Genomic DNA, 288358 nt, shown 5'->3' on the forward strand with positions numbered 1-288358 from the left:
AATCATATAGCAACTATGAGCTCCTATGAGACAGATTTACAGGATCAGATATTGCAGGTAGGTTAGTAGGATGATAGTTATAGGAAGCTTATTCACATGTGATCAGGATGGGGACTATCATCTCACAACAAATGGTTTAGTTAGATTTAGGGATAGGATGTATGTTCCAGACAACAGTGAACTCAAGAAGCTTATCTTGAGATAATTTCATTCTAAGTCATATTTAGGTCACCCAGGATATCAAAAGGCATTAAAAATGGTGAATAAGTTCTACTATTGGCCGAAATTGAAGAAAGAAGTGGTAGAGTTTGTGGCTAGGTGCTTAGATTGTCAATAGGGAAAAGTAGAGTGTAAGCATCCAGGTGGTCTACTACAACCAATTCCGATTCCATAGTGGAAATGAGAGGTCATTTCCATGTTCTTCATTACAGGTTTGCCGAGGACATGTAGACAACATGATTATATTATGGTTGTGCTTGACAGGTTGACAAAGGTAGCACACTTCATTCCAGTGAAGTCTACATGTTTAGCTAATGATATAGCACAAGTCTTCATCAGAGATGTAGTGAGGTTGCATGGTGTACCGAAAGAAATTGTGTGAGACAAGGATGCCAAGTTCACTTCTAAATTGTTAAAAGAGTTATTTTCAAATTTGGGTACAGAGTTGGCCTTCAGTACAACTTATCATTCACAGATAGATGGACAGACAAAGAGGGTCAACATGGTATTGGAGGACATGGTGAGGATGTATGTGATGCATCAACAATGGAGGTGGGAGGAATATTTTCTGTTGGTTGAGTTTTCTTATAATAATGGGTATCAAGAGGCACTGAGGATGAGCCCATTCAAGGAATATATGGGAAGACTTGTAATACTACCACCAATTATAGTAATCCAATTAATAGGGTATTGATAGGGTTGGACATGCTGGTAGAGATGGAACATGTAATGAGAGGTAATCAAGAAGAATCTGAAGGCAGCACATGACAAAATAAAAAGTTATGTAGATCAAAATAGATTGTTGAAGGAGTTTTAGGTTGGGGAACAAGTCTACATGTGCATCAAGCCCAAGAAGATCTCCTTGAGGATTGGATCACGTGTCAAGCTGACACCTCGATATTGTGGACCTTTTAGGATTCTTGAAAGGATTGGACCAGTAGCCTATCGAATTGCACTACCTCTAACAGTGAAAGTCCATGATGTTTTCCTTGTGTCATTTCTTAAGAAGTATGTTAAAGACATTGATAATTTGATCGAATGGTCTATATTGCAGGTGGAACCAAAATGATAATTCTAGTTAGAACCTCAGTGCAGTTTGCATACAAAGATTCTCATCCTTCGGAATTGAGAAATTGAGAAAGTTAAAGTGCAACGGAAGCACTTTGGGCCCGATGAAGCTACATGGGAGATGGATAATCAGATGTGGGCTATGTATCCTTCTCTATTCAATGATTGAATGAACGCTTTTGGCATATGTTTTGGTACATGTGTATATATGTATGTGGATGTAAATAAAACCAAGAGTTGTGTTATAAAGCTCCACTAAGCAGTATGGGTGTCATGTCATTATGGTTGTCATGTTGTTATGTTTCTCATGTTGGTTTTATTTTCCATATGTTATTCATTGTAAATATTGAAACGAGCTAACTTATAAATATCCATGGGTAGTATGTTTTTCTTTTCAGTAGTCTTATTGGTTGTAGGTTCCATTGAACACTGAGGATGGTGTTGCCCCAAGGGGGATGCTTCTATATGCTAATTTTAGGTATGTTCTATGCTAGAGAAATTTATTTAAATTTTCATAGTTAGCTCAATGTCTTTTCCAGATTAGCAATCACATTAGCATTAAAGTAAACTGCAGATAGAACATAAACATAAATCGCAGAAGACAAGCCAAGAAAAGAGGACACAAGATGTGGCACTAGCCAAGGACAAACCCCAATGTGGGGAAACCCTTGATCAATTCTTCTTTTATGTTCTTCAAAGTTTACCAGAGAAAGTGAGAGAGATAGTACATTTACAATAAAAGTCAATGTTTTGACTTTTGATATCGCATGAGATCAGTTGAAGACATATTGCTTCAACTGATTCTCTAAGGTGACTCCTTCACCTATCATTGTGCTGTCTTTCGTCCATTTGCTGCAAATAACCGTGTGACACCATGCTGTACTGTCACAGTGTTGAACGTTGATGACTGAGTTGCTCTCATCTGCTCTCATCATCATGCAGCACATTATTTATCATGCCCACTGTGCTGCATCTAACATCATCATGTTGTTTCATTCATCATCATTCATCACTGTTTTGATGAGAGGATTATACACCATGGGTGTTCCTAGAGGCTGAGATGATGTTTGTACCTTGAGATCATAACTGCACCTTACTGTACTGTAAGATTATGATCCTTGTCTCTTACCTTTGATGAGACTGACACTCTTTGCAGAGGTGATCACTATTTCTTTCATCACTGCATATCTAATACTTCAAGTCACTGCTGTACAAGATGTATGTCACCGAGATCTATATACCGAGATCTTCTTCATCCAACCAAAACCGAGATCATTGATCTACAAAATCAACGTTTATAGCTGTTGTGATCATAGCACATCAAGACTGCTGCAAGTATGCCAAGGGTTTATCATATCATGTAGACTTACTGAATTAGCATAGATCTACATTACTGTAATGATGCTACCAACGTGATTTTTATTGACTTAACAAGTCGAGGATGATTCATTCACTGTGTCCTTATCCAAAGTTATTTATGCCTCATCTATCCGAGATAGATGTGCCTAGATCACATACATCCTTCTCTGATTTCTTCATCCGAGGATACTTCCATTAGAAACCAGGTATGCTGAGTTTGTAGCTTCTTCATGTACGATCTATGGCTACCTCACTTGACAACAATTATGACTGCGGCTTCTTCCATTCTTGACTGTGGTTATGATTGTAGCTGTTCCATATGACAATGGATTAGGGTCGCAGATTAGGGCATCACGTTGACTGTGTATGATCTCTCTGCCCTGCGTATAAATGTCTTCAAGAAAAGTGTATAAGAACAGTGTATCAGATCTTCATGTACATTGTATAAGGTCTCCACATGAACAATATAAGTAATTGGCTGCATTGGATCAGCTAGGGCATCATCTGCAGTTAGGGCTTCATGCTTGTCCAACGTATGCTCTTTTATGTCTCTCCTTTACCAAAAACCCAAAGATGTGGAGAGGAGGAGATCACATGAAGAGGATCTATCCAAATGAATTCAAGTCCTCTTCTATTTATACTAAAATGTAGATGATGAATAGACATGACTATTGGGCTTCTGAGCCTACACAAGTTGCTGGCCGACTTGACAATTTGCCTTATAACACAAATAAATTCATAACTCCATGAATACTTATCGAAATCGGATGATCTTTAGATCAATCCTACACCTCTTGATGAGAGGGATCCAATGAAAATATCAGGTACCATAAATAAGATGACCCACATGGAGTTTGGCCCTAGTTACCAATTTAACACTCCCTCTTAACTACGGAGAACTCCATCCGCTGATCCATATGTCCGACTGTACTATATTTGCCATCAGTGCCCTGCACTGCTCTGCTCTACCTTTCCCATCTCTACTCAGCTCTGCTAAGCTCTCCTAAGCTCTGCTCAGCTCTGCTAGCTCTGCTCAACTTTGCTAGCTCTGCTGAACCATGAAGAAGAAGAATTGATCGAGAATGTCTCATACCATTCTCCACTGACCCAAAGTCAGTCTCAGAGTGTGTACCACTGGTCCCAGACCAGTCCTCTACTGACCCGAAGTCAGTGTCATAGTGGGTACCACTCTCACTGGTCCCATAATAGTATAATTGATCCCAGATCAGTGAAGTTCATCCTATCATAGGGATTATGGTAGATACAACTATGCATCCATCGGTACTACTATGGTCCCTATCCTCATTTCCCTGCTCATTGATCAGATGAGAGGTACTTCCCATGAGTCCAAGACTACATGGGTAGGATGCCTTGACAAGAGAACTAATCATCTTGTCTATAGGAGAGCGAATCATCCTGTCCCACAAGAGAGCGAATCATCTTGTCCCTAGGAGAGCGAATCATCCTATCCACAGGAGAGTGAATCATCCTGTCCCACAAGAGAGCGAATCATCTTTTCCACAAGAGAGCGAATCATCCTATCCATAGGAGAGCAAATCATCTTGTCCATAGGAGAGTGAATCATCCTGTTCCACAAGAGAATGAATCATCTTGTCCACTATAGAGTGAATCATCCTATTGCACAAGAGAGCGAATCATCTTGTCCACAGGAGAGCAAATCATCCTGTCCCATAAGAGAGCGAATCATCTTGTCCACAGGAAAGCGAATCATCCTGTCCACAATCGCCATGGAGAACACATCATCTAGGCCCACAAGAGAACTAATCATCCTATTCATAGTGCACCACCAGGGGAGGGTGAGTCGCTTTGTCATCATATGTTGCTCTAGTAAGTACCCCAAGCCCCCCAAAGCTCCCAGAGCTCAATGCATGCAACATGTAGGACCATTATAAGAAGGTCTCTCAACAACTCCAAGTTGTTTAGGAAAGTCACAGATTTGACCTTTCCCCCGGGGCTTAGATAAAGTGTAGCGACCTATACATAATCTAGAGCTTCCTTGCTCATTGACTTACCATATCCCAAATAAGGTAGTATCTGATGTCTATCTGCTGGAGCAATCATCGAATACGAGATTCCTTAATAATCAAATCCCACCTCTGGTTGTCGCAGAGAATCACAATGGTATTCATCATGTGTACAAATAGCTCACTGAAGAGCTTCCACAACCAGGCAACTTCATACGATATCATACTCATAGCTATGTATTCGGTCTCGACTTCTGCTTCCTGCTTGTCCATGATATCGAAGCAGAATCCAAAGAGAACCAACATTGAGAAGTGATCTAGTGTTCCTCCACACTACCTGCCCAGTCAGCATTCGAATAATTATGCAATTTCATATTTCCGGTAGTGTATCTCAATCCATGGGAGATTATGCCCCGAAGATATCTCAGAGGATTCTTGGAACCAATCCAGTGAGGCTCAACCAAATATGAGCTCACCATGTTAACTGCAAAACATATGTCCAGACGGAAGTTCACCAAGAACATCAACACGAATGAGTTTATGAAACTCAGAGGCATTTCCCAAATCTGGTCCGACATCACTACCATATAACTTCTTGAAAGTTAATATCCTTGAGGTAGTCACATGCTTGCAGTTTATCATTCCATATTTAGAATCCAACTCCCTCTTACTTTTGCAAATGAGAGGGTCTGTACCTGTTAGAAATAGGTCATCCTCATAATGGTGCTGATATGAGAGGTCTATCATCCACAACTTTCGGGTAATGGTTTGGATTGTTTTCACTCATAGTGAATTTCAACTCCATTTGACTGCTATCAATCCTCTCATACTAGGCCCAGGAGTTTTTCTTCAAGCCATAGAGGGCTTTCTTCCACCTATATACATGAGATTCCTGATCATGAATCTCAAACTCCTTGGGTTGTTCCAAACCTGAGGACCTGCTACATGAGGGGAATAGTCCCCTTGTAAGATTTTCCTTTGGTACATCTCAGACGTGTACTTTCATGCTCCTTTTAAATTCAGGCAACCCTATCATCATCTGATTCACAGACCTTCGGTGCTATGTGTCAATAAACATGGTCCACAGTGGACTTCCTGCAACTTGATACAATCCTGAACTCAAAAACATATTTGAAAATTCTATTTTTGAAAACATACCTTTCCATCGTTGAGTGCCACCCTATAACCTTTGACTTCCATTATTGAGATAGACACCAGGTTCTTCGTATGATTTGGTACATAAAATAGATTCTGTAAATGAATCGAGTTACCCTCATTCAATTGAGGGTTAATATTCCCTACATCCTTTCTAGAATAGGTGGCATTGGCTCCAGGTATAATCCCATGATAGTTTTTATCTCTACCAAATTAGAGAGTGCACCCATCTATCCGATGAAGTTCCTTGAGGCACTGGGGTTCCTTGCTTTCTTTGAAGAGTCGACCATTTTCTTGATGACCTGCATTACCTATCATTCCTTTGATCATTGAAGATGTCCCTGGAATGATTGTTATCTTCATCAAGAGATGTGTCTCTGCCATTCAGACACTCCTTAATATAATGGCCGAACTTATTGCAACCAAGGCATCCGCCTTTCCTTCCACCCTTAGATTCGAACTTCCCAATGAAGTGATCTTTAGGTAGGCCATCAGAAACTTGCACTACGCAATTCTGATAATATGCTCTGCTTCGACTTCACCCTTGGTGAACTTAGAAGAGAGATGTGGAACCCATTGATCCTTTTGTCCTGTCCAGACTGTCTTTGGTGATTGCTCTTTCACTCTTGCTTGGGAATTGTCTTCACCTCAGCTCCGATCCCATGTTAATTTTAGGTATGTTCTATGCTAGGGCAATTTATTTAAATTTTCACAGTTAGCTCAATACCTTTCCCAAATTAGCAATCACATCAGCATTAAAGTAAACTGCAGATAGAACATAAACATAAATCGCAAAAGACAAGCCAAGACAAGAGGACACAAGATGTGGCACTAGCCAAGGTCAAACCCCAATGTGGGGAAACCCTTGATCAATTCTTCTTTTATGTTCTTCAAAGTTCAGCAGAGAAAGTGAGAGAGATAGTACATTTACAATAGAAGTCAATATTTTGACTTTTGATATCACATGAGATCAGTTGAAGACATATTGATTCAACTAATTCTCTAAGGTGACTCCTTCACCTATCATTGTGCTTTCTTTCATCCATTTGCTGCACATAACCGTGTGACACCATGCTGTACTGTCACAGTGTTGAACCTTGATGACTGAGCTGCTCTCATCTGCTCTCATCATCATGCAGCTCATTATTTATCATGCCCACTGTGCTGCATCTAACATCATCATGTTGTTTCATTCATCATCATTCATCACTGCTTTGATGAGAGGATTATACACCATGGGTGTTCCTAGAGGTTGAGATTATGTTTGTACCTTGAGATAATAACTGCACCTTACTGTACTGTAAGATTATGATCCTTGTCTCTTACCTTTGATGATACTAACACTGTTTGTAGAGGTGATCACTATTTATTTCATCACTGCATATCTAATACTTCAAGTCACTGTTGTACAAGATGTATGTCACCGAGATCTATATACCAAGATCTTCTTCATCCAACCGAAACCAAGATCATTGATCTACAAAATCAACGTTTATAGCTGTTGTGATCATAGCACATCAAGACTACTGTAAGTATGCTGAGGGTTTATCATATCATGTAGACATACTGAATTAGCATAGATCTACATTACTATAATGATGCTACCAACGTGATTTCTACTGACTTAACAAGTCGAGGATGATTCATTCACTGTGTCCTTATTCGAAGTTATTTATGCCTCATCTATCCGAGATAGATGTTCCCAGATCACATACATCCTTCTCTCCTTTCTTCATCCGAGGATACTTCCATTAGAAACCAGGTATGCCGAGTCTACAGCTCCTTCATGTATGATCTACGGCTACCTCACTTGATAGAAATTATGACTGCGGATTCTTCCATGCTTGACTGCAGTTATGACTGCAGCTGTTCCATATGACAACGGATTAGGGTAGCAGATTAGGGCATCACATTAACTGTGTATGATCTCTCTGCCCTACGTATAAATGTCTTCAAGAACAATGTATAAGAACAACGTATAAGATCTTCATGTACAACGTATAAGGTCTCCACAAAAACAGTATAAGTAATTGATTGCGTTGGATCATCTAGGGCATCATCTGCGGTTAGGGCTTCATGCTTGACCAACGTATGCTCTTTTGTGTCTCTCCTTTACCAAAAACCCAAAGACGTGGAGAGGAGGAGATCACATGAAGAGGATCTGTACAAATGAATTCAAGTCCTCTTCTATTTATACTAAAACGTAGATGATGAATAGACATGACTATTGGGCTTCTGAGCCTACACAAGTTGTTGGTTGACTTGACAATTTGTCTTATGACACAAATAAATTCATAACTCCATGAATACTTATTAGAATCAGATGATCTTTAGATCAATCCTACACCTCTCAATGAGAGGGATCCAATAAAAATATCAGCTACCATAAATAAGATGACCCACATGGAGTTTGGCCGTAGTTTCCAATTTAACACTATAACAACCCTAGTTAAAAATCCATGTAATTAATTTAATAAAGGAAAAATAATAACCAAGGTTATGGGGCATGTATTCCAAGATGAACATTGGGAAAATGCATAGTGATGGGGATCACTTGTGATTAATTAATGGCTATGGAAATTGGCAAAAGAAATGGCAAAGGATTTGGAAAGGCATGAGGCATTAATTGGAATTTTATTTATGAAATAATGGAAATAGGAGAAAAGGAAGGTGAAAGGTCACATGTTGCATGTGAGGAGGAAAATGAAGGAAAATAATGAAAATTTGAAAAAATTAGATCCCTCAGTAATAAAAAGGTTTCTGAGGATCAGTTGACAACTTTTGTCAGCTTATCCTTGGAGCTCTCCTTTCCTACTCTCTCTCTCTCTCATAGTCTTGGACACTTAGAGTTTTATTGGAACCCTCTTGGAGGAGTGTGGAATACTTGGGATTTGGAGAAAGAACTAAAAGGAAGAGAAGGAAAGCACAAGAGGACATTGGGATGAGCATGTACAATGAGTTTTCCTTGCAGCTATGAAGTTTCATATATGGTGTCCTTACTAGTTTTGGCATGCATGACACATGCATGTGGTTTCTTGGTTATGATATATGATTGGCATGGAGGATTTCCTAGATTTATAGTGGTTTTGCCTAGCCTCACTATTTCCTAGATAGGCATGGTGTTGTTGGTTTCTTTCCTTTTGTTTTCTGGTTGGTTCTCATGTTCCTTATGATTGTGGGTTGAGTTACTAGTTCTTGGAGCTTTGGTTGGACAAACTCTCTGGAATCCCTATAACATCTTGTGTTGAGATACTAATCCTCGAAGCCTTAGTTGGAAAAATGCTTTAGAGCCCTTGGTGGGTTGAGTTACTAGTCCTCAAAGCCCTAGTTGGAAAAATTCTCTAGAGACCAACAACAGTTGTTGGTTGAGATACTAATCCTAAAAGCCTTGGTTGGAACAAATGCTCTGGAGCCTTGGATGGCTTGGGTAGAGACCGGTTCAGTGATGGTTAGTGATGTCCGACCGTGAGGTGGAATCACTAGGTGATAGTTGAGGTGATTTGGCCTCTTGAAGCCATGGCTTGGTTTTGTTTGATTTGTTTCATGAGATCCCACATTTATGCTCGGAATATGGCACGGGGGTGATTGGATGAAAGAGAGATTTGGTTTAGCCCAATCTATGGTCGGGTGGTATGTGGAAGTCCCCGACTTTGTTGGATTTTCATATGTTAATAAGAGCTCCTTTTCCTTGGTATTTTCATGAGTAAATGTGCTTGATTATGTGGATTTAATGGTTGTTTCCTTATTGCTATATATCTAGTTATTTACTAGTTATAAGTATGTTTTATGACAATTATGATGCATGGATCTCATCATGTTTTGGTTAGTCTATGAAATTTTATTGAATGAATGACATAATAGATAAAAATGCAACCACTGTGAGGAGATATCAATCCTCTTTGACACTTCTTAGATTAGTATGAGACCCCTATGATAAGATATGTTGTTGTGACTTGTAGATTACATGTTTGTGATATGTTTGACTAAATTCCTGTCATGTCTAGTAGGGGCTAGATAAAGTCCTTGTTCAAGTGTTTGCATTAGTACCCTTGTTTCAATGTTAATTGTCATTTTCAGAAGTTTCATGAAGTTCTGAGGGGTGGCCTGAGTCTTGGCCCTGAAAAAGTGGTAGATAATCCGATGTTTTTGGCACAGAACTACCTAAAAAGGACTACAACTACTAGATGCCTTGCTATGAGAGTGACTGAAGTGTCCCAATCACATGCATGCCTTGTAGTGGGAGTGTTTGAGGCTCTAGGGAAGTGAAAAAGAAAGTTCTCTAAGGGTTTGGACACCTGAAGGTGTTAGTTGGCTTGTAAAGGTTCTGTAGCTTCCGAGGAAAGTTAGTTTAGTCTTGTCATGCTGGTTCCACTTCCTTAATTGTACATGGAGAGTTGAATCATATCATAGTAACTCTTCATCACATGTTTACCCTGATGGAGTGATTCACTTGGTTAAGTGTGGGAGGAGGGTGTCACAATTTCACTTTGAAGCTCATGAGAATTAGTTCTTAACTTGGCAATGTTCATTTTATTCTTAGTACTAGTTAAGACTAAAAGATAATTCTGATTTTCGAGACTGGGGTTGATAACCTCATCAACAACAAGATGTGAAATTTTACAAAGTAATGAGTTATTTTTATTCATAGTAATCTTCATCAATCTAAATTTCAAATATTTAAACCTTTCTAAGACTTTTTCCTTAGTGGTTAAAATTTCATTTACTTTTTCAGAGATAATTGCTTCACCCAGCATGTCACCAATTGTTGTAGTATTCAACAACCCCCCCCCCCATTTTATTTTTATTTTTAGTTATATAATAAATATTTGGGACCCATCTTTTATGTTAATAAAACTCTTTAGTTTTTAATTAAGATAGGGCATTTTTTAATTTGATATAAACATATCTTAGGCTTGAAATTTTCCTTATCGGAAGCCAAGTGAGGGAGGCCCAACCCTTATAATGTTACGATAAATTAAAAATCTAGATAGGCCCTCTTATTACAAAATTGATGCATTATCAGAAGAATTGTATCGGATTCTTATAATACAATAACCTTCCTTTAAGAAAGTTATGATAAACCATTCTCCGATAAAGCATCGTCAATGGTTAATTTATTTATTAAAATGGGTTTTTTCTAAAGAACAAAATAAGTCATGCACCCCCTTTTTAATTAAATACTATAAGAGCTGTCGACCTCACAATTGCAACTTGGCATATTGGCTCCTCACAATATCGTAACTTTTTAAGTGTGCCATGCTCAATTCCTTTGATACCTAATTCGTCCGATATCCCAATTCCTCTGATACCTGCTTTCTCTGATATCCATTATTCCTGATACTTAATATTTTAGATACTTCCCAGCTCTGATATCCATGATCTTCGATACTTGTCCCCTCTGATACCATGAGACCTCCGATATTCCCATTTACACCTAATATTAGGACTTCCATATAAGATACTTTCTCCTTAAATCTCCAATATGGCATCGTCGATATACAAGTCCCGATGCCATTTCCCACCTTTGCTTATAGCTGTTATTTCTTTAAATATGATTTATCGGGAGTTACTATATCGTAGCCATCTAATGCACATCCAATTGATTCCGAGATATTTATTTCGATATACTGATGTGGGAAAACCAATGTGAATTCATGTTTTTTCATTTAATATATGAAAGTGATGAATTTATGGTTTTTGAGATTATAATAATTCTCAATCATTACAACTCAATTATATCATAATTTTCCCTTAAAGACAGAAATTTTTATGTGAAATTCATTATTTGCGCTAAGTCTTTTTGGTGAAGAAGTTATCACTCAGATCTATGTTTTTCATTATAGGCTAGCCCCGAAAAGCATAATTACGAAGAAATGTCTAAAGCAGCCAAAAGAAAGAAGAATCCTATTTCTCAGTAGCAATCAGTCACTCCTCCGACTGAAAACGCCGATATGCTAGGATTGTTTTCCGACACAGTCTGTTCACTAGATGCTGGAAGTGCCGCTTGGGAATCTATCTATAAACTATTTGAGGACGAAAGACCCAGTGTGAAACAAAGAACCAACACAGCCAAGGATTCAACACCTGTCTCTAATACCACTTACAATGAGGTGGTGAATTCATTCTTACATAGGATTGCGGCCTAGCCCAAAATCCTTCCTTATATGGATATGGTTTGATGGGTCATTAAAAACTTAAGCATTGCAGAAAGGAAGTTCATGAAAAAGAACCAAGTAGTTATAAGCTCATTCAGTGGTAGAAATTTTAGTGTAATGTACCATTTTCCCTTGCCTCAGTGCAAATATAAAAAACAATTTGTGGAGAAATTCATGAGCAAAAATGACCATGCATCAAAGCCTATTAGGGCATGGAGAAGAGATCCAAACAAGAATTAGCGAGAGGGAAGGGGTATGTGTGCAATTCACTCTCTCACTCGTCCCTATTATCAAATGGTTTCCATGATATGTAGGCCCTTTTCTTATTCTAATACTCAGAAATTTTCCGATCAATGGACACCATTGATTGATGCTACCTCAAAAGGATATATATTAGATTGGGGAAATATACTGTCTAATAATTTAGCTATTCATATCTAGAGTTTTAGAAGTACGAAATAGGTTTCTGAAAATATAATTCCTCCCTTCTGCATGAGTGCCTATGTAATGGATGTCCCGTGTTTCTCTATGGATTTCACCTCTATGGGATGGAAGCAGACCTTAGATGACCCAAATTCTATCCATATGTACCATGATATCCTTTGGGACTCAAAGTACCAACCTCATTTTTATAAAATATGCCATGGTGTAATGCTCCCTATTTATCAAACCATCTTTGACAAGAGAACTCCTATGATTTCTCCAGAAATCGAATCCGACTTACTCCGGGTTGGAAACTAGTTTTGGTGTGGAGTTGTTTACTTACATTTAGGTCTTTGGTAGTCTCGCTAATCCCCATGTTTGGCCTCTATATGTCCTTGGAAAACTTTTGGCTTGAGAAATAACATACCAAACCGTAAGGAATGGTATTTCAAAATTATTAGAGTCTAATAAGAAAGTATGGCCTATTTTTCCTCTTCATTGAGGTATGCATACTTTGGATAATTTCAAGCATGCAACCATTGAAATTGATTCTATTTTGGAATACAATTTCCCTACCATCCCTAATAGACAGTATGATCCCCGTCAAACTATCAAAAATGTAACTACACAATCACACATGAGGAAATTTTCTCATAAACTAGATAAGTTCGATGACCTACTTGAAAAGGCTTTCACCTATTCAATGGTTACAAGACAGGCAACTGAGTAGTTGACTCCACATGAAATGAATCAATTCACTCAATATAGGGCTGAAAGGTTATCCCATTTACCTATGGATTCATTAAATCTTCCTCAAGAGAGCATGATTTAGGATGATGTTATAATTGTTGGTTCCACACATGCTACTGATACACCTCAAACACAAGAGACAGGAGCTTCCTCCTCTTCTTAGGATGAAGGTCTTTTTCCTAGTTCCAAGCTTGAGAAAATATGGGAACAATTTAGTCATGTTTTGAAGGAAAATGAACCATAGGTTTTGAAGACTCCCTTTCAAGAGAAGGTCCTCGATACTTCTAAAATTTTAGAACATACTCTGATTACACTTAAGTCCCCTAATAAGTGTTTACAAACTAAAGACATTGAAGTTATACTGGTCTTCCCAATCTCTAAGGTTGTATTAAGGGTAGAAGAAATTCCTTCACTTGATTTATTTTATAGTCCTAAGTATAAGGATGTTGTTAAAAGACAGTGAAAGAAAATAAAACTCGAGCAGTGTTAGGCTTTAATTCCCAAAAATTCTTCCTTTGAAATAGTATGGAAGGGTTCCTTGTCCATTCCTTCAGAGGAACTTGGGAGACTCACTAAGTTCATAGGAGGCTATGCTTCTACAACTATGGACAAAGCCACTAAAGTGAAACATGTATTGAAAGAAAAGGAAGACATAATTGTACAGTTATAACAAAGTTTTAAGACTGAGAGACAAAATATTTCCAATCAATGGAAAATACAACTTATTGAACTCCAAAACAATTTTGATTCTCTTTAAGTTCAATATCACATGAATTTGTAGGTCTGATATTCTTAGATATAGGAATTAAAAAAAAGGATCAAACAAATATAGGTTAGTCCTAAATTGGAAGAGTTCAAGAAGGAAGTAGGAGAGTTAAATACTCTCCTTTCTCAACAACAAATTGTGTTTTGTCAGAGGTTGGCCATTATTCATGATTTATGTCATACAACTAGTTCCCTAGTTGACCAATTATCATACCTCATAACTTATTTTGATGATATTGAAGAAAAGATTGCAAGTTTCCTTACATGGCAAGAAATCATTGAGGGGAGATAAGCTAATCTTCCTAGAATAAAAGAGTCGCACAAGGAAATAGTATTCAGATAAGAGGAGATTCGCCTTAAACATGTATAGATGACAATGTTCAATGCGAGATATATCTCTAATAATATCACAGAGACAATTAGTGATAACTTGTTCTTTGCGAATCTCATATCAAAATTCCTTGAAGGAGAGCTGCCAGATATCAGACTGATCACGAAAAAGTGGTAGTAATCATCTAAGAAGTAGGCTGAAATAATTGATTACTTATCTAAAATTGACTTGAAAAGCCATTGGGCATTCTTAGTCAAACCTCATAGTCAGTTGTTAATTCTCAAGTGCTTATCCAATACCACCACTCACATTGTTCCAGCATTAAGGGACACCATATTGATCAGGTAGATGTTGATTCAAACAAAGACTCCACTCAAATTGAAGAATATGATAGATATTTATGAACTTCAGCAACAAATGGGAGAGAAGTCCTCTTCACATGCCTAAACATTTTTTTATAAAAAATTCTAAAAATGTCTCTTTGGTTTATTTTAAGCGACATTTGTTAAAACTGCTTCAAGCTTTTCTCTATTTTTTGTATTTGTATTTCATTTTGGGACTATAAATCCCCTGTATTTGTAAGGCAAAGGGGTTGTGAATTTTGGAAATAAGGCTTTTGTTTGCACTAATGTATCTTAAGTTCCTCTTAATAGAAAGCTGAACCGCTGCCATTTTCTCATGAGAAGAGTTACGATTGATCAGGTATTATTATCTGTTTATTATCACTTTATTTAAGAGTTGAATGGTAATTTGATTATGTTTATCATATATGCACTGTAACAATTGTACATTTTTCACTATTGATATGTCTGATTGGAATTACATATTATGTGCATAAACAATGAAATCTCATATATGTGATGACTTTATCAACTAATTTAATTAACTATTTAATTATATTAGTTATCATTTTTGTTTTAACCTCATGATCATAAGATAAGTTATATTGTCATCTTTCGTATGAGATAATTTTTAAATCACATATATAGATAGCTTTCTCGGGATAGATATTAAGTTTAAGTATTCTTTATTTCTAGTTTTTACTATATCAAAGCATTCTACTTATACTCCATCCATTCCTTATAATTTTTTTTAAGGGAAATTGGTCCCATAATCTCAAGTTGGAGCCACAATTCCAAATGGAAAAGGATCTACTCTAAGGTCCCAACTAAGTAGTTTTCCCCCAACGTTGGGGCAGACACTTTGAGCTTTCAATATTTTTGGTGCTAGAAGGAGGGGAATCAGACTATGAATGGAAACAAGGTCTAATCCCAAATCAAAAGGTCATTCTAAGAGTCAGTCTCCCTTGAAGTCACCACCAACTTCAAGATCCCATTCCAAATCTCCTAACCCTATATCTGAAGTTGTTCAAATAGACACCAAATCTCCTAACACACTTCCAAAGTCAGTTGGCCAAACTTCTACAGAAGTACCTGCAGAGCCCCCTGAAGTCCAGACTTTGATTTAGAGATTGGAAGGAATTTCCATTTTTGGAGAAAAATATGTTCAATCCAATTTATTGGAAGGAAGTTTTACTTCATCCTTACAGTCTTCTAGTGTGTTAACTAGATCCCAGAGTGAGAAACTTGGAATCAAACCTTTTGAGTTTCCATTACCCACTCATCAAAAAAAGAAAAGTACTCCAGAGACTCAATCTTTTGCTAGTGGGATTACATCATCCTCTCCACCTCATACTCCTTCTGTTGATCCCACTTCTTCCTCTTCCCCTTTACCTTCCTCTTATAATCCTTTGATTCCTTCCATTCACATTCCTCAACCACATTTAACTGGTGCTATTATAGTCAATAGCACTACAACAACAACCTCTTTACCTTCTCAATCTCCTACAACCTCCACATCATCTGCAACTTCCTCTATTCCTCCCAGAATGGAAAATAGACCATGGAAAAACTTAGGGGTATTTCATATGACTCCACCATTACATCCTCTTCCCAAACATCCAAAAATATGTCTACCCAAGCTTAATCCTGATGATGGTCTCTCTGCAAAGGAACACCTTCACAATTTCATGTTCGTCATTGATATGAATAGAGTCACATAAGAGGATTGTGTTTGTCGACGTTTTCGTTACACATTTGAAGGATCTGCAAGGTCTCGGTATTTCTCTCTTCCTACCAAATCAATAAAAAATTGGGATACGTTTGAAGAATATTTTTTGTTAAAATTTGGGGATTACCAAAAAACTGCCACTTTGATTAATGATTTGTCAAATCTTAGGGCCAACCCAAATGAAAAAATTAAGGATTTTAACTCAAGATTTAACAAATTGTTAAACAAAATCCTAGACACTTCTAGACTTGGTACTGATGTGTAGATTGAATGGTACATTAGTGCTCTTCCTTCAAATATTTCTATGTTCATAGATAGAGTTAATAAACTAGTACTACTCGATAACATGAAAAAGGATCTATCTGTGGAAAAGAGAGTTCTAGTCCTTGATAGAAAATCTTCTACTAAAGAAAGGAAGAAAACCAAAATAGTTACTTTTAGAGATGAATCCAAGAAAAAGACTCCCAAATGTCCTTACGAGTTGGAGGGATTACAAAAGGTTTTGAAGACAATGTCTAATGATATGGTAGAAATCAAGAAACAGGTTGTTGATTCTTCAAGGAAATTATTTCGACCTTTCAAAACGAATCAACCATCACAATCACAACCTCCTATCGATATATCGAATGCAGAATCTGATGATGATGAAGAAGAAGAAGAAACAACCCTATTTGTAGAAGAAACTCAGGATAATGAGATAGTTGAAGCTCATGGTCTATGGGATTTCATTCCAACCACTTTAGAAAATGAAGAAGAAGAGGAATATTTGTCAGTGATTACTAAAAGTAAGGGACTTGCTGATACTTCTCCATCAAATAAAAATCAAAAGTCCCTGCTACTCCTACTAAAGAAAATGGCATGGTTAAAAATACTTCTATTCCATCTTCTGATTCTGCTCCTGTCACACGGAATAAGTAGATCTTGCGGACAAGATAGACCTTCCTAGAATCTAAAGAAGACCTAATGACAAGCAAACCAACCAGACACTATCTTTCTCTAAATATGCTTTGATAAACAATAGCAAACAAGTGTTTTTAGGGCCTACCTTAGGTCCAACACAAGCTTGTGGATGCCCTCACTTCTTTGATGCAAATGAGCTCCTTTTCGTGAATCTGCAAACACAAACAAGGCAAACAATTTAAATAGCACTTGAAAAGCCAATTGCATAAAACATATTTAACATGAAAGTCAAGGAGTCCATGAAACAAATAACATAAGATACTTGTTGAGAAAAATGAGTTTGATTGTATTAATTCAAAAGAAGAAGAACTTTACAACCTTTGGCTTGATGTTGTACAAGCTCCTCCTAGGGTCCAGCAAGAAGTCTCCTCTACTTTGACAAGTTTCACTCACTCCCCAATGAAACCAAAAAGGTATGTGATCTCTCCTCTTTAGGCTTAACTAGGAAGTCTTGATTTCACTAGCATTTACCCTCAAAAATGTTCAGCTTCTAACCTCTCCAGCAACCAGCCCAATTCCTGTATTTATAGTGTAATGGAGGGAGGTTACTAGGTCCTCCTTCAAAGGGATAAAGCCCTCCTTCAAAGGGATAGCTCCTCTCATCAAGGGATTAGCTCCTTCTCTTTTGGGATGCATGAACCACCTCAGAGCGAACAATCCACATCAAAATTCCTTCTATAAACCTCTAGAATTAATCCAAAGTGAGTTTTTTAAGATAAAACTTGCGCCTTTTGACTTTCACAGGGGTCCGCACCTACACCGTTAGGGACAGAGCGGGCAGGTACGCAGCTTTTGTACACAGAAGGTGCGGGACCGCAGGTGACCATGAGAGAAAGTGCGGAACCAGAGTTACATTGATTTTTAATGTCTTTCTCTCATTTCCAAAGCTTGATTTGAAGAGCTGAGGTCTGAGACTTTCTTAGGAGGACAGTATAAGTGATGATAGACCCATACTGACTGCAAATAATCATGGTGACAATATTTTTGTGTAACAGATTTCCCCCTAAAGTGCGAAGTCTGTAGTAGATGAGGATTTCTTATCATTTAGGAAGAGTGAAGTACTTTATCATTTCGAGGATCATCTTGTGGAGAACCCGGTTGGAACCTGTAAAAGCATTCAATGCAAGATATATATATGAGATCATATCATCGTTGAGGTAGGCATTCCCATACTCAGATCAAAACTGACTAGAAAACTAACTACTGCTATGATACAGGAATGATCTTGTAAAACATCACAAGTATAGACTCAGGTGGACACAGTATGGACGTAGCCATCTGTTTATGAATATTCCATTATATAATGAATACAAAATTCCTCGCAGCCTGGATTGTGGAAACTAGATCTAGGGTCTTCATTTCTACTTCCTGAAACAGTACGACTCTATCAATGCAAATGAATGTGTTGATGTCGAACATGGTAGAAACCACTTGATTACCAGTCAATGATGTAAATTGTTAACAAGTGTGTGAGAAACCACCAGTGATGTCAATGGCTCTCAAAGTACCCAGTACAATCCATGAGATGTGAATAAATGTGTTGATGTCGAACATGTCATGGAATCCTTTGATCGAAAGTCAATGATGTAAACTGTCGTCAAAGGCGAGAAACCTGCCATTGAGGCATGCAGATCTCAAGGTACTAACGATTTCTAGATCATCTTTCTAGATAATGAGCTGATGTCGATAGAAATCGATCCATCGTAGGCAAGCCCACGACACGAAATCATAGATCAAGTTGAAGAAATTTAGTTGCAAGGAATGAATCAGGGATGGTCAAGATGGATGACAGATATTTTGCAAATGAATGGCTTATTGGCAGTGACCTCTTGAACACATAACGACACGACAGATGGTTTGGTAACAATTGACCCAAAGTTAATACCCAGAGACCGGCTGAAGACTTTCAATGTGGTTTGATCAACTGTTAGGCAAAGGATTTCCCAACCCAGGTGAATAAAAGTGTCGTGTTCAAGAGTGGTTTACAAAGTATGACAAACAAGCTCATTTTTCTCTCTTTTCCCCCACCATTTCTGGCAAGTACCTCTTTATTTTTAACAAGCTTGAGGAGGATAACATTTGCTTGATTATAAGCTCATCCTTCGGATGAGTCCAACTTAGTTTAGATTCAAACCCTAAGAAGGAGTGGTTCGTTCCTGTTTGTAATTCAACAGGTCCTTTACTGTGAAATTTTAACGAGTCCAGTATAGGAGAAACTCGGCGTTTTTCAATTTTAGAGAGTCTGAAAAACTTAAGAAGACTCCAGGGTTGACCTTTTTCATAAATTTGTGTCTCCCAAGCCCGAAAAAGTATAAAATAATACTTGAGAGAACCGCTTGATATTTTATGACCAAGGAGTACTTTTCGTTATTAGTGCCCTTGACCCGAAAAAGTAAAAATGCGATCAATGACACGTCGTTTTATAACCAATATCGAATTTGAAACGACAAAAATATGGCAATCTTTTCATGTTTTTACAGTCGGAAAAGAGCTATAAGTGGACCGTCTTTTAATTCCATTTTAACGAGTTTAAAAGAAAAACTCGGCAATCTTTTCATGTTTCAGGAGTCAGAAAAAGGGCTTAAAGATGAATCTACATGTTTTTCCGTCGAAAATGATAGATTTCACCTGAATAATCCATTATTCTGCACAAAAACACAAACATTACTCATACCTGTTTGAAATGGATAAAAATGTTGCAAAAATACCTTTTCAAAGTGAAACATAAACAAATTTGCAATTTATTTACTCAAAAAACTTATAAAAAGGGCCTTTGTCAATTCATTTTTACCGTTTGAGTTTGGGTGAGAAAATAGTGCTTTTTCTCAGAAAAATTCCTGTGAAGATTGCGGAAAATCCAATCGTCGGAATCGAACGCCGTCTTCTCCAGGTATTCCACATCATCTTACTCTTCATTTTTAACCGTTTAATTTTTTGTTTTAGTCCTTTATTTCATTTTTGGGAGGGTTTTTAGGCGCAAAACCCACGCGCGGGGGCCCGCAGGTTTACCATTGCGGGCCTGCGGACCCCGACTTTTTCTCCATTGGGAAAAAGCTCGGGGTCCGCACCTTCCGTGTAGACAAAGTGTGGTCCCACACACTGTGTCTAACCCGGAGGGTGCGTACCCCGCTACAAGGGTTTTGAGCCCAAAAATTCTCAAAAATGGACCACACAAAATATTTTCTAGCATTTTAATTTGTCTTTATACTTGATGCAAAGAGTACATCATGCTAGATTGGCGTGAACGAGAGCATGCGGACGTGGATGCTGCCGCATGGAATCATCAGCCTTCACTTGAAGCTTTGAGGGCATGCGGATTGTACAAATTCTGGGCCATTCTTGGCATGAGGGCTCAGGTGGATTTCTTACAGTGGCTGGTTGACAGATGGAGCATACAGGACCAGTGCTTTTTCATCGATAGCCACCAGCTCAAAATCAAGCTGGCGGACATATATTTCTTGACTGGTTTGCCTAAGAGAGGCGAAGACTTGACTCTGCATGGGACTAGGCCAGGTGGCCGTCTGTTGATAGCGTCCGGCTAGAGTACTGCAACAGCCAGGCTAGAGACAAAGGGATAGACATAAAGACGATATCCCGTCCTGAGCTCATGGTGATTGCATTCACTGTCACCAGACTTTACAGAGCTGCCGCATTACATATTGCCACCAGATCCCAAATGCGTATGGCAGTTGATTGCTTTCGAGGCACCATCTTCAACTGGTGCGATGCCGTGTTGGCCAATGTGAAAGGCCAACTGACCAGGGCCAAGAACAGACGACTAAAGACCTTTGGTTATGGGGCTTTAGTCGTGAGTTTTGGCCTGGAGAGGGTTCCTATGCTGATCCCACAGCACCTTACTGTTGGAGTTGGGCTTCCTCAAGAGCCCAAACTGATGCGATGGGTCGCAGTCATGGCCCGTCACCCAGACGAGAGGACAGAGGTTGCTCGATTCAAACTTGAGTATTTCCAATAGCTGGAAAACTAGGTCTTTTCTATTCAGGACTTCCCTTACGCTGGGATAGATTTTCATGGTGACCCAGACATGACTCTTCCACCAGGAGAACAGTGAGATGACTCAGGTAAAATCCTTTTCAACATTTTTCTATTTAATTTTTTTTTATTTTTCATCGTCTCAAAACTGATAGTAAAGAATTTCAAATGCAGATGTGGGTCCACAGCGACCAGCCGCTCTCCGGCCTTTCAAGAGGAAGAAACCAGTTGCACCCGCGCCAGCCCCACAGGATGAATCAATAGAGGTTTTGGCCGAGTTGGAGGGTCATCTCGAGCGCTTGACAAGAGATATTCCTGAGACCACTATAGACGACATTCCTCGTCAACTTCAGCGCTATGTGATTGGAGTCCCGGGACCTTTTAGGAGGTTCCTTTGCAAGGTGGCCCGTGCAGTGGTTTCTTATAGAGATCATCACCAGTGATAGGATGATCGCCTATTGTGGGCACATGTGACATTTTTTTTTTTGTACTTATCATTTTTGCCGATCATAAGGTGTTTTTCAACCTATGATCGAGGATGATGTATATATATATATCACTATTACCGGCTTATCTTGTAAATCATGTTATGGAATGGTTTTAAATTTACATGTATGGTTATTGCAAATGTCTATTTAACATTCGAGAAGCAATTGCATCTACTAATGTATTTAAAGATCTTGGAATATGCTGATATTCAATATAATCAAATTCACGTTCCAAGAGACGCACTCTAAAAAATAATCTTAATAACACTAGATTTCTAATGGCATACACTCTATTAAGCTGTAATACAACGAGTTCAGAATCTAACCTCACTATCAAACTCTGAATCCCAAATGAAATAGATTCAGATAATAACTCAATCACTGCACTATACTCGGCAATGTTGTTCGTTGTTTGACCGAGGCTTACCCCATGCATAGATACTAACTCGTCAGAGGGCGAATAGATAACCCAAGCTATGGAAGAGATGTTCCCTATATTACGACAAGCACCATCAGCGAAACCAATGTATGTTTGGAGAGGCATCGACATCTGCATATCAAGAGTAAAACCAAGATAAGCAGGAATAATGATGAAAAACACTCTCTAAGCTAAGCACACTGTTTAAACTAAAACACAACAGCTAGAAAGAAAAAACTATCCTAACTAAATCTCTATACCCATTCTTTTAGGCATAATACCTCTTCAAGTAAAGACCATTTCTGGGTTTACCCAAAGAGTCCCTGTCAAAGTCTACCAATTCATAGGCCCCTTTGGCTAGCTTTCGCTTGACAACATAGGGACCATGCCACATAGGAACGAATTTTCCAGCGCCTAATTTATCATTAGCTTGATCATAAACTAAGACTAGATCTCCTTCCGAAAAATTTCAAGGGGTCACATTTCGATCATACTGAGCTTTCATGCGTTTTGCGTGAGTCTCAATCGCCAATGCAGCATCACGTCGATTCTCATCTAATTGAGCCAAGTATAATAAACGCTTTTCCTCTTCGGAAGTGGCTGGAAGTAACTCGATGGCCATTTGCAGTGACGGGATTTCGCATTCAATGGGTAACACGGCTTCCAAACCATAGACTAGTTGGAAAGGAGTGAACCCTGTTGAGTGTTTTTACAGAAGTTCGGTATGCCCAAAGCATTGAAAATAGCATGTTGTGCCAATTCGACTGATGAATCCCAATGATTCGTCGAATCATGATAACTAAAACTTTGTTGATGGATTCAACCAAACCATTCGCTTGTGGATAATAAGGGGTTGAACTATCGTGACGTAAACCAAGCTGGCCTATAAGTTCAGTCATCATAATGTTTCGAAAATGACGTCGATGATCAGTGATTATCGCTTGCAAGACACCAAACCTAGCAATTATATGATTGAACACGAAAATTGCAGCTGTCTTGCCGTTTGCCTCAAATGTAGGCATCGCCTCGGCCCACTTAGTAAAATAATCTACCGCAAGGATGATATACGCATGCCCCCCAGCCGAGTGAGGGTTACATGTAATAAAATCGATTCCCCATTTGGCAAAACGACCAACGGCAATTATAGGGTGGAGAGGAGCAGGTGGAGCGCACATCTTACAATAAAAAATCTGGCAGTTGTGGCATTTTCGGACCGCCGTAATACAATCTTTAAATAAAGACGGCCAAAAGTAGCCAGCGCGCAATATCTTTTGGGTTGTGGCATGCCCAGGCATATGACCGCCACACGCTCTAGAGTGACAGTCATTTAGAACCCTTTCAGCTTCCTCGTGAGTTAAGAAATGTCGAAAAATAGAGTCCGCCCCACGGCGATAAAGAGTATCTCCAATAATCCTAAATTGTTGGGACTGGAATCGAATTTTTCGACGTTCTGACCTTTAAATTTCTGGCCGAAAGGATTGGTTCTCGAGATAAACAATGATATCCCCATACCACGGATCTAAAGTGCTGATTAGAAACAAGGATTCGTCCGCAATGGGTTCCTCCGCCATTGTTTCCGTGTCAGCACGCGGGAAGTCACACATTAACTCCGCAAAAACTAAAGATTTCTTAGACTTAGATTTCTCAAATTCCAAGTCGAACTCTTGTAGGATAACGATCCATTTAGAGTACTTTCCCCCTAGCAATTGCTTGGTCAAAATGTAGATCATAGGGTTGCAATCCGAGATTACTGTAGTTTTACATAGTAGAATGTAGTGACGAAAACGTTGGACAGCTTGCACAGCTGCCAATGCCAATTTCTCCACATGTGAGTATTTTAGTTCAGTTGGATTTAAAGTTCGACTGAGATAATATATCACATGTTCCATTCCGAATTCATCTTCCTAAACTAAGACCATTCCAATGGTGCAATGAGAGGCGGCGAGATACAAGAAGTAATCCTGGTTGTAATTGGGAGGATGCAATAACGGTGCATGGGTCAACGCGTGTTTGAGTGCATCAAAAGATTTCTGAGCTATCTCATCCCAATAGAATTGAGTGTTTTGCTTCAACAACCGGGTAAAACCCTTTGTAACCTCAGCGTAGTTAGGAATGAATCGTCGTAAAAAGTTTGCTTTCCCCTGCAAACTTTGGAGTTGGCGAAGACTCGAAGGAGGAGGCAATTGGATGATCGCTTCGACCTTCGAGGGATCAACGCAAATGTCGGCTTTCAAAACTACAAACCCCATCAATCGACTCGTTTCTATATAGAAGACACATTTGTGTGGGTTCAACCGAATACGATAATGCCTACACCTCATAAAGATTGCTCGTAAATGGACGAGGTGATTAGCTCGATGTAATGAATGAGCAGGCAAGTCATCGAGATACGGTTGCACAATGTGCTTGCTGTCATGAAATGCATAAGACATCGCCCTTTGAAAAGTTGATCTGGAATTATTAAGCCCAAAAGGTAACTTGCAATAAGCAAATGTCCCCCATAGACAAATGAAAGCCATTTTTGGTTGATCGGTAGGTAGAATATTGATTTGATTGTATCCGGAAAAACCATCCATGAAGGAAAATATTTCGCTGCCGGCACAATCATCAATGATTTGATCGATATAGGGAGTTGGGTAATTGTTCTTTGGACAGGCTTGATTAATGTCCCTATAGTCGATGCATATTCTTATTGTTCCCTATTTTTTGTTAACCGGAACAATATTCAATACCCAATCCGTTAACGGGATGGGATAAATGAAACCTGCTTTCAACAGTTTTTCAACTTCTGCTTTAATTGTTGCAGCTTTTCTTGGGTGAATCTGATGCAAACGTTGCCGGACGGGTTTAGCGTCCGGGTAAGTCTTGATATCATGAACAACAATTGCGGGATCAATTCCTGGCATTTCCTCATAGGACCAGGAAAACACGTCGCGGAATTCTTGAAATAGGGCCTTATATATTGGAATTTTGTCATCTGTACACGAGGCAGCTATATGAATGTTCTCAACAATTCCAAGTTTAACCGAAATGTCAATAGGAATGGTTCGAGAGATGTTTCCCAAATTTAACTCGGAATCGGGATGTTTCATTTGATTCTGAGGTTCCTTGACATATTCAGTTGTAAAAATTGATGAGAAATCATTTTCAAAACGATCATCCTCAGGTAAAAACGAAGATCTGTGATGGAGATCTTCCCATGGTAAATCATCTACACATAGGATTTCACGAATTTGCTCCTCAGAGTGAACAAGTTTAGAAAACGTAGTTAAATCCGAGGTTGATGTGAAAAGTGATTCCTCACAGACCACATTCATTAAGTCATTTTTGGTTGAACATGGGTCGGAAAACGACTGCACGACTTCATAGGCAATTTCATATGGACTCAAAGGCATGGCATTATCAAATGAGTCTATCTCAGATTCAGAAGGAATGATCCAAGGATCATCATAAACAATGGTGTCTGATGTAATCATATGAATGGTTGTGAATGAAGATGATGCGTTGATTGGAGGAAAAGGAAAAGTTCCCAGTAAACTGGCATCTTTAACTAGTCTTACTCCAACATCCTTATATGGGATAGTCATTTTACCAACATGCTGTATACTCTCCGAAGAGGCTGGGTCGGATGAAAAGTAAGCCATCTGGTCTATTGTTACGATATTTCCATTATGTGGAAACTTTATTACTCGAAAGACTGATGAAACGACCGCTGTCATAGCGTAAGACCAACTTTGACCTAAGAGAAGGTTGTAATCTACAGGGGCATCAACCACCTCCACATCTAGACTAACGGTTTTTCCTTCAACCCCTATAGGCAAATCCTGTAGAATTCCAAAAGGATGAAACCCACGGCCATCAAAGGCCTTTAGAATCATCGAGGATTGATTTAGCGAAGGAGAACCAAGCAATCTCCAACACTGTATCGAAATAATACACGTTGAGGCTCCCTCATCAATTACAATCCGATGAATACGCCTGTTTTTGACTATCATTGGAATCTGGAAAGCCATTTGATGAGGCAAACGCGGTGTACTATTTTCTAGATCGAAGATTATTAGGTTCAGGTCCTGAACATCAACAGCTCCTATAGCCGACAAAAGTAATTTACGTTGTGCTGGGCATGATTGCAGCACTTCCAAAGCCGACATTGCTGAGGGTGAAACAACTAAATCCTCAACAATGTTATAATTCTGAGCCGCTCTCGCATGTGGATTGAAAGTTGACTTTCGAAGTATACCCTTGGCGAGCGGTTTGATTACCAAGTCTGGATTAGGTTTCTCAATCTGTAGTGGATTGGAACCGGGAGCTGAGGTTGATGGATTAGAATGAGAAGATTCTGCTTCTTTACCATCAACAGGACTTTTACTACCATAATCCTGCGATCGAGTCGCAATCCTAACATGGGACATCATCAATATGGGTTCTTCATTGGCATTCGAGGATGAACCTATCATCTTACTGTCTTGAGTCGGAAAAGGATCCTTCAAAACATCAGGACTTTGGGAACCCTTGATAATTTTCGCAACCTCTGCACGATGAGGGCAATCTCTTATAAAATGTTCATCGTCACAAATGAGAAAAGGATAACGAGGTTTGCACTTTTTATCATTGGATTCCGCCTTTTCAGGTTTCTCCTTTGAACCTTTGTCCGTTTTATTCTTCTTCTTTCCTTTCTTCTTTCCACCGGATTTTGATTTGGCTGTAGATGACTCTACAACGTGAATATCAACGGAAATCTCTGCAGAAGAATCTCCTGTTGGGGAATCAGGCAAGGTTATGATAGGAGAAGAATTCTTGGAAGATTTCTTCTTACTTTTAGTGTTAACCGTACCGATCATACCATCAGCGGCATGAGATCCCGAAGGAGTTGCAGCGATTTGATTTTGCTTGGGAAGATCAGGGATTTTTTCATGTAACGTACTTGACTGAGTATAGACCAAGTCAAGGTACTGTGCTTGAGCAATCACTTGCTCCTTAGTAACAACTCCGGCTTTAGCAACATCTTCAGTGATCTTTGGCAACAAAGATTTTACAAACCACTCAGCCAAGATCTGATCCGGAATAAATACCTTCATTAAACGTCGTCAACGTCTCCACTCATGAATATGATCTGAAATGTAAGTGGATGTCGATTGTTTTAGCGAAGTTAACAATTCCGTTCCATTGTCATATTGGACTGGCAACTGAAAATGAGTTAAAAACGAGGTAGCTAACTGACTAAAATTATAAAAAGTGCCTCGCGGTAACTCAATGTACCACTTGGTCGCGAGACCAATTAGAGTGCGCTGGAAAAGTCTAAGACAAATCGAATCATCTATAATGGAGTTAGACACACACTAGAGGTGGTAAGTCATCACATGGTTCGACGGGTCCTCTCTTGATTTACCTTCGATCTTGGGAATGTCACTGGGCAACTTATTCGGCATTGGCGGCCAAAACGGAAGATAATTAATGGGATCATTCATTAGGCACGACAAGTCAGGCAAGTCCAAAGTTGCGATAAACGGTAACTGCTGATTAGGATCCCTAAAACTCTAGGTCATGAGACCAGCCCCAGGAGGAGGATATCCAGGATAGCTAGGAATGAGAATCGCGTTTGGGATATTGTATCCTCCCGGAAAACCAGGATTAACCAGACCGTACTGGGGTTGTTGAGGTTGTTGATAAGTGTACCTAGGGTATGGTTGATACTGATAAACTAGTTACTGCACAGTAGGACCGAATTGGTACTTTCCCTGGTACGGTTGATAAGTGAATTGTGGTTGACTTGTGACAATCGTACTTAAACCAGGTTGTCCTTCAGGCATCTGAACTGTAGTTTGAATCGTAGATCCAGACGGTGGTAAAGATGTCTGAGGAGTAGATACAGGAATAGTAGAAACTGGAGCTGTCGATACTCCAGAAGTAGGTGGGGTATATTGAACGGATGTTGCGGCAGTTGTAACAGTCGTTTGAGGCAGAGTACAAGGTGCACTAGGCCCAGACTGAGAAACTACCGAAGGTACAAAAGTTTGAATGTTAGACTGGAATGGTTGCTGGGGTGTACCAGAAACTAAGGGTTGTCCAGTTTGAGATGACAACTGTACACTTGGCTGCAACACCTGTTGGGTTTGCGATGGATCCCACACTATATTCATTCTGGGGTACTGACCCATAACAAGTTGAGAATACTGAGGACCATAACCGGGTTGAGGGTAGGATTGATAATTGAAAGGTACATTTCCCGTTCCTTGAACATACGTTTGACCTTGGGGTGGTTGGAAACCTTGGTTCGAGTATTGACCTTGGGGTTGATACCCTTGAGGCACATACTGATACTGGGGTTGACCTTGAGGTATAAATTGATACTGGGGTTGACCTTGGGGTACATATTGAGTCTGGGGTTGACCTTGAGGAACGTAATGTCCCGTAGGTATGTACTGTCCTTGAGGTTGCCCCCCAGATGCAAATTGTGTACCTTGAGGTTGCCCCCCAGGCGTTAATTGAGGCTGCCCCCCAGGCGGTAACTGGCCACCTTGAGGTTGAGGGTTGGGAATAGAACCTGACATCATAAGAATGTCTTCTACGCTCAATAGCTTTGTACCATTGCTTCCAGTTAATAACCCTTGCTCAACGGGTTGAGGATATGCTCCCAAAAAAGTACAAGAAAGAAACTGATACCTGGAGGGAATAGAAGGAACGCCGTACAAAAAAGATTCAGGCGATTGAGTAAACATGGATGACTGCCCTGCCATATTGACGGGGGTATAAAAACCTCTAGGTGTTAAGTGATAAGGAGCACGAGGTGGTGAAAAACTTAACCCTGAGTTTTCTAAATAATTAGTCAAAGAAAGATACCAAGAACTGCTCCTAGGTGGACTGTAAAAAGTTGATTCACGCTCCCTTAGTTCAATAACTGGTTGATTTTCAGGGATAGGGATGCCTACTTCTTCTTCTTCCGGAGCAAGTTCTTTAATAGCAATAAGTCCAGAAGGAAGATCTTGGGTGATTACTCTTTCTACCCTAGGTGAACCAGGACCACTAAAAGTTGGAGAAACTAACCCCGACGTCAGAGTAGCAGCAAATTCACTTTCAGGCTCAGATATTTCAGGTTCCTCACCTATATCACTAGTAGATGAAAAGCTACCAGCAATTTCGGAAACAGGCACTGACTGTGGATTATAATCTGCTACTGGCGTTTGAAAATCAGGATGTACAATCAAAGAAGATTCTCCTTCTTCCGGTGACCCAACTCTACTATCTCTAGGAGTTACGAGGACTTTCAAGCCTTCAAGCTGGCTTGGTACTTCCTCAGGAGGTTGGCCCCAAAGTCTATGGGACTTCCTCAGTAACTCAGCCACATTTACAATCTCAGGAGACTGGCCCCGAAGTCTACGGGACTGTCTTGGTAATTCAGCCACAGTTAAAAATTTTAACTACTTCACACACAAACAAAGTAAAATCTCAATGAAAAGCACCTAAAGTCTCTAAAGAACCAAACAAATTTGAATCAAACACCTAAAGAATCTAGGAGATCAAACACACACAAACAGTAACTTTCCGGACTGAAAACACTAGTTGGTGATGAAATCCAACATCGCAGAGTTCAATACAGAAATGGCGGTTGGAACAGTTACCCCAGCAACCTTCTTAATGAATAGACTGGCACAAGTTCCTCCACTTAACCGTCTCGAGTGAAGTGAACCCCCCAGAAAATCCAAGTGAGTCTAGCCGATTTCTGCTCCAGGTACAGTGGGATCTTCCCACCCCTGTCACCTCAGGAAGAGTCCTAAAGAATATGGCCACTAAGGTTACCAACTGAGACAAATACACCTGGGGGAACAGTCTACGATCCGATACGCACGCAAGGGCAGAGTAGCAAGCTCAATCCCCTTGAAGGCTCCTTGACATAATCCAAGGTTTACCAACAAGTGACCCCAGGCTCCTCGACAATGGTTAATCCGAGGTTTACCGTTTTTAATACGTGAATATCTGGCATCGTTCCCAATGAGGAAGGATTGATTCCCACACTGGTTCGGACATGATCTCGTGCTTCTCCTTTAAGAGGAGCTTTCCCAGAGCATAAATGCAACAATTGGATTTCTTCCCTACCAAAAGATACAGCTACTTGTTTGTTTTTACTGTCTTGGAGAGTTAATTACTCTCCTACTCCAAGACACTAGCCTAAGCTAAGTTGGTGTATCAGAGCCCTAGAAATAAAAATGTTACTAGGTGAATTTTACTTTAAGCGTTAATTTTAGTGGTTTTTATTTAAGTCCAAAGGTGCGGAGATGAAACTCGTGGTATGAAGACTCGACTCAAAATCACTAAAAATGCACCTAAGATGATCTAAACAATCTTTTTCTATTCGATGAACTTCTAAACTAAGAAAGAGTTTGAGAATGCAAGTACTTTGTAAACACAAATCTTTCTCAATTAAACAAATTAAAAGAAGAGCTTTTCCTTTCCAAAGCACTCAAAACGAGACAACTAGTTATTTCACAAAAATTTCCCTTTTTCGTTTCAAAGCACTCAAACACTACAAAACAAACTTTTTCCAAAAGAAATTTTTATATATTTTTTGTAAAACACTCAAAACTAATGAAAATGACTAACTTTGAGATCTACAAATTATAAAAAACTATTTGAAGTCAAAGCCTACTAAAAGTCTTCTTTAAGGATGTTTTACTCAGCTAGATGCAAGCTAAGGATTAATTTATGCAGAATCACAAATCACTCAAGAATAACCAATTTCGTTTTCTTTTTGAAAATGAAAATCCAAACTCTCAAACACAAGCTTTTCTAAGTTTTGTAAAGAGAAAACTCAAAGCGGATTCCTCAAACAAGGGGAGATTTCATAAATGGTGAGATTCATAAGAAAGCTGGTAGACACTAAGGTGATCTAAAGTCCCTACAGCCTCTAAGCTCAGAGCCACTACACAACCAAAATGAAAAACAAACCCAACAAGCAAAACTCCTAGGAATTTCACCTAAAACCCTAACACTAACGAAATCAATCCAAGGAAAGCTTCTGACAAGTTATATGCAGGTATGGGCAGTGGATAACAATTTCTAAAGACAAACTAAGCTGACTAACAGAGGACATCTTAGGGTTTTCAAAATTTTGACAGGGTCCGCAGGCCCATAGTTGGCACAGGTGCGGTCCCGCTCTGTGCTAAAAGCCAAGCTGCGGGTAAGTACACACTGTGTCAAACGGCTAGGGTGTAGTCTTCTCCCAAAGCTATGAAAAACGAAAAATAACCCTGGATCTACAAACTCTACCCAATTTTACACACAAAAACCCAAAAACAGAAACAAAAATAGAGTTTCTCAAGTCAAATTAAAAACAAGGAAAACAACCCGGTTATGGTCCCTAATATGGTCGCCATTTTGTCACACAGAATAAGTCGATCTTGCGGACAAGATAGACCTTCCTAGAATATAAAGAAGACCTAATGACAAGAAAACCAACTAGACACTATCTTTCTCTAAATATGCTTTGATAAACAATAGCAAACAAGTGTTTTTAGGGCCTACCTTAGGTCCAACGCAAGCTTGTGGATGCCCTCGCTTCTTTGATCCAAATGAGCTCCTTTTCACAAATCTGCAAACACAAAAAAGGCAAACAAATTAAATAGCACCTGAAAAGCCAATTGCATAAAACATATTTAACATGAAAGTCAAGAAGTCCATGAAACAAATAACATAAGATACTTGTTGAGAAAAATGAGTTTGATTGTATTAATTCAAAAGAAGAAGAACTTTACAACCTTTGCCTTGACGCTGTACAAGCTCCTCCCAGGGTCCAGCAAGAAGTCTCCTTTACTTTGACAAGTTTCACTCACTCCCCAATGAAACCAAAAAGGTATGTGATCTCTACTCTTTAGGCTTAACTAGGAAGTCTTGATTTCACCAACATTTACCCTCAAAAATGTTCAGCTTCTAACCTCTCCAGCAACCAGCCCAATGCCTGTATTTATAGTGCAATGGTGGGAGGTTACTAGGTCCTCCTTCAAAGGAATAAAGCCCTCCTTCAAAGGGATAGCTCCTCTCATCAAGGGATTAGCTCCTTCTCTTTTGGGATGCATGAACCACCTCAGAGTGAACAATCCACGTCAAAATTCCTTCTAGAAACCTCTAGAATTAACCCAAAGTGAGTTTTTTAAGATAAAACTTGCACCTTTTGACTTTCACAGGGGTTCGCACCTACACCGTTAGGGACAAAGCGGGCAGGTACGCAGCTTTTGTACACAGAAGGTGTGGGACCGCAGGTGACCATGAGAGAAAGTGTGGAACTAGAGTTACATTGATTTTTAATGTCTTTCTCTCATTTCCAAAGCTTGATTTGAAGAGCTGAGGTCTGAGACTTGCTTAGGAGGACAGTATAAGTGATGATAGACCCATACTAACTGTAAATAATCATGGTGACGATATTTTTGTGTAACAGCTCCAACTACTTCCAAAACTCCCTCATCATCTAAGACCTTGATAGTCTCTAATAACATTGAATATAATATCATGGAAGACATGAAAATTATCAAAGCCAACATTTCCCTATATCAGGTCAGTAAGTTGGAACGACAACAAAAGTTTTTACTCAAAGAACTAAATCCATTTCTTGCATCTCCATTACCTTTAATTTCTTTTACTACAAAAGCCTTAAAAGGGAAAGGAAAACCTTCACATGTCACTATAGATAAAATTGATTCTTCTGATGCCATTTTGATTGGAGATAGATCAAATTCCCACACTCCTTCTTTTCGTTTGACTTTTGATATTTTTAATAAGAATGTTCACAACTATTTAGTAGTTTCTGGTGCATCATCCAATATCATGCCTTATTTAGTTGTCTCAAATTGAATATTTTACCTCATAAATTTGTTGTTCAGATTGTTCAATTAGATCTAACAAAAGTCAAAGTTTTAGGAGAAATGAATTCTGTTTTGATTAGATTGTCTTCAAATTCTAAAGTTTTTCAAATAATCGATATCTTGGTCTTAGACCTGAATTATATAGTCTTATTTTAATAAGGTACTGGTCTAAGAAACTGCACGAATATTTTGCAATTGATTGGTCACATCTTTGGCTCTCCTACAATGGAAAACCTAATCAAGTTCATGTTGATAAGGACAAGCATATGAAGTATTCGGTTACTGATTTAGATGAGGAAAATGAACCAGTAGTATTTACAAACAACATTCTTTAACATTATTCTCTTGAATCTTTCTTTGGGAATTTTCCAGCACAAAGCTCTCCCTTTTTAGTTGATTCTATTTTACCTCAGATAGAAATTTTTTCTCAAACAGAATCATCTAGATGTATCAATATTTTAGAAAATCTTGTAAATAAGTGTGATAATTTGTTTTGGACTCTTTATTTTGATGGATCAAAATCTATTGGTGGTGCAAGAGCTAGTTGTATCTTAGTAAATCCCGATGGAGAAAAAACAATGCTTTCCTACAGATTGGAATTCGATTGTACCAACAACATTGCTGAATATGAAGCGTTGGTACAAGGCTTGTAGAAGGCCATTAGTCTTGATGTCAAATATCTTAAAGTTTTTGGTGATTTAGAGATTGTAATAAAACAAGTCAGAAACAACATCCATTGTGTTTCTAATCACCTCAAACATTACCAATCTTTGATTCAAGATCTAACTTCCCATTTCATTGCATTCAATATAGCTTTGATTCCAAGATTACAAAATGCTAGTGTTGATCTCCTAGCCAATGTTGCTTCCAAGCTCATTCCACCTGAAGATTTTAGTCCTGATATATTTTCAATTGAATTAATTTTTCGTCCCTCCATTCCAGATAACATAACCAACTGGCATGTATTTAATGATGACAATGACATCCTAAGTTTTTTAACTTTTGAAGCATCTTTCTCTAATCAAATCATTTATGAAGATGAGCACGAGAAGCAGCGAAACAAATATTTTGAGGAAAATAATTTTCCTAAGCCTGTAGTGAAATTAGAAGACTTGTATGATTTGAAAGATAGATTCAAAAAAGTGACCAATTGAAAACTCCAAAGTTCTACTTTAAGATTTGAATTGGTTAACTTGGGATCTAATCATAAACCTCAAAACATCAATTTAGGCCTTGGACTTACACCAGATGAAAGATCTTCTTTCATACATCTATTGAAAAGATACAAGGATGTATTTTCTTGGAGTTATGATGATATTAAAACCTATGACACATATATCATTCAACACACCATACCTATGCTACCAGATGTAAAGCCAATTCAACAAAAACTTAGGAATATTCACCCCAATCTAGAAGCTCAAATTAAGATTGAGCTAAATAAGCTACTCAAATCCAAAATCATTTTCCTAGTTAGACATTCCAAGTGGGTTTCGAATCTTGTGCTAGTCAGGAAAAAGAATGGAGACATTTGAATTTTCATAGATTTTAGGAACTTAAATAAAGCACGTGAAAAAGATAACTTTCCATTTCCTCTGATGGAACAAATTTTGCAGTTCTTTGTAGGTTCTAAATTGATGTATTTCTTAAATGGTTTTTCAGGTTACAATCAAATCCTTGTCCATCGTGAAGATAGACTGAAAACCACATTCAGAACCAAATGGGGAACATATGCTTATCAAAAGATTCCTTTTGGATTGATTAATGCTAGAGCTACATTCCAGAGAGCCATGGATATTTCCTTCAAAGGTTTGATCAATAAATCAGTTGTTGTGTACTTATATGACATCAAAATTTACTCAAAAATTATGAGAAATCATCTTCACGACCTAAAACAAATCTTTGAAAGTTGCAAAAAAATTTGGAATCTCTTTGAATCCTAAAACCCATTCTTTTCTCTTAGTGAAGATAAGCTTCTAGGCTTTATTGTTTCCAAGTAATGAATTTGTATATATCTTGAAAGAATTAAGGCAATATCAGAAATTCTCTTGCCTCACAATAGAAAGTCCATGCAATCTTTTCTTGGCCAAATAAATTTTTTCAAACGATTTGTCCCAGATTTTTCACAAATTTTCCTGCCCTTACAGACCATGATTAAAAATAAAGCAGTCTATAAATGGTGACAGATCAAAAGAAAGGCTTTCAAATCTCTAGAAAAACCCATCATAGATTCCCCTTCATTATCAACACCTAATTTTTATAAATAATTTATTCTACACACTTTTGTTTTTTGAACAATCCTATGCAACAATGTTGACACAACCCAATGGACAACAAGTTGAAGCTCTCATTGCCTTCTTTAGTTCAAATCTACGAGGAGCTAAGATAAAATATTCAGAAGTTGAAAAATAAGCTTTTGCATTTTTTAAGTCAATAAAGAATTTTAGATCTTTCCTCCTAAAAGCTCATACGAAAGTAATTGCTCATTTATTTGCAGTCAAACAATTTCCTATCCAAAAGGAATTAGGGGAGAAGAGGGCTAATTGGGTTATTTCCCTACAAGAATATGATCTAGAGATAAAACCAACTAAAATAGTAAGGGGTCAATGTTTTTGCAGGTTAATAACTGGAGCTTTTGACACTTCAGTTGATGAAGATTTAGGTAATAATGTTCAAATTTCAGAGGTATGTCTTGTTGACACTGAATCTCAGTATGCTGATTTAATTTTTTATTTAAAAAATGGTTATGCTCCAACAGAACTCAATTACAAAAGAAAGAGAGATTTGAGGCTTAAATATAATTAGTATCAACTTGTCAATAATGTCTTGTTTAGAAGAAATTATGATTCTGTTTTACTAAGATGTCTAGAGAAACTTGAAGCAGAAAAAGTGTTGTAGGAGTTACACGATGGAGAAGCTGGTGGACATTAACGAGAGGACACTACTGCTCATAAGATCCTACATGTTGGTTACTATTGGCCAACTCTATCAAATGATTCTCTTATGTCGGGAAATGTAAAGTCTACCAAACAACTTCAAGGAGGGAAAAGGAAACAACCTTGCCTTTGAAGCTAGTTAACATTAAGAAACCTTTTGAACAATGGGGACTGGATGTTATAGGTGAGATTGTTCCTCACTCTTATAAATAGAATAAGTACATTTTGACTGCAACAAACTATTTCACCAAGTGGGTGGAAACAATACCTCTCAAGGTGATCAATTCTAAAACTATAATCAATTTTATTGATCAATTTATAATTACCAGGTTTGGCCTTGCTTTTTCTCTTATGTTTGACAATACATATTATTTTTCTGGAAATATTCTTACTGAATTTTCTCTCAAAAGGGATTTTAAACTTAAATATTATGCAAACTACTATCCTCAGGGAAATGGTTTAGGAGAATCTACTAATAAAAACCTCATAAGGATCATTAAGCGAACAATTGACCAAAATCAAAAGAATTGGCACAAAGATATAGTCTTTTCCCTATGGGTTGACAAAATTACTCATAAAACCTCTTTAGGCACATCTCCCTATCACTTAGTGTATGGAAAAGAAGCTATATTACCTCCTAATCTAGATCTTCCTCCACTAACCATAGTGCAATCTATAGAGGAAAAACCTTACTCTTCTTTACAGTTGAGAATGTCCCAAATTCTAAAGCTATAGGAAAAAAGAGACAAATCCAAACAAGTTCATGCTCACCACCAACAACTGGTCAAATCTTCGTTTGATACAAGTTTTGTAAGTGATAATTATTTTTGCAATCAGGGACTTAGTTCTGAAATGGGATAAGGCCCATGAAGGAAAAGGTAAACACACAAAATTTTAAAAGTTGTGGCTCAACCCATTTCAAATCATTGAGAAAATAGGCCCATTAACCTTTATCGTTCAGGATTTACAAGGAAAGAGGGATGCTCTTCCCGTTCATGGGTTGGTTTTAAAAAATTAAATTTCTTGAAAATACTTGTCCTATTGTAAATATGTAAATAATCATATGTACATATTGGTGTATTTAAGCTAACGATGTTGGATAATACTCTTTTGACTTCATATTGGGGTCTCTCATCATTAACATGAAGTTTGATTAATTAAAGAAGAAATTATTAGAAAGAGATTATGACATTGAAATTCATTATTGCATCTATTACAAACTTTGAAATATTTATATCGATTAATTTGTAAATATTTCATAACTTGAAACTTTAAAAGATCTTCTTGTCCTATGATTAGTCATGAACAATTTTCTTTAAAAAGTAAAAACTATTTTGGAGTTTTAGCATCTTTTCACTTTAATTGTCATCCACAACTCTTAAGGAGTGAATTTACCTCCCCATCCACTAAATTTACACTTTTAGAGTGTAATTCAAAAACATTTAAAAACTTGAAAGATAGGAGGTTTTATCATGAGTTGGCTTACCATGATCATGGGAAACTAATGATGTTAACATTATCACGACTGGTCACCAAGCGAGGATAATGGCTTATGGTTGCATAGCTATAAGACAAGAGGTCTCATCATGAGCTGAATTTTTCAATATCATTGTAACATGTGAATGGCAATGCCATTATCTAGCCACCAAACTAGAACAATGGCTTTCAAGTAGTTAAAGAAAAAATTTAAAAGAAAAGAAGAAAAAATTAATACCTTTAAAATATTACTATAAGTGGATGGGATACTGGTGCAATTTGGTTAAATGTTAACCTTGTCGAGGCTATGGATGCGTACTGGAAATAGTTTCTCTACTAGTGACAAATAAGTCTATCTAAATGCTAAACTTCTGTATATAGTTCTCTACTTTATCTTTACAAATGATTAAATGACTAACAAAGATAATGAAGATTTTCATCAACAACAAGGTGTGAAAATTTACAAAGTAATGAGTTATTTTTATTCAGAGTAATATTCATCAATCTAAATTTCAAATATTTACATATTTCTAAGAATTTCTCCTTAGTGGTTAAAATTTCATTTACTTTTTTAGAGACAACCGCTTCACCCAGTATGTCGCCAATTGTTGTAGTATTCAACAACCCCCGCATTTATTTTTATTTTTAGCTATATAATAAATAATGGGTACCGTTCTTTTATGTTAATAAAACTCTTTAGTTTTCAATAAATATAGGGTATTTTTTAATTTGTTATAAACATTTCTTAGGCTTGAAAATTTCCTTATCGAAACCATAGTATCAGAGGCCAAACCTTTATAATGTTATGATAAATTAAAAATTCTGATAGGTCGTCTTATTATAAAATTGATCCATTATAAGAAGAATTGTATCAGATTCTTATAATATCGTAACCTTGCTTTAAGAAAGTTACGATAAAACCATTCTTGGATAAAGTAATTCTTGGATAAAGCATCGCCCCCGATGGTTAATTTATTTATTAAAAGGTGCATTTGCTAAAGAACAAGATAATTCATGTGCTCCCTTTTTAATTAAATACTATAAGAGTCGTCGACCTATAATATCATAACTTTTTAAGTGTTCCATACTCAATTCCTTTGATACCTAATTTGTCTGATACCTGCTTCCTTTGATATCCCAATTCCTCTGATACCTGCTTTCTTCGTTATCCACTATTCCTGATACTTAATATTTTGGATACTTCGCAGCTCCAATATCCATGATCTCTGATACTTGTCCCCTCTAATACCACGAGACTTCTGATATTCCCAATAACACCTAATATTGAGACTTCCATACCAGATACTTTCTCTTTAAATCTCTTATATGATATCACCGATATACAAGTCCCGATATCATTTCTCGCCTCTGCTTATAATTGTTATTTCTTTAAATATGATTTATTGGGAGTTAGTTATATCGTAGCTTTCTAATGCACATCCAATTGATTTTGCCGAGATATTTATTCTGATATTAATATATGAAAGTGGTGAATTTATGGTTTTCAAGATTATAATCATTCTCATTCATTGCAACTCAATTCTATCATAATTTGCCCTTAAATACATAAATTGTTATGTGAAATTCATTATTTTCGGTAAGTCTTTCTGGTGAAGAAGTTGTCACTCAGACTTGTGTTTTTCATTACAGACTAGTCTCGATAAGAATAATTTTAAAGAAATGTCTAAAGCAGCCAAAGGAAAGAAGAAGCATGTTTCACAACATAAATCAACTGCTCCTCCAACTGAAAATGTCGATACACCAAGATTGTTTTCCGACACAGTCTGTTCTATAGATGTTAGAAGTGCCTCTTGGGAATCTTTCTATAAACTATTTGAAGATGAAGGACCCAGAGTGACATAAAGAATCATCATAGCCAAGGATTCAACATGAGTCTATAATACCACATATAGTGAACTGGCGAGCTCATTTTTGCATAGGATTGTTGCCTAGCCCAAAATCATTCCTTATACAGGCATGGTTCGATGGGTCATTGAAAACTAAGGCATTATAGAAAGGAATTTCATGTCACATAAGTAAACAGTTATCAGCTCATTCAGCGACAACGATTTTAGTCCAATGTACCATTTGCCATTGCCTTAGTGCAAATATAACAAATAGTTTGTAGAGAAATTCATGAGCGAAAATGATCATGTGTCAAAATCTATTAGGGCATGGAGAAGAGATTCAAATAAGCATAAGTGAGAGGAAAAGGGTATGTATGGAGTTGACTCTCTTGTTGGTCCCTATTTCCAAATAGCTACCATGATATGTAGGCACTTTGCTTATTCTAATACTCAGAAATTTTTTGATCAACAGACACCACTCATTCATGTTGCCTCATAAGGGTATATATTAGATTGGGGAAATATACTGTGTGATAATTTAGCTACTCATATCCTTCATTTTAGAAGTAAGCGCAAGGTTTCAGAAAATATAATTCATCCCTTCTACATGAGTGCATATTTGTTATAGGCATATTTGGACACTGCAACCCCAATCACATATGTCCATAAACCAAGGGCTTCTTAGTCCCTAAAAGTGTTGTTTCATACCCTAAAGGAGCAAGGTCAGCTGATTACATCATCTCCCAGAAGTTTTCCATGAAAAACCACTCAGAACTGGTCAAAGCAGGACCATATAGACTGCCCAATGCAAAGGGTGCGATGCATCTCACCTGCCACATGCAAAAAGTGCGATGCATCCTGGAAAGCCCTTCTGTAGGGTGAGATGAGCGAAAGCATACAAATGGCACAAGCAGTTTGCTAGGTGGAGACCCTGAGAATCTTTTAGAAGATGCTCATTTGACACTTGCCTCCCTAAATTCACCCAAGGATGAGTAAGAGATCATGAAATCTCCAAGTGAAACCAAGAACTATCAGAGAGATGACACTAATCAAAATCCCAGAAGCTGACTCACCCCCCTGCAAATATCTATAAATGGATCCCTCATCCTAGAGATTCGAAGGTTGGAATTTAGTAATTTGCAAAGAAGTGTTGCTGGTTTCTCTTTGAAAACATTTTTGGGTGATCTTGCTTTGTGTGAGGTGAAGAGGGCTTTCAAACTATGAGGATGGCACTGGGTTAGACTAAGTGGTTGTAAGCCTCTCTTCTACTACTTTTACTAATAAATCTATTTGAGTTTTCCTCCATATTCTTGTGTATCTCTAAATATTATGTTGGTATATGCATTTGTATGGTCAATATATATCTGATCCTATATTGTTTACAGTGAAAGATCTCTATGCTTTGATGGTATTATGCTTCTATGAATCTATAGGTGCTCTTTGAAGCGGGACAAGTAAGGAAGAAGTGGCGAGATTATGTGAAAGGGGAAAGGAAACAAGCAAGGATCCAAGCGGAAGACTGAGGTTGGTACTCTCTGCTTCTTTCTCATCTCTCTCTCGTAAAGGAAAAATAAGTGACTTTAATCTGTTTGTTTCTAAGATAGCTACCCATCTTAGTGGGACTAGCAGCTCTGAATAGACACTAGATTTCCTAATAACAAAATGGTGACTCCACTGGGGAGCGATTAGTTTGATTGCTTGTCTCTATTTGTTTGATTCATAAACCATAGATGGAGCCTGAAGTTAAGCTAGCTAGCCTTCGAACTGCATTTGCTATGCAAGTGTAAAGTATATCAATGTTGCTTTAGTCAATCTCCGGGTTTGTTTATGAACTAAACAATTGACTTGCAAACATCCTAAGTGCCCTAGAGGTAGCTTGAGTAACCTCATTAGATCAGCCCCTGTACTTTGTAGTTACTGACTATCATTTGCTCGGCCTAAATCCCTAAAATAAACTGCAAACTGTGACCAAAAACCAAGTTAAAGTCTCGTCCCTAGACCATCGCACCTTGTCTTCTTGGAAATTTGGATGCATCGCACCTCCCATGTGCAGTAGGTGGGATGCATCCCTGTTTCCCTATGTTACAGGTGCGATGATTAGACAAGACTAAATCTGCCTCCATATTTTGGTTTTTTCTTGACTCTCTTCAGCTTTATTCAGGAGTTGTGCTATCTGTGATTAATGGATCACTGTTGAAACCCCCTTTCTTTGCATCATCCAACCTCCATTGTACAAAGATTTGTGAATGCTTTTATGTATTTTTCACCATTCACAGTTCTCATTTACAAAATAGTAGCTTAATCGAACTGTCGTCTTTTGATTCGAAAGTGTCGCAAGTGTCATTTTCAATCAAAGAAAGGAATACTTCCCTTTTCGATAGTCAATTACACTGTTACTCTTGTATTTGATCTGAATTTATAAGTATTTCAAGTGTCAAAAGCAGTTTTCAATTCAAAATCGCAAAGTGTCATCTTGCCTTCCTGTCGTTTTTTGAAAAGAAAATCGTTAGTACTGTTGCTTTGAAAGAAGAGATAATTTAGATTTGTATTTAGCATTCTTTTTGTCATTCACACATTAAGAAAGCGGAAAACAAATACATGCACGTGCATTTGCATTTAGACTGCTTGTTGATTGTGATTTAGGACAGTGCATCTAGTGTGTGCTCTCTACTCTATGTTGAAAGGATTTTGTTTCTCTTTCCTTAGTAGCTAGGGTTTTCATTGCAAAAAGAAGATTAAACGACTGTTTATCATCTTATATTGCACTTTAGGAATTGTATATCTACACCACATGGTGAACCTGAAAGGAAAATTTCTTAAGAAAGATCAACTGTAAAATAAATTCAATGAACATAAAAACGCTTTGGAACCTAGCGCACAACATCTAGAAGTCTAGGCTAGAGACGTATTCCGACGTCGTAAAGCCTGGTAACTGTCACTTTCATAGTGGATTGGGTGATTCCTCCTCTTTGAGACGACAAGTGCCAGTATGTACTTGTGCTCCCACGTACCGTCAAGTATATATTGGGAGACCGCAATAGGCTATATCCTTTATCCTTAGGAAGCCGTGTTTGCCGCCCTATCAATCGCAATGCACTGAACATAGCATTTGGGAAGATTGATTGCCGTATTGTAAAAAGTATTTTGCAGTTTTGCGATTGGTTTGGTAATCCGTCTGTCTAGATTTCCAGAGTAGTCTCTTTCGTTCATTTTCAGACTCCTTAAAGGAAAAGGTCCATCTGAGCACTTGTCACTCCAGGCTCATTAAAAATTGAAGGCGACTAGAGTCATCTTTAGCTTTTTCTCGACTCCTAAAAATTGAAAAAGCAAGTTGTGTCAAAGCGTCTAAAATTCATTTAATTCAGAATAACATTTTTCCCCTCTTATTTTGAGTTGATTGAATAATTTGCAGTCGTGGAAGAAAGTCAATCAAAACCCGGTCGTTCGCGGAGACTGACAAGTCAATCGTCTTTGACTCCAGAAACGAAACCATTCCGAGCCAAGTGAACTTGCTTAACTGGGTCAAAGTCTCCTGGTTTGTTTGAAACTTGTGTTTCAACATCCTCTGAGACTCCGGTTACTCCAACCATTTCTGGTATCCCTACCTCTACAGAAGAAGTTCCGCAGTTACAAGAGGACATTGGAACTGATCCTAGTGTAATAGTAAACACTTCGATTCTTGAACCAACTCCATCTAGAGTTGATTCGGAAGGTGTTACCCCTCCAGCATCTGTCGCTGCGGAATCTATACCTTCTTCGGCACCAGAAATATTTTACGAACCTGACGGTCTGCCTCTTCCACCCGGATTGATTGCTATAGAAGAGATTACGGTGGATCTCCCATCCAGTATTCCATTGCATTTTGGGACTAGGATCCACCTATATCCTTCTGCTTCAGAAGTTAATACCCCTTCATCGCAAGTTCTTGTAGAATTGCTAGGAAGTCTTTTGGATAGACTCGATATGTCTAGACAACCATCGACATCTAGGATTGTGTCGTCCGATACGGCAGTAGCAGAACCTCCTGCCACCACTCCGACGATGTTCGCTGGTACACCATCTATCCCAACTATCTCTTAACCACTAGAAGGAGTCCACCCACAGACTGTTTTGACAATATGGTCTGTTCTCGTTTGTTCATCCAGAATAGTACCTTGAATCTCTTATGTTGAATCTCAACAAATTGATCCTTCACAACAAATTCAATTTGGGCAGTTTGGTCTCCAAAGGCAAATCATTCCTTTGAGCACCAGATTGCCACCATATGGGGGGCACTACACCCTTTCATTGTTCCCTCCGGGAGAACAACCATATGAGGGTTCACAACCGAATTCAGGTCAAATTGGAATCACATCCAGTGGTTGGGTGCCAATACTGCCTCAACAACCAAGAGTTGTATACTCAATGCAATTGAGTCTACCTGTGTCGAATATCCCCACTACACCAGCTATTGTGATAATGTCGCAAGTACAAGCATTGCCTGTTGTATGCCAACCTCAAGTTTCTCAGGTCATTGTACAACAGCCTCTTGTCTCCGTGACACAACTACAATCACCAATTAGTGGCTCCTTAACTGGAGCGACTCAGGCTCAAACGGGTACTATTACCCCTCATCTTGGTCAAATGTCCAGTATTGGGAAACAACAAATGGTTTCATAACCATGGCTGGTGCAACATCAACAACTGCAATTCCAACAAGCTTACCAAGGACCTGAGCAACAAAACTTTGCAGGTAATGGGCAGCCGTATATTCAAAACGGTTATCACCAATTGTCTCAAATTGGTTATGCCCAGCCACCTTATCAAAGTTATCAACATCAAATACATTATGCTAGTATGCAAAGACCCACTGCTCAGGCGATCCCATCTTATCTTGGGTACGCCTCACCGAACCTGAATCAACAGTTGCCCTTCGTGGTGACTCTAGAGTTACCAGATCTAAATCGGCTAATGAACAATCCAATCGCTTATGCCCCTTGGTGGCCAGCGATTCCTCATAAACTTCCATCAGATATTCCTAAATTTAATGGAAATCCAAGTGAAGACCCGTTGAATCATGTGATGACCTTTCATCTATGGTGTTCGTCCAACACTCTCAATGATGATTCGATTCGGCTTCACCTTTTTCAGGGAATGTTAATTGGTATGACAGCAAAATGGTATATCGAATTGCCTAGAGCTTCATTCGATAACTTCATCGCCCTTGCCACAACCTTTTTAACCCATTTTCAATTACCAATAAGGTATGAAATAGGAACAAAGCTTCTTACCAATTTCAAGCAAACCACCGCCACTCACATATTCCATCATATTCATGAATGGAGATGTCATCGTAGAATGGTAAAAAAATATGTCCCTGATAAGCTACTAGCTGAATGGTTTATTAAGTCTTTGTTACCTTCTATAACATAATATGTGGCAAAGGGAGGGTTCGTCACTAAAGAGCAAGTCATTGCTTGTGCGCAATATCTAGACTTGATCTACACTCAGTCTAGCACACTCTATGACAAAATCCCTGATGCTCCAAGACCAGAATTTTTCGTTCCTCCTCCTAAATCAAACAAAGACTCTCATGCTGGCGATGGCGTGATAGGTACGACGAGCACGAAATTGAAAAAGGCTACATCCAAGAAAGCCCATACGATTTCTGATCAAAATGCAAATGAAGAACTTCTAGCCTCGGAGGTTAATGCCGTGTCAATTGACAAAGGCAAAGAACCAAAGCAACCAAGAGGTGAGAACAAAGGGAAGAGCAAAAAGAAGAAACAGGATGATTCATCTCCTGAAAAATATTCTGGAAACCCTTCTGGGAAAATAAACCTACTCAGCCATGCCTCATATGCGATGAGGATCATTGGACAAGAGATTGTCCATATAAGGCTGAAGTTAAGAAATTCCTTAAGAATCCAAAAACCTCAGTAGTATTGACTGATCCATTTCCAAACCCAGGAACCAATCTGGTTGCTAGTGACAATGCTTCCCCATCACAAGTCCTTATGCTGTCCATTTCAAAACAACAAAATGATGCTTTGATATCGACAAGGAATAAAGATTATGGAAATCCACAGCTATCAAACAACAAGGCTACTGAACAACCTAGTATTTCGACAACAACTTCGACCGAAGTTGTGCCACCCATTATTCCTGAGCTAACAATGAAGCCACCAAAGGGAGTAGTACACAAATTGACATTTAATCCTCATGCCAGAGAGGCAAAAAATTATAATATAGTAGAGGACGTGGCCCAGTCACCATCTGCTATGTCGACACTTGAGGTACTGCAAAATTGCCCCTCCCAAAAGCAAGCTTTATTATCAGAAATAGGTGGGATTGACCCAGCGAATTCCAATCTTGTGGCCTTTAATCATAAAGGATATGACCCATAGTTACCAGCTCAGCGCGCTTTCGTCATTCAAGTGAAAGCCCTCAACAAAACTGTTCGTCGAACAATTATTGATGAGGGGAAATCTACATGTATTATGTCAATGAGTTGCTGGAAAACTTTAGGCTCACCACCCTTGTCGCGATTGTCAACGATGTTAAAAGCATTTGATGGATGAACATACACTCCATACGGGATATTAAGTGACTTGCAAGTCGAATTGGGGGGCAAAACAATAGAAATTTATGTTGAAGTTATCGATGGAAACCTCGATTACAACATCCTACTAGGAAGGCCCTGGATTTATGCTATGGCTGTCGTTGTGTCGACATAATTCAGAAAGATTGCATTTCCCTTCCAAGGAGGAATTGCAATCATCGACCAACAGACATTCCTCCCCAACAGTTCACAAGTTACGAGAAGCATTCCGATGATCCACGGAAGCTCTTAGTCGCTTCAAAATATCAGAGTAGGCCTACTGAAAGACCCTAAATTGATGGGTACTTTTGCCCTACGGCCTCCAAACAACCTGGCGGAAGTGGAAACGGTGGGAACCTGCAATATGGTATCTTCCGTTAAGAAGATGTCCGAACACGATATTAGCATGGATTGTCACCAGGTGTTGCCTCCAAGCCCAATAGAAATATTGTAGCAATCAATGTTCTCAGCATGGGAGGCAAACCCCAATGAACACTCATCAAGCGTTTGGGTAGATAGGTCTAAGGAGTATGGTACCTCTTCAGATCCTTGGTCGCAAGTACATTCTACAGATGAAGGAATTGTTCAGTCAATGAACATACAGGGGGCACCATGGGAAGATTACCACCATCGTTCCCATCTTCCGGATTACAATGAAGATTACCCCGACAACCTTAATCATCCATCAGTCTTTGATTTTCTATCAAATACTGTAAATACCGTGGATTTCAAGCAAAATTTGTCCAATATTGAAGAAAATATCACCATAAATATCTCGACCAAACTAGATGTTGTAGAAAATATTCATGTCGGCAAATCTTGTTCTTCTTCAGAACTAGAAGTATATTACACTCTCTTTCGCGAGTTTAGAGATATCTTTGCATGGTCATACGAAGAAATTCTAGGCATCGACTTGAGCATAGTTGAACATGAAATTAAGATGTATCCAAATGTCAAACCAGTAAGACAACGGCTTCGGCAGGTGCACCCAAAGAAAGCTGCTGCCATCAAGGCAGAAGTTGAAAAACTTCTCCATGCTGGTTTCATTTACCCGGTTCCTTTAACTGATTGGGTATCAAACATTGTTCCTGTGATGAAAAAGCAAGGAACAATTAGAGTGTGCGTCGATTACAGGGATGTAAATCAAGCTTGTCCAAAGGATAACTACCCTACACCCTTCATCGACCAGATAATTGATGAATGTGCCGGATGCGAAATATTTTCATTTATGGATGGATTTTCCAGGTATAATCAAATAAATATCCGCCCACAGGACTAGTCAAAGACTGCATTTATTTGTCCGTGGGGCACATTCGCGTACTGTAAGCTACCTTTCGGTTTAAAGAATGTAGAGGAAAATTTTCAGAGGGCAATGAATTATTCCTTCCATGACATCAAGAACATTGTTCAACCATACCTCGACGATCTTCCGGCTCACTTGCGAAAGTGGACCAATCATCCGCAGCATTTGAGAGCAATATTTCTATGTTGCCGACACTACAAAATAAGATTCAATCCACACAAATGTGTGTTTTGCATCGGTTCTGGTTGTTTACTTGGATTTGTAGTTTCAAAGGATGGAATCTATCTCGACCCGTGTAAGGTTCAGGCAATCATCGATTTGCCTCCACCTTCAAATTCGCTTCAGCTCCAGAAACTCCAAGGGAAATCAAACTTTCTGAGGAGGTTCATTCCAAATTACACCGAACTTGCTAAAGGTTATACACATCTTTTGAAGAAAGAAGTACCCTTCAACTGGGATCAGGGTGCGCAAGCTTCCTTTGATGCTCTAAAGGAATCCCTAATAAAAGCATCATTAATGTACGCTCCTGATTATCAAAGAAATTTTAACCTGTATTTGGCTGCAGCAGATATGACCATCGCAATGGTTTTAGTTCATGAAGACAATGGAATCAAACATCCTGTTTATTATTTAAGTTGAAATTTAAATGATACAGAAAGCAAGTACTCATATGTTGAAAAGCTAGCTCTCACTGTTGTTCAAGCAATACAGAGATTTCGACACTATGTTCTCTTTCGAAAAACTACCGTTTTGTCAGATTTCAACCCCATGACTTACATCTTGTCGCGACAGTTGCTTGGGGGCAAATATTCAAAGTGGATAGCAATTTTGCAAGAGTTTGATTTGGAATTTGTAAAATCCAAATCAAAGAAAGCTCTAGTTTTCGTAGAGTTACTATGTGATTTCCCATCATCGTCCAACGATTAGACATCCAAAGTAACAATCGTGGATGAATCTTTGTTTCTGATATCTTTGAGCAAACCGTGGTATGGAGATATAATCATTTATCTCCAAACCCAAACATATAGGTCTAATACCTCTTTCTCAAAACAACGACGTACTTGATACCAAGCAAAAGACTACATGATCGTCGGTGATACGCTTTACCGTCGTGGTATTGATATTGTTCTACGAAGGTGCCTCACCCATGAGGAGGTCGAAAACGTCCTGAATGATTTTCATTCAGGTGCATGTGGGGGGCACCAATCTGGTTATCCTACAGCACAAAAGATTTTATGAGCAGGATACTTCTAGCCAACAATGTTCAAAGATTGCATAATCACAATCAGAAGTTGCCATGCTTGTCAAATCTTCGACCGCAAAACCAGAATACCACCCGCACCTCTGCAGCCAGTAGTTGTTGTTGGGCCATTCACCAAATGGGGCATAGATTTCATGCAATGTAACCCCACCTCGGCTGAGGGGCATGGGTATATCATAGTCACAATTGACTATTTTACGAAATGGGCCGAGGCATTGCCTACATTAAACAACAGCGGCTAAATCGCCGCTCTTTTCTTTTTCAATCATGTAGTTGCCAGGTTCGGCGTTCCACAAGCTATAGTCACAGATCATGGATCACATTTCCACAATCACATGATGGTTGAATTGGTCGAGAAATTAGGACTGTCCCATGATAGCTCTACTCCGTATTATCCACAAGCGAACGGGCAAGTTGAAGCGATCAACAAAGTCGTGAAACGCATGCTGCAAAGGATGATTGGAGTCCATAAATGGAGTTGGCACCTAATCCTGTATTCAGCCTTGTGGGCATACTAGACATTGGTAAGAAATGCGACCGAGTTTACACCCTTTTAGCTGGTGTATGGCCTAGAAGTGATCTTACCAGTTCAGTGTGAGATTTCATCTCTCAAGCTCGCAGTTGACCTCCTCCCCGGAACTTCAGAGGAAGAAGCTCATTTCTTAGAATTAATCCAACTGGATGAAACTCATAGTGACACCGCCTTGGCTAACGAAGTGCATAAGAAACGAGTCAAAGCACAATTTGACAAGAAAGTCAAACCCTGCATTTTCTGATAAGGTGACCTAGTCTTTCTCTATGATCAAGAATTCGATAAATTAGGAGCAAGTAAGTTCTAGTCTTTGTGGATGGGTCCCTATATTGTTAACTGTGTATTAGCAAAATGATACTACGAGCTAGTAGATTATGATGGAATTCCACTATCGCAACCCCCAAACGGGTTGTACCTTATGTTAGAGGGAAAAGTGTCTATGCAGAATTGCTAATCCCACTAAGGTGTGGTAGCTACCTTAGAAACAAACAAAGTAAAACTACTTTCGTTTCCCTTTATGAAAGATAGATGAGAGAAGAGTAAAGGAGACCAACCTGGATGGATGAAACTAGATCCGGGGTCTTCAATCTCTTTCAATCTTCACTCAAAGTACAAGTCGATCCATGTGAGAGATGTTCTGGAGTAAAACATGGAAAGACATCGCCTAATTACCAGCAAATGATGTAAGCTGTTAACAGGCGCGAGAGGAATCACCGATAATGATGATGACACTCAAGGTACTACAGTACAATTCACGTGGTGTGAATAAGGGACTTGGTGTCAAACACCATGCAAAATATTTCAGTTGAAGGCCAATGATGTAGACCTGTCATCGGAAGTGAGAAACTTGCCATTGAGGCATGCAAGCTTCAAAGTACTGAAAGGGTTGTCCCTAGATTGACTTCTTGGATAATGAGCTGATGTCGACAAGAAGTGATCCGTCATAGGAGGGCCTTAGTGAATCCCACATCAATGACATGGAACGAAGCAAATGATTTTAATGGAGGTGAAAACGATCTGGTGATATAAGGTTCATGGTGGCGGTCATGAAAGGAGATGTATTATAGTAGGTGAGACACAGGTGAATTCTCTGAATGACTTCTCTTGAACATATCAGCGACACTAACATGATGGATCGGTGGCATTAACCCCAAATGTGGATGGTGTGATGTGACCATGGTGATTTGACCGGTGAATGAAACAACCCAACCTGACTTGGATGCGGAGTGAAAGTGTCATGTTCAAGAGCGACTTGCTACCAACAAATTTTCTTCAAGTTTTCTTCCCAATTTTTCCCCAGTCATTGCTGACCAGTACCTCTTTATTTTTGTCAAGCTTGAGGAGGATAACATATGCTTGTTCTATAATTCGCCCTTCGGGCAAACCCATCACTATGTTTTAACGAGACTAGCGATAGTGAAACTTGTTCTTGTCTGCTATGGACAAGTTTGTCGCGATTAGGTTTTAACGAGTTTAACGACAAAGATAACTCGGTCCTTTTCAATTTTAGAGAGTCTGAAAAGGGATATAAAGGAAACCCCAAAAATCCTTTTTTGTCATCTAATCCCTTAAGTCCGAAAAAGTATAAAACAATACAGAAGGGATGAATTTTCGATACTTTTAACAAGCCGAACAAAACAAGCGCTCGATATTTTTGTGTAATAATCCCTCAGGTCCAAAAAGATTAAAATCTAAAGGAGGGATAGCACTTCTGGTCCCTTTAACGAGCTAGAGAGGCCAATGGCTCAGCAATCTTTTCATATTTTACGAGTCAGTTGAAAAGAGCTTAAAGGAGACTCGTTTTTGAGGAACGAGTGATCAAATTGGGTAGCAGCTGATTCCAGGTAAAGTTTGGAATTATCCAATCATGGCAGTGTTACAAGGATGGCTAATAAGATCACTCTTTGCAGCTATTCCTCAAAAGGGGTAAACAATCAAATGGAGGTGAATGATCGGCCAATACAGAGTGGAGGTGATGGTGAGAACACGACCAAGGCTTTAAAGGCTGAAGTACTACATTCACAATGGTTATTTACCAGAAATCGGTTCATTTTTTTTTATTGAGCTTAAACACTGGGGGAAACATTTGCTCATGAATTATGTTTATTTTTTAACGAGCTTGAACTATGTGCTAAAACTGCTCGATTAATCCAGTTGTATAATAAGAATGTCTCATTTAAAAATGACAATTTTTCAAATCTTTGCCCCACATCCTTTCTTTATGCAAGTTAGGAAACGACCAATCCAAAAAAAAGATAAATGATCGCTCTTTGCTTGCATGCCAAAAGGTTTGCATGCCCCCAGGTATAAAACAGAGTTTCAAGGTCACCTTTTATTCTACTGACAAAACATTTGTTTTATCAGGAAAGGTCTACCTCTTTCAGGTTACCAAAGATTGTTCTATTCACAGCGCAAACAAAACACTTCTTCGGCGATGTCTACCGAAATAGACAAAGGCGAGCAGTGCAGACGCCTCCACTCATATAACTTTGACGAGGGAATCTTATTCCAGTCTAACCCCCTTTTCTAATCACGGATGGGAGTACCAGACTAGTCATATATCTCTTGCGGAAACCTACCCTATACCCGTAGTTTTCCTACCGAAGCAGACCAGGGTGCAAGCCTCCTGGGTTTCAGTCATGTCCTCCGAATCACTCGTGCTCATCAGGTGGATGGACTGGGGATTGATGAGACATTCCTTGCATGAAAAGACCATTCAGGGATGGTATATGACTATTTGCTATGCGTGAACCGGGGAATGAAAGCTGGTCTACGAGCTTGACCACTCTTCCTTCGTGCGGAAAACACATTACCCTAAAGAGTGAGGAGACAATCGCTCCCATGCAATAAATATAGTCTCGTCCGAGGAGTAGATTATAATCCAGGGGTCCTTGGACTACCATTACGTTTATTTGAACGGTTTTCCCTCTCAATGTTATGGGCATATTGGGAAGGATCCCTAACGGTCGACTGGTTCCTTTGTCAAAGCCTGTTAGATTTCTCATTTCAGGCAAAAGTGATGGCGAACCAAGCGCTTTCCAAGCAGTCGAGGAAAGGATACTCACAGAAGCCCCTTCATCTATGATGGTACCGGCCATGACCATTCTATATATTTGAGCAATGATTTAGAATGGTACACTAGCCAGTAAACGGGGTCTGCCTAGCTGATTCCAGTCGAAGGAAACAACTAGGTTGCTTGGAGGTGGGACCGAATAGATGGCCAGGTATGACTCTGACAAAATTCCTTCCTGCGGTAAAGGAATGGGTAAATTGCCCCCATGTTCATCGGAGTCTGTGCTTACGAAAAGAATTTGGACGGTGTCATCCTTGTTCTCTTCGGTGACTGTATCATCTAAAGACGAACCCTCCGAAGGCAAGACCGAGTCAACTGTCGCCTCGACCTTTTGACTTTCGTCTGGTATGGGTTCAGATGGTTTATCTTCAATGATAGACGCTTCGGCCAACCACCTGGGTGGGTCAGCCGGATTTTCAACTAGTGACGGATTCGGTAAGAGTTTTTTATATCCAAGAGGAAATCGTAATGGTGAAACCGGACGATCGTCCAAAACTCTTTTAGCCTCGTCTAAGAAGGGACAACGGTGGACGGCGTGATCGCCTTCGCACAATTTACAAGGAAATCTATATTTTCCTTTTTGTCCTGGGGCTTCACTTTCACTAGTTGATGGTGTGCTTTCAACATGATCATCAAAGGTTGACGACACCGGATTGTGCAAATGAGGAGACCAGTCCCTTAAGATCCGAGGGATACAGGGACAATCTCGATGAAAATGGTCTCCTTTGCAAATGACACATGGCGATTTAGGCCTGGTCGGTGCAGTGTGTGGATTTTCGCTAGACGACGCTTGATTGCCCCTTTTCGCCTTTGGCTCCTTCTTCTTCTTTTCCTTCTTCTTCTCTGGTACTTGATTTTTGGCTTTACCAGCCTCATCAAGTGAAGAGGAAGGAGGAGAGGAAGAATTGGAGGAAGTAGAGGGTTGGGGGTAACTCTGGAATTATCTAGTTGCTGACTCAATTGTTCAGGAATTGCGGTGTTTTGAACGACGGAGGTTGAGAAAAGCCATACAGGCAAGCCTATTGTCAATCCTGGAAGCGACAATGTGGCCATATGGGGTGCACCAACATCTCCCCAAGAGGAGAAGGGACTAGGATTTCCTCCAAGGGGAACTCCTTGGTTGGTGGACTCCATTTTCTTCAACCTAAGACCAACGTAGGAAAGGTGATGATTATTCCATTTAAAATAAATTTTAGACGCTTTGACACAACTTGTTTTTTCAATTTTAAAGAGTCGAGAAAAAACAAAAGATGACTCTAGTCGCCTTCGATTTTTAATGAGCCTCAAGTGACAAGTGCTCAGATGGACCTTTTCCGTTAAGGAGTCTGAAAAAGAACAAAAGGGATTGCTCTGGAAACCTAGGTAGAGGGATTACCAAACCAATCGCAAAACTGCAGAATACTTTTTATGGTACGGCAGTCAATCTTCCCAAATGCTATGTTCAATGCGTTGCGATCGATAGGGCGGCAGACACGACTTCATATGGATAAAGGATTAAGCCTATTGTGGTCTCCCAAAATATACTCGACGGTACGTGGGAGCACAAGTCCGTACTAGCACTTATCATCTCAAAGTGGAGGAATCACCCAACCAACAGTGAGAACAACAGTTACCATGCTTTACGATGCCAGAATATGTCTCTAGCCTAGACTTCTAGATGTTGTGCGTTAGGTTCCAAAGCATTGTTAGATTCATTAAATTTATTTTATAGTTGATCTTGCTTAAGAAATTTTCCTTTCAGGTTCACCGCGTGATGTATATATACAGTTCCTAAAATGCAATCTAAGATGATAAACAGTCTTTTATCTTCTTTATGCAATGAAAATCCTAGCTACTAAGGAAAGAGAGACAGTATTCTTTCAACAAAGAGCAAAGAGCACACACTATATGCACCGTCCTAAATCAAGCCAATCAAACAGTCTAAATGCAAATGCACATGCATGTATTTGTTTTCAGCCTTCTTAATATGTGAATGATAAAAAGAAAGCTAATGCGCAAATCTGAATTATTTTCAAAGCGACAATTACTAACAAGCTTCTTTTATAAATCTAAATGAAGACAATGACAACACTTTGCGATTTGGAAATGAAAACTTGCTTTTGACACTAGAAAAAATACTAATTCAGATCAAATACAACAGTAACAGGGTAATCGACTATCAAGAGCAATCAGACTCTCTTCTATGACTGAAAACGACACTTGCGACACTTTCAAATCAAGAAACGACAGTACAATTACGTTACTTTTTTGCAAAGGAGAACCGAAAATGACTCAACAAATACACAAAAACACTTACAGTTCTTTGCACAATGGAGGTGGAATAATAACAAGGAAAGGGGTTTCAAACAGAGGTGTACTGACTACAGGTAGCAAAACTCATGAATAGAACTGAAAAGAATGAACACAAAAACCAAAATTTAGGAACAATGCCTAGTCTGATCAGCGCACCTGTAACACAGTGAAACTGAAATGCAACGCACCTTCTACACTTGGGAAGTGCACTGAATTTGAGATTCACAGAACAAACAGTGCACTGGGCCAGGGACGAGACTTTGCTTGGGTTCCGAGTCACAGTTTGCAGTTCAGTTCAAGGATTTTGGCTAAGCAAGTGGTAATCAGTAAATCAACAACAGGGGTAGATCTAAGGAGGTTACTAGAGCCACCACAAGGGCAATTAGAGAGCTTGTAAATCAGTTGTTTAATTCATAAACAAAACCCGGAGATTGACTGAAGTGGCATTTACCTACTTTGCATTTTCATAGCAAATGCAGTTCGAAAGCTACCTAGCTCAACTTCAGGCTCCGTCTGTAAGTTTATGAAGTAAACAAATGTAGATAAACAAACAACCTAGTCGCTCCCCAGCGGAGTCGCCATTTTGTTACAAGGAAAAGTGTCTATGCAGAACTGCTAATCCCACTAAGGTGTGGTAGCTACCTTAGAAACAAACAAAGTAAAACTACTTTCGTTTCAGTTTATGAAAGATTGATGAGAGAAGAGTAAAGGAGACCAACCTCTGTCTTGCGCTTGGTTCCTTGCTCGATTCCTCTCTCTTCTGATAGTCCTTTGCTACTTGCTCTCTCGTATACCCAGCTTCACAGAGTACCTGTAGAATCAAAGCAGCATAACACTATACAAGAACATGGATCTATTATCATAAACAATCTAGGATTAGATGTAAATTGACCATACAAATGCACAAAACATAGATTATACAAGAGTATGGAGGAAAACTTGAATAGCTTTATTGATAATCAAGAAAGAGCCAAGAGAGTTACAACCAGTTGTTCTGACCCAGCATCATCCTCTCAACAAGTAAGCCCTTTTTCACCTCATACAAAGCTTAGATCACCCAACACTATGATGTTGCCTCAAGAAACCAACAACAATTCCTTACAAGATGCAAAATTCCAGCCCACGGATCTCTGAGATGAGGAATCCATATATAGATATCTGTAAGGGAGATGAGTCAGCTTGTAATTTGATTAGTGTCTTCCCTCTGATAGTTCTTGCTTCCACTTGGAGATTGATGATCTCTTTCTCATCCCTGGTCGAATTCAGAGAGGTAAGTGTCACAGGAGAAGTTTCTGAAAGATTCCATGCTTTTCCACCTCGCGGATTGACACTGCCATTTGTCTCTTCTAGCCCATCGCACCCCATAGAAGGGATTTTTGAAATGCAACGCACCCACTGAGTGTACTTAGGTGAGATGCAACGCACTTTGCCTATGGAGCAGGTGAAATGATCCTGTTTTGACCAGTTCTGAGTAGTTTTTCATGGAGAACTTCTGGGAGAAGCTGTAATCAGTTGACCTTGTTCCTTTAGGGGTTGGAACAACACTTTTAGGGATTTAGGAGCCCTTGTTTTATGGACATTTTATGCTGGGGGATGCAGTGCCCAAAAATGTCTATAACACCTTAAGCGTTACTATGGTTGACTTGGCATGGTAACCTCTTCATATGCTTTTGTTACATTTTTGTTTTCGTTAAGAGTGATCGTTTTGGTTAGGTAATCCACTTTTGCATTTTTTTGTAGATGTCGAACCCATTGGAATCATTTGTTGGATATGCCGACGGGGCAAGTCATAGTACGCGAAACCTATCTTCTGCAGCTTGGGCCATCTTTGATCCAAGCAGTGAGTTAGTAAGTTTCAGAGGGGTGTGTATTGGTCAATCAACGAACAACATCGCTGAATATAGAACATTGATAGAACTCCTCTTTGATGCCATTGCGCATGGCATATGCCGAATTGTCGTCAGGCTAGACTCACAGCTCATTATTCTATAGCTTACAGGCATCTATTCCATTCAGAATCCAACTATATATCGCATGTTCCTAAGGGTCAAGATTTTGGAAAGACAGTTCAATTCTATTCAATATCAACATATTTCCAGAAACTTAAACACGTTAACCGATTCATTAGCAAATTATGTGTTAGATAGACATTTGCAACATTTGTAAAAGAAAAGCATTTTATCAATAAACTGCATCAGGATAATATAACTTAACCAAAATAAAGCTCCGAAAATCAAAAATATATATATAACTGTTTATAGTTTGTACATAGTGTTCTGTGTCCAGGAAAAAATCGGTCATATGACCCAAAAACTCAAAATGCAAGGGGGCACCCTAATCTAATGGTGCTCGTGATAACTAGTCACCGCCTATGCAATCATGCGTAAGAGCCTGGTCCATCGGCTCGGCACGCCAGTGGTATGGCGCTGTAATCTCAGAGGCAGCTCATCGGTCCTCACATCCGGAATACCAAGGGTGAGACCCTCGATCTGATCCTGCAACACTGCAAGGGTCTCGGATACATCCAGGTCACGAAGAATGGCCCTCCCTATAGCCTCTCCTGCTGGAACGACAACTGCTCCTCTCAGACACGCTGTTGGTCGCACTGGCCCAATATCTGCATAATCACATGAGTTTTGATTAGTCTTGATAAACATTTAAAAAGCACAAGAACATTATGAAAAAAATAAACAGAGATATGGTCAGAGATTTTTACCTATGACACCCCACTGCTCGCCAGCCGGCAGCACCAAATCCGGGTCACCCTGAAAATCCATCCCAGCATATGGATACTCGGCATAAACCATCTGCTGACAGTTGAACCACTCAAAGAAGGCATCAGAGAATGAAACCTACGGTTGACTAGCATGTCTGGCCATAAGGTCAACCCATCTCTGCATCCGTGGCTCAGTTGGTGGTGGTAGGCCAAGTGAAATGTACTGTGGCTACATCAGTGGGATCTTCTCCAAGGCGAAAGCAGTCAGAATAGAACCATAGCCAAAGTTCTTGGATCTTCCATTTTTCACCTTGGTAAGCTGTTCTTTGATAACTGGAAGTACTGCATCACACCAGTTGAATACCTTGGGTTCGAGACATTCCAAGGCATACTGCATATAGGACTTGTTGGCCAAGTGAAGGGCCGCGCTACCAGCCAATCTAGCAAAGGTGAATAAAATATTCCTTAAAGGGTGGTCAGTGACATCTCGGATACTGATCTTATTGTCCCTACTCGGCTGAGACCCTTCCCTACGGTATTGACGAATATAATCCCTCACGGATTCACCCCCACGGGCAGAACCTGATAGTGAGAGAGGGGCACCACGCCTCGATAAACCGGTCAAAAAGTAGATGTCCTCAATAGTCATGGGGATGGATTTGCCTCTTATCTGGAACACTTGGTTGGTAGGATCCCATGCATTGAGGAAATATTGCAACAAGTTGATTTGTTGCCTCATGCTAGAAATGCGGAAGAACTTGAGCAAGCCACAGTTCCGCAATGCAGTTACCGTACCCGGATCATGTAGGGCAACCATTTCCTCTTCTTCATGCTCATGTTCACGCCATGTAACAACCATTTTGCTCCGATGAATCTCTAAAAAACAAACAAGAGAAGAATCAGGGTCCTGATTTGGCAAAAAACAGGCAAAATTTCCATGAAAAATCAGTGCAAAAGTTTTCCTCCTTGCGCCCATCGCACCCTAGATGTGTACTGAGTGCGATGCATACATTCTAGCCAGTGGCTAGCTTAAGATGCATCGCACCTTTCGATATACACTAAGTGCGATGGGGGCATAACGAAATGTTCAAACCCTAGGGGCCTAGAAAAGCAGGAAAACATGCTCAGAATTCAAAAAGGAAAGAATGCAATTGAAGAGCTCAGGTTTAGCTCCTACCTGGTCCAGACGATGCTGAAAATCATCCACAGAATCTCCCAAAATCAGCTAGTGAAAATCAAAGAGGAAAACACCTCCAGAGCTCCAATAGTCACAACTCCAAATGAAATGGTAAAATGAGGGCTAAAAAACTATTTTGAAGTTACCTTTCACGTAATTTAAGTAGGGAATTGTTTTTTTTTAACTCATTTTTCAAGCATATGTCCTCATTTCTAATCAGTTTGATGGAGCAATTGAATAGGTAGTACGACTGTCAAAAGAACATAGTGTTAACGATGAATCCAATATCAATGACCATTATCACGAGCAGTTTTACGCGAAGTTCAAGCTCGTTAAAAATTAAACCTAGCAATGAGCATATGTTCCACCAAAGTTTAAGCTCATTGAAAAATGAACCCACCTCTGGTAAATAACCATTGTGAATGACTATCATCAGCCTTTGAGCCTTTGTCATGTTCTTACCACCACCTCCACTCTATTTTAGCCGATCATTCGCCTCCATTTGATTGTTTACCCCTTTTGAGGAACAACTGCGATGAGTGATCCTATTAGCCACCTTCTTTACACTGCCGTGATTGAAAAGTTCCAAACCTTACCTGGAACCAGCTGCTATCTGAAAACATCACTCGTTCCTCAAAAAACGAGTCTCCTTTAAGCTCTTTTCATCTGACTTGTAAAATATGAAAAGATTTCCAAGAAATTGGCCTCTCCATCTCATTAAAGTGATTGGAAGTGCTATCCCTCCTCTAGATTTTAATCTTTTTGGACCTGAGGGATTATTACACAAAAAGATCGAGTGTTTGTCTTGTTTGGCTCGTTAAAACTATCGAAAAGTCATCCCTTTTATATTGTTTTATACTTTTTCGGACTTAAGGGATTATATTATGAAAAAGGAATATTGGAGTTTCCTTTCCATCTCTTTTCAAACTCTCTAAAATTGAAAAGAACCGAGTTATCCTTGTCGTTAAACTCGTTAAAACAATAGTGACAAACTTGTCCATTTAGACAAGAGAGAGTTTCACTATTGCTAGGCTCATTAAAACATAGCAACGGGTTTTCCCGAAGGGCAAATTATAGAACAAGCATATGTTATCCTCCTCACGCTTGACAAAAATAAAGAGGTACTGGTCAGAAATGACTGGGGAAAATTGGGAAGAAAACTTGAAGAAACTTTATTGGTAGTAGGTCGCTCTTGAACATGACACTTTCACTCCATCACCATGATTGAGTCGGGTTGTGTTATTCCGTTTACCAGTCATATCACCATTGGTCCACCGTACCATCCACTTTTGGGGTTAACGCTACCAATCCATTTTAGTGTCACCGATATGTTCAAGATAAGTCACTCAGAGAATTCACCTACCCAGCTTGTGTCTCATCTGCTACAATACCTTCATGCTTCATCCTTTCATAACCGCCACCCTGAACCTTGTATCATCAGATCGTTTTCACCTCTACAAAATCATTTGCTCCATTCCATGTCGTAGATGTGGGATCCATTAATGCCCTCCTACAACGGGTCACTTCTTGTCGACATCAGCTCATTATCCAAGAATCCAACCTAGGGACAACCCTTCCAGTACTTTGAAGCTTGCATGCCTCAATGGAAAGTTTCTCACTTCTGGCGACAGGTTTACACTAATGGCCTTCGACCGAAAGATTTTGCATGGTGTTCAAAATCAACTCATGTATTAACACCATGTGAATTATACTGCAGTACCTTGAGGGTCATCATCATCATCGGTGATTCCTCTTGCGTCTGTTAACATCTTACGTCATTGGCTGGTAATCAAGCGATGTCCTTCCATGTTCGACATCAAAACATCTTTTCACATGGATCGACTTGTACTTCGGACGAATATTGAACGAGTTTTGAAGACCCCGAATCTAGTTTCATCCATCCAGGATATGATATATTCAGGAAATAAAGACATCAGATGTACATCATTCCTGCACAGATAATCATCCAAACTAAGGGATGATGGCTCTACCAGAATCATCAGTCTGCACACAGACGGTTGTCTGTCCTATGTACATGAAAATGAATTTATCAAGCTGAGCATGGGAATGCCCACCTTAGCTAGATCATGAAAATATTATGAAGATAATGTATTTTATTGTATCTTATTACAGGTCACCTTCCAGTGCGAAAAACCTCGGATCCTCATTATAAAGCATTTCACTCGACATCAAAAAATTTACGACCTCATGCTTTAGGGGGCAACTATTATAGACATATTTGGGCACTGCAACCCAAATCACATATGTCCATAAACCAAGGGCTTCTTAATCCCTAAAAGTGTTGTTTCATACCCTAAAGGAGCAAGGTCAGCTGATTACATCATCTCCCAGAAGTTTTCCATGAAAAACCACTCAGAACTAGTCAAAGCAGGACCATACAGACTGCCCAGTGCAAAGGGTGTGACGCATCTCACCTGCCACATGCAAAAAGTGCAATGCATCTTGGAAAGCCCTGCTGCAGGGTGCGGTGAGCGAGAGAAGACAAATGGCACAAGTAGTTTGCTAGGTGGAGACCCTGAGAATCTTCTAGAAGCTGTTCATTTGACACTTGCCTCCCTGAATTCACCCAAGGATGAGTAAGAGATCATGAAATCTCCAAGTGGAACCAAGAACTATCAGAGAGATGACACTAATCAAAATCCCAGAAGCTGACTCACCCCCCTGCAAATATCTGTAAATGGATCCCTCATCCTAGAGATTCGGAGGTTGGAATTTAGTAATTTGCAAACAGGTGCTACTGGTTTCTCTTTGAAAACATTGTTGGGTGATCTTGCTTTGTGTGAGGTGAAGAGGGCTTTCAAACTGGGAGGATGGCACTGGGTCAAACTAAGTGGTTGTAATCCTCTCTTCTACTACTTTTACTAATAAAGTTATTTGAGTTTTCCTCCATATTCTTGTGTATCTCTGAATATTATGTTGGTATATGCATTTGTATGGTAAATATATATCTGATCTTATATTGTTTATAGTGAAAGATCTCTATGCTTTGATGGTATTATGCTGCTGTGAATCTACAGGTGCTCTTTGAAGCGGGACAAGTAGGGAAGCAGTGGCAAGATTCTGTCAAAGGGGAAAGGAAACAAGCAAGGAGCCAAGCGAAAGACTAAGGTTGGTACTCTTTGCTTCTTTCTCATCTTTATCTCATAAAGGAAAAACAAGTGACTTTAATCTGTTTGTTTCTAAGATAGCTACCCGTCTTAGTGGGACTAGCAGCTCTGAATAGACACTAGATTTCCCGATAACAATATTTAATAGATTCCATGTGTTTCACTATGGATTTCACCTCTATGGGATGGCACTGTACCTTAGAGGACCTGACTACTATCCATATATATCACGATATCCTTTGGGACTCAAAGTATTAGCCTCAGTTTTCAAAAATCTTCCATGGTGTAATTCTCCCTATTTATCAAATCATCTTTGATAAGAGAACTCCTAAGATTTCCCTAGAAGTCAAAACTGACTTACTCCGTGTTGGAAACTAGTTTGGTGAGGAGTTTTTTACTTACATCCAAGTATTTGGTAGTCGCGCTAATCCCCATGTTTTGCCTCTATATGTCACTGAAAAAATCTTGGCTCAAGAAATATCATACCAAACTGTAGGGAATGGTATTTCAAAATTATTAAAGGAGTCTAACAAGAAAGTATGCTCCTCTTTTCCTATTCATTGTGGTGTGTATACTTTGGAGAATTTTATGCATGAAACCATTGAGATTAATTCTATCTTGGAATTCAATTTCCCTACCATCCCTAATAGAAAGTATGATCCCCATCAGAATGTCAAAAAGGTTACTGCGCAATCAAGCATCATGCAGTTTTCTCATGAACCAGATAAGTTCGATGACCTATTTGAAAAGGATTTTACCTATTCAATGGTTACAAGATAGGAAATAGAGCATTTGACTCCACAGGAAATGAATCAGTTCACTCAATACAAGGCTGAAAGGTTATCCCATTTACCTATGCATTCTTTAAAGCTTCCCCAAGAAATCAAGATTCAAGATGTTGTTATAATTACTAGTTCCACACAGATTACTGATACGCCTCAAACAAAAGAGACATGAGCTTCCTCCTCTTCTCAGGATGAAGGTATTTTTCCTAGTTCCAAGCTTGAGAAAATATGGGAACATTTTAGTCATGTTTTGAAGGACAATGAACCACAAGTTTTGGAGACTCCCTTACAAGAGAAGGTCTGTGATTCTTCTTGAATTTTAGAACATATTCTGATTACAGTTAAGGCATCTGATAAGCCTTTATAAACTGAAGACATCGAAGTTATACGGTCCTCCCAACCTTTGAGGTTGTATTAAGGGTAGAAAAAATTACTCCACTTGATGTATTTTACAATGTCAATCATAAGGTTGTTGTTAAAAGACAAAGAAAGAAAATAAAACTTGATCAGTCCTAGGATTTAATTCTCGGAAATGATTCCTTCGAAGTAGTATAGAAGGGTTCATTGTCCACTCCTTTAGAGGAACTAGGGAGACTCACTTAGTTCACAGGAGCCTATGCTTCGACAACCATGCACAAAACCACTTAAGTGCAGCAACTATTGAAAGAAAAGGAAGACAAAATTATACAGTTAGAACAAAGTTTTGTGACCGAGAAACAAAAAATTGTCAATCGATGGGAAGGGAAACTTATCGAACTAGAAAAAAAACTTTAATGTTCTTAAATTGCAACATGTCACTGATTTGTATGTTCAAGACACTCATATACAGGAATTACAGAATAAGATTGAACAACCAAAGGTTAATATTGAGTTGGCAGAGTTCAAGAAGGAAGTAGGAGAGTTAAATACTCTCCTTTCTCAACAAAAAAATTGTGTTTTGTCATAGGTTGGCAATTATTCATGATGTCATACAACCAGTTCCCTGGTTGACCAATTATCAAACCTTATTATAATACTCAAAAATTTTTTGATCAATGGACACCATTGATTGATGCTGCCTCAAAAGGATATATATTAGATTGGGGAAATATATTTCTAATAATTTAGCTATTCATATCCCGAATTTTAGAAGTAAGCACTAGGTTTTTGAAAATATAATTCCTCCCTTCTACATGAGTGCCTATGTAATGGATGTCATGTGTTTCTCTACAGATTTCACCTCTATGGGATGGAAGCGAACCTTAGAGGACCTGAATCCTATCCATATGTACCATGATATCCTTTGGGACTAAAAATACTAGCCTCATTTTTATAAAATATGCCATGGTGTAATGCTCCCTATTTATCAAACCATCTTTGACAAGAGAACTCCTATGATTTCTCCAGAAGTTGAATCTGACTTACTTTGAGTTGGAAACTAGTTTTGGTGTGGAGTTGTTTACTTACGTTCAAGTCTTTGGTAGTCTCGCTAATCCCCATGTTTGGCCTCTATATGTCCTTGGAAAACTTTTGTCTTGAGAAATAACATACCAAACCGTAAGGAATGGTATTTCAAAATTATTAAAGGAGTCTAATAAGAAAGTATGGCCTATTTTTCCTCTTCATTGAGGTATGTATACTTTGGATAATTTCAAGCATGCAACCATTGAGATTAATTATATTTTGGAATACAATTTCCCTACCATCCCTAACAAACAATATGATCCCCATCAGACTATAAAAAACGTAACTTTGCAATCAAGCATCAGGAAATTTTCTCATAAACTAGATAAGTTTGATGACCTTCTTGAAAATGCTTTCACCTATTCAATGGTTACAAGACAAGCAACCGAGTAGTTGACTCCATAGGAAATGAATCAGTTCACTCAATATAGGGCTAAAAGGTTATCCCATTTACCTATGGATTCATTAAATCTTCCACAAGAAAGCACAGTTTAGGATGATGTTATAATTGTTGGTTCCACACATGCTACTGATACACCTCAAACACAAGAGATAGGAGCTTCCTCCTCTTCTCAGGATGAAGGTATTTTTCCTAGTTCCAAGCTTGAGAAAATATGGGAACAATTTGTTCATGTTTTGAAGGAAAATGAACCATAGGTTTTGAAGACTCCCTTTCAAGAGAATGTCCTCGATACAATCTAAAAGTTTAGAACATACTCTGATTACACTTAAGGCCCCTGATAAGCATTTAGAAATTGAAGACATTGAATTTACACCTATCTTCCAAATCTCTGAGGTTGTATTAAGGGTAGAAGAAATTCCTTCACTTGGTGTATTTTATAGTCCTGAGCATAAGGATGTTTTTAAAAGACAGAGAAATAAAAGAAACTTCGAGCAGTCTTAGGCTTTAATCCCTAAAAGTGCTTCCTTCGAAATAGTATGGAAGGGTTCCTTGTCCATTCCTTTAGAGGAACTTGGGAGACTCACTAAGTTCACAGGAGCCTATGCTTCTGCAACCATGGAAAAAGCCACTGAAGTGAAATAGGTATTGAAAGAGAAGGAAGACATAATTGTACAGTTAGAACAAAATTTTAAGGTTGAGAGACAAAATATTTTCGATCAATGGAAAGGACAACTTATTGAACTCCAAAACAATTTTAATTCTTTTAAAGTTCAATATCACAATTATTTGTATGTCTGAGATTCTTAGATATAGGAATTAAAAAAAAAAAGGATCGAACAAATATAGGTTATTCCTAAATTGGCAAATTTAAAGAAGGAAGTAGGAGAGTTAAATACTCTCCTTTCTCAACAACAAATTGTGTTTTGTTAGAGGTTGGCCATTATTCATGATTTGTGTCGTACAATTAGTTCCCTGGTTAACCAATTATCATACCTCAGAACTTATTTTGATGATATTGAAGAAATGATTGCAGGTTTCCTTATGTGGCAGGGAATCATTGAGGGGATATTGGCTAATCTTCCTAGAATAAAAGAGTCACACAAGGAAATAGTCTCCAAATAATGGGAGATTCGCGTTATACTGGCAGAGGCAACAATACATAATGTGAGAGATATCTCTAATAATATCATAGAGACAATCAGTGATAACTTGTTCCAAGCGAATATCATATCAAACTTCCCTCAGGAAGCACTGCAAGATATTAAACTGCTCATAAAAGCGTTGTAGGAATCATCCAAGAAATGGGCCGAAATAATTGATTAGTTATCTAAAATTAACTTGGAAATCCATTGGCAGTTCTTATTCAAGCCTCACAACAAGTGGTTAATGCTTAGGTGCCTATCCAATACCACAATTCACATGTGTCCAGCATTAAGGGACGCCATATTTATCAGTTAGATGTGGATTCAATCGAAGGCTCCAACCGAATTAAAGGATATGAAAAATATTTATGAACTTCAACAACAAATGGGAGAGCACCCCTCTTCACGGGCCTAAACAATTTGTTATAACAAATTCTAAAAATATCTCTTTGGTTCATTTTAAGTGTCATTTGTTAAACCGCTTCAAGTTTTTTTCTATTTTCTATATTTGTATTTCATTTTGAGACTATAAATCCCCTCCATTTGTAAGGAGAAGGGGTTTTGAATTTTGGAAAGAAGGCTTTTGTTTGCACTATTGTAACTTAAGTTCCTCTTAATAGAAAGTTGAACCACTACCATTTTCTCATGAGAAGAGTTACGATTTATTGGGTACTATTATCTATTTATTATTTCTTTGTTTAAGAGTTGAATGGTAATTTGATTATGTTTATCATATATGTGTTGTAACAATCATACATTTTTCACTACTGATATGTGTGATTGGAATTATATATTATATGCATAAACAATGAAATCTCATATATGTGACGAGTTTATTAACTAATTTAATTAACTATTTAATTAAATTAGTTATCATTTTTGCTTTAACCTCACAATCATGATATAATCTATATTGTCATGTTTCTTATGAGATATTTTTAAATCACATATATAGATAGCTTTCCCGGGATAGATATTAAGTTTAAGTATTCTTTATTTCCAGTTTTAACTATATCAAAGCATTCTACTTATACTCCATCCATTCCTTATAATTTATTTGAAGGGAAATTGGTCCAATAATCTCCATTCAAAGCCACCATTCCAAATAGAAAAGGACCTGCTCCGAGGTCCCGACCGGGTGGTTTCCCCCAATGTTGAGGCAAGCACTTCGAGCCTTCAACATAGGCATACCCATTTTTGGAGCAATAATCTTGGAGGATTCTAAGCTTCTTGTCAACATTATCATGGATCCAAGATAAAAGAACAAAATCATAAACATAAAGGAAAATACTAATGACCATACAAGTGAGCCTAGGGCCATCAAATCCTACAACTTCTAAACACTCTTCTAGCTTATCAATGTAGATACCAAAAAAGGTAGGGAATAAGGGATATCCTTAGTTAACTCAATTATTTCATGTAATTTCTTTTAACTAATCCTCAGTGCTCTTGAACTTGGCAATAACATTCTCATATAGCCTACTCATAATATTCCTTGTCTTGGGAGGAACCATTATTTCTTCTAAACTCTTCCATAGCTTATCTCGAGGAATGGTGTCAAAATATTTTCTAAAGTCAAGAAAACAATAGAAGAGATCATACTTATTATTGTGGCATTCCTCTGTAGTGATCCTAAGAGTAGAAAGATGGTATATATTTGAGTAATGTCTCCTACAACCACCTTTACTTTTAGCTCTTTTACCATGGATTTCAAGCCAAAGGAATTTCTTTTCTTTGAGAATGAGTCCATACAACTTGGCTAAAATGTGGCTAATCATACTGGTCCTATAGTTAGAGGGAATATTTTTCCCCACTTTTAACGACAAAGAAATAAGGATTTGTGTCAAAGGCTTATGGAAGCCTTATTTCACTACTAGAATGAGGAGTTTGTGTATATGAGAGATGAAGACTAACCTTCCCATTTTGAGAATTTCAGCTTGGTATCCTTCCATATTCCTATCTTTTCGATTAGCGAATTTCTTAATCCGAAACTCAACGTATTCGAAAGAGAAGATGTCCTCCTCTATAATAACATGTTTACAAATTGGTCACACTTAATTAATGATTAATTAAATTAATAACTTAATATTTACAAATTAACTATATTTAATTGAATAAATTGAACTAGATTAATCCAATGAATCAAAATTAAGTTATATATTAAAATTATATTTATTTACAATTCATAAAAATATAATAAAATACAAACTTAAAATTTTTAAGCCAACAGTGAAATTCAACTAGGCTTTAACCAACTCTAATTTTCAAACCGTAAGTCCAAACTCAACAAAATTTAAATCACTGGGAAGTTGTTGACAAAATGTACACAATGAAATCATCAAAACGAAATTTGAATAAGGTAAAAGTCTTGCAAAATTAATAAAATTAAAGCATTGAAGGAGTGATTTGTCCAAAATTTACATGGTGGGTTTCCATATCTTATGTAAAAAATTATGGGGGGTGTTGTGGCCACACAGGAGGTCTTTATGTGGAGGAAGTTGTGTGAAGGTGGTGTGCGGAGAAAGCACGTGCGAAGATGAAAATGTGGGAAAAATGTGGACCCTGCTGAAAGAAGCATAACCTTAATCAATTAATTAGTGCTAGAGGGAAAGACTATGATATGTTTCAGCTATTACCCTTTCTTTAATTAGCTTTCTCCATAATATTGTAAGTATGAATCATTGAAAGAATGAAAAATATTAAATGGAAATATTTCTAGATTGGTGAAAATGTATATTTTGAATTATTAAATTCATTCAAATTACATTGACTTATGTAAACAAACATGTATATAAATAATTTTTAATTTGAATAATTTCTTTATTTATTATTGCCATGATGATTATGAACTTTATTTTAAATTTTGATTTATTAAATACAAGAAAGAATCATATATATATATATAGATATATAGATATATATATATATATATATATATATATATATATATATATATATATATATATATATATATATATATATATATATATTAAATTGATGTATAAGATAAAGGTGATGATGAAGAAGGTGGTGGGGAATATTAGATAAATAACAATCTCACACTCATAATTTACAAAGTATTTTCTCCATGTCATCTTCACCCTCTCCCTTATATATTATTGAGAAAATCATAATATTATAATAAAAATATGGTTTTTCCAATTTTTTCCCTAGTACCCACACTCACCCTCACCCTCATGATGATGATGATGATGATGATTAATATTGACTAAAACCAATATGGTTTATCGTACCTTAAGAGTGATATTATTTGAGATTCTTTAACATTTTATTTCTATGATAGAAAAGAATGGAGAGAAGAATTCCTAGATCACCTTATTTTTGTTGACTTAACAAGTCAAGAAGGTTGGTAGTGGAAAATATTTTGAAAATTAGAATGAATGTGAGTAAGAGTTGGGCAATCCAAGAGAAAGCACTTTTCATCTTCAACCCTCTTAGTATCGCAAAGGTGAGAAAATCTTTTATTCCAAGGTATTTTGGGAATCAACCAACACTCTGTTTCACTTTGAAGCTCATGAGAATTAGTTCTTATCTTGACATGTTCATTTTTTCTTAGTACTGGTCAAGACAAAAAGATAATTATGATTTTTGAGATTCGGGTTGATAACCTCGTTATAATACCTTAGCTTCATTTTTCCCTCTAACTCCTTATCATCCCACAACTTATCCTTAAATCTAGAAGTAACAATAATTTTAATATTATCCTTATTCTTCAAGATTACTTCCTCCCTTACCTCCCAATGGTCTAACAAAGATTAGGAATCTTTATGCTTGCCTTGCTTTTGCTGGAGGTGGGGGAATTGGCTAGAGTTAGAAGCAATTTTATGATACCTCTTGGTTTCCATGTTGTGTAAATTCGTTTTTATACATGATATACCTAATTATAGTCATGCATTCAATGAGGAAAAGGCTAGCTTCAAGCAGGTGAATACGGTAGGGACTATTTCCTTTAATGTTGGAGTTGTAGGTTATAAATTTCTTTTGGATCAACTCAATCTTCCTCCAACCCCAAATCTCACATCCATATAAAGTAAAAGGGGTGACAAGAGTTTGAAAGAGAACCTTTTTTTTACTCCATGCCCAAAGATCCATCGACCTACAATTGTTTTCAAACCCATAATAATTATTCCAACCTCCAATTATCCTTTTTCTCAATGTTATAATTCCAATTAAGGTAATGATGAATGTTGATTCCTAGATACTCATATGAAGAAATTGTCTCCAAGTAGTTACTATCATGAATGAAATTATCGTAGTTGATATTTTTGGATTAAATTGTCATGACTTTAGTCTTGTTCGTATTAACAATCATACCCATCTTTGGAGAAATAACCTTGGAGGATTCTAATATGCTTATCAAGATCATCATGGCTCCAAGCTAAAAGAATGTTATCATTCGCATAAAGGAAAGGAGTAATGAACATAACAATGAGCCTGGGAACATCAGATCCTACAACTTCTAAACACTCTTGTAGCTTATCAATGTAGATTCCAAAAATGGTAGGGGATAATGGATATCTTTGCTTAACTCCGATATTGCATGTAATTTCTTCTCACGAATCCTTGGTGGTATTGAACTTGGAAATAGCATCCTCATATGCTTAATCAGAATAATGTTCATCTTGGGAGGAACTATTATTTCTTATAGCCTCTTCCATAACCTATCCCAAGGAATGGTGTCGAAATATTTTCTAAAGTAAAGAAAACAAAAAAAGAGATCAATCTTATTATTGTGTTATTCCTTTGCAATGATCCTAAGGGTAACAAGATGGTCTATAGTTGAGAAATGTCTCATAAAACCAACTTTCCTTTTAGCTCGTTTACCATGGATTTGAAGCCAAAGGAAAATCTTCATTTAGAAACTGATTCCATACAACTTGGCTAAAATCTAGCTAATCATAATGGTCCTATAGTTAGAGGGAATATTTTTATCCCCACTTTTAAAGATAAGAACAATAAGGCTTTGTGTCCAAGGTTTAGGGAAGCCTTCTTTCACTACTAGATTGAGGCATTTGTGTATATGAGGGATGAAGACAAACCTTATCATTTCGAGAATTTCATTTTGGTATTCTTCAATATTCCTAGCTTTTCGATTAGCAAATTTGTTAATCCCGAACTTAACGTATTCCAAACAGAAGATGTCCTCCTCCATAATAAAATATTTACAAATTGGTCACACTTAATTAATGATTAATTAAATTAATAATTTAATATTTATAAATTGACTATCTTTAACTGACTAAATTAAACTAGATTAATTTAGTTAATCAAAATTAAACTATATATTAAAATTAGATTTATTTAAAATTCATAAAAATATAATAGAATACAAATTTACAAATTTTAATCTGAGGCAGTGAAATTCAAGCAGACTTTAAATACGCCTAATTTTCAAATTGTAAGTCCAAACTAAACAAAATTTGAGTCATTGGGAAGTTTTCGACAAACCACACATAATCGAATCATGAAAACGAAAATTTAAAGAAATTAAAAGTTTTGCAAAATTAATAAAATTAAAGCATTGAAGGAGTGATTTGTCCAAAATTTACATGGAGGGTCCCCATATCTCTTGTAAAAAATTATCATGGGTGGTGTTCCCACAACAATAGGTTGTCGTGTGGAGGAAGATGTGTGAAGGTGGTTGTGCGAAGGAAGCACGTGCGAAGACGAAAATGCGGGCCCCGCTGAAAGAAGCATGACCTTAATCAATTAGTTAGGTTTAGAAGTAGAGACTATGTTGTGTTGCAGCTATTAAGAAGCATGACCTTAATCAATTAGTTAGGTTTAGAAGTAGAGACTATGTTGTGTTGCAGCTATTACCCTTTTTTTAATTAGCTTACTCCTTTATATTGTGAGTATGAATCAATGCAAGAATAAAAAATATTACATGAAAATATTTTTAGATTGGCAAGTAGAGACTATGTTGTGTTGCAACTATTACCCTTTTTTTAATTAGCTTACTCCTTTATATTGCGAGTATGAATCAATGAAAGAATAAAAAGTATTACATGAAAATATTTTTAGATTGGCAAAAATATATATTTTGAATTATTAAATTCATTCAAATTATATAGACTTTCATTATTGATGATTCACCGTCACGAAAATCATAATATTATAATAAAATTATTGTTTTTCCAATATTTTCCCCGGTACCCATAGTCACCCTCATCCTCGTGATGATGATGATTAACGTCAACTAAAACCAATATGGTCTATCTTACCTTAAGAGTGAGATTAAATGAGATTCTTTAACATTTTATTTCTACTATCAAAAGAAATGGAGAGAAGCATTCCTAAATCACCTTAGTTTTGTTGACTTAACAAGTCAAGAAAGGTTGCAGTGGAAAAAATTCTGAAAATTAGAACATATGTGAATAAGAGTTGGGCAATCCAAGAGAAAGCACTTTTCATCTTTAACGCTCTTAGTATCGCAAAAGTGACAAACTCTTTCATACCAAGGTGTTTTGTGAATCGACCAATGCTCTGTTTCAGTTTGAAGCTCATGAGAATTAGTTATTATCTTGGCAATGATCATTTTCTTCTTAGTACAGGAAAAGACAAAAAGATAATTCTGATTTTTGAGATTGGGGTTGATAACCTCCTTATAATAGCTTAGCTTCAATTTTCCCTCTAACTCCTTATCATCCCACAAATTATCCTTGAATTTGGAAGTAATAATATTTTTAATATTATCCTTATTATTCAAGAAGATCTCTTCCTTTACTTCCTAATGGTCTAGCCAAGACTAGACATTTTTATGCAAGCATCGCTTGAGCTAGAGGTGGGGGTTTTGGCTAGAGTTAGAAGCAATTTTAGGATACCTCTTAGCTTCCATGTTGTGTAGCTTCCTTTTATACATGATATGCCTAATCATAATCGTGCTTTCAATGAGGAAAAGTATACCTTAAAGTAGGTGGATAGGGTAGGGAATATTTCCTTTCATATTTAGGTTTTAGGTTATAAATTGATTTTGGATCACCTCAATCTTCCTCTAACCCCAAACCTCACATCCATATAAAATAACAGGGGTGACAATAGTCTAAAAGAGAAAAAAAAATTACTCTATGACAAAATATCCGTCAACTTACAATTGTTTTCAAGCCCATAATAAATGTCCAACCTCCAATTATACTTTTCCCAATGCTATCATTCCAATTGAGGTGATGATGAAGGTCAATTCCTAGATATTTGTATGAAGAAATTGTCTCAAAGTAGTAATTGTCATAAATGAAATTACTGTAGTTGATGTTTTTAGATTTAATTATCATGACTTTAGTCGTGTCAGTATTAACAATCATACCCATCTTTGGAGCAATAATCTTGGAGGATTCTAAGCTACTTGTCAAGATCATCATGGCTGCAAGCTAAAAAACAATATCATCAGCATAAAGGAAAAGAGCAATGACCATACTAGTGAGCCTAGGGCCATCACATCCTACAACTTCTAAACACTCTTCTAGCTTATCAATGTAGATGCCAAAAATGGTAGGGCATAAGGGATATCCTTGCTTAACTTTGATATTACTTGTAATTTCATTTGACCAACCCTCGATGGTTTTGAACTTGGAAATAACATTCTCTTATAGCCTAGTCATAATAGTCCTCATCTTGGGAGGAACCATTCTTTCTTCTAATCTCTTCTATATCTTATTCCGAGGAATGGCGTCGAAATATTTTCTAAAGTCAAGAAAAAATAGAAGAGATCAGTTTTATCATTGTGGCATTCCTCTACAATGATCCTAAGAGTAACAATATGGTATGTAGTTGAGTAATGTCTCCTAAAACCAACTTTCCTTTTAGCTCTTTTACCATTTCTTTCAAGCCAAAGGAAAATCTTCTTTTCGGAAATGGGTCCGTACAACTTGCCTAAAATGTGGCTAATCATAAAGGTCCTAAAGTTAGAGGGAATATTGTATCCCTACTTTTAAAGATAGAAACAATAAGGATTTTTGTCCAAGGCTTAGGGAAGCCTTATTTATTTCCAAATTGAGGAGTTTGTGTATATGACAAATGAAGACAAACTTTCCCATTTCGAGAATTTCACCTTGGTATCCTTAAATATTCTTAGCTTTTCAATTGGTGAGTTTTTTAATCTCAAACTCAACATATTCCAAAGAGAAGATGTCCTCCTCTATAGAAGTGTTCAAGATGGTTTCCATGGAATTAGGAGAATCATAAAGATTCTTAAGATAGATATCCAAGTTCTTTGAGGGGATCAAATTATTTTCTTTCATTTTACAAACAAGATTTTTCCTCCAAAACTTTTTGGGCTCAACTTTAGAAAGGTGAAGGAGATGCTCTCCTATTTAGATAGGACATTTTCTTCTTTTTGAGAAGAGCTTTGTATGCATTTATTTTTTCAATCTTTACGGTTTCGTTAAGAGAATCTCTAATCGTTTTCTTGGCAATTTTACAATCATTATCATACCAAGGGTTTGAAGTTATATTATTCTTTTTATAAGACACCTTGGTAGGGAACTTTTTTAATGATAGTGGAAAGGGTTGTTGTAAAATTCTGGTAGATGTGACAAATGCTATCCTTATACATTAAGCAATCTAAATCCCCATTTAAATCCTTTAAGAAGAGATCCATTTTTCTACTATCAAAACATATGTGCATTTGAGTCTCACAATTATCTTGAACGTGCCTAGTGTGAATATGGACATTAGATGGAGTTAAGGTTAGAGGTCTATGGTCAAAATCAAGCTTGTGGTCATTTATGAGGTCAAAATTTACAATGTTATTAAGAACATGGACATTAGATACTGTAATCCACACCACTACTGCCAAACCTATGAATACAAGTCATGTGGCTAGAAGTTGGCCACTTATTAATTCCATTAGAAATGACCAGATCTTGGGAACTACATTGCTTGATTAGCTTGGTAGCATATAATTTATTGGTTTTGTCTTCAATTTTTTTTTTGAATCTACTTGCTAGGTCAAATTCCTCATTTAGCTAAACAGGATTAGGGTGAGAGTTATTAATTAGGAGAGTATCTTGGTTAGTAGCAGTTCTAACATTAAAGTCCCCTAAAAGGAGGATATTACATTCATTCCTTAGACTATGAATATCCTGTTATAAGGTAGTGAAGCAACAATTTTTATCTAGGTTATTTTTCATATAGGAGGTTGAGTTGATAGAAGCAAAATAAAAAATTGCAAGATAAATCATGTTGGTGTTAGAGTTAGAAATTTGTATCCATATGCATCAATTGAGAGGTCAGGGAAATATTAGGCAAAATATTATAATTTATCTTATCTTTTCCCTCACCCCCACTTGAGAAATATTGAGAAAACCATAATTATGAGGGTGGAGTTGGGGGGAATATTGGGTAAATATTATAATTTACCTAATATTTCTCCCATCCTTGCATAGAGAATATTGGGAAAAACATAATTTTATTATAATATTATGTTTTTTCTAATAATATATGAGGTAGGGGTGGGGGTGGAGGGAAATATTTGGTAAAGAACGTCGGGGAGGAGCAGAATAATGGGAAAAATATAGTCCCCCCACCCCTATGAGGGAGGAGTAGGGTAGTGCAAGAAAAATATATGAGATATAGGGTGAGGGTGGGTGTGAGGGGAGTAATTTACCTGATATCTCCCCCTACACCCACCCTTATCTCATGCATTTTTCTCATTATTCCATTTTCCACCACCTCGCTCCACCCCTTTGAGGGTGTGGGGATTATATTTTTCCTATTATTCCCTACCACCACATGCTCTTTACCCAATATTTATTCTCAGCCCCACCCTTATCTCTTAAAATCTTTCCTATTATTCCCCCTACCTCGCCTCACCCAATAGGGGAAGGGGAGTTATATTATTCACAATATTACCCACGACCCCACCCTCATATACGAAGACTATATAAGGGATGGTACAAGGACAAAATAATAGGCTAAATATAATGCAATATATTACATTTTGTCCATTATTTCACGCTTTCATAAATATATAATAGTAAGTAAAGGAGGGAAATATTAGATAAAACATGTTACTTATATTACTTACTTTGTAACCTGTATAATTTGTTTTATCTAATATTTTCCCTTCCCCTCTACTTCTATAATGCTGGTGTGAAGGATTAATTAAAAAAAAAAATTATAAGAGTAAGATCAATAAAAATAAAAAGATTTATAAGAGTAAAGACAAGTAAAAGATATTGAGTAAAAGACATGTTTTTCAATATTTCCTCCCTCCACTCATTTTTAATGAAAACGTTAATAAAATAAAAAGACCTATAAAAATGGGATCAGACAATAATGAAAAAAAAGGATACTATTCATATGACTTAGTTTACTTTACCCCATATATGCTCCTATTTCGAACATCCATTCATTTGCTCAGAAGATATTTGATGTTTCCACGGGCCAGAATTCTTGGAGTTTATACTATCCATTTATTTGTTCAACGGAGAAATTTAGGGCATATGAAAGTAATTAATGTGATATAGATTTCTTGGAGCGTAGGTTAAATAAATTCATGTGTTCCACGGATAAATTTATTTGAGGTGAAAGTAATTGATGTTTTTATGGGTCAGAATTCTTGAGGTGTATCGTAAGATCCATTCATTTGTTCCACCGAGAAATTTAGCGCATGGGAAAATAATTGACGTGTGATGTTTCCTTGACCCTCTTTAAGTCTCATCTATATGTTACATAGAGATCCATTCATTTCTTCCGCCGAGAAATTTAGCAGCATGTGAAGGTAATTGATGTTTGATGTTTTCATGGGTCAGAATTCTTGGGGTGTAAGATCCATTCATTTGTTCCATGAAGAAATTTAGAGCATGTGAAAATAATTGAGTGCGATGTTTCCTTGACTCCTAAGTCTCTTCCATACATCCATTCATTTGTTCGATAGAGATCCATTCATTTGTTCCGCGGAGAAATTTAGCGCATGTGAAAGTAACTGATGTGTGATGCTTCCGCGGGTTAGACTCCTCTTTATATACTCTCTTTTTATAGAATTCAGGGAGTGTATCTTCACTATACATTCGTTTCACGGAAAAATTTATCGCATGCGAAAGTAATTGATCCGTAATGTTTCTTTTACTCCTCTTTATAGCCTCTCCTTTATAGAATTCATGGAGTGTATATTAAGATCCATTCATTTGGTCCATAGAGAAATTTAGGGCATGTGAACGTAACTATGTGTGATGTTACCATGGCTCAGAGTTCTCTTTATACCTTATCATTCGTAGAATCCACGTACTGTATATTAAGACCCATTCATTTGTTCCGGGGAGAAATATCGGATCAGAAAACCTATGTATTAAGATCCGGCATCTATGTATTCTGAAGATCCATTCATCTATGTATTACATCCATTCATTTGTTCCAGGGAGAAATTTAGCCAATGTGAAAGAATCGATTGGCCATGCTTCCTCGGCGCAATGAATGAATCAAATAAAAAAGAGTCATGTAATGTGATAAAGAGTGGTCGTCGCCGCCTTGTTGGGAATTTTTTTGCTAAAATTCCAAAAACAAAATCAACAGAGCAGAACAATGCTTTGATACCATGTTGGGAATTTGTGAAAATTCCATAATAGACAGACAAAAAAAATGCTCTGTTTTTATACTTTGTTTTAACACAGAAAACCCAGAAAATCGCTTGCTGGAAATGGTGTTTCAGCAACGCTGCTCGTGGTGTTTCAGCGACGTAAATCTTTTACGTCAGGTATTTTTTTTGGTTACGGTGTAACAGCAACAGGAAAAATTAACTTGTATTCATAAACAGTAAACCAACTGAGCCTTCCTCACATAGAGGGATTTCTACAAGGCTACTTTTAAAGACAGTTCAAAAAACATAAAAAAAACTTCATGCTGTAAACAGAAAATACATTACTGTGTCTGCACTGCTGTACATTATAGAAAACAAAATACTCTGTCTCCTCTACAAAATCAACACGTTGTTTTTCACTGCTGTGTCTACACTCTGCATTGTTGTGACTACACTCCTGTGCATTTACAAAACATGTTGCTGTAACACTCTGTTTCAGCTCAGAACGCTGCTGTAACACGCTGCTGTAACAAGCTGTTGCGTACAAAAAAAAAACTTCTGCACTGTTGTGCATTACAAAGAGAGCTCTGTCTTTGTTCCTCAAAAAACTTACACACTGCTGTGTCTATTTTTCTGCACTGATGTGCCTTCGTTGCTGCTTCTACTCTTCTCTGCAGCACACAATCACATTCAAGCGCTGCTCCGCTTCTCTCTTACATTTCATTTACAGTCCCTGCACTGTTGTGCATGAAAGCTTCATTCATCTGAGCTTGTGCTGCTGCACATTCTTTTTCAAAACACAGAAATTACATTCGAGCGCTGCTGCACTGTATTGCTGAGAGATTAACACTACTATCGCTCTGCTTCTGTGCTGCTGCTCATTACATTAAAACAAAACACCAAAAAAAACTGTTTAATATTATTATGACAAGACTGGAAATTAAAACAAGGTATGGAGCAGCAGACAAATAAATCTAAATCCTGAGATTTCTGGATGTTGCGGTACATTCCCCATGTCCGCAATAAAACCTGTTGTTTACCATTTTTACCAACTCTGTCAACCGCATTAAATTTCATTTATCGCTTGACTGATAAATCTGGTTGTCAATGAAGATTCAACTTCATGTCAAATTCATTGCTGCAGGCCCTGTACATTCAATCGGACAGTTGCCCATCCATATCGCACGACTCTATCTGCTCCAGGGAAAATTGCTTTGGTAAAACTGCTGTCCAGGTGTCTGCTGTTTTAATTTGTGCTGGGAAGCGTACTGGTTTTCTGGAAACAGTACGCAGCAGGGGAAATTAATATTTCAACACTCCCCTTTAATTTCAACTGCTGGGCATTCTGTCGTACCCAAACACTTCCTCTCATAGAGGAATTCACCAACTGCTTCTGATGCAGTTCCACAACCAATTAAAATTGTCTTCCTCTTAATAGAGGGGTTTACCTGAGACTGTGCTTAAGAGCACCTTCCTCATAACAAAGGGATTCACCATAACAATGTGCTGAAGAGCACCTTCCTCTTGAGAGAGAGATTCACCTGTGACTATGCTGAAAAGCATCATCCTCTTAATAGAGGGATTTACCATGTGTATGCTAAAAAGCATCTTCCTCTTGATAGAGGGATTCACCAAGGAACGCTTTTGTTCCACAAACCAATTTCTGCTATCTCAGAAAATTATAGTTTCAGCGAGGCTGTTGCTGAAACACACAGTTTCAGTCACACAGTCTGTTGCTGAAACACGTGTTTCAGCATCTCGCAGACAGTTGCTGAAACACGCCTGTAGAATGCATTGCTGCTCCAAAACACAGCGAGAGCATCTTCACAATAGTGCTTAGGCTGCAATATGCTCTACACTGCTATTCATTACAGACTCTGTCTTCTCCTGAAAAACATTACACTGCTATGTGTAAAATTTTCAATACATTTATGCTGCTGCATATTCCATTACAAAACTTTATCTCAGCAATTCTATCTCAGCACTGCTGTTTCAGCACTCTGTCTCTATCACTGCACTGTTGTGCATAAAATAACTTCTCAAATTGCTCTTGCGCTGCTGCGCATTCCTTTCACATTTAACAACAAAAATACGCACTGCGTGCTCCCCTTCATTGATTACACTCGCACTGCTGCTGTGCCATTACCTTTCATTTCTTCAACAAAAAATTTCATGCTGCTGCATTTTCTTATTTGCATTGCTGTGTAAAAACACATTTCTTCATTCTCTCTTAGTTCTGGTTTCATTTTCTTCGCACTACTGTGCTTCTCCTTCTTGCCATCACGCTGTTTTGCGCTGCATTCTCCACACAACAAAAAAAATTAACACGGGGTGCTGCCTTTTCTTTTTACACCCTTGCTTCACACAATCTTCATCTTCATTTTTTTTATTTTCATAATGCACTGCTGTGCAGTTCCTTTCATTTCTCTGCTGCCACACATTATCATTCACCCATGTGCATTAAAAATCTGTTGTCCCTGTTTTTCTTTATGCATTTCTTTGCATGCTGCATTGCATATGAAGAAAAACATTACATTTTTTTACTGTTGTGTATTGTACTCACTCTGCTGTGAGTATGTTCTCTCACATTACATAGAAGGAAACTACCTTCCATTGCTATGCATTTCAATGCATGTGCTCCATAACAAAAATTTCCAAACTGCTGTTTTATGTTCTGTCTTCCCACTGCTGTGAGGGTCTTCTTGCTTTGCATACTTTTCTTATCTCGCTGCTGCTCTTTACATTTCAGCGCTGCCATCTTTTCTTGTTTATGCATTTCTGTGCATATTGCATAAACACAAAGCAAAAACATTGCTGATTTCATCACTGCTGCATATTACCTTTTAGAGGGATTAACAAAAATTTCATTTGCAACTGCTGCGCTGCAATACATCCTCCATCAACAAATGACTGTTAATACAATTCAGCAAACAAAAATTACAAGCTCCCCTTTAATGTGTGCTTGTCTTCTTTTAGCAGACTCTTCTCAAAACAAATTTAGATCCACTCGGGAGTTCAAGGGGTTTTCAGATTGTCTTTCCTTCCTTCTCCATACTTGTGTAACTTTCTTCTTTTGCATGGGTTTAGCTTGCATAGGAGCCCATGTTAAGTTACAATCTCGTGCCATATGCCCAATGTTATGACACTTGAAGCATTCAACATTGTTCATGAATAACATTTCATGATTTCTTCTTGTGAAATTGTTTCTTGGAGATTGTCGGGGACCACAACATCTATCTCCATGAAATGCTCTACAGTCTTTTGCCATATGACCAAAGTTTGAACAAGCATAACAATAACCAAAAAATGAAGTTTGGTACCTGGTATATGGAGGTTTCCTTGATGTACTTCCGAAGCCTTGCTGCCTTGAGATCCTTTGTTGATGACCATTGCATCTTGCCTCTTTGCCATCAGCTACATTTCTTCTTGGAGCTGGTTTTATGCTTGGAGCAGGATTTCTTCTATTGCAGCCTTCATTTTTCTCCTTGCCTTTGTTGGAACTAGGAGCATCACCATCTCTTTCTGGCTTCTTCACATCTCCTTTGCTTAAGGCATCCTCATACTTGTTTGAGGGTTCACCTACATACCCAAGTCCTGATTTACAATATGGAGATCTGTGATAGCTGAGCATGTCATCCAAAGCTTGAGAGCTCTTCATGATCTTGTTCATCCCTTCAACCTTCTTCCTGAGGAGGAAAATCTCTTCTTCTAACTTTTCACATTCATTATTTTTCTTTGCTAGTTGTCCCTCAGTTTCTTCCTTGCTACGAGTAGCTTCAGCTGCTACTATTTTAAGGGAGATAATATCAGACTTCATTTTGGAGATTTCTGCTTGACTGCTCTCCATTTTCTTTTCAGCTCCTTTTGCCTGCTTCCTTGCTTCATTCAGCTGATTTGTCATGGATATGACTTCTTCATGATGTTTCCTCTTGCTTTCATCAAGTTCCTTCTTGAGCTTTGTAAGCTCTTCATCTCTTTCTTTTACTTGAAGCTTGATGAGGTCAAGCTTTTCATTCTCAGCTTCTATGATGGGTTCATGACTTTTTTCTTGACTCATTTCCATGGTCAGTGCTCCCTTTGTATGAAGGTCATGCAGTCTGTCCCATATATCCTTTGCTGATGTATATTTTCCTAGATTCTTCTTTACTGAATCAGGGAGACCATCCAAGATAGTCTTTGCTGCTTGTGCATCATACTCCATGGATTCTTTATCCATATTGCTGTCATCAATCACTGACTCCCAGACTTCAATCCCCTCAAACATTAGGAAAGCCCTCATCTTTACTTCCCATACATCAAAGTTTCCATCAAACTTTGGAACTTCAAATAGAATGTATTCTAATGGATTGCCTTCTAGTTTAGTAGAGGGGGGAGACACATTTTTAACAGCCCTGGAGGCTTTCTTCTTTGACCTTGCCATTCTTATCTAGGCTTTAAAATCTCTGACTGTGTTTTTAAAATCACTGACTGTTTCTTCAACAACAACACAGAAAATTAATCTGAGAAATACCTGGATCATTTCTTGGCTGAGCCTTCACTCTGCTGGTGAAGCTGCTACCGCAATAAACCCTTCCTTCAGCTTCTTTGACACTTCAAAGAGCCTGGACTAGCTCCGATACCACTGTTGGGAATTTTTCTGCTAAAATTCCAAAAACAAAATCAACAGAGCAGAACAATGCTCTGATACCATGTTGGGAATTTGTGAAAATTCCATAATAGACAGACAAAAAAAATGCTCTGTTTTTATACTCTGTTTTAACACAGAAAACCCAGAAAATCGCTTGCTGGAAATGGTGTTTCAGCAACGCTGCTCGTGGTGTTTCAGCAACGTAAATTTTTGACATCAGGTATTTTTTTTTTGTTACGGTGTAACAGCAACAGGGAAAATTAACTTGTATTCATAAACAGTAAACCAACTGATACAAATTCGCCTTCCTCACATAGAGGGATTTCTACAAGGCTACTTTTAAAGACAGTTCAAAAAACATAAAAAAAACTTCATGCTGTAAACAGAAAATACATTACTGTGTCTGCACTGCTGTACATTACAGAAAACAAAATACTCTGTCTCCTCTGAAAAATCAACACGCTGTTTTTCACTGCTGTGTCTGCACTCTGCATTGCTGTGACTGCACTCCTGTGCATTTACAAAACATGTTGCTGTAACACTCTGTTTCAGCTCAGAACGCTGCTGTAACACGCTGCTGTAACACGCTGCTGCGTACAAAAAAAACTTCTGCACTGTTGTGCATTACAAAGAGAGCTCTGTCTCTGTTCCTCAAAAAACTTACACACTGCTGTGTCTACTTTTCTGCACTGATGTGCCTTCGTTGCTGCTTCTACTCTTCTCTGCAGCACACAATCACATTCAAGCGCTGCTGCGCTTCTCTCTTACATTTCATTTACAGTCCCTGCACTGCTGTGCATGAAAGCTTCATTCATCTGAGCTCGTGCTGCTGCACATTCTTTTTCAAAACACAGAAATTACATTCGAGCGCTGCTGCACTGTATTGCTGAGAGATTAACACTACTATCGCTCTGCTTCTGTGCTGCTGCTCATTACATTAAAACAAAACACCAAAAAAAACTGTTTAATATTATTATGACAAGGCTGGAAATTAAAACAAGGTATGGAGCAGCAGACAAATAAATCTAATTCCTGAGATTTATGGATGTTGCGGTACATTCCCCATGTCCGCAATAAAACCTGTTGTTTACCATTTTTACCAACTCTGTCAACCGCATTAAATTTCATTTATCGCTTGACTGATAAATCTGGTTGTCAATGAAGATTCAACTTCATGTCAAATTCATTGCTGCAGGCCCTGTACATTCAATCGGACAGTTGTCCATCCATATCGCACGGCTCTATCTGCTCCAGGGAAAATTGCTTTGGTAAAACTGCTGTCCAGGTGTCTGCTGTTTTAATTTGTGCTGGGAAGTGTACTGGTTTTCTGGAAACAGTACGTAGCAGGGGAAATTAATATTTCAACACGCCTAATGAATTGCGGGAAGACATTGGGGGTTAGAGACGCCGACTGCAATATCAGATAAGCAAAATCATTATCCTGCATCCAGTTATTGTAAATATCCATTCATCTACGTATTACATCCATTCATTTAGTCTGAGGAGAAATTTCAATTATTCTAAATCCATTCATTTGCTCCAAGAAGAAATTTAACTGATGTGAAAGAATCGACTGGTGATGCTTGCCGGGCACAATGAGTGAATCGAATAACAAAGATTCATCTAATTTGATGAGATAGTTTAGGCCTTAGGATTATAACACTTAAATTTTGTTTATGAAACTCAAATACATCTCTTGTTAATGCTTTTGTGAATGTGTTAGTTCTTCTAGTATACAAGATTAGATATGGATTTCTCGATTGTTTACAAACTCTCTAATAAAATGATATATGATATAAATATGCATAAATTTACTATTGAGTTATTGTCATGATACACTTTTAGTTAGTCCTTATTCTTCTTTGTATAGATCATCTAATAATCTATGTGACTAAATTGTTTGACAAACTGTTTTTGTTGCTACTACGTATCTACTTCAAATAATAAGATTGTAACAATTGACTTGAACCAAGATGAAAAATATATCTTGAAGTAATACCTACAAAATCAATATTCATATATCCAACTAGGGAATTATCATTGGTGCTAAAGTATAATATATCATATCTTGTTTTTCCAACAATATATTTTAGAATTCATTTTCATCTTGCCAATGAGAGTCTTTTGGAGACTCCATGAACCTAGTAATCAAATTAATAGCATATGTAATGTCTAGTCTAGTGGTAATGAGATACATAAGACTACCAACCAATATTTTTAGTAGAATTGGATCTATGTTGGATCATATTTATACTTCACTAAACTTTGTTCATATTATAAATAGAGGTGGTGCTAGTTTGCAATTCATCATCATGAACCTCTTTAGCACATCCATGACATACCCTACTTGAAAAAAAAAGCTACAATCTAATTGAATGACTTCAATATCAAGAAGGAATCTCATTAATTCCAAATCAATCATTTCAAATTCTTGCTTCATAGTTAATTTCTACTAATAGATTCCATGTGAAGATCATATCATCAACACACAAACAAATAATTGCAATTTTTCCTTGCTCATTCATCTTTGTATACAATGTAGGCTTATTGTTGCTTTGCTAAATCTACCACAAATCACATATGAATCAATCATTTTATACCAAGCTCTAGGAGCTTGCTTAAGTTCATAAAGATATTTTTTTCAACTTATCTTTGTGTCTATTTACAACATATCCTAGTGGTTGCTCTAGATAGATTTCTTTTTTAAAAATGCTATCTAAGAACACTGAATTTACATCCATCCAATATACTTTCCACCTTTTTTGACGTACTATAAATAAGATGTAACTTTAACTATATATAAACTTGTAACCAATGCAAATGTCTCACCATTATCCACTCTAGGCTATTATGCAAAACATTTTGTTACCAATCTATTTTTGTACTTTTCAAATTTTCATTTCTCTTTGAGCTTCATTTTGTCAACCCATTTTATAGCTATGCAACCTTTACCTTTTCTAAATTCTACTAAATCCCATGTATCATTCTTCTTTATAGAAACCATCTCTTTATCCATCGCTTTGTCCCAATTTTATTTTTTCATTGCTTCTTCAAAACATCTGAGTTGACAAGTAAACAATGCAAAATTTAAATTCACATATAAACCTTCATAAAATTCTCTCAAACTTCTAGTCTTTCTAGACCTTAAGGAATTAATTGTAGGATTAGATTCACTACTTGGTTGAATAGTAGGAGTGGACTAATTAGTTAGAATAAATGATTCACCTTGAATAGAATGTCTTGAATTTCTTGTTGGAGTACTTCTAATTGATGATTGGGTTTGCGAACCTCACTATCCTCCTTGAACAAATTGTTCATCTTCCTTGCCTCTCCAACTCTTATAGATTTGTCAATGCTTCCATTCCATGTTTAACCCACATTTCATTTTCTTTAAATTCAAAATCTTGTTAATTATCAGTTTCTTTGTTATTGAGTTATAAAATCTATATGGCTTGGAGTGATCATTGTAATCAATCCAAATGCACTTATCCCTTATGTCATCTAGCTTCCTTCTAAACTCTTTGGCAACATGAGCATATGCCACACAACCAAATACTTTGAAGTATGCTACACTGCAAATCATATTTTTCCACACTTTGTGGAACTTTGTTATTCATACTTTTAGGGGGGATATTCATTCAAAACATAAACTAAGCAAGCTATCACTTCTCTCCAAAAAAGATTTGATAGATGTTTTGCCTTCAATATGCTTCTAGACATATTCATGATGGTTTTATTCTTCCTCTTAGCTACACCATTTTGTTGTAGTGTGTACATTACTATATTTTGACCCATGATTCTTTTAGAAGTTATGAAAATCTTTTGAATCATACTTACCTCATATATATATATATATATATATATATATATATATATATATATATATAAAAGAGTTTACCCCATATATATATGATTCAAAAGATTTTCATATATACTTACTTTAGTCTTTTTCGTGTCATTTAGACTGGTTATTTTGTGAATCGGTAAGTTAGCCCCCATGCCGAGGTAGTGTATGATAAGTAGAAGGGGGGAGGACTACCAAGCTTTGCCTCTCTATTGGAAAATGAAAATCCTATCAAGCATGTTTCTTAATGGGAGCCATGCATAAAGGTATAGTGTCTTTGCAGGCCTAGAAGATGTAAAACATGAGTAGTGAAACCATATTTTTTTTATGGAATGAATGAACGTGCAATTGGCTCAGATTAAGAGACTTCCCATGTATCATCAACTTCTTTGGGTTCTAGTGTGCAAGATTTGGCACCTCTTACTTCCTCTGATTCCTAGTTTTCTCATGATCTCTCTCAATTTTTTGTGCTTTGATTATGTTGTAGAATATATGATAGTGATGGAATGATGGCTAATGTATTGGATGTAATGATTTTGTAAGGGAATACAAAATTTCAACTTTGAAAAAAAATAACACCATAAAATTTAAAAAATTGGTTTAAATTCTTTTCCATATTTATTGAGCCAAGAAGCTCATTTTACATTCTAGAATGATAGACATGTGTAAGTATGTCACCGCCTCAAAAAATAATAAAAATAATTTTCGCAATTTTGGCTAATATGAGCCAAAATAACAACAGAACAAAAATTAAATAACCATATAAATAAACAATTAAAAATCACTTTCAATATAGAATTTAAATAAAGTGTTTGAATATCCATATTAACTAATATATTTCAGTATACACTCTCTCTAGAAAGAGAGAGAGAGTGTTTATATATATATATATATATATATATATATATATATAGCGTATTAATGGTTACCTTAGTAAAATATTTCAATTCTCAAAAGGAAAAAGTAATTAAAGGTAAAATAATATAGTTATTTCTTAGTAAGAGGAAAATTACTAAGGGAAATGTGTAACTCATTCGATTTTTAATATAAAATATTGATAGTGATAATTTATTTAAAAATACAATTTAAAAAAATGAAAAATTACCATTATAGATCTATCTTAATCACATATTTACCAAGCACTAAAAGAGAATAAATCTCTTGATGTGTAAATCTTTTTTCATGTTTGAAGTTTGATCTCTGTTAGCTCTTGGTAAATCCATGGTTAAAATGAATCTATAATGGTTATATTAATATGTATATAAGCTTCTAAAATTTTAATTTCATTATCAATAATAAATAGATTAATGATAAAGATTTAAAAGTTATTCACATAATATTTTTAGTATAATCATATTAGAAGGTTAAGATTTATTTTAAAGATAAATACATATTTTTATTTTTCAATTTAATTAAAAAATGTTAAAAATTAAAATTAAAATTATATATATATGAAATAATTATAGCTATTTTTTTAATAGTTATTATATTTTTGCAAAACCTATTTACATATTAAAAATCTATATAATGAAAATAAATATTCATAAATAATTTTTTTGTTATATATATTTTAAATAAATATATATTTAATTTATATATTAATTTTTTATAATAATAATATTAATTCAAAACAAAATTTTAATTTTAATTTTTTTTTAATTTTTTTACCTATCTTTTTGAAATTTATTATAAATTGATATCTACATTTTTCACTTAATTACTGTTTTTGCCAATTAGTTGCCAAGTAAATTTAATGAAGCCAGAATTCTTGAACACGTATTTACTGCGCTTACTTAGCATTACTCCACCATTAGCAAGGATGAACTTACGGATCGGAAGATGACTAATTTTGAGATGAAAAGTAATCCAAATTACAACTAAGATATTAATGCCACTCTCGCATCAATGAATTGCAATTTCACTTCCACGTCTATAATTGTGTACCGACTATTTTAACCGTTCCAAAAATTCAACATTCTTCGGAGTCTTTACTTTTTCCCTCCTCAACACGAGGTCTTATTTTCTCGGTCATTGCCGTGTTATTCCTCTTCGGTTTCGGAAGAGAAATACTTTAACAATATGGAATTTTCGTGGTCACAAGTTTATTTGTAAGAATTATTTGATGTTACGAAGGAAATGGTAAGGCAGTAGCATAGGTAAGAGTAGCAGAGAATAATGAAAAGTTAATAAATATTGAATTCACTTTATTGAACAAATATATATACAAACTGAAGTATCTATAAGTTAACTTTGATCATGAAGGGAATTTTTGTACCAAAAAAAATAAACTCCACATTCCATATAAAATGAAAAGAATCCTAATATATTGCTTGAAATATTAGATTAATATTTATGAACATTGAAGCTCATCCTCACTGATAAAATTGATTACAACTGAGAAAAACCTCAATAAAAACCCCACTAGATTTATTCATGTTTTTGTTGCACACAATATTAACACATTCATTTAGAATTTTAAATTCAAGAACATAATATGTGTATTGAGTTATTTTATCACGGCACATTAAACTGGTTATATGTTAATATTAATTCATATTAAAGTATTTTATTCATAATTCATTACATTGGATATTTTATTCTATATAATTTTAAAATATTTTTGAATTTTTATTAGGTTATATGAACAGCGTAAATATGTGAGCATGTTTTTTTCCTTTTTTATTATAGCCCACATTTTTTTCTTTTTTATTATAAAACAATTTAGAGATTACATATGTATTGAGTCATTTTATGAGGGCACATTAAACTGATTATATGTTAATATTAATTCATATTAAAATATTTTATTCATAATTCATTACATTGGATATTTTATTCTATATAGTATTAAAATATCTCTTTTAACATTTTGTTTTTTCTCTCTCTCTCTATATATATATGAAGTTGATATCAGGTGTTAAAATATTTTTGAAAAGTATAAAGTTTAAACATCTACTCTTTTTTTTTTTTTACTTCTAACTACTTTACATGAAATTCTATTTATTTTAAGAGAGACAAACATACTTACACATCTACATACTTACACATCACTTTTACAGGTTGTAAAATGATAGGGATGATATATTAGAAAACATAATATATAATGAAAGACATATTATATGAGGGTGGGGGTTAGCCGAGATACAGAGGCTCAATAATGACCAAGTATGGATGATGTATTAGAAAACATAATATATAATGAAAGACATATTATATGAAGGTGGGGGTTAAAGGGAGATACAATGCATAACACAATGGTGGAGGTGTATGGGTAGTAATGCAAATGATAAGATATTAAACACGTTATACAAAGGTGGGGTTAAGGGAGATACAATGGTGGGGATGTACCACACATAATGCAAAAAATATTAAACATGTTAGGCAAAGCATAATAATGGATATGGGGTGATATAATGCCAAACATAATAGAAGGGAGATACAATGCATAACACAATGGTGGAGGTGTATGGGTAGTAATGCAAATGATAAGATATTAAACACGTTATACAAAGGTGGGGTTAAGGGAGATACAATGGTGGGGATGTACCACACATAATGCAAAAAATATTAAACATGTTATGCAAAGCATAATAATGGATATGGGGTGATATAATGCCAAACATAATAGAATGGTAGATAAAAATATTTAATAAAATATAAAAACAAAATAGAATGTAAATATATCATTTTCATTTTTATTAAATTATTATTTAAATAAGAGAAATGGATATTCCCATTCACCGTCAATCCAAAGCCCCGTGGGTAAAAAAAAATGAAGGAAAAATTATTTTAACTAATATTATTAACTATGTTTAACATTTATTAAATATTATTTTTAAATTAGTTATAATAATAATAATAATATCCATCTGTTAAATTATTTTAACTAATATTATTAATTATGTTTAACATTTATTAAATATTATTTTTAAATTAGTTATAATAATAATAATAATATCCATCTATTAAAGTCTACGAAGGCATACATACTCTAGCCCCTCTAGTTTTGAACCTGTGATCTCTTAGGAGAAAACACATGTTCTTAACCATTAGGCCCACTCAAGCTGTATATTAGGCCCACTCAGGCTGTGTATTATATAAGCAATAATAAAATAAAAACATATTAACTGAATGAATAAATAGTTTAATATAAAACTGAAATGAAAATAAAATGATTGAGTTCATTCTCGAGTTATTTTTAAGAACTAAAACAACATTTACAAATTTCAAAGCTAACATTGAGAGTTAAGTTTATGAATGAAAGACATTACCATTCCTTGGGTAGATAAAACATGCCAGAAAACGGATCGAGTGAACATCCTTCTATCCCGCCGTTGAAGTGTCGACAAAGGAAACAAAAATCCTCTGAAACAAACTTAATCAAGAATCCACGAAGGCCACCTGGATTAAAAGTGGATGCATTTTGGAAAATATAAGCTCAATAAATTGTGTCATTACACGAATGTCGATATGGATACTATTAAAAATAAACGAATTCCGATGTGGGTATCGTTGAAAATACAAGATCCTTTATGAACAAATTATGGACGGAACAATGGTTAAACAAATCTAGCCCGGGGAACGAATGAAAGAATAAACAGTTTGGGATATCCAATACGCTTTCATTGGGAGCAACCGATAAAGAATACAAATGAGATAACAATTATACAAAGCGACTGACCAATGGGCTATTTTCTCCATTCAATTTAGATAAGTATACCGAGTATAAAATGCAGTAGTTCCAGCTTATCTACCAATGGCAAAGGCATCTAAGCCAAGACCAGGCGGGGGAGAATAAATGTCTGTATATCGATTTCCCTTACCGTTAGATTATATAAGTGATCTAAACCGTCTTCATGAAAAGAAAAGATCTAAAAGGTATGCATGCTGGTGGTTCCGGTCGATCCTCAAAATCTCATCTGAGAACTTGCCTCCTTGAGCTCTCCCGCCACACAGTCACCAATATGCAGAACAGAACAGAAAAGGCCTTTAAGAGCTCTTGGTACCATGCATGCTAAACATGGAACACATCACAATGTAACAGGCCCTCGAACTCTCTGTAAACATCTTTTAACAGAAAAGGCCTTTAAGAGCTCTTGGTACCATGCATGCTAAACATGGAACACATCACAATGTAACAGGCCCTCGAACTCTCTGTAAACATCTTTTATCTGGGTACGGCTAAAACCTCTCTCAATATGAAGATAAGGAAGGAAAACAATTGAAATCAGTTTATTAAATATTATTAACTATTAACTGAAATTATTTTTAATAACTATTAACTGACTTGACTATTAAATATTATTAACTATTAACTGACTTGATTATTGTTCAATCATCTAACATTAAATATGAAGGTGAAAAGTTGTGTAAGGTGGAACCTAGGGAAGCATTTCTAAGAGGGAAACGCCTTAGGACATAATAAGAAAAGTAGTCCTTCAATGCTCTTATTAATATTTTCGAAGGGTTCTTTTGGGGCTAACATATCTTTGAAGGATAACTTACGAGAGTCTGTTTCATTTATTTGATAGATGTTTTGTGGCTATAAATCACTTGAGTGTGTATTAATATCTATCATCTATTTATTCTTTCCAAGAAGGAATTTAGCTCCACTCAAAAGAAATGATAATAACATGGTGCAAACTCTGATAGATTGCATTTCCCTCTGATGCAAACACAGAGAGGAGAAACACAATATTGACACACATAAAAAATATGAGTGGGTGCTCTTCTTCTATTGATCACAAACTTGAATCTCACATACAACTATCCATAGAGTTGCGACTCTGAGCTTTCACATACTCTTGATTCGACTTGAATTGACTTAATTATAATGAAACCAACATGGAGTATTTATGCTTTTCAACTAGTGACTTACTCAAAATAACTTCAACATGCAAACACACATTATATTTGACTTTTTCCAAAATAAGATTGAATTTGAACTCACTCAACTTGACTCAGTTAACTCACACTCTAAATCTAGACTAAATTTAACTCATCTTATCTCTTCATGCATCGCTCGACTTGGATCTTGTTAGATCTTCATGCAGGATTAATTACTATTTCCAACACTCGCCCTTAATTACAACCGTATGACTCAACATAACATGACTCGACATGACCTAACTATGCCTGCTAGGCTTACAATAAAACTTGACTCAATCACCACTCAAACATGTCTGTTGGTCTAAGTCTCAGCTAGGTTTATGATGACTCAAACTTTTATAACTTCGGATTTTCTTTTTCTTTTCTTCCAAATTCTATATCCCCAAAACTACTTCATTCTTGATTGCGCCTTTTTGTTGTAAGCTCAAAATTTTTTCACTTGGTTCTACTACAATTTCTCTTTGACTTATCTTGAATTTGTTTTGAAAAACAATTTGATCATTGTCTTCTACACCTTCCTCTTCAAATATTCTTTCAACCATGGACTGTTGCCAGAACTCTTCATCATCAAATTGTGTTATTTTATTTGTTTCTTGCACTTCATTATCATGATCTTATTTCTGCCGTACTTCTTGATAGCAAAATCTGATCTCTTCTTGACTCCATTGCTGAAAGATTGTTTCAATGCTTTCTTCTTTGTCTTCAAAAACTTCCATGTTCTTTCCTTTATCTTTTGTTTCATATTCTCTTTCAGCTGAATTGCTATCTTGTTTACCTACACAGTTAAAATCAATGTTAAAAATATCTTAATTATGCTTTAGAGTGAGAGGTTCCTTCTTTTCCTTCTCTTCCATTCCTTTACAAACCTTTGTTGTTGCAAACAAGTTGTCTTCCACTTGGCTTCCAGACGCAAGTGGAATTCTCTCACCAAAAAAAAACATATCATTGTGTTCTTTCCATTGCTTCATGTGTAATCACTCATCATGAGTTAAATTATCTTCATCAAAGTTAACATCAACATAATTTTCATCCACTCTATTATGGGATATACGACCATGCATGTGCTCATTAACAATTTCAGCTTCACCAAATTCATCAACTGCGGCTGGATTCACCAATTCACATCTCACTTTTCGGTCATCATCCACATGTGTTTCATCACAGTGTGGGATTCAACATCATTTTCACCATCCATGTTACAATGGAGTTCTTGAGCATTTATATGCTATTTCTTTGCTTCACATACAGAGGCTTCAGCCTCTCGCTCTACAATATTTGTTACATCTTCTTCATTCATATGCATGTATGCATCATGGGTTTCAATTTTATAGTCTTCACAACCATCATCCACATTTGAGTGGCATTCTCCAAGCTCTATTGTCCTCTTAAAATCTTGCTCATCTACTCTCAGATCTGCAACTGAGTCAACGGACTATGGCACATGTCATTGCATGTCACTTTCCCTTGTGCCAATCTTTTCTTCCATGATCTTCCATGCTTCCTAGGAAGTTGTAGCTTTTTCTATTTTGTACAAAAAATTCTCATCTAATCTTTTTTTTATAAAATCCATTGCTAAAGCATCACATACTTCATCATATGGGTTATTATACTAGTACTCAGTTAACTTTTTACCTCGAAGAAAAATTAACATTTTGATAACCCAAAAGTCAAAACTTTTACCAATAAACGTAGCAGGTGGTAACAGATCCAAGCTACATCAATCACCCTTAATCTCTTCTCTGTCTTCTGCTCGACTTCTCAGTTCCTTATCTGCAACATGAACCTCTCTAAACATGGAAACAATCTTTGCCTCTTCATTATGATTCATTTTCTTAATATGTTTTAGTCACGCTTTGCAACCCATTACCGTTGGCTTTTTTTGGTCTTCCTGTTACTTTTTTTATTCCATGAGGCTTTGTTCCATATCACCGCTGAAAAAAATATAATGTTTAATATGCACCCCGTAAAGCACAATCTTCACCTAAAATATTCTCATGCTTGAAAAAAAAACTATTTGCAAAATGATGCACCTTTTTCTTTCCAATAAAAACTCCTAAAACCAACAAAAAAAAATTCTTCTCTCAAATAAAACCCTTTTTGAAACCTTAACAAAACCCTTTACTCTTTTTTTAAATAATTATAATTAAAAAAAAAAACTCTTTTTCAAAAAGGAGTGTCACGTATGAATGACAAACTTTAATATCTAATTAAAAACCCCACGTGACTTTAATGAAAGATTTTATACCTTTAGACTTCCTCGTTCACTCTAAACTTTTAAACAAACATGCGCTTTTCGTGTCCCTTTCTAAAAAATCTCTTTGACTTGGTTAACGCCTATTAACGCCACCTCAGATAAGCGAGTACGCATTATTTCTTTAATTCACCTGGCCAGACTACTTGCATGCGTGCGTGGAAGGGAACTGAATTACAGAACTTGTAACACGGCTCGCGAGTGAACCCTCCCACATTATAACATATTGTCTATAATTTGCAAGGTGCGTTATAGCTTGAATCAAGTTTAACTTTTTTTCCTCTCATGGACGGCTGCTGATCCACTCTACTGTGGCTCTTTGTAATCTCACTCTGATACCAATTTGATGGAAACGCAGAAAGGGAAAACAAAATATTGACACACACAAATAATATGAATTGCTACTCTTTTTCTATTGATCACAAACTTTAATCTCACATACAACTATCCATAAAGTTGTGGCTCTTGGATTTCACATACTCTTAATTTGACTTCACTTGAATTAATTACAATGAAACCAACATGGGGTATTTATGATTTTCAGCTACTAACTCACTCAACATAACTTCAACACGAAAAACACATTATATTTGACTTTCCAAAAATAACACTAAACTCGAACTCACTCAACTTGAGTCAGTTAAGTCATAGTCTAAATAGAGATTACACTTAACTAAACTTATCTCTTCATGCATCACTCAACTTGGATTTTGCTAGATCTTCATCCGAGAGTAATTACTATTTTCAGCACCCTCTTCATACCACTTATTCCTACATAGGCCGATGAGGATCATCCACACACCAATTTCATCTTCGACAAATTTAATGATACCCACTTGATCATGGAAGAGGAGGATTTTTTCACTGGCTCCAAATCCATGCTCGCTCTCACAAAGCAATCACATTTTATGATTGGTCGTGCACTCTATTCAATTCCCTTGCAGATGAAAAGAAACGATTCACATTTTTCCTTTAGCACTACCTTTGTTTTTTCCATGGTGCATCCCCCCTCTATGGAAGGAGGACATGGACTAGCCTTCATCGTGATGCCCCACAAATCTCTCATTGATTCTATAATATCTGAGTATTTGGGATTGTTTGACCTCACCACCAACAGGCAACCATACAATCACTTATTTGCAGTGGAGTTTGATACGTGGAAGAATCCAAAATTCAATGATCTTGACAGCAACCACATGGGTGTAGACATCGACAGTCTCATCTCGATGTTGACCAAGCCTACCAAATAATGGAATGGGGAGAACAACTTCCGTTGATTGGGGCTCAAGAGTGAAAGGAACATACAACCCTAGATCGATTAAAATCATCCTCAAATCCAACTCAATGTTACCATCATGTTAGTTGGCTCGTCGAGACCAAAAAAAACAAGGATATCTTTCAAAATCAATATGGGAAAAGTTATAAAAGAGAAGATGTTCGATGTCTTTTCAGAAACCATAGGAGCCTTGGTGTAACACCATTACATTCTGACATGGAGCTTCACCACCTATTGTAGCAGTTGCAACACCCTCCCAAATTTTGGCCTGCATCAAATTTCAAAGACTTCCTTGGGTTTTTCCTTGATGTGTGCAAGCACTCGGGCTCATCCAGTGAGCTCGTAGTGAGTCTTTCCACCCTTCTCACTTGATTGTTCAACGAACATATTTTTCCATGTTGGTTACAATGTCATTCTTGCAGCCATATTCTGGCCACACATAAGGTCTCGCTTCGTGTGCACAAGTTGTATTCTCTATATAAATATTTGTCGCACTCACACACGAAGTTGTATGCACTGTTGTGCAAGCATTGTCACGGTCGTTCAACGATCTATCACAAACATTGCACTTGTCGCTCGCATCATCGGTCAGTGACATTGAGTATATGTTGTCTTGGTGGTTTGAGGCATCTTGTCATCAAGTCATATTGAGTGTGTGTTCGCAAGGTCACGTATGCACAAGTTCACTTACTCACACACTTAGTCATTTTGTTGAAGTTTCAACGGCCGAATAACCCTCCAACAACCGGGCATCCACCCTAGAATCGACTCGACCGACTGTCACCCAGAACAACGCAGAAGTGTCCAACAAGCCATTTCAATCTGCATTGCCCACAAGCACATCAACCAAGCCTACAACTGTTAGGCCCCTATACTACTAGTGTAACCCCTTATTGTTATTAGTATAGCTGCCTTATTATATTGTTGTACCCATGTAGTCCCCATATTGTTACTATTGTGCCCCATAGAAGCCAACTACTTTTATTATTGTGCCCTTACATTATTATTGTTATGTTGGCTCTAATTATATTATGACTCCTTAGACTCCTGTATATAGAAAGAAGGTCTTCTCATTTGTATCATGAAAGAATCATTCATTTGTGTAATGTAAAGGAGGTTGCCCCCTCGAAGAGGCTGAATTCTAAGGCATTGATCTATCTTTTCTATCTTTTTGTGAGCTGGTTTCATAACATTTGGTATCAAAGCTTTGGATTCTAGGGTTTCACTGCTCCAAATAGGTCATCGTGGCATTTTCTCTATAACTCTTTTTCTGCGACGTTTCAGAAGTGAACAAAAAAACCCATTTGAGATGAAATCGGGTTGAACCTTGGGTCCGAAGTTTAGTGCTTTTCGCACTATAGTTGCGGAGATATGATCTGCGGAAGTTGGTCTTTTTGCAGACTCCTGAATTACATTCCAAACAGGTGACCTTGGGAAAATCGTCATAGCTTTTGTTTTGAGCATTAGATTGAAATTTCATAAAAAGTTGCAAAAGATCCCAATTCAAACAATATTTACAGAACTTGAAGAGGAAGGAAAAATCATATTGGAACCCGGAGAAGTCACAGAAACAAGAACCCGACAGCTATAAAATCGATCAATTTCAGAGTATCTCATCAAGTGGAAGAACTTACCCACTGAAGATTCCACATGGGAGGACAAGAATATTCTATAGAAGCATCAAGAACTACTCAAGCATTGAGGACAACACATTTTGAAGGAGAGGGGCATGTTAGGCCCCTATACTACTAGTGTAACCCCTTATTTTTATTAGTACAACCCCCTTATTATATTGTTGTACCCATGTAGTCCCCATATTGTTACTATTGTGCCCCATAGAAGCCCACTATTGTTATTATTGTGTCCTTACATTATTATTGTTATGTCGGCTCTGATTATATTATGACTCCTTAGACTCCTGTATATAGAAAGGAGGTCTTGTCATTTGTAGCATCTAAGAATTGTTCATTTGTGTAATGTAAAGGAGGTTTCCCCCTCGAAGAGGCTTATTTATAAGGCGTTCATCTATCTTTTCTATCTTTTTGTGAGCTAGTTTCATAACACCAACTAGTCAACTGGAAAATTTGACCAAGCAATGACCCCGAGACTCACTCCCCTCAAAAATTGCGCAAAAGCTGTCAAGCATGCTCACTTCGCTAACTAAAGAAAATCTGCAGATAGGTCGGACATACACTAAGTGCCCGTCACTGTCTCCCTAAAAAAATTGCATAGTTTTTCCACCCAACCACCTAGTCAACAGGCTTGTTGCTCACCTAGAAAACTGCGCAGATTTCATGAGCAGTCCCTTAGTTGCCCAACATCTCGCTCAACTTAGAAAATGTGCAGAGGTGTTCAACAGGTCAGCCTCCCAGAAATTGCCCAATTTTTGTCACCAGCGCCCCTGCAGTGTACTGCCAGCTCCCTGAAAGAAATGCATATTTTTTCCCGACAAGCCTCCTGCAGCCTACTGCCAACTCCCTAGAGGAATTGCACAGTTTTTGCTGCTAACCCCCGCTTTGCTGCCTGCACTAATTCCCTCAAGAAATTGTGCAGATCTGCCCTCCATCCAAGCCAGATCCCACGGACAGTCACTGCTGATCTAGATTATCCATCTCAGCGTCCCATTGACTTCTGCACAATTTTCACCGGTAGTGCACGGAGCCCGCATCCCAGCTTGAAATCTGCCTTGCACAACTTCATAGCCTTGTCTTCTCTCTCGGTCACCTACATCCGAAAGTGAATGGAAATGCATCATGGTAAACTAGGAGGTTTATGGATTTGATGGCATCTCGTCATGAGTGATTGCAGATACCGGTACATGGATAAGACATGACGTGAAAACAAACAGGATGAACAAGGAGAGCACATGCAAGGATATTTTTTCACGAACGGACAAACAAACGATGCATGTGAGGAGATTTTTTTACGAACGGACGATGCATGCGAGGATATTTTTTCGCGAACAGACGAACATGTGAATCATGCCAAAGTACAAGCAAAGGAGCAACATGCACATGCGACATCAAGCGAACACCAAGACCATTAAAGACTCCACACACCTTTGCCATGCATAGGTGAAGCTATGATACACCAAGATAATATCCATCACTCAACAACACTGCAGCTCGACATGCACACCCACAACAACATTAACATACCAGCTCTTTCATGTCGAGTCGTGTCATGAGTCATGTCGGCCACATCACCACTGTGGGCCATACTGTTGTAAATCAATGTAATGTAACATGGAAGTCCAAGAGACCCACATGTCATATGAAGAGTCATGTAAAGCTGAAGAGTCAAATAAGTCAAACAATCATGAGGGAAGTTGAACAGTCACAAGGACCAGTTTCACCCTTGGCTATAAATACCCCCTCATTTGTACATGCAAAGGACTACTCACCTTGGCTCCTCTGACATAGTGTTGAGAGTCTGTAGTATTTTCTTTGAGAAGTGAGCAGTGGCTCGAACGCCCCTCTTACGGGGTTAGTGATGTATGGTGTATCAACATGTCTTGGAACTTTCGCTTAATTCAGAAGCCTGATAATAGGCCATCATGTTTTCACACATGTATTGCAATTGTTTGTAAGACTAATCTTGGAACACTTGTAATGCATGTTTCTTTGACCCGTGTTAAAACACTTGAACTCTTTCGGTTGTTCTAATGCATATGTTTATGAAAATGTGTTGTATAAGTTGTTAACATTGTCCTTCCCACATGGGCTGCTTCACCGGACATCAGAGAGAACCTTTCCCATAAAATTATTATAATGACAGTCACACTCGCGCAGACTACTACGTTGAGTGTTTTATGTGCTACTAACACATACTTCATTAAATTTTGAATTAAACAATGGATATAGAATTTCAAAGTACCCATAAAACTCAATTCTAGTAATCTTCTTGTAATATAATTTTTCCAATTTTAATGAAATATGTGTTTATTCCTTATTGTGTGTGATTGTGACATCCATGTAGACTAGTCCACCAAAAGCCACACATGCCCTGTCGTGTTGTGTGTCTCTTACAGAGTTGGGACTCTCCCCATTTGACTAGAAACTCACTTCCACCCTCTCTCTCTGCGGTGAAAGAACCTTGACACAAGTAACACTATCACTCAAAAGGCACGTGAAGCTCGAAGAAAAAGCAAACCACTCTCATGTGCTTACAAGCAAGAGCTAAGGAAAACATTTAAGATAATGGCAACCGAGCCATCGTACCATATGGGACTCCTACACTAAACGATGTGAGGTGTAGTTGGGACTTCATACTGGGGAGATCCCCTAAATGTTGGCGGGTCTAGCACCGTCAACATTTTCGGCACTAGAAGGTGTAACAACCCCAAATTAAAAACATGTAATTAATTAGATTAATCATGCGATTTATAAGCAACATGCAATTTATCAACTAATTAACATTAAATTTCAAGAATACGAGTAGAGACAACCTACCTGTGGCGATGATGTTTCTCACTTATGATTTTACAGTCGAATGCTAGTTGAATTCTGCTAGCTGCAACAAAGTCTTGGGGATGACTCTCCACCCAACCGTAGGCTCAATTGCACAAAATCTTACTACAACTGGCCACCCCCAAGCCCTTAATCAACTTACTACTACCAGGGAATCCTTTGTCTCACAACACTATTCTCCTAGGAGAATGGATGATGAAATCATGGAATGATGGAATGCCTCTCATCTTCCTCACCATCTATTAAATAGAGCAAACATTGGAAGGGAAACCACATGCACACACTCCATGTGTCCACATGCAACTTTACTCCTTTCTTGTTTTATTTCTTTTGTTTTTACTTTTTGATAACTTTACTGATTTTTACTGCTTTCTTGTTTTATTTCTTTTGTTTTTACTTTTTGATAGCTTTACTGATTTTTACTATTTTGTTTTTATTTATATTTATTTAGAGCTTTAGTATTGTTATTTATTATTTATTTACTATTCCTATTTTTTATTTATTGTTTATTATTTATTTTCTTGTATTTTAATATTATATGATATTGTTAAGATAGTCTTCGGCAAAATCACATAACCAATCTTTTGTCGACGCGTTTCGAACCAACCAGTGTGGTTCATCGTCAGGACAAGTTGAAGAACCAATCCGGCTTAGCTAGATTAAATAGAGTGTGCAGAGACTCCAACAGCTATAATGCTAACGGCTAATTTGACCTAATGAACCTGGTCAAACTCCTAAAATAGTTAATTAATATTTCTAGAAATAGTTAAAATCGGTAAATAAAGGAATTCATTTGTTAATTTAAGTATAATATTAATATTTTAATTATAATGGTCATTATATAATATATATTCGATGATTTAATATTATTCAATTATTATTTAAATAATTGAATAATAATAAATTAATTTAAAAATAGATATATTATTAATATTATTTCGAATATTAAGAGAATCTATAGTATAATATTAATATTATAATTATAATGGTCATTATATAATATATATTTTAAATGATTTATTATTATTTAATTACATTATTAAATAATTATTATTAATAATATATTTATTAATAATAAATAGATATATCATTAAATAATTGAATTCATTTGTTAGTTTAAAAGTAAATAGATATATTATTATTATTATTTCAATTATTAAGAGAATCTATAGTATAATATTAATATTTTAATTATAATGGTCATTATATAATATATATTAAATGATTTATTATTATTCAATTACTATCTAATTACACGTGAATGGTAATAAATCACTACTATTTTTATAATTTAGTTACATTAGGTAATTATGTAATAATTACTTAATGGTCCATGGGTAAGTTAGTTCTTCATTATTTAAATATAATGGTCATTAAAATAATAAGTTATATAAAATAATGTGTGTTTATTGAATACTCTATAACTACTAACTAATCATTAATCCCTTTATCATAGAAATAATTATCAAGGTATAATTAATAAATTTATGAAAAAATAATAATAAATGCCCAGTAGTATCATAAATAGGTTAAGGTTAATACACTAATAAGCCCGAGACTGATTCCTAACTTATTAAAGGCTCAAACACTCCAAAATAATCGGACAAATCTGCTAAAAGAAAATAAAAGGAAGGGGAAGATAGAAACCCTAAGACCAAAAAACAGGGGAATGAGGAGGCTAGGAAGATAGGGCTGGGACCCAGCAACTGCTAATCTTCCAGCCATCATCCCTATTAAGATTGTTTGGCCTTTTCTCGATCTCCAGGGCCTCTCTAAATTTTCGATGGTGAAACTGCGCAACTTTGGCAATGACTTGAGCCTCCTCTATACATACATGATGCATAGTCTTCCCAGCATGCTCAGCCAGGGCCGAGGACTCAGTCCTACCATGTCTTAAATCCGCCGAATGCTCGCTAATCCGTTGATTGATAGAGCGACCAGTCTCACCAATATAAGGGGTCCCACAGGAACATGGAATGACATAGACGCCCTTCATGTCCTTAGGGTCAATCGGGTCTTTCACAGACCTGAGGGAGCCACGGATAGTATTGAGAGGTCTGAAAGTTGCGGGAACATTATACTTCTTCAGAATCCTCGCAATCCTGTCCGTGGTTCCTTGGATGTAAGGAAGATTCACACCCAAGATATGATCACTAGGAACCCTTCGGATTGAAGGCTCCTTCTTGGCCCTGAGGAAGGCTTTTTGACCGAGGTGCCTCTTGTAACCATTCTTCTCAAAGACTTCTAGGAGGTGAGCCTTCTCCGACTCCAGGCTCTCCTCATCCGAAATTCTAACAGCACGGGTGGCAAGCGTGCTAAGAACCCCTAACTTCTGAGCGGGGAAATGATGCGAAGAAGCATGCAAGTATTGCTCAGTGTGCGTCTTCTTTCTATACACCTGATGAGAAAAGGAACCATCCACCTTCTTAGAGATGAGAACATCCAAGAACGGGAGACAACCATTATCTTCTTTTTCCATCGTGAATTTAATGGCGGCGGATTGGCTATTGAGGTGACTGAAGAAACGATCCAGTTCTTCAGGCCCATGAGACCAGACAACACCAGTGTCATCAACGAATCTTTTCCAAAGCTTTGGTAAGAGGCGAGAGGAGGCCAAAGCCTTAGACTCAAAATCCTCCATGAAGAGATTAGCCACGACAGGGGACAAAGGGGAGCCCATGGCAACTCCGCAAGTTTTCTCATAGAATTCTCCCTCGAAGCTGAAAAAGGTAGAGGTAAGGCAAAGTTCAACTAACTTAGCCGTATCAGGGTCAGTTAGCTTATTAATTACCTTTATGGCCTCATTGATAGGAATGCAAGTATAAAGAGAGACCACGTCGAAACTTGCCAAAATGTCCTCGGGCTCAAGATTAATTTTCTTAAGATCCTCAATAAACGAAGCTGAGTCTTTGACAAAGGACTCAGTCTTCCCAACCAAGGGTCTCAACTTTGCAGCGAGGAACTTGGCCAGGAGGTAAGTCGGACCACCGATGGTATTGACAATTGGTCTCAGGGGGACCCCATCCTTATGGATTTTAGGAAGACCATAAATCCTAGGAGTGATGGGGTTACCCTCAATAAGTTTCTGAGCTAGAGGAATCGTGGAATTGCACGACTTGATCGCAAGAGCGACCGCTCTGGAAACCTTTTTGAATGGTAATAAAGATATGAATGTTAATGTTAATTCGAATAGCGAAATGAATAAGCATAATATTATTATAAACAATAGTGAGGAGAGGAATAAAGCTGTAATATTTAAAAGTAATAAGGATGAAGTCGATGCGCCTAATTGTGATTTTATTAAAGTATATAATAATAATAGGCATCATGGTAGTAAAGTATTGGATGGGATTGATAGCCTTTATTGTAAGGATGATATTAAGGGTATGTCGGTGGGTAAGTCGAGGTCCCTGCCTATGGACAATAAGGTGGTGAATCTGTCAAGTTTTTCCTTTCCACCTGCGGTTTTTAATCTCTTAGGGAAAGGTCTTAATTTTGCCTTAGCTCCCAGAAAAATCCCGATTGAAGACATCATTTGCGATGTGGAATATGGCATTAAGAACCTTCCTGATAAGATTAAAGACACGATTAGGCAGGATTGTGCCGTTACCCTGAGGAGGGCTAAGCCTCCCCGTAGCAATATCAGCAAGGCTGAATTTGAGGCTCTGAAGAGCTTGAACGAGAATCGTGAAGTCGTGGTCTTAAAAGCTGATAAAGGTGGGGCTGCCGTTATCATGGATAGAAAAGATTACAGAAATAAGATGCTTGACCATCTGTGTAACAGTGGTAGTTATAAGAAGCTTTCGAAGAATCCCCTCAAAAAGGTTTCCAGAGCGGTCGCTCTTGCGATCAAGTCGTGCAATTCCACGATTCCTCTAGCTCAGAAACTTATTGAGGGTAACCCCATCACTCCTAGGATTTATGGTCTTCCTAAAATCCATAAGGATGGGGTCCCCCTGAGACCAATTGTCAATACCATCGGTGGTCCGACTTACCTCCTGGCCAAGTTCCTCGCTGCAAAGTTGAGACCCTTGGTTGGGAAGACTGAGTCCTTTGTCAAAGACTCAGCTTCGTTTATTGAGGATCTTAAGAAAATTAATCTTGAGCCCGAGGACATTTTGGTAAGTTTCGACGTGGTCTCTCTTTATACTTGCATTCCTATCAATGAGGCCATAAAGGTAATTAATAAGCTAACTGACCCTGATACGGCTAAGTTAGTTGAACTTTGCCTTACCTCTACCTTTTTCAGCTTCGAGGGAGAATTCTATGAGCAAACTTGCGGAGTTGCCATGGGCTCCCCTTTGTCCCCTGTCGTGGCTAATCTCTTCATGGAGGATTTTGAGTCTAAGGCTTTGGCCTCCTCTCGCCTCTTACCAAAGCTTTGGAAAAGATTTGTTGATGACACTGGTGTTGTCTGGTCTCATGGGCCTGAAGAACTGGATCGTTTCTTCAGTCACCTCAACAGCCAATCCGCCGCCATTAAATTCACGATGGAAAAAGAAGATAATGGTTGTCTCCCGTTCTTGGATGTTCTCATCTCTAAGAAGGTGGATGGTTCCTTTTCTCATCAGGTGTATAGAAAGAAGACGCACACTGAGCAATACTTGCATGCTTCTTCGCATCATTTCCCCGCTCAGAAGTTAGGGGTTCTTAGCACGCTTGCCACCCGTGCTGTTAGAATTTCGGATGAGGAAAGCCTGGAGTCGGAGAAGGCTCACCTCCTAGAAGTCTTTGAGAAGAATGGTTACAAGAGGCACCTCGGTCAAAAAGCCTTCCTCAGGGCCAAGAAGGAGCCTTCAATCCGAAGGGTTCCTAGTGATCATATCTTGGGTGTGAATCTTCCTTACATCCAAGGAACCACGGACAGGATTGTGAGGATTCTGAAGAAGTATAATGTTCCCGCAACTTTCAGACCTCTCAATACTATCCGTGGCTCCCTCAGGTCTGTGAAAGACCCGATTGACCCTAAGGACATGAAGGGCGTCTATGTCATTCCATGTTCCTGTGGGACCCCTTATATTGGTGAGACTGGTCGCTCTATCAATCAACGGATTAACGAGCATTCGGCGGATTTAAGACATGGTAGGACCAAGTCCTCAGCCCTGGCTGAGCATGCTGGGAAGACTATGCATCATGTATGTATAGAGGAGGCTCAAGTCATTGCCAAAGTTGCGCAGTTTCACCATCGAAAATTTAGAGAGGCCCTGGAGATCGAGAAAAGGCCAAACAATCTTAATAGGGATAATGGCTGGAAGATTAGCAGTTGCTGGGTCCCAGCCCTATCTTCCTAGCCTCCTTATTCCCCTGTTTTTTGGTCTTAGGGTTTCTATCTTCCCCTTCCTTTTATTTTCTTTTAGCAGATTTGTCCGATTATTTTGGAGTTTTTGAGCCTTTAATAAGTTAGGAATCAGTCTCGGGCTTATTAGTGTATTAACCTTAACCTATTTATGATACTACTGGGCATTTATTATTATTTTTTCATAAATTTATTAATTATACCTTGATAATTATTTCTATGATAAAGGGATTAATGATTAGTTAGTAGTTATAGAGTATTCAATAAACACACATTATTTTATATAACTTATTATTTTAATGACCATTATATTTAAATAATGAAGAACTAACTTACCCATGGACCATTAAGTAATTATTACATAATTACCTAATGTAACTAAATTATAAAAATAGTAGTGATTTATTACCATTCACGTGTAATTAGATAGTAATTGAATAATAATAAATCATTTAATATATATTATATAATGACCATTATAATTAAAATATTAATATTATACTATAGATTCTCTTAATAATTGAAATAATATTAATAATATATCTATTTACTTTTAAACTAACAAATGAATTCAATTATTTAATGATATATCTATTTATTATTAATAATAATTATTTAATAATGTAATTAAATAATAATAAATCATTTAAAATATATATTATATAATGACCATTATAATTATAATATTAATATTATACTATAGATTCTCTTAATATTCGAAATAATATTAATAATATATCTATTTTTAAATTAATTTATTATTATTCAATTATTTAAATAATAATTGAATAATATTAAATCATCGAATATATATTATATAATGACCATTATAATTAAAATATTAATATTATACTTAAATTAACAAATGAATTCCTTTATTTACCGATTTTAACTATTTCTAGAAATATTAATTAACTATTTTAGGAGTTTGACCAGGTTCATTAGGTCAAATTAGCCGTTAGCATTATAGCTGTTGGAGTCTCTGCACACTCTATTTAATCTAGCTAAGCCGGATTGGTTCTTCAACTTGTCCTGACGATGAACCACACTGGTTGGTTCGAAACGCATCGACAAAAGATTGGTTATGTGATTTTGCCGAAGACTATCTTAACAATGTTATGGATCACAGAAGTCTAAATTCCTTAATTATATGATATTATTTATTATTTTTATTATTTATTATTAAGGGACATTACATACTCCCCCACTTTAAGGAACTTCGTCCCGATGTTAAGTTGAATTATTTAACATTTTATTTTGTTATTTATTACTTCATGTTTGTCGACACCCTCTGCTGAACTAGTATAACCAACAGGCATCGAAAGTTTCACAACACCCGGGAAATCCCAAGGAATCTATGTCGTTTTTCCCACTTTCAGAACCAAGCATAAGCATTCCCGGTTTGTATCCCAGTCAAAGGTTGGCCCCAAGGCTTGCGCCCGACTTAGACCTCATTTGCCCCAAGGCAGGCATCCAGTACGGTACTCAATGACTCAGGGCATCTCGCAAGGTTGGCCCACTCCCTCATCATGGTTCAATGCCACAAAAAGGGAACACACTATCCTTGAGCACATGGTCCAGCAGTGCCCTCACTAAAAACAAGCAATTTCCTGAAAAATATGGAATTTCTAAATATCAATTACATCATTACTATACACTTGTAGGCTGACTGGTTAGAATACTCCACATTCATGGAGAAATAATCTATTGTATGGTAATGGAAATCGAGCATAAACTAGATGACAATCTTATTTCTTTTTCTCCATTCTTTTACCCATGCAAACACTATCTCTTGTAATCAGGGGATATCTACATTTTGAGCTGAGGCCTATGATTGGAGAGGGGAAGTAATAACAATGCAATTTGTTGCCATTCGAGCGAGCATGCTTGGAAGGTGGTATTGGGTCATACTCAGAAATCTCGATGAGTAATACTCGTGCTCTGATATATATGGGTTATGCGATGTAATACTAAGATCCTAATAACTTGAAAAAAAATACTCGCCCTTAATTTATGTTTAAGATCTTAGCCATAAAACCCATAATGCAGAGATTTCTTATAAGAATACAAAAAAAAAAATCGTTTTGGAGATTTGATTTGATCATAGAAGAATAATACTTGTGTCAAATCTCAGGACCCATCCTAGAATGGTCACCAGAATTAATTAAAATGACAATTGATCTGATTCACGGTATATGAAGTCTAGAGAGATTTGGTTCCTGGATCCGATATAGATTTTGGAGGGTAGCCCTTAACAATAGTTTTCAGAACAAATTTAGAAAGGCAACATTAAAGCCAAAAATTTAACAACGATTTTCAAGCAGATCTAGAACAATAACAATAGATCTTATTAGTTCTTGCATTAATGTTTAATTCCCAAAGGTACCAAGAGTTTGAACCTCCCTCTGATACCATAGGTAACGGCCTCAAATTAAAAACATGTAATTAAATAGATTAATCATGCAATTTATAAGCAACACGCAATTTATCAACTAATTAACATTTAATTTCAAGAATATGAGTAGAGACAACTTACCTGTGGTGATGATGTTTCTCACTTTTGACTTTAGGGTTGAATGCTAGTTGAATTCTGCTAACTACAACAAAGTCTTGGGGACAACTCTCCACCCAATTGTAGGCTCAATTGCACAAAATCTTGCTACCACTGGCCACCCCCGAGCCCTCAATCAACGTACTACTGCTAGGGAATCCTTTGTCTCACAACACTATTCTCCCAAGAGAATGGATGATGGAATCATGGAATGATGAAATGCCTCTCATCTTCCTCACCATCTATTAAATAGAGCAAACATTGGAAGGGAAACCACATGCACACACTCCATGTGTCCACATGCAACCTTATTGCTTTCTTGTTTTATTTCTTTTGTTTTTACTTTTTGATAACTTTACTGATTTTTACTGCTTTCTTATTTTATTTCTTTTGTTTTTACTTTTTGATAGCTTTACTGATTTTTAATATTTTCCTGTTTATTTTTGTTTATATTTATTTAGAGCTTTAGCATTGTTATTTATTATTTATTTACTATTACTTATTTTTATTTATTGTTTATTATTTATTTTCTTGTATTTTAATATTATATTATATTATTTATTATTATTATTTTTTTTTGCTAATGCAAGAGTCAGACCTTCTTTTTCATTAATAAAATACAAAATTTACATCACTCCACAAGGAGTAGTGGACCACAGAAGAAACCTAAAAAATCAAAAAGAGAAAGGGCCTGAGGCAGAAGCATCGACCCCACCTCAAAAGTCGAAATCCCAAAATAAATTTGGAGTCGGCGGTGGAACCAAGGCAATAGTTTTAACAGAAATCATATTCATGAGACCCACCAGAACATTGAGTGTCCCGCTTAGGACAAATATCATCCCGCCAAGAAAAGAACGCATTAGCGCTTCCCGCCAACTAGACCAATAACCTGCACGATCAATCCCGGCCATCAAATCATTTCACATGATCTGACGGATGAGGATCATTTTGCATCGACTAATATCACTGAACTTTAGCACTTCTCGCCAACTAGACCGATAATTTGCACAACCAATCTCGGCCGTCGAATCGCTTCACATGATCCAACGGCTGAGGATCATTTCGCATCGACTAATTTCACTAAACATTAGTGTGCGATGAGGGCGGTATTTTAGCCGACCCCACTGCCACATGTAGCCCTTTGTATGGAATCACTTCAAATTCGGCAATACCATTTCCTGCTTGTGAGGGCTGCGATCACCTAAAAACCTCTCCTGGCTTGGTAATCCGATCCCGGATAGAAAACCCCTGGTTTTGCAGTTGCTGAGAGTCCCCGGGATCCTACCTATCGTTTTGTTTTCTCTACCAGAAACCAGGAAGGACGAAACACCCACCAACCGGTCTTTCTTTGAAGAACTAGGGCTGCCTGACTAAGTATCCACTAGAATCTCAAAAACAATGCTAACTCGGGTTACTATGGTCGAAAATGAACTGCAACCCCATGAAGACCTGAAAGTAGAAAATATGAGAAACATAGAACACCTAAATCAACTGGATTCCGTCTCCATGGCCCTACTCCAAAACACAATCCTGTCTTCATCTGCCTGGTCATAACATTTCGCTTTTAACCTACTCTGAGGCATTTCTTGCAAGCCAAATGCAATCCTGTTCTCTGTGCTGATCACCCCTTGATTAAGAAGAAGATCCGCCAATTTATTTGCCGAACCTGATACATGTTTAAAGCTAACGGTCCGAAGGCTTTGGAGGTGCTACTGAATCCATTGGAAGCCCTGGACCAGTCGCCAATTCCTGGAGACTTTTTCTGGCCTTGTACCCTAACTGATCCTCTTGACTGATTCGATGATTAACTCTGAATCAGCTTCAACAATCACATTTTGCTGGTTATCCTATTTCAGGAAATCTAAACACTGCTCCATAGCCATCAATTCCACCATGTTATTGGTGGCTCTTCCTAAATGACAGTAGAAGATGAAAAGTACTCCACCATTCTCATCCCTTAACACACCTCCGTAACCTGCAGAGCCCGGGTTGCCCTTTGAAGCCCCATCAATGTTGAATTTCAAAAATCCCTTAGGGGAGGATGCTAGAAATCTTGCTCAGAATCCAGGGAGATTACTTTCCTATCCCATCCCTGAGGTATAAGTCCCTGCAAACCCAGTTCACCGAGAGTTCTCAAATCCACAGCTGAAGGAGGGTTCTTGGGGAGATTTCGCACAATAGTGCGAACCGTTTCCTTGATTTGTTTTACGATCTGCTCAAACGGGCATTGGGATGACCTGTTTTCATTCTTGAAGATTATGTTATTCCTTTCTTTCCAGACATTCCAAATAATGAAACTTGGCATGATGGCCCATGCTGAGCTAAGAATCTCATTGTCTGAAAAGGTTCTTCTCCATCTGTTTAGGGTATTGATGATGCTCCCTTTGTCCCTGTCAGTCTGTTGGAAAATGGTGGCAAAAGAATCCCACAAACTGGAGGTGAAGATGTAATTGTTGAGAAGGTGCTCCATAGTTTCCTCTTGGGCTTCACAGAGCTAACATCTGGAAGGCCCTAGGACACCCCTCTTCCTGATATTATCCTAGGCCAGGATTTTCTTATGCTGAACCAGCCACATGAAGAGTTTAATCTTCATCCAGCTTTGATGTCTCCATAGGTATTGCCACATCTTATCTGGAGCTTGTGAGTTAAGGTCAAGGAGAATGAATTTTGCTTCTTTGAGATTAAAGGTACCCTCATTTTTGTTGCCCCATCTTAGCTGATATTGCCTCCCTGATTTCAAAATCTTCCTTTTCTCTAACATATTTTTTAGAGTCTCTGCTTTAGCCTTCAAGAGGCTTTCATCCCTAAAATCAAAGTTCCTCTAGGGTCTCCATTTTCCAATACTATTGGTTTGGATCCAAAATTCTTTTACTTTAGATAACCCTTTAGTATCTGTATCTTCCTTGAGATCCCTTAAGTCTTCCTTTAACAAAATAGGTTCTTGTTGCCATCTATCCACCCAGAATAGGGCAAGGTTTCCTTCTCTGATTTCACAGAAGCTATTCCCTTAGACTAAGCCCCTATTATCCCAGGCATTATTCCAAATGTGAGAGCCCTTATTATATCCTGACATTCTTATTAGATCATTGTTTTGCCACATGTGTGCATATTTTTCTTTCCATATCTTTTCCCATTGAGCCTCAGGGTCTTTAACCCATCGCCACCATAATTTAGCTCCTAAAGCCTTACTTAGAATCTCAGGATCATCCAGACCGAGTCCTCCATAGTTTTTGGGTTTACAGATTTTCTCCCATGCCACCAAGGCCCATTTCTTTTTTTCTTCCCCCTTGCCCCAAAGAAAGTCTTGTTGCACATTTCTAAATTGTTGCAGAACACCTTCAGGAGCTGCGAGAGCTGATAGCATGAAAAAAGGGGTTGATTGAAGGACAACCTTGGTTAGCACCAACATACTAGCCAAATTTAAAGATCTTAAAGTCAATTTCTTGATCTTATCTTGCATTTTGCTAAGAACTGGCTCCCAGATGCTCTTGTGAAAAGGTTTGGCCATAAGAGGGACTCCCAAATATTTTGAAGGGAGGGTCTCCCTTTGAAAGCCCAAAATTCTGGAAATATTTCTCTGAATAGCAATGTGAGTATTAAAGAAAAAAATCTTAGATTTGGAGATATTAACTTCCATACCTGAAGCCATAGCGAAGTCTCTCAGGATTTGCTTATAAGCTAGAGCTTCTTTGACAGTGGGGATGCCCTGTAGCATGGTATCATCCACAAATTGTTGATGTGTTAAGGCTTGACCATCTTCAGAAAGTTGGAGACCTTTGACTGTACCAACTTCTTTAGCATGCTTGATAGATCTACCCAACCCTTCCATCATGAGAATGAAGAGAAAGGGAGAGAGTGGATCTCCCTTCCTGAGGCCTCTTGAAGAAATAAAAGTCTCAGAAGGAGAACCAATAACAAGAATTGAAAAACTAGGAGAAGTAACAAGGGCCATTACCCATCTGATCCAATTTGATCAAACCCAAAATCCATGAGAACTTTTATGATATAGGTCCAATTCAACTTATCATAAGCTTTGGCTATATCCAACTACATGATCATTCTATCTTTCCTCTTGATTGTTAATGAGTGCACCACCTCATGAGCTTGAATTATGTTATTGAGGATTTTCCTACCTTCCACATATCCAGATTTTTCCCCCGACACCAGGGTGGGAAGAAGAGGTTTGAGTCTATTGTTCACAACCTTGGATATTATCTTGTAGACAACATTGCACAAGGCAATGGGTCTGAACCTATCAAGAGTTGGAGCTAAATCATGTTTAGGGATCATGGCAATAAAGGTGGTATTAAGCGCCTTCAGAATGGTTTTGTCCCTCCTAGAGTCTTCCACTACATTCAGAATGTCCTGTTTTACAATATTCTAGCAAGCTTTGAAGAAATCAACATTGAAACCATCTAGACCTAGTGCCTTACCATTTTGCATTTCTTTTAGGACCTCACTGATCTCCTCTTCCGACACTGGTCTATTAAGGTTGAAATTGTCCTCTTTGGAAACCAGCTTAGGTATATGTCTTGATATAACCCTAATGGATTGTTCTCTATCTGAACAAGATTCCTAAGCAATACCACGAAAGTGCTGAACCAGTGCTGCTTCTATTTCTTCATGAGAATAAAGAAAATTACCTCTTTCGTCCTTCATAGAAGAAATCTTGTTGTGAGCTCTGTTTGCCACAGTGGATCTGTGGAAAAATCTGGTATTACATTCTCCTTCTTTTAGCCATTTCACTCTGGATTTTTGCCTCCAAAAAATCTCCTCTTGTTTATAGAAGTTCTCCCATTCTTGTTGATATTTGGTTGCCTGCTCATTTCTATCCTTATAAAAACCCTCCCTGATAAGGGTTTGGTTGAGTTCCTACATTTTTCCCTCAACACATTTTTTTCCTTCAAAAATATTACCAAACTCCTTCTTGTTCCACTCCTTGAGCTTGAGTTTGATATGTTTTAGTCTTTTTTGAAGTAGGAACATGCTTGTGCCCTGAATGTTCAATTCTTCAGCCCACCAGATGGCTATGTTGTTGACGAAATCTAGGTGGGAAAGGCAGATGTTTTCAAATCTGAAAGGTCTATTCTTGGGGGTACCAATGCCCTGAATTTCCAGTTGCATTGGCCAGTGATCAAAGCTTCCAAAGGGGGGAACTCTTGCAACTATGTCCTTGTCCTTGAGCATAAGATCCTCTGAGATAATGAATCTATCTAATTGGAAGCCACCTGAGACTCTCCTCCTCTTTTATTGTTTTAAGTAAAGGTACCATTACTCATAAAAATATCCACTAACTTCATATTGTCTATGAAGGATTGGAAAGCAAAAGAATCTTTATTTAGAGCTCTGGTGCCCCCTTTTTTCTCCGAAAAAGATTTGATCATATTGAAATCACCCCCCAAGATCCAAGGGATACTTGCATGTCTTTCCCTGAGATCCTGCAGGGAATCTAAAAGCTTGATTTTTCCATCCATTCTTTGGGGACCATACACATTCGTGACTAGGTAGACTTCCTTATCTCCCATTGGTTGTATGACCACTGATAGATAATCCTTGGCTGCCTCTGCATCTATAATGTCAATTTTTTGGGGGTTCCAAAGCATGAGAATGATACCTACTGTGTTCTCTGCTTTGACTTCCAGAAACTCAAATTTATTGAGCCATTTACTATGAATCTCTTTTATTTTCTAAATGGAACATTTAGTTTCCTGGATGAAGATTACATCCGGTGCTACTTGTTTCATTCTATTACTAAGTAATCTTTGTTTTCTTTTATTGGCTAGGCCTCTAATATTCCAAGAAGTGAACTTCATTATTAAAGATTTGTAAAGGAGTAATTGGATAGGTCTTTCATCTTACCTGAGTCTATCATTAGCTTTCCACATTCCATCAAAAGCTCGTTCTACTTTTTCCTGCCTCTTTTCTTTCCTGGGTATCTGGGTGCCAAGCCCGGTGTGGTTTTCATAGCTTTCACACCTTCGCTGCCCTGCCTTTCATGATTCCCTTGCTTTTCCAGCCCTATGGTCTGAGTTTTCCATAAGAACAGCTGTTGAACTCTATTGAACTCCTCTGGAGGTAACAAATCCACTCCCTCCCTAGTTCCTTGTTTCAAGAATCCTTCTAGATCTAGATTCTCTTTCTCAAGAATCTCCTGTAGTTCGTGGTCTTCCATTTCCATCTCACTCTGGGTCATTTCCAGATCCATCTCCAATTTTGTGTCACTCATCATTTCTTCTTTCTGTTTATTAATGTTTTGTGTTTGCTCATCCTCTTCTCCATTCTCCTCATTCACTGGACTACCTCCCTTGGCCTGATCTACTTTCATTATCCCCTCTTCCTCTTCTAGTGCTTGAAACCTGTTTTGACTAGCTTGTTTCCTTTCATTTTGATGTGTCTTCGATCCCCTCTTGCTCCCTTTTCCTTTCTGGACCACTTTGTGAAAGATTTCAGTGTCTTTCATGGTATTGGTTTTACTATTATTTTCGGTCTTACTGAGAGGGAAATCTCTGAATAGGTGCCCATGCTCATGACATTTACGAAATCTGAATGGGATGTGCTCATAATCCATTGTATGAATCCATTCTTCATCAAGCGCTTCCAATATTACCTCATCTGGTAGAGCTCCAGAAAGATCCATCTCCACACATATTCTTGCAAAGGAAGTGTATTTTCCCCTTCTGGTGACCTCAGAAGCTTTGACAAAATGTCCTAACTTATTTCCTATGGCAGATAGGGATTCTAGTTGCCAGTAATCCAAAGGTAGAGAGTAGAGTCTTACCCAAACTGGGACCGAGGTAAAAGTTTCACGTTCTGGGACAAAATTCATGATCCAAGGTCGCATATATAGGCCTGCTGTTGCATAAAAGTAGGGCCCTCCTTCAAACACTTTGTCCTTATCTTCAATGTTTGCAAAGACTATAGTAAAGAATCCCTTTGACCCAAGATGTAGTTCTATGCTTCCTTTTGGTTTCCAGTGGTATTTAATCCATGTTTGTAATGCTTTTTCAGTGGGCCATAAACCCATGAACTTACAAATGATTGCATAAGTCTACATGTGGTCCCTATGTGCTTGCAGAGCAGGATCATTCAAAACAACTCTAGGAGTGATAGTAGTCTTGGGTTTGCATGGTCCCTTTTGAGTTTTGTCTTTTGTGCCCTGTTCCTTGTCTGCTTCCTTGCTTTCTTTAGTGTTGTTATTCTCCTTAGATTTAGAGCCCTCCTGCTCCTTTTCTCTGTTTCTTTGCCTTTCAGCTAAAGGATCTCTATCCTCTTCTATTGGTTTTTTTCCTCTGCTGGCCACTACCTGCTTGTAGGAGGGAGTGGAGCTCCCTCCTTTACGACCTTCCATGGAGAATGAACTTTGCAAAACTATAACCCTAGCTCAAAAATCGCCCTCCTGCTCCCCGCTCCTTATAAAATTCCCTTCATTCGAGACCTTTATTATTTTTATTTTTATTATTATTTATTATTTATTATTAAGGGATGGGTTGCTAGTTGTTTACATATGAATTTCCTCTCACCTACACTCATCCATCATCTCGTCAAGGCAATAACTCGCACTCCCTCTCACCTATGCATGACTCCAAAGTTAGTTACTCGTCACCTCCAATAAGTGAACAAAAAATTTCATATCAGCACCTCTGCTCTGTCCCATCACCCGTCAGTGCATGAAAACAGTTGGACTGATCCCAAGAATACAACATCTTCCATATGCATTAAGGAAGCCAAAAACCACTCCCACAGGGGTTGTTGTATCATCGGTGGAAGAAGCAGTTCTTGCCACACTTGAAGGTCTGACAATTGTTGTTGAGAACGGAGAGGAACCTCTAGTCTTCCAACAGGGAGAACGATACACCCTCATGATCTTGGGTTCAGATTCTCATACAGGAGGTAGAGGGGAAAGCAGTGGAGGAGGTGGAGGTGGAGATGACCAATAGAGTTAGAGTTAGAACTGTCAGATTCTGAAGAAGAGGAGGAGGGCAAAGAAGAAGAGGACATGGCTGACCAAAATCTGGAATGGATGACTCAAGGACCATTGTCCCTCCCGGGTGCTTTACACAAGATGTCGAAGCGTTCAGAGAGAATTCTCATGAAGTATGACTCGAACAGAGCAGTGAAGGCAGAAGATCATTTGGACAACTTCTACCTACAACTGTAGACACTCGAGGTACGATATAACGACACTGCATGGATATTGTTTCCGTGTACCTTGGATGGTCGCGTAGCAGTATGGTATCACAACCTTCCTATCAACTCCATCCATAACTGGGGTACATTCAAGCACATGTTTCTAGAAACGTTTGCTGATGACAAAACCCCAGCCATGTTCCTCAAAGACTTGGGAAGCCTGAAGATGGAGGGGAAAGAAAAGGTAAAAGATTTCAATCAAAGGTTTCTATGCATATTAAATAAGTTTGCAGTGGACACGAAACCTTATGACTCCATCACTGTCGATTACTACACATCCGCACTACCAACCAACATCGCGCAGTTCGCTAAACGAGCTGTGAAACCAACATTGTTAGAAAAATGTGAAGAGGCAATCGTTGTTGAGAAAGTCCTGCATCTGATTGGAGTGATCGAGGATGATGAACCAACGAAGGACTCCAGAGACATGAGAAGGAAGACCCAAGCTGTGGTGAGCAAGGGTAAAGACAAGGAAACAAGTGATATTGAAACCCTTACTCGTATGGTTAAGAACTTGACAACATAAGTGTCGGAGATCAATCAACGAATAGTTGATTCATCTACGAGTATCCGACCATCTAGACAAAGACAAGGAAGCATGTCATAAGGCAGCAATCGCTTCCTGACAAAAACTACATAGAACTCCAGCTTAGTGTTCCAACTCGAACATGTAGGTTTTAACCCCATACATAAATTACCTGCATATGAATTCTAAAAACAGAAAATAAGCAATGGCGATAACATAACAAATAAAACACATATACAGAGATATTTTCCCTTGGATCCCAAAACCGGGACTACCAGATTGATTTTTCAGTATGTTCCTTTCAATGTTACAATACATATATATACATGTCAAAGCATCCATGAACCCCAATCCATTAACCCTTGATTAGAACATAACCCTAGTTCCCTTGACTGGACCTAAAAAATACCATGGGCCGAAAACCATTGCGCCCAAAAACCATGTGTGAATTCCACGCACAAAACCATAGGTAGGTCTACCAACCTAATATAGGGTCCAAAAAAATTTCCCACGGCACTGCCCCAGACCCCATGAAGGGGGGCTACTGCCCCCCTACTTACCCCGCAACAGAGGGGGTAACCACCCTGCTATGACCCCCCGACAGTGCCCGATGCAACGTATGTAGTGTTTTTCCCCCCCTTGTAACCCCACCGCACGTGGGCTAGTCGTGGAAAGAATATAACACAACCCAACATTCTCTCACTTGTTTTCTTTCCATAGGGGGCTACAGGAGAGATTAATCATTAATCCAACCTTGTAATGCCCATTGTTTCTCTACACCAAGAGAACTTCAAAGTGCTCACACACTTTGTTAGTGAATCTGCAGTGTTGGATTATTGGGGCCTGACCTAGGTTCAGAGTTAATTAGCCAAACAAATCCCTGTACTACTAGCCCTTTCGACAACAGTCCGCAGAGCGCGAACTGAGGTCTCACCCGAAGTAGTATAGGGGGGTGCTGGAACTAGGTTTCCGCACCCTTGATATGTCTGAGAGGTTGATTTGGTCCAATTGTTAGTCCCACAGGTTACTTCGCTCACTTCCCTGTCCTTCTTGCCTTGATGTATTCGCCTTCGTGCAGCCTTAACCAGGGACTGTGGGGCTTCCGCGCTACTGGAGCAGTGCTCTGCACTATTTACTAGTTAATTATCTTCGCGTAAATGGATGCCTTATGTTATATTTATTTATACAACACATTCATATAAGTTCGTGCAACAAATAAATAGTAAACTTGCAATTCATACCCAATAATACATAAAACAGGAAAAGATACACATAATTATGGTAAAACTTCTCTTTATTAATTCTTCCCACAATTACAGAGTCTACCTGCCCTACGCACACAATTGCAGGGGTCCGTACACTCAGCTTCAGACTACTAGGCCTCTGCGCACACAGCTGCAAAGCCTTCTCCTACTCTACGACCCAAAGACACAACTTACACTTCAACTCAATCAATTCCTTAGACTCATCATGCTTCTATCTTATTAGCTGTTTTCTACACTTAGAGCCTCACTCTATTTATACAATCCCATGGTTCGTGGACCATGGGTAGATCTTCCAAGCCGACATTATATTACAAAAACAAGGGTGGACAACCCTGTGACTCTATTATGACTTCACGCTCCGCGCCCACAAATCGCGGAGTCTTTACAATGGACTTGGTCAAAACTTGGGCTTTAAGCCCCAAAACATGCCTTGGGGGGGATTCCACACCCAATAGGCCCCCAACACAAACATCGTGACTCACCCTTGAGTCACTCTGTCAGTGTGGAGATCTTCACATGGAGTCCCTCCAACTCTAGTTGAACCATTGCAAGGTTGGCAACACACTAAGCAGATGCCTGCTAGATCTCCTGTACCCATTGTTCCAAGACCGCGGTGTCGGAACTGCTTCCCTGGACCTGTTCCTACATCCCCTACATTTGCGCGAGCTTTCCTTCAATTTTTGTTGTAATGACGAAGGCCTCGTCGATCCATGGCTAAACACGTGCCTCCAAGACTGCTGCTCGGTGTCGTGCAGCATCCACTTGCTCTTTTAGTGCTTTGGCCTGTTGCATTCGCGCGAGCCTCTGAGTGAGGGCCACCATCTGTGTGGTCCCTTTGACACTGTCATATTGCTATTGGAGTGCCTCTATCTCTAAGCATTAGATGTTTGAGTCCTCCTGCAGATTGGTGACGACTTTGAAGGACTCTTCGAACATTCTAATGCAGTCCCTTACTGCACTGCTGATCTCTTCCATCCCTAATGTAATAGCACTAGCGCGCTGTTCTCTTACTTCTAGAGGGGTGGACGGCTGCGCCTTCAATCGAAACTTTGCTATCTGAAGGTTCAACTCTAGTTGAACCTTAGTCATTTCTTCTCGCGCCTCGCGCACCCCTGCTGCTAATCTGTGGATGCGCGCCTCTGCTGGTGCATCTATTGGGATGGCCAACTCGGGGACCATCTGACAAGCTTCTTCCAGTACCTGTACCATCTGCCTATTCTACAACACCACTTCGTCACGTTGCAAGCTCAACTGCTCCATGTTGATATTTTTCTCGCTCAGCACTTGCAGCACATGGCTCTCCCTAGCCCGCAGTTCTGTAGTAATCCCATCCTGCAGAACATATAACGTCTCCTGCGGGAGTGCAGCCATGTTGATCCTGATACCTTTCAGTGTGCTAATCATAGGCCTGTTGGCCTGATTTGTTGTAACCAGTACCCGTTCTGGCAGCACTATTGTGTTTGTTGTCCGAGTGTGCAACATCTTCTCTTCTGTAGTTGTCCCTAATGTGAGGTTGGTCGAAAGGGTACTAGCTTGGTTAGTGCACACCTGTAACTCCTGAAGTTGTGCTCTGAGGGCCCCCAACATAATCTGATTCTCCTCAACGAAATTTTGGAGGGCCTCTGTGGTGACATCGCACACTCTTTCGCCTATTTCATGTAGATCACCCTCAGTAAGCGTGATCGGGTCAATCGACAACTTGGAGGATTTCACCTTCTTACACGACCCTGTCCACTCACTTGGGCGCTGGCGCTTCAGTAGTGTTGATGTTGTTTGTGGGTCTGTGCTGCCCTCTTCTTCCTTTGTCTCCATCTCTTTCTGTTACCCATGTGAAGGCAACTTCTGGCCCTCACGTGTCTTCTTGGCTGCCTCCTGTGCTACTCCTGCTGTTGTGGCCTTTTTCTGTTCTGCTGCTTTCTGCGCAGCGTCCCGTGCCTCCTGCGCTTTTGATGCCGCTGCTTCTTTCCTTCTCTTCTCTGCCAACTGCGCTATGCACAGTTTGGCCTCCTCTTTCTTCTTCTGTGCTACAGAATTCTCCATTGCTTCGATGTCTAGGGCGTGCCACTTCGACAGCCATGTCTCCAATACATAAAAAATTACATCATCTGTGGCTACGAAGGGTAGCTCGATCCATTTCTTGGCTGGGTCCTTGCGCTCTCTGATATACATGCTGTGCAGGTCCGCTTTAAATTCTGCAAAACTTTGAAGGCTTTTGTAGAAAATGGGTGATAACCGTGGCTTGTGGTTAATCCCCATTTTGATGTTGATTTCCATGAACACCTAGAATATCTTGCTGTCGCAGATCTGGTTCGTGTCTTTCATGGCCCATAGCGAAGCGTGCTTCGCAGCCTCTAGCAAATCCCTGTCAATTGTGGGGAACTGAATATCCTCCAGCAATTCCCCTGCCACGAGCACTATGGATAGCAGAAGCCATGCATAGTGGAATGTTTTTCCTTGTTCCTAGGCCTCGCAACAATTTTCTAGGAACTCTTTACATAATAACTCAGACCAGTTGAATTGAACCCACTTTGCGCACTGTTCAGCAAGTTCCACCACCGGCACGGGTACCTCATCCGCGTGGCACTTGCGCATAACTTTACTTGCTAGTATCTAGGTTGTCACTTTCACTGCTTTGTTGTTGATGTTGGATATGGCGTAGCCCCTTTTCTTCTTCTCCAGCTTGTATTTCTTCTTCATGACCTCCGTGATGACCAAATCAATGCTCTTCCCCTCCAAGATATCCGCAGGGTCCTCTCCTTTGCATGGAAGCCGGGTAATGCGATGGATTAAGTGGTCCGTGATGGGGATGGGCTCCTCCAGCCACAAACACCCACCATGCACCAAGCAGAGTAGTTGCCTGATGACGAATATTGTTATTAGGGCACGGTGGAAATGTGGCACCCAAAGCAGGTTTAATAACCCTACCTTTTCCACTCTGCGTAACCACTTTCGTGGCTCCAATTTGATAACCCCTCTGTGGTGTTCTGCTTGGGCTTCATGATCTATGTGGTCTTTAGATGAGGGAACTTCTCATGGTCAACGAGATCCCAATATTAAAATTTCAAGTTAGGCACTCACCCCAGGTGCATGCCCTCAAAGATGATGTCGTCCGGGAGGAGCGGAGTCTGGAGAGAGCTCTTGCTCTCGTCGAGATCCTTGGGCACTTTTGCCTTCCCCTTCCACAGGGGGATATAGGCAGGCAACTTTGTTGGAGGGTGCGCAGGCTCAGTTTCTTCCTCCATGCCTTCGTCCTCATCTTCTTCGATTATAAGGTCCTCTAAGTCTTCCTCCTCCTCGTCAGTTTCCAAGTTAACTGCTTTCCATTTCTCTTCCATTGTTAACTTGGTGCGCAGCAAGTTTCTAGGGGACACTCATACAAAAATCATCAGCTGTTTGTCTTTCTTCGGCCTTGGTGTGCGCGGTGATTTATGGATTTCCGCCACAATCCCAGCTCCTTTAGTGGCATCCCCCATAGTCAGGGCCTGCATAGCCTCTTCAAAGGTCATCTCTACAATTTCCATAACTTCCTCATATGTTGCCATTTGTTTTGTCCAGAAATCTATCAATCCCTCAATCAGGGGCTCAATCAACGCTTTGCACAGGGAAAATAGGTCTCGGCTCAGAATACGGGGGGCATATGAAAACTCAATTCGCAAATGACCAAGTGTTGTTTGTTGGGCAGCCCTTTGTAATTTAGAGTTCCTTTTGAATTTGAATTCGACCATTCCCCCCAAATCTGATTCATTAATGCTACCTTTGCGGCAGATTTTCTCAAATCTTGCGCATAAAGCGCATCTTAAATGCCTGCCACCTGCTCCCTTTAGTCTCAAGTCGAGCATCACATCGTGAATAGTGACTCCAACAATCACTTTCCAGCCAACCCGTGTGGTAGTGCAGGCCCCCTTGTGCAATTGTGGAGCTTGTGACACTTTTCTTTTGCGCACAGCTCCCAGGCAGAGTATTTTTTAGTCCCGTGCCTCCTTTCAACTACCCGAAGCGTTGAGGCTGTACTTCACATGGCTAGTCAGGTAGCCGTGCCACTTGTATAGGGTTTCATTCACTCATCCATCACTTTTCTTGGAAAATACCCACCTTTTAGTGCTACTGGTTATGTCGCGCACTTTATCATTGACATCGTGCCACCATGGTTGATCTATTTAGTAATATGCATTCCAATCCAAGGCATCAAGTTGATCAATTCTTGATGATAGTCCCCAAATTTTATGATGTGATCGTGCGCACCTTGTTTTATCAGCCTCGGTTCTTTATTGAGAAAATCCTTCTTGATCCCATCCTCAAGTTTCTTGGCTTCCACTTCCAGCAGAGCACTTTTCTCCCTTAATCACATGCTATCTTTCATAAGTTCTTGGAGCCTAAGACCACCCTGTCAGGTTTCTTCCTCAGGTCCCACACATTCTGCTTCTTTTGGCTACGCGATCCCTTTTTCCATGGCTCTGCGAACCATCGTATCTGTCGGTGCTGCTATGTGTGGACTAGGCATTTTATACTCTATGGGGATTATAGCATTTGCTCCATACTCCAGCCTTGAAGGTGCCTGCACCATCAGTTTCTTACATATGGTCCTATAAGCCCATAGAACCACTGGTACGCGCAGGTCCCAATCAGTCCGCTGCACATTGTGTACCTTGTTCAGTGCTTCGCATACTTTGTTAAAGGCTTCTGCGTGGATAACCTTCTATGCACTTGGTCTTTCCATACTCCGTGGTTCCAACCGAAGGGGTCATTCGCACCATTGCCTTGCCCACACCTGCTTATTGACTGTGTCTCCTAACACGAAGGCTGTGTGCATCCGTGCAGGTTTCATACCATATGCCTGCACCCATCTAGAAAGGTGCACACGTGGATCGCTCCTTCCGACCTTCTTGTTTGTGAATCACGTCTGAGGCTTCCCAAACCATATGCGCATCATTCTCTTGCATTTGTGCCAGTCCTCAAAGCTTCCTTGGGGCGTACCCCACCACCTCATGGGCGTAGCGTGCAGTACTCATTTCAAAGCTTCGAAACATTATTGTTCCAGCACTTCTCTTTCAAATCTGTTCAAGAAGTCATCTACCTCGCTTAACCCATCATACATAGGTAGATCCTTTACCTCCATTGATATGCAGTGCAACGATCTCACCATCATGTTACAGTTCAATGTGGTTACCTTGTGTAACCAGTTCTTCCATCGTTCTATCTCCTCTTTAGAATCCGATGTGTAGGAGCTTTCGCACTCCCATGAGATTCGTCCATCCGCCGTTGGATTTACCTAGTCTTGCTCTCGCGTAGTTATCTTGGAGATGCAGTCCAAGTCGTCATCATTTTCATAGTCGCGCATTGGCTCCATGTAGCGCGATCCTTCTACAGGGTCCAAAGGTACAACTACACGCATAGACGTTTTCTCAAAAATCATCTTGCGCTTCTTCAGATTTATCACCCCATTCATGTAAGTGGCCCAATCTATTCCTAGTAGCATATATTCCTAGTAGCACAGGGTAGGGATTGCTGTCATTAACAATCTCTATCACTTTGAAGTCTGCTAGCGGGCTTGCTGATTCGATATCCACTATGATTCCGTGCAATCTTCCCATAGGTGGGATATTTTGCTAGTTCGCCATTCGTAGTTGGATAGGAGACCATTGCAGTGTATGCCTTCCCATGCGGTCCCATGTTTGCTTCGGCATAATGTTCATGTCTGATCCTAGGTCCAAAATCACTTGGTCCATCTCATATTCTCCAATCTGCGTGGTCAATCTGATCTCCCTTCCCATCCTTGTCGTCTACTTTCTGAGCTTCCGGAGTACGTGCGGTTCTCCTAGCGTGGTCATAACGCATATATTTATAAGTTCCTGTAGTCCTTTTATAGCCTTGTTGTTGTGCGGCAGCTTCATACATGTTTCCAGGAATTTCGTGAGCATCGATGGGTCCATTTCCAGCTCCGGTCTGTTTTTTCTTCTTGAAGTGGAGGTATCAGCGAAGCTCTTCATAGCTTCCATGAAGGGTTCCTTAGCACACTCCAAATCAAACTCTAGTTCTTTCGTCGGAGCCTTTCGAACCCAAGTAATCTTTTTAGGTTGCTTGCCTTTGTCATCCCTTGTCGTAATTCCACTTTGGAGCACAATATTCACATTAGGGTCTTCCTCACGCAGCTCAGACCTCATCATTTGTAGGTTCTGAGTTGGGGGAGGTGTTGTGGTATTCAACAAACCCCATTTAGTAATAATAGTAGTTAACGTTACATTAACTAAATGGGGACCCTTTAAAATTTTTATTCAAAAAACAAAACTTAGCATTTAGTCATTTCTTTTATTTTTGAATAAAGCAAAATAAAAATCAAAACCTTTTTGGGAACTACTAAAAACTCACGTTTTCATATATAGCACATCTAAAAACCCACTAAAGGAACTTTCTAAAAAACCTCCAAAGTCAAGCAAAGCATTTAAGATAAGGGCTCCATGGTCTAAATTATCATAAAATCCGACAAAAAACGGAAGTCCTTAAACTTTTTAGGCTTAAGTCTCGCATCGCATAACACGACCCATAAAGAGTTTTCTCTTAAATACGATATAGCAATGTTTGCAAGTTGTGAAATCTCGATGGCGCTTTCAATTTTATCGCATTGCATTTCGAGTATTCAAGAAAACACTTTGCACCTACCATAAGCCAATATTGCGATATGCGATTTGCACCCGGACCCACACTGTAGAGTATTAAAAGAAAATATTTCGAGTCTGTCAAGTCTATTGCCTAAGATGAGCCTAGTAAGTAACCATACATGAGACAACTAATGGACAACTCGCATCTCGCATCTTGCAGACACACAACAGGAGGTAAGAATGCTAAAAGGCACACCTTGCGATATTGTGATCTACGATATTTCTTTGCAAATCGCACAATCGCTATCATCGCAATATAATGGCTCACTACCCTAAAAAAATTTCATCCCATTTTTCGATGAAAACATTTATGAGCAATAAAGCTGAGGGATAACGAATCATTAGTGGGAAATAACTGCATTTAAGTATGAAAAGCCATTTATCTTGATACGATATCTTGTTACGTGCGTTCAAATAATGCTTCTTTTACCACCTTTACAAGCTATCTGCATTATTTCATTTTACATTCATGTTTGAGTGTTTGATAGCTTTTGTTCTTCGTTTAATGAAAAAACCCGCAGAGCAAAGTGTTGAGAAGAATGGGGAATAAAAGCAAGGCTGTAGTGTCTGAGAAGACAGAGATGACTCCCCTATTCATAGACATAACATGCAACAAAGAGAGAGGAACCTCTACATGGGAGACTATGTACAACATACTGGAGGAGGAACTACTGAGGATTATGGAAACAAATATTATAGTTGATGCCCAAGATTCCTTAGACGCTTCCATGCTGGAGACGGCTTGCTCGTTTTTGCACCACATAGCTACTCGGCTGAAGATAATCCCTTATACTGATACGGTAAAATGGGTTATTGGTGAAGAAGATATTTCAGACAGACAATTTAGGACGAGAAACCAAGGGGCCATCAGATCTTTCACTCCGGACAATTTACGGCTTATGTACCACCTACCAGAGCCACAGGTCATCTACAATAGGAAATTCATGGAAAAGTTTGTTAAAGAGAACAACAACTGAGCAGATTGCACCCGTGCCTGGTCGAATAATGAAGAAAATATCAAGAAAGACAAAAATGGTATGTACACTACTGCATCTATTTGTCCCCCTTATAGTTTTGTTGCAGCTATGTTATGTCAATTTTTTGGTAGACCTAATAGTACCAAGTTCTCCCCGGATTGGTTGTCATTAATTGAAGAAGTCGTTAATGCAACTATCATGAATTGGGCCTAAATCTTGTCAGATAATTTAGCAAAAAGAATTATCGAGTATAGAAGGAGAAGAAGCATTGCTTCGAGGGTTTACCCTCCATTTTTTATGAGTGCCTATGTTATGGACGCTACTTGCTTTAGTTCAAAGTTCCCCATCATGAGATGGAAATGGACTAGTCAAAATCCACTTCCCATTCATGTCTACCACAAGGTCATGTGGGAATCAAATTTTCAACCACATTTTTTCAAGATTTGCAGTTATGCTCCCTATTTATAAGCGGCTATATAATAGAGATGCCCCCAGATTTTCCCAAGAAGCTGAAGTTGACATCTTCCTAGTGGCCAGATGGTTTGTGGAGGAGACATTTACATATATCAGAGCCTTTGGCAGCATCACCTCCCCCCACATCCTCCCATGTTATGTTCTAGATAAATTGATGGTTAGGGAAATAGCCTACCAGACAGCTACTGAGGGGGGAATGAGCCATACATTGAAAGAGTAAAAGAAGGCCATTTGGCCTGCATTCCCTGTACAGTGCGGAGAATTTGCACTACATGACCTGGGACACGTGCTCAAAGAAGCAGAGAACATGCTATCTTTGCAATTACCCAAATTCCCTAGATGGTAGTATGACCCATTTGGAACAGTCAAGAATTTCACCACCATGGTGAAAATAAAAATATTCACCAATGAGGAGGATTCTTTTGATGATATATTTTTGCAAAAAAACACCTTTTTAGAGGTGAAACATATGGCCCAACTACTTTTTAACCATGAAGATCTGGAAAAGTTTTACAGTTACAGAGAAAGAAGGCTCGCAACAGTCCCATTGGACCAATTGTTAATTGAACCAATAAGGGAGCTTACTCCCAGCGTGACTATAGAAGGTGACTCCAAAGAAAACTCTAAATCTGATTCTGGAGTAGAGTCTCAAGAAAAATCTATCGGAGAATCACAACATTCATCATGTAATGGTAAAAGCAGGAGCATCAAGGATACAGGCCAATCTACACAGAGGATAGCTGAACAAGCTTGAGCTAGCAAGCAAGTTGAAATCCTCACTACCTCTGCACAACCAATAAAACCCATGGTAATCGATTTAGAGGAAGAGTGGGGTAATTTTAATAAAAGTCTTAATATAGAGGAACAGGTGCTAGAGCTACAAACGGTACAACACAAGACAACTCTGGAAATTATAGTGGAAGAAACTACAAACGAACCAGAAGTAGAGCATACCCCTGTCACCCCCACCTCTGAGATAATTATGAAAATTGAAGAAATACCCCCTCTGGATGTATTCTATAGCCCACAGCATAAGGCCATGGTGAAAAGGCAAAGAAATAAAAGAAAATTGGACTCTATAGCTGTTACTACCCCAAAAAACAAACTAATGGATGTTCTATGGACGGGCTCTCAAGTTGATCCATCTGCCAACTTAACTAGATTCTCGTAGTTTGCAGATGTTTATGCTACAGCGACCATAGATAAAGAAACAAAAGTCCAAACATTGCTTAGAGATAAGGAAAACAAAATAAAGTCACTCGAGCAACAGTTACAACAAGTTAAATCCGACCAGCGGGCAAAGATACAGTTGGCCAAGCTTCAACAGGAATTTGAAAAGGTGCAAATAGATCATCCAATCATCTTAGCCGAGAAGGAAGCACACATGCAGGCGATAATTGATCTTCATAAAGACGATCCAAAACTTGATCAATTTATCACCGAAGCACTTGCACTTAATTCCCAATTAACACATTAGAAAGAATTACTGTGCCAGAAGATTTCACACTGGAAATCTTATTACGAAACAAGTGATAAACTGACAAGTCAAGTCGTAGAAATGCAACTTGAATATGATGAGATATTTAAAAACGTCTCTGATCACATCGCTTGGGAAAATACAGAGGAGGGGAGAAAAGTTGACCTGCCCAAACAAGAAGAATCACATAAGGAAATTTTTTGTGCAAGCTGGGATTCTTGGCTAAAAGAAACAGAAAAGGCAACAGCGGACGCGACGACAGCAACAATCATTATCATAGAAAATATAAATGAAAATTTGCATGGTGCCAATCTAGTAGCAGAGTCCTTTCAAGGGTTCCTTCCAGATGCAAAATAGCTCGATCAACAATGGAAACAGGCAGCAGAAGACAAAGTGGAAGTAATAAGGCAGATGACCAGGCTAGACTAGGAGGCATATTGGAAACATTTGGCCAACCCTCATAGCCAATGGGTGACCGTGTGATGCCTAACCACCTATGCTGAGAAAATGGTGCCAGCACTAATCGATGCTGTATTCAATGGACAGTTGAAAGATGAAGTCGATCGGCCTACACAGTTGAAGCCTATGGTAGATATCTGCGACCTAAAGGATCGAATGGAGCATAGTTATTCACCCTATTTGCTTTAACTTGGATTTTGTTTTTGCATAAATTGAGGAAGTTCGTTTAAGCCTCCTCAACTATTTTTTTAATAATCTATTTTTAGCATTATAGTTTTAGTATTTAAACCCCTCTCATGCATTTAGAGAGGGGTCTAGAAATTTTATCAGAAACATTCTTTAGAACATACACTTATGCCCCTTTGAGGAAGTTCTAGTGGAATTAATGGAACATGATTTATTTTCTACTTGATTTAACATCTTCTACTGAAATTTCACTTTTGTACTCTTAGATGATGTTGGGTGACTTGAAAGTAGATCAATATTGCTGGAGCATATGAGTAGGATGTATTATTAATGGTACTTTTATCTCTTAATTCTTTTTACTTATAGGTCAAGAAATAACTTATCTTCAAGTTGTTTATGTATGAAAATTTGAATTGTTGATTTCCATTATTGCACTTTTGTATGATGATGATCTATAGTTTATGCTAAGTACATGAATGATTTTTATGCGATATATCTCTCACAATCGTTTCGGCTAACTTTTTATATGAAATGATTATTATTAAATGGATTCACTTCTTATCGCAATTGAGTAAAATTTATTATCAATTTATTTCAGACATTATTGTAGATTTCATATATTATGTTACTCCTAGGATAGTTATATTTAGATAATGTTTTAGATTAGAATAAAATGTACATGATTATTAGTTTAAATTAGATTAGTTTTAGGATAAGCATTATCCCAAATCTCAAACATCACCCCATTTGCACAATCATAAAAATAGATTGGGAAACTGGTCCCATCATCCCCAGTCGGAGCCACTACTCCAAATGGAAAAGGAGCTACCAACCAAGGTCTGGACCGGGTGGTTATCCCCCATTGTTGAGGCAATGATTTTCGGGCCTTCAACATTTTTGGCGCTAGAAGGAGGGCCTGACTGTGAATGGAAAGTAAATCTAAATCTATAGGCCATTCTAAGAGTAAAACTCCCTCACCATCACCTCCAACTTCTCATTCTCATTCTAAATCTCCTAATCCCAAGTGAGAAGTTGCAAAGAAAAATACACAGCCCACTGCTGAAATCTTAAACAAGCCATACAGTTCTTCTTTTGAACCCCCTAATGTACAATCTTTGATTCATAAATTGCAGGGGATTTCAATATCTTAAGAAGAATCTGAGTTATCCCAAGGTAGTCTCACTTCTCAATTTACCCCATCTCAACGAATAACTAGAGCACAGAGTGAAAAACTTGGTATCCCACCATTTGAATTCCCTCTACCAAGTCATAAGAAAGCTAAGAAAACACCATCAGAATCTCACAACGAGGTTATTTCATCATCTACGTCCATTCCATCTATAACATCACAAGGTCACACATCCACCTCCCAACTCCAGATCGTGATTCACATAGGTACAGGAGCTATACCTTCCTCTACCCAATCACCTTCAACCACTGCTACACCCTCTTATGCTCACATCCCAACAATGGCACAGAATCCTCCTAGGCCATGGACCAACCCAGGAGCTATTAGAATGGCTGGACCTTTATTCCAATTTCCAGCACATCTAGAGAAATGGTTACCTAAATTAAATCATGATAATGGCCTGCTAACTGAAGAACATATAAATAATTTCATGTTGTCCATTAATTTGAATGGAGTAGCAGAAGAAGACGCAGTTGTAAGATTATTCCCATATACTCTACAAGGAGCAGTAGGATCATGGTACTTTTCGTTACCATCAGGCTCTATTGATAGTTGGGATGCTTTTCAAGAGAAATTTTTAACGAAATTTGGAGATGATAGATCTATAACAACTCTAATAAATGATCTCTCGAATTTGAAAGCCGAACCTAAAGAACCCATTAAGGACTTCAACTCTCACTTCAATAAGTTATTAAATAAAATACCTACGACATCCAAGCCTAGCGATGAGGTCCAAAATGAATGGTAAATTTATGCTCTACCTTCAAACACAACCATCTTCGTTGATAGGGCTGCCAAACCAACATTAGTAGAAAATATGAAAGAAGCAGTAACTGTGGAAAAACACATTCTAGTCGTAGAAAAGAAAAACGCATTAGAAGAAAGAAAATCTAAGAAAGTAACTTTCAGAGATGACTCTAGGAAGAAACCACCAAAGGATCCTTTTGATCTGGAAGGATTATAGAAAGTCCTTAAGACCATGTCTAACGAAATGGTTGACATAAAAAAACAAGTGGCAGAAACTTCCTCCAAAAAACCTTTTAGACCATTTAAAAGGAATTCCCCAACTGATCCTAAACCTCCAAATACTATATCAAATGTTGAATCAGATGGAGATGAGGAAGAAGTTTCAAATGAAGAACAAACAGACGATGAAGAAGTAGCGTAATTACAAGGGATGTGGGATTTTATCCTTCCCAATGAGGAAAATCAAGAAGCACTGCATGTTGCTACTAGAAGTAAAAATTAGCTTGACCCACCCCAATCAAATTCAAAACAGAAAAATTCAATGCCACCTCCCAGAGATAAAGTCGTAGGAAAGAAATATTCACCGAAATCCACTCAAACAAACCCTACCCAATTGGATTCTTCACCTTCATCTAAAACTCTGATAGTTTCTGACGAAATGGAATACAATATTATTGATGATATGAAGAAAACTAGGGCAAACATCACCTTTCATGAGCTTAGTAAATTAAAACATCAGCAGAAGCTACTTCTGAAAGAACTCAAAGCAGTACCCACTACACTGCTTCCTGCCACAGTAATATCACAGGCTGCTCAAGAAATGGGAAGACCCCCTAGCACTTCTTCAAGCAAAATTGATCCAACCGACATCGCTCTAATTGGCAGAAGATCTAAATCCCATACTCCGCCATTTCTCCTTACTTTTGAAGTCTTTAAAAAGAACTTACACAACTGTTTAGTTGATTCTGGTGCTTCATCTAACATTTTTCCTAGAATAGTCTGTGATAAGTTAAGTGTTCAACCTCAGAAATCTACATTACGAATAGTACAATTAGATCGGTCTCAAGTCGAAGCTGTTGGGGAATTGAATCAAGTAACCATTAGACTTTCAACAAACCCAAACGTTTGTCAAATCATTGATATACTTGTAGCTGAAATTCCTGAATTCTATGGACTAATTCTTAGTAGGGACTGGTCATAAAAACTTCATGGTTACTTTGCAACTGACTGGTCTCACATGTGGCTTCCCTATAACGGCAAGCCAAGTCAAATAAGGGTTTACTGAGAGAAACATCAAAAGTATATAGTAATAGAGCTGGAAGGAGAAAATGAGTCAGTAGCATATAGCAACAATATAATCAGAAACTATTATGTTGAGTCATTCCTAGGGAATTTCAATGCCCATACTTCACCTTTCTTAGAAAACTCTGTTGTATCTCAAATCGAAAATTATTCCCAAACAGACACTTCTAAATGTGTGAATTTTGTAGATAAACCTGTAAATGAATCTTTATTTTGGAAATTATTTTTTGATGGATCTCGATCCAATGATGGAGTAGGGGCAGGATGCATATTAGTTAGCCCAGAGGGAGAAAAGACTATGTTAGCATGCAGGCTTGAATTTGATTGCATGAACAACACTGCTGAATATGAAGTGTTGGTTCAAGGTTTGTACAAAGCAATTGGTCTTAATATCAAATACCTCCAAGTGTTTGGAGATTCTGAAATTGTCATTAGGCAAGTAAGAAATACTATACACTATTTGTCAGGACATTTGAAACACTATCAATCATTAGTCCAAGACCTAACCTCACATTTTACAATGTTTAATATTTCCCCCATTCCAAGACTCCAAAATGCTAGTGCTGATCTCCTAGCTAATGTGGCTTCCAAGCTAATTCCACCAGAAGATTACAACCCAGATCGATTTTCCATTGAATTAATTTTTAGGCCTTCTATTCCTGATAATATCACCAACTTGAGAGTCTTTAATAATGATCTGGATATCGTAAGTTTCCTTACTTTAGAAGGCTCTTATGATGACCAGATAATTGATGAAGACCAACATGATGACCCACTGAAACAAGAAACTACCAACAATGCTATACCAAAATCCGTAGTTAAGTTGGAAGATTTATATGACCTCAAAGATAGATTTAAGTGATCTACTAATTCAAAACTTTAGAGTTCAACTCTAAGGTATGAATTGATCAATCTTGGAACTGACACAAAACCACAAAACATTAATCTAGGTCGCAGACTTACATCATAAGAGAAATTAGCTTTTATAGGTCTGTTGAAACAATATAAGAATGTCTTTGCTTGGAATTATGATGATCTTAAAACCTACGACACTTCTATTATTTAACATACTATTACCTTGGATTCTGATGAAAAACTTGTTCAACAGAAATTGAGGAAAATTCATCCTAATTTGGAAAGCCAGATTAATTCTAAGTTAAATAAATTGCTGAAAGCCAAGATTAGTTTTCCTGTCAAGCATTCCAGGTGGGTCTCCAATCTCGTCCCAGTAAGAAAGAAGAACAGTGATATTCGAATTTGTATAGACTTTCTCAATCTCAACAAAGCTTGCCAAAAGGACAATTTTCCATTTCCTCCTATGGAACAGATATTGCAATCAGTTGCAAGCTCAAAACTAATGTATTTTCTAGATGGCTTCTCAAGTTACAATCAAGTCTTATTCCATCTTGATGATCAGCTGAAAACTACATTCAGAATAAAATGGGGCACTTATGCCTATCAAAAGATGCCATTTGGACTAATCAATGTTGGTGCCACTTTCCAAAGAGCCATGGACATTGCCTTCAAAGGTTTAGTAAACAGGTCAGTGGTAATCTACTTAGATGATATAACTATGTATTCCAGAAAACGTAGTAATCATCTAAGGGATCTTAAATAAATCTTTGAACGTTCTCAAAGGTATGGAATCTCTCTTAACCCTAAGAAGTCTTTTTTCGCGTTATGTGAAGGAAATCTCCTTGGATTTATTGTGTCCAAAACAGGGATTCATATTGACCCAGACATAATTAGAGAAATTTCTGAAATAAATTTACCCCATAACAAGAAATCAATGCAATCTTTCCTTGGTCAAATAAATTTTGTCAAAATATTTGTCCCTGACTTCTCAAGAATTGTATTACCGCTTCAATCCATGATAAAGAAAAATTCTCTATTTAAATGGGGTCATTTAGAACATGAAGCTTTTAGCTTGATAAAACAAGCAATCATAAATGCCCCCTCTTTAGTAATGCCGAATTTTTCCAATCATTTCATTTTGTACACTTTCACTTCCGAGAAATCATATGTAGCCATATTGACACAAGTAAATCAAGAAAAAGCTGAAGCCGCGATCTCTTTCTTTAGCTCAAATTTACAGGGAGCTGAATTGAACTAATCAGATGTTGAAAAACAAGCTTACAATGTTTTCAAATCAATAAAACACTTCAGATCTTTTCTTCTTAAAACCCACACCAAGGTTATAGCACCATTCCCAACAGTAAGAAACCTTCTAATAAAAAGGGATGTGGGTGAAAAGGGAGAAAATTGGGTTACAACTCTGCAAGAATATGGCATCGAAATCAAACCAGAAAACATTGTAAAAGGTCAAGGTTTCTGCAGGATGTTGGTAGGAGCATCAAATATATTAGAATTACAGCATTCAGGTGACGAGGTACAAGTCTATGAGGTAAGCCTTAATGAAACTGAATCAAGAAATGCTGATATTATATTCTACTTAAAAAATGGATATGCCCCTCCACATTTGAATTACACCAAGAAAAGGGCCTTGAGACTCAAAACTAAACAATATCAAATTGTCAATAATGTGTTGTTTAGGATGAATTATGATTCTGTTTTGCTTAGGTCTCTTGAAAATTTTGAAGCAGAGAAAGTATTGCAGGAACTTCACAATGGACCAGTCGGTGGACACTTTGGAGGAGATGCTACAACACATAAAATCTTGTGTGCTGGCTATTACTGGCCAACTCTATTTAAAGATGCACACAGTTATGTAAGGAAATGTAAGATTTGTCAGACAGCTGCCGAAAGACAGAAGAAACCAGCATTACCATTACATCGAGTCAACATTGATCAACCATTCAAACAATGGGGATTGGACATAATAGGTTCTATCATTCCTCATTCTTCTAAGCAACATAAATATAGTGTTTGCTCTTAAAACAGGATTTAAATTTAAATATTCCGCTAAGTATTATCCACAAGGAAATGGGTTAGTCGAATCCACAAATAAGAACCTTATCAGGATTATTAAACAAACTGTCGATCAAAGTCAAAAGAACTGGCATAAATCTTTAGTGTTTGCTCTATGGGCAGATCGAATAACTAAAAAAACTTCCATTGGCAGTTCTCCTTTTAATCTAGTTTATGGGAAAGAAGTTGTCTTACCAACAAACGTAGATATTCCCTCATTTTCCTTGGTTTAGTTCATCGAAGAAACTCCTTCCTTATCTATTCAAATTAGACAATTACAAATCCTTAAACTTGAAGAGGAACGAGAGAAGGCTAGAATTACCCATGCAAATCATTAGCAGTTAGTCAAAGCCTCCTTTGATTCAAATTTTGTATCTTCAAAAAATTTCCAACTTGGAGACTTAGTATTAAAATGGGATAAAGCCCATGAAGAGAAAGGCAAGCATACCAAGTTCCAGCGAATGTGGCTTGGCCCATTCCAGATTGTCAAGTTAATAGGCCCATCCACTTTTCCTGTTACAGGATTTATCAGGTGAGAGAGAATCTATACCTATTAATGGGCAGGTCTTAAAGAAATACTTTCCATAGAAGATGATCTCTTTTGTTCACTCTATATTATAATCTTATTTAATTTTCTTTTGAAAAAATAATACAAGTTGAAAACACTTACTTTTGGTTTTACAAAGAATAAGTTTCTCTTCTTAATTTTGAGTTTTCGCTTGTATAAGTAAATATTTTTATGGAAGTAATCTTCACATATGAAATGTATAGTTAAGTTTGATTTCTTTTAAAATTGATTGTCTTCCTCAAATTATCTGATTTTGATGAAACTTAACTTTGAAAGAGAAACTACTCCTTTATCAGTCTAGAAAAGTATTTATACAAAGCAAAGTCTCTCTCCAGGAAGGCATCTCTAAAAAATCCACAACTGTCATCCAGAACCTCTTAAGGGTTCAATGATCCTCTCCACTTAGTGAGTTTTCATTTTTAGAGTGTAATTCTAAAATATACCTAAACGTAAGGGATAAGAGGTCTCATCAAGAGCCAACCATGATCATAAGATTATAATTGAACTAACATTACCAAAACTGCATATCAAAACAGGGTAATGGATTATGATTATAATAATCAAAAGACAAGGGGTCTCGTCATGAGCCATCTTGTTCAGTTAAGTTACGAATCAAGTGAATGGAATTGTCAATATTGGTCACCAAACCAAGACATTGTCCTTTAGGAAATAAAAATGAAAAGTTGAAGCAACAAATGAATAACTCCAAAAAATAAAGAAAGCAATAAGTATACTTACGAACTTATCTTTAAAATTGCATTCTGATTTAAGTGGAATACTGAGTCATTGCTGGTTAGAAGGTAACCTTGTCAAGGCTATGAACCCCTGTTGGCAGCAGAGGCTCTACCTACGATAATGGAGTAAACCAAAAACCAATCTGGGGAGAGACACATGGCTTTATCTTTAAAAAACCAAGTAAAGATTGATGTAGACAATGTTACTTTTTATAAGAAAAGAATAGTCAAAAGAATGGTAGTTAGGTAGATGATTGTTTTATTACAAAAGAAATAATTCTTACCTTATATTCCATATAATCTGTTTTATTTTCAAAACTATCTTTATTTTGGAAGTTTTAGAAATTTCAAAAAACTCTCAGAGATAATTGGTTCTTCCAAGTGAATTTCCAATTGTTGTGGTATTCAACAACCCCCCATTTAGTAATAATAGTAGTTAACGTTACATTAACTAAATGGGGACCCTTTAAAATTTTTATTCAAAAAACAAAACTTAGCATTTAGTCATTTCTTTTATTTTTGAATAAAGTAAAATAATAATCAAGACCTTTTCAGGAACTACTAAAAACTCACGTTTTCATATATAGCACGTCTAAAAACCCACTAAAGGAGCTTTCTAAAAAAACTCCAAAGTCAAGCAAAGAATTTAAGATAAGGGCTTCATGGTCTAAATTATCATAAAATCTAACAAAAAATGAAAGCCCTTAAACTTTTTAGGTTTAAGTCTCGCATCGCATAACACGACCCATAAAGAGTTTTCTCTTAAATATTATATAGCAAAGTTTGCGTGTTGTGAAATCATGATGGTGCTTTGACTTTTATCACATTGCATTTTGGGTATTCAAGAAAACACTTTGCACCTACCATAAGTCGATATTGCGATATGTAGTTTGCGCCTAGACCCACACTGTAGAGTATTAAAAGCAAATATTTCGAGTCTGTCAAGTCTATTGCCTAAGATGAGCCTAGTAAGTAACCATACATGAGACAACTAATGGACAGCTCACATCTTGCATCTCGCAGACACACAACAGGAGGTAAGAATGCTAAAAGGCACACCTTGCGATATTGCGATCTGCGATATTGCTTCGCAAATCGCACAATTGCTATCATCGCAATATAATGGCTCACTACCCTAAAAAACTTTCATCCCATTTTTGACGCAAACATTTATGAGCAATAAAGCTAAGGGATAATGAATAATTAGTGGGCATTAGTGGGAAATACCTGCATTTACGTATGAAAAGCCATTTAGCTTGATACCATATCTTGTTATGTGCATTCAAATAATGCTTCTTTTACCACCTTTACAAGCTATATGCATTATTTCACTTTTACGTTCATCTTTGAGTGTCTGATAGCTTTTGTTCTTCATTTCAGGAAAAAACCCACAGAGCAGAGCTTTAAGAAGAATGGGGAGGAAAGGCAAGATTGCAGCCTTTGAGAAGACAGAGATGACTCCCCTTTTCACAGACACCACATGCAGCAAATAGGGAGGAACCTATACATGGGAGACTATGTACAAAATACTGGAGGAGGAACAACTGAGGATTATGGAAACAAATATTACAGTTGATGGCCGAGATTCCTCAGATGCTTCCATGCTAGAGATGGCTTACTCATTTTTGCACCGCATAGTTGCTCGGTCGAAGATAATCCCTTATACCGATATGGTAAAATGCGTTATCGATGAAGCAAATATTTCAGACAGACAATTCAGGACGAGAAACCAAGGGGCCATCATATCTTTCACCCCGGACAATTTATGACTTATGTACCACCTACTAGAGCCACAGGTCATCTACAACAGGCAATTCGTGGAATTTTTTTTTAAAGAGAATAGTGACCCAGTGGATTGCACCTCTGCCTGGTCGAATAATGAAGAAAAGATCAAGACAAAAATGGTATGTACACTACTGCATCTATTTGTCCCCCTTATAGTTTTGCTACGGCTATGTTATGTTGACTGTTTGGTAGAACTGATAGTACCAAGTTCTCCCCGGATTGGTTATCGTTAATTGAAGTAGATGTTGGGCAGGTAAATCCCCTCTGCGGACAGAGGCGATCCCACTAGTCTAAAGCAGAACTAGCCACAATCAAACCACGCTGCCACGCAAGTTCCTAGTTATGCATCAAAGGTGGATTAAAAAGACCAACCTGGAGTCCAACGCTATGTTTGAGGTAGAGCTGATATTCCCGCTCCCTCGCTCCAGCAGATTATAAACGAACACCTGCACATGAAAAGGGAGAGACAGAAACCAACATAAAATCTACCAACGCATAACTATATTTCAGTCAGAAAGGAAATAAATCAACACCATAATAGACAATGAGATTGGAACTATAATAGCAGTCGCTCATTAATTAATAATAAACAGGAAAAGTTACAACCATGGTTCTGACGTTGAACCTCTCCTGGCTGGGCGAGTAACTATATGTGTCTTGCACTGCATCTCCACTCCGGCAGCATAACCTCCCTAGCTCTCATTAGCATTCCTCCAAGAACTCAAGAACTCAACATCTAGCACTCCATAACTCTGACTCTTAGCACTAGCGACTAGCTTGTCAAATGCATAAGGACAAGCTTATATAGATGAAGAAGGGAGGAGGATACAACGAATCGGGACACCTATTGTGGATTAGCATCTTTTTCCCGAAAGCCACTAAAGATGGGAATAGGATAGAGCTCGACATAAGACTGATTTTTTATCTTCAAAAAGCTCCATGTAATGAAGGAAACAACAGTCGGACGTGCATTAAGGCAAAAAGCATGACTAAACTCGGTTGGCGCGACTGCTGCTCTAAGACAGAGCGCCAGTGGTCGCGCCCTCTTTTGAGGATCCCCATCATTGGCGCGGGTAAGACATTGTGGACTTGCGCCAATGGAAAAGGGGCACTTTTCAGGGATAATCTGTAGTAGGTGTCTTCAGGAAACATGAAGTATATGCTCAAGGGAACATGATGCAAGTGTTTTTAGACTTTGTCACTCCTTATAACTCCCGAGATGAGTCCTCCAAGGTACGACAAGAGGAGTAACAGGGATGGTGACAAATTACTGTGTAACAGATGCCCCCTAAAGCATGAAGTCCGAGAGGTGGAGAGGGGTGAAATGCTTTACAAGAACACACATAAGAACACATATAGTTACCGCCACCGAGGATCTGTATTAAGAGACATGACTGATAGTTCAATTACATGATGTATGTGGTATGGTCGCAGCCATCCATAAAAGAGTACATAAATAATTTAGATCCATAGTATGGATGCAACCATCTAGTTAGGATCAATGAATTGACTCGGGTATGGTCGCAGCCATCCAGTGAATGAGTCATGTATCAAGAATCACGCCTGGATTACAAAAGACACAATCTAGGGTCTTGCGCTCCATTTCGACCTGAACAAAAGTACAAGTTCAAACATGTGAATATATGAGCTGATGTCGAACATGCATGAACATCGTCTGATTACCAGTCAATAGTGGAAACTGTTAACAGACGCGAGAGGTACCACCAATAATGATGATGGCCCTCAAGGTACTATAGGTACAATCTACGGCGTGTGAATAAATGATCTGAAGTCGAACACCCGTAGAATCATTCGATCGGAGGCCAATGATGAAAACCTCACGTCGAACACGAAGAACCTGCCATTGAGGCATGCAGGCTCCAAGGAACCGGAAGGGAGTCTCTAGATCAACTTCCTGGATAATGAGTTGAAGTCGACAGGAAGTGACCTTGATCGAAGGTGGGCCATAATGTTTCCCACATCATCGACACGAGACAGAGAGACAATATGGTGAATCAAGATTGTATGAACTATCAGAGGGAGGTTGTTTCTTTGCAGAGGTCAACTTCTCTTGAACATATCGGCGGCACATTAACGGAATTGGCAGTATTCGACATCAATGTATCAAAGGTCATGATGACGGGGCAATGAGTGAATGAGAGGTCAAATCAGTGTACCCAAGTCCATGGAAGCAAGTGAAAGATGTGAGATGAGATATCCCCACCCTGGACACAAAAACAGAACAGTGCCATGTTCAAGAGCGACATACTGCCGTCACGGTAATGATGGGTCAAAAAATTTTCTTTTCCCCCCGCCATTTCTGGCGAGTACCCTAGTTATTTTTAACAAGCTTGATGGGGATAACATGTGCTTGTGATGTGACAAAATCCGATGTCATCAAGTTTTAACGAGTCTGACAAAGGAAGAACTCGGCGTCTTTTCATGTTTAGAGAGTTTGAAAAGACAACAGAAAAGAAAACTCCAGGGGTGTCTTTTTCGTAAAGTTGTGTCTTTCGGGCCCGAAAAAGTATAAAATAATACCTGAAAGAACCGCCCAATCATTACGATCGAGGAGTACTTTTCATAATTAGTGATTTTGACCTGAAAAAGTAAAAAAGTGGTCAAAGCCACGTCGTTTCGGAACCATTAACGAGTTTGAAACGACAAAAACCCGGTAATCTTTTTATGTTTTAACAGTCGACAAAAAGAACTTAAAACGACTGCCCCTTATTAACATTTAACGAGTCAAGAGGGAAAACTCGGCAATCTTTTCCTCTTTAAATGGTCAGAAAAGAGCTGAAAGCGGACCTCCATTTTTATTTTCTTTAACGAGTCAAAAAAGGAAAAATACTCGGCAATCTTTTCATATTTTATGAGTCAGAAAAGAGCGTAAAGGCGACTCGTCCTGAAGGAACGAGTGGTATAAAGAATAGCAACTGGTTCCGGTAATGGTGGAACTTACTTGAAACATGTAATGGTCAAGAGGCTGGCTAATAAAACCACTCATCGCTGCAGTTCCTCAGGAAAGGATAAATAGCCAAGTGAAAGCATATGATCGGCCAAAGAGATGGTGGTGATGGAATGAAACAACCAAGGCTCATCTTGCAGAAATTAGCAGATAAAAGGCAATCACAGGATGCAAATCAGGTATGGGTTCATTTTTACACAAGCTTGAACCATAGGGAACTCTGCTTAGAGTCAATTTCATTTTTACATAAGCTTGAAACGAAAAACTATGCTTATTAAATTTTTGCATGCCCCCAGCATGATAATGCAAATCGAGGTATATGCCCCCCAAGCTTCATGTCATTCACGGAGTGGATGGAATGAAGGTTCACTGGGAAAGACTCGATTTTGAAGGAGGATGCATGCCCCCCCGGGCTTCAGTCACGCGCCCAGGTGAGCTACCGTCATCAGAATGACGGAGCAGGCGTTGCGGCATTTCCTGTGGAAATAAGACCATTTAGGAAGGGTAAATGACTATATGTGAAGTGTGAACCGGGCAACGAAAGTTGGTCTATGATCCTGATTGTCCTTCCTTCGTGCGGAAAACACATCACTCTGAAAAGTGAGGACACAATCGCACGTATGCGATAAATATAGTCTCGTCCAAGGAGTAAATTGTAATCTAGAGGACCTTGGATGACCATGAGACCCATTTGAACATTCTTCCCTTCTAAGGTGATAGGCACATTGGGAAGAGCTCCTAAAGGTCGAGTAGTTTCTCGATGAAAACCTGTAAGGTTGCGCATCTCAGGCAGAAGCAGTGGCGAACCAAGTGCTTCCCAAGCTGTTGAAGAAAGGATACTCACAGGAGATCCCTCATCAATAATTGTACCAGCCATAACCATTCTATAGACTTGGACTATAATTCGAAATGGTATGGCGGCTGGTAACCGAGGATTGACTAGTTGATCCCAATTGAAGGAAACAACTAGGTTGCTTGGAGGTGGGACCGGATAAACGGCCGGATAAGATTCTGGTGGACTTTCTTCCTGTTGCGAAGGAATAAGAGGGATGCTCACTTGATCATTAGAGTCTATGTTGATAAATAGAATTTGGACGGTGGGGTCTTCATCATTTGTAGTGAGAATATCATCTGAGGAAGTAACTTCTGAAGGCAAAACCGGATCACTTGTAAGCTGGATCTTTAGATCTGTGGCTGGTTTTGATTCAGGTGTAAGATCATCTAAGGACAGAACTTCTGTAGGCAGCATCGGGTCACTTGTAATCTGGACCTTTTGAATGTTGTCTAGTTCGGATTCAGATGTAAAATCATCTAAGGATGGAACGTCGGTAGGTAAAGCTGGGTCACTTGTAAGCTGGACCTCTTGAAAGACCGGGTCACTTGTAATCTGGACCTTTGGACTTTCGGTTGGTTTAGACTCAGGTGGTTCATCCTTGATGATAAAGTGGCGCATAGATGATGAAGGTAAATCAACATTCGTTCTGACCAGGGACTGGTCTGGAATCGGCGGAGCACAGGTAGGTTCAGGAAGAGAAGGTTGGACTAGAAAGGAATTATGCTTGAGCACTTGGTTAGCAGAGTGACTTGCCAAAAGACACTGATATCGAGTGGGTATTTGGGGTAAAGGAGCTGACAGACTTTCCAACAGACGGGAAGCTTCATCCATAACTAATGAGGTATCCCTTTTCTCTAACCAACTAATGAGGTATCATCGATTGGTGACGACAAGGGACGAGTTGGATCACGGGACCATACATCTAGGATCCTGGGGATACCAGGACAATCAGAAAGAAAATGGTCCCCCTTGCATAATCAGCAAGGAGACTTAGTCTTCCGCGGAGGAGCAGAAGGGGTTTCTACTTCAGATATTTTGGGAGTAGATGTGACCTTTCCCTTAGGGGACTTCTTCTTTTTGGTCTTCTTCTTCTTCTTCTTCTTAGCCACTTGGGTACTGAAATCCAAGGTGTCACCAGGCGAAGTAGAAGATGAGGATGCAGCAGTGGGCGAAGAAGGGGAGGGTTCCACCTTAGAATCATCATGGCGTTGTTTGGGTGGAGAAGGTGGTGGCGGAACAGAAGTTATCACACTCGAAACCACCGAGTTTGAAAACAACCATACGGGTAAACCAATGGTCAACCCAGGCAAAGACAATGTTGTGATATACTGAACACCGACATTTCCAACAGGAGGAAAGGGACGAGGGTTCCCATCAGGAGGAATACCTTGGCCGGTGGGCGCCGGGAAGGCTGCCATCGAATGAGAAATAATCCTACTCAGTCTAACGCAATCACAATCTAATTGGGTATATGTTATCGTGGCCAATAAATTTTAAGACACTGAACTTAACCTTTTCATTTTTTAAGAGTCGAGAAAAGGATAAAAGATGACTCTAGTCACCTTCGAATATTTAATGAGCACGAAGTGACAAGACGCTCATAGGCACCTTTTCTTTTAGGGAGTCCGAAAAGGATCAAAAGTGACTACTCTGGAGATTCTAGGTAAAGGGTGTGCCAAACTTTTCGCAAAACCACAGAATACTTTTTAGGGTACGGGTGGTCAATCTTCGTGAATGCTGTGTTCACTGCATTGTGAGTCGTAGGGCGGCAGACTTGGCTTCCTATGGATAAAGGATAATAGCCTAGTGGGGTCTCCCGTATATACGTGACGGTACGTGGGAGCTCAGTCCGTATTGGTAGCTATCGTTACACCGTGGAGGAATCACCCAACCACTCGACGATAAACTACCAGGTTTAAAGACGCCGGAACACATCTTCTAACCTAGACCTCTAGAGTATTTGCGTTATGTTCCAATGCGTTGTTATGTTCATTGAATTTATTTTAAAGTTTATCTTCGGTTATGTTTCAGTTTTTTGGTCCTAGCGTATGTGGTCTCTCCAAACTTCCTAGATGCAATCTATATGCCAAAATTATGTCGTTTCATTCGATGGATTTTACCTACAGAAGAGTAGAGATATATTTTTTCACACGAACAAAATGATCATCAAGCAAGTAACAAAGATCCTAATGCAGCTAATAACAAGAAAGAACAGGTTTTCTTTTTCTTTTTAAAAGAGACAAATAACAATAAATGCTAACTAATATAATGCAAAAAGCTCTTTTTTTTTTTGATTTTTAAGATAGCATAATGCATGTAAACAAACCTCAAGAGATATCCACGAATACAAACAATTACTCAAAAGGGCCAATTCAGAAACATGAAGATGAACTATCAAAGCAAAGGAAAACGCAAAGACGTTCAATGAACCAAATGAAGTCAAGCAAGAACCAAGCAAGCTAGAAGTGAATCACTAGATGAGTGCGGAAAACAATCAAGAAGCTGACTGGATGATCAAACCACTACGTCCCACAGAAGGCTCGACATGCACAGCCACAAGGTACTCTAGGGCTGGGATACAAAATCGATAGAAATAAGCAAACAACTGAAGGATGAAAGTAACAACCAGTCACACAGAGGTCCAACACACTTCCAGAAGCAGGCAAAAGATATGGAAAACAAAAAATCTGAGTTTAAGGAGCTTTGAGCTATCAAACTGGAAAAATTCACAGAGATGGCGCGACTGTGAAACTGCAACTCGCGCTAACAGTGAACTGGCGCGGGTGTCTATGGAGCAACTTGCGCCAACTGGCGCGACTGTCAGAAGAAAAAACGCGCCAGCCGAGTTTACTAACTCAGAAAGAAAATATAACTACCCAGGGTCTAACTGACAGTGCTCAGAAGGACCAAACAACAGATAGCAATTTCAGAATTGACTCAGAAAGTTCATTAACTCAGGCAAGCGAGAGAAAAACAATCATGCAAGACAAACTCAATAGTTTTCTCCCCAGTGGATTCGCCAAATTGTTGGATAGGTAAATCCCCTCTGCGGACAGAGGCGATCCCACTAGTCTAAAGCAGAACTAGCCACAATCAAACCACGCTGCCACGCAAGTTCCTAGTTATGCATCAAAGGTGGATTAAAAAGACCAACCTGGAGTCCAACGCTATGTTTGAGGTAGAGCTAATATTCCCGCTCCCTCGCTCCAGCAAATTATAAACGAACACCTGCACATGAAAAGGGAGAGACAGAAACCAACATAAAATCTACCAATGCATAACTATATTTCAGTCAGAAAGGAAATAAATCAACACCATAATAGGCAATGAGATTGGAACTATAATAGCAGTCGCTCATTAATTAATAATAAACAGGAAAAGTTACAACCATGGTTCTGACATTGAACCTCTCCTGGTTGGGCGAGTAACTATATGTGTCTTGCACTGCATCTCCACTCCGGCAGCATAACCTCCCTAGCTCTCATTAGCATTCCTCCAAGAACTCAAGAACTCAACATCTAGCACTCCATAACTCTGACTCTTAGCACTAGCGACTAGCTTGTCAAATGCATAAGGACAAGCTTATATAGATGAAGAAGGGAGGAGGATACAACGAACCGGGACACCTATTGTGGATTAGCATCTTTTTCCCGAAAGCCACTAAAGATGGGAATAGGATAGAGCTCGACATAAGACTGATTTTTTATCTTCAAAAAGCTCCATGTAATGAAGGAAACAATAGTCGGACGTGCATTAAGGCAAAAAGCATGACTAAACTCGGTTGGCGCGACTGCTGCTCTAAGACAGAGCGCCAGTGGTCACGCCCTCTTTTGAGGATCCCCATCATTGGCGCTGGTAAGACATTGTGGACTTGCGCCAATGGAAAAGGGGAACTTTTCAGGGATAATCTATAGTAGGTGTCTTCAGGAAACATGAAGTATATGCTCAAGGGAACATGATGCAAGTGTTTTTAGACTTTGTCACTCCTTATAACTCCCGAGATGAGTCCTCCAAGGTATGACAAGAGGAGTAACAGGGATGGTGACAAATTACTGTGTAACAGTAGCCGTTAATGCAACTATCATGAATTGGGCCCAAATCTTGTCAGATAATTTAGCAAAAGCAATTATTGAGTATAGAAGGATAAGAAGCATTGCTTCGAGGGTTTACCCTCCATTTTTTATGAGTGCCTATGTTATGGACGCTATTTTTTTTAGTTCAAAGTTCTCCATCATGGGATGGAAATGGACTGTTCAGAATCCACTTCCCATTCACATCTACCACAAGGTCATGTGGGAATCCAATTTTCAACCACATTTTTTCAAGATTTGCCATGGAGTTATGCTCCCTATTTATAAGTGGCTGTATAATCGAGACACCTCCAGATTTTCCCAAGAAGCTAAAGTTGACATCCTCCCAGTGGCTAGATGGTTCGGGGAGGAGAAATTTACATATATTAGAGTTTTTGGTAGCATCACCTCCCCCCACATCCTCCCATATTATGTTCTAGATAAATTGATGGCTAGGGAAATAGCCTACCAGACAGCTACTGAGGGAGGAATGAGCCATACATTGAAAGAGTCAAAGAAGGCCATTTGGCCTGCATTCCCTATACAGTGCGGAGCATTTGCACTACATGACCTAGGACATGCACTCAAAGAAGCAGAGAACATGCTATCTCTGCAATTAACCAAATTCCCTGGACGACAATATGACCCGTTTGGAACAGTCAAGAATTTCACCACCATGGTGAAAATAAAAGTATTCACCAATGAGGAGGATGATTTTGATGATATATTTTTGTAGAAAAACACCTTTTCAGAGGTGAAACATATGGCCCAACTACTTTTTGACCATGAAGATCTGGAAAAGTTTTACAGTTACAGAGAAAGAAGGCTCGCAATGGTCCCATTGGACCAATTGTTAATTGAACCAATAAGGGAGCCTACTCCCAGCATGACTATAGAAGGTGACTCCAAAGAAAACTCCAAATCCGATTTTGGAGCAGAGTCTCAAGAAAAATCTATCGGAGAATCACGACATTCATCACAGAATGGAAAAAGCAGGAGCATCGAGGATACGACCCAATCTACACAAAAGATAGCTGAACAAGCTTCAGCTAGCAAGCAAGTTGAAATCCCTACTACCTCTGCACAACCAATAAAACCCATGGTAATTGATTTAGAGGAAGAGTGGGATAATTTTAATAAAAGTATTAATATAGAGGAACAAGTGCCAGAGCTACAAACGATACAACACAAGACAGCTCTGGAAATTACAGTGGAAGAAACTATAAATGAACCAGAAGTAGAGCATACCCCTATCACCCCCACCTCCGAGATAATTCTAAAAATTGAAGAAATACCCCCTCTGGATGTATTCTATAGCCCACAACATAAGGCCGTGGTGAAAAGGCAAAGAAAGAAAAGAAAATTGGACTCTATAGCTGCTACTACCCCCAAAAACGAACTAATGGATGTTCTATGGAAGGACTCGCCAGTTGATCCGTCCTCCAACTTAACTAGACTCTTGCAATTTGTAGGAGCTTATGCTACAAAAACCATAGATAAAGCAACAGAAGTCCAAACATTGCTTAGAGATAAGGAAAACAAAATAACATCGCTCGAGCAACAGTTACAGCAAGTTAAATCCGACCAGCAGGCAGGGATACATTTGGCCAAGCGTCAACAGGAATTTGAAAAGATGCAAATAGAACATCAAATCAACTTAGCCAAAAAGGAAGCATAGGTGCAGGTGATAATTGATCTACATAAAGTTGATCCAAAACTTGATTAATTTATCATCGAGGCACTCACACTTAATTCCCAGTTGACACATCAGAAAGAATTAATGTGCCAAAAGATTTCACACTGGAAATCTTATTGCGAAACAAGTGATAAATTGACAAGTCAAGTTGTAGAAATGTGACTTGAATATGATGAGTTCTTTAAAATGGTCTCTGATCACATCGCCTATAAAAATACAGAGGAGGGGAGAAAATCCGACTTGCCCAAACTAGAAGAATCACATAAGGAAATTCTATTTGCAAGCTGGGATTCTCGGCTAAAGGAAGAAGAAAAGGGAACAACGGACGCGACGGTAGTACCAAACATTATCATAGAAAATATAAATGAAAATTTGAATGGTTCCAATCTAGTAGCAGAGTCCATTCTAGGGTTCCTTCCAAATGCAAAACAGCTCGATCAACAATGGGAACAGGTAGTGGAAGACAAAGCGGAAGCAATAAGGAAGATGACCAGGCTAGACTGGGAGGCATATTGGAAACATTTGGTCAAGCCTCACAACCAATGGATGACCCTGCGATGCCTAACCACCTCTGCTAAGAAAATGGCGCCAGCACTACCCGATGTCGTATTCGATGGATAGTTGAAAGTTGAAGTCGGTCGGCCTACAAAACTAAAGCCTATGGTGGATATCTATGACCTGAAGGATCGAATGGAGCATAGTTAATCACCCTGTTTGCTTTAATTTTGATTTTATTTTTGCATAAATTGAGGTAGGTCTTTTAAACCTCCTCAAATATTTTTGTAATAATCTATTTTTAGCATTATAGTTTTAGTATTTAAACCCCTCTCATGCATTTAGAGAGGGGTCCAAAAATTTTATCAGAAACATTCTTCAAAACATACACTTATGTGCCTTTAAGGAAGTTCTGGTGGAATTAATGGAACAAGATTTGTTTTCTACTTGATTTAACATCTTATACTGAAATTACACTTCTGTACTCTTAGATGATGTTGGGTGACTTGAAAGTAGATTAATATTGTTGGAGCATATGAGTAGGATGTATTATTAATGGTACTTTTATCTCTTAATTATTTTTACTTATAGGTCAAGCAATAACTTATCTTCAAGTTGTTTATGTATGAAAATTTGAATTGTTGATTGTCATTATTACAATTTTGTATGATGATGATCTATAGTTTATGCTGAGTACATGAATGATTTTTATGCGACATATCTCTCACAATCATTTTGGCTAACTTTTTATACGAAACAATTATTATTAAATGGATTCACTTCTCATCGCAATTGAGTAATATTTATTATCAATTTCTTTCAGACATTATTGTAGATCACATATATTACATTACTCCAGGGATAGTTATATTTAGATAATGTTTTAGATTAGAATAAATTGCACATGATTATTAGTTTAAATTAGATTAGTTTTAGGATAAGCATTATCCAAAATCTCAAACATCACCCCATTTGCACAATCGTAAAAATAGATTGGGAAACTGGTCCCATCATCCCCAGTCGGAGCCACTACTCCAAACGGAAAAAGAGTTTCCAACCAAGGTCCTGACCGAGTGGTTATCCCCCATTGTTGAGGCAACTATTTTCAGGCCTTCAACAGGAGGTTGGAGCACTCCCTTATCGCGTAGCCTTGCTATTAGTGTGGGACAGTCCACCATCTCATGATCAAACAATGTATAATATAAACATGATGGGCGCGTCATATTCATACAATCGTAGGCATAATGTCTTGGCCCTCCGCAATTGTAACATATCAGTTGTTTGCGACCTCTTCCAGGTCCTCCTCCACCTTGGCCTCATCTGTGCCCCTGAAATGCGGTTCGCGCCATCCCCGCGTTTTGGTCAAGGGGCCACATTTTGGCCAGAACTCTTTAGGTAAGAGTCCTATCCATCATCATCTCATAACTTCTATATGTGTGCTCATCATGTCCCACTGACCTACAGAAATTACAGAACAACTGCTACGAATTTTGCATGTACTTCTGCAATAAATGACGATTATCGGTAGCATGCTTTCCTAATATTTGACAAATCGTGCACCAAAACGCAGGCGCTGTGCTAGGTCCTGCTTGTGCCTCTGGTCTCAATGGAATTGGTCCTTCTCCCGTGAGGTAATTGGCGAACACCAGGCAGTGGTCCTTGTCATGTCCCTGACCCTTGCACTTTACACACCATACCTCGTCGCGTACTACTGGGCGAGATGTCCTATCTTGTTTAAGACTCTGCATCTCAAGGCACAAGTTTTTCAATTGCGCATGAATATGTTGAACTCCCAGGTTGGGATCCCGTATCGGGGTCTTATGCAGTCTCATCGTGATCTCCAAGGCCTCGACCTAAGTTATTAGCCTCTGTTGTGACAACGTGTTCCTTAGATATGACGTTAACGATGCTACAAACCATTCATAGCGTTGTCCATTCATCCACGTCATGTTAGCTTCACGAATTGTGTACTTCAGTCTTTGATCCAGCTCTCAAGGGGTCTCACCTTGTAGCATTGTAATTTCCTTGAACCTAATGATCAACTGCACCTCTGACTTCGGCCTGCTAAATTCTTTGTTTAGCGTAGCTTGCATATCTGTGATCCGCGCATTCAGATTGTCATTGGAATGATTAATGTACCAGGTCAATGTGTGATCATGCAGAGCACTGACCAATGTTGATTTATTTATATTTTCATCTATGACTCCCTGCGCTTCCCACACATCCTTTATCATGAACCAAAACTGGTCTGAATCTTTATTTCCTACTCCCTTGAACACTAGCAACTTTATCGCGCTTGCAATATTGACTCGTGGTGGTGGTAGAGGTGGTATGGGCGAATTGATGAGCCTCATAAATGGGTAATTACATGGGCTCATTTTACCTCCTAACCTAGTCAAATCAACCATTCTCTTAGCTTATTGTATGATTTTCTGATTATATTTATGCTTATAGGGTGAGTTGAGTTAGTTATTATGCCAAGTAGTCTAACATGTATTTAATGCAGATTATTGATGGATTTTGAGGTCAAAGTCAAGGATCTAGTGGTCAAACCACAGCAATAACTTGAAGTAGACAGAGGAGAGGAATTATAGGAGGGAATCCCCCTCATTTATTTCTCCTCACTTCGAATTCCCCTTCATTTAGCTCGAAGCACAAGCAGTCAAATCATGCACTAGAAGGCAGCCGGGCAAGTGGAAGATGATTGATAGTTATCTCAAGTTTTTGGAGCCAAGCCTCCCTGATTTTAAGGAAGCTATTAGTAGCTTTATATGTATAAGTAGAGAGGCCTAGGGCCTCACTAGGGTCATCTTTTTTTTTCTTGTGTAAACTCTGCTCAAATTTCGAGCTTACTATTTTATGACAGTTTTATGTAATCTTGCTGTTTTTTGATAATGAAGATGGAATCCTTTTTGAGCTAGCACTAAGTTATCTCAGAGGGCTGAAGCTCTTGGGTTAGGGCCCAATCCAAGTAGCCAAGCTTCTCTTTACTTTTATTTGTATGCTTTACTTTAGTTTGTAGATTAGTTTGCTGTTAGATGTATTTCTCTTATGGTTAAGAATAGGTTGCTTTTTATGATTTAGTAGCTTGCCTCCATTTGTGCTTTCTATAGCAGGTTAAGCAATGATGAGAGAAGATTCAAAAGGCTACCAATAGTGTCTTGGCATCTCTCCCTCCCTCTAGGACGATGATTGGAGGCAAAGACTCTCTTGCTGCCCCAAAAACACAAATTTTCCTCATTCCTAGGACTTCTAGTGTTTGCAGCTCTCTAGTAGGTTGATAGTCCAATTTTGCTTTTCTTCAGATATTCTTTATCATGTTCACTTCCTGATTTGCAATAGTCCTTTTTCATGCTTTCCTTTCTTACAGCATTTCCCAACATTTCCTTCTATACATCATAGTTTAGGCCATTTTAATGCAAAACTTTGTTTTTCCGAAATGCACTCATTTCGATGGTTGCTTGATTTTCTTGGTTGAATGTCAGTTTCTATGTAGCAGATATGTTCCAACAATAGGACAAATTACCAAAACTCACACCCTCCATCTGATCCATGCCCTATAGGTCTCCCAAACCTCACCTCAATTCTGCCCTAGTTTCCTTCATTTTTCATAGAACTTCTTCCTCTCTCCTTGAGCAAACCCAATCATATTTCTCTCTCCTGGTGATTTGTGGTAGACCTTAGGCACCCTAACACCTCATTCCAACCTTCATCCACCTATTCCACCCACTCTCACACCCTCAAAACAGTCAAATTTTCTCTCGGCCTCCTCCTATAGGCCTCCTGTAGTTTCCCTGTTTTTCTTCTGTAGTTTTCCTGTGTCCTCCTATAGTTTTTCCTGTAGGATTTCTTTTGAAGGCTGAGTGCGGGAAAATCCTCCAGAAGGCCACCTAAGGCCTCCTAGGACCCATCCACACCATCCTACATCCTCCCAAGCTCCAAAACTGCCCTGTAACACCACTTGTTCGCTGCCACACTCACACACAATAAATTAGATGCATGTTAAATTCACATAAGAACACATAAAAATCCAAAAATATGTTTTTTGCTTATTTACTTCTAGAAATAGCATGGTTAGATGTTGTTTACTTCCTTGAGTAGGTAATGACATTTCTTTCATGGTTTTCATAGTGTTTTTGGCAAAAGTAGAATTAGCTTGTTAATTAGGGTTTACTAGGTTTTGCTTTACATTCCAATCTTTCTCCTTTCTGCAGTTATAATAGCATCTATAGAGTAATCTTTCTTTCCTTTCATCACACATAGAGCTTCTTCTGAAATCTATAGAAGTTGGCTTGAGCTCCTAGTGATCTCGCGTCGGTTGACCAAGTGACAACTTGTAGTGAGAACTAGTACTTGTGCATATAGCACTGACGCTTCCAAGTTTGTTACGAACTACTGGGTTGATAAAAGTAAAGTTGGTAGCCTAGGAGTTGCAACATTCTTGCTACAATACCGTCGCTCACCACGAATATGGGGGTGAAGCTGGCAAAATTGGTGGTGGTGTGGGTGGGGGTGGTATGCACGGAATCCTCTGCCTTATCAAATTTATCGCACTTCTTGGTGAGACCTTCGTGAGCTCTTCCTTGTCCCCTCGCGGAGGTGAAATCAAGGGGCTAGTTTCTAGTTCTGCACTACCTTCATTTTTGTAGATTCTCCCACTTCACGTAGCCCCAAACATTAATTTATTTGCATAACCCACTTTTCACATAGTAGCATTTTAATCCAAGTGTTCAAAGACTTAATGTACTTACCTTGCAATCCTTTGAGGAAGCGTCGCTCTGCCTCGCTATAGCTGACTAAAGTATCTACCGCAAACTTAGTGATGAATCCTCCTATAATTTGATCAAGCCAATGATCAACAACGCGCATGATCTTATCCTCCGATGCTTCCAATTTGCGCACCAATTCTGGAGTCCACACAATAGGTCTGTCATGCTTGCACCTTCCTTGGCTATCTGCTAGCTTTGTGATCCACTCGTATAACTCAGAAGGGAAAGATGCGAATAAAATTTCATGGATCTTTGTGTATAAGTAGTAGTCTAACCACTCTTCTTTTAATAGTCATGGATTCCTATTCTCCTACACCACGAACTCGTGAATCTTTCCATCCAACCAATCCTCAATTCCTTTATTTTTTGGATTCCACTGATACGACATCAGACATATCTATGCAGATCCCGGTCCTGGCAACAAAACCATTTGTTGGCTTGTTGGGGCCTGACCCAGGTTGGAGTTAGTTAGCCAAACAAATCCCTGTACTACTGGCCCTTTCGGCAACAATCTGTGGAGTGCGGACTGAGGTCTAAGCCAAAGTAGTATGGGGGGGTGGTGGAACCAGGTTTTCGCACCCTTGAGATGTCTGAGATGTTGATTCGGTCCAATTGTTAGTCCCTGCATGTAGGTTACTTCGCGCACTTCCCTGTCCTTCGCACCTTGATGTATTTTCCTTCGCACAGCCTTAACGTGGGACTATGGGGCTTCTGCGCTGTTGGAGCAGTGCTTTGCACTATTTACCGGTTAATTATCTTCGTGTAAATGGATGCCTTATGTTATATTTATTTATACAGCACATTCATATAAGTTCGCGTAGAAAATAAATAGTAAACTTGCAATTGATACCCAATGATACATAAAACAGGAAAAGATACTCAGAATTATGGTAAAACTTCTATTTATTAATTCTTCCCACAGTTACAGACTCTACCTGCCCTACGCACTCAGCTGCAGGGGTCCACACACTCAACTGTGGACTACTAGGCTTCTGTGCACAGCTGCAGAGCCTTCTCCTACTCTTCGACCCAAAGACACAACTTACACTTTGACTCAATCAATTCCTTAGACTCATCATGCTTTTATCTTATTAGTTGTTTTCTACACTTAGTGTCTCACTCTATTTATACAATCCCATGGTCTGCGGACCATGGGTAGATCTTCCAGGCCGATATTATATTACAAAAACAAGGGCGGACAACCTTGTGACTCTATTATGACTTCGCGCTCTGTGCCCACAAATCGTAGAGTCTTTACAATGGAATTGGTCAAAACTTGGGCTTTAAGCCCCAAAACATGCCTCGGGGGGATTCCATGCCCAACATGCAATATTCTTCAAAGTGTCGACCTTTACCAGCAACGCCTTTTTGTCTTCTACCATATCCCTGAGAAAGTGATATTGAACATCAATGCGCTTTGTCTTTGAATGATAAGAAGGGTTATTTTCCAAGAAAATTACACTTTGGTTGTCACAGTCTATCCTTATAGCTCATTGTACTAACCCCATAATTGAACACAATATCTGCAACCAAACTTCTTCCTTGCTTACATGAGTGGCTGCCATGTATTCTGCCTCTGTAGTTGACAGTGCCACTACAGATTGTCTCTTACTCATCCAACAGACTAGACCTCCAAATAGGTTCAACACATATCCACTTGTAGATTTTCTCTGATCTAGATCTCTAGCCCAGTCTGCATCAACAAGTCCACTGATGTCCAAAACTTTTTCCAATCCTGGTATTCCTTGGTACCACAAACCATAATCACTAGTGCCACGCAAATACCTGAAAACCTACTTCACTGTTGTCCAATGCTGCTTCCCTTGTTTTGACATAAACCTACTCAATACTTCCACTACATTTGCAATGTCTGGTCTAGTAGAGACCATCACATACATTAGGCTACCAACTACACTTGCATATGGAACACGAGACATTTCCTCTTCCTCTTCTTGTGTCTTGGGACACTGTTCAGTAGATAACTTTACACCTACATGAACAGGAACCTTCACCAGTTTACTATCCTGCATATTAAACCTCTATAATATTATTTCAGCATACTTCCTCTTGTTTAACCAGATCTTCCTCTTTTCCCAATCTCATTTAATTTCCATGCCCAAAATATAGTTTGCAGCACCAAGATCTTTCATGTCGAATTTGGAGGACAATTTGGTCTTCAAATCCTCAATAATTTCTTTGTCATTTCCAGCTAGAAACATATCATCCACGTACAAAACTAGATAAATAATGCGTTCAACAATTACCTTTCGAGGGAAATCTGCTGGCCCGAATAGCATACATGAAAATGGAGGACTGGGACCTAGGGGATCATGCGAAGTTCCTGTAGCTGCAACTGAACAAATACATGAAGAAGGTATACTAGAAGGAGTCAGATGTTACATGGCTCAAACCAATGAAGTGGGTGGCCGAGTTTGAGTGCATGGGGCTACTCAATATGCTGTGGGTGCCTCATTTCAGCCACAATGCCATTAACACTGTGTGTGCTCGTCAATTATTGACGTTGGTTCATTATGGGTGCCTTTGGTTGGGAGGGCACATTCCTATCACTAATAGGATGATTCATCGGATAACACTATTTTTGTATCAAGGAATAGACCCTACGAATGCTTTCGTGGGAAAATTGCAGGAGAAGAAGTTAGCAGATTAGATGAAGAGTGACTTCGGGTTGGTGAATAAGTTGCACAGCTATGGGATCAGTTCCATATCCGATGTTGTGGTGCAATTTGCTACACAAATATTGGCCAGGAAGATCATGAGGAAATTTCATGCTCATGAAGTTCCAACAATAGAGGTATCTCTCACTGTGTAGTGCACCAAAGGGGTCCATTAGTTAAAGCTTAATTTCCTTAAAGCATCTGAATTCAAAGACAACATCATTTAGATTAAGTGTATCTTAGTGAAGTAAAAGTCATCTTTCCTTTCAATAGATTGCATGTTGGATAGTGAAAGTGAAGTTTAAGTTTTTCTTTTGCATATTGCATTTGGAAAAGAAAAGTGAGTGGAGGCACGTTCTTTGATGCATTCTCTTGTTTGATGGATTAATTGATTGAATTCTCTCCCCTTGCTAGTATAGCATTCATCGAAGTAAAAAAATTTCCTTTTCTCATATAGTTACATTTTAGGATTCAGGTGACATCATTTGAGCCCAAAATTGAAACATAATTCAAGAAAAATGTTAAAATTTATTGAATTAACCTAAGGATAATTTGGAAATTAACACAAATATTTAGAGGTCTAGGCTAGAGATGTGTTTTGGCATCTATAAACCTAGCATCTATCATTAATTACCTACATTGTATCCCGAGGGTGAAATCTCATTCCAGTATGGAAGTATATCGGAGGTTCTCCAGTACTCTTGGGTATATCAGAGGTACTCTAGTATGGAAAGTATATGGGAACACTCTCACCAAATGGTTATGCATTAGACAATGCTAACACAGACTTGTGCTCCTTGTACCGTCGCAGGAGAAGAAGTTAGCATATTAGATGAAGAGAGACTTGGGGCTGGTGGAATGGATAAGGGAGGACAAGATTAGCAACACATTTGCTAAGAAAAAATTATTCCTAGATGATGAAGAGCCAATTGAGGAAAAAATGGGGCCAGGAGGGAGAGCCTTCCCTATCCATGGGAGGAGGTGAGCTACAACATTCTAAAATACATTTCTTGTGAAGGGAGGCTCATTGTAGTCTATGGATACCAATTCCAACTTCTCCATGAGCTGAGATTTGGAGAGGATATACCCATAAAACAAAGGCTCAGTGTGCTTTATTTTCTTTTGTAGTCAATGATAGACATGAGCTAGAAGGCGCAAGAAGGGAAATACCAACAATTAGCACATAATGGACTCATTAAATTGATACTAGAGGATGCCTTGAGCCAATTGAGAATTCCTATTCTCTGGTCCACATTTAGAGACATGGACAGAGAGGCTGTCCTTAAAATCTAAGCCCTTGAATATGGTGGGACCCCAACCTCTAGTGAAGAAGAAGAAGAAGAAGAAGAAGAAGAAGAAAGAGAAGAAGAAGAAGAGGAGGAGGAGTAGAAGGAAGAGAATGGCCCTGAGGAACATACCCAGGAAGAGGAGAAATCTCCAAGATTGTCCCCTGAGCCCACTGAAAAGGAGGTAGATGCTACCTTAGCTGCCTTAAGGACACCCATCAAGTTCATGAGAAACAACAGAGGTAGTATCCCCTCTATTTTAAAATAAGAAGAAGCACCAGGATCAAGTAGGGGAAGCCACAAACACCTAAAAGAACTCCCATCCTAATTGAAGAGTCACCAAGCAAGCAAGAAGAGCTAGGTTCCTTGGGAATAAAAGTTGAGGAAGGGACATCAAAACAATCTACCCCAAAAGCTACCATCACTCTTGTTAGGAAGCCTGTCACCAAGTCAACATCAACAAAGAAAACCAAGGCACCAGTGACCTTCTTACAGAAAGGAAAAATCCTACTACATGATCCTCAGACAACATTATAGGAGTGCTACAGGAAACACAAAAAAATCTATAGGAAGGACAATAGGGAGGGTAACAACCATAATCTTATACATCCTCAAGTTCTCAGGTTTACATGAGTGGAATAGTGCCTATTTCTGTTGCCACCCAGTGAAAATATTATTAAACTCCTCAAAATAAGACCGTGGAGAAAGAATTTACTGATACACCTTCTATTTCCACTATGCCTAGTTCTAGTCCTCTTCATCTTGAGAGATCCAGTAATGACTTCGTTATCCAACCACCTCCCAAAGGTGTTCTTTGGTAATCATTTTACAATCTAAATGTGTAAGCTGTCCAACATTACAATATTGTCGAAGATTTAGCTCAAGAACCTTTAGTGATGTCTGCGTTGGAAGTTCTTCAAACTTGTCCAACGCAGTGGAAAGCATTATTTTCTGTGATTGGAGGAATTGACCCTACAGATTCAAATTTGATCACTTTTGACTTGGAAAATCATGTTCCTCATCTTCCCCATCAAATTGCATTTTTAATCCAAGTCATTATTAAAGGGAAGACGATTCATTAGACTATGATTGATGAGGGTTCTTCCACTTGCATCATGTATGTTTCATGCTGGAAATCCATCGGATATCCGCCCCTCAACCATTCTCCGAACACCTTAGAAGCCTTTCATGCCAGAGGATCTCATCGTTATGGTATTCTCACAGATTTTCCCATCACGTTGGAAGGGAAAATTGTTGAATTGGAAGTAGAAGTCGTGGATGCGAATTTGAATTATAACCTTGTACTTGGGCGAAGTTGGACTCATGCTATGTTTTGTGTGGTTTCTTATTTGTTCCGCATACTCTGTTTTCCTCATGAAGGGAAAATAGTTACTGTTGATAAATTAGGGTTTCTCTCTTCCTGGTTCTTCTAATGACAAAGTACCTTATGTGGGAAATACTGACATTCCTTATGAGAGCATGGGGGCAGAAATTTTTAAACATCCTGCTCTTATGGGAACTCTTTCCCTCCCACCTCCTCATGTTGTTTCTGTCAATATCATCTCTACCACTTACGATCATTGGATCGTTCCATCTCTCGATCAGGTTGACTCTTTTGGCAATATTATGTCACTCAGCCCCGTAGAACAAGCTTACTAAGCTATTATTTTGGTTTCAGTTGCCTCTTCTGAAGGGACTTTAGTTAAAGCTTAATTTCCTTAGAGCGTCTGAAATCAAAGATAAGATCATTTATATTAAGTTCATCTTAGGGAAGTAAAAGTCATCTTTGCTTTCAATAGATTGCATGTTGGATAGTGAAAGTAAAGTTTAAGTTTGCTTTTGCATATTGCATTTGGAAAAGAAAAGTTAGTGGAGGCATGTTCTTTGATGCATTCTCTTGTTTGATGCATTAATTGATTGAATTCTCTTCCCTTGCTAGTATAGCATTCATCGAAGTAAAAAGTTTCCTTTTCTCATATAGTTACATTTTAGGATTCAGGTGACATCATTTGAGCCCAAAATTGAAACGTAATTCAAGAACAACATTAAAATTTATTGAAATAACCAAAGGAGCATTTGGAACTTAACAAAAATATTTATAGGTCTAGGCTAGAGACGTGTTCCGATATCTATAAACCTAGCATCTATCGTTAATTGACTACATTGTATCTCGGGGGTGAAATCTCATTCCAATATGGAAGTATATTGGAGGTTCTCTAGTGTTCTTGGGTATATGAGAGGAACTCTAGTATGGAAAGTATAAGGGAACACTCTCACAAAATGGTTATGCATTAGACAACTCTAACACTCTCATATAGTTATGATTGTCCTCCCTTCTCCATTACACCCCTTCTTATCTAGAGGGCCCATTCCTATCACTAATATGATGATTCATCGGATAACACTGTTGTCGTATCAAGGAATTGACCCTACGAATGCTTTCGTAGGAAAATTGTAGGAGAAGAAGTTAGCAGATTAGATGAAGAGTGACTTCAGGCTGGTGAAGAAGCCCCGCAGCTATGCAATCAGTTCCATATCCGATGTCATGGTGCAGTTCGCTGCACCAATACTGGTCGGGAAGATCATGAGGAAATGTCATGCTGATGAAGTGCTAGCACCAGTGGTATCTCTCGTTGTGCAGTGCACCAAGGGAGTCCTTTAGTTAAAGCTTAATTGCCTTAGAGCATCCAAAATAAACAGAACATCATTTATATTAAGTGCATCTTATTAAAGTAAAAGTCGTCTTTGTTTTCAATAAATTGCATTTTGGATAATGAAAGAGAAGTTTAAGTTTTGATTTTTCATATTTCTTTTGGAAAATAAAAGTTAGTGGAGGCATGTCCTTTGATGCATTCTCTTATTTGATGAGTTAATTGGTTGAATTCTCTCCCCTTGCTAGTATAGCATTCATCGAAGTAAAAAGTTTCCTTTTCTCATATAGTTACATTTTAAGCTTTAGGTGACATCATTTGAGCCCAAAATTGAAACATAATTCAAGAACAACATTAAAATTTACTAAATTAACCTAAGGAGAATTTGGAACTTAATGCAAATATTTATAGGTCTAGGATAGAGACGTGTTCCAATGTCTATAAACCTAGCATCTATCCTTAATTTCCTACATTGTACCCCGAGGGTGAAATCTCGTTCTGGTATGGAAGTATATCAGAGGTTCTCCAATACTCTTGGGTATATCAGAGGCACTCTAGTATGGAAAGTATATGGGAACACTCTCACCAAATGTTTATGCATTAGACAATGCTAACAATCTCATATAGTTATCCTTGTCCTCCCTTATCCATTGCACCCCTTCCTATTTGGAGGGCCCATTCCTATCACTAATATGATGATTCATCAAATAACACTATTGTTGTATCAAGGAATAAATCCTATGGATGCTTTTGTAGGAAAATCGTAGGAGAAGAAGTTAGTAAATCAGAAGAAGAGCAACTTTGGGCTGGTGAGGAAGTCACACAGCTATGAAATCAGTTCCATATTCGATGTCGCGATGCAATTCACTGCACAAATACTGATCGGGGAGATCATGAGGAAATGTCGTGCTCATGAAGTGCCAACACCAGTGGTATCTCTCACTGTGCAGTGCACCAAGGGAGTCCTTTAGTTAAAGCTAAATTTCCTTAGAGTATCCGAAATCAAGGAGAACATCATTTAGATTAAGTGCATTGTAGTGAAGTAAAAGTCATCTTTTCTTTCAATAGATTGCATGTTGGATATTGAAAGTGAAGTTTAAGTTTTGCTGTTGCATATTCCATTTGGAAAAGAAAAGTTAGCGGAGGCATGTTCTTTGATGAATTCTCTTATTTGATGTATTAATTGATTGAATTCTCTCCCCTTGCTAGTATAACATTCATCGAAGTAAAAAGTTTCCTTTTCTCATATAGTTACATTTTAGGATATAGGTGACATCATCTGAGCCCAAAATTGAAACATAATTCAAGAACAATGTTAAAATTTAATGAATTAACCTAAGGAGCATTTGGAACTTAATGCAAATGTTTAGAGGTCTAGGCTAGAGATGTGTTACGGTGTCTATAAACCTAACATCTATCATTAATTGTGTGCATTGTATCCCAAGGGTTAAATCTCGTTCTAGTATGGAAGTATATCGGAGGTTATCCAATACTCTTGGGTATATCAGAGGAACTCTAGTATGGAAAGAGTTATAGACATTTTTGGGCACTGCAACCCCAATCATACATGTCCATAAACCAAGGGATCCTAAGTCCCTAAAAGTGTTGTTCCATACCTTAAAAGAACAAGGTCAACTGATTACATCATCTCCTAGAAGTTCTCCACAGGAAACTACTCAGAACTGGTCAAAACTGGACCATATAGGTTGCTCAGTGCTAAGGGTACGATGCATCCCACCTGCCCAGCGAAAAGGGTGTGATGCATACTAAAAAGCCCTTCTGTAGGGTGCGATGGGTGAGAGTGGACAAATGGCAGAGACAGTTTGTGAGGTGGATGATCATAGAACCTTCCTGAAACTTCTCCTATGACACTTGCCTCTGTGAATTCACCCAGGGATGAGTAGGAGATCATCAATCTCCAAGTGGAATCAAGAACTATCAGAGAGAAGACACTAATCAAAATCCTAGAAGCTGACTTACCCCCCTGCAATCATCTATATATGGATCCCTCATCACAGAGATCCAGAGGCTAGAATTTTGTATCTTGTAAGGAAGTGATGTTGGTTTCTTGGTGGAATATCATAGTGTTTGGTGATCTAAGCTTTTCATGAGGTGAAAGAAGGGATTTCATGCTAGAGGATGACACTGGGTCAGAACAATTGGTTGTAATCCTCTTTGCTATTCTTGATATTAATAAAGCTATTCAAGTTTTCCTCCACATTCTTGTATGTTTGATGATATATGCATTTGTGTGGTCAATATACATCTGGTCCTATATTGTTTATGATTGTAGATATCTGTTCTTCGATAGTGTTATACTGCTTTGATTCCATAGGTGCTCTTTGAAGCTAGGTAGACGAAAGAGAAGCGGCAAGGATTTGTCAGAAGGGAGAGGAACCAAGCAAGGAAGCAAGCACAAGACTGAGGTTGGTGTCCTTCATTCCCCTCTTATCTACTTCTCATAAGGGAAAATGAAAGTAGTTTTAGTTTGTTTGTTTCTAAGATAGCTACCAGTCTTAGTGGGACTAGCAGTGCCGAGTGGACACTAGATTTCCTGATAACAAAATGGCGACTCCATTGGGGATCGAATAGATTGTTTGTTTGTCTATATTTGTTTGTTTTATAAGCTTATAGATGGAGCCTGAAGTCAAGCCAGCTAGCCTTCAAACTGCATTTTCTTTGCACTTCTTCAAACTGCATTTTCTATGCAAGTGCAAAGTAGATCAATGCTGCTTCAGTCTATCTCCAGGTTTTGTTTATAAACTGAACAATCAATTTGCAAACCTTCTAATTGCCCTAGTGGTGGCTCTAGTAACCTCATTAGATCAACCCCTGTGATTTATATTTACTGAACATCACTTGCTCGGCCTAAATCCCTGAACTGAGCTGCAAACTGTGACTTGGAACCCAGTTGAAGTCTCATCCCTAGACCATCGCACCTTCTCCTCTTGGGAATCTGGATGCATCGCACCTCTCATGTGCAGTAGGTGCATTGCATCGCACTTTCCCTGTGTTACAGGTGCGCTGATCAGACAAGACCTCTTCTGCTCTCAGATTTTGGTTTCTGTGTTCAATCTCTTCAGCTTTATTTAGGAGTTTTGCTGTCTGTGATCTGTATACCACTGTGGAAACTCCCTTCCTTTCCATCATTCCGCCTCCATTGTGCAAAGAACTATGAATGTTTTTATGTATTGTGTGCCATTTTCAGTTCTCTTTTACAAAGAAGTAGTGTAATCAAACTGTCGTCTTCTAGTTTGAAAGTGTCGCAAGTGTTGTTTTCAATGAAAGAAAAGAATTCTATTGTTCTAGACGATCGATTATGTGGTTACTCTTGTATTTGATTTGAATTATTAGCTTTTCAAGTGTCGAAATTAGTTTTCAATTCAAAATAGCAAAGTGTCGTCATTATCTTCCTTTCGTTTTTGAAGAGAAATTTGTTAATACTGTCACTTTGAAAAGATAATTCAGATTTGTACTTAGCATTCTTCTTGTCATTCACACATTAAGAAAGCTGAAAACAAATACATGCATGTGCATTTGCATTTAGACTGCTTGTTGGTTTGATTTAGGACAGTGCATCTAGTGTGTGCTCTCTCCTCTATGTTGAAAGAATATCATCTCTCTTTCTTTAGTAGCTAGGATTTTCATTGCAAAAAGAAGATTAAACGATTGTTTATCATCTTAGGTTGCATTTTAGGAATTATATCTACATCACGCAGTGAACCTTAAAGGAAAATTTCTTAAGAAAGATCAACTGTAAAATAAATTCAATGAACATAAAAATGCTTTGAAACCTAACGCACAACATCTAGAAGTCTAGGCTAGAGACATATTCTGGCATTGTAAAGCCTGGTAATTGTCACTTTCATTGTTGGTTGGGTGATTCCTCCTCTTTGAGACGACAAGTGCTAGTACGGACTTGTGCTCCCACGTACTGTTGAGTATATATTGGGAGACGACAATAGGCTATATCCTTTATCCATAGGAAGCCGTGTCTGCCACCCTATCGATCGCAATGCACTGAACATAGCATTTAGGAAGATTGACTGCCGTACCGTAAAAATTATTCTGTAGTTTTGTGATTGGTTTCGTAATCCCTCTGTCTAGATTTCCAGAGTAGTCTCTTTCGTTCCTTTTCAGACTCCTTAAAGGAAAAGTTCCATCTGAGCACCTGTCACTTCAGGTTCATTAAAAATCGAAGGCGACTAGAGTCATCTTTTGTTTTTTCTTGACTCTTAAAAATTGAAAAAACAAGTTGTGTCAAAGCGTCTAAAATTTATTTTAATCGGAATAATGTCACTGTTCCCTTGTTGATCTTAGGTTGAGAAAAATGGAGTCCACCAACCAATGATTTCCCCTTGGAGGAAATGCTAGTCCTTTCTCCTCTTGGAGAGATGTTGGTGCACCTCATATGGCCACATTGTCACTTCCAGGATTGACGATTGGCTTGCCAATATGGCTCTTCTCGACCTTCGTCGTTCAGAACACCATAATTCCTGAACAATTGAGTCGGAAAATAGATGATACTAAAGTTACCTCCTAACCTTCTACTTCGTCCGATTCTCCCTCCCCTCGTTCCTCTTCACTTGATGAAGCTGGTAAAGCCAAAAATCAAGTAACTAAGAAGGAGAAGAAAGGGAAGGAGAAGAAAGAGAAGAAGAAGAAGGAGCCAAAGGCGAAAAGGGGTAATCAGGCATCGTCTAGTGAAAATCCACACACTCCACCATCCAAGCCTAAATCTCCATGTGTTATTTGCAAAGGAGACCACTATCATCGAGATTGTCCTTGCATCCCTTAGATCTTAAGGGACTGGTCTCCTCGTTTGCACAACCCGGTGTCATCAACCCTTGAAGATCATGTTGAAAGTACACCATCAACTAGTGAAAGCGAAGCATTTGGAAAAAAAAGGAAATGTAAATTTCCTTGTAAACTATGTGAAGGCGATCACGTCGTCCACCGTTGTCCCTACCTAGATGAAGCTAAAAGAGTTTTGGATAACTGTCCGGCTTCGCCGCTATGTCTTCCTCCTGGATACAAGAAACTCTTGCCGAGTCCATCGCTAGTTGAAAATCTGACTGACACGCCATTGTGGTCGGTCGAAGCATCTGTCATTGAAGATAAACCCGCTGAATCCATACCAGACGAAAGTCAAAAGGTTGAGGCTACAGTCGACCCAGTCTTGTCTTCGGAAGGTCCATCTTCAAATGACACAATCACTGAAGAGAATGAGAACGACACTGTTCACATTCTTTTCGTAAACACAGACTTTGATGAACACGGGGGCAGTCTACCCATTCCTTTGCCGTAGGAAGGAAGTTCATCAGAGTCATATCCGGCCGTCTATTCGGTCCCACCTCCAAGTAACCTAGTCGTTTCTTTCGATTGGAATCTACTAGGCAGACACCGGGTACCGGTTAATGTACCATTCTGAATCATTGTACAAGCTTACAAAATGATCATGGTCGGTACCATCATAGATGAAGGGGCTTCTGTGAGTATCCTTTCCTCAACTGCTTGGGAAGCGCTTGGTTCGCCATCGCTTTTGCCTGAGATGAGAAATCTGACAGGCTTTGGCAAAGGAACCAACCGACCGTTAGGGATCCTTCCCAATGTGCCCATAACGTTGAGAAGGAAAACCATTTACATGAATGTAATGGTAGTCTGAGAACCTCTAGATTATAATCTACTCCTTCGACGCAACTATATTTATAGCATGGGAGCCATTGTCTCCTCACTCTTTAGAGTAATTTGTTTTCTGCACGAAGGCCGAATGGTCAAGCTCATAGACCAGCTTTCGTTCCCTGAATCACACATAGCTAATAGTCAAATGCCATCTGTAAATGGTCTTTTCACACAAGGAATGTCTCATCAATCTCCAGTCCGTCCACCTGAAGAGTGCGAGTGATTCGGGAGGACATGATTGAAACCCAGGGGGCATGCACCCTGGTCTGCTTCGGTAGGAAAACCTTGGGTATAGGGTAGGTTTCCGTGGAGGATATATGACTAGTTTGACACACCCGTCTGTGTAGGAAAATGGGATTAGACTGGAATACGATTCCCTCGTCAAAGTTATGTGAGTGGAGGCGACTGTGCCATTCACCTTTGTCTATTTCGGTAGACATCGCCAAGGAAGCATTTTTTCTGCAACGCAGATGGAGAGCTTTCATATGGTAACCTGGAAACTAATTCGCTATACCTGGGGGCATGCAAAACTTTTTGCATGCAAGCGAAGAGCGACCATTTATTTTCTTATTTTGTAGTTTCTCAACCCTTTAAACTCATAAGATTGGTCGTTCCTAGCTTTCATAAAGAAAGGATCTGTAGCAAAGTTTCGAATGGTGCAAGCTCCCTAAAAATTGAACCTATCAATGAGACATCCTTATTATACGACTGGCATGAGCAGTTTTTATGCGAAGTTCAAGCTTGTTAAAAATTAAACCTTAGCAATGAGCAAGCGTTCCCCCAGAGTTTAAGCTCATTAAAAAATGAACCAATTTCTGGTAAATAACCATTGTGAATGCATTATCATCAGCTTTTGAGCCCTGGTTGTGTTCTTACCATCACCTCCACTCTGTTTTAGTTGATCATTCACCTCCATTTGATTGTTTACCCCTTTTGAGGAACAACTGCGAAGAGTGATCCTGTTATCCATCCTTGTGACACTGCTGTGATTGGAAAATTCCAAACCTTACCTGGAATCAACTGCTACCTGAAATTATCACTCGTTCCTCAAAAAACGAGTCTCCTTTAAGCTTTTTTCATCTGACTTATAAAATATGAAAAGATTACTGAGCAATTGGCCTCTTCGGCTCGTTAAAGCTACCGGAAGTGCTATCCCTCCTCTAGATTTTAATCTTTTTGGACTTGAGGGATTATTACACAAAAAGATCGAGCACTTGTTTTGTTTGGCTCGTTAAAATTACCGAAAATTCATCCCTTTCATATTATTTTATACTTTTTAGGACTTAAGGGATTATATGACGAAAAAGGATTATTGGAGTTTCCTTTACGTCCCTTTCAGACTCTCTAAAATTGAAAAGGATCGAGTTATCTTTGTCGTTAAACTAGTTAAAACCGAATAGCAAAAAACTTGTCCATACAGACAAGAACGAGTTTCACTATCGCTAGGCTCGTTAAAACATAGCGACGGGTTTGCCCGAAGGGCAAATTATAGGACAAGCATATGTTAGCCTCCTCAAGCTTGACAAAAATAAAGAGGTACTGGTCAGCAATGACTAGGGAAAAATTGGGAAGAAAACTTGAAGAAACTTTATTGGTAGCAAGTCGCTCTTGAACATGACAATTTAACTCCGCATCCAAGTCAGGTTGGGTTGCTTCGTTCACCAGTCATATCACCATTGTTCCATCACACCATCCATATTTTGGGTTAACGCTACCAATCCATGTCAGTGTCGCCGGTATGTTCAAGAGAAGTCGCTCAGAGAATTCACTTGTGACTCATCCGCTACAATACATTCACGCTCCATTCTTTCATGACCGCCACCCTGAACCCTGTATCATCAGATCATTTTCACCTCCAAAATCATTTACTCCATTCTGTGTCATAGATGTGGGATTCATTAAGGTCATCCTACGATGGGTCACTTCTTGTTGACATCAGCTCATTATCCAAGAAGTTGACTTAGGAACAACCCTTTCAATACTTTGAAGCTTGCATGCCTCAATGGCAAGTTTCTCACTTCCGGCGACAGGTTTACGTCAATGGCTTTCGACCGAAAGATTTTGCGTGGTGTTTGACACCAAGTCCTTTTTCACACCACGCGAATTGTACTATAGTACCTTGAGGGTCATCATCATTATCGGTGATTCCTCTCACGCTTGTTAACAACTTACATCATTGGCTGGTAATCAGGCGATGTCTTTCCATGTTCAACTCCAGAACATCTTTCACATGGATCGACTTGTACTCCGACTGAAGATTGGATGAGTTTGAAGACCCTGGATCTAGTTTCATCCATCTGGGCTACGATATATTCAGGAAAATAAAGACATCAAATGTACATTGTTGCTACACAGATTATCATCCGAATCAAAGGATGATGACTCTATCAAAATCATCAGTCTCCCGCGTAGACGATTGTCTGTCTTATGTACATGAAAATGAATTTATAAAGCTGAGCGTGGGAATGCCCGCCTCAGCTAGATCATGAAAAATATTATGAAGATAATGTATTGTATTGTATCTTATTAAATGTCGCCTTCCAGCTCGAAAAAACTTCAGATCCTCATGATAAAGCATTTCACCCGACATCAAAAGATTAACGACCTCATGCTTTAGGGGGTAACTGTTATAGACATTTTTGGGCACTGCAACCCCAATAATACATGTCCATAAACCAAGGGCTCCTAATTCCATAAAAGTGTTGTTCCATACCCTAAAAGAACAAGGTCATCTGAATACATCATCTCCCAGAAGTTCTCCATAGGAAACTGCTCAGAACTGGTCAAAATTGGACCATACAGGTTGCTCAGTGCTAAGGGTGCGATGCATCCCACCTGCCCAGTGAAAAGGGTGCGATGCATACTAAAAATCCCTTCTGTAGGGTGCGATGGGAGAGAGTGGACAAATGGCAGAGACAGTTTGCAAGGTGGATGATCATAGAACCTTCTAGAAACTTCTCCTATGACACTTGCCTCTCTGAATTCACCCAGGGATGAGTAGGAGATCATCAATCTCCAAGTGGAATCAAGAACTATCAGAGAGAAGACACTAATCAAAATCCTAGAAGCTGACTCACCCCCCTGCAATCATCTATATATGGATCCCTCATCCCAGAGATCCAGAGGCTGGAATTTTGTATCTTGTAAGGAAGTGCTGTTGGTTTCTTGGTGGAATATCATAGTGTTTGGTGATCTAAGCTTTTCATGAGGTGAAAGAAGGGCTTTCATGCTAGAGGATGATGCTGGGTTAGAACAATTGGTTGTAATCCTCTTTGCTATTCTTGATATTAATAAAGATATTCAAGTTTTCATCCACATTCTTGTATGTTTGATGATATATGCATTTGTGTGGTCAATATACATCTGGTCCTATATTGTTGATGATTGTAGATCTCTGTTCTTCGATAGTGTTATGCTGATTTGATTCCACAGGTGCTCTTTGAAGCTGGGTAGACGAAAGAGAAGCGGCAAGGATCTGTCAGAAGGGAGAGGAACCGAACAAGGAACCAAGCGCAAGACTGAGGTTGGTGTCCTTCATTCCCCTCTTATCTACTTCTCATAAAGGGAAACGAAAGCAGTTTTAGTTTGTTTGTTTCTAAGATAGCTACCAGTCTTAGTGGGACTAACAGCTCGGGTGGATACTAGATTTCCCGATAACAGAAAGTATATGGGAACACTCTCACCAAATAGTTATGCATTAGTAAATGCTAACACAGAATTCATAAGCGACAACTGAAACTAAAACAATAGCTTGGTAAGCTTGTTCTATAGGGTTGAGCGACATAATATCGCCAAACGAATCAACCAGATCAGGAGATGGAACGATCCAAGGATCGTAAGTAGTAGAGATCATGTCGATAGAAGCGACATGAGGAGGTGGGGGGTAAAAATTTCCCATAAGAGCAGAATCTTTAAAAATTCCCGCCCCCACGATCTCATAAGTAATGTTAGTATTTCCCACATATGGTATGTTGTCATTCGAAGAACTGGAAGATAAAAACGCCAATTGATCAACAATAAGTATTTTCCCTTCATGAGGAAAACAGAGTAGGGAGAACAAAGAAGAAAACACACAAAACATAGCATGAGTCCAGCTTCACCCAAGTACAATGTTATAATTCAAATTCGCATCCATGAATTCTACTTCCAATTTGACAATTTTCCCTTCCAACTTGATGGGAAGACTCATGAGAATACCATAATGATGAGATCCTCTGGCATCAAAGGCTTCTAAGGTGTTCGAATACTAGTTGAGGGGTGGAGAGTCGACGACTTTCCAGCATGAAACATACATGATGAAGGTGGAAGCACCCTCATCAATCATAGTTTGAAGAATCGTCTTCCCTTTAATAATGACTTGGATTAAAAACACAATTTGATGGGGAAGATGAGGAACATGATTTTATAGGTCAAAAGTTATCAAATTCGAATTCATAGGTTCAATTCCTCTAATTGCGGAAAATAATGCTTTCCACTGCGTTGAACAAGTTTGAAGAACTTCCAAGGCAGAAATCGTCGAAGGTGCTTGAGCTAAATCTTTGACAATATTGTAATGTTGGGCAACTTGTGCATTCAGATTGTAAGATGATTTGCAAAGAACACCTTTGGTAGGTGGTCACATAACGGAGTCATTACTGGGTCTCTCAATATGAAGAGGACCGGAAGTAGGCATAGTAGAAGTAGAAGGTGTATCAGTAAATTATTTCTCCTTTGTCTTCTTTTGAGGAGTTTTATAATCTTTTGACTGGATGGCAACAGAAATAGGCACTGTTCCACTCATGGAAACCTGAGAACTCGAGGATGTAGAAGATTGTGGTTGTTCTACCAATTGTGATTTTGGTGAAGCCAAATCCTCGTATAAATGTATCAAAATTCTGATACCACATCCTTGATGACTATTTGAACCCATATAAAGGACTTTTTAATTTGCATACCAGTTCTTTCATACCCTTCACCACAAAGTCTTCAAGTTGATTCATGTAGATCTCTTCTTCCAAATTCCTATGAAGAAATGTTGTCGTCACATCCATCTATTCTACCTCAAAATGAAAAATAGCAGCAACAGATAAAAGTAATCTAATAGAAGCTTACTTGGCAACAAGAGAAAAAATATCACCAAAATCAATTCCTGGCACCTGGAAATAATCTTTTTCTACCAACCAAGCTTTGTATTTATCTACCTCTCCTTTTGCATTCATCTTCTTCTTGAACACCCATTTGCTACCAATGGGTTTCCTTCCATCTGGTAACTCCACCAGATCCCAAGCCTCATTTTTGTGCAAAGATTTCATTTCATCAACCATGGCCTCTTTCCAGAGTTTGCCATCCTCTAAATCAACTACTTCCTTAATAGTTCTGGGATCATCATAAGTAATAGATAACGAAAAATTTGAAAAGAAAGGAGATGGACTATACCTTTCTGGCTACCTTCTTTGTCGAACTGATCTTCTCACAACCAAAGTTTTTAGCTCTTCATCTTTTGATTCCTCTTCTGCTGTAGAGTCTAATTGTTCCTCCTTTATCTCAAAATCCATCTTCTCAGGTTCCTTTGTGTTATAGACATTTTTGTGCCTTACAGCATTGAGCATGAAATGTCCATAATTCAAGGGATCCAAAGTCCCTAAAAGAGTTTTTCCTGCCCCTAAAGGAACAAGGTCAACCAATGACAGCTTCTCCCAGAAGTTCTCCACCAAAAAAACACTCAGAAACAGTCAATACAGGATCAATTCAGATGCTCTACTAGCTGCCTGCGTTGCAATGCACCCCAGTACACTAGCTAGGTGCGTTGCAACGCACCTAAATGCACTACCAGGGTGCACTGAGCGAGAAATGCCAAATGGCAGTGTCATTCCGCGAGGTGTACAGACACTGGAATCTTCCAGAATCTTCCTCAATGACACTTGCCTCAATGAATTCGACTAGTGATGAGTAAGAGGCTCTCAACCTCCAAGTGGAAGCAAGAACTGACAGAGAGAAGCCACAAGTCAAAACATAAGCTGACTCATCCTCTCTGCTTACATCTATATATGGATCTCTCACCCAGAGGTCCAGGAGGCTGGAATTTTGTACTTTGCAGAGAATTGCTGTTGGTTTGAGATTGAGATTAGTACATTGGGTGATTTATGCTTTGTTGGAGGAGAGGAAGGGATTCCTTTGCTGGGAGGTAGATGCTGGATCGGGACTCACTTGGTTGTATCTCCTCTTGGACTTTATTATCATATCAATAAACTATTTGAGTTTCTCCTACATGTTGTGTATCAATGATGTTTTGTTATATTTGCATGTTTAGCTTAATCTGATCCTGAGATTTTTATGAATGTATATCTATATCTTCGTGTAGTTTCTCTCTCTTGTGATCTTGCAGGAATTCGGTGAAGCTGGGCCGGTAAGGGAGCAGGGAGCTGGGAGCCTTTGAAGAGAGGAGCGATTGGATCAACAAACTAGCGAAAGACACAGGTTAGTTGCATCCTTCCTCTTTATTTGCATTTCATAAAGAAGAATACTCAAGTAGTTTTCCTTGTTTGTTGCTAAGGCACTATCACACCTTAGAGTGGGATAGGGGCATTCTGAACAGATACTTTTCCCAACAACAAATTGGCGACTCCGCTGGGGATCGTATCTTGTTAGTTTATTTGTGTTTCTATTGTTGTTCTTCTCATAAACTCAAGAGTGCCGAATCGAACTGCATTTGCCATTTTCAAATGCAAAGTAGAGATATGCTACTCTAGTCCATTCGTTGGGCCTGTTTATGATCTGAACAGCTGATCCACAAGTGCTCTAACAACCCTTTGTGATAGATCTTAGTCCTCCTTTAAATCATCCCTCTAATTGTACCTAATTGGTAGCTTTTATCCGGCCAAAAACTGTAGATTAAACTGCAAACCGTGACCCAGAACCTAGAAACAACTCTCGTTTCTGCTTCAGCGCAGACTCTGTGAAGAGGTTCTGCATTTCAACGTAGGTCCCGTGAAGGCTACCCGCACTGAAGTTCAGTTTCTCTGTGCTGAGGGTGCGCTGATCAACCTTTGCCTTGTGCAGCTGTGGTTCCCTGCTTCCTTTTGCTCAGTTTTATCTATGTTTTTTGCAGCCTGTTATCAGTGTGTGTACCTATCTGAAACCCCTTTTCTTTGCCTCAATTCCACCTCAGTTGTATAAAGAAACTGTATTTGTTCTTTGTGTATTTGTTACATCATTTGCAGTTTCCCATCACAAAAGTAAACTAGTCATACTGTCGCCCTTAGATCTAGACCTGTCGTAAGTGTTGTTTTCATCTTAGGAGTGAGTTTGTTTGCTGTTCACAGTTGATTACGCTTTTACTTTTGTCTTTTGGTTTGAATTTATGCATTTCCAGTGTCGAAACAAGTAAATCATAAAGTGTCGTAATCGTCTTTTTGATTGTGTTTTTCATTTGAAATCGAATTCAAATTTGTACAACAACTTTCTTTTTAGGCATCAATATTAAGAAAGTGAAAACAAATACATGCATATGTGCATTTGCATTATGACAGTTTGTATGTTGATTTAGGAAAAGTGCATTTACAGTGTGCTCTATGCTCTTTGAGAAAAGATGGTGTCTTTCTTTTCCCCTTGTAGCTAGGATTTTCATTGTTGAAAAGATATAAAAGCTTGCTTATCATCTTTAGACTGTATCTAGGAATTGTATATACATCTCGTGGTGATCCAAAAAGGAAAACTTCTAAGAAAGATCAACCTAAAATAAATTGAATGAACTTAACAATGCTTTGTAACTTAACGCACAACATAGAGGTCTAGGCTAGAGACGTGTTCCGGTGTCATAAAACCTGGTCACTGGTCGCCTCACTGATGGTTGGGTGATTCCTCCTGAGAGACGATAAGTTCCAGTACGGATTGTGCTCCCACGTACCGTCGAGTATATATTGGGAGACCCCTATAGGCATAAAACCTTTATCCATAGGAAACCATGTCGGCCGCCCTACTGATCGCAATGCACTGAACACAACATTCAGGAAGATTGACCACCTGTACCCTAAAAAGTATTCTGCAGTTTTGCGATTGGTTTGGCACACCCTCTACCTAGAACTCCAGAGCAGTTCCTTTTGGTCTTTTTCAGACTCTATAACGGAAAAAGTCCATCCAAGCATTTGTCACTTCGGGCTCGTTAAAACATCGAAGGCGACTAGAGTCATCTTTTGCTTTTTCTCGACTCTTTAAAATTGAAAAAGCAAGTTGTGTCCAAGCGTCATTAAAATTTATTTTAAACGGAATAATCACCCCTTTTTCCTGCGTTGATCTTTAGGTTGAGAAAATGGAGCCTACCAACCAAGGAATTCCCCTTGGTGGAAATCCTAGTCCCTTCTCCTCTTGGGGAGATGTTGGTGCGCCCCATATGGCCACATTGTCGCTTCCAGGACTGACAATTGGCTTGCCGGTCTGGCTCTTCTCAACCAACGTCATTCAGAACACCACTATTCCTGAACAGTCGAATCAACAGTTAGACGAGTCCAGAATTTCCCACCAACCTTCTACTTCCTCTAACTCTTCCTCTCTTCCTTCCTCTTCACATGACGGGACTGGTAAAACTAAAAACCAAGTTCCTAAGGAGAAGAAGGAAAAGAAGAAGAAAGAGAAAAAGAAGAAGGAGCCAAAGGCAAATAAGGGAAAACAAGTGTCGTCTAATGAAAATCCACACACAGCACCGACCAGGCCTAAATCGCCATGTGTCATCTGCAAGGGAGACCACTTTCACAGAGATTGTCCTTGCATCCCTCATATACTAAGGGACTGGTCTCCCCGTTTGCACAATCCAGTGTCGTCAACCTCTGATGGCCATGTTGAAAGTACACCGTCAACTAGCGAAAGTGAAGTTCCAGGACAAAAAGGGAGAGTTAGACCTCCCTGTAGATTGTGCGAAGGTGACCATGCCCTCCATCGTTGTCCCTTCTTAGACGAAGCTAAAAGAGTTCTGGATGATCGTCCGGTTTCACCGTTACGACTCCCTCCTGGATATAAAAAACTCTTGCCGAGTCCTTCGTTAGTTGAGAATCCAGTTGGCCCGCTCAAGTGGTCAGCTGAAGCGTCTATCATTGAGGATAAACCCACTGAATCCATACCAGACGAAAGTCAAAAGGTCAAGGCGGCAGTTGACCTGGTCTTTCCTTCAGAGGTATTATCTTCGAATGATACAGTCACTAAAGAGGATAAGGATGACACCATCCAGATTCTTTTCATCAACACAGACTTTGACGAACACGGGGGCAATCCACCCATTCCTTTATCGCAGGAAGGAAGTTCGTCAGAGCGATACCCGGCCGTCTACTCGGTCCCACCACCAAGCAACCTGGTTGTATCCTTCGACTGGAACCAACTAGGCAGACCCCGGTTACCAGCAAGCATACCATTCCGAATTATCGTTCAAATATACAGAATGGTAATGGATGGCACCATCATTAATGAGGGGGCATCTGTGAGTATCCTTTCCTCTATTGCTTGGAGAGCGCTTGGTTCGCCATCGCTTTTGCCTGAGATGAGAAATCTGACAGGCTTCGATAAAGGAACCAGTCGACCTTTAGGGATCCTCCCCAATGTGCCTATCACATTGAAAGGGAAGACCGTTCAAATGAACGTGATGGTCATTCAAGGACCCTTGGACTATAACCTACTCCTTGGACAAGACTATATATATTGCATTAGAGCCATCGTCTCCTCACTCTTTAGAGTAATGTGTTTTCCGCACGAAGGAAGAGTGGTCAAGCTCATGGACCAGCTTTCATTTCCCAGATCACGCATCGCAAATAGTCATTTACCATCCCTAAATGGTCTCTTCACGCAAGAAATGTCTCAACCTACAGTCCGTCCTCCCGATGAGCGCGAGTGATTCAGAAGGATATGACTGGAACCCAGGGGGCATGCCTCCTGGTCTGCTTCGGCAGGAAAACTTTGGGTATAGGGTAGGTTTCCATGGGAGAATATGACTAGTCCGTACCCCATCTGAGAATGGAAGAGGGGTTGTTCTAGAATAAGATTCTTTTGTCAAATTTATGTGAGTTGGCGGGCATCGTCGCTCACCTTTGTTTATGTCGGTAGACATCGCCGAAGAAGTGTTTTGTTTGAAAGATTAATGGAACAATCTTTGGGTAACCTGAAAGAGGTAGGCCTCTCTCGCTAAAACAAATGTTTTGGCGGAAGTGAAGTAGGGTTAACCTTGAAATTGTACTTGATACCTGGGGGCATGCAAACCTTTTGGAGTGCAAGCAAAGAGCGGTTATTTATCTGTTTTTTGGGTTAGTCGTTTCCTAACTTGAATAAAGAAAGGATCCGGAGCAAAGCTTTGTAAGGTGCAAGCTCCATAAAAAATGGAATCTTAAATGAGACATTCTTATCATATGACTGGATTAATCGAGCAGTTTTAGCACATAGTTCATGCTCGTTAAAAAATAAACATAAGATCGAGCAAGTGTTTCAACCCGCGTTTAAGCTCGTTAAAAAATGAACTATCCTCTGGTAAATAACCACCGTGAATGTAAATTTATCAGCCATTAAAGCCTTGGTCGTGTTTGCACCGTCACCTCCACTTTTCCATTGGCCGATCATTCACCTCCATTTGATTGTTTACCCATTTTGAGGAACAACTGCGAAGAGTGATTTCACTAGCCATCCTTGTGACACTGCCGTGATTGGAAAATTCCAACCCTTACCTGGAATCCGCTGCTACCCATTTTATCACTCGTTCCTCAAAAGACGAGCCTTCTTTAAGCTCTTTTCATCTGACTCGTAAAATATGAAAAGATTGCCGAGTTTTGGCCTTCCAGCTCGTTAAAGCGACCAGAAGTGCTATCCCTCCTCTAGATTTTAATCTTTTTGGACCTGAGGGATTATTGCACAAAAAGATCGAGCGCTTGTTTTGTTCAGCTCGTTAAAACTATCGAAAATTCATCCCTTCTGTATTGCTTTATACTTTTTCGGACTTAAGGGATTAGATGACGAAAAAGGAACTTTGGAGTTATCTTTACGTACCTTTTCAGACTCTCTAAAAATGAAAAGGACCGAGTTATCTTTGTCGTTAGACTCGTTAAAAAAGATCAATAGCGACAAACTTGTCTTTAGACGAGAACGAGTTTCACTATCGCTAGGCTCGTTAAAACATAATGATGGGGTTGCCCGAAGGGAAAATTATAGAACAAGCATATGTTATCCTCCTCAAGCTTGACAAAAATAAAGAGGTACTGGTCAGAAATGACTGGGGAAAAATTGGGAAGAAACTCAAAGAACTTTTATTGGTAGCAAGTCGCTCTTGAACATGACACTTCCACTCCGTGCCTGAGTCGGGTTGGGTTGTTTCATTCACCAGTCACATCACCATGGTCTCACCATACCATCCATCTTTGGGGTAAATGCTACCAATCCATCACACAAGTGTCGCCGATATGTTCAAGAGAAGTCATCCAGAGAAGTCAACCGTGTCCCATCCACTACCATACATTATCCTTCATTCTTTCATGACTGCCACCCTAAACCATATATCATCAGATCGTTTTCACCTCCATAAAAATCATTTGCTCCGTTCCATGTCACTGATGTGGGATACATTAAGGCCCTCCTTTGACGGATTGCTTCTTGTCGACATCAGCTCATTATCCAAGAAGTTGATCTAGGAACACCCCCTTCAGTACTTTGAAGCTTGCATGCCTCAATGGCAAGTTTCTCACTTCCGGCGACAGGTATACATCAATGACCTTCGACCGAAAGATTTTGCGTGGTGTTCGACGCCAAGTCCTTTATTCACACCACGTGAATTGTACTGCAGTACCTTGAGGGTCATTATCATTATCGGTGATTCCTCTCGCGCTTGTTAACAGTTTTCATCATTGACTGGTAATCAAGCGATGTCTTTCCATGTTCGACTTCAGAACATTTTTCACATGGATCGACTTGTACTTTGAGTGAAGATCGGACGAGATTGAAGACCCCGGATCTAGTTTCATCCATCCGGGCTGCAATATATATTCAGGAAATAAAGACATTGACATGTACAACATTACAACACAGATAATCATCATACCACAAGGATGATGATTTCATCAAAATCATCAGTCTACCATCAGACGATTGTCTGCCCTATGTGCATCAAAATGAATTTATAAAGCTGAGCATGGGAATGCCCACCTCAGCTAGATCATGAGAACAGTGTGAAAAATAATGTATTGTATTGTATCTTATTACAGGTCTCCTCCCAGCATTGGAAGAACTTCGGATCCTCCTAATAAAGCATTTCACCCGATAAACGACCTCATACTTTAGGGGGCAACTGTTATAGACATTTTTGTGCCTTATAGCATTGAGCATGAAATGTCCATAATTCAAGGGATCCAAAGTCCCTAAAAGAGTTGTTCCTGCCCCTAAAGGAACAAGGTCAACCAATGACAGCTTCTCCCAGAAGTTCTCCACCAAAAAAACACTCAGAAACAATCAATTTAGGATCAATTCAGATGCTCTATTAGCTGCTTGCGTTGCAATGCACCCCAGTACACTAGCTAGGTGCATTGCAATGCACCTAAATGCACTACCAGGGTGCGCTGAGTGAGAAATGCCAAATGGCAGTGTCATTCCGCGAGGTGTACAGACACTGGAAGCTTCCAGAATCTTCCTCAATGACACTTGCCTTAATGAATTCGACTAGTGATGAGTAAGAGGCTCTCAACCTCCAAGTGGAAGCAAGAACTGACAGAGAGAAGCCACAAGTCAAAACATAAGCTGACTCATCCTCTCTGCTTACATCTATATATGGATCTCTTACCCAGAGGTCCAGGAGGCTGGAATTTTGTACTTTGCAGAGAATTGCTGTTGGTTTGAGATTGAGATTAGTACATTGGGTGATTTATGCTTTGTTGGAGGAGAGGAAGGGATTCCTTTGCTGGGAGGTAGATGCTGGATCGGGACTCACTTGGTTGTATCTCCTCTTGGACTTTATTATCATATCAATAAACTATTTGAGTTTCTCCTACATGCTGTGTATCAATGATGTTTTGTTATATTTGCATGTTTAGCTTAATCTGATCCTGAGCTTTTTATGAATGTATATCTATATCTTCGTGTAGTTTCTCTCTCTTGTGATCTTGCAGGAATTCGGTGAAGCTTGGCCGGTAAGGGAGTAGGGAGCTGGGAGCCATTGAAGAGAGGAGCGATTGGATCAACAAACTAGCGGAAGACACAGGTTAGTTGCATCCTTCCTCTTTATTTGCATTTCATAAAGAAGAATACTCAAGTAGTTTTCCTTGTTTGTTGCTAAGGCACTATCACACCTTAGAGTGGGATAGGGGCATTCTGAATGGATACTTTTCCCAACAACACTTTGGTAGGACTTCATGTTTAATAACATATTTCAACTCTCTAAACACGACATCTCAGATGTACACAACCTTCCTTGTTACTAGGTTCCAATTCTTATAACCTTTTAAACTATCCTTATACCCAATAAAGATGCACTTTTCAGATTTAATATACAACTTTGTTCTTATCTCCTTTGGAACATATACATATGCATCACATCAAAATACCCTCAGATGTAAAAGAGAAGGTTTCTTACCATTCCATACCTCTTGTGGAGTCTTATCCTCCAAAATTGTTTAAGGTTATCTGTTGACCAGGTAACATGTAGTCTCCACCGCCTCTGCCTAGAATTCCTGTCTTAACCCGACACCACTAAGCATGCTTCTTTCCCTTTCCATCAACGTCTTTTTCATTCTTTCTACAACTCCATTATGCTCAGGTGTGTATGGAGTAGTCTTCTGCCATGCTATACCACACTTCTTACAGAAATCTTCTAATTCCTTCTTGAAAAACTCTCCACCGTTATCTATCCTCAACACCTTTATCTTCTTCTTTGTCTAGTTTTCCACCAGATCCTTAAATTCTTTAAACCTATCAAACACTTCAGATTTATTCTTGAGGAAATATATCCATGTATTCCTTGAGAAGTCATCTATAAATGATACACAGTACATAGACTTAACTAGTGATGGAACCGACACAGGTCTTAACACATCACCGTGCATAAGCTCTAATATTTGTTTCTCCCTCTTACCACGAGAGGGGAAACTCACCTGATTTTTCTTCCCATATACACAATTTTCACATAAATAAATATCTAGAGAGCTATTAGACATACCTTCTACCATAAGTTTACCATGAAGTATTCGAAGACCCTTCTCTCCAATATGTCCAAGCCTTTGATGTCATAGCATGGTCTTTTCTCTAGATACCACTAGATTTTCTTCTCCACTTTCAAGAACCAAAGAATTGATGCACCCATAATTAACAGTGCTACATTGTAGCTTTTACATAATTCCAATCTAAAATCCCTGCATCAATACCAGTGCTCCCTAAACCATCTTGCAGGTATATTTCTCGAACACTCTTTTTACACCTGCATCATCCATCTTGCTTACAGAAACCATATTTCTAGCTAATGCAAGAATATGTAGAACACCCGGAAGTGTTCTAATCCTTCCACTTAGCAACCTCAACTTGACTTTTCTGCAACCAATGATTCTAGCCTTCCTGTCATGCCCTAAGAAGACATCATCACCATCATATTTTTCATACTCTTAGAACCACTCTCTATGGGGATTGAAGTGAAAGGATGCACCTGAGTTAATCAACCATGCCTTGTGATCTACATGTGTACTTGAAGATGAAACCAAGTACACATCCCCACCTTCATCTGAGGTGATTTTCGCCTCTGTAGAAGGAGCATCATCAGATCCCTTTCCTTTCTCAGGAGCTTTATATTTACAGTGCCTTTTGTAGTGCCCTTCCTTTCTGCATTTCGAGAACACCTTTACAGGTTTTCCTAGAGATTTAGATCTCCCACTCGAAGACTTATTTTTGTTTATGTTCTGGGACCGTCCTCGTACAGACAAGGCATCACCATTCTCGATCTTCATATCTTTTCGTCTCATCTCCTTTGTCAACAAGGATGAGACTATTTCATCAAACTACAAGGAAGTTGCATTGCTACCTATTGCAACAACCAGACTATCCCACAAATCTAGTAGAGAAGACAACAAGTTGATGCAATTATCTTCATTTGAAATTTTAATATCAACAAATAATAACTAGCTTACCACAGTATTAAATGCATTCAGATGCTCTATCACCGAGTCTCCATCTTTCATCCTCAGGTTATACAACTTTTTCCTATGGAACAGTTTATTCACCAGAGGCTTAGATTGGTACAAAGTCCCCAACATGTCCCACAAAGCCTTCATCATAGCTTCCCCTGATACATTCAGGAATATTGAATCTAAGACACACAATCGCATTGTGATTATTTCCTTCCTATCCAACTTCTTCCATTCTTCATCGGACACTATCGTTGGTTTAGTATCTGGATCTACCATGATCAACCGATATTTATCCACCAGTAGATCCTCCATCTTGAGTTTCCACAACTCAAAACTCTGACTATTAAATTTCTTGATCTATATCTTTCCACTATTTGCCATCTTCTTTCACCACAAGAATCGATCCCGCAAATCTCCCACTGAACAGGGTCTACCACAAGCCCGAGCAAAACACCTCAGCAGTAAAGGCGTCCCATTGAAGCCAAAACACCTTTGATACCAAATTTATGTTTTAACCCAATATAGAAAGTACATGCATACAAATTCTAAAAATAGAAAATATACAATGGTGAGAGCATAACAAATAAAACAAATATACACAGAGATTTTTCCTTAGATCCCAAAACTAGGACTACCAGATTGATTTTTCATTATGTTCCTTTCATTTTTACAATACATATATATATACATGTCGAAGCATCCATAAAACCCAATCCATTAACCTTGGATTAGAATATAACCGTAGTTCACTTGACCGAATCTACAAAATTCCATGGACTAAAAACCATTGTGTCCAAAACAATGTGCGGAATCCATGCAAAAAACCATAGGTAGGTCTGCCCACCTAATATAGGGTCCAAAAAAGTGCCCTAGACCCCGTCTAGGGGGGCTACTGCCCCCCTTCTTACCCCCCCTGTGACCCAATGGTGTAACATACAAGGGGGGCTGTCGCCCCCCCATAATCCCCCCTCTGCGCATGGGCTAGTGGTGGAAAGAATATAACCCAACCCAACAGAACAGTGCGTGAACAACAAATTTTTCTCTTTTCATGAAGATGAGCACCCAGAAGTGTCTTCTTCAGACTGTAAGTGAGTTACAAGCTCAGTATGCGATCACGTGCCAAACATGATGAAAAGTGCGCAGGGATAGCCAGGAGACACAGATGGTGACAAATATGTTGCGTCTGATGCAACACCAATCACTTAGGAGGTGGTGAACATGTATCAGTGCTCACAAGCAGCGTAGAAGACAAACATCGAGAAGTAGCCCCAAAAGAAAAATGGTCATTACAACCTCAGAAGTCAAGGGTCACCCCCCACACTCAGGGAAATGCAACAAAGGCTTGAACTGCTGAGGAAGGTTGATTCACCAGTCGTCCAAAAGAAGAAAACTGAAAACAAGCCTGAGAAGACAGTGACATAAAAGAGTACATCCATGAGCAGCAAACTGCAGAACACTCTGCCAGGAAACATGAACATCAGTCTCACTCCGAACATCTCAGTGATTTTACCTACTCTAGATTACAATGTCATGGAAGACATGAAGAAGAATCGCGCAAACATTAGTTTGTTCGAGTTATCTAAGATTCAGATTCAGTGAGACATCTTGCTGTGCATACTAGTGCTTCCATCAATGGACAATGTAGCCTCTACCAAAAATGGAGCCAACACACCTCCTGGATCATTTTCAACTGTGCTAAACACACTCTGGATGGAAGAAGCAAACTTTGTTTTCCCTCCATTCTTGCTTTCATTTGAAATATTTAACTTTAATGTTCACAACTGTTTGGTTGATTCTGGTGTGGAAGCCAACGTCATGTCGCTCTTCATTGTCAAAAAGATTAATGTGCAATGGAGCAAGACATCCACGCAAATCATCCAACTTGATCAAACATCTGTACCAACCATTGGTGAACTTCGAGATGTGATCATTCGACTATCTCATGACAGCTGAGTTCACCAATGCATAAACATTGTTGTTGTGGACATACCGAAAGTGTATGGCTTACTACTCAACAGAGACTGGTCTAGCAAGCTGAATGGATACTTTGCTACAGATTGGTCACACATGTGGCTTCCATACAAGGGAAAAAGCAATCAAATCTGGGTGTTATCTGAGAGATACATGAGGCACAATGTCACTCCCATCAATGGTGAAAATGAACCATTGGCCTTCGTAGAGCTCATGTTCGGCAACTACCTCTTGGAAACAACGTTGGGGTGTTATCTCACATGGCTAGATCCAACCCCACCAGACACGCAGTTGGGTCTCCTTCCTTGCCCAACTAATGGAAATGAAACCTATACAGTGCATTGTAACATTAGTAGCAGTAGCAGTAGTGATAGCAGTAGTAGTAGTGCAAGCGCATCAAACAGTCTGTGTACAAATGAGTTGTGGACCATGTACTTTGATGGATCAAAGACACAGGATGGCTCAGGAGCTGGGTGTGTCTTGGTTGACCCAAAAAATAGGATACATTTGATTTCAAGCCGCTTGGAGTTCGAGTGCACAAGCAACATTCCTAAAAATGAATCACTCATGTTGGGCTTGAAAAAATCCATTAGCCTCAACGTGGTCACATTCAAAGTGGTAGGTGATTCAGAAATAGTGGTATGACAGGTACGTAACACCATCCATTGTTTATCACCTCATATCAAAAGTTACCAACAAGAGATATGGTGACTGATCTCTAACTTCAAAGCATTTAATAACACTATTGTACCAAGAACGTGTAATGCAGCACCCAATGCTTTGGCAAACACAACTTCTAGAATGTCACCAATTAGGGTTAGATTTACTATTAAAATTTTGTATAGACCTTCTATCCTGGATAACATAACTAATTTATGTGTGTTTGATGATGATAAACATATACTACATTTGATGGCCAACACTGATATCTTCAAGGATGCAACGATAGATGAAGATGAGCATGAGCAATCTTTGCAAGCTAGGGAGGATAACAAGAAAGGCCACCTCATCCCCAAGGGTATGGTATCTTTGGAAAATCTCTATGACTTGCAAGAACAGTTTCAAGGGCCAAGGAACAACAAAACCCATATCTCTACCATGATGCACAAATTGATTAAGTTGGGGACAAAACAAGATGCGAAGTTCATCAATCTCAGTACATGTTGCAGATAGGAGGAACAACAAGCCTTTGTCAGGTTGTTCAAATAGTATCAGGATGTGTTTGAGTGGACATATGATGATATGAAAACTTACAACAAATGAACGATTTGACACATCATTCCGATCAAAGAAGGGGTCAAGCCATATTAGCAGAAGCTTAGGAAAGTACATCCATCACTTGAACACCTCATATAGAAAGAGCTCACCAAGATGTTAGATGCATGGATCATATACAGAGTTCATCATTCTACATGGGTGTTATCACAAGAAATATATCATCTAGCCATAATTTACTAGATGGATCAAAGTATACCATGTAGGGCCAATTTTACCATAGTAAAATTGCTTTCACTGTGAGAAATTACTTAATAAACCACATTTGTTAAGTCATTTATAATTAAACCCATGAAGAATAATTAAATAAATCACTATTTATTTAATTATCTTCTAAGAATAATTAATTAAACCATTGTTTAATTAATATTCATTGTCACATTTGACCCAGTTGTGAGAAATAAATAGATAACCCATTAATTATCTTATTTTTCTCTAGGAATAATTAATAATCACTAATTAGTTATTACTCCTTGTCAAGTTTGACTAAATCCCGATTTATGAAGAATTAATGAAGAAAGAAGGATGGAGCGGGAGGACTCTGCAGCTGGCGCAGATCTAGCCCTAGGCCCGTAGGGCCGAGTCTAGGGCCCAGATCCGATGGAAGAAGTGCAGGTTTTCGCGGTCGACCTCGTCCGGTAGGTTGTCTGAAGGAGATCGGCAGGTGGAGGTAATCATTGGAGCGAACAGACACCTGGAGGTTTTCAACGCTGAAACGAGAAGACGGCTTTTACTGCAAAGGGAAAACGGTTTACGGTCCGTGTCTTTGCAGCTCCCGACAGCCCGACAGCGATCGCTAACCCGGAGGTAACCATGGTCATAGCGGACGAGGGAATCGATCTCAACCCTTCCATGGAGGATATCCTCTCCGTTTGGGGGAAAAGCCCAACTCCCCAGAATGTGGAACACTATTTCGGTTCGGTGAAAGGTATAGCCACCCGTCCGTTCTGCTCGGAGCCCGAGAGTCTGAACAAAATACCCTCCTTTGCGCTCAAGGGTCTCAGTGAAACGGCTTTGGTGAACAAGGAAGAAATTCACCCTTTCCCGGCCCATAGCTCGAGCCAGAAGATCCTGCAGTCAATAGCTACCTCCGACGGAATAGGAGCCATTGGGTCTACAAGCCCGGTGCTTTCGGGTGGATTGGAAGATATAGTTATCCTAGGGTCGAAGTTAGGGCAAAGCCCGGACGGAAAGTCGCGAAGCTCAGCTCCCATTACTAGGGCTTCTCTTGCAGCAAGCAGGATCAGCGTAAAAGAGGCAGGAGGGCCGGATCAGCGTCGTGAGGAGTCTCAGAACCCAAAGGAGGGCGAATGGAGGCAAGTTCAGGGGTCTCAGGTATCAAATCATTCTCATCTTGATTCCCTTTTCCATATTCCTTCCTCGTCTCAGGAGCATTGTATCCCTCCTCCGCCCGGCCCTAGCGCCCACAGTGGGCATCAGGGGAATGAAGCCCTAGGCTCTTTACCCAGTGGTCCAATTCTCCCTGAAGGGCAAAGGAAAAAACAGAGAGTGATAAAATCCCAAGGAGTTGAAAGAAACCTGGTCTTGGGGATGGATGTCACTGTTGAAGAAGCTTTGGAGGTTGCGGAATGTACTCTGGTGGGTAGAGCAAGAGGGAGATTCTTCTCTTCGGAATTCATCAAGTCCTGGGGGAAGCAGAACTGGCTTTCGGACCTTATCAGCGATTTTAAGGTCTTAACTCTGGCAAAAGGCTGGTTCTCGGTCCGGTTTGATTCTAAAGAGGCTGCGGATTGGGTCAAGCAGAGGAACTGGTCTATTGGGCACATTCCGGTACTTTTCAAAAATTGGAGCCCCTTGTTTGATGCAGATCATGAAAGGGTTGAGACCTTCCCGGTATGGGTTAGGGTGCTGGGTTTGCCATCGTTTCTTTGGGCTGACTCAGTGTTCAAATCGATTGGAAACAGATTGGGCACCTATTTGGAGACTGATAAGTCATACTTGGAAACAAACAACAGAGCTATGGCGCGAATCCTTGTTAATCTAAATCCCAGTGGAGGCTTGGCGGAAAAAATCATTCTCCAATATAGGGAATATGTTTTTGAGCAGATTCTGGACTATGAGTACTTACCATTCCGATGCCACCGATGCCACGAATACGGGCATCTAGCCAAAGAATGCCCACTGGGTAGACGGAGGAGGAGGTTTCATCGAACAGATCAGAACTATCGGCGCCCTCAGCACCAAAGCCCAAAAGACCCTTCTGTCATCCAGGAGGAGGAATTAATGGATATGGATCCCCTTCAGGGCCGCCAAGCCCAGGAAGCTGATACTCAGGAAAGGCCGAAGGAGATGATGGAAGCGGGAGAGCAGCCAGCGGAAGTCTCAAAGCTTGCGGACGAGGAGCTCCTCAGCCCAGTCTCAAGCCCTGTCGCGGATCAAAAGGGTACGAATTTGATTTCATCCCTTTCTTCTCCAAATGCAAATAATGATGCTGTCCTGATTGATCGTTCTGTGATTGATCCGTTCATCAATTCTGCACCCTCTGAATCTATTGTTAAAAACTCAAACACATTCGAGGGTCCCCTGGAAACATGTATTGAAAATTGCATTGAAACTCTATCGGCTGCCATTCCTTCCCTGGATTTGAATTGTGATGGGTGTTGCCTTGAACCCGCATCCCAGAGCCAGCTCCCTCAATGCCCTTATAACCTTCGTTCGATGGGAACAAAACCAGGCCCGATTTCTTCTATGGGGGGCATCGATCCTTCCCCTTCCCTGTGCCAGCCCGGGAAAAAAAGGGGAAGGAAGTCTAAACTCTCTGCAGCTAAGGTCCAGGCCATTTTCGATGTGGCAGATGGGAAGCAGCAATCTATCACAGGGGCACTTAGAGCAGTGCAAAGCCCGGGCCTGTTCCAAAATGATAATCGCCTCTTGGAACTGCAGGGGTTTAGCCAGTAAACCCAAAAAACTGGCTCTGAGGGAGTTAGTCTTGAATTCAAAAGCTGAAGTGATACTCCTTCAGGAGACCCTGGGGAAAGGGGAGGATGTTGTATCAATGCTCAAAGGCCTGATTCCAGGCTGGGTTTTCTCAGCTCTGGATGCTGAGGGTCATTCCGGTGGTTTGGCGATAGGGTACAGAGGAGACAGAATCAGGGTTCTGAATCAATGGGGAATGCAGCAGGTGTTGGGGATTGAATGTCAATCTACGGAGTTTGATTTCCCTTTTACCATTATTAACATCTATGGGCCATGTCAGGACAGGATTCCCTTCTGGAATAGATTGATGGGAAGCTCGCCCGTGAAAAATAATCTTGTAGTGATGGGAGGAGATCTAAATTTCTCTTTAGGAAGAGCTGAGTCCTGGGGGCCAAATGCTAGAGAGGACCCGCAGTCAGAGTTCTTTTCGAACCTCTTAGCATCCAACAATTTCATAGAAGCAAACCTCATCAAGCTGAAACCTACCTGGCGGAATAAAAGAGTAGGGGAAGCTAGGGTGGCAAAGCGCTTAGACCGCTTCTTAATCAATGAGGATTTGGCTGCAGCCACCCCCCTTTTCAGGCAATGGGTAGAGGAAGGAGGCCCCTCGGATCACTTTCCGATTTTCATTGAGCTTGCCAAAGGTCCCTCAAAGCCTCCTGCTCCCTTCAAATTCAATGCATCCTGGCTTCAAGATGAATCCTTCAACAAGTTATTCAATGAAACTTGGATTCATCCGGTCAGAGGATCTCAAGAACAGAAAGGTTTCTTATTTATGGAAAACCTCAAAAGACTGAAAAAGGCCACAATCTCTTGGGCAAAGGACAGGAAACAAAAGCAGGATGAGGCTCTATCCAGGATTACTGAGGAACTCCAAAGGCTTGAAAGTATAGAGGCGGACAGCTATGCGACCCTAGAAGCTAAGGAGAAAATTGTTGGCCTGGAGAAGGTCAAGAACCAAATTCTGTTGGCCAAGGAGGAAGAATGGCGCCTTAAAAGCAGAGCAATCTGGCTCAAAGCAGGGGATGAAAATACTAGCTTCTTTCATAACTATGCAAAAGGGAGGAAGAGTGCAAATACCATCTGGAGTCTAAAATCAGAAGATGGTAGGGAAGCCAAGACTTTTGAAGCTCTCTCAGGCCTTGGAGTTAATCATTTTCAATCCCTCTTCAAAGACCCTGGTGAGATCACCATTGCAGAAGTCATCCAAACAGCGCAGTGTTTTCACAGGTATGTGGAGGAGGAAGAAGCGGACCAGCTAATGGATCTTGTCACCAAGGAGGAAGTGGAAAGTGTTATAAAGTCTATGGCGAAAGAGAAAAGTCCTGGGCCGGATGGTTGGGCTGTAGAACTTTTCCTACATTTTTTTGAGCAGATAGGGGATGAAATCACCGAAGTTGTAGAAGAGTCTAGATTGAAGGGAGAAATATACAGCCCTTTCAATACAACTTTCATCGCTCTCATCCCCAAAAAGGAGGCTCCAGAATCCTTTGAAGACTTCAGGCCTATATCTTTATGCAATAGCATTTACAAGATAATCGCAAAAATTATTGCCCTCAGGATCAAACCAATTCTTTCAAGGCATATCTCTCCTGAACAATTCGGATTCTTGGATGGAAGACAAATCCATGAGGCAATAGGGGTGGCTCAGGAGGTTCTTCACTCTGTTAAGTTGAAAAATAAGAAGGGAGCAGTGATTAAAATTGACCTCTCAAAGGCCTATGACAGGATAAACTGGACATACATTCGTATGCTCCTTACACACCTTGGTTTCAAAGTGGATTTCATCAGATGGATCATGGGGTGCATAACAGATGTTAGCTATGCTATTCTCATCAACGGTGCGGCCACCCCGTTTTTCAAAGGACAGAGAGGGTTGAGGCAAGGCTGCCCTCTTTCCCCCCTGCTTTTCCTTCTAGTGGCAGAGGGCCTGAGCCAGTTGATCCATAAAAGCAAAAGGGAAGGTAAGTTATTTGGTATAGAGGCAGCTATAAACTTGTTTATATCTCACCTTCTCTTTGTAGATGACATCCTGATTTTCACAAATGGATCCCTCAATGAACTGAAGGAGCTAAAATCCATCTTTGACCTCTTTATGAAAGCCACCGGTATGCAGATCAATCCCAGAAAATCTCAAATCCTTGAAGAAGGTCTAAGCAGAGCTGAAAGGGAGCAGTTCAGATCTCTTTTTCCTTTTGATATAAGCTCCATGGGCGTTCCATTTAAATACTTGGGCTTCTGGTTAAAACCAAACGATTACAGGAAGGAGGATTGGTCCTGGCTAATCGCCAAGATTGAAGCTAGAATTAGTCATTGGAGTTTCAAATGGCTATCCAGAGCAGGGAGATTGACGTTAATAAAATCTGTGCTTCTAGCCATCCCAGTGTACTGGGCAGCCCTAACATGGGTGCCAAAAGGAGTGCTGGAGAAAATCAGGAGGATTTGCTGCAGATTTCTATGGGCAGGGACTAAGGATTCCTCAGTCCTCCCTTGGGTCGCATGGGAGAAAGTGGCTAGGCCAAAGGAGTGGGGTGGTTGGGGGATCAAAAGACTACCTGATTTCAGATTTTCTTTAGCTGCTAAATCAGGTTGGCGGCTCATTAAGATGGAAAACCTTTGGACGAGGACGGTTAAGCGAAAATACATCGATCCAATCCCCCTGGAAGACTGGATCAGGGATCCTTCTAAAACCCAAAAGAATGTTTCTGTAATCTGGAAAGCCACCTTGGAGTCTTTCAAGGTGATTGAACAAGGTTTAGCCTGGAAGATCGGGAACGGTGAAAAGGTAAAGATTGGGAAGGACCCCTGGGTCGGATGCAATGGAAACTATGCCCTCTCTCCCGAGCTGATTCAGCACTTGGAAGGGAAGGATCTTCGTTTCCTCAGCCAAGTAGAAAAGCCGGGTTTCTCTTCCATATGGGGTCAAGCATGGAAGAATGGAGAAGAGTTGGATCTGGAGCAAAGATGGTGGAATGAATGGAATGGTTTCACTCAGGAACTCCTCAGATCAAATATCAGGTTGAGCGACAGGCAAGATGAGCTCCTTTGGGCCCATGCAGAAACAGGGGAATATGCCCCAAAGCAAGGGTATAATCTTCTTATGACTAGGAAAGGCTGGGGAGATCCGGAGTGGTGGGCAAAGCAGCTGTGGAAACTCAAGTGTCCTCCAAAATCAAAAATCCTCTTTTGGTGCATCTTAAGGGGAAAAATCCCAACTTGGGATATTCTGCAGTCCAGATTTATGCACGGGCCCGGAAGATGTACCTTATGCAAAGCAGATGCAGAATCTGTTAACCACCTATTCCTCAAATTCCCAGAATCTATTAAGGTATGGTGTGAGACTGGAAACATCCTGAACAAAAAGTTAGTTTGGGAAGGCATCAACATTCAAGAAGCGTGGCAGAAGTGGTGGAATGAGCATGCGACCGGGAACCTTCGAAACCTGCCTCTCATCATTAGCTGGGGGATATGGATAGCTAGGAACAGGAGCATCTTTCAAGATAAAGATACTCCTGTAGCCCTCACTGCCTCTCAGGGAGCAGCCATCTATTCAAGCCTTCCTGATCCTAAGGACCCCCCCTCCCAAAGAATTGCCCCTGAATTACAGATCCTAGAAGGAGTCCCTTGGGCTTTCTTCGATGGTGCTTCACAAAACAACATAGCAGGAGCAGGACTTATCATTCACTTATCCCCTTCTCACTCCCTGAAAGCTTCTGTGGGGCTAGGAACAGGCTCAAATAACTTTGCAGAATTGAACGCCCTAAAGCTCCTCCTTTGCTGGCTCATCCATCGGCACACCCTCACTATTCAAATCTTTGGGGATTCTCAAAACGTGATCAGATGGGTTAATGGTCTCAGTTCATGCAGAAATCAGGCTCTAAAACAAATTTTGGGGGAAGTCCAAAGATTGAAATCAATGTTTAACAGTTTTTCTATCCGTCACATTTACAGGGAAAGAAATGTCATGGCAGATCAGCTATCTAAAGATGGTCTTCAACAGGTTTTGGGCAGCTGGAAAATAGAAGAAGAAGAACAAGGCCTCATCAGAAGAACAGACCAGCCTCCTTACTTCCATCCTCACTGATATTTTTGGCAGGAATCTCTGTTCAATGTGTATATTCTCAATATTTTTGTAATGCTTAAAACATTTCAGCAAAAACTATGCGGCCATACTATGTACAGCGATGGGTTGTTTTCCTCACCACTGAGGAGACCCGATTTTTGTTATTTGCTTTTTTGACATGATGAACAATACATAGCTACAGCTATGTGTCTTTTTGGCTTTTAAAAGCTACTGGACAGCACACATCAGAAAGAGTGACAGCACCTGAAGGGAGCAGCCTACAGGTATAAAGGCAGAAATTTTTGATTCTCAGTTTTGACAGAGCTCAGTTTTGAGCAGTGATGCCACGGCATATGCAATGTAAACTTTTTATATACTTAATAAAAAGTTTCGTTTTTTCCTTTGGAAAAAGTTTGACTAAATCCCTTAGGAATAATTAAATAAATCATTATTTGTTTATTATTCCTTAACCATATTTCTTAAGATGATAAATAAATCATTTATTATTTCTAAATAAAATTTTAAATAGTTTTTCTCTCCAAACCAAATATAATAAAATATTCCAAATGGTTAATTCTAGAATGGGGTTAGTAATATTTTATTCATTATTCGATGATAACGTAATATTTTGTTATATATAGAAGGGTTTTACATTCATTATTCACTTTTGATTATTTTCATTGTTACACTCATTGTTGTAACTCTAATTATTATCATTGTCACACATCATTTTCTTTTTCATTTGAGTTTTCATTGAGCTCAAACATTTTTTTTGTTGGGTTTTACACATTATAGAGGAGAGAGACTTTACAAAAGTTGAAGACATTGAGGATAGCCAAGAACCAATCCCATAGAGGGGGACTGGTAACATTATTTGTTCCCTTTATAGGTGTTGTTTAGTAAAATATATTCTTTATATATCTGGTTTCCATTAGATTATTGGAATTATTTGCACTTATTTTACTATTCCATTTTGTTGTTGAATTGTTTCTGTGGCACAAATCGGGGCTTTGGCAGGTTTTGTTTCTATCATTTGCTATAGATCTACACTGTTTAACAACCATTTTTATTTTTAGGGTTGTTTGTCATCCATAGCCTAAAGTAGTTTCTTTTCGTACACTTTCAAGAAGAATTCTACATAACAAATTGACGACTCCACTGTGTTTTTAAATCTGATTTAGAAACCTAGGTGACCTTCAGTTTTTAGCTTAGGGTTTTTCTTTTTCAGTATCTTCATGTTATTTACTAGCATTCTAACCCTAGATTAGTCAAATTTCTAACTTCTGCAAGTTGTCTGGTTATTTTTGCAGGGCACAGGAACCAACTACAACAAAGACCACAAATTTTTCTGAGTCTTGCTGCCCGAGAACTGAGGAGTAGAAATATCACTTTTCTGCCCCAAAAGTACGATCTGGAGGTCCAGAGCACACTTTCTAGTCCAAAAAGTGTGATATCCCCATAAACAGGTCAGTGCCTGCAATTTTAGGGTTTCTGGGATTTTTTCTGATCTATTTCTAGGCTTTGCCGAGAGTTGTCTGCTGGGTTGGTTGATCAATGCCTTAGCCCTCTTAGGCCTTGATCTACTCTAATTCACTTGCCGAAGTGGAATTTAGCCCCTTAGGGATTTTAATATGCTTCCACCTTTATAGGAGCAGTTTAGCCGAGTAAGAAGCCTGAGTTTTTACAGATCTTTTAGGCATATTTTCCAGATCTGTACCTTGCTTTTTTAGATCTTCACAGATAGGTTGTTTCCATTCAAAGCTTCATCTTGAACCTTGTTTGGTCATTTTCCTTAGGGTGCCACTATTTTCCCTAGGCTTCACACCCATTTCCCTATCTTTTTGCAGTGATTTTCCTTACTAGTTTTTTGTTGTTAGTGCACCACTTTCCAGCAACATAGTGTCATTTGATCCCAGTCACACTAATGCTTAGATCTCTTGGCCTTTTTCATTTGTTTTCAGTTGATTTCACCACCAACCAGCAAAGTGTTTGCAAACCCTATTTGGGTGGGGTTTAGATAGTTGATTTTCTTTTAGTTTTAGTTTATTTCAGCAATCCTTTTCTTTTTTCAAACACAATCTGGGATTTATTAATAAACAAATTTGCACACCTAAGCACACCTTAAGTGAAGGATTCTTGGTTTACACCACTAGGCCAAGAATTAACTTAGTTAATTTATCTCCCCACATAGAGACAAAAGCATATTGTTTATCTCCCTTCACCATTTCCGTGTCACTTGTGTCTGACAACCATTTCACCACCAAGGCCCTTGTTGTGGAGACTCTTAGGCCTTCATCCCTAGTTTTCACTTGGACATATTACTCCTTCCTACAGGGTTCCAGTTAATCATCCCCCGAGTTCCCATACTGAATCTTCTTCTAGTTCATCTGATTCCTCATCCGATTCCAAGCCTCCTTCACTACATACCATCATCATGTCAGGCCCCACTGAAGGTGTAGGAAACCAACCTGGTGTTGGCTCTAGTTCTACCCCAGTAGTCACATCTAGTGGAACCATTACAGGAATTGTTCAGGCAAATCCAATGCTACCTTTCATGGTTGGCTTAAGCCTCTTGGATTTTAGCCAGTTGATTAATGACCCTATACACCATGATGCTAGTTGGCCATCTATGCCAACTAAGCTTCCCTTCGACATTCCAAAGTTTGAGGGTAATTTTGGAGAGGACCTGTTGTGCTATTCAATAACCCCCCCCCCCATTTATTAATATAATAGCTAATATTCTATCAATAAATGGGGACCCTCAAAAAATCGTTCCAAAAAATAAATTTAGCATTTAGACACTTTCTTTTAAATTTTTGGAATAAAACAAGATATCAAGTCAAAACCCTTTTTGAGAGCCAGCAATACTCGCCTTTTTTCATATCATTGAATCGAGTGTGTCAAATGCCTTATTAACAAGAAAAACTTGCGAAATGTGATCTAAAGGAAATGGCACGCTTAACCTAGCTATCATTCAGCTTTTCATTAAAAAGTAGGTCCTAAGGAATTTCCTCAGGAAATAAAGCCCGTATCACATATCATAATTCACAAAGGGCAAACCCTCACGAGGTATGTTGAATCATACGAAATGCGATATTGTGATGCGATGGTTAACCTTATCGCATTGTGTTAGAAATACTTAACAAAAGGTTTGAAACCTTACAAACCACATGATGTTTTGAAATGCGATAAAAGCCCAGACCCGATTGGAACCTATGTTATAAAGTAACACTTAAGTCCTTTACGCAAATGAAAAACGCTTTAGAAGGTAAATCTTGTTAAATAAGCTACAATTTAAAAAACATTAAAGAATGTCCTGCATCTCGTATCCTGCAGAAACCAAAGGAACTTCAAAGAAAGCACACAATTAAAATGGGATAATGCGATTTGCGATATTGCATTGTAATCGCAAAATCAACATTTTTGTAAATCAATTCTCGTAGCCTTAAAAAGTTTTCTTCCTGTTTTACGATGCGGAACATCAATGAGAAATATATGTAGTGATAAAAAATCATTAGTGGGCATTTAAGGTGGGTTAATGGCATTTATGTTTGAAAAGTAGCTCGATGTGATACGATATCTTTTCATATGCTTTAACTAAAACTCCTTTCTTGTTACCTTTTCAAGGTTATTTGTCTCATTCATTCTTACTTTCATTCTCGCTTGTGTCTATCCAATAGCTTCTGCTTTTCTCCATTTCAGGGAAAATCTGTAGAAATACAATTTAGGAGCAATGGCGAAGAAGGGAAAGGAAGCCGCATCTGAAAATTCAGAAATGATCCCTCTATTCTCTAATACTACATGCAGTAGAGACGGAGGAACTTCAACGTGGGAAGCCATGTATTATTTGTTAGAAGAAGAGAAACCAACGCCTCTAGTAGCAAAGGTGACAGTAAATGCTCATATTTCCTCTAACGCCTCTTACTTTGAGACAACATGCTCATTTCTACACTGCATAGCTGCAAGGTCGAAGATAATCCCATACACAGATATGGTCAAATGGATAATTGATGTGGTGGATGTCTCGGACAGAGAGTTCAAGAATAGAAGACATGAGATTATCGGATATTTTTCAACAAACAACCTACGGCTTATGTACAATCTACTAGAGCCATAAAAGCTCTACAATAAACAGTTCCTCGAGAAATTTGCTAAGGAGAATGAAGACCCAGTAGATGTTATGTAGGCCTAGATAGAAAATGAAAGCAAGATCAAACAGGATAAGACAAGTATGTATTCTACAACATCTATTTCAACCCCTTATAGTTTTGTAGCAGTCATGCTATGAAAATTGTTCAGTAAGCCTGATAGTACCAAACTTTCCTTGGAGTGGCTACCATTAATAGAAGTAGTTGTGAACACAACAATAATGAATTGGGCTCAAATTTTGTCTGATAATTTGGTGAAAGCCATTATGGCTAGGGAGATACTATGTCCCTGACAAGTTAATGGCCAGGGAGATAGCCTACCAAACGGCAAGGGAAGGTGGCATGAGAAAAGGGTTGAAAGAACAAAAGAAGGCCATTTGGCTTAATTTCCATTATAATGTGGTGCGTTTGCACTACATGATTTTGGACATGCATGCAAAGAGGTAGAGATTATGAAATCTTTGAAGTTAGCTACATTCCTAGGAAGACAGTATGACCCAAATGGAATTGTTAAGGACTTCAATACTATGGTGAAAGTGAAACCATTCACCCATGAGGAAGACGCCTTCGATGACCTCTTCCTACAAAAAGAAACATTTTCATATGTGACGCATATGGCATCACTACTTTTTGCCCTAGATGATGTTGAAGCTTTTCATGTGTACAGAAAGAGGAGATTAAAGAAGGTCCCATTGGACCTACTACAGATTGAACCAATAACGGAGCCAACTCCCTATGTAAGGTTGGAGGACAGCTCTAAAGAAAATTCTGAATAAAATTTCGAAGAAAATTCCAAAGCAGAGATCCATGAGAGATCTACTCATGAGTCAGAGCACTCAGAGAAGCGGTCTCAAAATGGGGGAGGCAATAAAAATAAAGAGTCAAAAAGGGACACAGTCAGAACTATAGAATAAACAACCAAGTAAACCTTGGCAAAGAAACATGTAGAAATTCACTCTACTTCCACTCAGTTAGCAAAAGCCCCAGTTATTGTTTTGGAGAAGGAATGGGAAAATTTCAACAAGAAGCTTCATATAGATCAACAAACATCTGAGATGCATACTCCACATCACAATTCAACTCAAGAGATAATAGTGGAGAACACTGTATGCACTCAGGGTGTTGAGCCCATTCCTGCTACCCCCACTTCAGAAATTATTTTGAGAATTGAGGAAATTCCTCCATCAGATGTGTTTTATAGCCCTTCTCACAAAGCTGTCATTAAGAGATAGAAGAATAAGAGGAAGCTAGATGTAGCAGATAATACAATCCCCGACAATGAACCAATGGACATTGTATGGAAAGACTCGCCCATGGACCCATCTGAAAACCTCACAAGACTGTCGCAATTTGCAGGAGCCTATGCTACGACAACTATTGACAAAGCGACAGAGGTCCAAATGATGCTTAGAGAAAAGGAACAAAAGATTCTTCTTTTCGAACAACAATTAGCTCAGGATAAATCCAATCAACAAGCAAAATTACAAGTAGCCCAACTCCAGCAGGAATTTGAACAAATGCAAATACAATGTTGGGCCAACCTAGTAGAAAGAGATGCGCAGATACAATCCATGACAAATAAGTATAAAGAAAATTTGAAAATCGATGAGTTCATAAAGGAAGCACTCAGTCTTAACTCCCAACTAATGCACCAAAAGGAAGTTATATGCTAAAAAATCTCACAAATAATTCATTATTGTGAGATGAGTGATAAGCTAACAAGCCAAGTTGTCGACATGAGACTTGAGTATGACGAAATCCATCAAAGGGTTTCTGACTTTATCACCTGGCAAGAATTAGAATAAGGGAGAAAGGCTAATTTTCCAAAGCTGGAGGAATCACATAAAGACATCTTGTTCACAGATTGGGATTCACAGCTCAAGCAAGCAGAAAGGGCAACGACAGTTGCGGCAGCAGCAACAAACAACATCATAGAATCCATCAACAAAAATCTGCATGGCACCAACTTGGTTGCAAAGTCTATACTAGGATTTCTTCCAAATTCCAAACAGTTAGAGTAGCAGTGGAGGTAGGTGACAAAAGAAAAGGAGGAGGTGATTAGACAAATGGGCAAGCTAAACTGGGAAGCATACTAGTAGTTCTTTGTGAAACCATATAGCTAGTGGATGACCTTGTGATGCTTAACAACCTCCACACAAAAAATTGTGCCAACACTAACAAACGCTATACTTTTTGGGTAGTTGAAATCTGTGATCGGCCAACCGACACAGCTCAAGCCTATGACAGATATTTGCGATCTCAAAGATCGAATGCAAAGGAGTTAGTCACTTAGTTTATTTTATTTTAGTTTTATTTTTGCATAATCTGAGGTAGGTCATTTAAAAATCCTCAACTATTTTTGTAATAATCTATTTTAGGACCTATAGTTTAGTATTTAAACCCCTCTCATGCATTTAGAGAGAGGTCCAGAAATTTTATAAGAAACATTCTTCAAAACATGCACTTTTGTACCTTTGAGGAGGTTCTAATGGAATGAATGGAACAAGATCTATTTTCTCCTAAATGTATAGCATGCTCTACTGAAATGCACTTTTGTTATCTTATAATATGTTGGATTGATTGGAATTAGGTCAATATTGCTGAAGCACATGAGCAGGACTCATCATATATGGTACTTTTATCTTGTGATCTTGTTTTATTTATGTATCAAGCAATACTTCTCCTTTCAATTGTTTTATGTGTGAAAGTCTAAATTGCAGTTAGCATTATTGCACTTTTGTATGATGTTGACTTGCATTTTATTCTGAATACATGAACGATTTATATGCGATATATCTTTCACAATCGTTTTTGCTAAATATTTATCCAAAATGATTATTGTTAAACGATTTCACTTCTTATTGCAGTGGAATGATCTTTATTACCAATTGCTATAGGACATTATTGTAGATGGCATACTTTATTTAATTCTCAGGTATATTTATATTCAAATATTGTTTAAACTAGGATATATGCATGTGTTTAGTAGTTTAGATTAGATTACACTTAGCTTAAATCATTCCCCCGTTACATCATATATCACCCCATCAACACTATCAAAATCTTTTTTTGTAAACTGGTCCCATTATCCCTAGTCGGAGCCATTACACCGAACGGAAAAGACGTTGCTAACCAAGGTCTAGACCGGCTGGTTTTCCCCCATGTTGTAGCAACGATTTTCGAGGCTTCAACATTTTTGCGCTAGAAGGAGGGCCTAACTATGAATGGAAAGTAAATTCAAATCAACAGGCCATTCTAAGAGTAAAACTCCCTCACCCTCACCTCCAACTTCTCGATCGCATTCCAAATCTCTGAATCCTAAACGAGAAGTTGTAAAGAACCCTTTAGAATCCACTACTATGATTTCAAAAAAGTCAAATCAATATTCTTCTATACAAACCCCTAAAGTCCATTCTTTAGTCCATAAGTTACAAGGGATTTCAATATCTCAAGAAGAATCTAAGTTATCCCAAGCTAGTGTTACTTCTCAGTTCCCCTCATCTCAAAGGTTGACTAGAGCACAGAGTGAAAAGCTTGGGATCCCCCCATTTGAATTTCCTCTACCAAACCGTAAGAGAGCTAAGAAGACACAATCTGAATCCCATAGTGAGGTTCTCTCATCATCACCTCAAACATCTTCATTCATTCCATCCATTTCATCACAAAATCAACCATCCGCCTCACAACTCCAAATCGTGGTTTACACAGGTACTGGAGCACAAGCCTCCTCTACCCAATCGCCTTCAACCACGGGAACATCTTCCTCTACATAGATACCTATGATGGAGTAAAACCCTCTAAGGCCATGGACAAACCAAGGGCTATATAGATGGCAAGACCCTTACATCAATTTCCAGCCCATCCAGAAAAATGGTTACCAAAGTTCAATCCTGATGATGGCCTACTAGCCAAGGAACCCATAAACAATTTTATGCTATCCATAAACCTAGATGAAGTAGTGCAAGAAGATGAAGTTGTAATATTACTCCCTTATACCTTACAATGATCAACAGGATCATGGTACTTTTCATTACCATCAGGTTCTATTAATAGTTGGGATGCCTTTCAAGAGCAGTTCCTAACCAATTTCGGAGATGATAGATCAATAACTACTCTTATCAATTATCTCTCCAACTTAAAAGCCAAACCTAGAGAACTGATAAAAGACTTCAATTCTCATCTCAATAAGTTATTGAATAAAATTCCAACAACATCCAAGCCTAGTGATGAAGTCTAAAATTAATGGTACATTTCTGTTCTCCCTTCAAACAAAACTATTTTCGTCGATAGAGCTACCAAACCAACTTTGGCAGAAAACATGAAAGAAGCCATAGCTGTATAAAAATGAATTCTAGCCTTAGATAAGAAAAATGCATTAGAAGAATGAAAATCCAAGAAAGTGACTTTTAGGGACGAACCTAAGAAAAAACCACTTAAAGATCCTTTTGATCTTGAAGGTTTACAAAAGGTCCTTAAAACCATGTCCAATGAAATGGTTGATATCAAGAAATAGGTAGCAGAGACTTCCTCAAAGAAACCTTTCAGACCATACAAAAGAAATCCCCCCTTTGATACTAAGCCTCCAAGCACCATATCAAATGTTGAATCAGACGTAGAGGAAGATGAAGTATCAACAACTGAAGAGAAAACAGATGATGAAGAGGTATTTGAGTTACAAGGAATGTGGGATTTTATCCTCCCCAATGAAGAAACACAAGAAGCAGTACCTGTTGCAACTAGGAGTAGAATCCCTATTGATTTGCCACAAACAAATTCAAAGTAAAAGGTATCAACTCTAGCTCCCAAAGATAAAGAAATAGGTAAGAATTCTTCATCTAAATCCACTCAAACCACTCCTTCTCAATCAAACGCTCCATCTCCAGATAAAAGCCTGATAGTCTCTAATGAAATGGAATATAAAATAGTTGAAGATATAAAAAAAACTAGGGCAAACATTACCTTTCACGAGCTTAACAAGCTGAAACATCAACATAAGTTATTACTAAAAGAACTAAAAGCAGTCCCTACTTCTCCTCTTCTCGCTGTTGTAATCTTGCAAGCTACCGCAGAGATGGGAAGGCCTCCTAATACCTCATTAGATAGAATTGATCCTACTGATATTGATCTAATTGGAGGAAGATCTAAATCCCATACTCCTCCATTTCTTTTGACTTTTGAAGTTTTCAACAAAAATCTACACAACTGTTTAATTGACTTTGGAGCTTCATTTAACATTCTACTATGAACAATTTGTGTAGTTAGACCATTCCCAAGTCAAAGTTATAGGAGAACTCAATCAAGTCACTATCAGAGTCTCATAAAATCCTAGAGTCTGTCAAGTCATTGACATTCTTGTGGCTGATATCCCCAAGTTCTACGGTTTAATCCTTAGCAGAGATTGGTTGGCAAAGCTTCATGGCTATTTTGCAACTGATTGATTGCACATGTGGCTTCCCTTTAATGGAAAGCCAAATAAAATAAGGTTTGACCGTGAAAAACATCAAAAATACATTGTTACAGAACTTGAAGGAGAAAATGAGCCAGTCGTGTATAGCAGCAATATCATCGGAAGCTACTTAGTTGAATCATTCATAAGAAATTTTAATGCAAATACTTCACCTTTCTTGGAAAATTCTGTTGTATCCCAAGTTGAAATTTTTTCTCAAACAAATACTTCTAAGTGTGTAAATTTTGTAGATAATCTTGTAGTTAGCTCTTTGTTTTGGAAATTACTTTTTGACGGATCCAAATCTAATGATGGAGATAGAGCAGGATGCATATTAGTTAGCCTAGAAGGGGAAAAACAATGTTAGCATGAAGACTTGAATTCGAATGCACAAACAACACAACTGAATATGAAGCATTGGTTCAAGTGTTGTGTAAGGCTATCAACCTTAATATCAAAAATCTGCAAGTGTTTGGAGATTCAGAAATTGTGATAAAACAGGTAAGAAATACTACACACTGTTTTTCTGGGCATTTGAAACATTATCAATCATTAGTCCAGGAAATCACTTCTCACATTACAGCATTTAATATTTCCCCTATCCCAAGACTCCAAAACGTAAGTGCTAGTCTGCTGGCTAATGTTGCATCCAAGCTTATTCCACCAGGAGATTATAGTCCCGATCACTTTTCTATTGAATTGTTTCCATATCCGACAATATCATCAATTGGAAATTCTTTAATAATGATCCCGATATCATAAGCTTTCTAACATCTGAAGACTCATATGATGACCAGATAATTGATGAAGATCAGCATGACAACCAACTTAAGCAAGAAGCAATTATAAATGCCATACCTAAGTCTGTGGTTAAACTAGAAGACTTATATGATCTTAAGGACAGATTCAAGAAGCCCACCAACTCAAAACTTCAAAGTTCAACTTTGAGGTTTGAATTAGTTAATCTTGGAACTAGCCTTAAACCTCAAAATATCAATCTAAGTCTAGGTCTTACACTGGATAAAAGATCAGCCTTCATTCATTTGTTGAAGAAATACAAGAATGTCTTTGCTTGGAACTATGAATATTTGAAGACATATGACACTTCTATAATTCAACATACCATCCCCATGATATTTGATGAAAAACCCATGCATCAGAAGCTAAGAAAGATTCACCCAAATCTAGAAAATCAGATCAAATCTGAATTGAATAAATTGCTCAAAGCCAAAATAATCTTTCCTGTCAGGCACTCAAGGTGGGTTTCTAACCTTGTTCTTGTCAGAAAAAAGAATGGTGATATTCAAATATGTATAGACTTTCACAATCTCAACAAAGCTTGTCAGAAGGACAAATTTCCATTACCTCCCATGGAACAGATATTGCAATCAATTACAGTCTCAACACTAATGTCTTTTCTGGATGGATTCTCAGGTTACAATCAGATTCTAGTACATCTAGATGACCGGCTAAAGACTACCTTTCAAACCAAATGGGGCACCTATGCCTATCAAAAGATGTCATTCAGGCTAATCAATGTTGGTGCCACATTTCAGAGAGCCATGGACATAGCTTTCAAAGGCTTGGTTAATAAATCAGTGGTAATCTATTTAGATGATATAATTCTGTACTCAAAAAGGTGTGGTAATCATTTAAAGGATTTAAAACAAATCTTTGAGTGTTGTCAGAGGTATGGAATTTATCTCAATCCCAAGAAATCTTTCTTTGCTCTAAGTGAAGGAAAGCTCCTTGGATTTATTGTATCCAAAGAAGGGATCCACATTGACCCTGATAGGATAAGAGAAATTTTTGAAATTCCTTTACCTCATTACAAAAAATCAATGCAATCTTTCTCGAGTCAGATAAATTTTGTCAAAAGATTTGTCCCTGACTTTTCACGAATTTTTTTACCTCTTCATTCCATGATTAAGAAAAAATATATTTTAAATGGGGACATATAGAGCATGAAGCCTTTGATCTGATTAAACAAGAAATATTGAATGCTCCCTCACTCATAACCCCAAATTTTCTAATCATGTTATTTGATATACCTTTGCTTCCGAGAAATCATATGCAGCCATATTAACACAGGTCAATGATGATAAAGTCGATGCACCAATTTCTTTCTTTAGCGCCAATTTGCAAGGGGCTGAATTAAACTATTTAGATGTTGAAAAGCAAGCTTTCATTGTTTTCAAATCAATAAAGCATTTTAGACCCTTTCTCCTCAAAACCCTCACCAAGGTAATAGTCCTATTCTCAGTAGTGAGAAATCTGTTAATATAAAGGGATGTAGGAAAGAAAAGGGAAAATTGGGTAATAACACTGAAAGAATATGACGTAGAGATTAGACGAGCCAAAATTGTAAAAGGTCAAGGTTTTTGTAGAATATTAGCAGCAACATCCAACTTACCAGCACTACAAGATTCAGGTAAAGATATACAAGTATATGAGGTAAGCTTCAATGACATTGAATCCAGATATGTTGATATCATTTTTTATTTGAGAAATGGATATGCCCCTACACAACTAAGTTACAAAAGAAAAAGGGCTTTGAGGCTAAAATCTAGACAGTACCAAATCATCAATGATGTGTTGTTTAGAATAAATTATGATTATGTTTTTCTTAGATGTCTTGAAAAATATTAGGTAGAAAAGGTTTTGCAGGAACTCCATGATGGACCAGCTAGTGGACATTTTGGAGGGGATACAAATGCACATAAGATCCTGCACGCTAGCTATTATTGGCCAACCTTATTTAAAGATGCACATGATTATGTAAGGAAATGTAAAGTTTGTCAAACAACCACTCGAAGATAGAGGAAACCCGCATTACCACTGTAGCCAGTCAACATTGAACAACCATTTGAAAAATGGGGACTAGGCATAATAGGTGAGATCGTTCCTCACTCTTCAAAGCAGCATAAATATATCCTTACGGCAATTGATTACTTCACAAAGTGGGTGGAAGCAATTCCACTTAAAGTAGACAATTCTAAAAACATCATTGAATTTATTGACTAGTTTATTATTACTAGATTTGGTCTACCATCTGCCCTCATGTTTGATAATGCATCTTACTTTTCAGGCAATGCTATGACAAAATTTTGTCTTAAAAGAGGTTTCAAACTTAAATAATCTGCTAACTATTATCTTCAAGGAAATGGCTTAGCCGAATCTACAAACAAAAATCTCATAAGAATTATTAAACGAACCGTTGATAAAAGTCATAAAAAATGGAACAAATCTTTAATATTTGCTCTATGGGTAGATCGAATAACACAGAAGGCCTCAATAGGAACTTCTAATTTCAATTTGGTCTATAGGAAAGAGGTTTTCCTCCCTACAAATGTAGCTGTTCCATCTCTAGCCCTAGTTCAATTTATTGAAGAAACCCCTTCTTCTATGCAAGTGAGACAATCACAAATCCTTAAGATTGAAGAAGAAAGGGAAATGGCCAAAATCATACATGCACATCGTCAACAGTTAGTCAAATCTTCTGTTGATGCAAATTCTATAAGTACAAAATCCTTCCAACTCAGAGACTTGGTATTGAAATGGGATAAAGCACACAAGGAAAAAGGTAAGCATACCAAATTCCAAATAATTTAGCTTGGACCATTTCAGATTGTGGAACAAGTAGGCCCATCAACCTTTTTATTTCAAGATTTATTAGGTAAGAGATATTGCCTGCTTGTTAATGGGAAAATCCTGAAAAAACAATTTTCATAGAAGATAACCTATTCTATTCATTGTATATTATTGTTTTTAATTTTTAGGAAAATAAAAATTCAGTAGCATTTACTTTTGACCTTTATAATAATAGTCTCTTTTATATTCTGACTTTTTGCTTGTATAAGTAGGGATTGTTAAGAAAAATATTTTTACATTCGAAACATAAGCTAAGTTCTATCTCTCTGAAATTGCTTGTCTTATACCAAAACTAGTTATCCTTTGATGAAACTCAACTTTGTAAAAGAACCTTTGTTCTACCATTAGTTAAGAAAAGTATCTATAACAAAGCAATGACTCTCCACATAAAAGCATCTTCAACTCTATAATTGTTGTCCAGAACATCTTAAGAAGTTAATGATTCTCCCCATCTAGTAAGCTTTCATTTTTTTAGAGTGTAATTCTAAAATATGCTTAAACTTAAAGGATAAGAGGTCTCATCAAGGGCCGACTTACCATGTTCATAGGGAAATAACTTGTTGACATTACCAATACTGCATATCAAAACAGGGTAATGGCTTGAGATTGTATTAATCGAAAGACAAGGGGTCTCATCAAGAGCCACCTTGTTCAGTTAAGTTACAACTAGTGAGTGGCATTGTCAATTCTGGTGACCAAACCAAGGCAATGGCCTTTAAGGAGAAAAATGAAAATTTGAAAGAAAAGACAATTGTTTAGGAAAAAGAAAAAGAAAGTAAGTATACGAATCTGAACTTATCTTTAAAAATTTGCATTCCTAACTAGATGGGATACTGAATCATTGCTGGTTAAAAGGTAACCTTGTCGAGGCTATGGACACCTGCTGGCAGCAGAGGCTCTACCTATGACAACTGAGTACACCTAAAAGCTGATTTGTGAGAGTCCCCTATTTTTATCTTTAAAACCCAGTAATGGCTGATGTAGACAAAGCAATTTTCATATTGAAGAGGATAATCAAATGGATGATAATTAAGTAGATTTTTTTTTTATTATTCAGAGAAATGTTACTTATCTTATATTTCATGTATTTTATTTTCTAAACTACCTTTATTTTGGAAGTTTTTAGAAATTTCAAAAAAATTGTCAGAGATAACTGGTTCTTCCAGTGAATCGCCAATTGTTGTGCTATTCAACAACCCCCCCATTTATTAATATAATAGCTAATATTCTATGAATAAATGGAGACCCTCAAAAAATCCTTTGAAAAAATAAATTTAGCATTTAGACACTTTCCTTTAAATTTTTGGAATAAAACAAGATATCAAGTCAAGACCCTTTTTGTGAAAGCTAGAAATACTTGCCTTTTAGTATATCATTGAACCGAGTGTGTCAAAAGCATTATTAACAAGAAAAACTTGCAAAATGCGATCTAAAGGAAACATTACATTTAACCTTGCTATCATTAAGCTTTTCATTAAAAACTAGGTCCTAAGGAATTTCCTCTCAAAATAAAGCCCATATCGCATATCGCAATTCACAAAGGGTGCACCCTCACGAAGTATGTTGAATCATGCAAAATGCGATATTGCGATGTGACAGTTAACCTTATCGCATCGCATCATAAATACTTAAGAAAGGTTTGAAACCTTACAAACCACGCGATGTTGCGAAATGTGATAAAATCCTGGACCCGATTGGAGCCTATGTTATAAAGTAACACTTAAGTCTGTTACGCAAATGAAAAATGATTTATAAGATAAATCCTGATAAATAAGTTACGACTTAAAAAACAATCAAGAATGTCCCTTATCTCGCATCCCATAGAAACCAAAGCAACTTCAAAGAAAGTGCACAATCAAAATGTGATAATGTGATTTGCGATGTTGCATCACAATCCCAAAATCGACATTTTTGCAAATCAAAGCTCGTAACCTTAAAAAAAATTATTCCCGTTTTACGATGCGGAACATTAATGAGAAATAAAGGTAGAGATAACAAATCATTAGTAGGAATTCAACGTGGGTTAATGGCATTTATGTTTGAAAAGTAGCTTGACGTGATACGATATCTTTCATCCGCTTTAACTAAAACTCCTTTCTTGTCACATTTTCAAGGTTATCTATATCACTCATTCTTATTTTCATTCTCGCTTGTGTCTATCTGATAGCTTCTGCTTTTCTCCATTTCAGGAAAAATCCACAGCAAGAATCGTTAGGAGCAATGACAAAGAAGGGAAAGGCAGCCGCATTTAAAAAGTCATAAATGATCCCTCTATTCTCTGATACTACATGCAGTAGAGATGGAGGAACTTCAACATGGGAATCCATGTATTATTTTTTAGAGGAAGAGAAACCAAGGCCTTTGGTAGAGAAGGCCACAACCGATTCTCATATTTTCTCTGACGCCTCTTACTTCTAGACAACATGCTGGTTTCTACACTGCATAGCCACAAGGCCGAAGATAATCCCATATACAGATATGGTCAAATGGATAATTGATGTGGTGGACGTCTCGGACAGAGAGTTCAATAATAGTAGGCATGAGGTTATGGGATATTTTTCAGCAGACAACCTACGGCTTATGTACAATCTACCAAAGCCACAAAATCTCTACAATAAATAGATCCTTGAGAAATTTACTAAGGAGAATGAAGTCCCAACAGATATTATGCGTGCTTCGACAAAAAATGAAAGAAAGATCAAACATATAAGATGGGTATGTATTCTACAACACTATTTCACCCCCTTATAGTTTTGTAGTAGCCATGCTATGTAGATTGTTCGGTAACCCTGATAGTACCAAATTTTCTCTGGAGTGGCTACCATTAATAGAAGCAGTTATGAACGCAACAATAAAGAATTGGGCACAAATTTTGTCTAATAATTTGGTGAAAGCCATTATGGAGTATAGGAGAAAGAAGAGTCCCTCTTTAAGGGTTTATCCCCAATTTTTCATAAGTACCTTTGTAATGGACACAATCTGTTTTAGCCCTAAATTTCCTATTATGCAATGGAAGTGGACTATGCAAGACCAACGTCCTATCCATGTGTACCATAAGAGTTTGTGGGAGTCTCATTTTCACCCCCATTTTTACAAGATTTGTCAAGGAGTTATGCTGCCAATCCATAAACGAGTCTAGAACACAACCGCCCCTAGGTTTTCTAAAGAAGCTGAAGTGGATATTTTGCCTGTAGCTAGATGGTTTGGGAAGGAGACATTTACCTATATCAGAGTATTTGGGATCATTGCTTCACTGCATGTCCTCCCATACTATGTCCCTGACAAGTTAATGGCCAGGGAGATAGCCTACCAAACGACAGGGGAAGGTGGCATGAGAAAAGGGTTGAAAGAACATAAGAAGGCCATTTGGCCTACATTTCCATTGCAATGTGGTGCGTTTGCATTACCTGATTTTGGACATGCATGCAAAGAGGCGGAGATTATGAAATCTCTGAAATTAGCTACATTCCCAGGAAGGAAATATGACTGAAATGTAATTGCTGAGGACTTCACTACTATGGTGAAAGTGAAACCATTCACCCATGAGGAAGACGCCTTCGATGACCTCTTCCTACAAAAAGAAAAGTTTTCAGATGTGACACATATGGCATCACTAATTTTTTCCCCAGATGATGTTGAAGCTTTTCATGTGTGTTATTGGGAAATCTAGTGTCTGCTCGGATCTGCTAGTCCCACTAAGACTGGTAGCTATCTTAGAAACAAACAAACTAAAACTACTTTCATTTTCCTTTATGAGAAGTGGATAAGAGGGGAATAAAGGAGACCAACCTCTGTCTTGCGCTTGGTTCCTTGCTTGATTCCTCTCCCTTCCGATAGATCTTTGCCACTCGCTTCCTCATCTACCCAGCTTCAAAGAGAACCTGTGGAATCAAAGTAGCATAATGCTATCGAGAACAGAGATCTACTATCACAAACAATATAGGACCAGACATATATTGACCACACAAATGCATATATCATCAATCATACAAGAATGTGGAGGAAAACTTGAATAGCTTTATTAATATCAAGAATAGCAAACAGGATTACAACCAATTGTTCTGACCCAACGTCATCCTCTCAGCAAGAAAGCCCTTCTTCACCTCATGAAAAGCTTAGATCACCCAACACTATGATGTTACACCAAGAAACCAGCAGCACTTCCTTACAAGATGCAAAATTCCAGCCCTTGGATCTTTGGGATGAGGGATCCATATATAGATGATTGCAGGGAGGTGAGTCAGCTTCTAAGATTTGATTAGTGTCCTCTCTTTGATAGTTCTTGATTCCACTTGGAGATTGATGGTCTCTTACTCATCCCTGGGTGAATTCAGAGAGGCAAGTGTGATAGGAGAAGTTTCTAGAAGATTCCATGTCGAACCACCTTGCAAACTGTCTCTACCATTTGTCCACTCTCGCTCATCGCACCCTGCAGAAGAGATATCCAGTATGCATCGCACCTTTTACTCTGGGTAGGTGGGATGCATCACACCTTCTACACTGGGCAGTCTGTATGGTCCAAATTTGACCAGTTCTGAGCAGTTTTCTAAGGAGAACTTCTGGGAGATGATGTAATCAACTGACATTGTTCCTTTAGGGTGTGAAACAATACTTTTAGGGACTTAGGAGCCCTTGGTTTATGGACATATATGATTGGGGTTGTAGTGCCCAAAAATGTCTATAACAGTTGCCCCCTAAAGCATGAGGTCATTAATATTTTGATGTCGGGTGAAATGCTTTATCATGAGGATCCGAAGTTTTTTCGAGCTGGAAGGTGACCTGTAATAAGATACAATACAAAACATTATCTTCATAATATTTTCATGATCTAGCTGAGGTGGGCATTCCCATACTCAACTTTATAAATTCATTTTCATGTACATAAGATAGACAAACGTTTTTATGCAGACTGATGATTCTATTAGAGCCATCATTCCTTAGATTGGATGATTATCTATGCAGTAATGATGTACATTTGATGTCTTTATTTTTCTGAATATATATTGCAGCCCGAATGGATGAAACTAGATCCGAGGTCTTCAATCTCGTTTGATCTTCACTCAAAGTACAAGTCGATCCATGTGAGAGATGTTCTGGAGTCGAACATGGAAAGACATCGCCTGATTACCAGCCAGTGATGTAAGTTGTTAATAGGCGTGAGAGGAATCACTGATAATGATGATGACCCTCAAGGTATGACAGTACAATTCACGTGGTGTGAAAAAGGGACTTAGCATTGAACACCATGCAAAATATTTCGTTTGAAGGCCATTGATGTAAACCTGTCACCGGAAGTGAGAAACTTGCCATTGAGGCATGCAAGCTTCAAAGTACTGAAAGGGTTGTTCCTAGATCGACTTCTTGGATAATGAGCTGATGTCGACAAGAAGTGATCCATCATAGGAGGGCCTTAATGAATCCCACATCTACGACATAGAATGGAGCAAATGATTTTAATGGAGGTGAAAACGATCTGATGATATAAGGTTCAGGGTGGCGGTCATGAAAGAATGGAGCGTGAATGTATTGTAGCGGATGAGACACAGGTGAATTCTCTGAGCGACTTCTCTTGAACATACCGGCGACACTGACATGATGGATTGGTAGCGTTAACCCCAAATGTGGATGGTGTGATGGACCAATAGTGATATGACCAGTGAACGGAACAACCCAATCCGACTCGGATGCGGAGTGAAGGTGTCATGTTCAAGAGCGACTTGCTACCAATAAAGTTTCTTCAAGTTTTCTTGCCAATTTTTCCCCAGTCATTACTGACCAGTACCTCTTTATTTTTGTCAAGCTTGAGGAGGATAACATATGCTTATTCTATAATCTGCCCTTCGGGAAAGCCCATCACTTATTTTTAACGAGCCTAGTGATAATGAAACTCGTCCTTGTCTATATGGACAAGTTTGTCGCTATTCGGTTTTAATGAGTTTAACGACAAAGATAACTCGGTCATTTTCAATTTTAGAGAGTCTGAAGGGGATGTAAAGAAAACTCCAATAATCCTTTTTCATCACATAATCCCATAAGTCCGAAAAAGTATGAAATAATACAAAAGGGATAAATTTTCAGTAATTTTAACGAGCCAAACAAAACAAGCGCTCGATCTTTTTGTGTAATAATCCCTCAGGTCCAAAAAGATTAAAATCTAAAGGAGGGATATCACTTCCGGTCACTTTAACGAGCTGGAGAGGCCAATTGCTAGGCAATCTTTTCATATTTTACGAGTCAGATGAAAAGAGCTTAAAGGAGACTCGTTTTTTGAGGAACAATTGATAAATTCAGGTAGCAGCTGATTCCAGGTAAGGTTTGGAATTTTCCAATCACGGCAGTGTCACAAGGATGGCTAACAGGATCACTCTTCACAGCTGTTCCTCAGAAAGGGTAAACAATCAAATGGAGGTGAATGATCAGCCAAAACAAAGTGGAGGTAATGATGAGAACACGACCAAGGCTCAAAGTTTGATGATAATGCATTCACGATGGTTATTTACCGGAAATTGGTTCATTTTTTAATGAATGAGCTTGAACTCTAGGGGAACATTTGCTCATTGCTTATGTTTAATTTTTAACAAGCTTGAACTCCACATAAAAACTGCTCGATCCAGGCGTATAATAAGGATGTCTCATCTAAGATGCCATTTTTTATGGAGCTTGAACCTTACAAAGCTTTGCCCCAGCGCCTCTCACATGCAAGCTAGGAACGACCAACTACGCCCCTCTACTTAACTACCAAGATCACTACCAAGGTTAGGTAGGAAACTTTTCCTTTACTTTGTCGGTGCCATAGTGGCCCCTGCGAAGATGAATGGTCGATTTGACCACTCACCCGACCTAGGCAGTTGAAGTTAGTGGAATCATAGAGTTAACGTTAGTTGGTCGTTTCTCACTTGCTCACAAGAGGTTTGCATGCCCCTAGGTATAGCGAAGTAGAGTTCCTAGGTTACCCCTCAATTTGCAGACAAAACATTTGTTCTGTCGGGAAAGGCCTACCTTTTAACGGAGGTATCTTATCCGGTCTAATCCCCTCTTCCTATACGGATGGGAATTGGACCAGTCATATATCCTTCGCGGAAACCTACCCTATACCCAGAGTTTTCCTGCCGAAGCAGACCAGGGTGCATGCCCCCTGGGTTTCAGTCATGTCCTCCCGAATCACTCGCGCTCATCAGGTGGACGGACTGGAGATTGATGAAACATTCCTTGCGTGAAAAGACCATTTAGGGATGGTGTTTGACTATTAGCTATGTGTGAGCCGGGAAACGACAGCTGGTCTACGAGCTTGACCACTCTGCCTTCATGCGGAAAACACATCACTCTAAAGAGTGAGGAGACAATGGCTCCCATGCTATAAATATAGTCACATCCAAGCAGTAGATTATAATCTAGCGGTCCTTGGACTACCATTATGTTCATGTGAACGATTTTCTTTCTCAATGTTATCGGCACATTGGGAAGGATCCCTAACAGTCGACTGGTTCCTTTGTCAAAGCCTGTCAGATTTCTCATCTCAGGCAGAAGCGATGGCGAACCAAGCGCTTTCCAAGTAGTCAAGGAAAGGATACTCACAGAAGCCCCTTCATCTATGATGGTACCGGCCATGACCATTCTGTATATTTGTGCAATGATTCGAAATGGTACACTATCCGGTAAACAGGGTCTGCCTAGTAGATTCCAGTGGAAGGAAACAACTAGTTTGCTTGGAGGTGGGACCGAATAGACGGCCGGATATGACTTTGACAAACTTCCCTCCTGTGGTAAAGGAATGGGTAGACTGCCCCCATGTTCATCGGAGTGTGTGTTTACGAAGAGAATTTGAACGGAGTCATTCTTGTTCTCTCCGGTGACTATATCATCTGAAGATGGACCTTCTGAAGGCAAGACCGAGTCAACTGCTGCCTTGACCTTTTGACTTTCGTTTGGTGTGCATTCAGATGGTTTATCTTCAATGATAGATGCTTCGACCGACCACAATGGTGTGTCAGTCGGATTTTCAACTAGTGATGGACTTGGCAAGAGTTTCTTATATTCAGGAGGAAGCCGTAATGGTGAAGCTGGACGGTCATCCAAAACTCTTTTAGCCTCTTCTAGGAAGGGACAGTGGTGGACAACATGATCACCTTCACACAGCTTACAAAGGAATCTACTTTTCCTTTTTTGTCCTAACACTTCGCTTTCACTAGTTGAAGGTGTACTTTCAACATGATCATCAGAGGTTGTTGACACCGGATTGTGCAAATGAGGAGACCAGTCCCTTAAGATCCGAGGGATGCAAGGACAATCTTGATGATTGTGATCTCCTTTGCAAATGACACATGGAGATTTATGCTTTTACAGTGCAGTGTGTGGATTTTCGCTAGACGATGCATGGTTTCCCCCTTTCGCCTTTGGCTCCTTCTTCTTCTTCTCTTTCTTCTTCTTCTTCTTCTTCTTCTTAGTTACTTGATTTTTGGCTTTACCAGCTCCATCAAGCGAAGAGGAAGGAGGAGAGGGAGAATCGGATGAAGTGGAAGGTTGGGGGGTAACTTTGGTATCATCTAGTTGCTGACTTGATTGCTCAGGAATCATGGTGTTCTGAACTACAGAGGTCGAGAAGAGACATATGGGCAGGCCGATCGTCAATCCTAGAAGCGACAATGTGGCCATATGGGGTGCACCAACATCTCCCCAAGAGGAGAAGGGACTAGGATTTCCTTCGAGGGGAAATCCTTGGTTGGTGGACTCCATTTTTCTTAACCTAAGACCAACGTAGGAAAGGTGATATTTATTCCGATTAAAATAAATTTTAGATGCTTTGACACAACTTGTTTTTTCAATTTTTAAGAGTCGACAAAAAACAAAAAATGACTCTAGTCGCCTTCAATTTTTAATGAGCTTGAAGTGACAAGTGCTCAGATGGACCTCTTCCTTTAAGGAGTCTGAAAAGGAATGAAAGAGACTACTCTGAAAATCTAGACAAAGGGATTACCAAACCAATCACAAAACTGCAGAATACTTTTTACGGTATGGCAGTCAATCTTCCCGAATGCTGTGTTCAGTGCATTGCGATCGATAGGGCGGAAGACACGGCTTCCTATGGATGGACGATATAGCCTATTGTGGTCTCCCAATATATACTCGATGGTACGTGGGAGCACAAGTCTGTACTAGCACTTGTCGTCTCAAAGTGGAGGAATCACCCAACCAGCAATGAAAACAACAGTTACCAGGATTTACGATGCCGGAATACGTCTCCAGCCTAAACTTCTAAATGTTGTGCGTTAGGTTCCAAAGCATTTTTAGATTCATTAAATTTATTTTACAGTTGATATTGTTTAAGAAATTTTCCTTTCAGGTTCACTGCGTGATGTAGACATACAATTCCTAAAATGCAATCTAAGATGATAAACAATTGTTTAATCTTCTTTTTGCAATGAAAATCCTAGCTACGAAAGAAAGAGGGATGATATTCTTTCAATATATAGCAGAGAGCACACACTATATGCACTGTCCTAAATCAAACCAACGAACAGTCTAAATGCAAATGCACATGCATGTATTTGTTTTTAGCCTTCTTAATGTGTGAATGATAAAAAGAAAGCTAAGCGCAAATCTGAATTATTTTTCAAAGTGACATTACTAACAAGCTTCTTTTCAAGACAAAATGAAGACAATGACAACACTTTGCGATTTTGAATTGAAAACTTGCTTTCGACACTTGAAAAGCTACTAATTCATATCAAATACAAGAGTAACAGTGTAATCAACTATCAAGAACAATCAGATTCTCTTCTATGACTGAAAACGACACTTGCGACACTTCCAAATCAAGAAACGACAGTTCAATTACGCTACTTCTCTGTAAAAGAGAACTGAAAATGGCTCACAATACATAAAAACATTTACAGTTCTTTGCACAATGGAGGTAGAATAATGGCAAGGAAGGGGGTTTCCACAGAGGTGTACTAACTACAGACAACAAAACTCCTGAATAGAGCTGGAAAAAATGAAGAAAAACCAAAGCCTGAAGGAAAAATTAACCTTCTCTGACCATCGCACCTGTTACACAGGGATTCCAGTATGCATCCCACCTACTGCACACAGGAAGTGCGATGCATACTGATATCCTTGAAGAGAGGGTGCGATGGTACAGTGTGAGACTTTTGATCCAGTTCTTGATCACAGTTTGCAGCACAGTTCAGGGATTTAGGTCGAGAAAGTGATAATCAGTAAATAAATCATAGGGGTAGATCTAAGGAGGTTACTAGAGCCACCACAAGGGCAATTAGGATGTTTACAAATCAATTGTTCAGTTTATAAATAAAACCCAAAGATAGACTGAAGCAGCATTGATCTACTTTGCACTTGCATAGCAAATGCAGTTTGAAGGCTAGTTGGCTTGACTTCAGGCTCTGTCTGTAAGTTTATAAAACAAACAAATATAGAAAAGTAAACAATCTATTCGCTCCCCAGCAGAGTCGCCATTTTGTTATCGGGAAATCTAGTGTCCACTCGGATCTGCTAGTCCCACTAAGACCGGTAGCTATCTTAGAAACAAACAAACTAAAACTACTTTCGTTTTCCTTTATGAGAAGTAGATAAGAAGGGAATAAAGGAGACCAACCTCTATCTTGAGCTTGGTTCCTTGCTTGATTCCTCTCCCTTTCGACAGATCTTTTCCACTCACTTCCTCGTCTACCCCACTTCAAAGATCACCTGTGGAATCAAAGCAGCATAACACTATCAATAACAGAGATCTACTATCACAAACAATATAGGACCAGACATATATTGACCACACAAATGCATATATCATCAATCATACAAGAATGTGGAGGAAAACTTGAATAACTTTATTAATATCAAGAAATGCAAAGAGGATTACAACCAATTGTTTTGACCCAGCGTCATCCTCTCAGCAAGAAAGCCCTTCTTCACCTCATGAAAAGCTTAGATCACCCAACACTATGATGTTACACCAAGAAACCAGCAGCACTTCCTTATAAGATGCAAAATTCCAACCCCTAGATCTCTGGGATGAGGGATCCATATATAGATGATTGCAAGGAGGTGAGTTAGCTTCTGAGATTTGATTAGTGTCCTCTCTCTGATAGATCTTGATTCCACTTGGAGTTTGATGATCTCTTACTCATCCTTGGGTGAATTTAGAGAGGCAAGTGTCATAGGAGAAGTTTCTAGAAGATTCCATGTCGAACCACCTTGCAAAATGTCTCTGCCATTTGTCCACTCTCGCTCATCGCACCCTGCAGAAGAGATATCCAGTATGCATCGCACCCTTTACTCTGGGTAGGTGGGATGCATCACACCTTTTGCACTGGGTAGTCTGTATGGTCCAGATTTGTCCAGTTCTGAGCAGTTTTCTAAGGAGAACTTCTGGGAGATGATGCAATCAGCTGACCTTGTTCCTTTAGGGTGTGAAACAACACTTTTAGGGACTTAGGAGCCCTTGGTTTATGGACATATATGATTGGGGTTGCAGTGCCCAAAAATGTCTATAACAGTTGCCCCCTAAAGCATGAGGTCGTTAATCTTTTGATGTCGGATGAAATGCTTTATCATGAGGATCCGAAGTTTTTTTGAGCTGGAAGGCGACCTGTAATAAGATACAATACAATACATTATTTTCATAATGTTTTCATGATCTAGCTAAGGCGGGCATTCCCATGCTCAGCTTTATAAATTCATTTTCATGTACATAAGACAGACAATCGTCTGTGTGCAGACTGATGATTCTGGTAGAGCCATCATCCCTTAGATTGGATGATTATCTATGCAGTAATGATGTACATTTGATGTCTTTATTTTCTTGAATATATATTACAGCCCGAATGGATGAAACTAGATCCAGGGTCTTCAATCTCGTTCGATCTTCACTCAAAGTACAAATCGATCCATGTGAGAGATGTTCTGGAGTCGAACATGGAAAGACATCGCCTGATTACCAGCCAGTGATGTAAGATGTTAACAGGTGTGAGAGGAATCACCGATAATGATGATGACCCTCAAGCTATAAAAGTACAATTCACGTGGTGTGAAAACGGGACTTGGAGTCGAACACCACGCAAAATCTTTCGTTCGAAGGCCATTGATGTAAAACTGTCACCGGAAGTGAGAAACTTGCCATTGAGGCATGCAAGCTTCAAAGTACTGAAAGGGTTGTTCCTAGATCGACTTCCTGGATAATGAGCTGATGTCGACAAGAAGTGATCCGTCGTAGGATGGCCTTAGTGAATCTCATATCTATGACACGGAACAGAGCAAATGATTTTAATGGAGGTGAAAACGATCTAATGATATAAGGTTCAGGGTGTCGGTCATGAAAGAATGGAGTCTGAATGTATTGTAGCAGAAGAGACATAGGTGAATTCTATGAGCGACTTCTCTTGAACATACCGGCGACACTGACATGATGGATTGGTAGCGTTAACCCCAAATGTGGATGGTGTGATGGACCAATGGTGATATGACCAGTGAACGGAACAACCCAACCCGACTCGGATGCGGAGTGAAAGTGTCATGTTCAAGAGCGACTTGCTACCAATAAAGTTTCTTCAAGTTTTCTTGCCAATTTTTCCCCAGTCATTGCTGACCAGTACCTATTTACTTTTGTCAAGCTTGAGTAGGATAACATATGCTTGTTCTATAAACTACCCTTCAGGCAAACCCATCGCTATGTTTTAACGAGCCTAGCGATAGTGAAACTCGTTTTTGTCTATATGGACAAGTTTGTCGCTATTCGGTTTTAATGAGTTTAACGACAAAGGTAACTCGGTCCTTTTCAATTTTAGAGAGTCTGAAAGGGACGTAAAGAAAACTCCAATAATCCTTTTTCATCATATAATCCCTTAAGTCCGAAAAAGTATGAAATAATACAGAAGGGATGAATTTCCGGTAATTTTAACGAGCTGAACAAAACAAGCACTCGATCTTTTTGTGTAATAATCCCTCAGGTCCAAAAATATTAAAATCTAAAGGAGGGATAGCACTTCCGGTCACTTTAACAAGCTAGAGAGGCCAATTGCTCAGCAATCTTTTCATATTTTACGAGTCAGATGAAAAGAGATTAAAGGAGACTCGTTTTTGAGGAAAGAGTGATAATTTGGGTAGCAGCTGATTCCAGGTAAGGTTTGGAATTTTCCAATCATGGCAGTGTCACAAGGATGGCTAACAAGATCACTCCTCGCAGCTGTTCCTCAAAAATGGTAAACAATCAAATGGAGGTGAATGATCAGCCAAAACAGAGTGGAGGTGATGATGAGAACACGACCAAGGCTCAAAGTTTGATGATAATGCATTCACGATGGTTATTTATCAGAAATTGGTTCATTTCTTAATGAATGAGCTTGAACTCTGGGGGAAACATTTGCTCATTGCTTATGTTTAATTTTTAACGAGCTTGAAATCCACATAAAAACTACTCGATCTAGTCGTATAATAATGATGTCTCATCTAAGATGCCATTTTTTATGGAGCTTGCACCTTACAAAGCTTTGCCCCGCCACCTCTCGCATGCAAGCTAGGAACGACCAACTACGCCCCTCTACTTAACTACCAAGATCACTACCAAGGTTAGGTAGGAAACTTTTCCTTTACTTTGCTGGTGCCATAGTGGCCCCTGCGAAGATGAATGGTCGATTTGACCACTCACCTGATCTAAGTGGTTGAAGTTAGTGGAATCATAGAGTTAACGTTAGTTGGTCATTTCTCGCTTGCTCACAAGAGGTTTGCATACCCCTAGGTATAGCGAAGTAGAGTTCCTAGGTTACCCCTCAATTTGCAGACAAAACATTTGTTCTGTCGAGAAAGGCCTACCTTTTAGCGAAGGTATCTTATCCGGTCTAATCCCCTCTTCCTATATGGACAGGAATTCGACCAGTCATATATCCTTCACAGAAACCTACCCTATACCTAGAGTTTTCCTGTCGAAGCAGACCAGGGTGCATGCCCCCTGGGTTTCAGTCATATCCTCCTGAATCACTCGCGCTCATTAGGTGGACGGACTGGAGACTGATGAATCATTCCTTGCGTGAAAAGACCATTTAGGGATGGCGTTTGACTATTAGCTATGTGTGAGCTGGGAAACGACAGCTGGTCTACGAGCTTGACCACTCTGCCTTCATGCGGAAAACACATTACTCTAAAGAGTGAGGAGACAATGGCTCCCATGCTATAAATATAGTCGCATCCAAGGAGTAGATTATAATCTAGAGGTCCTTGGACTACCATTACGTTCATGTGAACGGTTTTCTTTCTCAATGTTATCGGCACATTGGGAAGGATCCCTAACAGTCGACTGGTTCCTTTGTCAAAGCCTGTCAGATTTCTCATCTCAGGCAGAAGCGATGGCGAGCCAAGCGCTTTCCAAGCAGTTGAGGAAAGGATACTCACAGAAGCCCCTTCATCTATGATGGTACCGGACATGACCATTCTGTATATTTGTGCAATGATTCAAAATGGTACACTAGCTATTAAATGGGGTCTATCTAGTAGATTCCAGTCGAAGGAAACAACTAGGTTGCTTGGAGGTGGGACCGAATAGACGACTGGATATGACTCTAATGAACTTCCCTCCTGCGGTAAAGGAATGGGTAGACTGCCCCCATGTTCATTGGAGTCTGTGTTTACGAAGAGAATTTGAATGGTGTCATTCTTGTTCTCTCCGGTGACTGTATCATCTGAAGATGGACCTTCTGAAGGCAAGATCGGGTCAATTGCCACCTCGACCTTTTGACTTTCATCTGGTGTTGATTCGGATGGTTTATCTTCAATGATAGATGCTTTGACCGACCACAATGGCGTGTCAGTTGGATTTTCAACTAGTGATGGACTTGGCAAGAGTTTCTTATATCCAGGAGGAATCCGTAACGGTGAAGTTGGATGGTCGTCCAAAACTCTTTTAGCCTCGTCTAGGAAGGGACAACGGTGGACAACGTGATCGCCTTCACACAGTTTACAAGGGAATCTACTTTTCCTTTTTTGTCTTGACACTTCGCTTTCACTAGTGGACGGTGTACTTTCAACATGATCATCAGAGGTTGTTGACACCGGATTGTGCAAACGAGGAGACCAATCCCTTAAGATTCGAGGGATGCAAGGACAATCTCGATGATAGTGATCTCCTTTGGAAATGACACATGGAGATTTAGGCTTTGACAGTGCAGTGTGTGGATTTTTGCTAGACGATGCATGGTTGCCCCCTTTCACCTTTGGCTCCTTCTTCTTCTTCTCTTTCTTCTTCTTCTTAGTTACTTGATTTTTGGCTTTACCAGCTCCATCAAGCGAAGAGGAAGGAGGAGAGGGAGAATCAGATGAAGTGGAAGGTTGGGGGGTAATTTTGGTATCATCTAGTTGTTGACTTGATTGCTCAGGAATCACGGTGTTCTGAACTATAGAGGTCGAGAAGAGCCATACGGGCAAGCCGATCGTCAATCCTAGAAGCAACAATGTGGCCATATGGGGTGCACCAACATCTCCCCAAGAGGAGAAGGGACTAGGATTTCCTCCAAGGGGAAATCCTTGGTTGGTGGACTCCATTTTTCTCAACCTAAGACCAACGTAGGAAAGGTGATGTTTATTCTGATTAAAATAAATTTTAGACACTTTGACACAACTTGTTTTTTCAATTTTTAAGAGTCAAGAAAAAACAAAAAAATGACTCTAGTCGCCTTCAATTTTTAATGAGCTTGAAGTGACGAGTGCTCAGATGGACCTTTTCCTTTAAGGAGTATGAAAAGGAACAAAAGAGACTACTCTGGAAGTATAGACAGAGGGATTACCAAACCAATCACAAAACTGCAGAATACTTTTTACTGTATGGTAGTCAATCTTCCTGAATGTTGTGTTCAGTGCATTGCGATCGATAGGGCGGCAGACACGGCTTCCTATGGATAAAGGATATAGCCTATTGTGGTCTCCCAATATATACTCAATGGTATGTGGGAGCACAATTCTTTACTGGCACTTGTTGTCTCAAAGTGGTGGAATCACCCGACCAGCAATGAAAACAACAGTTACCAGGCTTTACGACGCCGAAATACGTCTCTAGCCTAGACTTCTAAATGTTGTGCGTTAGGTTCCAAAGCATTTTTAGATTCATTAAATTTATTTTACAGTTGATCTTGTTTAAGAAAATTTCCTTTCAGGTTCACCGTGTGATGTAGATACACAATTCCTAAAATGCAATCTAAGATGATAAACAATTGTTTAATCTCCTTTTTGCAATGAAAATCCTAGCTACTAAAGAAAGAGAGATGATATTCTTTCAACATAGAGCAGAGAGCACACACTATATGCATTGTCCAAAATCAAACCAACAAACAGTCTAAATGCAAATGCACATGCATGTATTTGTTTTCAGCCTTCTTAATGTGTGAATGATAAAAAGAAAGCTAAGCGCAAATCCGAATTATTTTTCAAAGCGACATTACTAACAAGCTTCTTTTCAAGAAAAAATGAAGACAATGACAACACTTTGCGATTTGGAATTGAAAACTTGCTTTCGACACTTGAAAAGATACTAATTCAAATCAAATACAAGAGTAACAGTGTAATCGACTATCAAGAACAATCAGATTCTCTTCTATGACTGAAAACGACACTTGCGACACTTCCAAATCAAGAAACGACAGTTCAATTACGCTACTTCTTTGTAAAAGAGAATTGAAAATGGCTCACAATAAATAAAAAAATTTACAGTTCTTTGCACAATGGAGGTGGAATAATGGCAAGGAAGGGGGTTTCCATAGAGGTGTACTAACTACAGACAACAAAACTCTTGAATAGAGCTTGAAAAAATGAACAAAAACCAAAGCCTGAAGGCAAAATTAACCTTATCTGACCATCGCACCTGTTACACAGGGATTCCAGTATGCATCCCACCTACTGCACACGGGAAATGTGATGCATACTGATATCCTTGAAGAGAGGGTGCGATGGTACAGTGCGAGACCTTTGATCCAGTTCTTGATCACAGTTTGCAGCACAGCTCAGGGATTTAGGATGAGCAAGTGATAATCAGTAAATAAATCACAGGGGTAGATCTAAGGAGGTTACTAGAGCCACCACAAGGGTAATTAGCATGTTTACAAATCAATTGTTCAGTTTATAAACAAAACCTGGAGATAGACTGAAGCAGCATTGATCTACTTTCACTTGCATAGCAAATGCAGTTAGAAGGCTAGTTGGCTTGACTTCAGGCTCCATCTGTAAGTTTATAAAACAAACAAATATAGAAAAGTAAACAATCTATTCACTCCCCAGTAGAGTCGCCATTTTGTTATCGGGAAATCTAGTGTCCGCTCGGATCTACTAGTCCCACTAAGACTGGTAGCTATCTTAGAAACAAACAAACTAAAACTACTTTCGTTTTCCTTTATGAGAAGTAGATAAGAGGGGAATAAAGGAGACCAACCTCTGTTTTGCGCTTGGTTCCTTGGTTGATTCCTCTCCCTTCTGATAGATCTTGGCCACTCGCTTCCTCGTTTACCTAGCTTCAAAGAGCACCTGTGGAATCAAAGTAGCATAACACTATCGAGAACATAGATCTACTATCACAAACAATATAGGACCAGACATATATTGACCACACAAATGCATATATCATCAATCATACAAGAATTTGGAGGAAAACTTGAATAGCTTTATTAATATCAAGAATAGCAAAGAGGATTACAACCAATTGTTTTGACCCAGCATCATCCTCTCATCAAGAAAGCCCTTCTTCACGTCATGAAAAGCTTAGATCACCCAACACTATGATGTTACATCAAGAAACCAGCAGCACTTCCTTAAAAGATGCAAAATTCCAGCCCCTGTATATCTGGGATGAGGGATCCATATATAGATGATTGCGGGGAGGTGAGTCAGCTTCTAAGATTTGATTAGTGTCCTCTCTCTGATAGTTCTTGATTCCACTTGGAGATTGATGATCGCTTACTCATCCCTGGGCCAATTCAGAAAGGCAAGTGTGATAGGAGAAGTTTCTAGAAGATTCCATGTCGAACCACCTTGCAAACTGTCTCTACCATTTGTCCACTCTCGCTCATCGCACCCTGCAGAAGAGATATCCAGTATGCATCGTACCTTTTACTCTGGGTAGGTGGGATGCATCGCACCTTCTACACTGGGCAGTCTGTATGGTCCAGATTTGACCAGTTCTGAGTAGTTTTCTGTGGAGAACTTCTGGGAGATGATGTAATCAACTAACCTTGTTCCTTTAGGGTGTGAAACAACACTTTTAGGGACTTAGGAGCCCTTAGTTTATGGACATATATGATTGGGGTTGTAGTGCCCAAAAATGTCTATAACAATGTGTACAAAAAGAGGAGATTAAAGAAGGTCTCATTGGAACTACTACAGATTGAACCAATAACAGAGCCAACTCCTAGTGAAAGCTTGGAGGATAGCTCCAAAGAAAATTCTGAAGAAAATTCTGAAGCAGAGACCCAAGAGAGATTTACTCATGAGTTAGAGCACTTAGAGCAGCAATCTCAAAATGGGGGAGGAAATAAAAATAAAGAAAGGGACACAGCTGGAACTGCAGAAGAAACAACCGAGCAAACCTCGGCAAAGAAATAGGCAGAAATTCACTCTACTTCCACTCAGTCAGCAAAACCACCAATTATTGATTTGGAGAAGGAATGGGAGCATTTCAACAAGAAGCTTCATACAGATGAACAAACATCTGAGATGCATACTTCACAGGATAGTTCAATTCAAGAGATAATAGTGGAGAAAGTTGTAGGCACTTAGGATGTTGAGCTCATTCCTGCTACCCCCACTTTAGAAATTATTTTGAGAATTGAGGAAATTCCTCCATTATATGTGTTTTATAGCCCTACTCACAAAGTTGTTGTTAATAGACAGGGGAAGAAGAGGAAGCTAGATGTTGTAGCTAATAAAACCCCTGACAATGAACCAATGGACATTGTATGGAAAGACTCGCCCATGGACCCATCTGAAAACCTCACAAGACTGTCGCAATTTGCATTAGCCTACGCTATGGAAACTATTGACAAAGTGACAGAGGTTTAAATACTGCTTAGAGAAAGGAACAAAATATTATGTTGTTGGAACAACAATTAGCTCAGGAGAAATCCAATCAACAAGCAGAATTACAAGTAGCCCAGCGCTAGCAATAATTTGAACAATTGCGAATACAACATCAGGCCAACCTAGTGGAAAGAGATGCACGGATACAAGCCATGACAGATAAGTATAAAGACAATACACAAATCAATGAGTTCATAAAGGAAGCACTCAATCTTATCTCCCAACTAATGTCGCAAAAGGAAGTTCTATGCCATAAAATCTCACAAATAAGTCCTTATTGTGAGATTAGTGATAAGCTAACAAGCCAAGTTGTTGACATGAGACTTTGTTATGATGAAATCCATAAAAGGGTTTCTGACTTTATCACCTGGAAAGAATCAAAAGAAGGGAGAAAGGCTGATTTGCCAAAGTTGGAGGAATCACATAAAGACATCCGGTTCATAGATTGGGATTCACGGCTTAAGCAGGCAAAAATGGCAATGATGGTTGCGGCAACAACAAAAAACAACATCATATAATCTATCAATAAAAATGTTCATGGCGCCAACATGGTTATAGAGTCTATAGCAAGATTTCTTCCAAATGCTAAATAGTTAGAGCAACAATGGAGGTAGGTGGCAAAAGAAAAGGAGAAGGTGATCAAAAAAATGGGCAAGCTAAACTAGGAAGCATACTAGCAATTCTTAGTGAAACCATACAACCAATGGATGACCTTGCGATGCTTAACTACCTCCACGCAAAAAATGATTCCAACACTGATAAACGCTATATTTTCTGGGCAGTTGAGATCTGTGATCGGCTAACTGACACATCTTAAGCCTATGATAGATATTTGTGACCTTAAAGATCGAATGCAAAGTAGTTAGTTACTTAGTTTATTTTTATTTTAGTTTTATTTTTGCATAATCTGAGGTAGGTCGTTTAAACCTCCTCAACTATTTTTGTAATAATCTATTTTAGGACCTATAGTTTAGTATTTAAACCCCTCTTATGCATTTAGAGAGGGGTCCAAAATTTTTATCAGAAACATTCTTCAAAACATGCACTTTTGTACCTTTGAGGAGGTTTTGATGGAATGAATTGAACAAGATCTATTTTCTCTTAAATGTCTATTATGCTCTGCTGAAATTCACTTTTGTACTCTTAGAATATGTTGGACTGATTGGAATTAGGTCAGTTTTGCTGAAACACGTGAGAAGGACTCATGATATATGGTACTTTTATCTTATGATCTTGTCTTATTTATGTCTCAGGCAATAATTCTCCTTTCATTTGTTTTATGTGTGAAAGTCTGAATTACAGTTAGCATTATTGCACTTTTGTATGATGTTGGCTTTGATTTTATTCTGAATACATGAATAATTTATATGTGAAATATCTTTCACAATCATTTTGGCTAACAATTTATCCAAAACAATTATTGCTAAATGATTTCACTTCTTATTGCAGTGGAATGATCTTTATTACCAATTTCTATAGGACATTATTGTAGATTGCATACTTTATTTAATTCTCGGGTATATTTATATTCAAATAGTGTTTAAACTAGGATATATGCATGTGATTAGTAGTTTAGATTAGATTACACTTAGCTTAAACCATTCCCCTGTTACATCATATATCACCCCATCAACACTATCAAAATATCTTTTGGGAAACTGGTCCCATTATCTCCAGTCAGAGCCACTACACCAAACGGAAAAGGAGCTGCTAACCAAGGTATGGGCCGGGTTGTTTTCCCCCATGTTGTAGCAACAATTTTAGAGGCTTCAATAGGAACCCACCAATCATGTCTACTCCTTCCATATGTGGTGTTCATCCAATTCCATCACTGATGATTCCATTTGTCTTTGGTTGTTCTAGTGCACGCTCACTAGAGATGCTGCGAAGTGGTACGTCGACCAACGCGCTGCTCCTGATTCCACTTTTGCGACGCTTGCTAAAGTGTTCCTTTGATATTTTTAGTTACCTCTCCGATACAACATTGGTATGGATCTCTTGACCACATTCCGTCAATCCTCTACGACATGTATTTCCGATCATGTTCAGGACTGACGTAGAAGGAGGAGAATGTGTCGCGCTCCACCCTTCAAAGATCATGTCTTCCTCGATTGGATTCTTACGACTATTTTAGTGCCTATTGACAAATATGTCGCATCTCACTTTCCTCAGATAGAGGAAGAGGCTCTCCAAACTGCTATGAGATATGACTTGATTTATGCTCAATCTGGTTATGTCTATACCGTTATACCAGACCTCCCCCATCCTGGTGGTGCCAATGCACCGGGGGAATCTCACACCGCTAACGGTATCATTGGGGCTATTTCACATCCTTCAACATATACTCAGCAGAGTCATGGCTATCCACAAGGAGGCACTAGTTCCTCCAACACTTATTCCCCTCCTGCCAACAACGTGTATTCAGGACAAAGCACCTCTTATGCATTCACCCAACCACATCAGCATATGTTAGGGCTAGCTAGTGCTCAACTTGTCTACTAGACTATGTCCCCTTCACCATATTATACCTATGCACCATCAAGCGCTCCAACCCCTCAAGAATTAGTGTTGCACCCTCCCATGCATCCTTAGCCCCAACAGCCACCGTCCCCTCAGGGTCAAATGTATGCACATAAGAGTGCGATCAATCCCCAAAATTTGAAGAAAGGGAATAAGGGAAAAGGTAACAAGGGTAACCAGGGTAACCAAGGTAATCGACCTAATGAACCCCAGGGGAACTAGCCTAACACCAAAAACCAACAATAGGGCGACCAACCCAAGAAAAACAAGGTTATTCATACGAACAAGACTTATGCATGTTGTCATGTACATGGCCATTATACTCATGAGTGTCCCCACTTACCCCAGATGCACTAAATGTGGGAAGCACAAGCAGCTTTTAGAGGTCAACCGCCATACAACAACTACCTCAGAATCCTGCACCATCTCAAGTGGTCGTGCTCACAAATCCTTTCCCTCAACAAGGTCAAGCAGCCCACCCTCCCCAACCTTCTGGTCCTAGTGACTACTAGATCGTCATGATTAATTCTAACAAGGCTAATACCTCGGAAGTCAACTTGCAAACTCGATCACATAAATACGACAAGCCATCGACTTCGCCCGCAACTAAGACCAAAAAAAAAGCATCTACTGAGCCTCTTACGACACCAAATGGTTTGTTACATAACCCTGAACCTAAATTTTAGTTAATTCCTAAGATCCCCAAGGGGCCATTACATCATAATGTGACTTCTAACTAAGCTGCCCACACATATAGTATAGTAGACGAATTGGCCCAATCACCCGCTACCATGTCGATGTTGGAAGTCCTCTAGTCATGCCCATCTCAAAAGAAATCTCTACTAATTGCTTTGGGCACAGTAGAACCTTCATACGATCATCTAATTGTCTTTCCTATTGATACGTCAAAACGTCCTCCATTACCTCCATCCATTTCTTTCCAGATACCAGTCCGAGTTTGTAATTCCATCATCTCCTGACACACTATCAACGAAGGCGCATCCACCTATGCGCATGTATCATAATTTTCTAGTGACTCTTGTGGGCAAGACTGTCCATGTAGACATCAAGGTTATTGATGCCCCTCTAGATACAACATTCTCTTGGGTCATATTTGTTGAACCCCAGAACTACCTCTCTTCTACATACTTTTCTGAACCTTTTCTCTTCCATTTTCCCACATCAGTGCCCCATAAGCTATCAAAGATTGTTACATATTGATTCTAGGAGTGCATTTAAGTGGTTTTCTAACTATATCCTTGTGTGTGCTATTTGATTTAGATTTTGTTCATTAGCTACGGAATGTAGCCACTTTCCATAGCTGACTCGCAATTCCATAGCTATTGTCATTGTTTTGTAGGTTATAGGTGTCAGCAGGTGAAACGAAGCACGTGGGTAGCTAAGAAATGATCTACACACGGACAAGGTCCCATCTGTTCATCCAAATTCATGAAGAAAGGCATTGGTCAAAGGACAATCAAATAAAGAGTCCTACATCAATTAGGTCTCTGTTCTAGCACGTGAAAAGTCCGAGACTGTTCCTGAGTTCATGGATTCGCTTTTGACAGCTACAGGCAGTCTCCATGATGCAAATCCAACACCCACCTTTTGTAGATTTAATGCTTATGACAACCAAGAGGCTGAACTTACGGGTTCTATCCTATCTACGTGTCCTCTACTGCAAATTTTTCTCCAAAAGACAGTTATCTACTTTCCTCTATAAATAAAGCACTTGCAACGCAAGTAGCTAGTACAGATATTAGGCTTGATGCTGTTGTTTTAGCGTTAGTTCTGTTGTTGTAATGAGAAGACATATTCTCTGTTTTTCAATATAAAAACTATGTTTTCTTGTGACTGTTTAAAGTGTAGTTTTGAGGTGACAATGTATTAACCAAAGGCTGTGCAGAGGGCCCCTACTGGCTGAGGTTTTTCTTTTCATTTTTGTAAAGTTTTCATGCGTATTTTCTCTTATTTCCATTGTATATTTCTCATAATTTGTTTATGGTGTTAATCATTTTTATTCCTGTACATGATTTTGCAGCATTGTCATATTTTTCACTAACATTGATCAGTGCATTTCAGGATAGGTTATGCTCAAGCATTTTAATATAATCTTTGCATCAAGTAGTGATCTGAGATTTTCTTCTCTACTGAACTTTAGCTTTTAAATTTCAGTTGTTATGCTTTGATTTCAGTGAGATTTGTTTGCTGCTATTAACTAGTTTAGATATCAAGTTCTTCATGTTATTTGACGTTATCTATGGTGCCATGGATTAACCCGAGAAGTTAATTGGTGAGCTATACGATTATAAGTGAAGTAATTTGATTTTGCTTTCATTAATCTGCAAGTAGGTAATTTAGATATCAATTCTTCATGTTATTTGACGTTATCTCCGGTGCCATGGCTTAACCCGAGAAGTTAATTAGTGAGCTATCAGATTATAAGTGAAGTAATTTGATTTTGCTTTAAATAGCCTGCAATTTTTGGTTTTGAGTGCAATAGTTTAGATTTTATTTCTGTAATTAGATGGGCAGCAGAGACAGTAACCTCACGATTAGTACTTCATCTTTTACTTGATTTAAGTAGTTGCATATTTACACTTCTGTTCAAGTACTGATTTTATCAATAGCATGTTTTGAGATCTTTTGAAGTGCTAAGTTTTGGAAGTTACCATAAGAGACATAAACCTTGTCTTAAAATCTATATCCATACTTGCCCTCCAAAAGTATTCTTAAGACCTGAGAATATGATTTCCATTTGCATTAGACACCTTAGGAGACCAACAAGGACAAAACCCCAAAAACAAGATAAAAACTGAAAACAATAAAAGTAAGAAAGAGGTTGTCTTGCACATACAGTGCGCCACACTTCATCAATTTACGACTCCCGGATTGATAATTAATGTAGAAATTTAGGACATACTAAATTGACTAAACATTTTGGCGCCGTTTCCGACGAAGTGTAACTTGGTAGCCTATCTCTTACATAAAAAAAAAATAGGGAAAATTTGATAATTTCTTGAAGTATGCTCTCCTCTTGCACCTAGTGTGATCTGGAGGATTAGAAAAGAGAGTTATTAGTTCAATAATTTCTTGAGTATGCTCTCTTCTTTCACCTAGTGTGATCCGAAAGATTATAAAAGGGATTATTAGCCCAACTAAAAAAATCATTAAAAAAATAAAAAAAATGACATGCATGGAGCCAGATATTCTAGGGGAAGGTTTCTAGCTAGGGGAAAAAGTTCGATTTTTACAACTCCAACTACTTCAACACATAAACAAGATACACCTCCATCCCAAACTCATACTCCCAACCTTAGGATTCCTGGAATTCAAGGGGCAGCAACTAAATTAGAAGATTCTCCCACACTATCTACTAAATCTGATCTAGGAGAAGAACCCTTCTTCACCTCTATAGGGGAACATATTGCAATAAAAGAAGTAGAATCACCTAGAGAAGAAGAAGAGGAAGAGACTCTCTCTCATCAGCCATTAATAGAAGAACCAGAAGACCCTGAGGAAACTATCATGGTAGAAGAAGTACTAGATGGAAAATTTCCACTATTTGGAGGAGGGGGTAGAGGTAGAGGTAGAGGAAATAATGGAGGTGGTGGTAGAGGAAACAATGGAGGTAACAATGGAGGAGGTAGAGGTAATAATGGGGGAAATAGGGAAGGAGATAACTCATTTAGATTTCCTATAGTCAATGAGGAAACCATACAACAATGAAAAACATTTCACCATCTGTCCTCCCAAACTTTTATGGGTTGCGAAGTGAGGATCCTGAAACATTTCTATTTGAGTTTGAAGTCTTGTGCCAAACCTATGACTATATGGAAGACTCTCAAAAACTCAAACTGTTTCCTTCAACATTGAAAGGAGCTGTGTTGAAATGGTTCATGGGATTAGTCACTCAATTTATTAGGACTTGGAATGATATGAAGCAAACATTTTTGGATAGATATCTGGATTATTGTATGCCCACTAATCATAAGGTTGAGGTATTCAAAATGATGCAAAAAGAAGATGAGAACTTGGAGGATCTACTTGAAAGATTTCACTATAACTTAAAGAGAGAAAAAATGAACAATTTAGATGAGAAAACTTTGAAAGCCCTTCTATTGAAAGCCATTAGAGATGAATGGATAGATATTTTAAACATGATGGGGAAGGGAGACATTTCTCTACTTCCACTACATGACATAACAGAACTATGTGTCCATCTCTCAAGGGGAAAATCTAAAACTAGAAAAGGGCCTAGAGATCCTTCTCTTATTAGAGCAAACAAATCTGCAACTGGATCAACAACTAGGGCAAAGATTGGCAATATTCTTGATGAGTTCAAAACTTACATTCTAGGGAGCCTTAATGAACAACTAGACACCCTTAAAATTCAAAACAAGCAGAAAACAAAAACTGATGCCTTAGCCATCTTTTTCCCAAATTTTAGAAAGAAACATGCTCTAAGGGAATGCCCCTTGGATGCAAAAGTTGTAGAAAAATGTATGATTTGCTTAGAGAGTCATGAGACCAAGGATTGTCATTCAATCCCTGGGCTCAAAGCTTTCTTTCAGGAAGATCCAAATTCAGTAGAATCCCTTTGTTTTGTTTCAAGAAGACCTTGGCAAGGGCAACAAAATCAAGGATTTAACAATCCTATGAATTTTCAGCTCCCACCAAATTGGAATTCTTGGCAACAACCTTGGCCCCAACCTCAAAATCAGTATCAATCTCAATCATGGGCACAACGGGTACAAAATCCTTATGGGAGATTTGCTCAATTTTATTAATATCCTCCATCTTTTCTAAATCAACAACAAAATTCACAACTTCCAAATCAAAGCCAACAACTTTCATTGTCATTTCCACAACAACAACCTTCTCAACAAAATCAAAATCCTCAACTCTTGCTTCCATTTCAACAAAAGCCAAATCAACTACCAGCCCAGCCATTACCAAATCCCAACAACAAAAACCCTCAGAATGCTTACATGGTAGAAGGACAACAATTTCCTACCTATATGATTGTTCCTCTAGATCTTAATGATGTTCAACTTAGATCTAGTAGAATTTTAGAAAAGGAAAAACCTTCTATAGATGTTCAAGAGAAAGATGCCTCTGAGGAGGATTCTCTAAAAGTTAATAAAGGTTCTGAGGAAGCATCCCTTCAAAACCCAATCATTCAAAAAGAAAAACAAAAAGAGTCAACCCCCACAACTCCTATAGTTGAGCAACATGCATCTACATCCACACCTCCTTTTCCTGAAAGATTACAAATTGACAAAGGGGTGGAAAAACAAATATTGTTGCCTAACTATGATTTCCTAGATGAATTAAAGAATGTTTGTATCAAGATTCCCTTGTTACAAGCCATTAGAGAGATTCCTATTCTAGCAAAAACAATAAAGGAGTTGAGTTTCAAAAGACCAGGTAGGAAACCAAGGGACACAAAAAGAATCCACCTTGTAGGAAAAATAATAGATATCATCATGGGAAAGATTACCATGCAGAAATATGGGGATCCAGGTAGTCCAATTATCAATACACACATAAACGGGATAGAAATTCCAAATACATTGATTGACTTAGGGGCTGCTATAAACATTATGAGTAGATAGACTATGGAACAACTTAAACTTCCTAATCTTCCTTTTACACCTACCTTACTACAACTTGTAGATAGATCAGTGATCAAACCAGATGGTGTACTAGAAGATATTTTGGTCTCCTTAGATTCTTGGGAATACCCAGTAGATTTCAAAATTTTGACTCCCAAGAGTAATCTAGGAGGGCACCTACTCATCTTAGGAATACCTTGGCTAGCCACAACTGATGCTTTCATTAGTTGTAGATCTGGGGACATGTACATTTCTGATGGTAGTTCAACAAAGAAATTCAATTTGTATCCTCTGGCAAAAGCAATTATAGAAGTAGGAGACAATGAATGGGTCGATGATGAAGATACTATACAACCTGTCTTTACTTTCTCTGAAGTTAGTGAAGATAGTCAAATTTTGAATACATTAGAAAATTTTGAAATATCTTCAGAATATGACCACACACAATTTCAGTTAGATTCTGATATTGAATATTTGTCATCAAGGAAAATGTCTCTTTACTCTATGGAAGAGTTTGGCAGTTCTACAGTTGAAATTTTTCCAAACAAAACATTGAATATCAAGAAAAATTTGGAAAAGTTACAACAGGAGGAGCTAACCAAAATCTTATAAAAACATTTCGCTGCATTTGCATGGGAGTATATTGATATGAAAGGTATTGACCCCAAGACTTGCATCCATCATATCTATATTGAGGAAAACAATAGACCAATCAGACAACCTCAGAGAAGGATGAATCCAAATCTTAGGGAGATTGTGAAACAAGAGCTCCAAAAACTACTCAATGTGAACTTCATTTACCCAATTTTAGATAGCCGATGGGTTTCTCCCTTGGTTATAGTACCCGAAAAGAATGGTAAATGGAGGGTGTGCATTGATTACAGGGAATTGAATAAAGCAACTTTGAAGGATCACTTTCCTTTTCCCTTTATCGATCAAGTATTAGATACATTAGCAAGCAAAAAGTACTTTTCATTTCTCGATGGTTTTAGTGGTTATAATCAAATTCAGGTAGCACCTAAAGATCAAGATAAAACCACACTCACTTGTCCATGGGGAACTTTTTCCTACCGAGTGCTTCCTTTTGGATTATGCAATGCACCTGCAACATTCCAAAGAGCAGTACTAGGAATTTTTTCTGATCTAATCCATGATTGTGTAGAGGTATATATGTATGATTTTACAGTTTATGGTAATACATTTGAAGAGGCATTAGAAAATTTGGAAAAAGTCCTTATAAGATGTAAAGAAACAAACCTTTCATTAAGCCATGAAAAATGATTTATGATGCTTACTGAAGGTATTGTTTAGGACATCATATTTCAGGGGATGGGATTAATGTTGATAAATCAAAGGTTGAAGTCATCTCCAAGTTACCTATTCCAAATTGTCAAAAAGATGTTAGAAGTTTTCTAGAATTTACTGGATATTACAGAAGATTTATAGAAAACTTTACCAAAATAGCATCTCCACTCTTCAAACTGCTTATAAAATACTATGAATTCAAATGGATTCTTGATTTCCAATTAGCATTTGAAGCTTTGAAAACAAGAATATCTGAAGCCCCTATCTTGAGAGGACCAAATTGGAAACTTCCTTTCCATATTTCCACAGATGCTTCAGATACAGCTCTAGGAGCTGTGTTGGGACAAAAAGACTTGGTTCCTTATGCCATTTACTTACCAGTAAAAATTTGACTCCCACTGAGTTGAATTATACTATGACTAAAAAAGAGTTCTTAGCTGTTGTTCATGCAATTAATAAGTTCAGAAATTATATAACAGGCTATGAAACTTTTATTCATATTGATCATTCTGCAATTAGATGTCTAATGAAAAAACCTGTTACTAATGGTAGAGTTACAAGGTGGCTCCTACTTTTACAGGAATTCAACATTACAGTGTTAGACAGACCAGGGAAACAAAACACAGTAGCTGATTTCTTGTCTAGAATTTAGAATATCAAAGAAGATTCTCTTGTAGAGGATAAGTTTCCTGATGAATACTTATTTGCAATAGCTACTAAGACTCCTTGGTTTGTAGATATGGCTGACTATTTTGTTACAAGGAAACTACCTCCACATTTATTTCCTAGTGAAAGAAGAAAGATTATTCAGGAGAGTTCAAAATATTCATGTATTTCTAACGAATTTTTTAAAACAGGGCCAAACCTTGTGATCAGAAGATGTGTCAGGGAAGATGAAATGCCTGATATTCTCAAAGCATGTCATGATGAACTGTGCGGTGGACACTTTGCTGACAAAACGACAACCTATAAAATCTTTTCTTTAGGATATTATTGGCCATCCCTCTTCAAAGATGCAAAACAATATGTCAAAAGATGTGACAGCTGCCAAAGAGTAGGGAAACCTACCCCCTCAAATGAGATGCCATTACAACAATAGTTACTCAACAAACCCTTTGAAAAATGGGCTTTAGACTTTATTGGACCTATTAATTCTCCATATAAACAGAAAAAGTATATATTGGTATGTACTGATTGTGTCACTAAATGGGTAGAAGCCAAAGCATTATTTTCTGCTACTGAAAATTCAGTTGTTATTTTTCTTTATGATGATATTTTTACTCGATTTGGTGTTCCAAGAGAAATTATGATAGATCAGGGAGGTTAATTCACATCCAAACTGGTGGAGAAGCTGATGGAAGAATATAAGGTCAAGCACAGAAAATCCACTCCTTACCATCCACAAGCAAATGGTCAAGTGGAGTCCACAAACAAAGTAATTGAAGGCATCATTACTGAGACTGTTCATTTACACAAAAGAGATTGGGCAGAAAGGCTTCCTGAAGCCTTATGGACCTACACAACCACATGGAGGAACACAAGAGGACATTCTCCCTCTGAACTTGTTTATGGGAAGGAAGTTCTGCTCCCCATTGAGTTCCAAGTTAAGACTTTCAAAATGGCAGTTCAATTGGGAATGGATCTATCAGAAGCCCAAAAGCATGGAATGGAGCAGTTGAATGAACTAGATGAGATCAGACAAGAAGCAATCCTAAGAACTGATCTAGTTCAATATCAAAGAGCTAAGTGGCATGACAAATACATCAAGGAGAAAAAGTTTCAAGAAGGAGATTGGGCATTGCTATTTGATTCCAAGTTCAAATATTTTCAAGGTAAATTTCAGACTCATTGGCTTGGGCCATATGAGATTGAAAAAGTTTTTAGCAATGGAGCAGTAAGAATCAAAACAATTGATGAGTATCAAACTCCTCTCATTGTGAATAGTCACAGATTGAAGATCTATCATGAGCCACTCTCAAAGGAGGAATTTATCAAAATCTTTCAAAATCATTCTGCAATAAGGCTGGTGAATAAAAATCCTTCTTCTCCACCAGCCTAGTCTTTGTTATTTTCATCATCATCTAAAAAAAAATAATGTATAAGCCTGAAAACCAATCACTGATTGGCAGTCTTATACAGAAAATACAGGGCGAAAATCAGAAACTTCTGATGCCCTATATTTTCCAAAAAAAAAAATCTCTCTCATTTCACTCATAGTTGTTTCATTTCATTCCATTTCGCCACCACATTCCACCAATAAAATTTCTTTCATGTTCAACTTTCCATATATCATTCATTCAGTCATCTGTCATTTCCATCCATCTCCATTCATTTCACCAAGTCATATGTTATTCACTATGTCAGTTTCCGCAGCCCAATTCTGATTCCACAACCGAATACTGATTTTGCAACTGATTGTTGATTCCACAGCTAATACTCTGTTACTCTGCAGTGACAATCAAATGTTAGCCAAGTAATGATAAAAGCCAAATGCAGGTATGGAAGAGGAAAATCTTTTGAAGATGTTAGCACCTAAAAGCATCTACAAGAGGCAGCTAATCAAAAGTTAGCGAACGGAAGTGGTAAGATTCTAAGGTATGAGCAAAATCAATTTCAAATAGCATTTTAAAACACATAATCTATATAGTTCATAAAATCACAAACTCCATAATGTGTAATGATGGAATTGATAGCTTCCTTAACTCCTCCATGAACTTTGTATAACTCCACCATGATCTCCGCATCAAATTCTAACGGCCTCATAATCCTCTTCCGAATTTAACTTGTACTCAGATGTATGTCCGCATTACACCTGTTGAACTGGTTAATCATGAAGACGTAAGCCGATTGACCACAGCTCTCCTCCTCTAACGCACCACTCTGCAGTAATTTTATGAATCCATTAACGTCCACTCCGAAGCCTTTGATTTCAAAATTTTGCCAGTCTCACTCTGTCCCCATACTCTCACACTGAGTTTACGATTGCCAGTTCAGAGTTTGTTTATACAGGCCTCTGCTCTGTGAACACACTGTTACCACATGCTCTGTACTCCTCCCACTTTGTAATCACTGGTTTTCTTCACAGCCATCTTCCATCTTCTGCTCATATAACCATTCTGCCTCTGTGAAACCATCACTTACAAAGCTATTTTTGAAGCAAGAGGGAGGAATGGGTCTTCTGGTAAGAACAAAGCCAGATGGGGCTAAATTCATGGAGGGTTATCCACAGCTAAAGAGCACGTTAAGGAAAGCAAGGTGGCTGTAGTTTATTCAGAAGTTTAGTGGTCATAATAAAGAAAAAAGGTGTTTGCAAGGTCCTTCAACGGTATGGAAGTCAAGATTGGGGATATCCAATTCCTAGTAACAGAGGCATCCATTGTAGCAGCAACAAAGGTCCCACAAGAAGGAGAATGATGGTTCAAAAACAAAGACTTCGATGAGAAGGACTGGAGGATCATTTTATGTAACCTAGGTATGGGTATATTCATTTTTAAACATGGAATCCCTGTTTCAGCCCTAAAGGAAAAATGGACTAGTTTGCTATTGATAATTCAGAGGTTTATTATATGTGAAGGAAGGTATGGATCTATGTACATGTACCATATAAGGTTATTAATGAATTTTATGGAGATTCAAACCATCAATCTGCCTTATTTCTTGTTGAGTATCTTGAAAAAGATGTCTACCACTGTACAAAAGAATCTGGATGATGTAGAGCCTCATCTCTATCATCACGGCCTTGTTAAAATTCTGGTTGAAAATCAATTGAAGGAAAGAAAGGACACATGGGAACAATTCCTAATTAGGAATTTATTTCAAGACCCACCTGAAACACCTGAAGGTAGCTCAATAAGAAAAAGTAAGAGAAGAAAAACAAATGTAAACATTCAAGATACTTCTACTAGTATAAATAAAGAAACCATTAAGGAAGAAATGTTGTCTGAAACTTTGACTGAGGTTAGAAAACAACTAAAACAAAAAGGGAAAAGAAAATTGAAGATATTTATCAGACCCCAGAACCTTCTTCAGAAGAAGGACAGATACTTTTTGAAAGGTTAATTCATCTTAAAGAACAATCAGCGAAGGAAAAATAAAAAGGAAAGGAAACACAGAGTGTAAAAAAGGAAGATACCAGCTCATAGAATTTAAGAAGGAGCTCAAGACTTAAAGAAAAATTGAAGAAAGTGAAAATCAAAGGGGCTCACTTCATAGAATTAGGAGAGGAAACACCAGAACAACCACCAGAAATCACTGCTCCTGACCATAGTCCACAACATTCTCCTTTTCCTCAACCAGATTTTGAAATCAGTCCAAGGAAGACCACACCGGAAATTGATCCAACTCAGCAACAAATGTATGATTTTATTGAATCATTGGAAAAGACTGCAACAGAACAGGGCACTTCATCTAATCAGCCTGGTACAGCTCAGGAAACTTTGATCCAATAATTAAAACAAGAAGATTTTTAACTAAAAGTCTTGAATAAACATATCAAAAAGGAAAATGAAACATTGAAAGAGTAGAACAGGTTGGACAAAATTATCCATGACAATACCATGCTGCATTTAGGATTATGGCACAAGAAAAATAGGAAATTGAAGAGGAAGAATAGGAGGTTGAGCAGAGCCCTTATCAACCTCAAATACAGGTGCCTTATGATGAAGCCCAGGATGACAGTGACACCAAGGAAGAAGAAGAGAAGGCTAGATGTATTAGCAGAAGTCTCAAAGCAGATGAATTGAAGGAGGGATAGTCACAGTTTTGGTTGCATGAGGACATGCAACATCTTCACAGTGGGGGTATGTTGAGCCCCAGAACTACCTCTCTTCTACATACTTTTATGAACCTTTTCTCTTCCATTTTCCCACATTAGTGCCTCATAAGCTATCAAAGATTGTTATATATTGATTCTACGAGTGCATTTAAGTGGTTTTCTAACTATATCCTTGTGTGTGCTATTTGATTTAGATTTTGTTCATCAGCTACGGAATGTAGCCACTTTTTGTAGCTAACTCACAATTCCGCAGTTGTTTTCATTGTTCTGCAGGTTATAGGTGTTGGCAGGTGAAATGAAGCATGTGGGTAGCTCAGAAATGATGTACACATGGACAAGGTCCTATTTGTTCAGCCAAATTCGTGAAGAAAGGCATCGATAAAAGGACGGTCAAACAAAGAGTCCTACGTCAATTAGTTCTTTGTTCTAGCACGTGAAAAGTATGAGACCATTCCTGAGTTCATGGATCCGCTTTTGATAGCTGCAGGCAGTCTCCATGATGCAAATCCAACACCCACCTTTTGTAGATTTAATTTTTATGGCAACCAAGAGGCTAAACTTATAGGTTCTGTCCTGTTTACATGTCCTCTGCTGAAGATTTTTCTCCAAAAGATAGTTATCTACTTTCCTCTATGAATAAAGCGTTTGCAACGCAAGTAGCTAGTACAAATATTAGGCTTGATGCTGTTGTTTTAGCTTTAGTTCTGATGTTGTAGTGAGAAGACATATTCTCTGTTTTGCAATATAAAAACTTTGTTTTCTTATGACTGTTTAAGCGTGGTTTTGAGGTGACAGCGTATTAATCAAAGGTTGTTCAGAGGGCCCCCACTGGCTGAGGTTTTGCTTTTCGTTTTTGTAAAGTTTTCATGCATATTTTCTATTATTTCCATTGTATATTTCTCATAATTTTTTTATGGTGTTAATCATTTTTATTCTTGTACATGATTTTGCAGCATTGTCATATTTTTCACTAACACTGATCAGTGCATTTCAGGATAGGTTATGATCGAGCTTTTTAATATAATCTTTGCATCAAGTAGTGATCTGAGATTTTCTTCTCTGCTAAACTTTAGCTTTTAAATTTTAGTTGTTATGCTTTGATTTCAGTGAGATTTGTTTGCTGCTATTAGCTAGTTTAGATATAGTGTTCTTCATGTTATTTGATGTTATCTCCAGTGCCATGGCTTAACCTGAGAAGTTAATTGGCGAGCTATAGGATTATAAGTGAAGTAATTTGATTTTGCATTCATTAATCTACAAGTAGGTAATTTAGATATCAATTCTTCATGTTATTTGACGTTATCTCCAGTGCCATGGCTTAACCCAAGAAGTTAATTGGCGAGCTATCGGATTATAAGTGAAGTAATTTGATTTTGATTTCATTAGTCTGCAATTTTTGGTTTTGAGTGCAATAGTTTAGATTTTATTTCTGTAATTAGATGGGTAGTAGAGACAGTAATCTCATGATTAGTACTTCATCTTTTGCTTGATTTAAGTAGCTGCATATTTACACTTCTGTTCAAGTACTAATTTTATCAATAGCATGTTTTGAGATCTTTTGAAGTGCTAAGTTTTGGAAGTTACCATAAGAGACATAAACCTTGTCTTAAAATCTATATCCATAGTTGCCCTCTAAAAGTATTCTTAAGACCTGAAAATAGGATTTCCATTTGCATTAGACACCTTAGGAGACCAACAAGGACAAAACAGCAAAAACAAGATAAAAACTGAAAACAATAAAAGTAAAAAAGAGGTTGTCTTGCACATACAGTGCACCACACTTCATCAGTTTACAACTACTGGATTGATAATTAATGTAGCAATTTAGGACATACTAAATTGACTAAACAGTAGTTACACTTATGCCATGTCATCCGTCGCGTTTGCGGTTTTCCACAAGATGTGCTTCTCCCATGAAGGGAAGATCATCACTATCGATTAGTTGAAATACTATGAGAGATAATCCTTGACCTCCCTTGAGTCCATTATATCATTGATGTATGACAAGCAGTTTGCCACCCCTCTCACCAGTGTTTCACCCGTAGTCTACAAAGGTTCCTCATTGTTGGGAACTTTCTTTGGTCCTCCCCCTCCCATCTCTGAGCCTAATTATTTGAGTGTTTGCATGTTACAAGTGTCACAGGCTCCTCAAAAAAATTTTGATATATCTAATGAATAACCAACTCCTCAACACCCTGTTGTTACCATCTCAGCTAAGCCATCCATATCCACCCCACAGGACCTCCTCCTTTTGTGGGTGCCTCTACTTTGTTCCCACTAGGAACTATTCATCCAGGTCTTAACCATCAAAGAGTTCTATTCGGACATTACCTTGTAGGAAAGATACCTTTTTTGTTTCCTCCTCTTGGAATATTTTTTGTCCCTGTCATGGCTGCATTGACTCTCCCTAATATGACTTTGGGGATCCCAGTCTAGTGCATTAATCCCCCAACGAACAATCCTCCTTGTATGCTCAGACCATATCATGCTTGACCCCAGTTCAACGAGTCCCTATGACCCCTGTTGCTGCTTTAGTTCCACCACAACCTCAACAGGAACCCACTCTTGTTGTGAAATCATCTAGACAGGCGGGAAAATCCACCAATAACTGTCTTGAACTTCCTTGTCTCAAACCTTTGGTTCATGAAACATTTCCTGAGTCTAATATCCCTGAGGTCTAATTTACATTACCGGATTTAGCCAAAAGACTTAAAACATTGCACAAAAATATCCCTTGTGCCTTGTGCAATCATTATGGTCACTATTCCCATTTTTGCCCTCATCTCGACAAATTTCGTGATTGCCTTCAAGTGCTTTGTGACTTCGAGCCCACTCATGGTGGATCATCTACTCCTCTATTTGTGGATTCTAGGTACCACTAGTACACCAAAACAAGGTGACTCTGGTCCCACCATCATGATCCCTCCCCCCGATGTCGAGATGACAGACTTCATGGTCCATATCCTTTACCTATCGTCATCTTTGAGTTCCTCGTAGGAGAACCTTTCTGAGGTTTCTGTGCATGCTTCTATCGAACCTCCTTCATCGGAAACTTGGGTCTCAACATCGGTAGATTCTCCATCTACTAGCTTGTCATCTACCATTTTAGATGATGCATATGTGAACTTTCTTTCTCAGGATGATGCACTAGGTACCGCCGCTGCATCATGTAGTCTCTTTTCCTCCAATCCTCCCATCTTCCATTTTGATGAGGATATCATGGAAGCCATGACTACCCATGATTACCCTTGGGATGATATGCACCATCGTACGTACTTCCTTCCATATTTTTGAACCCAAATTTTTTCTCCCCCTCTTACTTGTGATGATCGACGATGTATCTGATACTAGGCCAGTCATTATCTTCTCATTGACGGTGACCATTATCATCGCAATGTTTATTGTATCCTTTGACATTGTCTCACTTATCATTATGGCTAGGACCTTACGCCATTCATAAGGACTTGGGTAAGGGAGCGTATCTCTTAGAGGTTTTCGAAGGCCAACTTCTTCCTAATCCTCGCAATGCACTCTACCTCTTGGGAAGGGGCATCATTCCCACATTCGCATACTAGATCAGTCCCCTCCATCACATATTATTATGGAAAATATCCCATTCTTGGGGGCATGATGGTTTTCTCTTGGCTATCTTCTCAATTCATTAACATAAGTGTCAGCCTAGACCCCATCGGATCTAGGTATGGTCGATTATCCTCCCATTCCTTGGATATTTTTTCATATAGGCCTCTCCGGTGAGCCATATTCACATTGCATAATGTAGACGTTTGACACCATATCTTCAAATATTCTACTCTATGTCAAACCACCTCTACCACATAATCGCCATGTTTGACTTAGTGGGTGAAAATGATTGTAGACCTCCTCTAGTAGTCCATTCACGTTTTGCTCTTCCCTTAATTCTTCACCAGGAACCATCATTCCAAGAAGTATTAAGGCCATCTTTAGACAAGTAAGGCCACTTTCCTAAAAGACACAAGTCTTGATTTCGATGGTCAGTTTGTCTACTACGATCTCCACAAGATTTAGGGCCTTCTCTTCCTCTCAAATTGGAGGGAAAACACCCTTTTATAGGAAAACCCATAGTTTTTTTGTCGCACATTATGGCCAGATCGTAGCTCTGTTTGATGAACCATCAACATCATTGGAAAACTCTCACCAAGTACTCTAATGGGTTGCTCTCTGCTTTTGATGATTTGACACTTCCCTCAGAAGCCATTTTTTCCAAGAAGGGTCACTTCATCACATCTTAAAATCGAATTTCTTCATATGTGACTTTTGTAATTTGGGGGTCATCTCCGATTGGTGCTTGTCATCTCACTTGTCAATTTTTTTTATGGGTAACCATTATTTTCTCATGTTTTCATGGTCCCTATCAGGCCTATTCCATGTGGCAATGTCATCGAGTCAACCTTGTTCAGAGCATTTGCGATGAGTCACCTTTGCATCCATGGAAACAGTTTTGTGCCCATTGTATCATGTCGCAGTATTCCATCCACCTTTGCATACCATTCATCTCATGTTTCCCATCTTGGACTTTAGTCATATTGTCTCCCATCCCTTCTGGAGTCGCGTCAGTCACTGCCAGGTGTGGTGAAGTAAAATTATAAGTGTGGACACGAACGAATTCCTCTAGCTCAATAATGGGTCTAGCCATAATAGATACATTCTATGGAAGATTTCATTAGGTTAGAATCAATCGAGAGGGCCTACCTCTTGTTCACTTATCCTACTTGATGGTGTCCTCGCCTGCTCGCTCCAGTAATCTCTCGCTTCCTTCTTCAAGTTCTTGAAACAAGTAAATGACAACAACACACAAACATAATAATAGACAAATTTCAATTCAACCTACTTAATGAGTCAAGAAGCATTAAGACACGAATATGTAATATTACAAAACATGTAGGAAATCAATTGATAGTTGCATATATTAATACTCAAAGAGAGATTACAACCATTTGTCTTGATGTCGCAGTCTTCCTCTGACAAGACCAGGTTCCCACACACTTCTACTAGCACTTCATGATGGCTTCAAAAAACAATAGTTTAAAGACTATTCCCTCTATGATTCACTCCAAACCAAACACACTTCTCCCTCACACAACTAGATGGCTACAACTAGTAATAGCTTGCTTGTTTAATATAGCATATTCAAACTCAGCCAAAACTCTAACTCTGTAACTAGTTTGTGCTTGGGAAGAAGGGAGGTTTATATAGGAAATATGGATGGGAGATGGATCCTCTTCCCATGGGAGAAGGACTTATCCCTTGAGGTAGCTCCATCGTTATAGGGGAAAGGAGCCCAAACTGTCATCCTCCACCCCATCCGGCCAAACCATTTACTAGACTTCCGTTACGGAGCTTCTAGAGATGGAAGCTTCAGCTCTAATTTAAAAAACTTTCCATAACAAGACCGATGTGACTGGAACACACCTCAGTCACATTGATTGACATGGGAAATAGTCCTAATCTCTGCACATCTGCGCAGGGGAGACAAAGGTCATTAGCATTGGCCTTGTAAATTGGGCAAAATAGAAGTTTCAGGGGAAATAGTGCAAAAGGGAAATGATCTGCTCATGGAGAGGGACATTTTGGGAGTTTCTCCATGAAGGAAAAGCATGCAGGGTTAACTGTAGAGGTCCTCTACGATCAAGGAATGAGGAGTATAGGGACAGTGAAAAAATTTTGTGTAACATATGCCCCCTAAAGCATGAAGGCCGAACCAGAGTGACGGATGAAATGCTTTATAAATCAGTGTGGGGAACCGGTCTTTCATCGGAAAACCTACAAGCAAGTACAAATACATATACACAAATTGAGATCTGTGTCAAATGATACATGAATAGTGGCATGGACTTAGCCATCCAGAGAATGATCATGTAAATGGATCTAGGTATGGGTTCAGCCATCCATCAAAGAGGATCATAATGAAACCAAGGTATGGTAGTAACCATCCAATAATGAGAAGGATCACATATGAAAACTCATGGTCTAGTCGTAGCTAGCCATCTGAAAGAGACATGCATATCATCATAAACCATGTCACATTACTTCGCAACCTGGACTTTTGTGATCTGAGTCCAGGGTCTTGTGCTCCAACACAACCCGATCAAAGTACAAATTCTAACATGTGAATAGATGTGTTGATGTCGAACATGCTAGAAAGTCGCTTGATTACCAGTCAATGATGTAAACTATTAACAAGCGCAAGAGAAACCACCAATAATGACAATGGTCCTCAAGGTACTATCAGCACAATCCACGGAATATGAATAGAGGAACTATAGTCAAACACCCATGAAATCACTCAATCGAAATCCAATGATGTGAACTTCTCATCAAGTGCGAAGAACTTTCCATTAGGGCATGCAAGCTCTAAGGTACTGGAGTGGGAGTCTCTCAGTCAACTTCCAAAATAATGAGTTGAAGTCGACGGAAAGCGACCATGTCAGAGGAGGGCCATAATGAATCCCACATCATCGATGCGAGATGAGAGGATGCAAAATAATGTTGGATGATATAGAGAATCAGAGGTAAGTGCAACTGCAGAAGGACAACTCTTGAACATATCAGTGACACAACTAGAAGTTTGGAAGCTTTTGGATCCATACGATTGGTGGTGATGATGACATGGCAGTATCAGATGGAAGGAAAAAAGGAATGACCCAAACCCAGGAAGGTCAATGATACAGAGGAGGATGTCCCAATCCGACATGAAGCAAAGAGTGTCATATTCAAGAGTGAACTACTGAAATGATTGATAGATTTCCAAATTTCCCCCCAACATTTCTACCGAGTACCCCAATTATTTTTTAATCGCGAGCTTGAAGGGGATAACATATTCTTGCACTATAAGTTCATCCTTTGGATGAATCCGACCTAGTAAGTTTAAAGAGCCCTAGGAAGGAGAAGCTCATGTACGTCATGGTGACGAATCCAATATCGTTTTAATAGTTTAAGGAGTCTGACAAAGGTGTAACTTGGCATCTTTTTCATGTTTAGAGAGTTTGAAAAAGACACGTAAAAGAAAACTCTAAAAGGTCTCTTTTCATACATTTGTGTCTCTTGAGCCCGAAAAGGTAGAAAATGATACTTGAGAGAATCGCTTGACCATTTCAGTCAAGGAGTACCTTTTTCGTAAATAGTGCCTCCCAGCCCGAAAAAGGGGTAAACTTATACTGGGCACATGATGTTTCGCATCCATTAACGAGTTCGAAATGACAAGGGCTTGGCCATCTTTTCATTTTTAAAGGGTCGGAAAAGAGCTGAAAGCAGACCCCCCATTTTTATTCTCTTTAACGAGTCAAAAAGGGAAAAATACTCGGCAATATTTTCATATGAGTTTAACGAGTCGAGAAAAGAGCTGAAATGTGACTCAGCATCATCATTGAACATCCATCACCTATTTCTACACAAGTAAGGAAAAGTGTATTATCGAGTCCCTAAGGAAAAATAGGTCAAAAATATTTATAAAACCTAATATTTTCATGAAAAAATGAATAAATGGGGGAAAAGTAAAATGCTTTTACCATTTACCATTTTACCTTTGTAGTGAAGACTTTTCACCCACTTTTTCCCTAGCTTTTCTAGAGCAAATTACGGGAGATCCAGGAGGTCAATCAATGAGCCGTCAATTTCAGATAATAGTCGAATCCCTGAGCTCCAATTGCATGCCATTCATTTATGTTTTTAGCCATTTTTTTGGATTTTTAGGGAGGTTTTTGAGAAATTTTTTTTCCCTCAGTCAGCGCAATTTCTGGTCATGGGACCACACTGGTGGAGGGTGATTTGCACACCTATCCGCACTGACCAGTGCGACTATTTATAAAATAGGCACGTCGGCGTCGTGAAAAAGGTGAAAACAATTTTCCTTAACAATTGACCGTTAAAACTTGGATTTTATGTGCCAAAATTGATCATTCACTCAAATAAATGGCTTGTGCAGGAGAGAAATCACCAAAAATGGTGGATTGGAAGGAAAGAGAACACAAAGATGTTGACACCCAGGCATTGAGTGATCCAAATTTCTTGGAGGCTTTGAGGGCTTGCGGGCTCCTCAAATTCTTCATTACACTAGGGATGCCAACCCAGCCTAAGTTTCTTCGATACTTGATAAGCCTTTGGGACATCAATCGTGAGATTTTTGGCATTGGGGACCAAGAGCTGGAGTTGACAACTTCAGAAATCTACTTCATCACTGGACTGTCTCACAGAGGTGAGCCAGTGAATTTGTATGGGTCATGCCCGGTCAGGGCAAGCATATCTTCCCTGCTTTCCAAGCATTTTCCTGAGGCCCTAAAATCCAAGAGTGGGAAGATCAAGATTTCCAGTGTGTTGGATCTGACACTGAGGGTGCTTTTGTAGACCATCAATAGAGTGGCGGGGTCCTAGGTGGAACATGAGACTAACAAGTCAAAGTTCCTTTATTCTATTGACTTCACAGCTCCTATGGTCTTCAACTGGGTAGAGGCCATGAAGATGAACATCAAGCGCTAGTTGTCCAAAGCCAAGGTGGGGAATTTGAAGCAATTTGGCTTCGGATCAGTACTCGTGACCTTTTTCCTAGAATGAGTGCCACTGTTCCAGTATCAATTGACGGAGGTTGATCCTCCTGTGCCACGTGATCTGTGGATGGCTTGTTGGAGTTGTTTGATGCCCAGGATTAATGGGGGTCAGTAGATGTCCTACCAACAGGCATTCTTTTCATGGCTATAACGATAGAAGATCGTCGTGGAGGACTGGCCGTATAGTGGCACTAATTTCCATGGAGACTCAGATATGCCCTTTCCAGATGGGGAGGACTTCGATGATGAAGGTAAGAAATCAAATTTTGATTTTGATGTTTTTAATTGTTTTTTATATATGCATGCTTATAACATTTCACTTGTCTATGCAGATGTTGGACCAGAGTGGCCAACGAGGATGTCCCTGATAGCCAGGCACTATGCTCGTCCTATTGATGTCGTTGCCCCTTATCAAGAAGGGAGCGATAACAAGGAGGATATTGCAAGAAACCTCGAGGGGTTGACTCATGGTATCCTGGAGTATACTCGGATAAGAGACATGCCCCGGCAGTACCAGAGGCACACACTGGGAGTCTCAAATCAGATCCGCCCACTGCTAAGTCGTGTTGTACGAGTTGTCTCGTGCTATCATGACCACCATCCTGAGTAGTTCCTAGGTTCAATATTTGCATATTTTTTAGGCCTGCGTGCCATGGATGTATGAGGCTTGCAAGCCGCCGATGCTATTATAGACACACATATTATTTTTTTGGGTTTTGATTTATCAAACATTCACACACACACACACACACACACATATATATATGTTGTATTTTCTTGTCTATTATGGTACAAATGGTTTGTCTTATCTTTTAAATGTTTCGAAAATGTCTATCCAACACGTAATTAGCTAATGCATCCGTTAATGTATTCATACATCTAGGAATATAATGATATGTAATATAATCAAAATGTCTTTCCAACAGACGGATACGGATATACATTCGCAATATTTTAGGGTTCCTAACGAAATATTGCCCATTGAGTTGAAGGATGACAAGTCGTGAATCCAGGTTGACAACCAATTCCCTGATGCCCAGGGCAATGGCTTCCAACAACAGTTCGATGACCGCAGTGTATTCAACAATGTTGTTGGTTGTACGACCAAGGAAGATACCTTGAAGGTCAATCAACTCACCATTAGGGTCATAGATATCCCATGCCATAGATAATAGGTTCCGAGTACTTTGGCAAACACCATTGGCGAAACCAACATGAGGAGTCGCAGACATCTGTGAAGCAAGAAAAGCATAGTAAACAGGAAATCTATTTGAAAAATTATCACACAAAACCATGTTGTACAAAAAAAATCACACACTAATGTACATAAGTAACCATGCAAGATGACCTAAGAATAGTACTTTTTGAGGTAAAGCCTGTTTCGGGGCTTATTGAGAGGATTTACTTCATAATCAATAAGCTCATAAGCTCGTTTTTGTAAAATGCGTTTTACAATATAGGGCCCATGCCACATAGGTTTGAGCTTGCTTGCCCCTAGCTTATTGTTAGCTTGGTCGTATAACAGGACCAAATCACCCTCAGAGAAAGCATGAGGGGAGACCGACTGGTCAAAATGGGTTTTGACCCGTTTCTTTTGTGCTTCGATGACCAAGGTAGCGAGACAGTGAGTCTCGTCCAGTCGTTCTAAATATAAGAGGTGTTCCTCTTGAGGTGATGTTTCAGGGAGGAGTTCAACATCTAATTTGAGTGAAGGAATCTCAAATTCGATTGGTAATGTTACTCCCAGATCATAGACTAGCTGGAAAGGTATGAAACCAGTGGCATCTTTGGTTGAAGTTCGGTAGGCCCACAGAGCTAAAAAAAGCATGAGATGCCAATTTGACTTGTGCATCCCAATAGTACGCTCAAGCATGGTGACCAAAACCTTGTTCACAGCTTCAACTTGGCCATTGGCCTGAGGGTAATATGGGGTCGAGCCATCGTGGCACAAGCCCAATGCAAATGTTAGTTCTGCTATCATGTAATCTCTAAAATGAGATCCATGGTCTGTGACAATGGCTTGGGGTATGTCGAACCTAATAATAACATGGTTAAAAAGGAATTGAGTCGCCGTCTTACGATCTACATAATATGAAGGCATAGCTTCGGCCCATTTGGTGAAATAATCCATAGCGACGATAATATAGCCATGCCCCCCCAGCCAAATGAGGGTTACATGTCATATAATTGTTGCCCCATTTGGCAAAGGGATCGACTGTAATGACGGGGTGTAGGTGAGCGGGTGGGACACGTATCTTGCGTTGGTAAATTTGGCATTCGTGACACTTGCGGATAGCAAGAATGCACTCTTTGAAGATAGACAGCGAGAAATAACCAGCGCGAAGGATTTTCTAAGCTGTAGCGTAACCAAACATATGACCACCACATGCCTCGTAGTGGCAATCATTGAGAGATCTTTCAGCTTTCTCACTCATGAGGCATTGACGAAGAACAGAATCGATGCTGAGAAGGTGTAAAGTATCGCCAATAATACGGTAGGGTTGGGAATGATGTCGAATCCTTCGACGATCATCCTTGGTCAACACGGACTGGAATGTGGAGGTTTGGAGATACACAATGATATCATCGTACCATGGATCAAGGGTGCTAATCAGGAAAAGGGTCTCATCTAGAAGCTGTTCATCTGCACCAGTAGGGAGAGCTTTGGAGGAAAAGAAACAAATCAATTCAACAAAAACAAGTGACTTCTTAGATTTGGCCTTCCTGGGGTGCACCGGGTGAAGTTGTTGGCAAATGGGCTTCGCATGCGGATATGTTGGTATTTCATGCACCACAATGCTAGCATCGATGCCAAGGATTTCTTCGTAAGACCATGCAAACACATCAGAGAATTCCTGAAATAGATGAGTATATGTCTTGATCCCATCCGGAGAACAAGATACCCCAACATGGATGTGTTCAATGACATGGGGTTTGATAGAAATGTTAATTGGCATCGTTTGGGTAATATTACCCAAATTTCCTTTCGACCATACTTCATGGGTATTGGTCGATGGTGGAAATGGAGAAGAGGACTGTTCGAAAGCGGTAGACATGACCGCCCGGTGAGGTAGGAACGAGGAGCAATGATGGGTATTGATCCATGGCAGTTCCTCGAGAGACATGATTTCCATGATACCTTCATCAACGAGGAAGGTCTTGGCTAAGGGATCAGATGATTCCAAAGTGCCAAGCCAGGGGGGACTGAGAATACATATCGAGAGAGGTCTTTGAGATATGAGAATCAACTGGTGCAAAGTTCAAAGCCAAAACAATTTCCACATAGTTGACTTCGGCGGGACTAAGCAGCATGACTTCACCTCATGCATCAATAAGATTTTGTGCAGGTATGACCCAGGGATCAGCTTTGACTGAGATCATGTTGAAAAAGGCAACATGAGGAGGTGGGAGTCGAAAAATTCACATTAAGGCGGAATCCTTGAGGAGACCTGCCCCCACACTCTCAAAGATAGCACCAGAGTGCTTGACGTACGGAACGTTGCCATCCGACAAGGAAGAGGCAAAGAAAGACAACTGATTAACGGTGACAATCTTCCCTTGACGGGGAAAACAGATCATGCAAAAAAAAGAGGAGGCCACGACATGCATGGCACGAGTCCAACTTCGGCCGAGTAGAAGATTATAATTGATATTGGTGTCAACAATCTCTACTTTGACTTGTACTATCTTGCCTTCTAGGGTGATGGAAAGGTTGGGTAAGACACCAAAGGATCACGAATCATGCCCATCGAAATCTTCCAATGTGTTCGGAGACTGGTCTAGTGTAGGGGAACCAATAGCCTTCCAACATGCAATTGACATGATGCAGGTGGAAGCACCTTCATCAATGACAGTGTGGTGGATGGTCTTCTCATTGATTGTTACCTTAATAAGAAAGGCAATCTGATGAGGGAGCCTCAAAACATGGTTCTCTAGATAGCAACAGATCAAATTGGAATCAGTGGGATTGATGCCCCTGATAGCTGACAACAAAGATTTTCATTATGATGGGCAGCTTTGGAGTACCTCGAGAGCCGACATAGCTGAAGACACCTGAGCCAAATCTTCAACAATATTGTAGTGCTGAGCGGCTCAGGAATTGGGATTAAGGATTTCTATAGCACACCTCGAGAGTGTTATGAAATCAGCTCAAGAAAAGATAGAAAAGATAGATTTATGCCTTAGAATTCAGCCTCTTCAAGGGGGCAACCTCCTTTACATTGCATAAATGAACAATTCTTGGATGATACAAATAACAAAACCTCCTTTCTATATATAGGAGTCTAAGGAGTCACAATATAACCCAGCCGACCTAATAATAATAATATAAAGCCACAAAAATAACAATAGAGGGTTTCTATGGGGCACAATAATAACGATATGGGGACAATAGGGGCACAACAATATTAATAAGGGATACAACTACAATAGTAATGGGGTAATCACTAGTATTATAGGGATCTAACATGCCCCGCTCCTTCAAAAAAGTGTTGTCCCCAATGCTTGAGTAGTTCTGGATGCTTCTATATAAAATTCTCATCCTCCCATGTGGAATCTTCAGCGGATAAGTTCTTCCACTTAATGAGATACTCTGAAATTGATCGATTTCGTAGCTGTCTAGTTCTTGTCTCTGTGACTGCTTCCGATTCCAATATAATTTTTCCTTCCTCGTCAAGTTCTGGAAACATTGTTTGAACTAGGATCTTGTCGCCTATAACCTTCTTTAAACATGAAACATGGAAAACTGGGTGCACTCAAGAAGCTGCAGGAAGCTCCAATTTGTATGCCATAGTACCAATCTTTTGCAACACCTTGTATGGACCATAATACTTTGGTGATAATTTATTATCCTTCTTAGCTTGCTTCAGGGACATTTGTTTATATGGTTGTAGCTGTAGAAATACCCAATCACCTACATCAAAACTTCTTTCGTTGTGATGTTGATTTTCCTATTGTTTCATTCTATTCTGTGCCAACACGAGGTTATCCTTTAAGAGTTGGAGGACTTGTTGTTGATGTTCGATGTGATGTTCCACTGCTTGAACCTTAGAATTTTCGCTTAAATATGATGTGATCGATGGTGGCAGATATCCATAAAGTTCCATAAATGGGGTCATTTTTGTTGCTGTATGGAAGGATGTGTTATACCACCATTTAGCTAGAGGCAACCATTTGACCCATTGTGTCTGTTTATCAGAGACAAAGCAACAAAGATATCCTTCCAGGCATTTGTTTACTATCTCAGTTTTCCCATCAGATTGAGGATGATAAGATGAGCTATGAGCTAACTGAGTACCAAGACAAGAAAATAATTCTGTCCAAAAATTTTCAGTGAAGATGGGATCTCTGTCACTTACAATAATCTTTGGATTTCCATGTAGCTTTTGAATTGTTTCCATAAATGTAGTAGAAACTGTACTAGCTTTAAATGGATGTGATAAGGCACAAAAGTGTGCATACTTGGTAAGTCTGTCAACTACCACCATGATGAAATTCTTTCCCTCAGACTTGGGTAAATCTGTGATAAAATCCATTGAAACCTCCTCCCAACGTTGGCTTGGAATGGATAAAGGTTGTAATAGACCCGGGGTCTTAATTGTTTCAACTTTATTTTGTTGGCAAACCAAACATTCCTCCACAAACTTTTGAATATCCAATTTAAGGCCATCCCAAAAAAATTCCTTCTTAACCCTATGGTAAGTTTTTAAAAATCATGAGTGCCCTCCTAAGGGAGAAGTGTTCAATTCAATAAGAATATTTTGTTTGAGTTGGGAATTCTTACAGAGGTATAAGCGATCTTTGTACCATAACGAATCATTTTGCCAGCTAAATGTATCAGATGTACTGGAATCTTGTTGTAATTTTTGAATAAGTGCCCACACTTCATAATTCTTCCATTCCTCCCTTGCTTCGTTTATCCAATCGGGTTGGATAATAGAAATGGCGCACAACAATGCTTCCACATCCTCATCCTTTCTTGAGAGTGCATCTGCCACCACATTTTGCTTCCCTTTTTTGTAGATGATTTCAAAGTCATAACCCAACATCTTTGTGACCCACTTTTGTTGCTCTTCAGAGGATAATATTTGTTCTAAAAAGTATTTAAGGCTATCATGATCCACTTTTACCTTGAAGTGTCTTCCCATTAGGTAGGGTCGCCATTTCTTAAGTGAATGTAGTATTGCCAACATTTCCTTCTCATAAATAGCTTTGTGTAAAAACTTTCCCTTGATTGGACGACTTTCAAAAGCAATGGGTCTTTCTTCTTTCATTAAAACAACACCAATTCCATTTCCTGAAGCATCACATTCCACAATAAAGGTTTTTGTGAAGTCCGGTGTAGCTAAGACCGGTGCTTGGCACATTGCCTCTTTAAGATGTTCGAAGGCCTTTGTTGCTTCTGGAGTCCATGAAAATGCATCTTTCTTCAATAATGTTGTTAGAGGTGCTACTATTCTCCCATAATTCTTAACAAACTTGCGATAATACCCTGTCAACCTGAGAAATCCTCGCAGATGCTTTATGGATGTGGGCATTTTCCATTCCTTAATGGCTTTAATTTTGCTAGGGTCTACCTTAACTCCTTCATGAGATACAATATGACCCAAATATTCCACCTCTTGTACTCCAAAGAAACATTTGGATCTTTTTGCATATAATTGTTTCTCCTCCAATAGTTGTAGCACCCTGTCAACATGTTCAACATGATCCTTCCAAGACTTGTTGTAGATTAGTATATCATCAAAAAATACTAACACAAATTTTCTAAGGAAGGGTTTGAAAATGGAATTCATCAAACCTTGAAATGTAGAAGGTGCATTGGTAAGGCCAAAAGGCATGACCAAAAATTCATAATGACCCTCATGAGTTCTAAATGCTATTTTTGGAATGTCTTCAGACTTCATTCTGATTTGATGATATCCTGAATGAAGATCCAACTTGGTGAAGTAAATTGATCCATGCAATTCATCCAGTAATTCATCAATGACAGGAATGGGAAAATTATCTTTAATAGTGAGCTTGTTGAGCTCCCTATAATCCGGACACATGTGCCATGATCCATCCTTCTTGTGCACCAATACTACTAGAGCAGAGAAAGAACTTTGACTAGGTTGAATTATACCAGCCTCTAGCATTTCTACAACCATACGTTCAATTTTGCTCTTTTGGGCATAGGGATATCTATACGGCCTGATGTTTGGAGGAACCCTTCCTGGAATCAGATGAATAGCATGATCATGATCATGAATAGGTGGGAAACCTTTGGGAGTCTCAAATACCTTGGAATGATTTTCCAAGACTTTTTGGAGATCTGGAGAAATATATGATTCTGATGTGGAAACATCTATCGAACATAATTGTGCAATTACACCTCTTTGTTCCTTTTTTAGAAGCTTTGTCATACCGTTAGAGCTGATTATATTTCCTAGTTTCCCTGCAATACCCCTTAATTCAACTTCCTTTCCTTCCACATAAAATTTCATGAAAAGTTCTTGAAAATTAAAAGATATTGTACCCAAGGATTGTAGCCATTGGACTCCTAGTACAACATCAGCACCTCCCATTGGAATGGAAAGCATTGGGCTAGTCAATACATATTCTCCCATGGATAGCTTGATATTATGGCACTTTCTAGAGCAATTTATTGTTTCTCCATTTGCAACCATCACTTGACACTCTGGTTCTAGATATAAGAAGCAATTCAATTCTTTTGCTACCTTACAATGAATAAAATTGTGGGTACTTCCTAAGTCAATCAACACTATTACCTTTTTCTTCTTGATTTGTCCTTCTATCTTGATGGTTTGAGTAGTGGTAATTCCCGCCAATGCATTACAAGATATGGTAGGATTCATTTCTTCTTTATCTAGGCTTTATTCCTGGAGTATATCCTCTTCTTTTGACCTTTCTTGCTCCTTTTCTTCTTCCTCTTCACAATCTACATAGAATAATTTCTTCTCAGCACACTTATGACCTTTGTGTATTTGCTATCAAAACTGTAAAAAAGCCATTTTGCTCTTTTTTCTTCCAATTGTTGTGGTGTCAACCTTATAGGTTTTGGAAGACTAGGGGCAACAACACTTCCATCTTTATAGTTGTGAGTGGTATGCTTCCTGGTTGTCATAATTTTGCTTTCCATTTTTCTTGCTAACCTGAATGCCTTCTCTAATGAATTAGGTTCCCAAAGGCGGACATAATGTTGGATATTATCCTTTAATGTCCCTATGAACACATCAATCCTATGCTCCTCTGGAATATTTTTTACCCTTATGTTCAATTTTTGGAACTCCTCAATGTGCTCCATTATTGAACCCTTTTGTTTGAGACTTATCAATTGGCTAAAAAAAGTGTTTCTTTTTGTATCCTCATAATGTGCTGTCAATTCTTCCATAAAAATTGCCCAAGTGATAATTTGTTTATGAGAGAAAAGCCATTGATACCATACAAATTGATTTGGTTCCAAACATAAAGTTACAATACGTACCTTTTGTGTGTTTTGCACATTATTGAGATCAAAAAATTGCTCCATCTGTAATATCCATGCTGCGGGATCCTTGCCATCAAACTTCCTCATATCGATTTTTGGAATATGGTGGGTCTTCAATCCAACATTAGAGTCTATGAAATCATGATTAACATTTGTTTTGTTCTCATCATGAGTTTCCTTTACTACCCTTTCACCATTAGTAAGCATTTCTTGTAGAAACTTTGTCAAATCTGTCTTCAAATCTTCCATGCTTGTCTTTAAACAATCCATCTTAACTTCTACGCCTTTCTTTAAACCATTCATCTTACCTTCTACATCTTTCTTTAAACCATCCACCTTAGATTCTGTTGCTTTTTCTGCAAGTGACACTTGTTGCACTTGGTCTCGTAATTTTGATATATCATGTTGCATTTCTTCCTCTTCTTCATGAGTCATGCTAGAGCTTTCAGGTTGCCTACTAGGTGTTTGCGTTTTCTTCCTTTGGGGCATCAATTACCAATAATAATGCTTTACTATGCCCTTTTAATTCCTTCAAACTAATTTTTCAGACCAAGCTTATGCAAAAATTTAAAAAAACTACACACCCTTTTTCACTTTGTAGGAGCTTGATATTGAATCTGATGTATCTCTATAATTTCGAATCATCTAGTTTTAAAATTGCAACCTGTGATAGCCCTCTGTGTCCTCTTTCCAATGCCACTAGTCTGATCCAAATTGGATTCTCCAGGGAAGAGTTATGCTAAATCTCCCACAGTGACCTGATTATAGACTAGTTCAGTAGAGTGAACTTGTATGACGTGCCACAAGTCACTGTTTCGACCTTTGGCTCTAAAAGATACATACAAGAAAACTATAGTCTGTTCTCTTTCTGTAACTTCTTACGAAATTTCAATCTGATGCTGATAGAGAAAGTTATGACGATTTTCCCCAGGTCACCTGTTTGGAATGTAATTCAGGAGTCTTCAAAAAGACCAACTTCCTCAGATCATATCTCTGCAAATATAGCGCGAAAAGCTCTGAAATTCGGAACTGAGATTCAGCACGATGTATTCTCAAATGGGTGTTTTTTTAGCTTCTAAAACGCCACAGAAAAAATGTTATAGTGAAAATGCCACAATGACCTGTTTGGAGCAGCGAAACCCTAGAATCCAAAGCTCTGATACCAAATGTTATGAAACCAGCTCAAGAAAAGATAGAAAAGATAGATCTACGCCTTAGAATTCAGCCTCTTCGAGGGGGCAACCTCTTTTACATTACATAAATGAATAATTCTTGGATGATACAAATAACAAAACTTCCTTTCTATATATAGGAGTCTAAGGAGTCACAATATAACCCAGTCGACCTAACAATAATAATATAAAGCCACAAAAATAACAATAGAGGGTTTCTATGGGGCACAATAATAACAATATGGGGACAATAGGGGCACAACAATATTAATAAGGGATACAAATAAAATAGTAATGCGGTAATCACTAGTATTATAGGGATTTAACAGGTGGTCGTGTAGCGGAATTAGGGTTAGGGTGCTAGATTTGCAGAGGGCCAGAACTCTTGGTAGAAGAAGAAGGTTCATCTTCTTTTTCTTTCCCTGCTGTGGGAGCTGGAGTTTGATAATCCTTTGATTGGGTAGCCACATTAATGGACGTCCTCATCATGAACACTTGAGATCCAGAGGAAGCACATCGAGGTTGGTATACCATCTGAGTCTATTGAGATGGAAATGGCTCTTTGAGGACGATAGGGGCCCCATTGAGTAGGCGACTAACTTCGGATCATCTTGGAAAATCCTTAGTATAGTGATCCTCCTCACAAATGAGGCAAGGATACTTAGATTTCTGTTGCGAGGATTCACCAACAAATGATTTGGGAGGACCCTATTTCGGGGCATCAGTTTAGCTTTGCCTTTGCCTTTATTTTTTCCTTTCGAGGATTTTTCTGCTGCAGTAGACTTGACAATGTAGACCTCTGATGTTCTACCAGGGCCTGGAGGATTTTGAGGTGAACTGTTGGGAGAATCATTCGAGACCAACTTCTGTTTGGAAGAAGTTTTAATAGGGGCCTGGGATACTGAACCAATAACTCCATCAATGGGAGGGACAACAGGTGACTTTGATGTTGTGGGATCAGATGATGGCCGCGGAGCATTGGGTAATAATTCGTATAAGGTGCTAGACTGAGAGTAGACCAGGTCCAAGTACTGGGCACGAGCGATGGCTTGCTCTTCAGTGACACATCCACCCATAGCTATATCATGAGCAATTGGGGCTACGAATGATTTGGTAAACCATTCGGTGAGCAACTGATCAACTATCTCGAACTTGATCAGGTGACTTCTACGCCTCCATTCATGGATATGATCAGAGATGTGTGTCACACTATCTTGCTTAAGTGATGTGAGCAAATAGGTGCCCATTTCATAAGGAATCGGTAGTTGAAAATGTGTGAGGAATGCCATGGCTAACAAATTGAAGTCATGAAAAGTACTTCGAGGTAGCTTGATGTACCATTTCGCTACAGAACCCGTGAGGGTCCATTGGAAAAGACGAAGACGAATGGAATCCTCTAAGTATGAGTTTGAAGAGCACCAGAGGTGATATGTCATCACGTGGGCCTGGCAATCTTCTTTAGCTTTTCCATCAAACTTTGGGCAATTTGATGGTATCTTTGACGGCATCGAAGGCCAGTACGACAAATGGAGGATCGGGTCATTCATAAGATGTGATACATCTAAAAACTCAAGTGTAGCCAAGAAAGGTAATTGAGTGTTAAAAGGCATGTGTGATCGATAAGTGGGCCCATAAGGAGGAGCCCATCCTTGCTGGTAAGGATTTTGGCCCCACAGTGGGGGATTTTGGCCATATGGTATCTAAGGTTGCCCCCATTGCAGGTTACCTTGACCAAAGGGAGGGTTCAGACCTTAAACACCTTGAAACTATCCAGGCACAGGGTGCTAATAGGAAACATATGGGTTGAAAGGCTGCTGAGCCTATTGACCAGGACGTACTGATATGGGACCTGTTGTCCTAAAACATAAGGCTATTGAGCCTGTTGTCCCTGAACAAGAGGGTTCTGGACCTGTAGTCCTTGGGCATAAGGTTGATATGCTTGTTTCCCTTGGACTTAGGGGTTTTGTACTTGGTGCCCTTGATCAGCATGATTATGAACCTGTTGGCCCTGGACAAGAGGATTCTGTACCTGCTGCTACTGCAGGATTTGACCTTGACCCTGTCCCTGCAAGGGTTGCCCTTATTGATACATATACAAGGGTTGCTGCTGCCCAGGTTGGTTTTATTGTTGCAATAATTGACCTTGTCGTTGCAAAATTTGTCCTTGAGTTTGCAAAGGTTGGCCCTGCGAGGGTATGGGTTGCAGAGCATATTGCATTACTGCTGCGTGGCATGTTGCAACTATTGTAAGGATTGACCTTGTGGTTGTTGCAAGTGACCTTGCTGTGGGATAATCTACCCTTGATGTTGTGTGGAAATCCCTTGCTGCAACAAGGGTTTCCCTTGCGGTGACAAAGGCTGCCTAGGTTGTTGTAAAGGTTTTCCTTGCTGTTGTAAGGGTATTTGAATAGTGCTCGGGAAATTACCGAACTAAATTTGGCCGTAGCCAGGCTGGATGTACTGCCCAGGTTGGAGGGTGTAAGGTTGATTAACCAATCCTTGAGAACCATATGGAACATAAGGATTTTGATATTGGACTTGAGCCCCATAGGGCTTCTGATACTGAAAATTTATCAATCTAGACGGACCACTAGGATTTTGAACCTGTTGGTACTGGACATTGCTTGATCCAGTAGGGTCAGTAGGGTTGTAAATAATACCAGAAGAGGGCTGGCTTATACCAAGCATGTGAGCTTGTGCGTTGCTGACATTAGTGGCACTTGACACCATAGAGACATCCAGGTTCTGCCCCCTAGGCGATGGCACAATCTGGCCACTGACTAACGGGACAGAAGAACTGGAAGAGACAATCTTTGAAACCATCAGCTAAGACTGACGCATAATTGGAATCGATGATACAAGAGTGTTCGGGATGGTGGGTTGCACCGGGACTGAAGTAACAACTGGTTGGGAAGTCGTGTTCGTGACAAATGGACCTGATGTAGGCCTGACATCTGACACCCAAACAGGATTATGGTAGAGTGATGAGGCATTGGGTGTGCCTGAAACTAAGTGCCCTAAAGTCACATAGCTGGGTGGCAAGCTGGCAGGGATACCCTCGGAATAAGGGAAATCCTCGGGAGGGAATTGCAACTGCAATTATTCCCCCTCAAAAATGTGTGGATTTGAGACTTCAGACTTATCCGGAGAAGTGACTGGAGCATCGCCTTTGGGTTCCATATCTGAAAACAAATGACGATGAATAGATGAACGTGTATTGAGGAATAGTTCCAAAGGAACACCCGATTGGTCATACAGATTGTAAGGATGCTGCGGTGATATCTCAACAATGTCAAATAGAGGGTTTGGGGAATAAATAACCAGTCCAAGCTGACCATCAGTGGTTAGCAAGTTCTCTGGAGTTTGAACGGGATTATCCGGAGATTCCAGGCCAAGATCCGCAGATGACCCTGAATCAAAAGTAGGCGGAGGACGACATGAAAATGGTTGAACAGTCAAAATAATTACGAGTTCAACATTTTGGTCCTCAAGTGATTCTGGTAACTCGGGAAATAGCTCCTCAGACAATCTTTTAGACAGAGGAGAGGAAGAGGAATTGGGTGAACCAGATGGTTTAGCCTTGATGACCTTGCCTTAGTTGACAAAATAAATAACTTCAAGGCTTTAAAATGTCCTTTTAATGGAACTCACAATTTGGTAAAAAATCTAACAGGATGTTTTGGATCGTGGGCAATCAATTATTAAGATGCATAAAAGACTAATGTTCTTTCATTTTTTAAGAGTCGAGAAAGAAACAAAGATGACTCTATCACTTTCGATTGGAAATGAGCTCAAAAGGACACGTGATCAAATGATATTTTAAGTTTAATGAGTCAAAACGATTAAATGACTACTCTGGATGATCTAGGTAAACAGGATTACCAGGCAAACATGAACTGCAGAATACCTCCTAGCGAACCAAGAAATACGAACAGGCGATCTCCCCGAATGCTGTGTTCGGTGTATCACATTTGCAAGGCGGCTGACTCGACTTACTAAGGATAAAAGGATTGCAGCCTAATGGGGTATCCTGTTATATACTCGACGGTACATGGAGCACAAATCCGTACTAGCATTGTCTAATGCCGAAGCATACGACGGCTGCTAGTTTTATAGATGCCGGAATACATCTCTAACCTAGACCTTCCAGATGTGATCGTTAATGTCAAATGCACCTTAGGTTAATTGAATTCATTTCAGAGTTGAGCTTGAGTTAAGTTTTAATTTTCAGGTCTTAGCGATGCTACTCGAAAAGCCTAAAATGCAACTAAATGGGACAAGACCCTTTCAATTCAATGAAATGCCTACAGTAGAGAGGGTAGAAACTACTCAATCAAATGCAAACAATCAAGCAAATGAAAACGAAATGATCTTTCACTACTTCGCTTTTTTTTTTAAATAAACTAATGAAAAATGCATTCCAATTCCTAATGTCCTAACAAGCACTTATGTATTGGTCCTTTTAAAATGAAAAAAATTTCTTCCTTTTTCAAATGCTGATACAATTCTAGTTTTAAGAGATGCGAATCATAATGATGCAACAAGCTAGAATTTCATACTTTCTCATGAGACAACGAAACAAACTTTTCACATGCAATCTTCCAATGAAATTTTTTTCGAGACTATGATCTCTTTAAGAAAATGAAAACATGAAAAGAGAAGTTCATTCAGATCAATGAAACACCGTCTTTGTCAAACACAAGACCGAAAATGTAATCTATGTCAGAAAAAGATGTTCAACTAAGTAAATTAAACTTTTCAAAACTTGTGCAAAAGAGGTCAAAATCATAAAGAGGACCAAAAACAAATGCAAGGAGCAAACACACCTACAACTGGGCTCGATGAGTCCACAAGCTATTGAATGGGTGACTAACTAGATGTCCTAGTGTCGCAGACCACTCAATGACTCGATCAATCAAACAGTAAGATGACAAGCCAACAAGCAAGCAAAACCAAATAGAAAGTAGCTTCCTAATCATGGAGAAAACGGTCAAAAGGACTCACGGGGTCAAAAACACAAGAGCAAAACAAACTCGCCAAGATTGGGGCCTAGCCCCAATATTCACTTACAGGAATCAGCGTAACTACCTCACTGACAACAAGTGCTAGAATCTGGTCAGCGTGATTGTTCCTCCACAATGTGCGTTGATTAGCGCAACTGTCAGCCAATTAAACGTGTTGTCCAAGGGAACTAAGGAAACAAAAATCAAAATAGGGACCAAATATGCTACTGTGAATTTTAGACTTAAACTAGTAAGTAGGAGAAAAGAAACAGAACAAAAAGGAAAACGTGAAACTAGCAAAGTTCTCACGAAATCATGAAATCCAAAACAAACAAAAGGATGGGATCTCCCCATTGGAGTCATCAATTTGTGGTGAAGTAAATTATAAGTGTGGACACAAATGAATTCCTCTAGCCTGATAATGGGTCTAGCCACAATATATACATTCTATGGAAGATTTCATTATGTTAGAATCAATCAAGAGGGCCTACCTCTTGGTCACTTATCCTACTTGATGGTGTCCTTTCTTGCTCATTCCAGCAATCTGTTGCTTCCTTCTTCAAGTTCCTGAAACAAGTAAACAACAACAACACACAAACATAATAATAGACAAATTGCAATTCAACCTACTTAATGAGTCAAGAAGCATTAAGACACGAGTATGTAATATTACAAAACATGTAGGAAATCAATCAATAGTTTCATATATTAATATTCAAAGAGAGATTACAACCATTTTTCTTGACGTCACAGTCTTCCTCTCAAAAGACCAGGTTCCCACACACTTTTGCTAGCACTTCATGATGGTTTCAAATAACAATATTTTAAAGACTCTTCCCTTTAGGCTTCACTCCAAACCAAACACACTTCTCCCTCACACAACTAGATGGCTACAACTAGTAATAGCTTGCTTGTCTAAAATAGCATACTCACACTCAGCCAAAACTCTAACTCTGTAACTAGTTTGTGCTTGGGAAGAAGGGAGGTTTATACAGGAAATATGGACAGGAGATGGATCCTCTTCTCATGGGAGAATGACTTATCCCTTTAGGTAGCTCCATCATTATAGGGGAAAGGAGTACAAATTGTCATCCTCGACCCCATCCGACCAAACCATTTACCAGAATTCCATTACGGAGCTTCTAGAGATGGAAGCTTTAGCTCTAATTTAAAAAACATTCCATAACAGGACTGGCGTGACTGGAACACAGCTCAGTCACACCTATCGGCACGAGGAATAGTGTTAATCTCTGCACATTGGCATGGGGGAGACAAAGGTCATTAGCATCGGCCTTGTAAATTGGGAAAAATAGAAGTTTCAAGGGAAATGATCTGCTCATGGAGAGGGACATGATGAGAGTTTCTCCATGAAGGAAAAGCATGCGGGGTTCACTGTAGAGGTCCTCCAGGATCAAGAAACGGGGAGTACAGGGATAGTGACAAAATGTTGTGTAACACTAGGTCAACCATGCAATTTATGCTCTAACAAGGGAAGTCATTTGTTTGTCCCTCAGTCCCATTTTCAACATTTTCCCTAGTGTTAGTCCATGAATCACATTACTATTTTCCCTCATGCTTTAGTTGAGGATCCTCATTACCTCACCTATGGCGAGCCCTATTCTATCGACATCAGCACATCTATTCCAGAATAACATCCTAGAGGGAAATTTATCCTGGTTCCAACTTCCACTCTTGTTCGGTGCCTCAGATCAAGCAAAGCGAATCATCATTTCCCTTTGACTTGATTGTTTCATTCTCATGATTCATACACTTGATGGTCCAGTGATGTAGTAGATTGTGCCAGTGATTCCCGAGTGTGTGTGAGATTTTTTAGACCTCATGAGGGGGTGGCCCTCTTGGTAGCCCCCCACATGCCTGGATGTCTTCCCATTATGCTATAGTCTCATATGCAGTTCTGTAGATTTGATGGGTTTGGTTCCTCCCACTTGTTGTGTTCATAGCATTCATGTCTCCTTCAGATGATCCATTTAGTTTTGTAGAGCCCATTCCCATTCAACAGGGCTTCTTTAGTTGTTTTACCCTCCCTCCCACCCATTTTTTGAGGGAAGGGCCATTATATCTCATGTACTCAGATGTTATTGTATTTAGTCCTGGCTCATGTTTTGTCTAGGCACATTATGTATATAGGACACATTGTATTATTTTCTGACTCATTTATACTAGCATGTCATGTACCATTCAACATGTATTTTATTGCTCAGTTTGATGTTTTTGGGCACATCATTATTTTTGTACTAAGTTATCTTGTCGAGTATAGGTATGCCTCCCCCGCCTCAATGAGATCTGGTACCACAACATAAAAGGATACTTTCATCAGACTTGCCCCCTCTGTCACTATCCTCTTTTGCTTCAACTCCATTGGTCTCTCTCTCTCTCTCTCTCTCTCTCTCTCTCTCTCTCTCTCTAACTCCACTTCATTGTCTAGTGATTGTGTCCTTACAACGTACTTTGGTCATACGTTTTTCTCCTAACACTCGTACGTTGGGGGGCAATCTGTTATCACAAAAAATTGATCATCTAGCCATAATTTACTAGATGGATCGAAGTACACCATGTAGGGCCAATTTTACCATAGTAAAATTTCTTTCACTGTGAGAAATTACTTAATAAACCACATTTGTTAAGTCATTTATAATTAAACCCATGAAGAATAATTAAATAAATCACTATTTATTTAATTATCTTCTAGTAATAATTAAATAATCACTAATTAGTTATTATTCCTTGTCAAGTTTGACTAAATCCCTTAATTGAATAAATCATTATTTGCTAATTATCCCTTATCCATGTTTCTTGAGATGATAAATAAATCATTTATTTATTTATTATTTCTAAATAAAAGTTTAAATACTTTTTCCCTCCAAACCAAATATAATAAAATATTCCAAATGTTTAATTCTAGAATGGGGTTAATAATATTTTATTATTCCTCATTATTCGAGGATAACCTAATATTTTGTTATAAATAGAAGGGCTTTAGATTCATTCTTCACTTTTGGTTATTTTCATTGTTGCACTCACTGTTGTAGCTATGATTATTATCATTTTTGAACACCATATTCTTTTTCATTTGAGTTCTCATTGAGCTAAAACATTTTGTTCGCCGGGTTTTACATATTATAGAGGAGAGAGACTCTACAAAAGCTGAAGACATTGAGGATAGCCAAGAACCCATCCCATAGAGGCGGACTGGTAACATTATTTGTTGCCTTCATAGGTGTTGTTCAATAAAATATATTCTTTATATATCTAGTTTCCATTGGATTATTGGAGATATTTTCGATTATTTTACTACATTTTGTTGTTTAGTTGTTTCTGTAGCATAGATCAGGGCTTTGGGAGGTTTTGTTTCTATCATTTACTGCAAATCTACACTGTTTAACAACCAGTTTTATTGTTAGGGTTGTTTGTCATCCATAGCCTAAAGTAGTTTCTTTTCGTACACTTTCAAGAATAATTCTACATAACAATGGGTTTCAAACCTTGTTCCTGTACGTAAGAAGTGTGGGGAAATCCACCTGTGTGTTGATTTCTAGAACTGGAGCAGTGCCTCGGACAAATACAATTACCCTATGCTATCTATGGAGCAAATTTTGCAGATAGTATCTGGGGCACAAATGTTTCCCTTGCTTGATGGGTTTTAAGGATATAATTAGGTCCTAGTAGCGGAACCTGATCGACTCAAAAATACCTTCCATACCAAGTGGGGTATGTTCGCATACAGACGAATGTCATTTGGGCTTGTTAATGCAGGCACAACCTTTCAACGCACCATGGACATCGCCTTCCATGGATTCATCGAATGGAGCATAGTGTTGTAACTCGATGATGTGATCGTGTTTTCAAGAAAACGGTAATACCACATACGCCATCTGAATAACATTTTTGGGCGATGTCGGAAATATGAGATTTCCTTGAATCCCAAAAAGAGAATATTTGCAGTGTCTGAGGGCAACCTCCTTGGGCACATCATTGCCAAAATCGGGATCAAGGTTGATCTGAGCTGGGCCCAGACTATTACATAGATCCCTCACCCAGCTAACAAGAAGGAAATGCAGTCCTTATTAGGAAAGATAAACTTCCCCTGGATGTTCATCTCGAACTATGCGTAGATAGTAAAACCAGTGCAAGACATGATCAAGAAGGATGCAGTCTACAACTAGAGTAAGAGGGAAAGTACGCATTCACCCATATCAAGTAGGCCATTGTAGAAGTGCTTGCACTCTATAAACCAGATTTCAACAAAGACTTCCTTCTATACACCTTCGCCTCCGACAACTCGCTCACTGTAGTACTCACTCAAACGAATGAACTGAACGATGAACATCCCATCTCATTCATGAGCGCAAGAATGCAGGGACCTGAACTCAACTACCCCACTATTGACAAACAAGCATATGTAGTATACAAGGTGGTGAAAAACTTCAGACCCTACATGTCGAAGAACCATTGCATAGTGTATGTGCCTCACCTAGAAGTCCGCTCACTGTTCGTACAACAAGAGCTAGATGAACAACATGTGAACTGGATTACAGGATTGCAAGAGTATGATCTTAACATAAAGCCATTTCACACTGTCAAAGGTCTTGGTCTCTACAGACTCGTAGCAGAGGTAGTATATGCACAGGAGTAAGAAGCAGAGCTTGCCGGTTGGGAGCAGGAAATTGAAATGTATGATGTAATGTGAGCATCACCTACTGCAAGAGAAAAATCTTGGTACGAAGATGTGTGCCAATACCTTGAGCATGACACCATACCCTCTCACTTTTCCATGAGACAGAAGAGGGCACTGTGCCTTAAAGCTTTATCCTATCATTTCGTGCATAGATTGCTTTAGAGAAAGCATAGTAAGAAAATCTTTCTCAGGTGCCTGGAGGCACGTGAATCAAAAAAGGTTTTGCAAGATCTGTATGATGGACCAGCCAGGGGGTCAATTTGCAGGAAATACCACTATAGAAAATGTTATGCGAGCCAGTTTCTACTAGCCCACATTATTTAAGGATGCACATGCTTATGCCCGCAAGTGCCCAGTCTGTTAGTGATGCACCGACATAACATGAAGTTCAATAGCCCCACTACACTCTGTTTTAGTGACTGAACCGTTCCAACAATGAGGCCTGGACATCATCAAGGAAAATTTCCCACATTCATCGAAACAACAATGCTAAATTTTTACAGTGACTGATTATTTCACGCGGTGGACAGAAGCAGTTCTGCTCAAACAAGTGAACGACTAGGAAGTCATTAGCTTCCTCCAACAGAACATCATCTCACGCTTTGGCGTCATGATATCACTTGTGTTTGACAATGTAACTTACTTTTCATCTTTAAATATTTATGATTTTTCATTGCAAAATGTTATTGTTTTGAAGCACTCATCTAACTACTACCCGTAGGGAAACGGTCTCGTAGAATCCACAAACAAAAACCTTATCCATATAATAAAAAAGACTGTTTAATCTAAGCAGTGTATCTGGCACTCTGCCTTGATGAATGCTTTATGGGCTGACCGCATAACACCCAAAACCCATCTGAATACCTCACCATACTTCTTGGTCTATGGGAAAGAAGCCATCCTACTACCTAACATCTACCTGCATGTGCTTTGGTTGTCTTAAGAATCCCAAGGCAATCCTTGTCTGCTAGTTCAAATTAGGATGGATACGATTCACAAACTACAGGAAGAAATGATGAATGCAAAAGAAAAGTTTACATTGCATCAGAATCATATCAAGAGATGGTTCAACAAGAAGTCTATAGGGAAAGCTAACTTCGATGTTGGTGACTTAGTCTTGAAATTGGATAAACCCCATGATGACATAGGCAAGCATACGAAGTTCCATTCCTTGTGGATTGGTTCATATACAATCCATGAGAAGGTTGGCCCACACACATACCATCTGCAATCACTTGACAGGAGGATTGACAACCTCCCTGTTAACAACCAAGATCTCAAGCATTAATTTCATTTAAGTCGAGTTTACACCCCGCGCTATGTACATAGTCTGTTTACAGCTTATTTTTTTCTTTTTCAATTTGCTTACTATTTTTGTTTTGTTTTGTTTTGTTTGTTTAATATCCTACTATTTTTTGTTTTTGTAAATAAGTTCTTCCCTTTACTAAGTTCTGGCTTTTGAATGAGTATGTGGCTGAGATCTAAAGAGTCTTGTGACACTGTAGTACTTGGAATTTCCTGCATCTATCTTCTTTGTGATTGGTTGTAACCTTTGACCGATGAAGCCTTTATGGAAAATACGAGTCATCTGCAAGGGAAGCTTGGGTCCAACCATGAACCTGTGTCCACACTGGGAAGCCCCATGCTTGTACTTAGCCTTCTGCTCTGTGTGATCAAGCTCATCCAACTAGTAGAAATGGAGAAGGGGAAAATCTAAATGAGCAAACCTATGTCAGGGGTCTTACATGATTCTTTGAAGGAACACCCTATTCTATTCTCAATAAGTCAGGATCCATATTTCACCCCAAAAATAAATAAGTTCATATGCACAATCATCTTAAAAAAATACAAAGGTGAAAGACGAGAAAGGTCTCTTGCACAGAGAGGTGAAGCATTCAACTCCATCGGGGTATTGACTAGGTTCGTGGGTAGTGGAGCAATGCATGTGTTCCTTCATTACTCTGTCAGGGTACTCTCCAGGCCTACTGGCAGTGGAGAAACAACAGAGATGAAAAATTATACTCTGAAATTTTTTAAGTCGCAAGCCAAACTACCCTTCTCGATTTCGAAACACTATGATCAAGTTGAATCTTGTTGTTGTGTTCGACTGAGTTGGAAAAAGGTGAACCATGTCTATCCATGGGGTAAGTGGGGAAGCCAAAGTAACCCACATACCAATTCAATACTCCCTGAAGGATCAAGGCCCTGTGCTGTAAATGGAACAAAACAAAGAATCTGGAATTCAACTAGTGTGTCGCGAAGTGTTGTAGTAGTTGCAACACCTTCCAAAATTTTGGCTTGCATCCAATTTCAGAGCCTCCCTTGGGTTTTTCCTTGATGTTTGCAAGCACTTGGGATCATCTCATGAGCTTGTAGTGAGTCTTTGCACACTCCTCGGTTGTCCATTCAACGAACATCTTTTTGCATGTTGGTCACAATGTCATGCTTGCAGCCATGTTCTAGCCACACACAAGGTCCTGCTTCATGTGCGCAAGTTGTATTCACTATATTAAACATCCATCAAACTCAAACACAAAGTTGTATGCATTGTCATGCAAGAATCGCACAATCATTCAACGATCTATTGCAAGTGTCACGCTTGTTGCTTGCACCATCAGTCAGTCACATTGAGTATATGTTGTCTTGGTGGTTTGAGGCATCTTGTCGTCAAGTCATGTTGAGTGTGTGTTTGTAAGGTTGCATATGCACAAGTTCACTCGCTCACACACTTAGTCACTTTGCTGAAGTTCTGACAACCAGATCACCCTCCAATAGCCAAACCTCCACCCTAGAATCGAATCGACCGACCGTCACCGAGAACAGCGCAGAAATGTCCAACAAGCCATTTCAATTTGCGCTGCCCGCAAGCACATCAACCAAGCCTCCAGCTAGTCAACCAGAGAGTTTGATTGGGTAGTGACCCCAGGACTCACTCCCATAAATAATTCCACAAAATAGGTCAAGCATGCCCACTTCACTGACTGAAGAAACTACGCAGACAAGCCAGACAGACACCAAGTGTCGGTCACTGTCTCCCTCAAAATATTGTGAAGTTTTTTCAGCCAGAAACCTAGTCAACTGGCTCACTGCTCACCAAGAAAATTGTGCAGATTTCATGAGCAGTCCCTCAGCTACCCAACATCACACTCATCTTATAAAATGTGCATAGATGTTCAATAGGCCAGCCTCTGAGCAATTGCATAGTTTTTATCACCACCACTGCTACAGCCCGCTACCACCTCCCTGAAAGAAATGCGCATTTTCTCTTGGCAAGCCTCTTGCAGCCTACTTCCATCTCCCCATAGGAATTGTGTAGTTTTTACTTCCAAGCCTTTGTGTACTGCTTGCACTGCTTCCCTCAAGAAATTGTGCAGATTACCCTCTAGCCAAGCCAGATCCTGCTGACAGTCACTGCTGATCTGGATTGTCCATCTCAGTCTCCCAGCGACTTCTGCACAATTTTCATCGGTAGTGCCCGGGGCCCACATCCCACCTTGAAATCTACCTTGCGTAGTTTCATAGCCTTATCCTCTCTCCAAGTCACCTGCATTCGAAAGTGAACAATAATGCATCATGGTAGACTAGGAGGTTTATGGATTTGATGTCGTCTCATCATGAGTGATTGTAGATACCAGTACATGGATGAGACATGACGCAATGACAAATGGGATGAACAAGGAGAGAACATGCCAGGAGATTTGTTCACAAATAGACGAATGAATGATGCATGCGAGGATATTGTTTTGTGAACGGACAATGCATGCAAGGAGATTTTTTCGCGAATGGGTGACCATGTGAAGCATGCCAAAGTACAAGAAAAGGAGCAATGTGCACATGTGACATCAAGCAAACATGAAAACCATCGAAGACTCCACACACCTTTCCATGCGGAGGTGAAGCTATGATACACCAAGAGCATATCCATCACTCAACAACACTACATCTCAACATGCACACTAACAACAACATAAACATACCAGCAATGTCATGTTGAGTCATGTCGGCCACATCACCACTGTGTGCCATACTGTTGTAAATCAATGTAATGTAACGTGGAAGTCCAAGAGACCCACATGTCATATGAAGAGTCATGTAAATATGAAGAGTCAAATAAGTCAAATAGTCATGAGGAATGTTGAACAGTCATAAGGGCTAGTTTCACCCTTAGCTATAAATACCCCCTCATTTGTACATGTAAAGGACTTTTCACCTTGGCTCCTCCCACATAGCCTTGAGAGTCTTTAGTCTTTTCTTTGAGGAGCGAGCAGTGGCTCCAATGCCCCTCTTATGGGGTTAGTGATGTATTGTGTATCAACATGTCTTGGAACTTTTGCTTAATTTAGAATCCTCATAATAGGCCAACACATTTTCACACATGTATTGTAATTGTTTGTAAGACTAATCTTGGAAAACTTGTAATGCATATTGCTATAATCGGTGTTAAAACATTTGAACTCTTTTAGCTGTTCTAATACATATGTTTATGAAAATGTGTTGTATAAGTTGTTATTGTTGTCTTTCCCACATGGGCTACCTCACCAGACATCAAACATAACCTTTCCCATAAATTTTTTATAACGACCATCACACTCACACGGACTGCTTCATTGACTGTTGTACATGCTATTCCTTCTTGTGTGTGTGACTGTCGCATCCATGTGGACTGCTTTGTAGAAGCTGCACATGTCCTGTTGTGTTGTGTGTCTCTGATAGAGTTGAGACTCTTCCCGTTGAACTGGAGACTCACTTCCACCCTCTCTTTGCATTGAAAGAACCTTGACACAAGTAACACTAGCACTCACCAGGCACACAAACCTCGAAGACAAAGCAAACCACTCTCATCTGTTGACAAGAAAGAGCTAAGGAAAACATTTAAGATAATGGAAACCGGGCCATCGTACAGGATGGGATTCCTACACCAAACGATGTGAGGTCTAGTTGGGACTTCATACCCGGGAGATCCCCTGAATGTTGACGAATCCAGCACCGTCAACACCACCCAAGGCATGATGTCGCCCCTCAATGTGTATCATTTCCATTCATTTTCTAACATGTATTCCAAACATCTGGACCTGGTATTCATAGCTGGTGTTACCATGGCCACCTTGATTCTCTTCTCGTTGGTGATAAGGGTAGTCTTGTTATTCAAAAGAGAAAAAACAGGGAAGTGTTCAAAGAATGGGAGGGAGAGGACTGGCCCCATAGATTCACTTACAAGGAGCTCAACATCGCCACCAACAGATTTCGGGGTGATAACGTTTTGGGACAAGGAGGTTTTTGTAAGGTTTATAAGGGCGTTATCCCCAGCAGCAACCAAGAAGTCATGGTGAAATGCATAACGAAGGAGTTCACGAAGGGAATGAAAGGGTTTGTAATAGATATCTCAAGCATGGGGTGTCTACAACACCAGAATCTGGTCCATCTTTGGGGTTGGTGTTGGAGGGGAAATAACTTATTCATAGTTTATGACTATATGCCTAATGACAGCTTAGATAATCTCATATTCAGGAACCCAACCATAGTCCTTCATGGCCTCGATAATATGTGATATTAAAAGGCATGGCAGTGGGAGTGTTGTACCTGCACGAGGAATGGGAGAAAATGGGCATCCAAAGAGACATCAAGGCCAGAAACGTGCTTCTAGATTTCGAGCTCAATGAGAAACTAGGATATTTTGGCCTCTCTCGACTCCATGATCAGAGGGAGAATCCTAGGGAAAATCATGTGGTTGTAACATTGGGGCACATAGCACCGAAGCTCACATACACGAGGAAGGCCACTCCCAGCTCAGATGTATTCAGTTTTTGGGTTCTGTTGTAGGAAGTGGCAAGTGGGAGGAAGCCTGTGGATCTGTCGAAGGATATTGAGCAAATTATTTTAATGGAGTGGACATGGGAGCTGTATAACAAGGATATGCTAGGGGGGAATCTGATCCAAAGCTGGGGAAGGAAGGATATGATGTGGGTGAGATGGAGAAGGTGCTAAAATTGGGGTTATTGTGTTGTCACCCAGAGATGGAGAACCAACTTCACATGAGCCATGTTTCCAAATACTGGAAGGTGAAGATACTCTTCTAGACATCTTCATTGCTTCATTAAACGTCAGTGTTACGGGTTCCTTAACCAACAACTTGTCTTTCTCCATTATGTTACTCATAATTCAGGGGAAAGACGTCGATTAAAAGGCAATCAGAAGGAATATGCTCGATCTCGCCTCTGCTAATTCTATATTTTGCGGTATACGAAATCTTTCATCGGATATTTAAGATAACCCTCACAAAAGAGTTATATGCAATTTCATATAAAGGCATGGGTTATATTTTTGTTTTACATTTATTACTATAAATGAAAAATGTTTCCTTTGATTTAAGACAAAAGCATCCAACAAAATTTCATAATATATATTAGAAACACTGCCATATTATTTATATATTTATCATCAAATATTATTTTCATACTGAAGGGAGGTTATAGTTTTAATTTCAATTAGTTTTGAAATTTTTAAACAAGTTTTATAATGTTTATTAAAGTTTTGAAAAAAATAAATATTAAACTGAATATTTTGAAAATAAAAATTAAATTTTAGAATATTTGAAATTTGAAATTTTATTTTCTTATTCACTCATATAGAGAAGATGACTAATTTTATGAGATTATAAATAAAATTTGTCAGAAATAAATTTTATTTCAAAAATAAAAAATCAAATAAATTCTATATACCAGAAGTGTCATAACAGTACACATATCAAATCTGAATATTTATGAAATTTTGACACCAAGTGTCATAACAGGATACACATTAAACTTCAATATTTATGAAAATTTGATTTCTTTGTACAAAAAACTCAACTGAAGATTTAAGAATTAACGTGGTCATTCATTTTTATTTCAATTTGTTTAGAGCTTAATCTTTCTTTATTGATTTTTCAAGCTTACATTTTTCATTGATATATTTATACTTTAATAAATAAACAAAAATATTTCAATTTGTTTAGAGCTTGATATTTCTTTATTGTTTTTTCAAACTTATGTCTTTCATTGATATCTTTATACTTTAAATAAATAAAAAGTTAAAAAAACACATAACAAGTTCATGGTAACTTGGCACCTTGACAATGTGTACCATGCAATTAATGCTTTAAGGCAAGACTAACACATTTTTAGGCAATCTTCAACATCCATTCCCTTTGGAATTTTATTCACTTGCACTTCCTATGACCAAATAGGGATTGGAGTTGCTCCAGGTGCAACCAACCTAATTTATTTTGAATGGGGATTTTTTTAACTCCTTACCAATTCTATTAATACGAATCATAACAAATGCCCAATGAAGGCAACATCTAACCTTATGAAAATAACAATTTTTACATTTTGTTATTTAAAACATATAGTCATACACAAGATGCTTCACAATATAAAAAACCTTATGCAATCATATTTTATATATGATATAAAAATGTTAAGACAACGCTTTGCAACCCTAGCAGACCTGAGCCACTACCATGCCCTAAACCGAAGCTGAGAAGCTGATTTCCTGACAACTCTAGTAGCTCCGCCAGCCTGTGCATCGTTAGACAGGCCGAGATGAAAAAGGAAGTCAGGGGGGGGAGATCCCCTCCTACCGGGATGTTACGGTGGGAGACTCATGCCACAAATCAAACACTCATCAGCAAGCCCAAGAAATGAACCAGAAAAATGGCCCTATCCTCGAGGCATGTTGGCAAGCTCGTAGTAGGGGGAAATGCATGCCATGTGCAGCAGAGAAACCAAGATTTTTTATCCTGATGAACAAATTGGAAAGATATAGAAGCTTCATGAAGGACCATGCGATGATCTGCTAGTTCATAGGAGTGTGGCTAATGGAGAAAGACCTCATCAAGTGGATACAACAGAAATGGAAACCCAAAGGCCATATCGAACTCAAGTTGGGAGCCAGAAGTTTCTTTATGGTAATATTCTCAAACCTGCAAGATAAGGAAAGAGTATTTTAAAATGGCTCATATTTCCATTATAATGTTGGTCTGTTCATGCGATATTGGGAGGAACGCTATGACCCTGACAAAGAGAAATTCTTGGTAGCCCCAGTATGGGTAAGACTGTTTGGACTCCCAATGGACTTTTGGGATCTAGAAATATTAGAGGGAATTAAGAACACGATAGGAAAATTTGTCAAAATAGCAGAAACCACAAAAAGAGGCCATTATACATCCTATGCGAGAATATGTGTGTATATGAACATAGCAGAACCCATACCCGAATTAGTAGAGCTAGAATACCATGAGGATGTATGGCAGCAGACCCTAGACTATGAGCATATTCCGTTCAGATGCCGAAGGTGCCATGAATATGGCCATTTATTCAAGGAATGCCCACTAAACCAGGAAGAGATGGAGAACAAGGATAAATAGCTGAAGACCCCACAGGACGGAAATGAGGGGTTCCAAGAAGTTAAAAACAAGAGGAGGCCACCAAAGGGACTCCATAACCCAGAAAAAGAAAACCAAGCTCAGTCAAGTAGTAAAAATAGATATGAAGTACTACAGGTGGAAGAAGAAGTAGAAAATGAGATCCAACCCATGGATTGCCAAGAAAAAGGAAAAGAGAGCAGTTCCAGTCAAGAAAAAAACAACACCTAAGTGGAAAGCTCAAAGAGACCTCACAGACAAAGATGAACAGGTAGGGATGGAAACCACTATAATGGAAATCGACCCAAGCAAGGGGGAGGAGCTCAGTATTGAAGAAGAAGTCCTTAAGAAATTGTTGAATGAATGGAGACACTTAGATGAAAGATTCATTCTGGAAGACCAAAAGAAACTGTACAAAGATAATTTTCAACAATATCAAGCTAAGCAAGGACAGGGACAGGTCGAGATCACAGAACAACTGGGAATGCACCAGGAAAACCCCCAGGAGTACCAAAACAAAGAAAAATGTGGGAAGAAAAGAGGTCAGAGAAACCTACAGGAATCAATATAGATAATGGGAGAAATGTTGGTGAACACAGGTAGGGTGGTACCACTATTAGCGGTATACCAACAACTTAATAAAGTTTCCCAATGATAGTAATATCCTGGAACATAAGAGGCCTAAATAGCCGAGGAAAACAAAGATACTTAATGGAGTGATTGAAAAAATAAAAGCCACAAATCATGCTTCTCCAAGAAACTAAGATCACAAGAGAAAAACTAGAAGAGATCTTGAGCAAGATGAAACCAAGGTATGAGGGAGTGGCAATAGATGCAAAAGGAAGTGTAGGAGGGATAACAATTTTGTGGAACCCAACAAAAGTAAAAGCAGACTATTGGATAGGCATGCAACGCATCCTCACAGGTCGGTTCCACCTCATAGGAACTAAAGATTGGTTCATGCTCTCAATAGTTTATGGCCCACACATCCCAATTGAAAAGGAAAACTTCCTACAAAGTATAAATACCCTAAACCAAATGCACGACGAAAAGCTATGGCTGATAGTAGGTGACTTCAACCTGATAACATCGTTAGAGGAGAAAAAAGGAGGAATTAAAATGGAGTAGCTAGAAATGGAACAATTCAGGGATATCTAAGAAGAGATTCACCTGGTGGAAATCGAAACAATTAATTGAAGGTATACGTGGAACAGTAGACGAGGAGGAAATAAGCAAATTGTGTCTCACCTTGATAGATTTTTGGTAATTGAAAACCTCATCAGCAAAGATGTTTACTATGAGGCATCCATCCTACCATGCTTGGGCTCGGATCACTAGTCGATTAGGTTAGAAGTGGATATGAAACAAGGTCAAACAAATAGACCATTCAGGTTTGAAGCCTTTTGGTTAAGAGACTCGACCTTCCTTATAAAATTGAAGGACTGGTGGAAAGAAAGTGAGAAAGAAGGTAGAAACCTAATGCATACTTTCCAACTCCAGTTCAAAGATCTTAAAGGTAAAATAAAAAAATGGAACAAGGAAGAGTTTGGTAACATACAACAGGAACATGAATTGATTTAGGCTAAGATGAGGAAAGTGCAACAATAGATAATTAATGAGGGAAGTGTTATCACTCAGGTTGTCCTTAAGCTCCTAAAGGATACGGCCGAGGTAACCACAAACCAATCTTTGGACTGCAGGTGCTAGCCCACCTGCAATCAGAGAGGGCTCTCTCTTAATGATTTAGCATTGTTGATGATGATTTCAGGCTAGTTATTGAGTTCAAGGGGTTTTTTTTAAGTTTTGGTGGGATGACTGATGCTTTCAAGTAGAGATGTAGGTATAGTATGAGAGTTTTAAAACCATTGGGCGTGGAGTCAAGGAGTAGGACTGCTGGTGCTGTTTTCTTGGTCACAAGAGAAATATGGAGCAAGGTAGCTGCACTTGAAACAACATTCAAGCTAAATGGAGATGGATTGAAGGCTAAGGAATGAGAGGCAATTAAGAATCTCTCTTTCAGCTTAACAGAGGGAAGGTGAATGAGCTCTATCTAGGAGCAGTAAAGAATCCCTAGATAACTGTCAAACATGAGTGAATTGGGGGAAATATGAGCCAAAGGGAATTCATATTCATTACCAGTTCAGATGAAAACAGAAAGAAACAGTAGAAATTGAGCATAGAGTGTATTTAAACAAAGTCTAAGCTATTCATTTTTCATGCTATTTTAGATGGTGATATGAGCATATATCAATGGAAAGAAAAGGTAGGAAACACTTATTGAATCATGTTGCAGCACAAGAATTCTGTATTCACTCTTCAGCCATTAAACACACAACAAACAGTCATTCCTCCAAGCTTTTCAGCAGTCTTTGATTAAGTAAAACATCAAGTATACAGAGCGAGTCTCTAGTGGAGCGATACAACCAACCAACCCTTTAAACAGTGAATTAGGGTGGTTTATATAGAGAAAAATATCTAAAAATATCTATTACAGCAGACCTAAAACAGGTCTGAGGGAAACGAGTTTTTTAACCTAATCTTGTCCTGAAATAAATGCAAGAAAATATCTTCGAGCTGCGCTGGAGGCAGCTGTATCAAAATGAGTTAATGTGGTGTCCTTATGGCTCTGTGCTGTTCATTTAGCCATAACTGTGCTTTGGGTTCTAATCCTGGCTCTTGAGTGGCTCTGATGTGCATTAACTGTGATTTGAGAGCCTTAAATGGCTTCACCGCTTTCTTTGAATTTGCTTGGGGGGCCTTCAATGTCCACCTGCTTTGGTATTGCTGATCTGATACTCTTTGCCGCTTCACTGATACTCTTTGATTTAATCAGGGCTTCATCTTTCCTCTGATACTCTTTCACAGTCAAAACAGGCCGCTTTCTCTGACTTTGCTGTGTTTAAAACTGTCAACTCGCCCCCTTCCTACCCTTTCAATGCAAAAATGGCTGCTGCACGTGCATTTTGTGGCCTCTAGAATGATATCGGCGCTGGCCGATCTGAATATGCATATAAATGAAGAAATCCTATTGCCACTATGAATTTTCGGGCCTGCTGGTAGCTGAGCCATGAGAGGGCTTCCATTTTGGTCAATTTTTCTTAGCGATGCGCGATTAGCGCATCAAAAACTGCCTCGGTTTTTCATTCCGGGCATCCTTTGCTGCAAATTTCGCGCTTCGCGCCCTTTTTGGTGATGACGTTAGCATGACGTCAGCGGTGGGTCTTGGTACAGCAGTGACGTGGCAGGGTGACGTTAGCAGGGCGACGTGGCAGTGCAGTGGTAGCGACGTGGCAGTACGGTGGTAGCGACGTGGCAGTACGGTGGTCGGAGGCCGACGCAGGTTGATGACGTGGCGCTAACCTGGTGCTGTCGTCAGGGGAGGAGAGATAGAAGGCGGTTTGTGGTTTCATCGAATCGCCTTCTATACGAGGGCGGTAATTATCAGAGCGGCTCCGATGCAATCGCGTGGAGACACGCATCCTTTTGTACGGTGGAGAAACCGCTAGCCTACCGGAGGCTAACTGTCGATCGTCGGGGCGGCTCCGAAATCGTTGAGAGCCGTCAGATCTGGGCGGGCGGATCGGAGGGCTGACGGAGTGCAGAGCTGGTGGCAAGTTTATGTGGGGGGGGGGGGGGGGCACGCGAATATTAAATTAATATTTATATGGCAGGGGTCCAAAACTTTGGGTTTGTGGGTTTTTTGCGGGTTTTACATAGTTTGTGCGTCGGGGTATAGTTTAATCAAAACATTTAAACCAAACCCGAAGGTGTGAGCGTGAGAGGGTAAAAATGATGAAATGTTATGGGTAAAGAGGTGAGAAAATAGGTTATTAACTTTAACCAAATGTTAAGTTAATCCCAGGGTTAGGATGCGGAGGGCTAATGCTAAGCCCCAAATGGACTCAGCATTTCCCGAAACTGATGTTACAGGGCTATAGTGCCAGGGGATGGGGGTATGTACATAGGGGAGCTATTTAACATAGTTGTAGTAGGGGGAGGGGAAATAGATAGGGAATTACATAATAGAGTTAGTAGTTAATATGAAATGTGATGAGAAAGCGCTAAGTTTAGATATCTTAGGCTTATTAAGGAGAAATGAGACTTGTAGAGGAAGTATGGACATTCCTTGAGTAAAGCAGATCTTTACCAAGGCAACTGATATGAAAATGATGAGACTAAGAGATATCAAGTAGATCTTGACCTCTTTAGGGGAAGTTAGTGAGTGATTTGGGGAATAAGAAGAAGGGGGAGTTAGACATGCCTCGGTTGAGCTCCTTCAAATGGAAATTGCTTTGTACCTGTGATCTAAATAGATATAACACTTGAAAATATGAAATGGATCACAATGCTTGATTCTGCAACCACAAAACTACTTACCCAGCCTACTTACCTAACATTTTTTCTTCTTTTTGCATGGGTGCACTTGGACTTGCAAACCCTAATTATCCTTTTTTCTTTTAACTGCCCTCCTATCTAAATCTACACTTATTGCATCCAGGGGCTCAGATTAAGCTATTGAGCACCCTTGTTTTTCTACCTATCTACAAATCTGCCAAGATTAAGCTGTTTGGACAGATATTCATTCTCTACATTCTAAAACAAGAAATTGAAACCTAGGGAGGCCAAGATTAAGTTGTTTGGCCTTCCCTTTACTGAAAACTCATCAACAATGGATTAACACATCAAAAATGGAACACAGCAGTGGCATTTAGACTGGCACACTTTCGTGGCCTCTTCTTTGGCCTCTTTCTGGAAATATGGAACCTTGCAGCATGAAAAGATGACATATTTGGCATGTAAAAATGTCAATCATGAAATATTAACACCTGTTGCAATAGAAGGCTAACAGTGGCTCCACTTGGGGATGGATTTTCCTTGTGAAAGGCCAAGAACAGCAGGTCAGACTGCCTTGATCTTCTTTTGTTGATGTAGATTGAAACTTCCCTTGTGCTGGCTATCAAATGATTGAAACTTTGAGACCTGAACACAATATTCTCATAAACTGAATTTTTATACAATAGCAGCATCGCCTGCTTTCTTCTGCATGCTCTATCATTATATGCACCTTTGCCTTTGAAATAAACACGGCATAGGGGAACAAAACTGGAGAACTTCCCTTGATTTTGTCTTGAAAAAGGGGGCTAATGTAAACTGAAAATCCTCCTTTCTTTTAATACTCTTGACTGAACAATTGCCGGCTCTTTTGTTGAGATTAATGTAATGACAGAGATCTGAATGGAGGACTTGCTTTGGTTCTGCCTTTGAAGAACTTTGTTATGCTGTTCCATTATCCGACCTGCTATAGAAGTAAAACAAAGTGTTGAAAATACAAGTATTTATGTACAAATATAATACAGCTGAGTTGTGTTCAACAACAGGGATCATGGTAGTGTTTCAACATTCGGCCATTAATAGTGCCTTCTTCAGCTGTGCTGCCCTCTACAGATTTGAGGAAATAAGTGTTATTGCCCTGCACAGCGCTGATAACAAATGGACCTTTCCATAGAAAATCAAATTTTGCATGTTTGCCCTTGTCTTCTCTTCGTGAGTCCCACCTTAGAACTTTGTTGCCAACACAGAAATCCTCTGCCTTAGCTCTCTTATCAAACATCCTTTTGAGCTTCTCTTGCAAGATTTGAGCTCTGTCATAGACCTGCTCTCTGGTTTCCTGAAGATGAATGGTTTGATTTATTCTTCGTTGAATATCATTTGGTTCTGCCTGAACCTCTTGTAATAGCTTCATAATGGAAATGCCCAAAGAAGATGGAAACCTAGCCTCCATGCCATACACCAGCTCATAAGGGCTCATCCCAATGGATTTCTTTGTTGAAAATTTGTCTGCCCATAGGGCATTTGTGAGCTTTCTATGCCAGTTCTTCTTGTTTTCTTCTAAGATATTCTTGATAATACTAATCAGGCTCTTGTTAGATGACTCGGCCAAGCCATTACCTTGAGCGTAATAGGTTGTGGAATGGCCCAAGGTAATGTGAAATTTATGGCAAAAATTGATCATCTTTTTGGATTTGAAGGCAGCGGCGTTGTCAGGAATGATCTTCTCAGGGTAGCCAAATCTAGAAAGGATATTGCACTCAAGGAACTGGATAATGGTGGTATCATTAGCTTGCCTACATGGGTTGGCCTCAATCCACTTGGTGAAATAGTCGGTGGCTGTTAAAATCCACTTGTGCTGGCCTGAGGAAGAGGGATGGATTTCCCCAATGAGGTCAAGACCCCTTTGTTGAAAAGGTTTTTCGGTTGAGATGGGCTTGAGGGGTAAGGGCAGCAACTTTCTTTTGCCCTCAAAGATTTGGCATTTGTGACATGAGATGGCAAACTTCTTTACATATGCAAACAGAGAGGGCCAATAGAAACCAACCCTTAAAATTTTATCAGCAGTGGACTTCTAATATAGATGTCCTCCACAGTCCCCTACATGGAATTCTTTCATGACATTGTTAGTTTCATTCATAGTTAAACAATTAAGCAATATGGCTTCATGATTTTTCCAAAATAATGCACCATCTAAAACACAAAACTTTAAAGCCTTCATTTTCAGAAATCTTTTCTTGGTTCTGGACAATCCTGGGGGAGCAAACAAGTTTAAGAATACAAAGCATATATCAACATACCATGGGGATTGCAAAAAGGTTTCACTGATCTGTGGAGTCGCCAGCTCCTGTTCATTGTCCAGTTGGTTAATGTCTAAGGCTTGAAAGTTTGTTTCGGACATCAGTTTGGCTAAACCTTGTCCCTTTATCAGCTTGGTTGGTTTTATTTCTATGTCATATTCAAGGATGTTAGCAATCCACTTGCCTCTTTTTCCTTCTAACCCCTCTTGGGTTAATATGTCTTTTACAACAGCATTTGGGACATAGGCAATCACATGTGAATATAAAATGTAAACTCGGAAATCTTTGATTGCTTTAACCAGGGCATAGGCCTGCTTCTCCATGATTTGGTATTTCAAAGGGGCATCTCTTAAGGCTCGGCTGAAAAAGGCAATTGGCTTTTCAGCTCCTTGATCATCCTTTTGCAAAAGGACAGCAGCTATGGTGTGATCAGATGCAAATGAGAATATGATGAAGTCCCTATCAAATTGAGGACTTGTGAGGACTGGAGCTTGGGTTAAGGCAGATTTGATACTCTCAAAGGCTTGTTTGGTTTCAAGAGACCATTTTACCTTGGCATCCTTTTTTAACATGTTGCTTAACAGTCTTATCAGCTCGGCTAGATTTGGGATAAATCTCCTTAGGAAATTGATCTTTCCCAGGAATGCTTGCAACTCTTTTATGTTCCTAGGATATGGGATTTGGAAGATGGCTTGAATCCTTTCAGGATCTATTCTAATCCCGTCCTTTGATATGATATGGCCAAGAAGTTTGCCTTCTTCAAGGCCAAAGAGAGACTTCTTGGGGTTCAAGGAAATGCCATATTTCCTACATGTCATGAATATTTGCCTCAAATGTTTTAGGTGCTCTTGATCAGATTTGGAGAAAGGGGTTAAGTCATCGAGGTAGACAACTAGGAAATCATGTATTTCCTTGGCAAATGCAATATCCATTGCCCTTTGAAAGGTAGCACCAACGTTTTTAAGTCCGGAAGGCATCTTCACATACTTAAATGTTCCCCACGGTGTCGTAAAGGCTGTCTTGTCTTGGTCATCCGTGTGAACCAGTATTTGATTAAAACCTGAAAAGCCATCTAGCAAAGAGATTCTAGATGACCCCACTACTCTTTGTAGGATGTGATCCATTTTGGGCAATGGGTAGTGGTCTTTTAGAGAGACTTGGTTTAAATTTATTAGGTCTACACATAGCCTAATCTCACCTCTCTTCTTTCTTGTGGGAACAAGATTGGATACCCATTCAGAAAATCTAATGGGTGCTATGATACCTGCTTCAAACATTCTTTTTACTTCCTTCTCAATCAAGGGAAGAAGCATAGGATTGATTCTTCTCAGTTTCTGTTTGAAGGGATTTTGGTTTGGCTTTAAAGGGATAGTGTGTTGGATTATTGAGGTGTCATAGGACTTCAAGTCCTCATAACTCCAAGCGAATACATCTTGGAATTGTTTGAACAAATCAACATATTTGGGCTTTTGATCGAGTGGCAAAGATTGAGATAGTTTGATCATTTTGGGCTTCTCTGCTATCCCAATATTGTGTTCTTCTATAGCAGTGTTTAAGGGCTACATTTTTGGCTTTTTGGGAACATCATTTGCATCAAACATATCTTCTAATGGAGTGAGGCCACCAGGGAGAAAGTTATCCTTTAGATCAATGATCTCGGCGTCTGTTTTGGCTATTTCCTCCAAATGCATTTGTTTCAGCTCTTCTATGTTTGCATTGTCAAAAAAAGTTGGGTTTAGCATTTGTCTGGCTGTTATAGATGTTACAGCCTGATGATTTTCATTTTTTTGCTGTTGTTCATCCGTCATAGTATCCATGTCAATGTTAATATTTGAAAACTCATGCTCAAGAGTGAGGAAATTGTTAATCTGAGCATCATTTTCGAACACTTGCCAATCTTTAACATTATTTGGGACAGCAGGCCTATGTTTTATCTCAGCAGTGAAATGGTGATTTGGCTCAAAGGGAAGCTCGCATGTACTAGCAAAAGTGGCTAGGTTGTGTGCATGAATGTTATGATTTCTTGAAATCTTGGCAAGCTTGGATTCAGTGAATGCATTCAGTATATTAGTGGCAGCAGTCCTATAGGCCCTCATTCTATTGTCATTGGTAACAAAGTTACCTTTCATTTGTTGTATGATTAAATTAGAGTCACCTAGAATGGAGACTTTTGTAGCTCCTAGAGCTTTGAGCAGTTTAAGGCCTAAAAGGAGAGCCTCATACTCTGCCATGTTGTTGGTGCATTTGAAATTCAATCTATAGGCATGGCCTTCTGCATGATTGTTATGTGTATTGTGAATCCATACACCTGCCCCTGCTCCTAACTTGTTAACAGAGCCATTAAACTCTAAATACCATGTGATTTCTTGCTTGTGGCCAGTATCAAGAGTTTCAGCCATTTTAGGATTGGGCAGATCTGAAATTTTTGTTTGGGGAGGTTCCTCTTGTATGCTGGTTGCATTGGTTGTTTTGACAGTTTCATAAGTATGGGCAATCGATTCTTCATTGATGCATGCTTCTTGTTCTAAAGCCAAAGGCTTATCATCAATTGGAGGACTTGTTTCATCATTAAACAAAATAAAAGAATCCATATCAGAATGGATTGAGTAAATAGGAAAATTTTTAGGCTTGTCCTCACTACTTACCACATATTTCATGAGTATTTCTCTATATAGTCTCTTTGGTTGCCCAAAGATAGATATAGTGGCATAAGAGAGGTCTAATTGGAGAGATCCTTGGAGTTTTGCTCCCCATGATCTTCATAAGAGCATGCCACACTTTGGTGGAATTTCAGCAACCACCACATCCATGAGGATTGTCTTGTTGGGATATTGGACTAAGGAGACACACAAGTCTTTAATGAGGCCTAAACACTTGACTTGACTTGAGTCAAAGGAGAATAGATCTTTGTATGGCCTAGTGACTTCAAGGTTTAGTTTCTCCATTACAGCTTTGGGCATAAGATTGTGTGAGGCACCTGAGTCAAACATAGCATTGTGCAAGACTTTGTCATGTATGTGCAAACTGACATAAAAGGGTAGAACAGATCCATATGTTTATTTTCCATTAACTTCTGGACCGAACAACAGTTCAAGCTGATCATCAAGAACATTCACATCATCTTTGTTCTCTGGGATTTGCAGCGATCTTTTGATCTGCTGTCTGTAGATATCATGTTTGGCAAGTTCAGATAAAGGGATGGATATCTTCAGTTTACCTATTTCTGCCTCTAAGTTAAATGGTTTCTCCAATGGATTCTTCGTGTTGGCAGTAGCAGATTTTCCCTTTTCAAGTGTATTTTCTGCATTTTCCTCTTGACTTTTAGAGTTATGGTGAGTAATACCTTGCGGTATTTCTGTTTTGGGAAGGATTTTAGGAGTGTGATTTACATTTTCCTTTAAGGAAGAAGGTGGCAGAGGCTGATCATTAGAGGGCTGCATGTCTGTGACATCCTCTACAGTCACTTGATGCGGGTTTGGGACAGTTATATCAGCAGTTTCTATGAGGGCAGCCTTTTCTTTGATCTTCTTCAGCTGCTTGGTATCATTTGGTTTAACCTTTTCGGGCACATCTATGGTTCTTGTCCTCAACTTATACTATTTGTGGACCTCATAAACAGCTGACTCATAACCTTGTTTAAAGTCAAAAGACTCACCAGACTTAGTTTGAAATTGATTAAAGTCATGCTCATCTTGGTCTTCTTGGGTTAGGAAAATTTGTTGCTCACCCTTTAAATCCACCAAGTTCATGTGAGTGTCCTCTGTGGGCTCACTAGATGTAGATGCTTCAGCATAATTTTCATGAAAAGGAGGCCTTATATCATGGTCTGGGCTAGACCTACCAGCATTTGTGTTCTGAGTTTTCCTGAAATTTGGGTTCCTTATGGCATTAGGCTGTTGTCCTTCCCATGATGATTTCCTCTCAACACTCTCTACTCTGTCTCCCAGCCTGTGCATGCCACTGATAATAGCATCCAGCTTTTGATCTAAGGCTGAGGGTTCTTCCTTGAAGGTGGTTCTTCTCTCGGTTCTAGCTCTGTTTCTTTTGGCAATTAGATTTGCTTCTACGCTAACAGCAACATTTTGCATGTCTGCAAGGGTTTGAGGGGCTCTTTCCCTTAACTGATAAGCCATTTTAGTATCAAAACCATCCGGGAATTTATACAAAGCAAGATCAGGTGGAGGTCTTAAGTTCTGTGGTATTGCATTATAAACATTATTAAATCTTGCACAATAGTCCAAGACAGACTCTTGAGGGCCTCTTTTGATGGTGTCATATTCAGATAATATGTGCAAGGGGTCTTTCTTTTTCTCCCATCTATTGATAAATCACTGATATAAGGCTTCTGGGTCTGCTATGGAATTGGGTGTGAGTGCTCTAAACCAAGTCCTGATATCACCTGTCAAACTCTGGACAAAAATCTTCATTCTCACGCTATCATCATCTATCTCATAGTTCTCAAAATAGTCTTGCATCTTCTTGGTATGTTGAAGGGCTGTGCAAGAACCAGTTCCATCAAAATATATGTTTTTAGTTTGATAATCCTGAGGCATAGCCTCGGGATTGGTAGGTAAAATCAGGGGTGCATATCTATTAGCCATATTCATAGGGATAAGAGGAACAACAGGAACAAATGGAGCAGCTGGAACAACTGGGATAATAGGAGTAATGGTAGTGGTAGTATGTGCAGTGAATGGAGGTGTGGAAGGAGTGCTTTGAGAGGTGGATGATGAGCAAGGGGAAGTTGGGTTTGAACGAAATAAAACTTTGACAGGGGTCGGAACACAGCTTGGCTAAACTGTTTCAGGACTAGAATTAGCAAAATCAGAATCAGCAAAATCCTCTATTCGCTCTAGTTTCCTGAGGTTTCTTGGGATTAAATTCGGATTTTAAAAAGCAGCTGGGGGATTTGGGTCTGGATTTGACCTTGTATAACGTGAATTCTTTTTGGGAGCCAGCTTCTAGCTTGTTTTTTGGGGATTTTTCTAAGAATATATGGGTTAGAAAGAAACTTTTATAAGTTCTGGTTCTTTCTTAGCAGAGCTTTCCAACATGATTTGTAAAATTCTCTGAGGATTTTCCCCAGTAGAGTCGCCATTAAGGTCCTAAAGGATACGGCCGAGGTAATCACAAACCAATCTTTGGACTGCAGGTGCTAGCCCACCTGAAATCAGGGAGGGCTCTCTCTTAATGATTTAGCATTGTTGATGATGATTTCAGGCTAGTTATTGAGTTCAAGGGGTTTTGTTTAAGTTTTGGTGGGATGACTGATGCTTTCAAGTAGAGATGTAGGTATAGTATGAGAGTTTTAAAACCATTGGGCATGGAGTCAGGGAGTAGGACTGGTGGTGCTGTTTTCTTGGTCACAAGAGAAATATGGAGAAAGGTAGCTGCACTTGAAACAACATTCAAGCTAAATGGAGATGGATTGAAGGCTAAGGAATGAGAGGCAATTAAGAATCTCTCTTTCAGCTTAACAAAGGGAAGGTGAATGAGCTCTATCTAGGAGCAGTAAAGAATCCCTAGATAACTATCAAACATGAGTGAATTGGGGGAAATATGAGCCAAAGGGAATTCATATTCATTACCAGTTCAAATGAAAACATAAAGAAACAACAGAAATTGAGGATAGAGTGTATTTAAACAAAGTCTAAGCTATTCATTTTTCCTGCTATTTTAGATGGTGATATGAGCATATATCAATGGAAAACATAGGTAGGAAACACTTATTGAATCATGTTGCAGCACAAGAATTCCGTATTCACTCTTCAGCCATTAAACACATAGCAAATAGTCATTCCTCCAAGCTTTTCAGCAGTCTTTGATTAAGTAAAACCTCAAGTATACAGAGCGAGTCTCTAGTGGAGCGATACAACCAACCAACCCTTTAAACAGTGAATTAGGGTGGTTTATATAGAGAAAAATATCTAAAAATATCTATTACAGCAAACCTAAAACACGTCTGAGGGAAACGAGTTTTTTAAGCTAATCTTTTCCTGAAATAAATGCAAGAAAATATCTTCGAGCTGCGCTGGAGGTAGATGTGTCAAAATGAGTTAATGTGGTGTCCTTATGGCTATGTGCTGTTCATTTAGCCATAACTGTGCTTTGGGTTCTGATCTTGGCTCTTGAGTGGCTTTGATGTGCATTAACTGTGATTTGAGAGCCTTAAATGGCTTCACCGCTTTCTTTGACTTTACTTGGGGGGCCTTTAATGTTCACCTACTTTGGTATTGCCGATCTGATACTCTTTGCCGCTTCACTGATACTCTTTGATTTAATGAGGGCTTCATCTTTCCTCTGATACTCTTTCACAGTCGAAACGGGCGGCTTTCTCTGACTTTGCTGTGTTTAAAACTGTCAACTCGCCCCCTTCCTGCCCTTTCAATGCAAAAATGGCTGCTGCACGTGCATTTCGTGGCCTCTGGAATGATATCGGCGCTGGTCGATCTGAATATGCATATAAATGAAGAAATCTTGTTGCCTCTGTGAATTTTCGAGCCTGCTGGTAGCTGAGCCATGAGAGGGCTTCCATTTTGGTCGATTTTTCTTATAAGCGCTAATCGCGCATCAAAAACTGCCTCGGTTTTTCATTCCGGGCATCCTTTGCTACAAATTTTACCTTCGCGCCCTTTTTGGTGATGATGTCAGCATGACGTTAGCGGTGTGTCCTGGTATGGCAGTGTTGTGGCAGGGTGATGTCAGCAGGGTGACGTGGCAGTACGGTGGTAGCGACATGGCAGTACGGTGGTAACGACGTGGCAGTACGGTGGTAGCGACGTGGTAGTACGGTGGTGGGAGGTCGACGCAGGTTGATGACGTGGTGATGACCTGGTGCTGTCGTCAGGGGAGGAGAGACAGAAGGTGGTTTGTGGTTTCATCGGACCGCCTTCTGTACGAGGGCGGTAATTGTCAGAGCGGCTCCGATGCAATCGCGTGGAGACACGCGTCCTTCTGTACGGTGGAGAAACCACTACCCTATCGGAGGCTAACTGTCGATCGTCGGGGTGGCTCTGAAATTGCTGAGAGTCGTCGGATCTGGGCGGGCGGATCGGAGGGCTGACGGAGTGCGGAGCTGGTGGCAAGTTTATGTGGGGAGGGGGCCCGCGTGAATATTAAATTAATATTTATATGGCGGGGGTCCAAAACTTTGGGTTTGTGGGTTTTTTGCGGGTTTTACATAGTTTGTGCGCTGGGGTATAGTTTAATCAAAACATTTAAACCAAACCCGAAAGTGTGAGCACGAGAGGGTAAAAATGATGAAGTGTTATGGGTAAAGGGGTGAGAAAATAGGTTATTAACTTTAACCAAATGTTAAGTTAATCCCAGGGTTAGGACGCGGAGGGCTAATGCTAAGCCCCAAATGGACTCAGCATTTCCTGAAACTGATGTTACAAGGCTATAGTGCCAGGGGATGGGGGTATGTACATAGGGGAGCTATTTAGCATAGTTGTAGTAGGGGGAGGGGAAATAGATAGGGAATTACATAATATAGTAAGTAGTTAATATGAAATGTGATAAGAAAGCGCTAAGTTTTGAGATCTTAGGCTTGTTAACGAGAAATGAGACTTGTAGAGGAAGTATGGACATTCCTTGAGTAAAACAGATCTTTACCAAGGCAACTAATATGAAAATGATGAGACTAAGAGATATCAAGTAGATCTTGACCTCTTTAGTGGAAGTTAGTGAGTGATTTGGGGAATAAGAAGAAGGGGGAGTTAGACATGCCTCGCTTGAGCTCCTTCAAATGGAAATTGCTTTGTACCTGTGATCTGAATAGATATAACACTTGAAAATATGAAATGGATCACATAGCTTGATTCTGCAACCATAAAACTACTTACCCAACCTACTTACCTAGCATTTTTTCTTCTTTTTGCATGGGTGCACTTGGACTTGCAGACCCTGATTATCCTTTTTTCTTTTAACTGCCCTCCTATCTAAATCTACACTTATTGCATCCAGGGGCTCAGATTAAGCTGTTGAGCACCCTTGTTTCTCTACCTATCTACAAATCTGCCAAGATTAAGCTGTTTGGACAGATATTCATTCTCTACATTCTAAAACAAGAAATTGGAACCTAGGGAGGCCAATATTAAGCTGTTTGGCCTTCCCTTTACTGAAAACTCATCAACAATGGATTAACACATCAAAAATGGAATACAGCAGTGGCATTTATACTGGCACACTTTGATGGCCTCTTCTTTGGCCTCTTTCTGGAAATATGGAATCTTGCAGCATGAAAAGATGACATATTTGGCATGTAAAAATGTCAATCATGAAATATGAACAGCTGTTGCAATAGGAGGCTAACAGGAAGAACTGGAACCCTAGTAGAGGAAGAAGGACAACTTCTAAATAAGTTAGACGAAAGGAGGCAACAAGAATAGATCTCATGGAAACAGAAATCAAGAATCCAGTGGTTGAAGGAAGGTGAAAGGAATTCTAGATTTTTTCACAAAGCGATGATTCAATACAGGCAACATAACAGGATCTTCTCCCTAGTGGACCAGGAAGGAAATCGTCTTATCCAAAAGGAAGATATGGAGAACTTGCTAGTTCACCATTTTCAAAACTTGCTGACAGAACCCAACATAGATAGGACGGAGAATATATCCAGACTAACTCGACATATTCCCCAATTAGTGATTAGGGATCAGAATCTGGCCCTCCTAAGGGAAATCACCAAGTCTGAACGTGGAAGAAGTAATCAAAGGCCTTGCAAAAACCAAAGCACCATGCCTAGATGGGTTCACAACCGATTTATTTTAGGCTACATGGCTATTCATGGGAGACAATATTATGGAAATCGTGGAGGAGTCCCAACATAATAAAAGAATGCATTCAGCACAAAATTCCACCTTCCTAGCCCTCATACCTAAAACTGACCACTCGGAAGTGTTATAACTCATGTTTTTTCCTTAGAAGTTATTAAAGAAGGAATGGCCCGAGGTAACCACAAACCAATCTTTTAGACTCAGGTTCTAGCCAACCTAAGTCTAGAGAGGGCTCTCTCTTTAAGATTTAACTTTGTTTAAATAAGATTTCAGGCTAGTTCTTAATGTTCAGGGTTGTTTGTTTTGATTGGGTGGTGGAATTAAGAAGACAGATGGGCAGAGCAAATATTTAGGCCATTGGGCTATGGAGTCAATCAAGAAAGGTTTAACTAGATTTGATTTATCACTGAGGTAAGAGTTCACAAGGCAGGCTAACACAACAAGAGAAAATTTGCATGTTTAAATGGATGAGAGTCCTAACTAGGGCTAAGGGCAATGAAGAATCCTTAACAGGGGTTAAGATGAGGAAAGGAAGTATGGCCAGTAGCAAAGGGCAGTGAAGAATCCTATACTATGGGCCAAAGGGGGATAAAATACAGAAGTAAGGAGGCAATTAAGAATCTCCAAACCAAGGTAGTTTAGAAGAAAACATAAATAAAGCAAATAGTTAAAACAGAGAGCACTTAAGCTAATTCTGATGATATCATTCCTTGTTTGCTTTTAAGATTATATAAGAAACACATATGAATATTTCATGACATAAAGAGAAAATGAAATTTAAACATGAGAAAATGATACTTATTTGTTCCAACTGTGCACAAGAATCAAGTGAAATGTCCTCAACTTTATTTCATAATCCAGTAAACCAGTGCAGTCTTGAGTAAAATAGCTCCTAGCTTAAAACAAAATGTCTCTAGAAATGCTTTTTAATCCACCCTAATTACTTCAACTTGTGAAGCATTTATACAAAATTTAATACAAAATATCTCATAACCATATGAGAATTAATCTAGGAAACAAAAATATCTTCAACACAAAGATAGAGACTTATGGAAATCCATTTGCTTGTTGTCCCTTTATTTGTGAATGTGTTGGCTGCTGGAATTCAGATTTGGCTCTTGTAGTTGCCTTGGTAGTTATGTGTTGAATTTCACTCTTAACTTTGACCTACTGATACTCTTTACCTATGCTGATTAATCCTGTATTACCTATTTTTTCTTAGTAGTTATCTTTGCTTCATAGATTTACTATAGTAACTTATAGTAAATCTATAGAACTAGTCTGCCATTCACTATCTGGCAATTTTATTCTGATCATTTTCCTATAGACT

The sequence above is a fragment of the Pinus tabuliformis genome, chromosome 5_2 (genome assembly GCF_031772625.1).
Source record: "Pinus tabuliformis cultivar Carrire ecotype Pingquan chromosome 5_2, CPIR1, whole genome shotgun sequence".
Classification (NCBI taxonomy): Eukaryota; Viridiplantae; Streptophyta; class Pinopsida; order Pinales; family Pinaceae; genus Pinus; species Pinus tabuliformis.